The sequence below is a fragment of the Excalfactoria chinensis genome, chromosome 2 (genome assembly GCF_039878825.1).
Source record: "Excalfactoria chinensis isolate bCotChi1 chromosome 2, bCotChi1.hap2, whole genome shotgun sequence".
Taxonomy (NCBI): Eukaryota; Metazoa; Chordata; class Aves; order Galliformes; family Phasianidae; genus Excalfactoria; species Excalfactoria chinensis.
In genome coordinates this window covers 127,792,248-128,080,605 of record NC_092826.1, presented here as the reverse complement: position 1 = coordinate 128,080,605, position 288,358 = coordinate 127,792,248, and the positions used below count along the sequence as shown (strand labels likewise).

Sequence of the window (288,358 nt, the reverse complement as noted above, 5' to 3'; positions counted from 1 at the left end):
TGCAGAGCTCAATCTGCTGTGCCAGCTTCAAAAGAACAGCTGCTGTGAGCGCGTTTCCCAAGGGCTGATTAAACACTGGGAGGAAATTTCCAGAGTGAAAATTTACACTGGGTAGAAGTATCTTTAAAAATAAAACACGGCCTAAGTTGAACGGGATGTTTCTGCACCAGCTGTTTCTGGAAACAGTCGCTCCAGTGCAGAAAATATTTCTTTGTAATATCTTTGGTGCCATTCTGTTGCATGAGAAAAGGAGAGGGATGTTAGGGAGGCAGAAAGTCAAAATGAAGGAGGTGCTTTCACTACCCAATTTCACAGATACACATGAGGGAAATAAGCACCAAACAAATGGGTAATGAGCAAATGAAATGCTCAAAAAACCTTTTCTGTGTTAATAGAAGTAGTGTTATTTCATGCTTGTCATACTGATAAGGAAAGGTGGAGATGGGAAATGTGGAATACAGAAGCCATTCTCCATCCCTCAGGGAAAACAGAGACATCTAGAAGTGGCAATGGGGGTCTGCAAGAGAAGGAAGGGAACTGTCTTGTCCTGGTGAGGGGAGGGATAGGGATGCTGAGCCCTCTGAAGCGCTGGCACAGGGAGCCCAGAGAGGGGGTTGATGCCCCATCCCTGGAGACACCCGAGGTCAGGCTGGACGGGGCTCTGAGCACCTGATCCAGTGTGGGTGCCCCTGTTCATTGCAGGGGGATGGGCCAGATGGCCTTTAAGGATCCCCTCCAACTCAAAGGATTTTATGCCTCTACGATTCTTTCTCCCCTTTGCCCTGGCTGAGACCTGTGGGGGAAATTCCAACCTCGTGTATAAGTTGCATCCTTTCTGTGTTTCCTTCAACACACCCTCGTGTACTTTATCTTACATAGATTTAAACATGTGCACATCTTTTGCATATCAGGAAGGTGAAAGATGGCACAAGCTGAAACAACCAGTAAATCACAGCAATTCACCTTCAAGAAGTAAGCCTGTTCCTGCCCAGTATTTCCCCAAGCAGTGCTGGTAGAGGTGCTCCTTTGCACCTCTCCTCAGCATAACCAGGGCTGATAGCTCTGAAAAGTAATGGAAAAAGACACTTCCCTTAAGAAAAGGATTTTTAACCTTTACTGCAAAATCTTCTCCAGTGCATAAAACCCAGTTTGTTTATGCGGTGAAAATAGGAACTGGAAACAAGCCTCATTTTAACGTTAGTCCCTTTTCTCACAGATCATCAGGGGAGTTTCCCTTCCTATCAGAAGGGCAGCGCTTGTCAGCTCATCAACAGTGCGACTGGAGGAAGGCAGACCTTTCTGCTTACCACTGATTATGAAAAGAGGAAGGAGGCGGGGGAAGAAGAGCAGCAGTTTGTCAGCCTGTGCTTACGGGCAGGCCATGTTCTGTTCTGCAGCTCCCATCTACACTAAGAAGGTGGAAGCACATTAGCAACCGTAGCGACAGGTTTGAGCTGCCTGGAGGCGGCCAGCAGAGCCTTGTCCTCAGGTACACAGAAAGTGGCAGGAATGGAAACGGCTGCGACGTTTGAGGATGAGTGGGTTCCTCCTGGGTCTGTAGGGCTGAGAAGTGGTATGGGGATTTCTGGGCAGCCAGGAGCTCCGTCACACAAGGTGGAAAGCCGTGCTGGGGCCTGCCCAACGCTTCTGAGAACTCACACATCTCACAGGGCAATTACAGTGGTGGAGGAGTTGGTACCGGTGGTAGAAATGACTCCTTTGGGAAAACACTGGGAATTCTCCTGTGTATTTTGGGGGAACAAAAATAGGGCTGCTGTTAGATCCCGAAATATCAAACCCACCCCTTTTGTTTTATGATGAAATGAAAGATCACTCAGAGCCTTTATCTTCAGTGGGAGGGCGCTGGGAGTACGTCTGCCTGCAGCATCCTGGGCGATGAAGTTCATCCACTGCACACTGTGCCCTTTCACAGCCGAGCAAAAAGCTGCGCACTCCATTCTTTGCCCACTTATTTTGAGCGTGAATAAAAAGTAACTTCATTGAAGTCTGTGAATTACACTGATAACAATTACCAGTGTGGGAGGAGAATGGGCTCCCTGGATTCACTCCAGGGTTTCATCACACTGGTTTGCAGTCTGTTTTCTTACTGTGATCCCTTTTTTGTTATTTTGTCAAGTCAGACCGAAAGAGATTAAATCCCAGCTCCAATAATTGCTCAATAGTTTAATGTCTATAAAATATTTATACACTCAGCAGTTTGCTTCTGCATAATAACTTTAAAAGATTGATAATGTTCCATATCTGAGCTTTTTGACAGATGGTGCTAACTTTTACCGTGTGCCTATTTGCTGCCCTAATGCTTTCACTCTCTTTGGATGCATCCAGCCCTGCAAAGCTTGTCACGCTCAGAGGTAGAAAGTGGGATGAAGAAAGTGAGGATGAGGAGAGTGCAGCAGCAGGAAATGCTTCTTGCTGCTGCCATTTCGGTCACCAGTAAGCCAGGATCCCAGGAATGGCCGGACCCGAAGCACTGTGAGCATTGGGTGGGAGGCAACCCACCTGCTGCTGGGGATGGCTGCCAGCTCGGGAAAGCAAGTGTGAGATCTTCCTTTTTCCTGACAAGCCACCTGCCCACAGCTTTACAGCACCCTGGGTCTCCTTTCACGTCCGGGAACAAAACCGCATTACACACGAGTGCAAAACACAGTTGGGAAAACAAGAGAACCCCTATTTAAGGGAAGCGAAACAATGATGGGCTCAGCGAGCTGCTGTGGTCTGCCTGGCAGCATCCAGATCACTTTTCCCTCTCTTCTCTGCGCAGGGATAGAAGTAAGACTGCAGCACTTAAGGCCTTGGCACCGTCATCTCAGTGAGGATTTGGAGGCACTCCAGGAGGCCCAAGGAACCCACACCCTGTGCCAAGAACTTGAGGCTGGGAGTGCATGGAGCTGCTCAGGAGGCTGGATGATTTAAGGTAGATAACAGCCATCTGAAAATGCCTATTGCCTGGCTACCCCTCCAGACTGCAAAAACGTCTGTGGAAGGCTCCAAGGTCCCAGCTGCTGCAGCAATGCAGTTTCTTCCCTTTAGGAGCCTTGTTTTCCCAGAAAACACTTCCATTTTCTGATATCTGCAAAAAGACATAGGAAAAAAAAAAAAGAATAATCAATAAACTCAAAGGAAAATCTGCTGTGCTATTTGACCCCATCAGTTAAGGACTGTGAAGGCTCTTCACTTACATAGTTTATTTTGATAACTTTATTGTATTGGTTGTTTCCCAATGTTCCCAATTTCACGTTGGGATAACGATGAGATTAATACAGGGCAGAATATCTCTGACTCATTTCCAGGGGCAAAGAACATAAAGCTCAGGACTCACACAGTATCATGTCTCATTTGTCACGGTGGCTTCATGGTGATGGGAGGGTTGCTTGGATGAGGTTCGAGACTGATGGAAAATCTTTAACCTCAAACAGCTACTAGAAAAACCACTGTCCTTGAGATGTTGGCCATGCTGCTTACTGTCTTGCTTTGCTTTCTGCACGTTCACTTTGTAGAGCTGTACAGTTATACAATTGTACAGCCGATAGGTAAACAGAGGTTAAACAGATGTTTTGTATGGAAGATTATCGTGATAGAAAGATAATCCATGATAAATGGAAAATGCTCATTGATGCTGAAGGTTTGCATCAAACTCCACAAAGGAGAGACCTTCAGAGAAAGAGAATGAAAGTTAGTTCACCTGTCTGAACAACATCATCTCATACAAAAATATGTAGGAAACTCTTCAGGATTGAAAGAGGCAATATTTTGCATGCAGTACTGGAACTCCAGATGTGAGAGCGTTCTGTCTGCCAAGCATGGCGACTCATAGTATCCACTCTTTCCCCATACTTGTGAGAAAAACAATGCAGGTTTGCATTACTTTCTGCCTTGCTGTAATATCATCAGCTGATGCAGCTGATGAGAAGTTCATGTCTGACGTCTGCCCATTTAAATAAGTTGGTTTTTAATGAAACTCTTAAGAAAACCCATAATGAAGAAGTACGTTGGTGTTAGTATTCCACTGATAAAAAACAGAGAAGCTACAAGGACTGATTAAAACCATCCCATATCCATGCAGTGTTGATGTTTGAAAACAAAAGCAGTAAGGTTACAAAAGCAAAGAAGAGATTTGGACATGGTGGGAGCTACAACATCAAGGAGGTAACATTCACATGCAAGCAGAAGACCCTGATGTTTGGATATGCCTGCTTAGTCCATGGCATTTAGCATTGTCTCTCTTGCCTCCCAGGTAAATCCTGGATTGTCAGTCCCCTGAAAGATTCCACTGGGGGCTTTAACTCTGAGATAAAATGGTCTTCTTCGGATTCAAAGTGTGGTGTTATACAGACAGAGTTATGATGGCTGGCAGCACTAACACTGATACTGTCAGTGCACACAAATCCACGCTACTCTGTGGTAGCAGGAAGAGTTCTGCGCCTCAGCACAAATGGACTTGGGGGTATTTGCTCTCTGGGATGTTATCAGTTACAGTGAGGGAGAGCCCTCTAAAGAGACTGCCACTCTCTTACTACAAGCTCCATATCCATCTTCTCTCAGTGCAGTGCTCGTGGACAGTGCCCAGAAAGTCAGAAGCTCTCCCTGCCAAATATTTCTAGTCCAACATTTTTGCAGTTCTAGATACCTTCTAAACTCCCAGTTATTGCCCTGTAGTTTTCTCTTCCAGCAACACTGCCATGCAGTTCCCTATCAAAAATGGGAAAACACATGATGCTTATAAGCCATGGCTACAAACAGGCCATTTGTAAGTGTAATGTACTATATACATTTATACACATATATAAACTCATATTCTTTCAATAACAACTTCCTTATTAAATTAAAAACTGGAGAATCATATCATACATAAGAGCATCTCCTGCAGATTTTGTGGACAAATAAAAACAGTGTTCAGGATAATAGTAACATGTATTGAAAAAATACCAGCCTTTAGAGGATCACTTCACTAATTTCAGGATTAGCATTTGGACAAGCTGCTGATGTTCAGAAAATCCCTCTTCAGAAAGATGAGACTTTGTGTCGGTGGGGAACGGGCTCCGCTCCTACTAGAGCAAGGCAAACATATGTTCACCCACAGCAGTGACTGAACCCGCTTCAGAGAGGTTTGCTGCAAGGGCTCCCATGACTCTCAGTGGATTGTGCTTTCCAAATCCTACCAAACCCTTCCAACAGCTTTACTTTCAGCAGCAGCTTCTCAAAGGTTTCATAAAATATTTGAAGATAAAGCAGCTATTTTCTGAAGGAGATCTGTAGCAGCATTGCTGGATTCTTTGCTAAAGCAAAGAGTATCATCATCTCTGTATGTAGCCTTCTCAGTCAAGGGAGTGTCACCTGAAACCCAAGGGAAAAATACATGCTGTTTCCCCAAACCTTATTATCTTTGAACACAAACCAGATGCCTATTGGCTGCCTGGAACTGCAGTTAAAAAGCACGCCTCTGCTTTAAACAGTCCTTGAAAGTAAGTTGAGGAGATGGTCTCAGCTCTTGTAAGGGAGACGGAATCCTGGTAAGTGCAAAAGTTTACGGGGCTCAGTGATGTGCTACAGTGCCATGCAAAAGTGAATAAATGAATGCATAAATAAATAAAAACGCGGCTCTAGTTCAGGCAGTACCTTAGAACAAGATGTTTAGAACTAAGGAGGTGATCAAGAATTAGCTCTAGCTTACTCATACATAAGGGAAGCGTGTGAGAAGACAAGGTCCTCAGGAAACTCTGCTGCTGCTGAGGGAGCTACACAGACCAAGGCAATGACAAATAGTAGAGGTACTGCTGCTCTCTAGGGGTTAGAGCCCAACCCAGAGCTTCAGACCAGTAGGCTCTGCTAAGACATAGCCCAGAGGGTGGAGTCTTCTTCTGGGGCTCAGCACCCAGCTGGGCAGAGAATGAGAATCATGTGTCTGTGGTGCCCTCCAAAACACCTTTTTTGCCTGGTGTTACAGCAGTTGGAAGACCCTCCAGGGAGGAAAATGGTTTCTGTTTTTGTCTGAAGAGGTTCTTGCCATTCCCTCCTGGACATCCTCTGCTGCTTACCTAACTTGGGGCAACAAGTTCTGGAGGATATCAGGAAGGTTATGGAGTAGAAGCGGTCTGCAGAGAAGGCACTGAAGGGCACACCTACTTAGTCCAGACCTTATTGGCCAAGCCAATAAGCTGCTGAGGTCTTCAGGTGTGCTACCAACATGATAAGCAAGAAATGAAACGGACAGTTTGCTGCTCTTCACATTTCCCCAGAGCTATGTGGTCAAGTGTATCTTGCCCGAGCAATCAGAAGTAAAGCAGAATAAAAAACACCAAATACTCTGGCAGAATATTCTTCTCTTATTCGTCTTTTTTTATGAGATTTTCTATCAGTTCCATTGGGCAGAACAGCAGGAAAGCGCTGCCAATTATCTGCAGGGCCCTTCCCAGAAGTCAGTCCCACAATTTTGCATCCTTCCACCCTTCAAAGAGTTGCATTCCTGCTAGTGTAGCCTACCTCTAGTTGACTGAGCATCCCAACGTGCTCCGAAATTTTAACTGACATCTCACATGCCCATTAATCTCTGGATAAATCAAATAAATTAATGGTGAAATGAGATCCTGTGCCACAAGTGGATGGGTTTGTAGGGCTTAACTCAGCAAAAATGCTTTGAGATGTCACTCAGTCTGGCATTGCCAGCATAATAGGGGACTTTCTAATAGGATTTTTCTCACTCTTCAGTTCCTTCCAGCACCAGAGTAAGCATTTTATTGGGTTTGCTGACTCACCCCTTTAATTAGGAAAGAGCAATGTTTTCTGTTCTTTGAATAATATGCTTAAATAAAGTGTCACAAGTACTCAAATGTATTAAAATATTTAACAAAATATTCCATAATTTAATGCCATATATATTTCTTGGCAGCAGTGAACTCCAAGAGCCTGAAGCTGTAATTGAACAATAAATTTAAAACATGATTATAAGCCATGTATTATAGATGTGGTGGGGTCTTTACTGAGCTCCTTGCTGGTACCACGTCATCAGGACTCCTGCTGTTCTGAAGAACTCTTTCTGTTCGTTTCCTACAGCAAAGCCCTGGTATTGCAGCAGTAATGCAAAGTCGTTGCTTTGACTTCAGTTTTGAGGTCATGACATGGAAATTGGCTAAAGCTATGATACTCTTCCCTTCAAAGAAAGCTGAAAAATATCCCCTAAATTTATTTTTCTGGCTGCGGAGATGTTGGGGTGGGTTACTCTCTGACTCATTACTAGTGCTTTAATAGTTTTTTCACATGCAGAGCTGGCTTTCTACTTTCTTCACCATAACTTGGTATTGACAGCTCTTACTTTTTAAGTCCTTCAGAGATCCTTATAGAATCAGATTTACTCATTGCAGATGATCTACAAAGATTACTTTAAATGTTATTTAGCAGCTACTCAGCAAGCTAAAAGTTGGCTCCATTTCCTCTACCCCACTGCGTGTGAAGACTCAAATTCTGGCTCTGTGGAGGATCTATAGCCAAGTTAACCCAAACTGCCTCTGTTCAGTTCATGCAAAGTATCTCTAGCTCTGGGAAATGCATTTGTTATTTTGCAAAGACATATGCTTAGATCTGGATTTGACTGCTTACTCTGTGGCAGTGAAGCAGTATGTCAATGGAACAAATTCAGAGTTGGCTTCCACCTGTGTTTTGGCTATTGCTTCTCCTTGAGGCTTTGCTGAGCCTCATGAAGAAAATGCCCTGCAAACTGTCATCTGTGCCCATGCCCATCATGGTGCAAGAAAACTGACCAAATAGGTGCCAACCACATCCATTTTGGAGGAGAAAAATAACTACTGCTATTTTTTACCGAGTGACTTAGGAGAGCTCTGCTCCAAAGCCTGTCCCTTGAGACTGACCATCTGTTGTTGCTGAACCTGCTCCAAACCCCCTGTTCCTGAACAGGACTGTCGAGAAACTTGTGGTAAGGCAGCCCTCATGTCCTGACACCATCAAGGCTCCCGTGGCCCCACCATGCCCGGTGCCCAGTCTCTGTATGTATGTATCAGACTGTCCTGTTTGGGTGGTCAGCAGCTGGTGGCAGGTCCCTGCCAGCACAGGGGTCTCCAGTGGCCGTGCTGGTCCTGTGCTGGCAGCAGTGATCCACAGGAGGTGTTTGTGAAGTGCTGCTATGGGATGCCCATTCACCCTGGAGCAGAGTAGCACACGTTCCCTCTGCTGGCTTTGCCAGGTGGGAAAAAGCACTGGGGTTTATGTTCTGTAATTAAAACATGTTTTGGAGCCTCCTTGCCACTCTTATCAATAACAATTAGATAACACTTGTGTTACGTTGGCATGACTGTGCAAATCCATGTGTTTGAAGCCAGCACTGGGTCTGACTGAAAACTGTGGAATGTGTTCCCAAGTGCATGATCTCATTTTTGGTACTACAGCATTTCACCCCTTTACTCCAGCCTGAAGAGTCATTTATGTCTCTTTGTATCGTACTCTGCTATTCCTCAGTATTCATGATGTGATCCCTAATATTAGGTCACTACCTAATTTATCTGCACAGTTCTAAAGGTTTTGACAAAGCCATTATCAAAATATTAAGACTTTGGAGTCTTGCCTAGTAACGTCCCTCCAGCTACATACTTCTTTCAGGATTACTCATTGCCTCCTTTTCCTTCCACGCTCCTATCTATAAGCCAGCTTTTCACTCACCTTTCACTTTCTCAATTGACCCTATATTTTCCATCTCAAAGAAAGGATTCCTGTATGACCCAGAGCAGTTTAACCTACCGAAGTCCAGAGAGCTTAATTGGAACATTCTCTTTGTTAGGTAGATAACCTGGCAGAAGCTACCTTAAAATCACTCGTGTTGTGTTTTATCACATTTTCCTTTCACATTCATGTATTCAATTATCATTTCCTCCAGAATCAGTCTTAAACCCTGAATACCGCTGAGACACACTAATGAGTCTAGACTAGATCTGAGCACTTTGTTTTCCTTCTGGAACACCCGTCTTGCCATTTTTTTGTGCCAGTATTTTTCAGAACACTGGGGTGAGATCATCCAGTTTCTCTGAATCAAGTGCACCGAACTCCTTGAGTTTTGTTTCCACCATGATTTCCAGCTCTTGTTCCCATAGTCTGTCTTTTCTCTCATGACTGAACTCATCACCCTTGTTGGAAACCAAGGCAAATTCTGGATCCTTACTGCCTCATTTCTAATTTCTCTTTTGTGCTGCTGAAGAACATTTTGCTCTTTTGCTTCAAGTTTTATGAGTTCAATCTCAGGTTGTCTTTGGAAGTACTGAGATTGTCTCTGTTCCTCTCTTTCCATATCAGTCCCCTCTCCCTTCACTATACAGATTTATTTTCAAGGCAATTGCTGCAGGTGCCTACTAAGGAATCAGCCCTTGCTGGGATCCTGCTGCACTCCAGGCACATACGCTCTGTCCCAGCCAGTTCTTTGCTTTGAAATGAAGGCTAGGGCATGAGAGAAAGTGAGCAGTTCTCACCGTAACCCTAAACACTGAAGTACGTCTAACTCATGACCCACTGCATAGTATGGAGACTTCAGTGAGGCAGGAAAGCTGAAGTCTCAATGGTGTGATGTGGTACTGAACTCAGTGAAGCCATGCTGATCCAGATAAGGTGAAGGACTGACCTGAAAGCATTTAAAATATGCAACTAAGTCTCTACCCAGGAATCACACACTCTGTCGTGATTCCTTCCCTTCCCTTCCCTTCCCTTCCCTTCCCTTCCCTTCCCTTCCCTTCCCTTCCCTTCCCTTCCCTTCCCTTCCCTTCCCTTCCCTTCCCTTCCCTTCCCTTCCCTTCCCTTCCCTTCCCTTCCCTTCCCTTCCCTTCCCTTCCTTTCCCTTCCCTGCCCTTCCCTCCTTTGTCTGTCTGCCTTTTTTGCAAATAGACTATTCTACCAAGTCAGTGTTGCCAAAGGAAATAAAAACATAGAGCATGCCATTCTTTGCAAGGGAAATCTTACACTGAGCCATTACATTGCTGTGCACCTTCTGTGGACTTTGGATGTACATTTACCAGTGGGGTAATTCTCAGTTTATTGCCTTGATGGAAAGAGGACTGATTTTGTTGAAGTGTTTGTGCTTTTATTTCAGCAAAAGAAGATGTGTTGTGTCACTGCCATGCTTTGGTCCTGGGGCTGTTTCTGTGACACAATGAAAGGTTTGGGAATTTTTTATCTGAAAAAACAAAACAAAACAAAAAACAAGCAAACAAACAAACAAACAAACAAAAACAAAAAAACCAAACCAAACTCAAAATAAAAATTAATGATTAAATGGAAAAAAGAAAAAACAAAGTGACAAAAAAACCCTCTTTCTTTATGTAAGAGAAAAACAAGACTCCACAAAAGTGTCCTACCTAAAGCAGCAGCAGGAAACTCCAGGACAAGAATGAAAGAAATCCAGTTGCATAAAGCTGTTCTGCTGTTCGTTGGGTTCTTATTTCTTCATCTCACATAGTATCGGTTCCTGTTCAGTAACTGATGTGGACTGAGAGCTGTGATGGTGATGGAGTTCACATTCTCTAAAGTAAAAAACCAAATAAGATTCTTTAGTTATTCTAAGCCACCGGACCAGAACATCACAGTACAGAATATTACATCCTATCACAATTTATCTAGCTTTTAAGCAAATTTATTGTTCTGTTTATAAGAAAAAGCAAGAAAACAAAACAGGTCCTCTGCTTGTCATACTCGATTTTACACTGTATTCCTTAATGCCGAGCGCATCGCTGCGGGTGTCTGTGATTTGCCATCATCCCCGAAGATGTTCTTGAAAATGAGATGTTTCGTCTCAGTGGCCATTCCCTGCTGACATGTTAAAAACAAATGAATGATCAGTTCTGCAGCCCTGCTGTTAGGGTTTAGGAGGAATTTACATAGAATGCTGTGCTGCTCTGGGAATTGTCAACCCTTAATCTTTCAGTAAGCTACAAAACTATTATTAACATATCTCTAGGTAATGTTGTTTAGTGTTAATACTCAATGGAATATACTTTTCATTAAAATATGAAAGCAGTCCACGTATGTTCTACCCTCAGGCGCAATATTAGCTATGCTGTTTCTTGGAATGACTGCACTACAAAAATTAATCTAGTCTTACTTTCAATGACTTTTGTGTCAGTGTATAAACTCGGGATTATTTTCTAGGTGGAAAAATGAATCAAGACGGAGAGAAAAGGCCTGGCAAATGAACCCAAAAAAATGTGTGCTGAAGCCAGAAGTTTCAAAGCAATGAGGTCTTCCCAGTGACGTGCGGTGCAGCCCCTCTGCTTTCTGCAGCACATCTGATCTGATCTAGGTTGCTCTGTAGCACATCCTGTTTGGTGAGTGTTTATCTCGGCCTCGTCACAGGGATGAGCTACAAGAGCATAAATATGAAGGCAGACTTGGTGCTGGGACGTGGCAGGGTGATTCTCTTTGTGAGAGGAGCAAGCACTGTGTTTGGTGAAGAAAGCACATGTGGAGCAGGGCTGGGTCCCTGCGGCTCCCCCTGCCACACCACCCAACAGACGTTTTTGGGGGCCAAGCAGACATCTTTGGGAAATGGAAATCCTTCTTGTGTGAATCCACAAGCAGAAACAATCCACCTCAGGTTAAGAATACAGCATGGAGTTATTGTAGGCTTTCACTTGATCTTTTGGCTGCAAAAGTAACCCTAGAAATGAAAATACAGAGAAAAAAAGTTTGTTTGTTTGTTTGTCTGTTTCAGTCTGTTGGCAACAGGCTGCCTGCAAGGGGTCCAATGAACCTCTTGGGAAGTGAACAGGATTACTTTATTAAGATGTGGGCAAGGAAGGAAGAAATTACTATACAATTTACTTTGACTCTCCAGAAAGAGGAGGATCATGGGAGGAAGGGACGACCAGAAGTGATGGGATATGGCTCAGGATAGCTGCAGCTCCTGTGTCCATGGCTCTGCCCTGAACCAGCAGGGCACTGCAGTCACTGAGTTTCTGGCACTTCGGTGCTGCTGGGCATCTCTTAAGGCAGTGGGGACTCAGACCCCAGCTGGAGCTCAGGACCGTGAAGTGAGTGCCTTGGAACAGCCTGGCTGTGGCAATCCTAGGCTGGATAAAACACTGTGTTGTGTGGAGTACAAGTGAGGGAATGGGGGATTCTTCCATTTCTGCATGGAAGAAAAGTTTAGGAATTTCATCTTTCATGGCGAACCATATTCCAGTCACTGATGGTTCCCCATAGGCGCTAATTTTCATTATGGTCTTTGAGGAGAAGATCGCCATCCTCAATACCTTCCCCAAACAAACCTGAAAGACAAGTTAAATGTTTGACAAAGAAAACACCAGCCTCTCCTTCCTTGTTTTTTCTTCGCTGCTCTGAGTGAACACTTTCAACTCCTCTTTCTAAATCTCACGGCCTACAGCATGCAGTAATAGCTCATTCATTATTCAAGTAACTGCTTCTGTAACTGGGTTAATAACAGTCCTCATATCTAAGTACAGTGCTCTGCTCCATACCGCTCAGGTTCCCACAGAGCTTTTGTTTCCCTCAGTTTGCAGTAATGTTCCCCATAAAGCCATTTACCAAAACAACTGTGCCACAGTAGCTGGTGCATTACGCCCAGTGAATCACTGTAATAAGATTTGTTAAAGCTGTGGCCAACATTTGGAGTGTAATAGACCTCTGTCAATGATCTCCTATCAAAAAAAAACAAAAGAAGCTGCAAGCCCTCATTTCAGTGCAGGTGTCTGTCCCCACAGCAGTCAATTCCAAGAGTCAACCAGGTTGCTGTAATGTCAGAAGGCAGCTTGGGATCAAAAAGCTGGGAGAACTTTGCTTCACAGGAAGCATAAGCCGAGGCACCAGTGGAAGCCCATGTGTAAAATAGGATCTAAGGATAATTATTGAATCCAATACTTTAGTTCGTAGATAATGAGAAAATTATTAGTCATAAAATAAATGAATCTTTATGATTTGATGGAGAAATATAATTGTGGCATATACAGCAGTAAATTACACTCTTCTAAACTAGAATTCTCTGAGTTAAAAAAAAAAAACAACACAGTACATTAAGGCAAGATGATGAATATAATTTATTTAGCGTGTTGAAAAGCTTTCAATAGGGCTTTACCCATGAGACTGTGAAAGAAGTCTGGTAACAAGAAGGTGAGGTAAAGGCTTGTCCTGGATTAACAACTGCTGAGGAGACAAGCTGGCAGGGGGAATAAATGTCTGCAGCCTGAGGTTGAAAAACATTAGGAGCGAAGTGCCCTGAGGATGTCTGTAAGGACTGCTCTGTATCTATCCTTGTGCGGGTGGCTGTGCTTTACATCCACTGCAGCAGTTGCCTTCAGTTACTCTGAGGATCTATTTGCAACAAAGAGGAGGCGAATGCAGAGTTCCAGATAAGGAAAACACATCCGCGTTGGGTTCTTTAGAGATTTTCAGAATTATTTCTTACGTCTCGAGACCGTGATGATCATTTCAGCGAATTTGCTTAAGCACCGCTAAGAATTAGATGAACAATGAAATGTCAGACTGTGTTGCCTATAAAAGCTTGCTCAGAAAAGGAAAAGCTCCAAAGGATTGCTTGAAACACGAGACAACCCGAATACCACCAGTGGTTGTCCTAGCAGGATGGCAGATGAACTTGAAATAAAAGGTAACGTGTTTGGAAGAAATAATTTAAACTACTCTGACACACTGATGGCTTCCGAATTAACTGTAAGCTCTGGGGGAGAGAGCTGAGCATTATTGTGAGCAGCTCAGGGAAGATACTGAGCAGCGGTAGCACAACATGTGCCTGGGACAGTAAAGTGGGGGATGTGTTAATAAGAGGATGGGAATGCAGTGCCCTGGTGCATGGAGGTGACAGCACGTGTAGCCACACGTGCACAGAAGGATGGCTCCTCATCCACTGTGAGTTTGGATACTGCTTGTAAAATGTGAACTCGACAAAAGAACATCTAAATTATTCACCTTTCCCTTAGTGAGCAGGTGGGATGAGGATGATGCAGTTGGTCACTTGCATCCAGGAGCCTGCCACTCCCTCTGGCAGTGCACTGGGAGCTGGGAGCCTGGAAAGACCCGGGTTGGCATGAGGGGTGTCAGAGCACTCAGACTCTTCATTAGCATTGGCCCTGCTTCTCCTTCCCATGATATTTCCAATTGCTTCTGCCAAAGTTTCCCCTCTCTGTCATTTTCCCACCAGGGTCAGTGGCTCTCATGTTTATTAAATACTGTCATATTTTGGTCTGGATTCATAAACCCATGTGGGAAAGTGAAGTGGCGTCAGCCAGGACTCATGAAGGAGCCCTGCGGGGATGGGCTGAGGAACGAAGCTGAGGGAAGTGGTGCCAGTGGGGAATGAGGAGCCCAAAGGCTGCAGAACCACACAGGCTGACATCACAGACAGCCTCTCCTCAGCAAAGCCCTTCTCTGTCTCCAGGTCTGTGGTGCACCAGCATCCCTGACGCATCGTTTTGCAGCTTTTAAGATGAACAGAGGAAGCTCATAACTCTGTGGTTTCGTTGCAGCTTCTCTGGCTTTGACAAAACAAGATAACCTCCACAAAACGCAAACCGATGCACAGTTATCTTTGCAACCAGAAGGGCTAAACTCTTCATTAGCTTTTTAAATGACAGCTTAGGTTCTGGAGAAGGCAGTCAAATCTGCAGGAAGGACCTAATTCCTCCCACATTTTCATGAGAACAGAGGATCAACATCTTTGCAAGTAAGATGCTCCTGTTCCGTCTGTCCCAGAAAACAAGGAAAATGGCATGCTTGCATTTAAAAGGCAACATGCTTAAAGCAGATGAAGAGAATTGTGAATAAGTCGGGTAGAACAAAACCTGCGGCCTTCATTTATGAATGATCCAGTGACTGCAAATGATGAGAGCAGAAATATTTTCCCTTTGAAGCAGCACAGGCCTGGCCCAGGGACTGGATTTAGTCCAAGCCAGGGGTCACAAGCAGCTGAATGCATTTATTAGGAATGTTATCTCTTTAATTGGCTGTGGCCTTTTTCAGTGGTGGTAATTACGCATGAAAATCAAAGTTTTTGTTAAAAGAAGGAAGTAAATTGTTTGTTTTCATACCTGTTGAAAGAAGCTGGAAAATCTGTCAGATTCTCAACAAACAACAACTACAAGAAAAGGAAAGTGGCACAAGTTTGGTTTTTTTTGTTTACCTTTCTGTAAAGGTTATGACATCAGAAGCAGCAGCAATGCTCTTTAGTGGTTTAAGTGATAGGGAACTGCTGGAGACCGCCATGTTAGAGTGACTCATGTACCCACGGGTCATCAACAAGGATGCCTGAGACCCTTGAAATTTGAAACATCTTAACTCATGATGTTGATGAGTCTTTTCCTATAAAGCAAATGAGGACCAAGGGGAAAATGCTGTCTTTCTCCATTAAGTTCCCTAGCAAAAACATAATGAGGAATTGAAATAGAACCCCATTTTAAAGCATAACTTAGAAAAAGCACTGTAATAAAGCTGCATCAATGGGAAATGTCATGCTGGCTTTCATAATGCAAACCATGCACCTGTCCCTATAATGCTATACCCCATCAGAAGATATCATGGAGTCTGATAACGAGCCAACATCACACAGCCACAATGCTGCTGTATGTGCTGCATGAGGTGTCAGCATCCTGCCAGACTTATTCCCTGAATAGGCATGGCTGATGTTTCCAGGAGCTGTAAGACATCTAGGAGACTCGCCAACGGGGAGCAAAACCAATGCTGCCAGTAGCAGGATGGGATAGTGCCAAATTAGTACAGAAGTTCCTGTATGTGCCAAATAGCTTTCTAATTACATTGCGATCAGCAAGACAAAACTGTGTCTCTTTAAAAACATATGTCTGTACTCACAGCGGGTCTTCAGTGCAGAAGGGAAATCTAGAGGCAAAATGGCAAGCAAGGCTTGTTTTCAGACACATCTGGGCTTCCTGGACCCTGGTCCATAGGACTGACCTCCTCCATTCCAGGGAGAGGAAAAGAGAAGAGAAACTGAGATCCAGCCTAGATTAGAAAGTGGTGGGACGAATTCAGGGTATGCACACACATTGAAACATATGCGACACTGGCAAATACCTTCTCCCTTTATATAAAATATTTAGTGCTCTGTTTGGCTGCTTTTAGGTTGAATAGCATCAATAGGACTCTGTTCCACTGGGCCCAGTTTTCTTTTCAGATTGTGTTATTTTCTTCTCGAATGTAGAGTATATTTCTAAGAGTTGTATTACAGTAGCCCAAACTTGAATAAGCTGGTCCAAATTAAAAGGATGCATCTGATCCTCATTAAAGAGAGGATGCAAAAGCTTTTGGAACAGACAGTGGACTCCTAGGAGTATATCGCCGAGGAATTTAAAGAGAATGAAAAGTGAATCATGTCACTGTAGAAGTAATTACTCAAATATGTGGTAAGTAAAATTTCATCTGGATCCTTTGCACTCTCAGGCCTTCCTTGAGCTTCTCTAACTGGTGACGCAGTCATCGTGCAACAGATTGAAGAGAGCAATGTGCACATGGGTTCAACCATCTGCCCCTCATCTAGGCCATTACTCTCGGGGCCATTTGCATTTCATTACCAGCATAAAAAGTTTTAAGAGGAGTCAATGTGAGAATGCTGGATTTGGTGGGTGACTACACTGCTTTCAGCTCAGGGAGATTAAGGCACAGTGAGCTCTGGTGCTGATCCCCATTCCAGAAACAACATTTTGGAGTATCAGCTCCATGGGCCACCACTCCCCGAAGTCCATATGTAATGCCTTGACAACCTGTTTTCTTAGAGATTTGGGGCATTCCAATAGCTTGGGCCATTAATGCAGAAGTCTCCTGGCTTCTGTTGAAGAAAAAAACAATTTACTTTAACAGGAGGTAGCCCCTGATGAGACACATCCAGCTGGCCACAGCGGGGGCCGGCCCTGTCATCTTTACAAGCAGGATACGTTCACATGCCAAAGTCAGCAGAAACAAAATAGATGACACATCCACAGTCTGAAGGTTTGTATTCCCAACAAACCCAAGAAGAAATAAGACAGGATGGGGAGCGAGGTCCAAATCAAGCATTTAGTTCAAACATTTACATGACTGAGATCAAACTCTCGCATTATGGATTAAACCCATAAAATGTGTAGGAAGGCAGAAGGCATTTGTCAGTTTTCTCTTAGATGTGTCTGGGGACATTTTGTGGCATCTGTTGTACAAGCTTGAGTTAGTAAAACCCACACGCAAAGCAGTAGGTTGAGACCAAACTGCTGATGTCTGGAATTTTCACTCGGCTTGACAGGATGCCCTGCCAGATCTCTGACAGTGTCTGTCTGAGGCTCCTTCTCTTTTCATCCCACACACCTTGAGCTGATGGTTCCTTGTACTGCCTCCTCTTGGTACTTAGGGAGCCACGTATTAAGGAGAGCCTTGTTTGGGAGGAGTGGATTCTCTGTTCTTTGACCCTTAGTGATGTTTTCAGCTTGAAGTTGCTTACGTTTTTTTGTTAAAAAACCTGCCATCAGTCATGCACATGAAGTTACCGAAGGGTCACAACTTCCTCTCATGTGCTCATTCAGTTTGGAGTGGTTTTGTTAGGATGGTCTTTCACTGCTGTGATCTGGGGACACCTTTGGTTCACCCTGTGTCTCTGTGCCTACACAGGAGGCAGACCACAGTAGCTCAACAGTTCTTTGCAGAACACATTCCCAGGAGCTGCTGGTGACATGGCTACAGAGCCCCAGGCTGCCTTCAGTGTCTGGAGATCTGGGTGCATTTGACCAGAACTGCAAGCTGGTTCCTCACAGGCAATTTCAGACTTTGTACTGAAGCTTCCTGCAGCTTTGTGGAACAAAGCCATGGCCAGAGCCCCACCCATGTATGACTGGCTTCGAGGCACATCCCAATCCTCCTTGTGCCAGCCCTGCAGGGTGAACCTGCACAGTGCTGGAAGGAGAGCTGCTCTCACTGGTGTATTTCTCTTTTAGCACACAGTCTGGTTTGAGAAGGCACTGGTGTCAGCAGCTGTACATCACTGAGATACAGAAAATGCCAGATCTGGCTTTAAAATGAACCTCAATGCAGACCTGGCAATTCAGCTCTGAATTCAGTGGGGAACAACACAACACTTCTGTACGCTCAGTATAACACTGCAGAAGCCAGGACATCTTAGCCTGGACCTTTTTGGGTGTCTGTCACAACTGAACATTTGCTAGCAGTGGGTTGATATTTTTAGAGCAGTTCTTCATCTTTGGGAAATCTTGTGGGATGCAGAAGTCCATTGGGAAGAAAGTATTATAGTGCTGTTATTGAGGGACAGGAGTAAGGCTGCTTGTGCCACTCATGAAAGTTAGATCTGTGCTGTACGAATAGAGGCAGTTCTCTTACCACATAAACTCACAGAAAGTGAGGGGACAGGAGACTGAGAGGTGCAGAGCTCCAAGAACACAGATTCACTGATTGGAAGTAGAAAGATGTGAGTAAAGGGACCTATTCTATAGGTCCTCAGCAGTTTGAGCTTCTCTTCTTCCATGCTTACCATTTTTATCCTTCACTGTGTATACTCCAAGTATTTGTTAACACCCTTTCCATTGCATTACTTATCAATACAATCTCTTCCCTCAATTGCTCCCAAATATTTCTGTAGTTGCATCCCTCCTTGACCTGACAGAGCTCTGAGACTCCATCCCACAGACAACTTGCCATACAACATGTGGCTGTGCATGTACAAATGTATATACGCAGTACATATGGTGTCCTTCATCAAGCCAGGACTGTATATATTAGAGCTGTTCAGGATCAACTTGTATTTGGGCAACAGATGTTTTCTGCATTTCATCGTTTTCTTCCAGCTTAAAAATAAACACAACCAACAGTAAACTGAGTGGAGAGCGAATTCTCACATGCACATCTCACATCTAACTGCATTTCAAAGGCTTAGAAATACCCTTTGCATGCAGTTTGGTTACTGTTATCTGTTGCCCTCCCCTTCTCCCCCCCAGTCTTCTGGAACTTCTCCTGACCTCACAGCGGAGCAGAGCAGCCAGTCCATGGTTGCCCAGAGCCATGGGTCAGGGCTGAGCTGAGAGCCCCAGCCCAGCAGAGCTGCATGCAGCTGGCTCGGCTGGCTTGGGTCAGGGATGCAGCTTATCTGCTAGTGGAGAAACACCTGTGTATAATGGAAAGTAGCAATGCTACAAAACTCCTACTGACTTCATGAGAGAAACCACTGTACACTTATACTAGGGAAATAAGCCGGGACACCAAATTAATTTCAGCAGTCCTAGCTTCAGGGGTTCTTAAGGCTGTTCTGTGAAGTTTGGGTTTGCATGGATTTGTTCTCTATTAAATGCACAGGGATGGAGCCAAGCTTCTCTCTAACTGCTGAGCTAGGCTTTGTTGCAGGATTTTCGGAGAAACAGACAGAGCCACAGAGTTTTGTCTGACTCCCACCTGGAAGCAGAAATTGGTCCACATCAGCTGAAAAGTTCATGACTGTCAGCTCCAGGCACTCTTGGCATGGGCACCCCGTTGGTGTCCGTCTGACTCCGTGTCACACTGTAGAGGACCCACCCAGCGGTCAGGTCAGCTTTGAGCTTGGCAAAGTTTGTACAATTGTAAATTCAATAGGTTTCTGATTGCTTGTCTTATAGCAGCCTTTTCCCTTCCTACTTTCTCAGCAGCTGTTAGAAAAGTACTGCTGGTCAGATGTTTGTAGCACTGATTATTGAAAATACTAGCTTTAAAAATACCCAGAGCCAGCCCTGCTGCACACATGGAGGTCTGTAACCTTGTGAGAGCTGAGAGACTTTCTTTTCCCTGCAGAAACCCCCACACCCATGTTCTGAGACTTCCTCTCACTATTCCTGTGCCTGTGAGTCACTTCCCAGCCACCTTCTGCCTACACGGGGCCCAGGTGCCGCTGCCTTCGCCGCGATGTTGAATGTGAAACCAAAGGGATTTGCTGAATCAAGACCATATTCAAGCATTTCCTTTTTGTTGACTTTTAAAAAGATTTCCTGTCTCTTCTCTCTTTTCCTCTCCCGCTTTTTGTAATGTTTCATCACATCTATGAATTAGCTTGGTCTGCAGAGTCTATGTTTGTTTTCCATTGACAGCCAGGCCAGAGAAGTGCTCACAAATAGACTATTTTCTCTCTGCAGTGGGGGAGAGGGATGCCAGCTGGGGACTGGGAGGACTGTGGGAATACAGGGAAAGAACTCATTCCATCGGGGCTCTGAAGAAGTTATCATGAGCTGAGGTTTGGAAACATGCTGTTGTGATCCTTAAATGGAGGATCCGAAAGCACTGTGATGTGTAAGTCCGAGCCTGAACGCTTTGGTGCATCAACAATACTTACTTTGGATCAAGAACTCACCTTAAAAGCAGATGTCCCTGTTGTTCCCACTTATGTGCTCTGCTTGAATTGTGGAGCAGATCTGGAAAAGATGAACCCCATGCCTTTCAGACAAAACATGCACTTGAAAACGTGCCCCAGGAGCCCACCGGCTGCACTGCAGCCACAAACAAGCATTTAGTCCATGCCACACTCCAGGTAGCGCATCATTTCCATGGGGCAGCTGCTGAAGGTCCAGAATAGTGAAAACTCAAATCTCCAACGTGAACTACGGAACAACAGCCACTGCTCCACTGTGCACCATACACAGAAAGCCTAATAATGTTTGGGAAGAAGATCATCTCTCCTCTGTAACTATTCAGAAAGTAAATATGAAGTGAGATACCACTCATACGAGAGAGTTGCCAGTATAAGAGCAGAGATGCCTAAAAGATACCACAGTTACTGTATATGAAGATCTTCCAGACATTTTAGAAACCCATTAATTTCATTGCATATATAAAAAAATTTACATTCGATATATATTGATAAGATACACGTAATACATTTCATATCTATATTCATTAAATGGTGTCCCTATATATGTCGTGATTTCTAACACAGTTAATCCATTCTTTACTCTTGCTAATCTCTGTAAGGGAATGCAGAGACGCTTTGATGTGATGTTTTGGCCCCAGTCCTTCCTCTGTATACAGCAAAATTACTGATATATAAGCTGAAAGTAAATAAATCTGAATATCTGAAAGCAAATAAATATATGAAACATAAACTTTGCTGCTCTTGCTGTCACCTGCTCAGCAGGATACAAGGATCATGACAAGCACTTACAGTAGTGAAAGCTTAATTATTGTTTAGTAATTACTGGCTGAAATAAATGTCAAAGGCGTCTGTAGTGAAAAATGACATCATGTATGATATAATTAAATACACAAAACAGTGTTTAAATAGCTGTAAGTGTCTGGCCAGCCAAATCAATCAAATATTCAAAGGCAATATTGACACTTTGCCCTTACATCACAGTGTTGTGAATAAAAGCTTGTCACAGAAACCACGTTAGTCCAAAGCATGAATTTTCTGGTAGGTTGAGGTCTGGTTTGAACTGCTACAATTATTACTTAATTCTATGGTAATACAAGCCAATGAGAACGTTATATTTAACAGTTGGCACATCTGAGGGAAAGTAAAAATGAGTCAGTGTGTAATATCACCTTGTTACACGTGTTCTGATAGAATGCACCTGAAAGCTCCAGTGAGAGCTGAATGTGTAGGGGGAGCACCAGCAGTACGATGGATTCAGTGCTATCAACCACTCATGCTCACTGCAGCACATCTTTAACTGGTCTGACGTTTAGGTGGTGCACTACGGGACATGGTTTAGCAGGGAAACACATTGGTGATGGGTAGGCCTGCGCCGCTCCCACACCGTGCCTTGCATTTTCTCCTCTCTATCCGTTTTTTTTCCTCACTCGCTCACCTGCGGGCTCTGTTCGTATTGTTTTATGGTACTTTAGACAACGGGTTTTAACAGCTAAACATAAAAGCCACTGAGAGCATAAACAGGAAACTTGTGTTTAGGTGGGAGTGCCTAGGAATTTTATACCGCTGACCACAGAGGCCATGGGAGAAAGGAAATAGGAAAAACACTGTAAATACCTGGGTGACTAATGACTTGTGCTGCTCGTCTGGCTCTTCAGCACACTAGAAGTTCAGCGTCTTCCCGGCACAGCCCCGCGCTCCGTCCCGCGCCCCTCCGCCGCCCTCTCCCCGCTCCGTCCCCACAGCCGCCGCGTGAGGCGCCTGGCGGAGCGCAGCCCTCCGCCCCCCGGCCGTGCCCGCACGGAGCGGAGCGGAGCCACGCCGCTAAGCGGATTTGGATGAAAGTAACGCGCGTTCCCTCGTCGTGCCGCGAGGCAGCAGCTGCGGCCCGGGGGCAGCCACAGCCTTTGTCGGCGCTCGGCCGCGGGCTCCTGAGGGACCGCCATTGTTCCGGAGGGGCCTCTGCGGGGCCGCTCCCCGCTCCTTTCATCGCCGGCCGCCGGCTTGCCAGCGGTTTTGTCTTCTGCCGACGGCGACAGATTTCCCGGCCGGCATCTCCCATGTGGCGGCGGAGCGGGCCGGCCAGGCGGGCCATCTGCGCGGGGGGCAGGGCCGACCCGCTCCGGGGCTGCGCCGCCCGGTTGGACCGCGGCTTCGGCCGTTTAGAGAGCTGCGGTCCCGAACCGGCCGCCTCCAGGCAGTGCTGGTGGGCGGCAGGGAAGCGCCGGCGTCGGGATGCGGGGCCTGGTTCAGCCGCTGTGCTGCTCTGAAATGGTGTTACCGAGTAGGGGAGGGACTTCGCTCAGAAAGTTAAGCGCGTCTGTAAGCATCTCCCTGAATCCGGGCCATCCATAATGAACTGCTTAATTACTGCAGGGATAAGATAAGCGAAGTTTGGCGGGGCGCTAGGGAGGAGAGCTTTATTATTGCCAGAAATAATCATTTCTAGGTGTACACACGGAAGTTTAGTTGATATAGACACATATATCACATACAGATAAGGATATAGGGGAACAGATGCAGTCCGTAACTGCTGACAAGTGGCGTTCCTCAGGGATTGGTGCAGGGACTGGCGTTATTCAGCATCTCCGTAGGCAGCGTGGATAGTGGGATCGAGGGCACCCTCAGCAAGTTTGCTGACACCAGGCTGAGTGCTGCAATTGACACTAGAAGGAAGGGATGCCATCCAGAGGGCCAGCCTGAGGATTGCACCCATGCCAACCCATTGGGGCAGAATGGGCAGAGAATGGCTTGAGGGCAGCCCTCAGGAGGAGGATTTGGGGGTGTCGGTTGATGAAAGATTCTACATGAGCTGGTAATGCGCACTTGCAGGCCAGAAGGCCAGCCATATCCTGGGTTTCATCACAAGTATGACCAGCAGGCTGAGGGAGATGATTCTGTCCTTCTACTCTACTCTCATGAGGACCCCACCTGGAGTAATGCATCTAGTTCTGGTACCCCCAACACAAGAAGGACACTGAGCTGTTAGAGTGGGTCCAGAAGAGGTCCACAAAGCTGATAAGAGAGGTGGAGCACCTCCACTAGAGGACAGGCTGAGAGCTCAGGTTCTTCAACCTGGAGAAGAGAATGCTCCAAGGAGATCTGACAGTGGCCTTCCAAAGGGGGCCTACAGGAAAGCTGAGGAGGGACTTTTCATAAGGGTATGTAGTGACAGGATGAGGGGAAATAGCTTTAAACTGGAAGAGGGTAGGCTTAGACTGGATGTTAGGAAGAAATTCTTTACTGTGAGGGTGGTGAGACACTGGAACAGGTTGCTCAGTGAGGTTCTGAATGCCCCTTCCCTGGGAGCATTCAAGGCCAGGCTGGATGGGGCTGTAAGCAACTTGGTCTAAAGGGAGGTGTCCCTGTGTATAGCAGGGGGTTGGAACCAGATGATCTTAAAGGTCCCTTTCAACCCAAACCATTCTATGATTCTATGATACATGGTTACCCTTTCCGTGCAGTTATAAAATATATATATAGGGAAGGTTGCTGAGGGCCCAGAACAACAGGCCAAACACCTACAAGCAGAATTCTTTATCCGTACATACACTGCAGTGACAAAGAATCCTGGGTGCTCTAAAGGAGAAATACAGTACAAAGAATACTGCAACACAAGCCAGCCAGCGCTGTGTTCCCATGCTGACACGAGGGGACCCATTCAGACAAAACACCTTGCTGCTGCCGAAGGCAATAGCTAAACTCTTGTCAGGTAGGTGCAAAACTGCATTACTAAATAACAGCCCCAGAGCAAAAAGTCTCGGAGGCACTTAGTTGTAGTGACATTGCTGTGCTGAAAATTTTCTCCCCTCTGTCTATTATGCAATGCACAGCTGGGTACCTCGCTCTGCTCATGTGCTGTGTGGAGGGAACTGCAGCGCTGCCGTACCAGCAAGGAAAGCCTGGCAGTGACTGCACAGGTCTGCAGGAGAAGTGCTAAGCTAATCTGGGTAGGCAGACAGGCCGCCTTCTACTCAGCTGAGTACCTGCGAGTGGTACCTACCTGTGAATGCCACATCACATGCATGGGCTCTGAAATTATGCCGAGAAGAACCAAGTGGTCTGAGCATTTCACGAGGTTTTACTTCTGAATCCCATCTACTGCCTGCTTCTGAAAAGGGGCTCCAATCCAAGGCTCTGTCTTCTCTGTTAAATACCCGAGCTGCCCAGCTAGAAATTTCAGGGATTCCTTTTGAAACTCTTCCCCTCTGTACAAAGTGATTAAATATTCATGGCAGCAGAGACTAGGAGCAGGCCTTCTGGATGTGCACCCCCACCCCAAGGCACAGATCTCTTTTCACTCCAATCCTCTGAATATTTAATTAGTTTGTACAAAGCAGAGTGGTTTCAGTGGGGAAGTCTGAGAGAGACCCGGCCAGTGAGACCCACTGATTAAGGCACACAGCAGAACGGCCGATCCCAGGCCCTTGCTGCAAAGCAGGCGAGGAAGGATTTAAGCATTCATCACAGCGTGGCTGCTAGCGTGTTAGCTATTCACAGCAGAGGATGTGACACTTCCTTTCTCTTCTCTCCCCCACCCAGCCTTCTATGCCAACCGAGATGTGCTCTAACCACCTTAGAGTCCAGTAGGAAGACAGGATGAGGAATGCTTTGTGTCCTGAAAACTGTACAAAATGAATGGATGAAAATTTGATGAGTAGTTTTTCAGCCATTCAGGCACCTCTCTTAATAATTCAGATGTTTGATTTTCTTCTCCAGTACGCAGTAAGGATTAATGCACTTTTGAGATGGTAGATAAACTTTAGTTTTCAGGAGTGAAAAAACCCTCAGATTTTAAAACAAAAATACCACAGAGGAGTACTAATCTGTGAGATGCTGCTACCCCGATTCCCTTTTCTGCTGACTGTCAGTGTTTGCACTTAAATTTCAGCATATAGGGATCTTCTTCAGCCAACCTCTAATAAACAAAGCGCTCAGTGGAATTGCTGACAGGCTGTGATCAAAGCAACACCCTCAGGTGTTGCTGTGATACACTGCTTGCTTACTGAAACAGAGCAGTTCAAACAGTCTGCTTGTATTTAATTGGGATATGCAGTATTTCCAGCTTATGCAGCTCAGCCCCAAAGAAGGTTTCTGTTAGATCTTCCACTCTGCTATTGTTCCACTATTTGCTCAGAAAAAAAAAAAAAGAAAAAAGAAAAAAGAGAAAAAGAAAAAAAGACTTTTAGGGCACAGAATTCTGGTGTTTTACCTGGAACAAGGATTCTCAGACAATCCAAAACACAGACTTGAGCTGTAAAGGAGGCTGCCCTTTGGGCACTCATCCTCTGTATTCAGGGGTTCATCCTCTCCTCTTCACCAGCGTGGTGTGCCTCTTCTCCAGTGGTGGCTTAACATCTTTTCTTCAGTCATATTACTTGCCTATATAAAAATTGATATAACAGTACAAAGACATTATTGGGAGCACAGCTTTCAGAGCAGGCATTCATCCCTTACTTCTACCTGGAAAAACCACTGTTGGAGCAATGCAACTTTTGTCTCTGGATGGAATACGTTCGGTCTGTGGGGCAGATGAACACATCAGCTTGGTTCCAGGCAGGAGCTGTGAAGGCACAGAGCACTTCATGCCCTCGCTCCATTAAGATGACCAGCATCTTCTCTGCTTGGCTCCAGCAGCCCTGAGAAACCTGCATATGCTCCTGAAAGGTAGGATGTATGGAAATGACAGCTGATCCAATACAAATGACTTTACTGAGCATGCAGAAAGTGTGGTTTTATTTCACAAGTTTCTGACTGGGCCTAAATGAGACGGTCTTCCACAAGGACAGCACAGGCATCTCACAACTGAAGAGATCTTTTTGGCTCCCCTCCTACTTTTTGAGTCACAGCTGCCCAAGCTCAGGAAATCAGACCTTTCTGAAAAGCAGGCTGTTAGCTTTCTTGCTTTTTCTTTTTGTAGTATGAACAAAACAAGACATTTTCTCAATCCCCGTTCTAAGAATCTGATAAGAATTTGGCCTAAGTTGTTCTTTCCCCCCCAAAATCCAGCCCTAGGCATACATCTGGAATATAAAACACCAGCTCTAAAGGTTAAAGTTTGGCAGTGTCTGAAAATGTGCTTTTATAATAGGAAATTTTGGGTAGACTTCATATTATGTGCTATTAGCTCCGCCTATTAAAAATATTTCCTTACATGCAGCAAAGAACTTTGTACAAGCTAGCATTTGCAGATACAGTCATCATTTCCTAGTGTGCAATAGCTCAGTCATTCTGACTTTTCAGAATTACGAAGTGCAACAACACGAGTGGAATCGTCCCTGGATGGTTTTCATTTTTAAGTAAAAGCTCACCTTGAGTTTTTCTTTAGAAGAATGTATCTCTAAATCAAGCAATTTCCATTTAATTACATGGATATTAGTTAAAAACAGCTGATCTGACTTTCTTAATTGTGAAAATTCTCTCCCAGGCTGAACAGTTCTATGCCAAGTTTCAGTGCCGAGCATGTTTTTATGGTCTAGTTATAAACCCTAGAAAAACAAAGTTTATAGGAAATGTTGACACAACCTTAACTAAAGTGGTGCTAGCTGACACCTCTATATTTTCAATTTGGGGATTTCTACTGGGAAAATATAAACGCTAATGCAGCAAGGGAAGCCAACTATAATAAAACCCTCATAGTCTTCCTGTTCACCCCACAAAGACCTACTTCAAAAAGCACCGAATTGGACTGGAGATGAGTTAAGTTAACTGCATTCCTCCAAGGGTACTAAAAATTACCTGCAGGTAGTTCGGCCTAACAGTGATTTGCAAGACTGCAGTTTGGTCAAAGCCACGTGAATATCCATTTAAAAACCCAGAAAAGAAAATGAGAATGTGCATAAGCTTTAAAAAAAAAAAAAAGGGTGCTAGTCCATTTATATCCCCCCTAGCACAACATAAAAAGAGGAAAATAGACTTTATAGATTCTAGTGAAACAAATTTAAGTACACACAGGGGACAAATACGAGGAAGGAAACTGAAAAGCAAAGTTAGCTTTCTTACCTGCATCTTTTAAGTCTGGCTCACCCAAAATGATGAATAAAGGAAGGGCTGTGGCGTCTGCTTACTTTCTTTCTAAAGGTATTTGCCTTCATGGATTCATGAGCCAAGTAAGGTCAGGACAATTTGTCAGGAAAACTGAGATCTGAAAGCCTTAGATAGCTGAACCTGCCTCAGGAACAAAGACCAGCCGTCCTTAGGTGCCTGGACAATGAGCCAGAAGGCACGCTCAACACATTTGCAGACAACATCAAATGGAGATGAGTGCTCCAAAGAGTTGAGGGTAGAGCTACCATTCAGAAGGACCTTGACAAGTCAGAGAAATAGGCTGTAAGGAAACTCACAGTGGCTGCCAAAGGGAAATGCAAGTCTTACAGCTGAGCTGAAATCACCCCATGCATCAAGGCAGTCTGCAGTCAGCTGGTAAGGCCATAGCTGGTCGGGAAAGAATTGGCACTCCTGGTGGCTGTGGGTCACCTCTGCTGCTGCAGGTTTTGATGAGCTCATGGTCACAACTATGTTGAAAAGTAGTGCTCTGAAGCTGAGAATTTGCTCAATCAAGCAGAGTTCCTGTGCTTGTTGTACATGCTGTAATTTCCATGGCAATAAATAGGAGGCATTACTTACAGAATGATTTATGTATATGCAGCCCTGGACAATTCCTCCTTACTCAGTGAGGCCCAGGTGACCCAAAAGGTTGGGCACCCATGCATTACGAAAGGTAAAGTCAGCAGGTTAAAGGAACTGCCCACTTCCCTTCACTTGGCCCTCAGGGCGCTTGTATGAAGTATCCAGTTTAACTTGGTGATACTCTGGTCTGCCGTTCAGATTCCTCCTCCTGAAAAACCAGCTGCTGGTAGAGCTTTCAGAAAGTCCACCCTTCTCTGTTTTTATAGAAAGACAAAAGAAAGGCATGCTGAACCCCAGTATCACTGTAAAGCATTGGCCTGTTTTTTTTATTTAGTTGATATTATGCATAACCTTTACCTCTTCAGAGGCAAACACTGAAAAGCTGCATGCAAAGACAAAATGAATCATCCCAGTAAACAAAAGCAAAACAAATGCAAAACAGATTGACTTCTTACATCTTGCAATGGCCTACCCCTGTCTATCTGTAACCCACTCTATTTTACACAGTTAACAAACTGGAGGGCTTTGATTCACCAAGGCACTTGCTGCTTTTACCATTACTTGTGCGTTAGATCTAATCGTCCATTAAGAAGTTGATTTGGGTTACACCCCAATTATAGTTAGAAATAGCTAACCTTCTGCAGCTCCCAAGAGACCCCTGGCCAAGGTATCTCTATGAGTTTTGGATGACTTTTTTTTTAACCCTGAAAGCGTTTCAGTTTTGCTGGCAGCAGTTTAGATAGTTTCTGCTCTCTGCCTCTTTCTTCTTTTTTGCCCTAAAAGTTTAACGAGATATCAATGGTAACCTTGGCAAAAATGTGCAGCTTACCTAAAGGTTAACGCTAAACTTCTGTAGTACATTATTTTAAGGTTTAAAGGAAAGATAGTAAGTTTCAGTATGTACCTGTCAGTACTAAATGATTGTTCATTTCCTGTGAATTGGGAATAAAGTAATAACATACATCTGGCGAGCTAAGACATGTTGCTTATTTCTTTTTCTTCTCTGAGCCGTATCCTTTACCAGCTGTGAGACATCACCATGTTGAATCTCCAAATACCTTTGAGGAAAATTCAAACAAAGGAACAGAGGGCTGGAAGGGACCCCCTATGTCTCTGAGCCCAGTCCCCCGCTAGCCCCAGGCCACATCACACAATACCTTTCATCAGTTGTTCCCACTACATCTTACAGCTGCTTATGTGCCCTCATACTTGAATTGGAAGTCCAGCCTGGATTGCTCAACTGGCTAGAAAACTCTCTTTCAGTTTCCAGTTAAAATGCATTCATGGGCAGTTCATAACCATTTGTTCTTGCACCAACAGTGTGCTTTATCTTGAAAAGATCTTTTTCTTCCTTGGTGTTTAACCTCATGATGTATTTATAGGGAGCAGTGGCATTCCATGTCAGCTTTTGTTTTGCTGCACTAAAGAAGCCATGCTCTCCTGGCCTCCTTGCGAAGGCAGGATTTCCATTCCCCATCATACAGTGCCTGTTTGCTGCATTTGTTCATCTTTGAACCAGAGGACTATTGCTGGACATGGTGTTTCAGATGAGGTCTCGCCAACTTGTTTTATCAGTTGCTGATTATTTTATCATGCAAGTTATGGCAGAAGATGACATGCTGAAAGGATATACGTCAACAAATCTACTAAGTGCGTTGAGAAAAATCTAGTTATAAACCTCCTTCTGTACTTTAGTGTGAACTTTAGTTCCCCGTTGTCATTGCAAGAAAGTGGAGTTCTGAGGATAAATCCTGAAGCACAACCTAGAGCATAGGAAAGAAAGCTGAGTCTTAAAAACAGCCACAGGCCTGCAGTGACCAGAATGAAGTCCAGGAAAGAGGTGAAGTAGGATTCATAACTGTACTGTGAGGTATGATAAAGAAGCTGATTAGAAATTAACTGTCAAATTCAATTTCTTATATTCTCTAGGTAACAAACATCGCTTGAAGCACAACAATATATATTTACATGAACAAAAATCTCAACCTGTGGTATTTTCATAACATCTTCCATTTAAACCGTAAAAGATGTTCAGTGAAATTTACTTCATGCTATAAATACAGTTTTCTTCCTGCACGTCTCTCAGTCAGAACAATAGAAAAATGTAACCAGAATGATGAAGTGGAGAAAATAAGGTCCTTGGCGTTTTTCTCTGCGTGCACTCAGTCTATTCAGCTCTTCTGTAACTTAATGTAAAAGCTTAAATTTTATGTCCTCACTGTTCATTTCTGAGTATGACTTGAATAAAATCCTGGGAGGAAATAAAACAAAAAGCCAACAAGATCTTATTTAATGAATGCCAGTATATGGTCTTGTGCAGGATAAAATTTAAATGCGCACATTGTTTATTATGGTAGTAAAGTAACAAATCTCTTCAGTCTTTCACAGCAGTCCCAGAAATCATCTCTTTCATGCTTCCTGCCTGCACTGAGCTATACCCCAGCAGAGCCATTTTCCTCAGTATCATACACCACATAAAAATCATTTTGTTTTGTTTTTTGGTGTTTTTTTGTTTTTTGTTTTTTCTGATAGTAATGAATCTCAGAGGCAAATGGCTCTTTTCCATCCCTTCAGTATTACATCCATAAAGGTGTGAGGGCAAACTGAATCATTAAACTGAGGACAACATTCAGAGGAGACACGAATGGGACCTCCCCATTGGATTAAATGTAATGTTCTCGTTGCAGAAGTAGCTAACTTGGATGCAGGCGGGGGGTTGGCTCAGCGCTCTTCTAGTTCTCAGCCCAAAGAACTTGTGGTTTGTGCAGTTTTTCTTTATGTAAGAAGCACGTTCATAGTCTTTGCTCAGATTCATTATGCAAACTTTTAGGACCTTTTCTGCCCTTTGTGGTTTTCTAGACATGAGTGCTGTCTTAATGCATGTATTCCTCTGTGCATTCTGAAGGTATTTTTCCTTAGTGACCTGCCTACTGGACTGGCTAAAGCTCAGATTATGGTGATTTCCAATGGACATTAAGCACATATGGTACTTTTTCAGGCAGGAGTGACCTTTTGAATTCGGAGCTGTAAAGCACAGCTCCTGTGTTTACTCAGTTGAGGGACAAATCATACTCCACAGGTCGCGTACTCTCAGGTTGGTTGTAAACCTTTTCTTTATGTTTACACTACTCTCTGGGACTCAAATTTCTCACTCTCATGTGGTCCCTGCCTGTACGAGGCTGTCTTGACAAATGTGACTGATTCAGTTCTTTTGCTGTCCTCCTGTGCCAGTCACACTTCCAAACTGGTGTGAGCTTCCCTGTAATGACTGATAAGAGAGATAAGTCAGCTGCACTGAAACAAAGTCACCACATGGGATCATATTTTTTGTTCTAATGTCTTCAAATGAGGCTATTTCAGGAATTGAGAGTAATTCTCTTGGAGAAACAAAGTTTATATAGCCAACATAAACAATCCTATGCCTGCTTCATGCCAGGGAAGGAAGAAAGGGATGATATTTCTTTTGCTACCAACATAGGCACTTTTGCTTGAATAGTATTTTTGGCAGATGCTACCATATTTAACTTCCCACAATGGCACTGTTTACTTAAGGCCAATATAAAACATCCCTGGCCCTTCTCTTAGATTTTTCAGTCCCTCGGTGGACTTCCCCATATCCTTTTAAGCACATTTTTTGATGCCTTTGGAATCACTACTTGGTGCCATTAAACGAAATACTTTCAAGCAATAAGAACTCCATCTCAGCAGGGCAAGGAAATGTGCTGTACCAGCTGCACTACTGTTCATATATTTCAGGACCTTCTGTACACCCTGTTCTCACCAGCAGTTCTGAGGAACAAAATAACTGCCAGAGGTTACCTAGCCAAGTACCTTGTCACTGACAGAGCTCAGTTGTGATTACTTAGAGAAGAGAGTAAAGGAAAGGACAGTGGTGCCCTGTCTAATATGTACGGGAACTTCTGGCAATCACTTTGGGCAAAGCCATTCTATTTTGTTTTATCAGACTGACCAATGAGACATTTGCTTCCGGATTTTGCTCACTGCATTCTTTTGCTATAGAAAATGTTATTGCACCTACTAATCTTTCCTAGCTTTGCATTTGATTTTGAAATCAAGTATGAGTAGCTGTAAAAATTAGTTCCAAATTCTTATAGGAAGTATACTAGGCCCTTCCTGATAATGGCTTCCAGTCAGCCAACACAGCCTCTGCTTTCAGCAGAATAGTCATTTTTCACCAATAGTCATGATTTCAGGCTGATGCCTCCTTCTCCATGTGAGCACAATGGCACTGCTTCTGTTTGTGCCTGCTGTCTGTCCATTGCTGGCCTCTGGCTTTGCATATGCTGGAACAGAAATGCACTCCAACCAAAGCCCCTTCCTTACCCTATCTAGCTGCTCTGCAAGTTGCCACTGCTGCTGGTGAGCCATGAAGGGCTGTCCCACTGAGTCACTAAAGTCATAGAGCCCTATAGGTTTGGAGAAGCACAGCTTGGACAGTCAGCACTTGCCCTGCCTTACAGGGACAGCCAAGTAATTCAGTTTTTACCCTTCTTGTTTACTGTGCTAACCTAAATGTGCTGGGAATGGCCTTGTGGTCACCTATCTGCATTATATCTAATGTTTCTCCCACATGTGCTATTTCTGTTGAACAGAATTAATTGCTTGCATGGAGGTAAAGACCAACAGCTCTGACTCTTGACACTCGGGGCTTCTGGTCATGTTTTCCTACTGTTTTTCTCAGGCAAAAATACCACCTATTACGTCAGAACCCTCACCACCATGATGATCATTTTCTGTATTTTCCTGTGAAGTACTGCGGGTAACGAACAGAGCCCAAACAGCCATCTGCAGAAATAGTGTCTCCTGAAGGCAGTGCAAAACGTGCACAAACATGTTCTGTTTTCCCAAGGACACCTGCCAGAATCATGCCGATGCATCAAATGTAGGAAAATATTTGGCACCAGCCACGTCTCCAAAGATTTCTCTTCTTGTAGGTAGTGGAAAATGCTCCTTTCAAAATGTATTTATTCCATTTTTTGGTTCTCTCTATGTAAGCGAACCACTCTGACTTTACCTGCTGTGTCCAATAAGCACAGCCACACTGGAGGGGCTCCTTGGATCCCTTAGAGCTCTTACCCAGTCCCTCCAAGCTCCTGCCTCAAGGTGTGAACTTGTCTTGCTGCTGTGCCACACTCTGTTTGGTCTGTCTTGTGCTTCTGAGAGTCTCCTTTTCCCCAGAGGACATCCTCTGCCTCTTCTTCAGTTTTTTAAGTGCTTGGGCTTTCCAACAAATGCATCTTCTTAATGGCACTGGGATGTTTCAAACCCAGTGATGGGTGTTGTTTTCACTGGTGTACCCACAAATTGTGCTGAGGTGGCAGCAGGATAGAATACCAACAAACAAAGCTTTCGCTTGCTCACACAAGATTAGAGGGACTGAGACACACTGCCCTGCATTCACGGGTACATGTGTGTGCTCTGAGATACAGAACGCGGAGAAGTCACAGTCTGTGAAGATAAAAAAAGTGCATGAGGGGTTTGACTGCAGGAACTGCTAAGCATGAACTAAGGAACATCTGAAGCTTTTTGTGCGCAAAATGCAGAATCAGCTGAAGAACAGGATTTTGTATTAATGAGGGATGTTAACCAGGTATTCACTGGTGAAAGAATGCTGTGGAATGCTGACCGTCCAGTGAGTGCTCGGAATTACTGGTAGTGCCTTTATAGAAGTGGGGAAGGAAGCAGAAAGCAGGCTTTTCAAAGTTGGTGCTAAGCAGTAAAGAATTATGAGAGTGTGAAGGTGAAAGACAGCATGTGTTGGAGTAACCCTGGAGTCAAAGGTATGTGATCTCTGGGAAGGAAATGAAGGAAACGGAATGGTAATGGCCTAGAAGCGTGGAGACTTCAATAAACTCCTGGATTTCTGGTAGCTAAGTGAACATAAGCATTAAAGACAGCTGTAAATGCCTCAAAGAAATATTTCAGTAAGGCAGTGTACATCATTTCATATCACAGGGACTACAGAACATGTAAGAAGAGATCAAACTGAGAAAGCTGTGATCATTTATAATGTAAGCTCAAAGGAAGTAAAATGAAACTGTGTCAGATTACTTGGGACACTGAAGAAAAGTAGCCTGGTCACGCTGGGCCATAATTTATGTTTTATCTTTTCTTACTCTGTTTTTCTGGGATCCACAATAAGATGCAAAGAGTGGGAATGATGAAGCTAGTAAGTTCAACAGCAGTGAGGGTGAATGCAAAGAACATGACAGTTGCTGCTTAAAAATGGACAAGAGCTACAAAGCCAAGAAGGCTTAACTGGATCATTTTGCATCAGTTCTCATTCAAATGATTGCTCTAACCAGCCCTCCAGCACAATTTTTGCTAAGGATTGTGGGATGTGTCTTCAACTTAGAACAGAAAATAGCCTAAGGAAGTTTTGGACAGGTTAGGTGCTTTCAGACCAGTTGTACCTGCTTCATAAACTTCACCTGTTGTTTTAACTGTAACAGGATGGCACAAAACTTGGTTAGAGAACCATATCCAAAAATTTGTCACTTGCTGTCTGTTACAGCATAGGTATATTTTTGGAAGGATTCCACAGGGATCTGTTCTGGCTCACTTTCTGCTTGATCTCTGTACCAAGGACCTGAATATTTAATATTTGAGGATGATGTGCAACTGGGGGAACTACGGATGGGCTGCACAACCAGCTTGCAATTCACATTGTTCTTAAAGGAACGTTTTGAGGAAAGGGTCTGAGAAAAGGCAAAATGAAAAAGAACAGGGATAAGGGCAAAGCACGCTTGGGCAGGTGTGATCGCCTGGGTGCTGTCAGCTCCTCAAAAAGGAGTCTGCAGAGATAGTGGATCACAAGCTGAGTGAGGCTCAATGCTGGCATGCTGTTTCAAAAAGGCAGATTCAACACCGAGCTATGTAAGTAGGAGTATGGCTTAGTATTGGATGGATTTATCTCGCTCTCCTCAGCACTGCTGGGGCATCAGCTGGAGCATCATACCCAGTTTTACCAGTGGCCTTCAGAAAGCACATAGAATAGCTCAGAGCAATCCAGAGGAGGCCTACAGAAATGATTAGTGGTGTGAAGCACAACCTGGAAGGAAAACCTGAGAAAAACGTGCTTGCACAGCCTAAATAAACAACAGAGAGAAGATAGAGTGAAAAGGAACGTGATAACTTCTCAAACATGTGAAAGACCACATTAAATAAATTTAAATATTAGGCAAAACATCCTGCTGGTAAAAATAGAGGCAAGCTAGATTCAGTTGGCAGAAGGTGGGGAAATCACAGTATTTCCATCGCTGGGTGGTGTTAGGAACAGATGAGACAAAAAAAAAAGAACCCACCTGTCAAAATTCACCAATAAATTGTTCTTCCTTTTGGGGGTAGAAAGGTGGGCTCCACAATCTCTTGGTTGTCTTCTCAGCCGCATATTCAGTCGTATGGATCTTACAAATCAGTCACATCCTCCCTTTGGGTGGAACTCATTACTAAGAGGCCCAAAGTGTATCACTTCTTTCTGTTATTTGTGTTAGAATTCATGGTGGTATTTCTCCATTCTCCTTGGAATCCGTGGCTGTTCCATTTGCATTTTATAGTCTTGGATTTTGGATGACAGCATTTTCCACTGATGCTTCACAACAATCTCCTTGGCTGTTAATGCTGCCATTGCCCTTTTTATCCACTTCCCTGACTCTTGCAGACTCTTACACGATGATGTAATCTTTTGGTCTTGCACCTCACTCTGTAGATCAGCATTAATTTCCTTATGTTGTCTGCACAGAACAGAGCTCTATGTACAGTCTTGAGGGGCTCTACTTCTTCATACCAGTCCTAACTATGTACATTCTTTTACACAGTCAAACGCATTCCAGCTGTAGTAAATAAAATTAGAAAGGATCAAGTGGATCACCATTTCTATTCTTATAAGAGAAATGCTATAGTTCCTAGAGGACTGGCTTAAGACTAGATTAATGCTAAGTACATTCAAAATTTTAAGACGACAGGTGCTCGCCCTTTGAAATATAAAGAAGAGAGTGATTAGAAGAATGAAGGGTGGAGGCAGGAGTGCAGGGCCTGAAAGTAAATTCATGCTGCAGTGGTAGATCGTGTTCCCTGTAACATTTTCCCTGGAGTAAATTGCAGGGTAAGAACAAGAATCAGGGGAAACGGTGGCTGAGGCCAGTTCCTTCTGTTTTCCTTAACCCCACTCTTCTTAGCGATTCATTCTTAGAGACTCAGACTTATGCTCAATTTCCCTAGCAGCAGAGTTCATATGTACTTGATTACTTACACAGGAGACAATTTAACCATGAAAACCTTGTATGTGAGGGATTAGCTGAGGGCAAAGTAGGGCTCTTAAACTCTTAATGTAAGTAGAGTCATGACAGCACAGTTTGATTAAATTGAAACATTTAACTTACAAAAGTATGGATTTCATTCTAATAATTTTAAAGGTGTCAAAAAAGAAGGGGTGCTCATTTCACTCTGTGCATGCAGTGTGTATGTGTGTCTCCTGGAGGGAAAAAATGAACAGACCATGCAGGGGAAAAAAAATAAACTATCGTGTTTCCTGTACATCATTCATCTTCTGGTACTTACTTACAATTGTTACGGACACATCTGCATGATTTCTACAAATCCTGTTGCACCTCACAGACAGGAATGAGATTAGTGAACCAGTTTTATTTGAAAGGCAGAAAGCTCTGTTCATCTACCTTGAGATAAAACGCGCTTATAAAAGTGTTACAAGTTCTCTCTTCTATTTTCTGCAGATGTAAAAAAAACCAAAAACTTATAATGTCATGCAAAGGGTTTTTTGAGATCTGCCTGCCATCTTCTTCACACTGGTGCAGTTTCTGACTTCATGCTTAATGTTTATGTTTACCATCAGTCATGCAATTCCAGTTGACATATGATTTGATTTTTCCGCGACATAAACCAATTGTACGTTGGTGTAGTTCCAGTAACAGGGGCTACTCACACCATAACAAGAGCACCGAGACCTTATTTGTTTTCTTTAGGTTCCTTTCCTAAAGTTCTGGAGCCAGATTCTCAGGTGGTTCCATTTTTCTCTGGGGTTTTCAGTCCAGTTCTGTTGATGCTCTGCTGTTGCCAAACTCACCTTTCATCTTTACAAGCCAACTTTTAAATGAGCCGTTCGATATTTCTGTTTTACCGAAACCTTTCCTCCGGGTTGAATGCTTTGAGATCTCTTTCTGTCCTCATGGGTACCCGAGTGATTTGCTAAAATAATTTGTGCAAAATTATGAGCCTGACTCTAAAGATTGATGCCTAAAAATAACCACCTCAAAATCAATAGCCAGATTGAAGAAACCTGGTTTGTACATTTTATGTGCTGTGATAAATGAGTGTTGCGCTGTATTAAGTTTATAGTGAGAGTGACTCAGGTGGATGGCATGAAGTGCTTCATTCACCAGCTACAAATTTGTTCGCTTTTGCCTTGTAGAGAGGGAAAAAGCAAACATGATTTCTGACCAGTGCACAGCAAACAGCCCCACAGGTGTGTGCGGAGATGGATAAAGTGTGTGACTGTCACCATCGTACAATTGCTCACAATTTAAGAGTCAGCCAGCAGCAGAAACAGGAAGAGTGAAGGTCATGGGAGGACAGTGTTCATGGCCAGTGTCAGGTTTCAGAGTGGGGTCCATAGGGGAGAAAATGAAAAACATTTGGATGTAATTAAGGCACTAATCTGGAAAAATGAGGAACAGTTGAAACCTGCAGAGCTGGGACATTGTACAAACTTCTCTCCTTGGTTGCAAAGCAGCCTTGCAGTAGCTTCTGCTACGGAGAATGGGGAAGAAAGGCTGGAAGAAACTATGGTTCCCAGCTCAACCCTAAGGCACTGTCATTTGCGGTGCAGTAGCATCAATAAAGGCAGAGAAAGGAATACAATAGGAAAGAGGTCTGGGAGAAAATGGCACGCATTGCTCAGAGCTTTGCTTCTCTAAGGATAGCACATTCACATCTGAAAATGTGTATTTCTCCTAGAAGTGGCTTTCCAGTTGTCATCTTCAATTTTCTGCTAGAAAGTTCGCCTTGTGCTTATAAAGAGCATGTAAATAGCAGGTAGGATTTGAGTTATATAAAACAACATTGTGGAGAATGTGCACATACATTTGCTGATCTTTATCTGCTGCTTCACTTCACTCCCACCACCAAAGCTAACTAACTAACTAAAGACATAAATAAAAACCAAGGGAGGGTGAGGATAGATGCACAAAACAAGGCAAAGGAAGACAGGATGCTGGAGTCCCCTCTACCTTTTGCAGAGCTTATGTACAGCAAAGCTCCAAGCAGCTATCGGTATGGGTATCCAGCTTAGTTCCAGTGCTCTGTGTTTTGTCACTAGGATGTATAACAACAGAGCTGAAGAATAAAATTAGGGCACTTAGTTACTCTCAGTGGCCTGCCCATGCTTTGGAAAGCACACTAGAAAAGCCATAGTTCTGGGCATCCCAGACAGGCAGACGCTGAAGATGGCCAACTTCAAAGGCTATCTTCAACCACCATGAAATGGCAGAGCTGTACCTCTGAGTAAAGCAGTGCTGCTCGGCATGACAGCGTCATAAATCTTCCTGTTAGAAGCCGCATGCACATGTATGAAATTACTGAACAAACCAGGAGTATAGATAGATGAGGGTCAAAATGGATCTTGCATATCCTGTTATCTACTAAGAAAAAAGAAGTAGGTAATAACTTGATATTATGAAATAAAAAAAATGAAATATAGCTTAATATTTGATAGAAATATGTGCTATTCATGAAGTAGATCTAAATGCTCATGGGTTTCACATGAAAGTCACTTTAAAATTTCATTTTGTGGAAATCCTTTCTAAAAATGGCAGTGGCATGCAGCAAGGACCATGGCTGTTGCTTTGAAGGAGCCTGTGTCTGCGGTGGTATGAAAATAAAATCCCACATCAAACAGTACAGTACGAGTTAGCCCTGACCCACAGACAAGGATATTTATGCAAGGATATGTGTGGTTTTTCTAAGCTATGCCTTGCTGTTTTGTTCTTCTGACTTACAAATACTTTTTCTGATCTTGTTTGCCCCTTGCTGATGATACGTCCATAGCAGAAAAATGCACAGGTGTACCAAGAGCCCCAGACTTGCAGTTTGAGGGATGCTCTCATGGTTCACCAGAAGCTGGTAGGGCTTATTCTAGTGTCGTCTGAACCGGATTTATGCTGATGGAACACCTTTGGGTGAAATCCAGGTCTTTTGGAACTCAGTGGCAGAGCCTGACTCCAAGGACAGCCAAATGAAATCAGCTTAAAGAGAAAGCCTTGGAAGTACCTTTGTTATTTATGCATTTTACTCAAGCCAAGTGATCTAACTGTTGATGAATTCCAGTAACTAAGTCCCAACCGATGCCATTAAAGTAAACTGAGTTAATCTTGTTTAACATACGTGGGACGGAGATCAGAATTTGTCCTAAATAATTTTTCTCATTTCTTTAAGTGGAAAACGTGGAACTAAGGGTCCATTTGCAGCTGGATAAGGATTTAAAGTCAAGAGGAGATGCAGGGAGAAAGGAGGAATGACAGTAATTTCTCTGAAGCGCTCTGCCTGCCTGGGAGCAGCTGCTGCTGCCACTGCTGCCACCAGCCTGCATGATTACAAGGCATCCAGATCTTTCTTTCCAGCAGAAACATTACCTTGCTCACCTAGAATATCACAGCAGGTTGTTAACTCATTTTTGGCTCTTGAATGGACTGGTGACATTTTGGTCCTCATAAGTTGTGAGAGGGCCACGTGGGAACCCCTTATTTTATCCTCTTCTACTGCCTGAGGTTGGCTGAGCCACAGGTGCTGGGCAGCGGCCATCAGTGCTCTGCCACGCATGGGCATGTGCTGCTGCAGAGATGCTGGGAGCTGCTTGGCTCAGTCCTGTCCTGGTAAGCGGTGTGTTTACTTCCATCTAAGTGTCACTGAACACGGACATCTAGAAGGCACTGTCGGAGCAAATGAAGCAGAAAAGGTGCTCCCCAAAATCAGTGGAGACAAATACCTCCCCCCTGTGTTCTGAAGAGAGTCCAGTTCCTCCTGTGTATGCACCTGGATGAGCAGCACCATGCAAAAGAACATCTCAATCTCCCATGGCACCGAGCCCAGAAACTGACCTGCCAGCCTCAGCCTGGTTAACTGCTAGCAGGCAGCGAGGCCTCCTGAAGGGCGAGAGGAAACACTCTGTGGACAAGTCTCACATGGTTGCTCTGAGCTGCATCCCTCTGACCTCTGAGGCAGATTTCTGGAAAACATCCTCTGTCTGACAACCTGCTGTGAACACCAGGCACCTGCGTCCTGCTGCACGCCTGTCCCAGCAGCCAAGAGTCCATGGGCAGGTTTCCGATCATGTGCAGTGATTCCTGAAGACTTTGCCTTTCTGCCCCTTCTTCATCAAACATATTTCCATGTCCTCAAAAGCCCTACGAACCTACACTGCCAAATCCACTTGTCTGCACGCCTGCCACTGCCTGTACACTGATGGACATGATTGTGGCCCCCAACAGCATCCCCTGCACTGCCTGTCAGCAGGTCCACCACGACACTGGCAGAATTGTTAGGTGCCAGAAGAAACATGGGAGTTGCTGGTTTTAAGTCTGGTCTCCGAACGACTGCAGTTTCTGTTTGACATCCTAGGATTAACTGTCAGAAGGAAGCATTACGGAATAGCTTCATAGAATACTGAGGGATTTATTGAAATAGAGCAGTGGAGACCCCACTGTGTGTGAGTGACTTCAGGGAAAAAAGAGGTGGTATAGGTGCACTTCCATTTGATGTGGTGAAATCCTTACACTTTTAATGAATGAATAAAGTAGCCCCATGTAACAACCCCAAACAGGCATTTCCAGGGATTCCCCATCAATGTCCCCCCTGGTGTACCCACTCTGTCCATATTTCCTATCCACTGGCTGTAGAAAGGACTTCTAATTTTGCATACTTTGCTTTCCAGCCTGTTCCAGTTAGGAGCATCCCTACAATAACTTTCTTTCTTTCTCTCTTCTGTGGAGAGGAACTTTTATGTTCCCTTCTCTCATATTCTGGTTTTGTGCTGTGTGTATTCTGGCACCTCAAATTTTACCACTGCAAACTCAGAAGTGATCCCTCTGCACAAAGGAGTTCTACTGCTGAGTGTGTCCAAAAGTGTAACCAATGTGAGACAACCAAACAAACTGGCAGCCCATGTAATGTGGCTGGGGCGACTGCTTTCCATTTCAATCACATTGCTCACCTGAAGTTACTTTCCTAAGCTTCCTTTCCACACTAACCAAAAGGAGGCTTCTATAAAGCTCCCTGTTGAAGTATAGACTGCTAACGCTGAAATACATCAACTTTTAGATCTGCTCAGTACTCCACTGCTGTTCATTTTTCTCACTCCTTATTCTTCTACCAGGAAATTTAGCTATAGTGACAGCTTTTTTATAATAAGTTATGTGCCATTGGGTTTAGACTAACATCTATCTTTAGCCTTACTCTATCTTTAGCCTTACTCCATGAACTGAACTTCTAGCTAGATCGTTTGCACCAAGCAAAAGCCCCGCTCACTCACTTCTCTCCCTCCCCCCAATGAGGTGGGACACAGGGGAAGTTTACAGGTAATGCCTCAGTTCAGAAATGATGCCAGTGGATTATGCCAGCAACTATGATGCATCTCTTGTATAGCATCCAGGGTCTGCTCCACTCCTCTGCTGCAGTTTGTACTGAAGATACCACAAGCTTTCTCAGGGCCAGGCATCTCCTTCCTTCTTTCTTACATCTGCTAAGAAATTCAGTCAGAATATTATATCTCCCCTCATTTGTGTTCTTCTTACCATGCAGATTGTAACTGGTAGGAATTCCCTAGGATATCCTGCATCCTTTTGGTGACACATCCTTTTGCCCTTAACCCAGGAGACAAATTACCACAGTGGTGGTTTCATTTCTTTCCTTTCAGGACACAGATGTCTTGGCACAGGATTCTCACTGAAGAATCCCAGTTTGGAATTGCTGTCTTTTCCTTCCTCTCACTGCTACACTCCTCGTGGTCGAGAGCTGGACAGTCACAGGCCCTACTGGCTTCTTTCCTTAACCTGTCTGCACAAGGAAATGAGACACAACAGCACTTTCATCTGTTATTTTTATTTTTAATTATTTTTTATTTTTATTACGACTGTTTTTCTCTCCTGTCCTCCAGTGCCCTGATAGTAACACAGAAATCCACCAAGAAACATCTGAGAAAGGCAGAACCTCAAAGAAAATCACATTCTAACTATGGTAATTAACAGATAGGGGGAGAAAGAAGAGTTAATATGTAGCCTAATGCCATCATGGAGGATTATTGGACATAAACGACTACACATTTTAGGTGGCAGCAAGCTCAGGCAGGCTGGCCCAGCACCTTACCATCCTAGCCCTGGCACTGGCACTTCTTGCAAAACTGGGAGTGCCAGAACGGTCCTGAGTGTGATGGAGGTGGGAAAGTGCACAGGAAATCAAGGTCTGTGGATTCTGCTCCTGCTGGAAGCTCTTTTCCTGCCTCGTGGTATCCTTATAAGAACACACCAGTGTTGATTTTAAAACTAGAATCATGTCTTGGCAGAACTTGGATACTGGAGATTGCAATCTACTATATGAGTATTAGATTATTTTTACGCATGCCTTCTGAAATGTAGTATTGGGCTAATGAATAAATAAAACGTAAACATTTGCTTAACTAAGTACGGCTCAGTTTTTTTCTTGACAGACCTTACTCAATATAATTTTAATATACCTATATTTATATATGTGATACATATGAAGGATAAAATGATAATAAATGTGTTAACTACGTACAATTTTCAGATAATGAACTAGGAATATTATTAGGCTTCTTCACCATTGATTAAAAACTAAACCAGTTGGTTTCACACGTATGTACGACATTAACCTTGAAAAGGGCTACTATAAAGAATAAAATAAATTTTGAATGCTTTCAAACTACGGATTTTAGGAGGGTTCAGAAGACAGACTTCTGTTTAATTGTATTTCTGGGCTGCTGCCAGGCTGTCACTATTCCCTAGAGCCGAATCTGTGGACATCAGAGCTTCTCCCCTGGAGCTGCATCTATAGACAGTAAAGATTCGGAGTCCTTACATACCTTAAGCCGGGAGAGACAGGGGACTAGCTTCTAATTACAGCTCATACCCATTTAAGGTTATTTAAGCTTAATGCACAAGCCTTGATGTAGATGAAAATCAGCTCCTCAGTCACTTCAAATGAACTCACAGAAAGGGCTACAATTCTGTTTAACTTCCTCTTCTCACCAAAATCTTGGTAAAAAAAAGAGTCTTTTCATAACCACCAAGGCTCTGTGTGTTTTATCTGAAGCCCGCTGCATAAAAAAGGTGATTGATTTTTTCACATTAAGGACAAATTAGCAGGGGGTCTGTGACTCACTAACTGTTAAACACGTCCCTGCCCACAACAGAGAAGCTCACTATTCAAATAAAAACAGGATTTCTGTATTTTAATACTCGCAGGGCTCAATTATTTTGGATTTGTATGAAATTAAAAGCCTGAAATCCTTTCCCCGTGAACCTTCAAGTCAGATTTTTTCCCAAGGCCACGGGTCACTTGGTTGTGTACAGAAGTTTACTCCAAACTTTGCTGGTGATGTCCGACATGACGATGTTTCGTTGCACAATACTTCACAGTGACCAAAGCTGGTTTCCATGTTGGTTTACATTCAGCTGGGAAGTACATCTTCCCCAGGCTTTACTCCATGTTTTTGTTCTCCAGAGATACATTTGATGACGATCTTTGATTTCTTCTCTTTGTAGATGTATCCGTGGAAACAAAAACCAAAACTGCCACGTAGAAGCAATGCAGTGAAAAAATGTATTTCTAACTCTCCTGTGTAGTAAGGTTCACTGAACCAAGGGATGTAGAAATGCAGAACTGCCAGTAATGGTAAAAGACAACAGCAATAAACATAACTACACAAATAAGCAGGTTGCACTAAAACTAATGCCTTGTGTTAATTCTCAGCTATAAAGCACTACTTTTCAATGCAGTCACCACCATTGTTACACATATCCACCAGCAAAGAACAGTACGTGTCATCCTGGTAAATGTCTGCACCAGTGCAGGTGACATATCACTTTACCTGCTGAGCTCTGTGTCTTCAACATCTTCTTTGACGGGGAATTCACCTGTGCCCATGGACCGCAGTTTTGACTCCATCTCAGAACCCAACCAGAAAAGGAGAATAGTTTTCTTACTATGTGGGTTCCATACAGAGAAAGCACTTGAAAGATTTCTTCAAAATGAAAGAAATTACATGTAGGAATACTTCAAGAGGTATTCAGTTTAAGAGGTGTTTTAAATTTCTTGATGTTAAAATGAATTCCTCTCTGCAAGAACCTGCTCCAGCCGCTGCTTCTCTCCCTGAGCTGTGTTCTTCAGCCCAAGCAGTTCATTTTTATGACTTGATGAGGTTTCTCTTCATCATCAATGCGACGGTTTTACGAACTAACACAGAATTCTAAGCAAAAATAATATTTCTCTAACTACAGAACTATCCATTGGCATACTGCATTTGTAGAAAAATATGAAGTTTTACTTATTGGATTGCAATTACAAGGCCATTTTCTACGGGAAAAAAAAGGCCAGAGTTGAGGGGAGCTTTCAGTCTTCCAGTTTTTGTCCCTCTTCTCAGGCTTCATTAACAAGTGGTACAAGAAATGTTTTACAAAATACAGCTTGTCCCCTAGGATGCACAGCAGCAGCTGGGCTGGCTGTCCAGCTTGCACATTTTTCAAGTGTTCTTTTAGCTGCTTTTTAGGAACAACAAGTTTTATAAGCCTTTTGTTAATTGTAATTTGTTCTGCCCTTCTGGAAGCTGTCTTCCAAATGAGCACGAAACATTGCTACTGCTGAATCATTCGTTTCTATCCTTTCCATTTCTCTTGTATCTATTTGCAGTTTCCATTTTTCTCCTCTTTATTCTGCTTGCTAAGGCCTGCTTTCCCCACATATGTATTATTTTTTCTGTCCTACCATTTTTGCTGTTTTTATTTAGTCCATTTACTTATATATGACCCCTAGTTTGCCATTTCCAAGAAGTGCTGCTTTTTCTCATTCCTTCCCATGGCTGTGGTTCCTTGCAGAGTCATTTCATTCTGCGGCTGTAGCAAAAAAACCCAAACCAAACCAAAAAACCAAAAAACCAAAACCAAAACTACAACAGAATCACCCAAAACCTTAAGAAAAAAAAAGTGATGCTGAGAGAAGTGAGTTTACTCCTTCCTGCTTGCAGGTTTTCTCTCAGTCATGCAGGTTTCCTTGGCTTCTCATTAAGAAAGACAAGAAAAGAGACAAGAACGATGTGTTCTTGGCTTGTCACAGTATTTTATTACCTTGCAGGATAAAGATCAACTTGTTGGGAATAAAATGAACACTTCAGAGCAAGCAGCTTGTGGGTTTTTTTTTTTAAACAATTTTTATTTAGCTTCATCGGTCAAACCTTTCACGTTGCTGAAATCTATTGCTGCCTTGGAAAAATCAGTCATTCTGAGCTGGTACAAAACCAGTTCAAAGACAGATTCTTCTTACTTTTCAATTTCTTAGAAGCTCTTGAAAGTGTCACCTCAAAAGAATAATAAGAAGTACTTAAAATATGTACTTACTCTCTACTATGGATATAAATTCTGGCCTTACTCATATTACAGCACAAAAAGTAGCTTGAATGAATATTAGAGGTTGTGAAATCACAGCCTGAGAAGTCAGGAAATGCCAACCAATATTATTTTGACGCTTACGCATTATGATACAGTTTTCAGTTATGTTCTGAACCTGTTTTGAAAGAATAAACAAGCAAGAAAAGGTTCAGTGAGTCAGTAATTGCCAAGTGCTTACTTCTTTTTTATTGCTGGGACTGTGTGCAAGACTGTTATGCTTATTATCCCTAAATTTGACGCTTCCTCCTTCTACCTGCTCCTGCAAGTCCATCTTATGCAGACTAAAGCCCATCCTGTGTGTAATGTCTGGATCTTTGTTCAGTCCCAGTCTCACTGCGCACTCAGTTGTAAGGTTAGATCAGAACGACTAGCTGAAAACCTCCATTCAGCCATCCTGTTGCACTGGGGGTATCTGACCGCTGAAGAGGTGGGATTTGTCAATTTGAGCTAGTAGCCTTAGGCTCCTCTTATAGTCAGAGAGAAACAGAAACTTACAGGGCATCACTGATCCACTTGAGGCTTCAGGAGAGAAACTGCAGCTGAATGTATTGGCCTTTCTAGTTGTGTTGATATATGGCGGAAGTATTACTACGCAAACATACTTCTTGATTTTATTCTGAAAATATACCACAGTCCTAAATATGAGAAAAGAAAGTGAGCTTTTGTACACCTATTTTTAATCCATTTGATTATTCTCAACTGCTAATGCTCTTCTAAATAGTGCAAGTTTATACTGTACATTACTTTCTCATACGATCAGAATTCTTATTTATGTACATATATATTTTTCATTTTATTCTACGTGAGTGTCCACTACCTTTCTTATAATTTGTATAAAGGACTGAGGAAAACATTCTCTACATAATATTTATTCTAAACAATTGCTAGTGTAATCTTTAAAATGGTTATTATCTCTGTCCATTGTAAGGCTGTAAGAAGAGAAAGTAATATTTTCACCAGGTACCACTACTTCAGTTATCTTCTATCACTGATTGTTAGCAAGTCCTTAAGTTCTACTTAATTTCACTGCTAATAGGAAACTTCTACTACTTTGCTTCTAAGAAAAAGTCTATCTCAAAGAACCTCTAAAATGGAATTGAGATCACTGATGCACTTTCCCCTTAGATATTTAAAGAGCATTACCTCAGAATATCATAAACTATGATGTAGAGGGGCTATTCCACACAAAATACCATCTCCAGCAAGAGTTGCAAGGAAGTCTTTTTCCCGGTATTCTGTTTTAAAACTTGACGTTCCAGATTAAACTTTATTACCGCTGCTACAAAGTTTCTATAGCTTATCACAAAGTGTGGTTTTAGGAAAGCTAATATACTCTATTAGAAGGAACTGATCTTTTCTGTGAATAGTGAATAGCCTACAGTGGGAGTTTATATTGTCTGAGTGATATTCTCATCAGTTATCTCCTTTTCTTTCACCAGCCAAAGATAAACCCGCTGTAGTATTTTATGGTGTTTTTAAATGAAAACTAATAGCTGGTAAAGGCACAAACACATTTGCACATCAGAACGAATATTTGGTGTCTCTTCAGATGGCAGGTAAATATATCAACAACCATTCTACGGTAATTATGTCTCATTTGTGGTTCAAAGAGTCAGTGCATATACTGAGTATAGCAACGTTTTTGCTCAAGTAAGTTAGACAGAAATGACATTAAAAGGAATTACAACTATTTAAGACCAATTGGAGGATTCACCTTCAGATTCATTGTATTTTATAGGCTCCGTAATTGCAAACGCTTTGGAGTTAGTAATCACAAAAAGGTGAAGAATAAATTTGTTTAAACTTCAGATCCTGCTGAAATTGCAAATGACTTTGACACGCAGCGTTCTGATGCACAGCAGCAGTTTAGATACATACATTCCAAGCAGAACACCGAACTAAGAAAGTATCCTCTTGGATACGCTCTTGGATCTTCTCCTGCTTTGACCTCTGTTTTTGCAATCTCTAGTGCTGTATCTCCAAGCACATGACAGCAGACAGCAGAATGCCCCTTGCAGCCCACGATGTCTGTTCTACAAACCACGGGCACCAGCAGGGCGGCGCACAGGCAGCCAAACGCAACCCGGCGCCCATCGGCCGCCCGCCGCAGGCCGCAGCCACCCCTCGGCGGCCCCGCTTTCCCGCCAAGCATTACGCGTGCGCCGCGCGGGGCTGCGGCCTCCCTGCGGGCCGTGACGCCACACCGGCTCCGTGACGTGACGCGGCACGCAGAGGGGCGCGCGTGTAAGTTCCCTTCCCCCGCGGCGGTGGGAACCGCGGGACGGGGTGGGTGGGGGCGGGGCCGCTCCCGCTCTCTGTCCCGGCCTCGGGAAGCCGGCGGTTCTTCGGCCGGTTCTTCGGCCGGCTCAGGGCTCGGCAGAAGGAGCCGGGGCGGTCCGGCAGGCGCTGCCCGCGCTTAGGAGGGTTGCGGCGGGGCCGGGCAGCGCTGAGGCGCCGGTGCACGGGCCGGGCCGGGCTGGGAGCTGCGGCGCGGAAGTGCTGCGCGGGGTGAGATCCCGTCAGCACCGTGCCCGGATCCAGGCCTGCGTGTCGTCAGCAAACCTTGCTGCCTCCTCCGGGCGCTGCTGCCATCCCGTAACGCTGCCGGGGTCCGGAAGGAGCCTGGGAGCGCCCGGCCTTGGCACTGTGGAAATAGATGCGATCGGGACGGAGGGCTTCTGCCCGAATGGGGCTGAGGCCTGTCACCTCCACAGCTCCTCGGGGCTGCGTGTTAACGAGGTAATGACCGTATCCCAAGCACTGAGCGATCCTACGTGCCTGGCGTTGGAAGAGCAAAGAAGGAAGTGCGTGAAGGCTTCCTAGAAGTGCTGTGGGAGGGCTGTAATCGTGCCTTCGGTGAGGCAGATGTGAAAGAACGCGTGAGGGCGGCTTGCTGCGCTACAGTCACGTTTGCTGGAAGACTGCCCGGTTCTCAGTGCCTGAGCTGGGATCTGTGGGACTCACCTTACCTTCTATTGGCAGTCAGGAGCCAAGCAAAAAGCAGCAGGCCTTTTCTCACTGTATCTCCTGGGAGCTGCGTTAGGAGCCCGAATCTCAGTCAGCAGTCTCGTAACTGTGCTGCAGTTCACCTGGTTTAGTTTAGAAGTTACAGTCACGGATTTGCTTACACTGATAGATTCGTAACTTGATATGAGCATTGGTATAAGTACTACGTAATAAAATCACAGAGATGGCTAAAGTAGGGTAAATATACAACTCCCCTGGATCAGGGTTAGCAGAGCACAGCTTGGTTTGCCAGTCAGCAGCCAAGGTACTCAGTTGCTTTTCTTTCCCTTTTTTAATCTAATCTCACCATATCTACTTATATTTAGTAGCAGTTCTGGTGAAGTTAATTCTTCTAATTTATTTCTATTTTTTTAGAAGTTATTTTTGTGCACAGCGAAACATACATTTCAGCACAAGGGCGTATCTTGCTCTAATTCAGTTGTTAAAGGAATTGGGCTTTGTCCAAGTTCCATAAAGATCAGAAAGGGAAGAAAGGAAAAACCTTATGACAGTTATGATGCCAGTTTAAAGTATTTTTTGTAGTGATCTGTAATGTGTGTAGTGTTGGTTCAGTGGGAAAAAATTATCCTTGCATAATGATAGCTGGAGGGTCTGAATAAAAGCAACACAAGTCAAAGGTTCTTAGTGTTTGCAGGGGCTGCATGGGTAATAGATTATAAGGTGACCAGAAAATTGTAGCTAGTGTTTATCCAAACACTCATGAAGGAAATATGAGTTTCCTATTTATCTTCTAATCTGTGAGAATATTGGAGCTTGCAATAGTGGTGACAGCATATGGTGAGATTTCTGACATTGCCACATATGACTTTGGGTATGGTTAGCAAATGTGATACGTATATGCTTTTAATGTGCACATACAGTGATTGTGCTGCAAAGACCAACAGGACTTTCTTCGTCAGTGACTTGATGTGGTTTTGAGGAGTTCTGTGTGAAGAGGTAATGCTTCTGGATGTGGCCTAATGGTTTAAGCGTTTGTGAGAAAATGGTGATAGTTTTGTGTACGTGTTTGAACATGGTGAGATAGATATTGTCAGGTCAAAGGAAAATGATCAAATAGTGAAAACAGAACTTGTGAAGGAAACTTGCTGGCAATGTTATTGCAGTTACAGGAACTTAGAGTTTTAAAAGGAAATGGTCACGTCAGGAAGGTGCTTACCTACAGTTATCTTACCAATGTTGATTCAAGCGCTTATTACTGTATCTTGTAACCTAAATTATGGGAAATGTATGATGAGCCTCAGAGGACGTGGTGTTGCGTTTGCCCCTACTGAGAACAAACACATTTTAGGAGCAGTCTTGTTTATTTACTGCTTTCTTAAACGCATACCTTTGTTTCTAATTTAATATGATGTTCTGACCTTTGCAAGATACATTTGGTGACATACTGGGACTTTCTTCTTTAAAACAGGAATGAAGATGAATGAAATACTTTATTGGCCATAGCAGGATCAGGATGTGCAAGGTGGGTACTCTGGAAGAATACAGTAAGTATCCTTGCAGAATACTGAAATGTTTTGCTCAGTATTTAAGTGGAAATCAATGGTGTACTGTGAGGTAGCGTTTTAATTTCACAAGTAGAACCAATTTCCAATGATAGATTTATCTAGCTTACCTCCTTTCGGCTCTGGTGAGCTGCAGTGTGTTTACCTTAGGCTATATGAGTAGATGCAAACAGCCTTAGCTGATGCACCTTAATTTTGTGTTATTTGAAAGGAGGTTCTCGAACGTATCCTTTTCCTGTGGTTTGTATGCTTTTTGGTTTTTGTTTTGTTTTTTAGTAAAACTGGATGAGAAAATACCACAGAGTGTTTGAGAGTCCTGTTTTCTGTGTTCTGCTCAAGTGGGATCAAAGAAGAAAAAGGTTCACTGTGTCTAATCTGCGCCATTTCCTTCTTACGTGTACAGTTTTTGTTTTCACATTTGACTTGATTGGGCTTTTAGAAATCATTTCTCTAATGTCACCAGAGTGTGCTCGTTCTTTTTCATGAAGTGTTTTTGTGGGTCGTTAATCAAAGTTGAATGAAGTGCAAACTTCTGCACACTGTAAATATTAAATTAATACCTATGTATCTTTAATGTCTGCAAACATTTTTGAACATTAAAACTTACTATCATTTCTCATTTCTCTGATTTCTTTTGCTGTCTTGGTGAAAAGGTTCTTTATTCTCCAAATACCATTTTAAGGAATATGTTGTCTCTTGTTTGGTCTGCATTACCACTGATCTTCATGGAAGCACATGATCAACAGGGTAGAATCCGTCTTGCATCTTATTTGGTGTTTGCTCATTTGAATGCATCTTTGACTTATCATAGTACAGTACTTGTAGGTATTGGTTTGTCCTTAATAAGCTGATTAAATGAGTGCGGGAGATGTTCCAAAATCTATTTTAAAGGACTATTTTCCTTGGTAACATGAAGTTAAACATTTTAGGAAATGTTATCACAGTTTGTGGAGCTGGACAGTGAGCTCAGACAGTGTTTGATGCAAGTAGATGCAAGAGATGTGGGGGAAAAAAAAGCACCATGCCTGACAGGTTTACCTGCCAGTATCAATAGACTTGGTTTGGGTTCCTAGGTAGCTTCAGAGTTCATGGAGAGTTTTACCTGTTTGGTTGAATTTGGCAGGTTAGTCAGAGAAACATTGCTATGCTCAGTCTCCCACACCGTCAGACATTATTGATAACTGAAGATCAAAATATCTGTAGGAATTATTTTAAATGCCCTCTTTTATTTTATTTTTTTTTAATATATAAATAAATAAAAGGCAGAAACCAAACAAAGTGAGCTCTGCATTCTCTGGATAATTTTTATTTGAGAACATCCAAACATCTGGAACACGTATTGGTGATGTGAGTAAAGGAATTCAGTTTGTCCCTAGCTTGATTACAGGAGAAAAGGTGGTTGCATCTCACTGATCTGTGTGTCTGTCTCTGCATCAGGTCACAGTGCAGTGGAATCCCCTTTAGGTATTATGGCCTGTTCTCCCAGGAGTGTCCACTTACTGCTTTGAACTTCACATCAGTGGGGACACTGAGAACTTCTAGACAGTAACATTGAGCCCTTGTCAGTTTGAGCCACATCAAGAGAGAAGACCTGCATGGTGACAAGTCCAGGAAGCTACATTTGCTTTTGTTTTCTATCAATCTCAAATACCAACCTAAATGTATGAAAGTATCAAAAGCAGCATTCAGCAGGAAAGGACTACAGCATCAGCTCCTGCTCATTCCCACTGAACTGTGCTTTTCATTCCGTAACTTGTTTTCATCCCATTTAATGGAGGCTGCGGTTTTTACTTTTGGGTATAGTTAGCAACAGACTGATTGAAACTTACTGCATTTAGCTCAAGAACAGCAAAGAACAAATGTCAGGGAGGTGCTGTGACAGCAATAAAAGGGTTCAGAAAGCCTGTGGGAATTTGGGGGGAGGCGACAGGGAAATCTTCCTCCTATTTTTTCCCTGCTAGTATTCATAATATAACATTAGAGTTGGTATTCAGTTCAAAACTTACTGTGCTGCAAGGGATGGTGCGTTGACACGGGCATGCTTTCCCACAGCTCAAATAGTGGAGAGTTTATTTATAAAGCAAAATGTACCTCTGAAATTGTAATTGATACTGTAATTATGGAGAACTTGCCTTAAAGAGAAGGCTTAGTGGCCTGTGGGACATTTTCCTGGCTTTGAACAGTCAAGATTTATACTGCGGCATTTTCTCTGTATGAGTCTTAAACAGGAAATTCCCCCCATCAAGACAGAAAAACTTCAGTAATTAAGAGGTACTGGGATGGGGATAAGCCTAAAATAATGGTCAACTTGAAATGTTATGTATGGTAGGAACATCTAAATGGTAAGCTTGGCTTTACTTCTTGGAGGTCATCCCTTCTTCTAAAGTATTTGTTCAGTAGCCAGCAGTGCTCGGTGCCAGCCTTCCCATAAACCAACGTGTGCCAGATGTGTGTGGGATCCTGGGGAAGGTGGTTGCGTTGGTTTCTCTCTTGCACTTTGGTAATGAGCAGGATGCTTCAAAAGTTGCTGCGTGGCTTTTTTTGTTGTTGTTCTTTTTTCAAAAGACTGGCAATATTTTACTTTGGCCTTGGTAAGGAGGCTGGTTCTGAATGTGCTTTGTGTTAATTTGGTACCTGGTGGAATGAATGCTTGTTTAATCTCAGTTATCTTTATTTCTTTTTTCTCTGCTCATTGTCTGCCTGCGCTTCAAGAGCACCTATTGCCACTGTGCAGTCTAGAGATGATGAGAACACAAATGCGGTCTAATTTGCAGTGATTTTGATCACAGGTTGCTATGTTTGAGAGTTGTGCCAACTCTGTTGACGTGCATGTATAATGATGTACTTAATGCTTAGCGGAGCCTGAGGGATTTGTTCTCCTGTAGTGAAAAAGTGTTATTTGTTTGTACAGTGATCTGGAGAGGAGGATAGCAATAAATCTTCAGGTTTTTCCTGAGATGTTCCTCCTTTATCTTGTGTTTTATAAAACCGTGCTGCCTCCTGCTTTGGGTGGTTGTGGTCTAATGGTGATTGTGGCAGCCCTTATTGTTTTCAGGAGAGATGGGATTTGAAGTAGAGGAATGTATCCCGCTCATTGCACACAATCACAGTATACAGAAAAAGTCTTATTTTTAAAAGCAATTACTATAGCAGAATGAGTTGCCAGAAGCATCGTATCTGTAAGATATGTAGTATACTCGCTCTGTTCTCCTCTGGGCTTATAAGATCATGACTGGAGTATGCTGTTCAGATTTAGGAACGAGTCTTGCCATACTTTCTGCTGATGAGCAGAGTAGATGTGCTGCTGTAAGAAAACAGGGCAGACCAGCTTGATTTTTAGCTGCAGCATTTTGAATGGAAGCTGGGTGCAGTTTTTCTTCTGACTCGTGAAGGTGCTGTGCCAAGACCAGAGCTGCAGTTTGATGTCAGATTCTGCAGAGCAAGTTGCACTAATTCTCTGCCTACAAAGTGTTACATCTCTTGGGTGTCTCCAGAAGTGTGTTGTGGAATTCCCACTGAGTTTAGAGCAATTTGGTCTCTATCCACAGCAGATGACTTGTGTTTTGGAAAACAATTCAGTATTTTTGCACTGCAGATAAATGGACAAGGGAAAACTTAGATATTAAAATCTGAAATACAAAACAACTATATTTTCTTTTGTTTCCAATAAAATGGCAGTAATGAGTTGAAGAAGTAAGTTTGACTTCAGCAATGACTTTTGGCCTTAATTTAGTTCCTTGCTGCTCCATTTGCATGGCCATTATACTGCATTTTCATGTGTTGCTTTTGTATTTTGCTTTTGTATGTTTTATATTCCATAAGCGTTATTTCCTTAGTGGTTCTACTGAATGTGTGACTGCACATAGGTATTGGTCTTGCAGGAGTTCACTCTGCATGCAGAGCCAGTGGTGACAATGGATTATCTTAGAAGTGAAAGCAAGGAAAAGGAAGCAGAATGTAAATCATGTAGACTAGTTGAGAAAAGAAAGACTTGTAATAAGTGAGTCATCATATCCAAGGTGTGATGATGGTGGTAGCGCTGTTCTGATCTGTAACTTCAATGATAACCAAGGAGGCATGGCGCTTAAGTGATTTATTGTGTTTTTTAATCAGAAAAGTACTTTTAAATTCCTTTTTTGGGGAGATCACTTGTACAGCTCCTATGGGCGTACAAACGTTCCCTCTGTACAGGAACTTATTTTTGTATAATGTAATGAGGATACATCCACTGTAGCTTTTAATCAACAAATTCATACAAACACTGATACTTGGTTGCTTTATTGCATCTCTTGTCAGGGTTATTTGCTAATACTTTACAGTATTATCTATCAGTAGATGTAAGGTAGTAGTTTTCTTTAGTGTGAGCTTAAAAAAATAGAATCTCTGGAGGTGGAATTTTTTGTGAGTCTTAGAAAAACACGTCTGTGTGATCGTACTCACTTTCCAGCGTGGCTTGGAGGCTTTGTAACTGGATTGAGCTACTGCCAGACTACTCAGATTCTCTGTGCTTCTCTAGAGAATAAAAACCTTTACAATCAAGTGCATAGAATAGCTTGAAGCCATCCCACTGAGCTATAGGATTTACTTCAGGTTTTGGGAGACTCGTTTTTGATAAGTAGATAACTGAGAGAGTTGGTATTCTTGCTTGGATAATGCGCTGTTTGTTTTGGAAGAAAGTTTTCTATGACTAAATAAGAACAAGATGTGTGACCACCTTCCAGGGAGGAGACTGTTTGGTCAGCATCAAATTAAAAGGAAAAATGTAGAGGAGGCAATTGCCCATTTTTACATCGTGTTTGAAATGTTTTCATTTTTCTTCTGAGCTTTAATTATACGGTATGTGAATGGCAACAAGAAAGGCCAGAGGTTTTCTTCTGTTCTTGGAAGTATAGCTTTATCACATCGTTGGGAATTTATAGCCTAGTAATATGCAGTGATTTTTCCATTCCTGCATTTTACAATTGGTTTTGTGGAGCCTCATAGTTTGGCAGCAGAGTTCATTTTTTCATGATTTTTTTTTTTGGCATGAAAGGGTTACTGTTCACGTTTCCTGTGTAATTCCTTCTGATCTTGCTGGGCTGTAATTACTTTCTTGATGTTAAACATTCCCAGGCTCCTATAACCTTCTAGCCTGCTTGCACTGGCCAAGTTTGTCCCAGGTGATCGTGTGGGCGAACCTCCTGTTTTTAAGGATAAAAATCTCTGCTTCCTGTGTAAGATAGGCCACATAGTCGTTCCTTTGCTGTGCAAACCAGGAGAAATCATTTAAAAAAAATAATAAGGCATCACATCAGCCTCACAGATTTAGCAGCTCAGTTTGTGACAGGCAAAGTGTGTGGGTTTAGAATTTGCTGAATCTTGGTGCAATGATTTCTAGTTCACATTAAAGATTCTTAATTCATTTAGAAAATAGGTTAGGATATAAAAAAGATCTTGACTGTAGCGTCTCACTTCTGACTGTATAACTGCCAAATGGCTTTAAGGTGGTTTAAATGTAGAACTACTTAGTTGAGCTTCCGGGATTTCTTTTTCCTTTTCATTTGAATTCTTTGCTGTAGTTGTTTATCTTGCAAAACAAATGAGGCTGCTCCTTGATTCTCTCCTCAACGTATATTTCAGTTATCTCGTATTTGTTCTAATTTTCAATTTGGTATGTAAGCAGTATGTAAAGTATTATTTTCCTTTTTAATGTAAGTATGTGTGTAGAGCAGAAAAATGTTGGCTTCATTTGTCTGGGAACTGCTGTGTTCTGTTCTGCAAAGGCATTGAATTCCTCTAGGTGCTACATTTAAACTATTCTTCAGCTCTCCTTTGGGGGAACCACCTATAAGGATATCTGTGATATCTGCTTTCTGGGACCTTTATGCCACTTTCTCACAGCATCCAGGAAGATGTGGGGTGGTGATAGTAACAGTGGCTGTCTGAAGTGTGGTGGATGCATACCTGCGTGTCAGCTCAGTGCGGCACAAATTAATAAAGGTAATAAATAGCAACATTTCTTAGCTTCTCATACGCTTGTATTGTATAATTAGAAGTTAGGCCAGGTGGTGTTCCTGTTACCTGTGCTGATTTGCTAATGAAGGATGAGTGTATTTCAATGAAAACATCTTTTTATCAGGAGATGTTGAAGTTGATGGTTTAGCTATAACTGTGATGCAGTAGGTGTTCGGCCCTGTTCTTAACTGCATCCTTTGTCATGTAGTTGGTAACGTGGCTGCCAGGTATGTGTGTATTTGCTGTTGAATTTGGAGGCTCTTACCAACTCAGGTGCACAGGAAACAGAGCCTAAAGTACGAACACACTAGAAAAGGAAATGAAGGTGGGAAGGAAAATCCACAAGAACAAAAAAAAAACTAATCAAGAAACCAAGAAGCACTAAATGAATGTGACTGAACAGACAGGAGCTACTGCTGGTGTCTTGAAATTAAGCAGTTTGTCATTTAGTTAGCATTACCTTTATGAGATTTTCAGGTGCCTGAGGTTTCGTAGGAGCTCCATCTACACATAGGGCTTACCTAATGCATCTGGTTGGTGTTGTATTCTGGGCTTCCTGTGCAACAAGCACAGCCAGGAAGTGCTTTTGGTTAAAGCCCTCTCAAAACAGCTTGCTTTTGACTTTGTATTAGGAAAACACTGATGAACTCAGGGTTAGTTGAAAATATGTGCGACTGTACTGAAGTCTGCTTGTCATCCAGTAGGGCATAAAGATCTTTCTCTTCCTGCCTTCTTCCACTCCCATTTATTTAAATGCAGTGAGAAATTGTATGTTGTACAATAATGAAAGGAATCTGTCTTAAATTTGCTTTATGAAGAGCTTACAATATAACAAACATGACGTTCTACTACAAACTTCACCTTTGTGCTAAAAAATTCCCTCAGTGGGTATGAATTTTGTTCTTTAAAACGTATGTGGCTTTGGAGTCCTACGCAGAGTGTGTCCTGCCTTTTGTGCAGAATACACATTAAAGGACATAAGTTAGTGCTGCTGATCTTGTGCCATCTCGTGTGTGTGTGTGTGTGTGTGTGTGTGTGTGTGTGCTTGTGTTGATCTTGTGGTTTAACTTAAATAAAGCACTTTGACTTAGTTGGCTTTAATGTGCTGGTAGCTAGGTGATGTTTGTAGCTGTGATACAGGGGAGAACTGGGCCTGAGATTAATGTATGCAGTGCGGAGAAAAGGGTGATTGGTTTTAGCAAGCTAACATGAAATTAGGGAATAATCAGAATTAGATGAGTTTCTTAAGCTTTCAGACAGTTTACTCTACTGTACTTTTATATTCAGAATTCTACAAGTTCTCTCCTTGAGGAGACATGTAAATTGCTGTTATGACAAGGTGCATAAATATTCCTAGGATTTGATAGTCATTAATTCATTTAACTTATCTAAGGCACAATTAAGTGGCTCAGTTTGAAGCAAGCTATAAAAAGTAACATGTAAACAAATGTAACACGCATCGGGTGTAGTGGTGTGTGTTTGTATAGAACTGCAGACATTTTGGTTTTAGATGCAGTGGTTCCTCACTTTCCAGGTTCACGAACTGAAGTTCAGTTGTGGAGTGCTGCTCGACTAGATCTTTAAGGGCAGGTTTTTTTATTGTTTATTTGAGTGACTTCATACTTTATCATGTAAACTTCAAGTACAGCTAAATTATTATTAGCATTCTGATAGGGTTATGTTATTTACCACTTGTGCATAAAACAAGTAATAGACTTTTTTTTTTGTTTTCTGGGATTTGCCTTAGTTCAGAAGCAGTTCTGTATCCACCAATGGGAAAATCTCAATGCGTACTGCTTGCAGTGGAATAGAATCAGAACGAAACTGCCTTCCAGAGTCTCTTTTATAGATACTGTTTTTGCTGGGCTACCTACATGAGTTTGACATCATGGACTGCAAATTAGGTTGTGCATTTCAGACTGCATTCTATGCTTCTTCCTTGGTTCACTATATTTACACACATCTGTACATATTTATATGTAAATATATTAACACTAGTGTTCTTAGGTGACTTGACTGTAATCATTGTTCTTAAATATAAGCATGCACAAGGTCTTTTTGCAGAGCTCTGCCATAATGTATTATTTACATACCACGTTTTAATTCCACCTATCTGCTTACTGCATTTGTTCAGTAATGCTTCCTGACACGCTGCAGTTATTTGTGCTATTCTTTATTTTAATGTACACATACTAAAATAATCGCTATATTTTCTCTCAAAACATTCAGGCCTTTTATGTAATACTTATTATAAAATATTGACAATGTAATGTAGGTTGGAACATTGTAAAATTGGGCAGTGGTGGGTATAGTTCATTGTGGTACGTCTTGCCCCGCATCTCTTCGTCGTAGAAAAAAAGAGTCAAGAAAATAAGATAATGAATCAAAGTTTAGAAGAAATAAGTACTCTCCTGTCTGACTGTATTACCTGAAAGAGAAAATATTTGACCTGAAAAGCTTGGAACAAATTTGAGTTTGTCAGAATGTATGCAAGGAAGAAGAACAGACCAGCATGTCAGACTGCAGTTATTGAGACAACAAACTCTACAGTTATACTGTCCAGCTGGAATTTCATGGTTTGAGTGAGATTTTAAGGAGAGGAAAAGCAGCAGAAATAAACAACAACAAAACAACAAAAAACATCCCCACCAGCTGCCATCTTTCATTTAAAAAATAAAATGGGCATGATTTCTGTGTAAACTCTTTAAAATGAGATCATACACTGACAGAACCAACTGTGCTTTAAAGACCTGGCACTGAAAATAGTAATTTTTCAATCAGATGAGAATCTTTCCTGCTGTCATAAGTTGGTTAAGGGACTATTGTCATACTCACAATAGGCACAAAATCCTGTGTGAAGTTTTCTTCTGAGATGGACACAAATACATGTGGGTACTGGTGATATGCTTCCCACTTCTAATATTTAGCAGTTCCAGGGTTTCAAGATTCACAAAATGTGAATTCAGCTTGTATTCTCACAGAGTTTTGCTAAACAGAAAATGTGGAGGCACTGATTGTTTGGAGGCAAAACAAACTTGTCTGCAATTTATTCATATTTGCAATACTGTAATAAACAAGATTCCAGGTAGCTGTTATTTCTGACCGTGTAAAGGAAGCACACAAATAAACTGATAGCTTATTTGCAGCTATTATTGACTAGTGAAGTATTTTCTGTTTCTGGTAGATAAATATAGGAATAAGAATGCCTGGTAGGCTCAGCTAATGCTAAGTGTTACTGCACAGCTGACCACATTTAGATGCTGCTGTCTTAGCTGAAAAAGATAAGTGGTTTAAGCGTAAGGATAGACCTGTAGGTATTTTGTTCTGTGCCAAGGGAGAATGAAGAGTCATAAAATTTTTAACATTTGGGATGAAATAACCACAGAAGTGCTGTCTGTATTTTAAGACTTTCTAATTGTGTGCTTTTAGATGAACAGTTTAGAAAATAAAAATATTTTACAATTTGAAAGGGGTTAGGGAACAGAAATACATGGTATTTTCCTTGTAGACAGACTTCTACTTTTGCCATGTGGTCTGATGCTTTAAGTAGTTTTATGCTTTCTATGTTATCTATCAGAATATATATTCTCTTGATTTGTTACTTACTGGTGGCTTCTTTTAAAAAATCCCGTCTAAAGCTCTGCATTTCAGAAACTTAAAGCTCATTTTTCCATCTGTATAAAATGAATTTGATTTCTGTTCTGTGGATTTCCATCATTTTTACATCCAGCAAATGCTACAGCTACTGAGGTGAACAGTTGTGCAAATACTTACAAATTATATATTTATGAAGCCTGAAATACTGAATAAATGAGCTACCTCTTCATCTGTGGTCAATGGTAATGCGTATTTTTTTTAGATCAATCAAAGGAATGTGGTTTTAGTGGAACTCTTTGTCAGAGCTATTGCACATTTCTTTTTTTAAGTTATTTAAGTCCAGACTTATGGCACGATCACTGACATTTACATGCTATGGATCATGAGGCCTGCGTACAATAAAACATGCAGAAAGTAAACCGGCGTATCCAAAAGTCTTGTAGAAGAAAAGTAGAAAATGTCTTCCATGGTTCAACCATTTACTTTCACAGTTAGTACCATATTAATTTCTTTTTAATATTCTCTTCCCCTTCAAAAAACAAAAAATAATGTATCATAGAATCATATAATGGTGTAGGTTGGAAGGGACCTTTAAAGGCTATTAGTTCTACCCCCCAGCTGTGCACAGAGTTGCCACCCTGTCCAAATCAGGCTGCTTAGGGTCCGTCCAACCTGGCCTTGAACATATCCAGGGATGGGACATCACAACTGTTCTGGGCAACTTATTCTGGTCCCTCACCACTCTGAGTAAAAAATTTCCTTCTGACACCTAATCTAAACCTCCCTTCTCTTAGCTTAAAGCCATTCCCCATTTTTTTGTTGCTAGCAGACCATGTAAAAAGTCAGTCTCCACCTTGTTATAAGCAACTTTTAAGTAATGGAAGGCTGCTGTAAGGTCTCCCTGGAGCCTTCTCCAGGTTGAGCAAGTCCAGCTCCCTATGCCTTTCTTTGCAGGAAAGTGCTCCAGCCCTCTGAGCACCTTAGGCCTCTTCTGGATTCTGCAACTCTGTGTATTAGGACTGGATAAATGAATATTTGATGGAACAAAATAAAGTTGGCACGTAAAAAAAACAAAAACAAATGTTCGGCACAGATTTTAAGTTATTTCACTATCAGTGAAAGGTCAGTGAACTTTGTAGAAAGTGCAATTGGTATGTAAGATTTTCTACTTTGCTGCAAGGGAGACTGTTTGTTTATTCTTTTTTTGCAGAAATAAATTCAGTAATGTTCTTTCCATATTAAAAATCCTTTCTAAATCTTTGAGATACTGTGTATATTGTCCAGACTTGGGTATTTCTGGTACTTACTGCAGGTAAAACAAAGTGATAAATTAAACCAAATCGTAGATTCCTAATGAAAATGGTAGTGGACCCAAGTAATTTGTATTTTAAAACATTTTTAATGAGCATTTACTTCAGAACCTTTATGAAGCTGGAAATGTCACAACAAACCTTCTGCACTTTCCCGTGGTCTTGTATATTAAATGGTCTGTAGCCTACTTGAACAGTTGTGACAGTTCAGAAGACACATGCACCGGGACTGTCCTAGTGTTTTAACTGGCAAAATATAGTGGAAGCTCTTAATAAATTTAATGAAGGGAAGGCCCTGGAAGCATAAGTAGTTCTTAAAGCTCATCCTATTTTGAATAAAGTATAACTAGGGGAGTTCAGCCAACTGCATGTACAGGAGTTGGTGCTGATAAATCAAGTAGCCACCGGTCAATTTCTGAAGCTTCTGAAAGACGTTTTCATATGTTAGAAAAGAAGCTTTGAAGCAATGTGAATGATTAATGTGGAATTTTAACAAATCACAGAATGCTGGAGAGGTTCTCAAAGACTGGAGGGATGGGGAACTAACATGCACAAAATTAAAAAGTGTACCCTGAGCACCTTCAAAGGGCAGATCGTAGTAGGCACTCAGTGGAGATTTAATGAATAATTGTGTAATTAATGTTGATCGAAGTGGGTTAGTCAGCCCCCAGCTTGTGCTGCTTCATGGGATTCTTCACATGAAAGTGCTTGGATTTGTGTTTAACTTCACTGAATTTCACAGATTCATCATAGCCCTTTCTTCCAGCCCGTCTGGGTCCTTCTTTATAGAAGCCGTGCATTAGCCCATATTGATTCAAAAGCTATCATTGATAACTGGTTTCTAGCTGAATTTTATGCAACCCTTTAGCCTGATGGTCCAGCCAGTTTTCCATGCATCTGCTTCCTAATATGTTCCTTTCCATTTTGGCTGAGGGGATACTACGGGGCACCATCTCAAAAGCATTTCTGTAGCCAGGATGAACTGTGCCTTCTGCTCTCACTTAGTTCTTTCTGTGATGGGATGATTTACTCTTGGTCAATCTGTGTTGACTGTTCCCAGCCTCCTCCTTGTCACTCACATGGCTGAAAATGGCTCTGAGGAGGGCTTACTCTGTGAACTTGCTGAGGACCAAGACTGGCCTGCATTGCCTTTCCTAACTCTATTTGTACATCTTACGCAGTGTCTCAAATAATTTAAACTCTACTGAAATTTAGAGGCATTCGATATGACTACTGAAGTTTGGTTTGGCAATAAAATGGGAGTTAGTCCCACTAGCCAAAAATATATTTACTTCTTTCTACTAAGCCAATTGAACTTCAGTTTCTGAATTTCAAGGACTGAAATGGTTTAAGCAGTATGGGTGTCCCATAAATAGTTTTCTGAGAATGGTTGAAAATCTACTGTTTGTCAGACCACAAAAGCTTGGTTGCTTTAAAATCTTGGTCATGCTTAATTGTTTTTTCTCTTGAAGTACTAATTCAGTTTGGTCTTGCTTAGATTGAGATCAAACTAGTAAATTAGGAATACAAATATCCTTAGGAACAGAATGCAGAGCTGGAGGCCCAGGGAGGAAGAAGAATGTTCCCAGGGTTAGCACAGTCTGAGCACCACAGCTGGTTGTTGGACGTTGTCCAGGAATAATTTTGACTTGTTTATTTCACATATTTTTCTCCATGAACATGTTTGGTGGACACTTCATTAAGTACATCTAATAGTCTTTGAAGCTCTGAGTATTTAAGCTTTCCTTTTTGCAAAGAGCTAACAGGGTAGTGGATACAAAAATGGAAAAATAATATTAGCAAGGATTGTCTGCACAATAAAAAGAACACAGTAGAATTGAATGAAGGCAGTGAAGTAGGACAGGTTAGAACTCAATTTATTCTTTACGTGTTTATCTGAATGAAGATTTTCTTTAATAAGGTATGTTTTATTGGTAACATTGTGTAGACATACAATAACTAATCCTACAGAAGACATCATCTAAATAAATCATAGAATTTGGGTATGCGATTTGTCTGCAGATCTTGTCCTGTATACTGTGTGGCAAATGGCTCTCCATTCTGAGCAATAGACACTGTTTTGTATTGCTTCTGGTTGCTAACCAATCAAGCAGTATCTTCAGATGTAGACAAGCCTGTGGAATATTTGTGTCTGTCTAAATTTTATGATTGGCATAAGGAAATGGATTTATGCCAGGTTGATTGAAAGAAAATAATAATACTGTTTCATGATCTGCTTGTTCTTAAAAGAAATAATATCTCAGTCCCTTTGGCCCAGCGGTTGATGTCAGTTGCATCAGACTGCTGGGAGCTCACAACCAGGGAATCAGGGCATTCCAGGCAGGAGAACTCAAAGCAATGTGTCCTTTCCTGAAAGAAGAGATGAATGTGACTGTAAGAGCAAAAAATGTAGACTGAACAGTGGAACCTCTCTGTTAGGACTGAATATAACAGTTTGGGTATGCAGCAGCAGGGGGGGAGTATGCTGCTGCCTCTGCATGTTCTGAGCACACAACTGCGCAATTGCTCCTCTTGGTGCAATCTTCACAAGGGCTCTGTGGCTGAAGTCTGATTATTCAGCTGTGGAAGTTGAATGGAATTTAATTTTGCAATAAAATTTTGAATACATTGGTTGTTTGTTTAGAATTCTTTTTGTCTGAATGAGAAACAAATGATTGCTCCTTAACACGTAAGGTGCGACGCTGGAGTTGGTTGGGAGGGAGCTAAGTTCCTTCTGAGCAGCCTTTGTGATACCGTGTTTTAAATTTGTGAGCAAAACAAAGCTGATAACAGCCAGGCTCTTTCTGTTTGTTTTGTTGTTTTTTTAAATGTGTGGTTTGTTAAGTTCCAAATCTCAGTGTTAAGGAGTTAAGTCCCACTTCCTAGTTTATCATGTTTGCAGAACTTAGGCTATTATTCTCAAGTAAATAGTGTTGTAAACATTCAAGATAATCAAGAAAACACAACTATTATATTTGCAAATGTAGTTTTGAATGTATGCATTCTTGGAGTGAAGTAGTCTTTCAACTCCCAGAAAAAAGGCCCTTAGCAATGAAACTGGGGACAGTCTGGGTTAGCAGTGCTGTAGACATAGTTTGGGGGTACGATCAGTGTAGCGCAAAAGCAGTCAGAGCAGTCCTTAATACAACATATAATCTGGTTTAGTTTTTGCATCAGGAAGGGTGGGCCTTAGAATCTGTTGTGCGTCGATCATAGATATATGTGTGATATAAGTGTGTGATAGAGGTCATTTCTTTTTTGGAATCTTGCACAACTAAACATCTTAAAAGAGATTAGTTGGTAGGCAGTTAGAATTTTAATGTACTGGGAGTATATATAACCTTGGCCTAGCTAGTCTGTTAATTGATCAGCCAGTTCCAAGTTGGCCATCTCACTTTCTCATTTTTGCCATGTACTGGTATGATCCTTTTATTTTTTTCTTTCCAGCTTATGCTTATTTTGTTTAAATCTGCAAATCAGACTCTTTGAAGTTACTTATTAAAAATGTACTGTATTTTCTGTGTGATGGCTACAGCTGCACAAATGTGGATGTTTTTAGTGGGTAGAGATTGTATCTTTCTGTAGTTATCTAGTTGACTTCCTAAGAAATTTCTTAGCAGAAATCTTACAGAAACAACTGTAAATGATGCTCACTTTACATCACGTGGCAAAATTTAGTACTATTCAACTTTGTAGCTGTAAAGGCAAAACCAGTGCTGTTATTTGAGTCAGATTTACAAAGACAATTCTCCTTGCAAGGTTTGGAGTGGTTTTTTGATTGCTGAATTTTTATCAGGTGTTGGTTATCTGTCTTCTAATGTGAGTGCTAATGACATCTCCAGACTTCATTAGAATAAGAAAAAGCCTGTACAAAATCCTTCCTGAATGGTACAAGAGGTTGTGTCTTTTTTTAGTCTCCCCTGAGGGAATCAGTGTCCAAGTAACCTAAAATACTGTAATACAAATAGAAGTAGTGATTAGGGATTGATTGTTTCTCATTTAGTTTTCATGTAATTTCAAGGCCAGCTATGATTCTGTAAGATTTCGGTGCCATATTTCAGGCTTCAGTTGGTGACCTTGTGCAGGTGAATTTGTTATATTCTTGCCTTAATCGTTAAACTTTTAATGGAATTTTATGGCTGAGTTATATGAGATATTCAAATACATTTTGAGTATGTGTAAGTTCTGAAGGATTGAGTATGTCTAAAATATGTTAAGACCTCCATATTAAGGAAACAGAACACTTGATCTCTGGACAGCACTGTAGTCTTGGTTGGTTCTTTTTGTGGTCTAAACTGACAATAAGTTCCTAAAAGTGAATTTTTGACAGAAAAATGTAACTAAACTACCAGTAATAGCTTATTCCTCAGCTTATTCCTCAAGTTGAAGAAGATGGAGAAAAGGAAGTAGTATGCAAGTAATGTTTTCTTCATCTTTCCTTTAGTAATCTTTAATTATTTCTGTTAGTAACTTTGTCAAACATGTAAGCCTCCTTCTGCTCTTTGAAATAACCTGATTATCTTTCATGTAAGAATAAATTGGAAAAAAATAAAGGTATGTGGTACTCTGTTAGAAAGTATCTTTTCTCACTGCCAGTCATGAAGAATTTGACTTCTTGACTGGCTACTGGTATAGCATGAAATGCAAGAATATCTGTACAGCTATTTCTGAAGTGTGGTGAAAGCACTGGAAAAGGAATTGCTGGAAAAATCTGTCATACAAATGCAGACTCAGCGTTACTGTAATTTTCAGATTATCCATTTGTCCAGGTAGTAAACGTAACTTGATTTTTGAAGGGCATTTGTTGATTTGGATGTTTTCAAAACTCATCTGGACAAAGCCTTAAATTCAGGACAGGTTGACCCTGCCTTGAACAGGGAAATTGGGCTGGAAGACCTGCCAGGATCCCTGCAGGCCGTAATGTCTGTGTGCGTACACAATTATGGTTGTTTCTCTAATGTCGAGTAGGATATGCTATAAGTGCAATGCAGCCACTGCCTAGTATGTGTGATATTGTTTATCTGAAAGAGAAGAAGATACAGAGAAATGAATATGTAGTGCAAAACTAAATTCTATGTTCTGTGCTGGTATGGCTGAAACAGTTCTTAATTATGAACACCAATGAAATAAAGTTTCAATTTAATCAGTCATTTCTAACTACGTTGTAGCTGAGAAGCTTAATGATGTACTGCAATTCCACTATGAATGATGCTTCATTTTGCTAACAGAACATTAAGATCTATAGGTTCTGTCTTATGGTCCTGCATTACTAAGAACTGCATCAGAACATATTAGTAACTGTGACCAAAGCAATAAATTAGTGCTTAGTTTGGGGCTAGGATAGCACAGGAGAAAGCAGAACAAGGAGGCATTGTGCAGTTTGAGTTGAGAAATGAATTCCGAAGTACTCATTGCCAAGTAAGAGTACTAGATGTCTCTGCTTCATGATTTTTAAAAATTAGAGGTCTGTGGGGACAGGAAAAGGGAAAGCAGCCATAAACTGGAGCATAGGAAGTTCCTCACAATATGCAGAGGAACTTCTCCACAGTCAGGGTGACAGAGCACTGGAACGGGCTGCTCAGGGGCATTGTGGATTCTCCTTCTATGGAGATATTCAAGACCCGCCTGGATGCCCACCTATGCAGCCTGCTGTAGGGAACCTGGTTTACATGGGGATTGGACTCGAGGATCTCTGGAAGTCCCTTCCAGTGCCTAAATTCTGTGATTCTGTGAACCTGTAGAAATGTGGGAAAAGTATTTTTGGTGTTCTAATTGTCTGCTGATAGTCATAATAACAGGTTTTCTGTTCTTTGCTCTTTTTAGTTTTTGAAATGGTGGTGTTTTTACAAATGACCAATAGATAAATTTACAGTCATGAAAGAAACTGTTCAGTTACAGTTTATTCTGTGCACACACATTTCATAAAATGATGAGTCGACATTTCTCCTTTTTCATTCAGTTAATATTGCTCCCATGCAGACTTTTGAGAAACTTTTACATAGTTCTGTTCAAGACCTTGAGCTTACTCTCTTGGTATTGGTTACAACTGTGAAATATGAGTTTTCTCTGACTTCTTAAGCTGTCTTCACCAGTAGAAAATTTTTGAGATATCCTCGTTTCTGATCATGTATGTGTTGTTTTTATTTGTGCAAATGAAGAAATTGGTTTCAAGAGATGTATCTCCTCAAGAAAAGCAATCACCTTCAGTTGCTTTCTCTTTTAAGCCAAAAGATGCAGTCAGAAGCTGAACTCGTTCTATGTCGTTTCCTAAGTAAGCTTTCATTATCAACACGATATTACTGGAAGTAGCATAGAACCTGTTATGTAGGCACAGTTCCACTCTGACAGATGGGCATAATGTAGCCATGCCAGAGAACCATTACATAGATCACATAGCAGAGTGTGAAGCGAAGAATTTTTGTCCAGGATTGCCACTGAGACATTCAGTGAGCTTGAAGTTCAGGAAATGTACTCTGGCTGGTCCATCTCATAGGATGACCAAACATGTAAAAATAGCCTGGGTTTTTAAGTTCTGATGGGTTTTTACTGGGAGGGAAAAAAAAGAAGAGACCAATTGCAGCGAAGCTTCTGTTTCTTTTTTTGGCTGTCTGCTGAAGTCACCAAATGGTCTCAGCCAAAAGAATTCTGCTGCAGGCACACATTTCTCCCTGATTAATTACCTAGGTATGGAAGCATTAGCAGTATGTAATCTGTCTTGTAAGAAAGCTGTTGTTTTAGTCTATGTATATCTCTTTGGATACATAGTTGTAGGATAAGGAGCTAGTGATGTTGGGTGATATACTGGCGTGAAAATAGCATTAAAATAGAAAAATTTCAGCAATAATAAATAAAGCTTCTGACTGAAGATTTGGATAGTGAAAGCACTGCAGGATTTTGGCAGATAATGTTACTTGAACAAATGCCTTTGTGTGTTGCACTCGTCGGTCTTTATTTATGTCATTGTCATTTCCTCAGGATTTTTGTCATATTGCACAGTTTCAGTGTTCTAATTCTTTGTTTCAAGTCTAATCAGCCTTTAAATACATAGATTTTGCTAACTTTCCTGGAAGCTATTGCTAATCTGTACTTTTTCGGGAGCTTGGTTTCTAAAAAGTTTCAAAATGTTAGGAAATAGTGATGGTGTGGGACACAGTATGAGAAAGAACAGCTGTGAAAAATGAAGTGAATGGAAGGGCTTTTTAAACATTAATTGACATTTCATGGGCTTCTGTTAGGAGGATGTGTTTTCTTAATTGTGCTAAGTACTTCATTTTTTTCTTTTTGGCTAAATATTTTCCATCTGAAATGAAAGTACGTAATACTATTTAACTAATGCTTTATTGAATGCTTTGTTTTAAATTAGAAGTTGTAATTTAGCATAATATGAAACTATAAAATCTGATATAATGCTTTCTTCTAGTACCTGAACTAATATTCACTGCATTAGATGGTATAGTCATCATCAAGAAGCTTTGTTCTTCTAACAAATTTACCAAAAATAGATTCACTTAGGGTCATAGTGGTTTAGTTTAATACCATTAGGATAGTAAGTACTGTAATTACTTTCAGATAGTTCTCCCTTCCCAGAGGATGAGATTTTTAGTTTTGATGCTTGCTTAAAGTATGAGAATAACAGTAAAATTAATGTCATAACCTTTACAGCCTATTTATCATTTTCTGTGTAGTATCCTGAAGGATTTTGTCTAACATCTAAAATAAACATCCTGGTATGGACAAGCATCAAATTAGGTTAATTGAGTTCACCTCATATTCAGAGCCAACTTGTCTGTCAGGACACCAGTTTCCTATAAAGGCCTATGAGTGTCTTTCCATGAAGATTGCTTTTGAATTATAAGTACATGCTCTACTTCCTTTGATTGTTGAAGACAGTTTACCATGTAGCTTTAGCTTTAAGACTTTTTTTTTGTTGTTTTATTTGATTATTATTTTTTTCTGGTATCTATCCTTTCATTCTGTTGTAACATAAAGAGTAGTGTAAACATGATAGAGTTTTTTTGCAGCATTAAGCTGAATTTGACTTTTTAATCCTATCCAACTTCAACTCCACTTGTTTGAAATTTTCTGATCCACTAACAACGAATTTTAAGGGACTACTCTGTTCTCTGGAGTACTGCATTTTGAATGTCTTTTTTAACTGTCCTATCTTAGCATTACAAAATGAACAAAATAGATTTTAAGATTTATAGAAATGTACAAGTTTTGTCATTTGGTTGAATGACGTAAAATTGATTATATTGGTCCATACTCAATGTCATCTTTAGAATCATAGAATCATAGAATCACCAAAGTTGGAAAAGACCCACAGGAGCACCCAGTCCAACCATCCACCTATCACCAGTAGTTCTCACAAAACCATGTCCCTCTGCACAGCGTCCAAACATTCCTTGAACACCTCCAGGGTCAGTGACTCCATCACCTCCCTGGACTGGTGTTTTGTATTTGGAAAGACCTGGTATTGGAAGCGTAGGAGTGCTATGAAGTCCATTAATAATAAGAAAGTCTCCAAGAATGTTTTCCCCTTCAGTAGTCATTAAAAATTAAAACCAATGGGACATCATAATGTGGCCAACATAACATCTGTCCTGGACATAGGAGTGTGAATTATGTACAAACTACAGTTAATAATTTAATTTCTAAGATTGGATCTTTCTGAACCTGATGATGTTTTTAGGAGGAAGTAAACATGATGAGTGTTTCATTTGCGCAAATGAAAAAAAAGAAAGAAATGTGGTGAGGGTTAGTTACAGGTAGACGTGTAGATGTTCTATCCTCGAATTTCAGAACTTTTTGAACAGACAGCAGCATACATGTTAGGACACCCATCAAATGCGAGTAGCTATTGAGTAGCTGTTAGGCATGTTACAGAGTGGCTGAAAAATGTCACGAATTTTCAGTGAGCAAGGGCCATTAATCATTGTGTTTATACAAAAATGCCAGCGGGACCAGTTCCCAGGGCAGCACAAGGCAGTGATCAAAAGGCAGCATTGCTGTTGATGGAAAACGTGGTTATAGTAAACGTGTAAAATCCCTACAGGTGCCTGGAAGTTCCGTGTACCCAGGCTGCAGCCCGACGGCCGGTTCCGTTGCGATGGGCCCCGGGGTGCTTGGGACACGTTACTGGTGTGCGAAGCGGTGCCCCCGGAGCCCGGAGCAGTGTGAGCGCTGCGGGTCGGGCCGGGCCGTTGGTTAAGCACCACGGACAGGGCCCGGGCGGCCGGCGTTGTGCTGCTGCTCGTCTTTTGGAGCTCTGTGTCAGTCAGTGGATGGTGCCTTTCCAAAGGCTCCAAAATGAGTATCGGGAGGATCTGTGTGACTCCTTTCTTTAACGTGCTGGTTGTGTTCAGTCAAATCAAACTTTGATGCGCCCATTCCAAATGCTGGACCATTTCATGGCAAAGGAAATCTAAGTTGATAACAGCATTTTTTTATGTTGTAATTGTGTACTATCTTACATACTTTACTGTTAAATCATTCTGGAAAGAAACAGCTGGTGGCCATGTAGCTACTTTGTGATTTATGTTGAATGATGCATCGAATAGAGTGGTAAGAACTGATGTCAAGCTCAGGAGAGGTGGCTGTGTAATGTTTGCTTCACAAACACATGCTGGTGTTTCTCATTGTAACACCCGTGGAAGATTCTATTTATCAATCAGTTATAGAGGATCCATGCAGTCAGATATTTGAAAGGAAACAGATGTTTAAGCCTACATTGTCTGTGTGTCTTCAGAATACATTGTCCCATTGGAAATCGTGTAATATTTTCTTTCTTTGAGTTTATCAGGTATTTTGAATTACAAGAAACCTAATTTAGTTGTAGACAGAACTGAAATATGAATGCATATAAACGATTCACTGAAACATTTGGTTTAAAACTCAGGTATGGTTTGCATAAAGTACAAGCATGCTAGGATATATAGTGAAATAATTTTGGAAGACTGTTGCCATTTTTGTGTTCTTAATAGATCTAGTCTTTTTCAACAGGTGAAAAATATGTTTACTTTTTCAGGGACCTTTTTAGTTTTGCTTTTAGTGTGGTGTTTTTTGAATGAACCAGAAGGTTAAAATCTGAAAATGTATTGTCATTGTTACTGTGTAATGGTAGTGAGCTGTTTAGTTTTGAGAGTGAAGTGTTGGGAAAAAGAGTTATAATGGGCATGTGAATGCAGTCTCAGTTCATGTATTGACTGAAGTGTGCTTTGAAAATAAAATTGAAGGCTGAATAGATACAGAACCGCTGAATACACTGGTTCTAAGTTTTCTTTTGTTCACTTAGATAAATTAAAAGATTAGTGTGGAAAAGATGGTCATTGTTTGTGACCTCTGTACTTCAGCAAAAGCTGCTAATACCCAGAAATTACTACAATTTGTATAAAGTTTCAGTGTTGACTCTGCAAGGTGAACATATAGCAAAGTAGGGCTTGAAATGACATGTGAAAACATTTGCATTTTACACAATACTAACAGTAACTAAAAATTTGTCAAGGGATCTTCATGGATAAAAGAACAGTCACAGAAAACATGTATGCTGAGTTAACATCATCAAATTACTTTTCAGAGTTATGCAATTGATTCGTGTTTTTCTTCACTGTTTTCTTTCATTACGCTGTGTAAGATTTGCATGTAGTACAACACTGGTATGATGTCAGACATGTCAGTGGATGAGTCAGTGATTAAGTGAACTAAATTATCATTGCAAAGATTGGCCTTTGAGGCCAAGTTCAAAACATCTTTGCTAGGACATATCAGGAGACTTTTGGTTTTGTATTGATACCAGATTGTACACTGTATCTCAGAATCAGAGTTACTGACTTGGTTTGTGAGGACTAAATTGAGTTGTCAGAAAAATTATGATAGCATAAAAAAATAGTTGTTACATTTCTTAAAGTTTTGCTTAGTAGTAAGTTGTTTGCTTCTTTGTACATTGCTTTAAAAATAGTTTTGAGAACTCAGCATGAGCACAAGGTTTTCTTTAATTTGAACATTAAAAAGTATATAGAAAAGCATATTAAATTAAATTTTAAGAAATGAATGTAAAGAAAGATAAGAAACCTCTTTTCAAGTAATTGCTCCCTCTAAATTCAGACTTAAACTAAAAAATATTTCCCTGGGAATATTATTCTGAGTCTGTTCATACAACTATACACTACTAGTAACTTCCTTTAGTTTTTTAAAGAAGGTATCAGAACTACTAAGCATCTGTATTTCTTCTTTCCAGGAACGTTGTCATATCTATTAGTGGGCATAATGCAGAATCCTTTAACTTTTTCTGCAGGTACAGTATAATTTCTATACATTTTTTTCTTTGAGAAAATAGATATTTGTGATTCAAAATGTGGACTAAATAGTATCCTCATTAACAAAAGCTTAAATAGTAGGCATAACTCATGCCCTAATTTTTCATTACTATTTATTTATAATTAATATTTATTATTATTTTTAAATAATAACACCCAGCACATTAAATGACTGTAGAAGCTAAGATTGTTTTCTTTTTAGGACACGGCTAATTAATGCTATTAAAACTTGAACGTTGTTTGAATTAGCTGAGTTAAATATTCAGGGTTTATTACAGTTTTTATCCTTATATATTTGGAATTCATTGTTATGTTTGATTCCTGTGTAACTGGGGCTCTGATCTATGTGCAAGTTACTCTATAAGTCTAATGCAAACAAGAAAATGCTCATTTTCTAAACGCAGATTTATTTTTAGATTTGCCTTTTCTCCAGCCTTTCCATCCTTATTAATATTTCTTATGTTCAACTACGTTTCTGCTGTTTTGTCTCTTCAAAAGTCATCTTTTGATGTAGTTTTTCAGTGGACTGTCTTGAATTTTTGTCTTCATTTTTAGTGAGGATATTTGCACCACAGCTGTATATTCGCAAGTCTCTAAATGTTCACCCATAACTTATTTCCTTTCCTTGTTGTTCTGTGTTGTGATACTCGTATTTAAGTATAATTTTTAACATATGCTATTTTTAGTGGTAGTTCTTAAATGTAAGCGAATGTTTGATGAATATGACATAAAGCCTAATGGACCCTGCTGAATCATTTTATGCTGTCAGTTCATTTTCCATTGTTAGTACTTATGTTAATTAAGAAAAGCATTCTATATTACTTGTCTGGAAGTACTGAGCTTTTGCTGTCATATAAGTTTGTAGTTTACCTGTTCTGCCAAGTCTGTGATAATTTTGAAGAAGCTATTCCAAGAGGACATCGTGTGAATTGGTCTTTGTTGATGTAGTTCTGTCTAATGGAGTGGTTCTTTCAAGGCAGGTAGTACATACCATTGTATAAAGATATCCACCATGCAGTGTGCTCTACATCCATGTACTGGAGAGTGAAATACCTGAAATTCCCGTAATTTAAAGAACGTGAATTAAGGGTATTTGACCATCATGTAGTTGAACTGTTATCTTTAACAAAGTTATTTCTGGGTAACTGAAGGTAGAGTGTAGACTGTGAAGCAATTTGCAAACTCAAAAAAAAAGTTGCTGTTTTTTTTTGTTGTTGTTTTGTTTTGGTTTGTTTTTTTTTTTATAAAGAAAAAGTCCATTGCAGTTTGTATCCCATTACCAACTTTTATGCAGAGTGAATTATAAGGAAAGTGTTCTAACTTTTGGAAATGTTGCTCATGATGGAGCTGAAATCCTGATGCTCTACAAATGTACTGGGCTCAGTATATTTTTGGCGTTCTCTGTTGCTCTTTTTTGTCCTTATACCGTGCGCAACCTTTGATTCTTGAAATGCCCTTTGAAAATATCAAAGTTATTAACAATTTATTATGATTTATGTGCGACTGTAGCATCAGTACATCTCTTACAAATAAAAGGTTTGAAAATGAATGGGATTAGAAGTAGAACATATCCATCAGCAATGCTTGGTATGGTATTTTTGTCAGCCTTTCTGTACTGTCAACAGGCTTGTTATTTTTCAGCTGAGTGTGGAAGTAATGGTTATTGCAGGCTCTTTGAGTGACAGTGTAAACTGCTCACTGCTACCATTTGTCAGGTAGTAGAAGGAGTTCTGTAATTTGAAGCATGATCCTTCTGCACTTATTTTCTTCACATTAAAATATTATATAAGAAAGGTGATTTTTTTACATATACAGTGGTGTGCATTTAAAACAGGTGCATTTCTCTGAGTAATGAGAAATAGTTAACTTCTGAGATTTCATAATTCCAATGAAAATTATTAAATCGTAATAGAAATATTTTATTCTGTCATTCACATCCATGTAAATATTTGCGCTTGAACAAATGCTGTTTGTTTTGTTTTATAGTGCTCTATAATGACACAAAATAACTTTGAACCTTACGGAGTTAAAATCCCCTTGGATGAGTGGCGCTTTCAGATTTATGAAGTGTTTTTGTTAAATGTTTCTAACGCGTAATAACTGTATATTGTACAACTGTTATGTAAAATATTAGACTATCATGCTTTTCTAGGAACTTGTTTAATACTTTCTCGTCTTTTTGAAATATTCATTAGAAAAGTGTGCTCATAGGCTGGTATACTTTTGCTCCTTAGTATGTCTGTTTTAATAAACATCAACATATAACTTTAAAAAAAATAATTGTATAGTTTAATACAATAGTTTAATGCCAGTGTTAGTGTAGTCATTTGGTGCTAGGAGATCTCAGACTTCAATTAACCATGTAAATGTGTTCCGTAGTGTCAGCTCTCACTTTGCTGGAACCCCTGCTGCCTTTATATCATTAACATAAATGCAGGTGCAAATAGCATTTATGCACTTTGATAGAAAGCAGTTGGAGACATTTCACTGTGGGACACGACACTTTCAGATTGTGTACATCTGTTCAAATAATGTATCCGAGCCAGTGACATGAATGCAAGGATAAAAACATCTGCCCCTGAGACCATTTGCCATACGGCAGATGCTTACATCTTTATTTATGCAGATGGTTTGTGTGATGAGCTGAGAAATGATGAAAGCAGGAAAGTTTGACAAAGATTTCAGGGCATTGCTTGGGATGGGAAAATATGTTGGCAACAGAACTTAATTTTCAGATGTCTATAAAAACACTGTTATAGTTACTGATGTTTTTAGTAACGTAGACATATTTGAGATATTAACAACATTTAAAAATTCTCTAAACTGTTTTTTAAATCAATTTTGTGTAAAAATTGTACTGCAGTTAAAGAATATAATAGCTTAATGGGAAGGCTTAACAGGTAATAACTTGTTTAATTGCTTTTAACAGGAAGGCTCAACAGCTTTGCTTCAAGATTTTCATGTTTTCGAGTTAATTCAAAACACTGAGTTGAGTGAAAGGTTTGCACTGAGTATTTTGCAATACTAATGTAACCTTGGGAAGTGCATAAAGACTGTATATTAAGTTTTTGTGTCATAAAAGGTTTTTCAGCAGATGCTATACGTACTGTTACGAGAAAAAATAGGTTTGTAGGCTAGCCTTTCCATATTTTGAAAATTACTGAAAATTACTGTAAATTATTTGGCTCGAGTTGCTTATCTAAGGCAAGTTGGCACTGAATAAATAAAAAGCAAAACAACAAAGGCTTAGACCTCAGTGCTTAGGCCGGAGGAGCCCAACCCTGGCGTGGATGGATGGGGCTTTGTGCTACACCCGACTCCCTCTGCTGGACTTGCATGACCAGGACCTGCATTGTCTACAGGAGCAGTTGCCTCTCAACACAGCGAGCACTCCAGCTAAACATAAATTTAACATTAAATTTAATGGTATTTTTGCACATAGTAAAGGAAGGATGTCATCTCTGGACTACATTCTTTCTAATTGTGTTCCTGTTTTAATTCCATTTCATGTTGGTATTCCCTTACAAACATTGGCTAATACATTATCATTTATCAGCAGCATATTTAATCAATTCCTTTACAGTACATCCAGTGCAGTCTTTTGAAAATCAGTGCTGCCTTAGTTAACACAGTAGCTGCCATGGGCACGTGTAGTAATGTCATAAAGCACTGAAGATAATGGGAATTATGCTTGGGATGGGGGACAGCACTCAGATACTGTAATTTAAATTTTCTGCTACATCCTGCTACCTAAAGGGCCTAGATGTATTCAGGCATAGCAGCAAGTGATAACTTTCTGTTCTGAAAACAAATATTTTAGCCAGGCTCTTATTGTAGATGTTCACTTTCATCTGCTCTATGGGGTCTGTGTTTCCTTTCAGAAATACCCAGTGTATCTGGAATATTGTGCAGATCCCATGATCTTCATTTTTGTTTTAATTCTTACTGGAACTGATTGCAGGTAGCAGCGTTTTGCATGTCTCAGACAAAGCCATGTAATTGTCTGCTGAAGTAAATTTTCTTGTGATAAAAGGAGATGGGGGAGTAGTATTAAAAGCATTCCAGAGCAAAAGCCATAGAGATTCCTCATTCATAGAACCATAGAATGAATCATAGTATCATAGAATGGACTGAGTTGGAAAGGACCGTGATGATATCTAATTTCAACCCCCCTGCCACGGGCAGGGTCACCAGCCACTAGACCAGGCTGTCCAGAGCCGATAATTGGATTAGATCATAATGAAAAGAAATGAACTATTTACAAAATCCATTCAAAAATGCTCTCCAAAAATCCATCTAAGTTAAACAGTGTGTTTTATATTCCAGTCTCTTCTTTGGAGAACTATAAAAGCTATTCATATGAGAAGACTCTGAACAAGTCGGGCTGTGTCTAACCATCTTCTGATCCTTTGCTCATCTTCAGTGAGGGAACACTTTTTGAGTGCAAAAATCACCAGACAGATACTTCTAATGTCTAAAGTGATACAAATTTGCTCTACGGAGAATCTGTAAGACAAAGCAGTGAATTAATCATTTATTTTCTCTTACAGAGGTCTCTGTTCAGATAGAAGTGCTCTGACTAACATAAAATGGGTACCCTATGAAACTATTAACAGTCTGACTTTTTTGGTGCTCTGTTTGCACATCAGCATTTGGGGTGGGAGTGGTGGGGGGAAATGTTTGGGGTGTTATGGTCTTAATTTCCTTACTTTAGTAATTGTAGAAGTTTTCTGTCCCAGAGAGGGATGGAAGAAAACATAAATTCCCAGTGAGATAAAGATTGATTCTTTTCTCAGCTTATTTGAAAGGTGAGTAAGAATCTAGTTGGAAAGTATTTCATGACTTATTCATAAAATAGTTCTACTTGACCTTTTGTGCTGCTCAGTTTCTGAAGAATTCTGCCTTCGTTTTTGTAGCAGACTCTGTCATTATTGTCTCCTGCACTTAAGAAAAAAAGAGTCTATTAATTACCACTTACATTAGGTGTATCAGGATTTTGTCCAGGTTGATGTGATCTTGATTGTGCTATTAAAAAGGATTTTATGCTGACATCAACTTCGCAGTGAATGAATTAGTGCTTAGCCTGTATGTTTTTGACACTTACTTAAAGAAATTTAAACTGGCAGGTTTTCCAGAAAATAAATTTGAAAAATCCACTTGGTCTTTTCTTTTGAAACTGATGTTTGTTGCCACCTCCAAGAGTTCCTACTTCTTATTCACAATGCCATCGAAGGTTTATGAATTTATAACCAGTACTTACATCACCTCCCTTTATCTTTTATGAACAATTAGTTCCTCCAGGTGGTTGCAGCACTGAAGCCTTGCTTTGTAAATCTCTGGGGATGGGATTCTCAGTTGAGTGAAATGACTGGGCAAAAAGAACAAAGATAAAATACTGGAACTGCAGTGCTATCAGAATCATTTCTTTTTTAATCAACTGAGCTGTGTCAGGGCAGCATGGTTTCTAGGAAGTACACGCTTTACTTTTGACATGGTTGATGGTTGAATCTGGTATAGAGATGTATAGAAGCTGGAATGTGCTCTTTTATCATGTATGTGTGTAACAGCATCTCTCAGGCAGAAGTGTTCTGTTCTTAAACAGAGAAGAACTGGTGTTGTCGCATTTGTAAAGATAAAAAGTGGTTTCAGAGGCCAGGCAACCCTTAGATTTAGTTGCATAAACATTATTCCTAAATTCTCTCACTGTGTTAGACAGAAAAATGTGTGTGATTTCTTGAGCTGTGAATAATAATATTAATTATTGTAGATGCTTTATGTGTAGCTCTTCTTGTGACAGATTTTGTTTCTTGATATGAAAACATTTTAGTCTGTTTAAAGCCTGTTATATTAACCTTAATATGAAGTGAGTAGTTGGTAATTCGAAAGATAGTGCCTTCAAAAGAAAAAAAAGAAAAGCTTTTTTAAAGTTCTCAAACACAGCTGTAAGAAGCTAAGAAGAGTCTTTTGGAAACTATTTAAGGAATACAGGAAGTGTCCTGCTGTTCAGTGCATTTCTTGAAATGTGCTTTAATCTTGATCCCATAAAATAGTAAACTTGCAGAGTTTAAAGCAGAGAAGGTCTCTAAATGGTAAAATGCTTTGTGAACAACTGTCAAATTATATTGATGTTAAAATCATTATTAATTAAATATAGCTTTAAAGAGATCAAATTTAAAGAGATAGTAATTTAACAGACTGTTTTGATATTGTTCCTCCAATGGTATTACAGAGTATTTGTGCAAATGTTCTGTGGTTTTCCAATCTTGCAATAGAGTACTTTGTTATAATGTTTGATTTCCCAATTTATTTTAAATTGCACAAAAAGATTCCTATGTAAACGTAATTATCAAGCATTGAAAGGTGAGGATTGCAAGATAGGAGATTATTCTTGTCATTTTTCTGCTTGCCCTCTGTATATCCTAGTTTCTCTTTAATGTTGTGTGAGCCCAGCAATTAAGAGCTAAGGAGAGTGAGCCTGTTTCCTTGTTTCTAATATTGATGTTTGGAACTGAAGCCGTACTTTTGGAAAAGCCCACCTCAGCCTGAAGCACAAGCACGTTCAGTAGAACATACATTGGGAAAAGTTAGGTTCTCAAAGTATCTCTTCAATGTATGCCAAGAGCTTACAACTTTGTCCAAATTGGGGAAGCTTTTCAGGAACACCAAGAAATTCTTGTGTCAAATGTCAAGGTCTTCCTCTACTAATTTACTAGATTTTTATTAAAAAAAGTAAAAAATAAAAATGCACACACCTGGGGATGGCTGACATATCCTGTTCATTTTTTAAAATTATCTGAGGCAAGTAGCTAGCATGGAACGTTCCACTCAAACCATTTATATTTGGCAAAGAGAAATGACTGTACACTGTTTCTTATAGTATGTGGTGTTGGACACTCCTGACGTGTGCACTTTATTACCAACTTCACATCTTACAGGTGTGTAGTAAAACTAGTTTTGAACAGAAAGGGCCAAATTCTGTTTACTAGAATGGCTTCCATTCTGTTAGTTTGTGTAAGATAATAGAAAGTGTAAGTCAGCATAGAACTTGACCTTCTGTATATAAAAACAACTCTGTAAAGTTATGGAAACTTCATTTTTCTGAGCTTTTGGTTTTAGTACCATTGTCTTTCTACCATAATGCTCAAGTTAAAGCTTTACTCCTTTATTGAACTGTTGCCTTGTATTTGGCATATAATATACTGGATTTTAAAACATTTGTGAAGATAGGAAAATGGCAGAGACCAAGAAGCAGTAGCTTTCATAATGCATTAACTGAAAGATAATGTTTTGTGTAATTTTTGGTGCTGGCATCTATTCGTAACTGACTGGGGCACTTTTGCAGGTGGTGTTTTTTTGCATACTAATCCTGCAGAGAAATAAAGTGTTCAACACAGTATGCTGGGTCAGCAAAAACAAGAAACTTGTGCTGGAAAGACAGTATCCACAGGTATTTAGTGTGTATGGAGATTTGGCAAAATTGGTGATATTTCGTGTAGCTTTGACTGAAGTAAGCCTAGTGTTGTGTGTTAGAAAGTTGTTATGCATTTTCGTTCCCAAAGAACTCAATAGTCATTGTCTTGAAGTTTGCAGAGGACTGCAAAATAAATGCACGTTAAAATATCATCCTTTTTTTATCTATATTTTGCCTTTTCTTTCAGAACTGAATGGTCTTTCATCTGTGTTATATTCTGCCATTTGTCCAGTCATACACAAGTTAAGTATATGCCTGCACAAGCAAGGAAGGCTTACAGAGTTATTTAAAAAAGAAAAAAGGCAGTAATACTCAGTGACTTCAGGAATTCTGAGTTTTCTGTTGTTGTTGTTTTAATTTATTTTTTTTAATATTTGAAGCAGATTAGGTGGGAAATATAATTTCTTCTGGTGCTTTCAGTGACACCTGAGTTCACCAGTATTGCATGCTATATATGTATGGCAAGAACAAATAGAAAGACATTTTGTATGTCTGTAGAAGGCAAAAAAGATTGGAATAAACTAAATATGAATGACTTATGAAGGAAAGGGAGCCATGAATGAGTGGCAGCCCAGTGGAAGATATTCCTTCCTCCAGAGGACTCTTTTCAACCTGTCTCTATTCGAAGTTTGATGCATCGTTGATTTTTATGGTGTATCACTGGCCAGTCCTATACAATTTTAAGGTAATTTAGAAGTAGGGAAAGCTTATGACATCCTGCAAGTATCGGAGTGATTTGATACTCACATGTATGAGTGTGGTAACCATTAATCTTTCAGCAGAGACTTTTAAAGCAAATGGATTGAATTGCATTTGACTTAACCTTGTACTTAATTATTTAAAAGTGTCTACCTATCACTCCAACTGCATGCCCATTTGAAAGACTGAATGCACATCGGTTAAAAATGAGCTGCACATCATTCAGATATTGCGGCCAATGTGTTCATTTGTTTCTTTCATTTCTAAGGAAATCGTTTTGGAGAAAGTATAAAAGCTGCTGCCTTGCAATGACAGACCTGTAGACTATGACTTGTAATAGGAATGTGTTCTAAACCAAGGACCATCCTTAAGAATGCCATCACAGGGCCTCTCATAACTGCCAGTTCCCCTTCTCAGATGCCAGACTTCTTTTGCTCAGCTCACAACTGGCTAGTCCTTGCCAAAAAAGTCCTTCGAACAGATAGAGGTACTTTGGAAGATGGAGTGGAACAGAAGTGGAATGACCCTGAAAGATGCATAGTAAGTATCCAGGTAGCCTTCTGAAACAGTGACAACCAGAGTGCATTCAAGTCATTTGACTTCTTCAGTGTCAGGGTGGCAAAGACATGAATAACTGCACCAATGTGTATGTCCAAAGGTCTTTGTTGACACTTGTAGCAAAGTATAAATGAAAAAATTAGTTTTGATCATTGATAATACTTGGATGCTCTAGATGGGCTCAGTAGAACCTCCAGATTGTGGATCAACTGGGTCCTTTTTGCTGATCCAAGACACTAAATTGTCTTCCCATTAGTGTTCCCAATTCACAGTCTTAACTGAGCCTGATAGATCAGCAGAGAGCTACTCTGCATCTAGCCCATCTCTATATTTAGGCACTGGCTAAGCTGCTTAACTGCAGCAGCTGAGTGGAATGAAAAGAAAATACAGAGCTGAGTATCCATTGCATTCCAGAGGCATGGCAATGAATATTTCTGCACTAAAAGGTCTAATGTAAACTTGGCAAAACAAAACAAAAACAACTTGTACTCAAGGCTGCTACCAAACATGGTTTGCCTGGAAAAAGTGTTCATGAGAAAATTACACTAAATGGAAAAGGTACATTTGTATAAAGATCCCTTCTGAAACGGTTGTATCAATACTTCAGCATTAAATTAGCTGGAGAAGAAGAATGTTGATCTAAGTGGGCCTTGTTTCAAACAGCATTTTGTGGTTAACTTTTATGAGAATCTTGGCCTCTTGAATGGTACTTTCTTTGAAATACTGTGAAAATAATGTAGACAGGCCTTCTTTAAGTAAAAATGATTTTACATCTTGAATTGCAATAGGCAAGTCAATGTTTTTTGAGAAGCATGTACTTATTTTTATACCCAGCGTAATGTGTTATTTCTGCAAGCATTTGCTTCTAACTATGAATTAAACACTCTTGATGCTTCAGCTGCCATCTCTGCATCCTTGTAGTGGCATCTGTTTCCCAAGTGCGTGGCATTTTCTTCCATTAGTTGAGAGGAGGTAACCTCCTACCTTGCAGCGTGGTGCAGCGCAGGTAACTGTCCTCTGGAAATCTGATGTTCCTGAAAAGTTTATGCAGATCAGTGAGGGAAATTATGAAAAAAAAAAAAAAAAGAAGAAAGGAGAGACACAAGGCAGACATGAAGAACAAATGGAAACTGCTTCATCTTGCTTACTGTGGCAAGCTGAGTAGCTGCTGGTTTGGAAAGAGTATTTAATATCCGTAAATGGCGGGCATAATCTGGGGAGTAAGATCACATTCCTTCTCCTAAAAGAAAAATACACCTGTTCTATAATCTGATGCATTCAGATTGTGCAGTTTGGCCTGTAACTGGTGTTGAAGTTCAGGGTCTAGTTTGGTTAATATTTATAATACTTCTCAGAAGCTCTTAAAAATATTGCCTTAAAATCAGCAACACGAAGGTACCATGGAGGGCACAAATGAACAAAAATTCTCAGTGCTATTAGCAGTCCAGGAGTTGAAAAGATCGGGATTTATCTATGTATGGTTATTGGAGATGGGCAAAACAGAGGTGCGTAGGGAAAAACAGGGCATGCTTCTAGGTTTTGGAGCAGAAGATGATAATTTTAGAATTTCTGCTTTTTCCATGTTGCACAAACTTCCTAGGCCTGACTTTATTGCTGTGTGTAGGAATCTCGTGGTATTTAAGGTGCAGGATTTGCATGTATGCTGTAGTCCAGTCTGCTCAGAACATCTAGGAGTTGTGAGTATCTCTACAAGCATCAAGCCAAAGAAAGATAATACAGTTGGTGCCCAGTAGATTCACTGAATTGGTGAGGTGGATGTACAAAGAGATGTATGATAGACTTGGATTTTGATGCTTTAGATGGCAATAAAGGATCAAAGGACTATGTTCTGTATAGTTGCTCTATAAACATGCTGTAGGTCGAAGGCTTTGAGGAAGCATCAGCCCTACTGTGTATGATCTGTACGGTTTCTGTGTGATTGAGCACTGAATCTAGTGTGTCCTGAAGGCAGTGGATTTATTGCACATGTGCCTACCATGTGTGTGCACGTGCATCTGTCCAGGAGTCTGGGTCATGAAATGCGATAGCTCTGTAACTTCCAGTGCATGTTGCAAAGTGTGTAAAGTCTGGAAAGAACATCCAGTATTAAAATAAACTCGCTGGAGTTTCCAGTGTTGGTAGTCACTCACAGTTACCTCTTTAAGTCTGTAACAGTCTGTAACAATGTGTAAACACATTCATAATACAAGGTCTAAAAAGGAATAGATACTCCTCTGCGGAATTACCTCATTGCCACTGCAATATTTTAGTGTTCCACCATTTATTTTTGTATATTTTATTTGTATGTTATTCTTTTAAATTTATTCTTTCTTATGTCCATTGTTGCCTTTTCAAAATAGTTTTTATGTTACCTTATGATTGAATTTCCAGTGATTGAGATTGCTGGGTTATTGTTTCCTTTCTTGTTTGACAAAACCTGTTCCAGTTTCTGTGAACTAGAAGCATCATTAATTGAATTTACTTGAGAGTGGGTAATGAGGTTGTTATATGAAATGGTAGCAGTGCAATTTAGCTTTATATCAACCCTTTTTTTATGGAGCATGTGAAAGATCAATATATATATATCTGCAGCTGAATGTGGCTTATATTTTATACATTGTATGTTTTTCTTTTTTTATTTTTTTATTTTCATTTTCCTTAATTATCCTTCTTTTCTCCCTTAAAAACATTTATGACATTTACCGACACAAGTAGAAACAGCAAAGAACTGGAGTATAACATAGGCAAATTGCATATTTAAGAAAATAATTGAATAACTTACTTCAGCAATACAGTTGATGACACTTCAACAATACAGTGGATGAACAATGTGTGTGATTGGGTTTTTAGCAGTGGTTCTTCTTAAGTCCTCTTTGATTTCTTATTTTTTTTTACACGTTTGCATGTTTTTATTGCAGTTGGTTTTTTGACAGCTTCATTAGGTAAGCTTTAGCCTGTATCCAGTAAAACCCACAAAATCCAAATGCTACGAGAATTTTGAAAGATAGCATGGTATCAAATAAAAAGGTATAATCAATCATGTGCTCGGTAAGCTTCTACACTGTGAAAAGTTTAAGTACAATCCATGTCCTGTCAGTTCTTCCAAATGAATACTGAGACCACACTAGTGCAGCTTTTCCAGATCAGAAGAGGCTTATGCACATACATGTCCTGAAGTGTCATGTTGCTTATAATCTCTAATGAAACATTATGAAATGACCTTTTTCTTGTTTTTTTTTTTTGTTTTTGTTTTTGTTTTGTAAATGTATATGTGCATTGTTTCAGAGGGTATTTTTGTTTTGTCTGAGACTTTTGCAGTTCTAAACTACACTTAGTGCTCATTTAAATAACTAATATTTTTAATAAGATTGCGTGTAATAGTATCCTTTGCAAGCAGTTTTATTTCTGCTACAGTAATTTTTAAAAAAGAAATGCTTTTTTTTTTTTTTTTTTACTACTGTCTGTGTTATTCTATTATTACAGATAAACACAAATCTCCTACGGACGTAATACAAAGTTTTCAGAAGAAAAGTCAGTTTAGAACCATTGCTCCAAAAATGGTGCCAAAAGTTTTAACATCTGGAATGGTTTCTTGTCTTCAGTCATCTTTGCCTGAACAACATACACCGATTTCAGCAGCTGGTTCTAAACCACTGGTGGTACCAGCTCAAAACTATGCTGTCATGCAGGTAGCTGGTCATGAGGGCACGTTTTCTCTTTTGGCCTTGCCATACGTCACCCCTGCTGTGATACAGCCAAGCCAGCAAACAAACATGACCCATTCTGAAAACCTGAAGTTGCCTATCCCTCGGTACCAATCTGTAAGAAACAAATTGCTTTGTGACAATAAAACAAGCCAAGCCTCTGTTTTGAATACACAGAACAAGGTACCTACCAAAGGACAGATCTCATTGCAGACTTCCCCCATGACTGCCTTAGCTGAAGACTGTCCAAAAACTCATTCTAGCTCGGACTCATCTGAGCCAGTGACACTAACAGACCATAATTCACCTGAAATGATGGTTGCTACATTACAAAGTAAAAACACTTGTGTGGAATCTGGATCTCCTTCAGTGAACAAAACAAAAACTGCTATCAGTAATGTTTCTGGGCCATCTAAAGTTAAAGAGACTTCAAGCAAGCCAGAAAATTCAAGTAATCCTGTGAAATTTAGCCTGGACTCTGTGAAGACAGCATCTGCAACTGCAGAAGAGTCATTCATTATGTCAGAGAATCTAAAGGAAAAACCCACAAATTCTGCAAATTCTGTTTCCGTCCTGTCACCAGCAGTTTTTGGTAGTGCAGTACAGATGACTCCACCAGCACCAACAGGAAAACTTCCTATTTTGCCTTACTCAAGAATGAAAAATTCAGTATTTTGTAAATCCCAAAGTACTAATGCAAAGGATATATCTGATATTTCACTAAGACCTGAACGTGAAAAGATGCCAGCTTTGGCGAAAGCCTTTCATGCTCCTGCTAAAGCATCTGATAAACTATTAGCTGTATCTTTGACTCAAGCGCCCAAACAGACCATTCGGGAAAAAACCTTCTCTCCATCCAGTAAAGTGGATGTTGACAGCCTTAAAAAGTTGAATGGTACGCCCTCTAAAAGGAGAGGCAGAGTCCAAGATGATTTATTGGCTTTTCAGGCCAAGCGAAAGAAATGCATCGTTAATAAATTTCGAGAAGTAAGAGAGAGGGTGAAAGCTGATCTTCAGCCACCTGAAGACAAAAAAACAGAGGCAGTAAAAAAATACCGTAATATTAGACCCAAACCAGTGATGGTTGGACAGGCAATTGCACCACTGACTTCTACAGTGCTGGTAGAGGCAAAGTCTCCTGACCATTTAGACAAAGGTGATTTTTTAAACAGTTCACATGCCAGTAAATATTCAAGTTACAACCATAATGAGACCACATCAGCTACATCAGTTGATTCAGGTAAAAATGCATACTCAGCTGTACCCAAGCCATGGCACAGATGCCACGTATGTAACCATAACTTCCAGTTCAAACACCATCTTCAGGACCATATGAATGCACACACAAACAAACGGCCCTACACTTGTCGAATCTGCCGGAAGGCCTACATTCATTCTGGAAGCCTGAGCACGCATATGAAACTTCATCACAACGAAGGCAAACCCAAGAAGTTTGTGTGTTGTGAATTCTGTGCTAAGATTTTTGGCCATGCAAAAGTATACTTTGGTCACCTAAGGGAAGTGCACAGGGTTGTTATTAGCACAGAGCCCTCGGGTAGTGAGCAACAGATGCAAGACGCTTTGAGGAACAGGGACACGAATATAAAAGAGGCAGAAGAAGCAACGGAAAGGTGAGTGTTTTCAGTGCTTAAATGCTAAGGAAAATGGAATTTCATATTATCCATGGAAATTCACAAACATCACCATTATGAAAATTGTTGATTTTTCTTGGCGTATATTTTCTCTGAGGTAAGACTGGTAATGATTTAAATATCTTTTTCTGTGGTATCAATGCATTAAGTTACCTCGTATGTTTTAGTTGATTTTTGGAATATAAATTATTACTGACACTGAAACGTCCAAAGTAATTTCGCATGTACTCTAGGAATACCCTACTGCCAGTGGAGCAATTTTGTTCAGTTGAGAGCATCTGACTAACATTTTTTCTTAATCTTTTGAATCTCTGTATCTTATCCACTTTGTATTTTTTCCCAGAAAATAAGTGAACCAACTTCGGTATTAGCTTGTAGTGTGAGCTAGTCTGTCTTGTGTGCTGATTACCTCTGCTTTTGGTTTTCCAAGTGAGAAAAGTTAGTATGTACCATGTTAAGATGGATAGAACATTATTTTATTTCTACTTTATGAGTTTGAGGAGAATTTTCTCAGCACATTAAAATGGTTAGCGTTCTTGTTAACTTCACTGTGCATTTACTTTTAAGTGTGCTTTATTAAGCCCAGCGCTTTAACCTGATGCCTCAGCACTGCAGTGTCTGTGTATTGCTTTGTGTGGTTCCACTTCCTGGGGTATCACTTGGAGAATTTTTAAGGTTCTGAGACTTAAGAAGTACCAGTGCTTTTTGGTCGGCCATTAGTAGTCGTCATACAATACATCATTTAGTAAATCCGTTTTGTTAAGTAATCTGTCAAAAATGTATTGATAAATGCATATTAATATAACGACAATGTGGTCCTTTTCCTAGACATTGCAAGAAGGATTCTGTTGAGTTTCTTTTGATCCATTTAACTTCAGCCAGTGGCATGTTAACTCATACATATATCTGTTCTAAATTAGTGGAAGGCACTGTCCAGTTGTAAATTACCTTTTTAAACTATTTTAATGCTCTTACAAACTTTTAGAAAAAGAGTAAGATTTGAAGTTCCACTGCTTCCAGCTCGGAGTGCGAGGTGGGACTTGTAGTCTTGGCTTCACATCAGTCAGGTGCAAACACGACAGTTTCTGTTAGTAGTCAGCTTCTGGAAATGCTCATTTACACTTTTCTAGCATGGAGCTAGAACGGTTTGAATGGACATCATCAAATCAAGAACTTTAAAAAACGTTATTCACCTTTTATTAAAAGGTTAGTGGCATTAGAAGATTATTTTTACTTTGCTATTATGTGGCAATCAGCCTTATTGCTACTTTATTGGGTTCTTTAGCTACTCCCAATAAGCTGGATATTGTATTAACAGTGTGTGTTCTTAATTAAAAGAGTTTCATAGATGTCATCTTGGAACTTGCATGGACAGAAACTATCATCTCTTTAGTGCATGGCTGGTTCTGAAATAGTTTCTATTCCTTTTTTTTTTTTTTTTAACAGGGGAAATAGATGCGATTTTGAAGACCTATTCCATAATACAGGAGAAGTTAAATTACAGATCAGATGTGGTCAGTGTCAATTCATTGCACAGTCTTTTGGTGAAATGAAGTTTCACTTGTTATGCTCTCATGGAGAAGAGATCCAGGGAAGAGTAAAGGAAGGATCTCTGCAAGGAAATAGAGGAGCTAGGGGAGAACTGATCAAACATGCGGCTCACTTCTGGAAACAGCACAATGAAAGAAGACATTTGGCAAAATGCAGTGACAATGAGGAGGAGTTTTGTACTTATCCAAAATTGAAAAGACAAATATACATTCACCATCAAAGTAATGCTGATGCGTTAACTAAAAGTGAAATGACTCATTCAGGAAGCAGTGAAGCAGCCAAGGGGATGCAAAATGCAGGTTGTGGTACACCAAGCAAAAAGATTGAATTTTGGTCTAACGCTGGATATAACTGCATTTTATGCAAGCAGGTATTTGGAAGAAAAGAGGATCTTTGTAATCATTGGCAAAGTCATCATAACTGTGAAGACTCTTCTATTTTATGGACAATTTTTAGTTTCTTCTCAAAACACGGAGTTTTTGAACTTTCTAGTGTTAGTGAATATTGAGGTTCAGTTCTACAGTTGCTGTGTTGAGATGCATTGCTTCAGAGGTTTGCTTAGTGTGGTGACTTTTTAGTTATCAGTTACAATCTTTGCTCACCTTTGTTTTGCTAAATAGAACTTGTATTAATCCATTATCTTTCCAGATGGGTAAATGCAGGCTGGTTATGAAATACTGTACTTAGTATTCATGTGTGAGGAATTTGCGGCAGCAAAAACTCAATGCTAATGGTTAAAATGAAGAAGATGCTCAAGTTCCATTACACCCTACACACAGAAATAAGTCAGTTTATATGAAGTAACCCCAGTCTTGAATGAAATGGCAAACCAGACTGAAAGTGTGATTTCAGTCCCGACTGTGCTTCTGCATTTTATGCTAAAACTGTTTCTGTACAGCTCAGTAGGTCATTCTGAAGGTACACACACAACCTGCACTCTAGAGCATAGTTATCTTTAAAAGCCTTTTACATCTTGTTTTCTGAATTTCAGTCTTTTTGGACACCGAGTTTCATAGGTGTTATGTACAGTCCTTGTAATAGCAGGGATCTTTGGACTTTAAAATGAAAAATCTACAGCTCTCCTTTTTTTTTTTTCCTCCTGTAGCCCTTTGGATTGAAAACAGGAGTTACTACCTGTGGAGATGGAACCCTCAAAGCTTGACTGCTGTATGAAAAGGGGGGAAAAAAAGAGAAAAAGGTTGTTTTAAAAATAGTAATTTGAGTTTGTTACTGCAGGGAAATATGACATTCTGCAGTAGGTCACTTGCATCACTGTGAACTTCAAGCACTTTCCATGTTCCTCCAGTACTGCTGTGAACACCTTTAGCACTCTGCCCTTGACACTCTCGGTGTCTCTCTTTTATTCCTGTGTAGTTGGCCCAGACATAGCTGCAAAGGAAAATTGTTCCTTTGTTTCTGAGTCTATGATGCAAGTAATGAGGGCTTTTTCACTTGTATTTCCACATCTACAGTACGGATGGATCCAGAGGCCCTTTCCAGCCGTTCTGCATGGTGCTGTGAAGTCACTATATCACTTCAACAGAAATGGATGCATCAGAAGGCAAACTGAAAAGTACACCAATACTGTTTCTAAACTGCTACTCCATTCATTTCTTCTTGTGGTCAAACTGTAATTGAGGGACTGCAGTGATGAAAGAATCATTCCTAAAATGCCTTGCATGGCCTCTCACTGTTTTGCAAAAAAACTGTAGTGAAGAGATCTAAAAAATGTTGGGGATTTCAAGGGGAATTCCGGAAGCTGTTGGAATATTTTGTGTATGTGTTTTGTTTTTAAACAGTAAAGGCAGCTTTACGAGCCAGTGGTTTTGAATGTTGTTTCATGTATGGTGTTTTGCCTGGTGTTGGACTGCAAGATTGAAGCTGAGGAAAAAAAAGGCCTCATAGAAGTGCAGGGTTGCTTGGTGAGGTGGAAGAGTCCCCGTGGATTTTTACAACTTCTTTCTCACTGTCTGTTCCTCTGAATACACAGCTGGTTTGTTCATTGCTTTAGGATAATACTTTGTATGCTGAACTACTATAAGAACGCAGTTCTTATGCTTGTGCGAAAAACATGTTTTAATGTATGCGATGTCCTGACTATAGCTGATAGTGCACTGAAACAAGAGCAGCGCTGACACTGAGTTCTCCCTGAGCAGGAACAGCACAAATGATGGCTAGGTAGTCCTTCCAAAATACTTCCCAAAAGTACATTTTAAAATGATGCATTGGAGGCTGTGATGTAGATGAGGGGTTTGGTGCTATTTTTTTTTTAACCAAGAAGAGTCAACCTCTCATTTCCTTCAAGCAGGGACTCGCTGTACTGCTGAGGGAGGTTTGGGACACAGGAGCCGGTTGGTTATTTTTTTATTTAACTGGGAATTCTCAAGTACAGTCCTTCACTTTCATTATGTTCTTGAACTTCTTTTCCTTTCTGTAGTCCAGGCCAAATGGGTAAACAGGACTCAGCTTTCAGCAATTTAAAGCCTGAAAACATGTTTTAAAGCACAGTTCTAAGCTGCTTCTCGGTGTTCTCATAAATGTTTAAAATTAGAAGCCTTTTTTCCTGAGCCTGAAAGCATTCTTACATTTCAGGCTATTAGGATTATGGTAGATCATGAAAGGTTGGGATTTTTGAAAATACATCTGTATTTAATGCAAAGCTATTCTTTGTTTTAGAAACGCGTTTGTTTTGAATTTGTGCTCAGTTTGATAGCATTTGGAAGTACGAAATGAGCCATACTTACAGTACCATTAGGTAGTGTGTGTTTGCTGTTCAACAGAATGGTTGTCACGAGTGCAGTCTGTTGTTTACCTTCAAGTCGGACAAGTTAACATCTGGTTTTGCACATAAATTATAGTTTTAAATTGTTAAAACGAATGGTATTGCTTTTGTCGCTGTAGATTTTTTTCCCCTCTGATTTTTCATTAAATCTCTGTTTCAGCTTCACTCTTAAACTTGAAAGCGGTTCCTCATATGGAAAATTGTTCCTTCATCATCACACCATAAATAATCAAAGCTGGATGGGTTCCTCTGCTTCTCTGGCTTGCTGAGTATTGCCCTTCTCCAGCTGCAGAGCTACAGTTTCCTATGGCTAACTTGACATAGTTGCTGGCAGTAAATTTTTACTTCATCTATTTATTAGAATTCAGATGTCTGCTGCTTTGCTCCATCAGAGTTTCTGTCATACCTCGTTAGATACTTATTTTATCTTCTGTTCACTGAGCTCCTTAGAGTCAGTGTCGTAAGAAGGATGAACAGGTATTTAGGAGAGCAGATTTCAACCCTAACTTTGTGCAGCTGATGCTGACGTTTGAGAATCGCCAGCTTATCTAGGCTCAGCCATGTAGTATATTATATTTCTACAACGCACCCACCTACATACACATCTATTTTTGAAAGAAATGTATACTTCAAATTCAGCTCATGTCAGTTATTATTATCAAACCTGTTCAATGTAGGTTTGCCATTATTATGCGTAAAGATTAACACACTATTAACTACGGTAGGTTGACTTGTCAAGTTCCTTATGGCTCTAAAAACGAAAATCTCTTCATGCTGAGTCTGACACAGAAAAAAAATCTAGTCTCATGGAGAAAATTCTGATATCTTAGAAAGAACAGCAGAGTTTGTCCTCATTTCAGTGTGTGCTTTTATGGCTGATCTGTCACTGGTTACAATTTCTTCCATTTTTTCTTAAAGTGTCCTAATTTTTCTTTGCTATTTAGACTGAGGACGACCCAAGCAGGAAAGTGAGTTTCATGAAGACGTGTTGATTTCCTCTCTCGTTGCAGGCAGACACATCTGTGGATTGAACTGTCCGGGTGACCTTGCTGTGCAGGCCCGGTGCAGGGCATCATGAAGATCTGGCTTCAGCGCGTGACTTTGTGGCTGACCTTTCTATGGTTCCAAAGTAAAAATTGTGACTTTTGGTGGAAAAAACAGCACGGCTTTCAGACAGGAGTGAATTTCTCCTTCTTCACTGGCAAACCTTTAAGAAATTCTAAAAATGGCAGTAATGTACCTCTACATTTGTGCTTGGTTTGACACTTTTATTTATGCAGCAGTACCAGCAGCATTCCAAAACTTGATAGGTCTGGGGCTGTCAAGAACAAAGGAAGCTTTCCCTGCTTCTTTTTTTCACATTTTATTGACTTTTCCATGTAAGCATTAGGAATGATGAGATGAATTATGATTTCTGCTGCCGACAAATGCATACATGTTATTCTTCAGTTATTGTGCAGAAATTTACAGTTAATCTAGGATAACAGATTAAGTCAGTAAAAAGGACATTGTTTCAGAAAGGGATGTGTAAGCAAACTGTCCACGTGTGGGTTTCCCTGCACGCTGTTGTGGGTGAAATCTGTGGATGACAGACCTGGTGGATGCCAACAGTTTCCTTTTATCCAGAGTTATTAGGAGTAGCCAAGGGAAGTCAGAATTAAAAAAAGATCCTTGCTGTCTCTGACTTGAATTTGGTTCAGTATTCCTGCTGTGCTGGGACATAATGTAGCCCAAGGCATGATATTCAGGCATTTCCTAAGGCACTACAGCATGTAGGGTAGTTCAGAACAAGTAAGGAGAAGCAATGTGCAGAGCAGAGAGTGAAAATGGAGAGTAATGCAACCCATTGAATGCAGGATGTGTGACTGGCCCTTGGTGGCCTGTGCGCATGGAAGTTTCTGCCGTCTTACAGCAGACCGTAGCTGTAAGAAACGGAAGCAGTTAAATATCATTTGAGGGTTTTAAGTGCCATTGGAAGAAGACAGAATGTCCCATCGCTAACACAGAAGTGCCTCATACAGGTGTGATAGCATAAAGTAGCAATGCTGAGACACTGACTGATCTTTTTGCCCCCTTTTCCTTTCCTCTCTCCCTTTCCCTTTCTCCTCTTTCTTTTCTCCATGAGATATTCTGGCCGAACACGGTTTTGAAATGACTCAACGAAGTCAAATGGTGCCATATATGATGTCTGTGCTGTGGCTGCAGCAGCTGCGCATGGCTTGGCAGGCTGGGGATGTGTGGGGCTGAGGCAAGGCCCAGCAGCCCCATTGCAGCAGCCCTGGCCTGCTTGGCGTCTTGGCAGAGTTCTGTCAGCGGCACCGCTGGCCCATCCCCAGCGGTAGGGCTGCCAGCGTTAATGAGGTGTCAGTGTGGGAGCTGGTATTCTAAGCACCGCTACAAGCAATTTTGTGACATTTGTAAAGAAAGAACCGAACTCGGGATAAAAAATCCCCCCAAGACCAAATAAAGTGATGGTTTCAGCTGGTGATGCTTCAGTAGTGAGAACATGTTCTGGCACGAAATCGCATCCTTTCTGTTGTTGTAGAGCCTGGCCAAGGCCTTTGTATACCTGCACAAAGGGCTGCTACTCAGAGTGCTCCACGCTTTCTGGGTCTTTGGGCTCTTTGCCTTCCATTCACAGTGAATATACTGCTTTTTTCTACAGTTGATTTAGGATGAAAATAAAGCATTTTATTTCCTGTATGCTAAGTAATTTTGTGCAGCTCTGGGTTTAATCTGACTTCTGAACATATACCCGATCAAGGAGATCAATATACCTTCCTACAGCTAGAAGCAATAAATGACACGGCGAGGGAGGAAAGCAGTAAATATCCCTTTGACCATACCTTTGAAGGAAAGGAATCGCTTTTCAGTGGAAGTTTAATTTCTTCATGTTTTTAGTTAAAAGCTTTTATTAATTTTAACTGAAGTAAATATGTTACGCCTTGCTTTTCAGATCAATCCTTTTACAGCTCGGAGTCCTTGGAGCTTGAATCCTCTCCAGCCGTATTCTGCTATCTGCCAATTCCTTGCTAAGTGCAAACCTGACACAGCTGCCAATAAATCCACCTTCATGCCATTTAAAGTCATCTGCCGTATTTCTGTGGAGCTAATCAAAGTCTATGAGAAGACATTTTTTGAAGGGGATGGAATTCTGGTCATTTCAATTAAGTAAGTTAATTAAAGTTAATAGCGGGGAACTATGAAAGAGAGGAGTGGTGCAGTTTGCGTTATTTGTATTCCCCATTGCTGGAGGAGTTTCCCGGGGCAGAACAGATTTTTGTTCTGCTGTTTGTGGTGCTCTCCCCACCCAACTGCAGGGAGCCCCGGCTCTGAGCTGACTGCATCCCTAAGAACGCAGAGCACTGCTTTATTTTTACCTGGCGAGACAGCTGGCCTGATAAATGGATGGGATGCCAGCACTGCAGGAGACAGCGATGATGTCTGCACAGGTTCATAGTCTGCAGTTTTCCAGGAGCAGAATTTCCAATCCTTTACACAACGCATGAGACACCAAACACAGACTTACAAAGAATTAGGTCTGTGGAACAATGTTTTGGACTTTGTAGAGCCCTGCTGTACACTACGTGCTCCAGTTATTTCTCCTTTATTAAGAGCACTGGCACTATGATTATTATACTACCAATACTTTATGGCTGATCTGATGCCTGAAATATGCCGTGGCCATCTGGGTTCTTCCAGGAAATTGGATTAATTACTGAATTGTTTGAATTTCATATAAAAAAACGTGCTGCTCTTGCTGGTTAGCAGTCCACGTAGAGTTTAAACAATATTTCTGAGAGTGATTTATTGGTAGAGCGGAAAAGCCTGGTGCTGAATCCATCCACCGGGATTTGCTTACATTAGGAAGCAGTGCAGGTGGCAGTCTGTTTCAGCACCGAATGGATTTTCCCCTTTTCTGTCTGATAAATGAAGTGCTTATATAAGGTGAAGGATTGGAAAAGCAAGTGATGCAGAGCCCCTGGGAAGCCATGAGGGCATGAGGCTGGGGTTGCTGGCCTTGTTGGGGACTGTGGGCCTGCCTGGGGCCTGCTGGGGCTGTCAGGGGCCGCTCAGCCATCAGCACAGGGATATGGCTTGAGGAGAGCTGCTGATAGCATCACAGAATCATAGAACGGTTTGTGTTGGAAGGGACCTTTAAGGTCATCACGTTCCAGCCCCCACTGAAGTGCTCACCTGGAGCTCCCAGTATAACATGCAGCACAGGAGGATGCTTTGACACCGAACTCTTTTTGTCTGTCACTTGATAACAAATGGTTCCCATAGCTTTATCGTTGTCAACTGCCTGTAAGCTCTGAGCTTCAGTCTCGTGTTTTCATTGTGAGCATAGTGGGTAGGATCTGGTTTTGCATTAGTTCTCAACAAATTGTTCTGAACCCTTATTGTACATGAGACCACTCCTTTTCATTACTGCTAATATACACAATATTTCTCCCAAATATTTAATTTGGTGTCATTTAACGACCAACATTTGATGGCTCTTACTGTCAAATACTGTACTTAAATTCCTCGTGGCACCACATTTATAAATTGTTTTAAAGCCTGATTATATCAGCCCCTTTAAAAAGGATCCAGGCTCACTAGCAGTGTTTCCTGCAAAGCACATCTCTAGAGAAAACTGAGATTGGACTTTTACAGCCAGGAGCAATTAGGCTCAGCCCTTCCATCCTCTCCGCAGCATTTAGATGAATCCCATTTTTCAGGCACAGCTCAAGCAGCCTGTCAGGTGTCTGGGCTGTCTGCCCCCAGGCACCACGCTCCCACTGTCAGCCATGAGAAACAGTGCCCCTCATGCAGCCGTGCCCAAGGAAAGCACGGTGATGAATCCGCAAGTTGGAGCTAAGGGGAGAAAGTGCAGTAGTGTTTACTCAGCACTGAGTAAGGTTTTGTTCTAGTAGATACATCTGCTGTAATATGGGGAGCTGTCCTGATGTTCATGGCTTCCTTCCATGAGGATTCATCCTTACTTAAAAGAAAAATTAGGTTCTGTCCTTAGTCCATCTTCTGGGTGTGCCTACAGCAAGGCAGAGGTTTAGTGAGCTGCAAGTACAGCATAGGAAAAAGGATCTCAAAAAAATGTGCAGGGAATCTCTGACAAATGCAGGCAGTTTGATGTGAACATTTCCAGGTAAAGTTCCTGATAGATCAGACTTCCTGCTCAGCAGCTCTGATGACAGCATTTGTTTTCAGTGTTCCTCTCTGACATCATATGAGAGTGGTGCTTTCACATGGAGCAAAGATGCTGCAACTTCCATCACCTTTAAGCCTATGAAGCAAGTGAGGTTTCAGTTTACAGCGTCAGAAGCCTTAAAAAACCAAGCCATTATAACAAAGCCTCTTGCCATTCACCTTTTCACCTTTCAAGTTTCCTGCCCCTCATTATATTGGCGTTAGATGTAATTCACATCAGTATCAGTTCAGCCCAGCCATCCTGCAGTCTCACTGTCTGCAGGCGAACCGTGTCGGTGTCCTAATAAACCTCTAAATGCATCCAAATCCTTCTAAAGGCTTTCAGACAACACAGCAAATAGTGCTTAGCTCGCTGTCAAATTGAAGTGATTACTTTATTTCTAAGTGCCGGGCTTCTGAGAACTAAAGCAGTGTGGTAAATGCAGCCACCTTCCTTTTTCTCTGGTGAGAAGCGAGAGTTTGTTTGAATTGCAGAGCAAGTGCGTCTCATCTCATTAACTACGAGAAAACTGCATGTGTAACAGGAAAAGTCCCATTCCTTGTGCAGATTGCAGTGATCCCAACAACGGGTCAAGGAATCCCACAGCCACCTTTGGAGCTCAGTCAGTGAATGCTCTTCCTGGTGGGTTACCCTGCAGCCACAGGTGGAAGAGTGAAGTTCCGTCAGGAAGCCTAAGCTGAGATAAGGGAATCAAGGAGTAGATTGATTCACTGAGAAGGAAGGCAGCTGCTGTGTACAATAACAATTCAAACTGGAATAAATTGGTCTGGACTCACCGAACAAATTGCAGCTTGCAGAAAGCACCAAATTAGGGCAATAAATGCTGGAGAGGAGTTGAAAAAGTTCAGAAGTGTCTTTAGGGCTGGTTATTTTGGAAGGATGAAGACACATAAAGATAACCAAAAAGGGATGTAAATGTGTTTATATCCAGCAAAGTCACTGCAGGGGATTAAATGTAAAGACCATTCGGTTCCTTGCTCTGTGTTAAATCCCCTGGGCAGCTTTCCTTGCCCTCCTTTTCGCTCTCTCACACATGGGAGCATCCCATGTGAGCAGCAGCACTGCACAGGCACGAAGCGCAGCGCCCCGAGCCCGGTGTCTGCCTGGGTGGGCAGAAAGCAAAACGTTCCTGTAGTGTAATATTCTTTATTGTAGCCTTTACAACATCAGATCTCAGCTAGGCTTTGCCAAGGGCAGCAGTGTATCAATCCAAGTAGAATTCAGGAAGGTCTGGCCATGGGTGCCCAAAGCAGCTTCTTCCTCACAAACTGCAAAGGCACTTTGTTTGCTGTAGATTTTTCTCCCTCGTCCTCAGTCTCCTCCTGTAGCGTTGGTGGTTGGTTGATGTTTTATAGATGGTCTGGGAAAAGTAATTAAGCAGGTCTGGAAGTGTTTTCAGGGATTTCAAAGAGAAAGACTGAAATACTCTTGGAAAAAATGGCCTTGAAAACTTTAATAGCAGCTTGATTTTCTTATGTGCCATGGCAAATAGCGTTCTTTGTTGCCTTCCCACCCACATCCCCCTCCTGTCTGGGTGCAACAATCCTTTCCAGCAATTAAAACAAATCAGAAGTGAAAAATGACAAACCAGGTGCAGCTGAGCGACTGACATGGGCCATTTCCCCATTTCCCATCCCTGCTGTGTTCATGGGCACGATGTTCGAACAGGGCAGCTGTTTATAATCCCCAGCAGCGTCGCAGCAAGAAAGAAGTGACTTGTCATTGGGAACACAGTACTTTTTATCCCGCATAAAATGCTTTGCTGGAGAAATCTGATACAACTTTTATGTTAAAATAATCAATGTACTTTTTGGTTTGCTGCACTTTGATACCTGAATCTTGAGAGGCTTTGCTTCAGTTGCCGGGAATGTGGGGAGCCAACAGCCCTTGGGCCCCTGCAGAGCAAAAGGGAGGAGCTCCAGAGCTGAAGGCAGAATGGGAGGAGCAGCTCACGGCTTTCTCAGCTTGGCCGGGGCTGCAGGCATCGGTGGCAAACCCTTCCAGTATTCCCCTCAGGCTTACGATACCTGCTAACTCTTCACAGATTTCATTAGGATTCTCCTAATGTTTTAACCAGTTGTTATTAAAAACATTCACTGAAGTCTCTTGAAATACCAGGCCCTCTACAAGCCTGTTGCCCGTGTCTCCCTGGTGCCTCCCAACCATGCACCGCTGTTCTCTCAACCAGCGTCTGCCCACTGTGAACGCACTTCATTCAATCACCATTTCTGGATAGCATCTCTTAACTGAGGCACGGGTTGCTCATACTTAGTGCACTGTGCAAAAAGTCCTTTATCCTGTAGAATGGTGATAGTAACTTAACTTGAGTGTAGGTAACTCCTGGGAGTGTGTGCAGGATGTCATGTCTTTAATTCTCTTTTGACTTCAGAAACGTTTCCAAGTCTTAGCTCAATACTGAGGATGCTATAAAATGCTACAAGTGCTGAGGCTGCTTTTCCCCTCTTATGTTTTCTGGCTCATGTGTGGATGCTCCTCATTTGATAGATGCTTACAGTGGAGATGTGCCAGTCATTCCCAGTTTCTGTGCAACAAAATCCTGTCTGTGGGACGTGGGCACTCTCATTTTTACACCTGCATTCCTGTTTAATTTCCTTGGAAAGATTTTACCACGTTTCTCATTTGGCAGCATTCACGCCCTTGTACCTTCTTACCTGTAACAGTTCATTTTGCTTTGGTGGTTCTGTTTCCAATAAGTCATTTGGGATTTCTTCCCTCCATCGTTTCTGCGATGGCAGGACTGGATATTTTCCTTAGAAGCTTTTTGGATGCTGACATTTGAATAGCATTTTTGTTTCCTGACAGAAGCGTCGTGCCTGCCCTGCGCTGAGTTCCTCAGTCCATTTGATTTCATTAACCTCTTTCACTTCTTCCTTGAAGACTGCCATTAGAAACTGAAATCCTGGCTTGAATACTCACTTTCGTGATCACTTCTTTCAGTCTAAAATCAAATCTTAAGGAGGCGGCATCAGTGTTACCCGTTACAGATGTCAGCCAAGACAGTGCAGCTGAATCCCCTGGTGTTTCTGCACGCAGCCAGCCCAGCACCAGGTGGGTGCAGAGATCCCACGGCAGTCAGGGAAACCGCACTGCAGAAGGAAAACATTAAGCATTGTGAAACAGTCATGAGAGCCCCTGCAGAATTTATGGCCTCTTGGGGGCCCATGAGAGGTTTACGAGGCCGGAAGGTTTCTGGGGAACACTTTTGTGTGGGATTTTGCAGGTGGCTCCCTGAGATCACACATCTCCTCGCACTGTAACTTCTGGAGCTGGTGCCAAAAAGGAGCAGGAGCTGCAGCCATCCCACCAGGCTGTGTGTGCTCCTCCTCGGCTGTGCCTTGACTTTCTGAACTGGTCTCATCTTCTGGGGAAACGTGCAGGATTTTGCACAGCCATGCTCATGTTTGCATCGCTGAGAGGAATGGCAGGATGCATTTCTTCTCCTCCTGGCATCAGAAACAATAACCGGTCAAGTTCAACACTTGAATGCGCTCATGCTCATCAACCACAAAGTCTTCATTTGCACACCCAGCCTGACAATCTGCCTGGGATGGGTTTTCCTCTCAGAAAATGACACAGGGTGTCTATGTGCCCACCTCCCGACCAGCACGGCCTCACAGGACATGCCTGCCTCCTGCCCATCTGCACCACTCCGGGCATGGGGGCCTTTTCCTACAGCTTTGGCCAGAAAGGGAAAACAATGGAGAGGCAGAAACACCAAATTCCCCATTGGGGACTTGAGTCGTGAGTGACGATGGTGTCTCACCCAAGCCTTTCCTTATACAAGTGGTGCAAATATCATGGGGAGATTACTGCAAAGGGGCGGGTGGGGGTCGTACAAAGTGGATTTCAGACAGAACACAATGGCTGATAATTCAGTTCTATGAGCTGCAAAACTGAGCAATTGAAACTCAAAGAGCTGTGTGGTAACTGCAAGCATAACCTGCTCACCAGATAAACGTGTTATCCTCTCACAGAGAGCTTGCTCTGGCTGCGTTTTAAGGGACATACCTGAATGCAGTTATTCCTCCTGGGCCGTTCTCTCCTGTAGGGCTGGCAGCTGGAGAGCATGCTTTCTGATCATATTTTGCCCTTATTTTTAATTCATTTTCCCTGCCTTAAAGTATCCATCAGCCACTGCAGCCCGTTGTTTCAGACAGCTGCTAGGGCCCGGCTGATGGAGTTCATTGATTTCTGACCCTGATCTTGCAAGCCTTATTTCAGATGTGCTGCCTGCTGGCTGCATGGAGGCACACTGCGAATAGGGGATGGCAGCCCCATGCCCGCTGCCCCAGCATCCCCATGCTTCTTGCACATGAATTGAGTCCTCACTGAGAAGCCTGGAAACCTGATCCAGATGCCCACATCTGGTTTCACCTGTGTTTACAGACGGCCTGGAAGCAATAACTCCGGGAGGTATAAACGCTGCCTTTCATCGTAATCAGATGTTAACGGGGGAAAAGCCCCGTTGCTCTCGGCGGTCCCTATTAACGCCATGGCAGCAGCTGGGGGGCTGCTGGCTGGGTGTCAGCAATGCTCACCGCACACGCAGCCCCGTGCCCAGCTCCAGCCTGGGGGCTGCTGCAAAGCAAACATCTGTGTGCCGTTGCTTCGGATTGTTTATAACGCTTTGGTGCTCCATTTTATTTTTAAGAGTCTGGTGATCTTCCCAAGCAAAGCATTTTGGAAATGTAGCTCGCTCCTGGTTTATGTATTTCAGTGAAGCTGTGAGGGTCACAGAGCAGGCTGCTCACTGATGCAAAACCAACCTGGCCCTTCTTTGATGCAAAATGAAAATCACATCTTTGCTTTTGAATGCGGGCTGCAATTTCTGGTTATGCAGCATGGGATTAGAGGAGCAAAGCCAGCCGGTGCCCTCCTCTGTACGGCTCCCTGGCTGTTTGCTTTTATGTAGCGGAAAGCCCATGCAGAAGTACAGGCACCATGAAGATAACAGGGAATAGAGAGGCAACGTGCTTTCTGCTGGGCACCCTTATCTGCACCGATGGTGCTGGATTTTCAGCTAAGAGCGACTGTGAAGGATAATTACCATCATGTGTTACCTGAGATTACAGGGTTGCTTTCCAGCTAATGACACCAGGAGAACCAAGCAGTTGTTAATATTTAATCAGACTCTTGGCTTAACAATTGGATAAATGAGGTGTGTAATTACACAATTATAGAAGACATTTCAGATAGGAACTGTGCTGTTATTAATAGTGAAGGTGAAAGCTGGTGTACATACACTGTTCAGACCCATCGAGCGTGTCATTAAAAGCCATCTTCAGCAGGAGAGTCTGACAGTATGTCCTATGAGATGGTAAACAAAGGTTTCAGCTGCTTTTGAGATAAAAATTCCTGCTCGACCAGGAGCTTTCCTTGTCAGAAGAATACCCGGGCAGATGTGAAGTTGATGTGTCAAGCTGTTAGCAGGGACAGCTGGGGAACGTATAGATATGTACACAGAGCGTACCTCCCATTTGTCCCTGTGCATCATTTCTCAGCAGTCAGGGGATCATTTTCCCGAGCTTATTCATTTTATGTTATCTCAGAAACAGGGAGGTACTTTGTAAATCAGTGCAGTACTTACCTGCCTGGGTGGGACTTCTCTTTGAAATAAATGTTTGTCACATAGGGCACGCAAGGTTTGTGTGCTTGATCACAAAATATTGGGCAGAATTAACCATTTGGAGGTGCTATCAGAAATAATAATAGCAATAATCTGGTCTTTTAATCCTGTACTTTGTCTCTGCACCTTAAAAAAATATTTCTTTCCAGGTGATTTTGATGTGCAGAGATTGCAGCAGTGGCAGTTTGTGCTCTGCCACAGTGAGCTGCAGTTCTTGCAAGAGTCGCTTTGTGGGATACTGCAGAGTTAGCATCAAGCCAGAGAACGAGTTGACCAGCATGACTGCAGCTTGATGAAATGATTCTGAATAATGCGACAAATTGGACCTCAGAAGAGCTTTGCACAGTGCCATGAGGCGGCATTCAGGTGTTAGTGTGGTGTTTACACAAGTGGCTGTAAAGCCAAGCAGAGGTCGTTAGCAGATGCTGAGCGCAGCAGTGTTTCGGTCCCTTCCCCACTTAGCACTGCTGGGAGTCTGAAGGGACCGAAATCTGGGCTCACGGATGTCGAGTTTCTTGGGGCCTGTTTCTAAGTGTGATTTCGTACCACCACTTTTAGAGTGTGCTTCAAGGGGAAGAGGCGTCCTGTCCAAGTGACATTAGCATGTTTCTCCTGGAGATATCTCTATTAAGGAATGGTGTGATCAGCAGAGTGGCTCGCATTGCCCAGCCGCGTTGGTTCTGTGCCAGCAGAGCTGTCAGGTCCTCCCGGTATGTGCTGAACATGGGCTCATCTTGAACAGTTCGTACGTGGTGTCGAGTTCACGCTGTGAAAAGAGTAGAACCTTTTAATTACAGTGATGCTGAGCCAACAGAGATAATTAGGAAAAACAAGCTCTCAGCCCCAGTGAGCTTAAGATTTACCTATGTGACACAGTGGCTTGGGTATAATGAAGTAAGCAGCATGCCAGGCTTTCTGATTGCGCCCCACACACCTGTGTCAGCCATTCCTCCAAGGGCTGGGTGCCCAAGGAATGAAGTGTCTTCTGGCAGCACTTAAGCAGGCAGCAGAGCAGCTGCTGGTGGGTGTGCAGTGGGGTCAGAAGAGAGTGGCTCCTGGGTCCTGCCTGCAGGGAGTAGAGGCACGGCGACCTGCCCTGTCCTGCCACAGATTGCAGCCTACTCCGATGCACTACTTTAAAAGATGGTTTCATTACCTCTAAAGCTTTTTATTGCATCACATCCCGTTAGTCCAGATAAAATCTGTGCCCAGTGCAACTCCAGCAGTTCCGATAAAAGTCTTTTCTGTTGGCATCAGGGGAACAACCATGACTGCCAGAACTTTCCTAGCTACAGCAAGATCTATCTGCTAATTAATGTGTGCGTGACACTTCAAAAAGGGAAAATGCTGTGTGTGCATGGCCTTTCCTCATGCCAAAATGGCTGGCGTTTAAACTTTTTGAAGCCCTCATACTTGGCCTGTGAGTTCCTGACCTGCTTTATCTATAACATTGAAAATAAAGCAGGAGGATATTGAGTCCTGGTGTCTGAAGAACTCTTCCTTCACATGTTCCCTATCACAGCGGTTCGGAAAACTGCACAGTCAGTGACCATACAGCCTTTATGGGATGAACGCATAAAACATGGATTTAATTAAAATGCTGAAATACGTAGGATGCTTCAGAGATGCTGCTCTGTAGATCTCTGCAGATAGGGCACGTCAGTGCCTTGTTTCACACATTGCATCAGTCTGTTTCTGCCCATCTCCATGTGCCACGGAGGCCCTTTGGCTCCGTGCACACCCTGGTGAGGCTGACCTTTTCCTGGGGGCCAAATGGTGACAAATACAACGTCACAGACGTTTGAAGTGGTGCACACACAGAGACAAGCACAGAAGCAGTTCCTGAAGGAAAACAAAGCACTGTTCTCTTGGAGCTCAGGACTGACTCCGGCTTTCTGCTCAGCTGACACCTCTGTTTTCTCTAGCTGTTATTTCCAGTGGCAGCTCTTGTGGGTTTCATAAAACCCGTTTGTTTTTCTGTCTTTCTCTTTGAAGGAAGTCGATGTCACCCAGACCTCGCACAGCTCTCAGCTGGATGCACGTGTTGGCTGCCCCATTTGGTTCCCATTGAGCTCAGTGTGTTTGTTTGTATTTCACATCCTTTGATAGAAGCAAGAGACCAACAGCTCATCCTCTCCCTGTTCATCCCAGATGTGCTCTCCCAGGACTGTCCTTCCATTAGTTTATTCCCCTGGGGTACAGACCCCAGGTATAGAGGGGATGGGTGTTTCCAGGCTCCTGGGCAGCTCCATGGAGCTGTTTGCCGTTACTTTGCATGGGGATCTCTGTTCTGAAGTGCTTTCTGTAGGGAATGTTCCTCTGTGTGCCTTCCCAGGAGATCATCACAGAGGGTGGCCCTCAGGTCAGGCATTTGTGGTGGCAGTTTGCATCATCACGGTGCTGCTGCTATGGGCACTCCGGGGCATGGGTGGGATGGAACAAAGCTGGCTGCACCCCATATGGCAGCTTTCATCGAGAGGCTTATTCAACTTTCTTTGGTGGGAACATGTTGCTGTGGTGTTTCATATTCTGGTCAGTAGGTGTGTTAAGTCAAATGCAGGCAGTTATGTGCAGAGAACATGCATGGCTGCGAGTGCCCAGGGATGGTGAAGATGAGCAGAGAGATCACGTTTTGGCAGGAAGGTGACAACAAGGCTGAACCCACTTCGGCATGGAGAGAGAAGTGAAATGAGGCAGCACGGGGCTTTGTGGGCAACTCAGAGACCCGCTTATCTGCCTGTGGAATATGATTTCTGTTTGTAGAAGAATGGATGGATGTTACACAATGTTTACCTAATACTCCAGCTGTGGAAAACAAAACACATCTGGCACATAAAATAGCAATGAAATTATCTGAAAGCTGTGCTGCTCTTAAAAGCAGCTACAAGTACATGTCCAAATAACTTACTGGAAGAGAATATATCCAATTTGTCAGATGTTAATGTATAAGCATAGAAGAAGGAAAAAAAGAAATAAGCCAAAAGAAATATTGCACATCAGGGAGTTGAAATAAAGAAGAAGTTCACTTCCACCATACTTCCGTGGTCTCACAAGGCATAAATTACACAAACAGCACTTAAAAACAGGAATGTGAGACTCAAAGAGCAGAATTAAAGGCTCTGTTCGTGTTTCAGCCATGCAGCAAGTGTGTGGCAGATGTTGGAGGCCAGCAGAGGAAAAATGCTGCAGCCTGGGTGCACCCCAACAGCGTGTCCCATTGGGTGGGACTTCACAAACACCTGCAGCTACGTACAGCTCAGGTCAGGACGGGGTAATGCTGCACTATAGCAATGCTCCTGCCACCTGGGAGGACACATGTTGGGAGGACACATGTTGGGAGGACACATCCCATGCCTGCTGCACCCTATTTGTGCGAGAACACCTCATGCTGGGCATTGCTGGCCCTCAGCAAGACAATGTCGAGGGGGAGCAATGAACATAGACACAGCATGATGGAAGTGCTCCCAGCGCAGCGCCACGACTGCACAAAGCCATTCCTCCAGTGGGATGGTGCTTCATTTAAGTGTTTGTATCCACCAAACAACAATCGTGCATCAGCCTGTACCACACTCAGTTCCCAGCTGAACGCAAGGCCAAATGCAAATTAAAGGCCTCGCTGACTGTCACAGTGAGGGGGTATTTCAGGTGGGTCTGGGGGCTTAAAATTAAGAACTAAATTAATTAATTAAACAAATTCCTGTGATATCAGGCCTGTTTCAATGGTTTTTGCTGTGGGAGCAAAGGGCACAGAGCCTGAGCCAGGAGGGCTGGGGTGGGCAAGGCTCATCCCTGGGGTGCCAGCAACAGGCCTTGTGGTAGCAGGGCTTGGCCCACCCTGTAACAAGACGTGCTGCCACATCCCACAGGTGCTGACAGGGCTTTAAAAGGGTTCCTTCGCATACACGCTTCCAATGACGTGTTTATTAATAGAAAAGCTATAAAGATCTGGGAGCTCCAACGCCGCAAAGTGAGGGAAGGTGGTTACAAAACACCCTGCTTCACGCCAGTGGCAGCTGCAGGTTCATTTCTGTGGCTGGGTGACAGATGAGAGGAATTCACACTTCTCACCCCCCTGGAAGATGTATCCTATAGAATGAGAACAGACGTGCTGAATTATTGAGAACCATCCTCTCTGCATATGAAAATGGTATGGTGTCATGTTAAATACACTGTATTAAGAGGTCAATTAGAGACCTATTTTGAGTTAATGGACTTAGTTCTTTTTTATTTTACATTTTAAATGCTATATTTCAAGTTGTAGTAGAGAAGAAAAGAACAGAAAATAGAGGAGATCAGCAAAGGGCAATTAATTACAGCCTACAGAATGCCTGAGAGCTCTGTGGGCGCCGGGCAGGCATGATGGGGCCAGGGATCAGCTGACAGCAGCCTGCAATTCCTATCTGCTCTCCTCCCCTGTGTGTGAGTGGGAAATGCTGGGTTCATAGTTCAGCCTCTATGTCTGAAAAGACCTTAAACCAAGGAGCAATACTTCTGGGGGCTGGCTCCCAGCCATAGCCTTAATTTCACCAAGTCTTACAGCACTTTCTTTAAATCCCATGTAGTTCAGTGGACACCCCAGGACACTATTGCAGGCATCACACTGACCTCAGTGAAACCCTGTTATGGTTCAGCCCCCAGCAGGCAGCCAACCTCCTCTGAGTTCACCCTGCCTGCTCACCTTCCAGGTTTCCAAACTGCTCCAGACCAAGGATTTCTCTTATTCTGGTGGTTTGCTCTCTGCAGGGCCCGTTATCAACACCTAACAAAGAAAAACAGTGAAATTCAAGCAACTGCAACACTCATACAATGGCAATTTGGAAAGTACTTTGGGCATAAGATGAATCATCGTGCAATTCCAGCTGGATGTGCTGTGTAACTGGGTTCTGTCTACAGCTGCTGGGGCGGGAGGTGGATGTCAGATCTAGCATCTGGGGCTCTGAATCTCTGCACCCATGAATCCCATGGGCACTCTCCTGTACCAGAACGACGCCGGGAGCAAACCACCCCTCCCAATGGGAGATGCAGGCCGCTCGTTTTCCTGTAACCCAGGCCACAGCACCACTCATTTCCTGGCACGTTCTGTCTCTTGATTGTATTCCACTGATTTTCCTTTACAAACAACACGAGAAAAGCTGGGGAAGCTGTAGAAAACAGAAATGAGAAATAGGTCATGCTAGAAATTCTGAAACCTCAGCAAAGCTCTTGTTTAAAGTGATTAATTCAGTGACCTCTGACCACAAGGCAGACCTTCAATTTGCCAGCAGAGGATAAAGGAGTCAAGATGTGAACGAGTAAAGCGGGGATGAAGGGTGAGTTAATCCAGTAACTGTGAAAGAACGCTGGAAATAAAAATACTGAACAATATATCCTCCTTCTCTTTAGCCCTATTGAATGCGGTTTATTTCTGGATATGCCGGAATATCAGGAACATTTATATTCCTTTTGATCCACACAGTTTGATCCGGGTCCTTCCAGAAGAGCAGGCTGATACTTAATGCTATTAAGTAGCACAGCCTGCTTTTATTTACTTTTTAAAAAGGAAATAAAATAAAATATTTGCAAAATATTACAGAGTTAATAGGAAACGAGGCATTCTAGCAGCTTGTAACATTGCTATACCTATTTGCTGAGGATTCTCATCCTGAAATACACGTTTCTATGATGCACGGAGTCAAACCTGTGAGTGACATTACGCTCTTTTTCCTGAGTTCTCTGCAAAACTTGCATGCAAAATATAATCTCTCATCTATAGTTATAAGCCTTTAAGCTGCTTACACTCTTTTTACTCTAAATTCACCTTCCATCTAGTTAGTCTCCAACAAGTCAAACCAAATTTGCACTTCGGAGTTCCCTAGTAATTTCCAGTTCACACCATTAAAAAAGGAGCACTGAAAGCAACACTGAAATTAATCATCACAGTAAAGTACAGATTTTTAGTGCTGGACAATGAAGCCGATCCTAATCCGTAGTATCCTTAGTACCACGGGTTTGATGATGCCATTTTCTCCCAAGTTGAAATGAAGACATGAGGTAAATCAATTTTTAAAATGCCTCCATCCATCATGACTAATAGCAGGGAAACTCCTCCATACACTGAATACCTGTTTATGTGGGCAGCACTTCAAAATGAGAGAAAGAGAACCTTGGAGTAATGTAAAACATCAGATCGGTCCATTATTTAGCCAAGGTTCAAGCACTAAAGGTTCACCAGAGCAATTTTCCACTTTCTTGTGTGTTTCAGGTTCCATTATAGAGCAAAATATCAGGCTCTTGATGATTATTTGATTTTACTGCAAGGAATAAAGGAAGAAGTGAAGATAAAATGTATAATAAACGTATCTTCACAACATCATAAGTGTTTTATGATTCAACAAATAACATCGGGCCAATCCTTTCCTCAAAGAGAAGAATATTCATTTAAAGTGTGTGTTCACTCCTGTTTATGAAGTGCAGCATTTTCTGTATCGCTATCAAAAAGGAGTCTAGAGAAAACCAATAATTCTGCTGAGCTCTGCTCTGCAAAGCGACCATTTGAGTTGCCTTTGATTAAATCATTATCTTCTTTCTGCTACTTTATTCCCCCTGGAGACGCAAGAAGTCATTAGTAGCAGAGATCAAGTTGTTGAGAGTTCAAGAAACAAAAAAGGGAGATTATATATGTTCAGCAGCCTGCTAAAAGATTGGAAACCTGAGTAATTTTTTAGATAGAAATCATTACCAAGATGAGCGATGCTATTCTTACCGCTACCCTGCCTTCTTATTCTTGACTTCTTAATTTCTCACTGAGAGGTTAAAAATCAGCTGAAGAACTGGAAGGAAGGTAATTAATATTATAGTAAAGGATGAGGTAAACTATTGGCTTTTGACTGGTATGGTGTGATAAAACCGTAACTGCCTATAATGAATATTTACTGTTGTTATTTACTGTGTGTGCTGAAGTGTGTACTGATCTACAGGGAAATATGAAGATAAAACCTCCTATACAGGAACAATAATGTAACAAAATAAATTGTAACCAAACTGATGACAGTGAGGAGGGTCAGTGTGCCTTCTCAAGGAAGAACCCTACAGCTTTTTGGAGAGCAGAAGTTTCTTGTCTTGCGCTATTTAAGCTCACACTTTAGTACTACTGTACTGTAATTGCAAGGAGTGGCCAGCAGGGACAGAGAGGTGATTGTCCCCCTCTACTCAGCTCTTGTGAGGCCCATCTGGAGTATTGTGTCCAGGCTTGGGGCACCCAGCAAAGGAAGGCCATGGAGCTCTTGGAGCGGGTCCAGAGCAGAATGGCCACTAAGATGATCAGAGGGCTGGAGCACCTCTCCTGTGAAGAATGGTTGAGGGAACTGGGATTGTTTAGCTTGGAGAAGAGAAGGTGCTGAGGAAACCTCATTGTGGCCTTCCAGTACTTGAAGGGAGCTTATAAACAGGAGGGAGAACGGCTGCTTACATGGGTTGCTAGTGATAGGACAAGGGGGAATGGTTTTAAACTGAGACAAGAAAGATTTAGTTTGGATATAAGGAGGAAGTTTTTCACACAGAGGGTGGTGACGCACTGGAACAGGTTGCCCAAGGAGGCTGTGAATGCCCCATTGCTGGAGGCATTCAAGGACAGGCTGGATGTGGCTCTGGGCAGCCTGGTCTGGTAGTTGGCAACACAGGAGGGGTGTTGAAACTCGATGATCATTGTGGTCCTTTTCAACCCAGGCCATTCTATGAATCTATGATTCTATGGTCCTCCAAAGGTGGTAGCACTGATTACATCAAGCATGCCAGCAATGCAAGTAGCAGCAAAACACTGAGACTATCAATCATGACAGAACCTCAGCAGCGGGTAATATTTATGATGTCAAGCCTATAATATAAAGCTGTTAATGAAAACAGAAGATTGAAAGAATACTGATTTATTAGGCCAGAAACATGAAGATTTTAATGAGAGCATCTTCCCATTGAATGGCTTCTGGGAGATGCTCCGGTAACACAGGGCTCTCAGCAGCTCTTGTTCTCTCACATGTTGACCCCTTTACAATTCTAAATTGAATTTTGAACAGTTTAGGTTTTGGGGTAAAAAACTTAAACGCTGTGGTTATGAGGCTGCTGATCTTCAAGTATTTGCTTTATCTGATTAAATTTAATAGTAAAAACCACATATAAAAGGTAAAAGTTGCCCACAGAGTGCCTAAAATGTGTGGTGTTCAGGACAAGCAGTCATGTCCCTGCCTTAAAATCTCTTCCCTTCTTCCCTCAGCCCTGAGCAAAAGCCAAGCAGCTGGAAGGTGACTGGGCTTTCCCAAGCAGAAGGTTGACCCCGTGCCTTCCTAGCACTAGAGAGTCTCACTTCATTTTGCTCCTCACACAGCCCTGCTGCTCCCCAGCTTGTTGGGGCTGAGGCTGATGTTGCAGCCCAGGCACAGAGGTTTGCTGCCCCAGGGAGCCGTGGTGCCTGCAGAAAGGTCTTGGTACTAAGAAGCAATGATTTTAAAAGATAAAATATATAGTCCATGCCAACACCATTACACTGATTTAAAATGAGAGGAGTTGTGCTTGGCCTCTCCTGCACATTAGTGGGATGAGGAATTGTCTGAAGCCATGGGCCCTGAATCCAGAGACAAGGAGGAAAGCAGGCCCTCTGCAGCAGCAGGCTTCTTCCCCTCTGTTTTGCTCTATCAGTGCTGCATCTTTCAGCCTGTGATAGTGTCATGTCTGCCATTGCATGGGTTCCCTGTCCCTTTCCTTAGCCTTGTAGAAGTAACAGAAGTCACTGGAGGCCACAATACCTGCATGTTCATCTTCTTAGAAACCTGTCTATTTGCTTGTGCCTGCAGAAAGATAACAGGTGTGAAGATCAAGGCCTGTCACACCTGTCACTTTTCCCTGACAGGCCTTCTTATTGGCTTTTCAAATCCCCATGTACCTCCTGGTGCAACCAGCACATGAGCCACACCTCATATGCCCACCTTGGTGTTCCTCCTCTCCTAAGGTAGGTGTTCCTTGTGCCTCCAACCCCCAGTCCCCAGCTCACACCCGACATATTTCTTTGTGACTGCTTTCCTACCTGGAGAAGTGCGGTGGTTAACCCACGGCATCTTTTGGGTGTTGGCTGTAACTGTACTGGAAATGTGATGGTAACCTTTTAAACAGATGCAACACCATTAATAAATGCTCACAGCACTGCATGACTTACAGGAGTCAGTACTATTGCCCACGTTTTACAGCTACAAAGGTCAAAGAAGGGGAAGCTGCAAAGATTTGTGCCAAGCACACAGAGAAACACGTAGCTGGGATTAGACTGTAGGAATTCCTTTTTTACTAGCATTATTATTAACTGTTGGACCAAGCCCTGCTCTCCAACGTGCCTTTTACGTGCTCTATAAACACACGAATTTTCCAGCTGATCATCCAATAATTTGTCCTCCAACATTTGCACGGGGCACAAGTCAGGCTGGTGTGACTTGGTGACTGAGGTGGCCTGAATCCTCTTTGTCAGCGGTATTTACAAAACTCACTTCAGTTTCGAGGCACACACCTAGCAACAGCAAAGTCGGAGTGTGGTCATGGCAAGAAAGAAGTGTTTGACCTTTCACCATCATGACTTCTTCTATTTTAGTTATATTATTGCTCAGTTTGTTTTTTCGAACTCTCTTTATGCTAATATGAAATGGAATTCAAGCTGAAATAGTTACCATCTGCCTGAAAGAGGACAGGAAAACGTGGTTATAAAAGAATGTCTAAAGTGCGGAGCAAAATACGGCCCTGCTAATGGTAACGTTTCTGTCATTAGCATTAAAGATTAAAGGCTGTAATGTACAGGAAAATATACAGCATGGCTTATCACATTTTTAATAAAGGGTTCAGTGTTATAGCAGACAAGTGCTGAGAAGAAAAATGGGCCTCTTGGATTTTATTTGCTCCCTTGGGAAACTCCCCTATCATGACTGTAGCCTGTAGGATCAGCCAAATGAACACCAGGCAATAAGTCAGCAGTCCCCAAAAGGTTAACAGAGCTTCTTCCTAATGTTACAGCAATGATTAAAAAAATTAGCTCGCATTAACCTTTCCCCTTTCAGTGGATGGTTCAAATCTAGTGTGGGTTGGTAGTGACTGAAAGCGGTTACTAAACTTAATGTTTTTTGGTGGCTTACACAGTGCGAGTGGGGGGTCTCATGCTGCCTCCCAGGAGATGTGTATCTGCCCCATTAAAACCCCAAACTGGTGCTAATTGGAAACTTTGCTGGCAGTTCCAGTGCAGAGCCCTGTGTGGGCACAAGCACCAAACCAGCTGCTGAGGACACAGTCACAAGGCAGGCTGCCCTTAGACGTGGCTTGTGGCTTCCCCACAAGCTTTTCAATTGTTAAGGAACATGGATTTGCCCAGCCTTGTTCCCGAGCCTTCCCAGGATCCCTATCCCGCTGCTGGCACCTTTTCCTTCTTCTCCTCCTGCCCCTCAGGGGTGCCCCCAGCTCTTTGGTACTAGAAAAAGATCTGAGGCTGTGCGTGGCTTTTGCTTCTGGGGAGAGAGAGCAAGCGAGCAGCACTCAGGGCTGTTTCCCTCTTGGGTAAATAGTTCTTGTGGAACCAACCTAAGTACGGTGATTTGCGGTATGGATTTTTCCCATCTACGTTATTAGAATAAATTCAGTCAGCACATACAATCCCAGTCTCTGGTGGTACATAAATTTAACGCAACACTCAACTCCCCTTCAGTATTTTTGGTGGCTACTCGAGTTTTTCTTGGCACAGAGAGAAGTGGCAGGTGGAATGATCAGAGACTTTTTTCCATCAAAGTGAGATTAGGGTTTTTTGGGTTCCTTTGTTCTGTAAAAGCCTCGGTGTAATTCTCTTACAGGCTATCGAGAGCTGAGAATGCCATTTCTTTACTAATTTATATGTTTGGTTTAAAGCCGTGCACTGATCTCAGCAGAGCTTCTCTATTTTTAGCGTCCTGCTAAAAATTTTTAACCAAAGGGCTTTTTGCAGAACAGGGGCAGGCTTGGCTGGGATTTCTTTATTTCTGTGTTACACTATCGGAGGCGATCCTCTCTCTTCCCTCTGATAACTTCTCAGCAAGAGAAAGAGGGACACCCAGGCTGGCTGGAGGTGACAGATCCCACCAGCAGCTGCTCAGGACAGCGCTGGCTGCCTGCAGCCCGGCGGTGTTACAGTTAAAGCCCCTCAGTGCGTGTGAGGAAGTCTGCTTGGGAAGGAGAAATAGAAGGAGAAATGGGATCTGCAACGAGCTGTCTTCTCCAGGAACACGCTAAATGGAATTCACCTGGCAAAGACAATCGCAGCACGCATGCAGCTTTCTTGGCAGGTGCAGAGAAGGCCTTTGACATGATTTAATGGTATTTTAAAAGGCAAGCACTCGAAACAAATGGGAGTGTGCTGGGATGAATTAGATGGATTAAGATTCAATGCGATAACCCAACCACCTCAGGAATAACTAATGACCTACACTAACAGAAATGTCTGCTGGGTAGGGAACGGGCAAAGCGGCTCACTTTAATGATTCTGCTGGCACCGAAGCCTCTCATTTGGGATGTTCAGCAAGAACATCTTATAAAAAGTATTGGCTGAAACCTTTGATTTGTGCAAATTGGGTTCCTTTGGCATCAACGTGTAGCCCTCTGCCCCATCGGAAATCTGCCAGTTCTGGTATCAAGGCCAAAATCAATGCCAGCCCACACGCACATGGCTGAAATACGTTTGTCTGTATCATCTTACCAAGAGTAGGCTTGCCTAGAACTTAGCATCCACAACATTAGGGATTGCCCCAAATGTTGTACGTGTGAAGAAGTGACGGCAATGCTTAAAGCATCCAAAGGGGCACTGAGGTGCTCAGGTGTCAGCTGGACACACAGCGAGAGCCATGTGCACAGGGTGGGTGTTGTCTTCGCTCCTCGGATGTTTGGAATGAGAAAGGAATGACAGTGTACCCGAGAACTGTCCTTAATGTGAGTGATTCACTGCAACCTCTTTTCAGTCTGATCATTATTCACTGCATTGGTTCAGGGGAAAATTTATAGTTATTTTGGCTGAACAAACTGAAAAAAAATATTCCTAGCATATAAATTAGCAAATTGTCTAAGGGCATTGCAATTACTTTGTTGAACTGAAGTCTGTATTTCTTAGCAGTGCTGGGCTGATTTAGTGTCCTGGGGTACAGAGAAATGAGCACAATGTGCCAGTCACCGGAATGAAAGTCCCCTTTCTAAAGCCACTTATGGGAGAAGGACACTGGGAGAAGCATCTATAAATCTGAGCCTGGCCACTGGCTGATGATCATCATGACCATCAGGAAGATGGTCAGAGCCACAGAGAGCCAGGCCGAAAGGAGGGTGTGCCTGGTGGTAGGATCACCACAGCTGTGGGGCTGCAGGGGCTCTTCATCAAGAAACCTACTGAAAAACTGGAGACAGACTGGATTGTTAGAAATAAAGTCGCAAATGACAGTAGCATGCAGCATGGCTGCTATAAGACTGAATATGTAAGACTCGATATATAAGGTTAGATCTATAAGGAACAAATTTTTCTATAATAAGGGTAGTGAGGCACTGGCACAGGGTGTCCAGAGGTGGTGGTTGTCCCGTGCCTGGAGACATTCAAGGTCAGGCTGGATGGGGCTGTGAGCACCTGATCCAGTGTAGGTGTCCCTGTTCATTGCAGGGGGGTTGGACCTGATGGCCTTCAAAGATCTCTTCCAACTCAAATGGTTCCGTGATTCTTTGAAATCTGTCCCACAGCCTCCACCGATAGCAGTGGGCAGCAGCACTTGCAAAGAAGCAAGAATACATTCAAAACTCAGGTGGGATGGGGTGAGCTCAGTTGCTCTCCTTTCCTACATTTTTACTATGTTCTCTACCAGCAATACATACAGCTGGTACGATGCTGGCTTCTTATTGCAGACATAGATACTGAGCAGTGCAGAGCTGCAGAGCCACCAAGGCTTTGGTGGTGGGAAAGCACATGTGTGTGCAGCTGTGGGTGTGTGTGGGCAGCTAATTGCAAGCTGTGACGATATAGGGCACATGCAGTTCAACACAGCTGAAGGCTCAGAGCCTGACCTTCACAAAGCCACATACAAACATTTCCCTGTACCAACCTCAGCCCCAGTTCCAGCTGCTCACCCCAGCAGCACTGATCTGGGTGGGGGAGATGCCCATGTGCTGTGTGGGGCTGGGTGACAGCGCACACCATCAGCCATCAGCCCCCTTAATGTCTCCCAGGTACGTCAGAGAGCAGCAACCTGTCATCAGGCTGGAGTGCAGTTGTAGCGATATCTGAGCTGGGAATTTCTTCCAAAGCTTTCCTTTTCCATGATGGTTTTCATTTCCTGTAATTTAGAGCTGGAAGCCTTTATGGAATATCACATGGTTTTAGTTTACACAGGAAATCAGCTGCAGTTGTGGGAAGATACTGACTTTAGGTTTTTAGGTTTTGTTGGGATTTGTTGTTGTTGTTTTAAGAAAGGAAGATTGCTTCACAGGAAAACATGGCAGAGTTTCACCTCTGTTGTTTGAAGCCTGCGCTCTGCAAAGTGATCTATGATTATATAGGAACAAGCAGTTTATTTCTGTTACCCAGTAATCGCTTAACATGAATACAGCAATAAATGCCTGTTTTTTACAGTGAGGAGATAAACCACGAGCAGGACAAGCTGTGAGGAGACAAGGGGAGGAGATGCCGGGCAGCTGCAGACAATCTCACAGAGCAGGAAGTATCAAGTCGTGTGCGTGAGGAGCCGAGACGACCAAATCAGATTAAAGTGGGAAAAGGTGGTTACCCCTTTTGACTCACAGTCTGCCCTTTTAATCTCTCTGTGCGACTGCTGGGGATGGGCCGTGGCAGGAATAAAGCCCAGCAATGTGTGTGCCTTGAAAGCCTTATTCCCCTGGTGGGGTGAGGGCTGCTTCTCTTAACAGTACCAGCTCCTTTCTACTTTGGGTTGGGACGCAAGGCCTTTGGGGGGACAAAGCTGTAGAACTGTGCTCCCACTGCTTGTCCACAAATTGCTCACCCGAGTTGGCTGCACGCTGACAGGCTGTGTGGGGTGGCAGCTGAAAAGCAGTAATGAAAGCTCGTCCCTTCCCAAAGGCTCCCTGCCTGCCTGGGGGTCTCTCTGGTACCAGAGGAGGGGGAGATGGCAGGCTGCGAGGAGAGATGGAGCAAATAGTGTCTAATGAACCGTGCTGGAAACGCTGTCAAAAGCAAAGAGCTGGGTCTGCAGGGCTGCAGAGCAGGGGAGTGCTGGCTGCTCGCTTTCTGCACACAGAGGTACATTATGATTTTAAATGAATCCAGAGCAGCTGAGGCATTTTTGGACTAAACGCCAACATAACCATGACCATCTTAATCATCCCCTTGTAAAATGAGCAGCCATAAGCGTGAAATCAGCCCATACGTTTTATGGAATATCTGTTGTAGGCTGGACAAGTACTTGGACTGAGGTTTATTTTCTCAGGACTTCAACTCCTGAAATATAAACCTTGTGACCTTTCTCTTAGTAAAACCAGAACATAGAGAGAGGAGGGGGCACTCCCCAAGCGTGCACCCCGGTGTGCGGCCTCACGCGGCGCCGTGCTTCGCAAGGGCCAGTGCTGTAATGGATGCTATAAACACTGATTGCTTTACAGTTCTGTGTATCGGTCCCGGACTTGTTGGGGACGGAGGTTTAAACAAAGGTGTGATGGCTTATAATATTTGTTAGTGAGATATCAAAATATTTATGCACTGGGTATTCCTTCATTGTGCTATTCAAAACCCTGAGGTTAATCAAAGGGAGCCTGTTCCTCATCTTACGGTTCTGTCCCAAGATGCCTGCTTCCTGATCCCAGAAAGCAGGGTCACATTTCTGGTCGTTTCTCAGCTAATTGATTCAATATTAGTGGCAGCGCTGGGCTATTTTAGGATTTCTCAGGGCTGGAGAGTCCCCTCTCTGGCCATACCTCTGCATGGCTTTTAACCATCTGTGCCACAGCCGTACAAGGGGCTCTCAGCGCTACTCGTGTGCATTGTTACGCAAACCCACGAGCCTTTGCAGGGGCGCAGCCTGGTTGTGTTTTATGTTGTACCATATCCTGTAATATATCACCTTGTCACTGGCTTATATGTCACAACTGCCTCCAGCTACCTGAACAGACTGCTAGAGGCACGGGAGTTTGTAACGGCCATGGAGCACTCCTTGCCCTCATGGTCTCGCCTTGGCCTTTCCCACTTGCTACTCTTAATCGTGTTCCAGTCCAATCCTTGAGGAGTTTCTGAAGATGTATCCGAAGACATTCCTCTGCAGGAGGAATATTTGGGTGGGACAGTGTCTCCTTCCTGGTTTTGGCTCACGAACCAGAGGACTCCCTGCTTCTCCCACTTCCCTATCCAGCTTCTGGAGAACGTGAAACTCTGCTTCCAGCCGTGTGAGGCCACAGCCAGTAGAGGAACTGAACTGGGCTGGGGTTTTCCAGCCACCTCCTTGATCTGGTTGCTGGGAGGAGCGGGGTCTTTCCGCCGTGTGAGGGACTGCAGATGTGGCCACCAGAAGCAGACTGTGCCACCACAGGAAGATACCGTGCAGCACAGTGAGAAGATGCTGCGTCCCTAAAGCAGCCCTCAGTATCCCTCGCTGCTGGGGACTCCCACCCCCATGCAGGGTGTGCTGGAGAACAGGACGTGGTCCTGGAATGAAGACCACTTCCCCCATGCTTGGTCCCAGTTGTTTTGTCTTGTTTTGTCAGAGGGATCATTCCAGGATGCTGCAAACTAAGGCAGCCAAGCAAGAAGCTTCTCACAGCTCTTCAGTGTGGCACAGCAGGAACTTAGCAGCCCCCCCTTTTCCTCACCCCTAGGCATCCAGGCAGGACCCCTGCACCTCACATTCTTCTCCAAGCCTCGGCAAAGCGCCCTGTCTTTAAGGAGTCTTTGTGCAGACAGTGTATGTTGGAACACGCTGGCTTTGTGCAGATGTATTTACCAGCCTGAACTAGGTTTTAAACAAATTGACATTTTAATATGCATTTATTCCTGTCACATTAAAAAAAACCTGCTGGTATTATGCCAGAATGTGATATATAATGATGTTGTTTAGCGGCAACTCTGTCATTTGGTGTTGTTGACAGTAAAATAAATTAACATAATAAACATAATTTGTTCAAAAACAGCTAAGTAAAAACAGATGGTTACAATATTTTGGCAGGACCCGTTAGCCCAGGTTTACATGTGTGTTTAGACATTAGTTCTGTTTGCAACATATGCTACATATTTTCTCCATCCATTTAATATGCAAATACACACCCTCTTGTACTGCTGTATAAATGGGTCCTCCAAGGAGCAGGTGACAGGGTGGGTGGAAGCAGCAGGGGTGTTTCTCATTCTTCTGAGTCGGGATCAGTTCTCAGCTGCATAAATGGGAGAGGAAAGTAGCCATAGTACCGCCAGAAACAAACAGGGTAGAAGGTGGAACATAGCAACATAGCTGTGCACTGACACAAGGGCTGTCACTGGCTGCTCACACCTCCCTGTAATGCACTAATCTGCTGTTTGCCCCACTGAATGTCCTGTCCCATCCATCAGCAACTCCCTGAGCCCCAGCAGGAGGAGCCCAGGCCCAGCCACTCACCTCTCTTCTCCTCTCTGGGGGCTGATGTGAAAAGAGAGGGAACTTCACTTGAGAAGGAAGCACGGTGGGTCTAAGTCCTTCCTTTTAACCATGTCTGCGCAGTGATTGGACTGATACAGGCATGGGAATGTCTGGGGATTCTTGCTGGTGCCTTAAGGTTGAATGTCAGACACTTACAAGGTACAGCAGCTCAAAGTAGGCTTTGTACTGCGAGAGAAACCAAGGGCATCATAACTGGCCATATATTTTATGTGAAACGTATACATGTCTGGCATATACATTGCTGGCTCTTAGCACAGCACAGCTTCTGCAGGGGTTTGAGCCAGAAGGCAAAGGGGTCTGCAGTGCCCTTCCAGGAGAACCTAGGACATGGCCATTCCACACTGTGCCATCAGCATGAGCCGAGGTTTGATCAGACGTGGGCTAGAGAAGCTCAGTAACAGCTGCAAGGGCAGCAGAGGGGGTGGCACAGTGGTGTGAGCTCATTGCTCTGAGTCAACAGTGAGTAGCACATGCTTCAGGGCATAGTGCATGTGCACCATGGTGGCCTCATGCTGCCCCTCTGCCCAGCTTGAGAAGCTGCAGGTTCCCCATCCCTGGAGGTTCTCAGGGCTGGTTGGATGGGGCCCTGGGCAGCCTGAGCTGCTGGGGGGCAGCCCTGCCTGCAGCAGGAGGTTGGAACTGGCTGATCTTTGACGTTCCTTCCAGCCCAAGCCATTTTATGATGCCTGTATGAATCTTTCTCAGCTGCCTTCTACCCGCAGCCCTGCTTGTCCTGCAGGAAGGGCTCTGGAAGGGAGCTGCTCTGCAGGGAAGCATGCACTGCATTGCTACTGATGTGTGTGAAACGAGGGAGTACTTTAAAGGTTCCTCAAAATGTCATTGTCCCTTCCTCGTGTGCCTCTGTGACATACCAAGTGTAAAATGTTATTTGTGAAACTTCCTTTTAATTGCTGTTTAATGGCTCCTAATATATTTCAAATAGGCATCTGCAAGTTCGTTTTGACATTTATTAGAAGCCATTAGGTACCAATCTAACGGCGATTTTATGACAAATGTCTGACATCATTAAAAATGTGATGGTTGATAAATTATAATGTGATGTGCTTTTGAGTGTCGGGAAATTAGGCTGTTTCCAAATGTGACTGTTTTGGATGTTGCAAATTAACTTTTATTTCAACTGATTTATGTCTGCAGGCTCTCAAAGCGAAGAGTGTCAGTGGCTGAGGAGTCAATGAAGAAGCAGGTGGTGATGAAAGTAAAATCAGTCAGACCAACCAGCACTGGTCCTGATAGCCTGGTCTGAGTGAAGGAAGACAAGTGGAATAACTTACTTTTTAGAGAAATTTCTTATTTCTTCTGTCAGTGCTCCAATAAGTGCCTTCCCCGGCACTGCTTTTAGCACTTGCTCACTACTTTAATTGCAGTCTTGTGCAGTATGACTCATACTGGGCCATCCCCTCCAGTGCAGTGCAGAGGACAGACATGACACACTGGTCCTGCACAGGCAGTGTACAGTACAGGTCCAGGACCGAGGGGCTGCGGGGACAATCAGCCTCATGAATACCAAACATTGGTCTTTAGAAAGCTTTTCATAGCCGTCACAGTAGAACAGACTTTTAGAGAAACTGGCTAATGTTTACAGGAAGTTCCTATCAATCACGAGAGGAGAGAGCTGTGCAAACTATGAGTGGGGGCTGGAGGCTGCCAAAGGACCCTCAGTGACAGGGTTCAAGCAGGTCACAAATGTGGTCACCAAAGCAACACCGTCTCAAGTTGCTTGGAAATCCCACAGTCACTAACGTTAACATGTGCAGAAAGCAACGGAGCCAACCATAAGTGTATCTCAGATTTCAAAGTGACTGCAAGACCTGCAGATGTGGGAAAAGATGCTTTCTCACAGAGGGACCCCAGCTTTAAGGACAATAAACTGCTCAATCCATTGTGGATGCCTGGAGGGAAAACAGGACTTTGTGGAGACAACGGTACAAGCCAAAGGACAGCAGGGTCGCCTCAGCCTCCAGAGGTGGTAAAGGAGATGTAGCTGAGGAGAGGATGCCTTTGGGATAGGTGGTGTGTGGGATGAAAGGGCCGAACCATCCCTGGGCTTTGATGCTGTGGGCTCTGCTGGTTTCCCCCATCTCCAAACATGGAAGCAGATGCTCACAGCCCTGAGCTGCTGCTTACCACAGGAACACCGAAGGGCTCTCTAGAAAAAAGCCTGGAAATCAGGCAATTGCACTCCCCTACCTGCGTTAGGGAGGAACACCCAAATGAGCTGCTCCTTTGAGGATGGACTTTGTGGAGAACTTTCTGTCTCTGCCACAGTACAGCAACCCGGCAGGCTGGCAGGACAGGCACAGGCCTAAGTGGGTGACAATGCTGGAAGCACAGCAGCACCTGGTTGGGCAGAAGGGTCTGCAGCCCATTGGGGTTGGATATATGGATCTGAGGAGCTCGGCCTCATTAACATCCACAGTGCATCTCCACTGAGGCCTGTATCTCTGACAGTGAGCCACGTGGATTTTTATAAACCAAGATTTTTCCTCAAATAAGTTGCTGTTTTATGTTAGTTGCAAGTGTAGACTGGAAGAGACCCATAGTGTAATTACATAGTGTCCAAAACCCTGATAAAGACTTTCTTTAATAACGCATCTGGGAAGTGTTTTGCTTGGAAACTAAAAAGGCTGTTTAGGTCCCATTAATCCATTTTCTTGTCTATTTTTCAATACTTTCCTTTGCGTAAATGTTGTTGTACGATTGCACAGTGAAGTGCATGGATTACTTGAGACATGCTGGAGCAATAAAGGCTTGAAAAAAGAACGCACTGCATTTCTATCACCACCATGTATCAGGACCTTCAGAGTTCATGAAGCTGGGCTTTGGTTTTCTTGACTAAGGGCTTGTATCTGCCAGGATGGCTGTACACAGTGCTGGGAAGGGGGGGGTGCAAGTGGCACGTCTGTCACATCACATCCTTTATGCCACATCCACTGTGCCATGTTCATCATGCCATGCCTGTCATGCCACATCCAGTGTGCCACATCCCTTGTGCCACATCTGCCCTCGTGTACACTTCTCTCCCGTGGCAGAGGCAGCAATCTCAGTCCCTCCCCAGGGCACACGTGTAGGACACACACCTCTGGCACAGTTTCTCCTTGCACCCTGCAACACTTTCACTTGGCAGAGAAGCCCAGCAATATTAAGGTGTCGTTGCAGGGCAGCAGAGCAGAGCATGAGCCGATCCCAAGCCCTGAGCCCAGCCCCTTCAGGCACCTTGCAGCCTCACAACTGCCCCTTGCCTTGTATAGTGATACCCAACAAGGTTTGTTTGGACTGAGCTTCTCTGGCCTTTTTTCCTTCTTATTCTCTCCGCCTGACTTTCCAGAGAGGGAGATGTGCTGGCCAGAGCCAAACACACCATTCCAGGAGAGGAAATGCCATTATACTGGCATCATGAGTGGGAAGGATCCTAGTGTTGTATTTAAAGCACGAGCCCGTGGTACATCTGGGCTCTGTTCTCAGCCATTATACAAGTTTCTCTCGCTTGCCCTGTTTACTCAGTCTCCATGCTGCATTCCCTCTCCCTGTCACACCACAGCTGTAGTATTTTTTCTTCACCTTAGAAATGCTGGGGTTGTGAGAGACTTGGATACTTGAATGGAGATGTAATTAAAAGTGTAAAATAGGGTGGATTAATTATATCCCAGGTAACAGCAGCCAAATTCCCCATTCTGCCAGCTTACAAGGAAGAAATGCATGTTTGGGGTATGCTGTGCCATCAGTTCCTGCCGCCTGAGGCTACATTTGGGCTGAAGGTAGAGCTGGGGGCTCAGACAGCCCTGGTCTGTACAAGGCTACGGACAGCCACGGTGCTGCCTCCCTCCTCTCCTGGTGTAGATAGGTATGTGTATGACTACAACATACGTGCCAGAGGGGGATGCCTCTCTGTACACATTATGGTGTTAGCTGGGAAAGAAGCAGTCAGGTATCTTTAGCCCCCTAACAACCACACACCTCCTAGGCTGCTTCCTGCATTTCTGCGTTCTGAGAAGGAAAAGACACCACTACAAACACCAGCTCTGCCCTCCTGTCCTCACCTGAGTGTTTGACTCTTATCTGCAAAGCCTCTTGTTCCTCCTTCCCCATGCAGGATGCAGTTTGTAGCTGCTGGGCTCACACAACGCAGGGAATCTCAACCTGGTGTCCCAGCTGTGAGCAGAGCCATGTGTGTGCTTTCCCTCGCAGGCTTCCCTTTCCCAAGCTAAGTGCCTCTGCTGCCAGCACCAGGCTACTCTGAGCCTTCATTCCAATCCTCTGCACGCCCTTTTGCATACCAGTTAGCATACAGCAGGACCCCAACCTACCAGTACTGCCACCAGCAGCAATACTGGCACTGATAACCAGCCACAGGAGATTGCACCTTCATGCTGATGTGTATTAATCTGGATTTGATTTTATCCAAGCCTGTATGTGATGATGTGGCCCAACCCCACCGTAGGTACACAAATCTATTAATAAAAAAAAAAAAAAAAAAGGAAAAGAAAAATGAAGATGAGATACTTGAAAGGAGAGCTGGGCTTTTAAAAGGCCTGCTAAGCATGTGAGAAGTATGGACTGTCTGCTGGGGATTTTCATATTCAGGTGAAAATTGAAATCCTCTTACAGGAGCTGCTACATTACAGAGAAATTAGAAGCATCCACAGTTCAATAATGAAAAAAAAAACAGCTTTGCTGGTCCTCAGCTAGCGAGCTGTCAAGAAAAAAGCCCACAGACTGTGCCAGGTTATGAGCACTGAATCAGAACTCCTGCGGGAGCGAGCAGCCGAGGAGTCCCTCCTGCAGGAACCCACGGCTCACAGAATGGAGACAAGAGCAGGACTTGCTCGCAGGCTGCGTAGGAGCTGGCTGGGCAGCACAACCCTTATTTTCTCTGGATAATTTTTTCCTAAGTGAGCAAATGCCTGCTATAGAAATGTCAAACATTTTCCAAGCAAGATTCCAGGTAGAGAGCGTTGCTTTGCGTATCTGAGAAATCACTTAAGCTGCAAACCTCACGAGCACACGTGGGTGTTTGGGGTGCATGTGGCATTACTGAAGGTGCAGGTGGCACGGTGGCACACTGGGACCACTGAGTCAGCGCTCGGCTGAAAGGAATGATCTGGTGTGTAGGGTGAGAAGGCCTGAGAAGGTAGAATTTCTTTCCCTGGCTGGAAGCAGTGCTGCCAGAGACAGAGACAGCTTCATGAGTGTAATTTACTTAGTTCTTATTCAATAAGAAATGCTGTAGCACTGTCTTGCAGCTGGCATGAAAAGGAGACTCAGACTACCTCTGGGCATCACTGTTGGCACTGGTTTGTGAACCAAATGTCAAGCTGACGTCTTGGCAATATAGTGATTCAGCATGGAAGACCGTAACAAATAGTGGGTGGGGTAAAAGAGGAACCTTGTAGAATGTGCCAAACCTGCTCAGCACTGGGGCTGCTCCTATTCAACATCTTTATCAGTTATCTTGACAAGGGGATTGAATGCACCCTCAGTAAGTGTGCAGACAACACCACGTTGGGAGAGAGTGTTGATCTGCCACAGGGCAGAAAGGCACTACAGAGGGACCTGAGTAGACTGGATCGATGGGCCAAAGTAAACTGTATGAGTTTCAGTAGGGCCAAGTGTTGGATCCTACATTTGGTCACAACAACCCCAGGCAACCCTACAAGCTTGGGGAGGAGTGGCTGGAAAGCTGCCTGATGCAAAGGGACCTTGGTGTGCTGATGGACAATCAGCTGAACAAGGGGAAATGGCCTCAAGTTGCACCAGGGTAAGTTTAAGTTGGATATCAGGAAAAACTTCTTTACAGAAAGGGTTGTTAAGCACTGGAATAGGCTTCCCAGGGAGGTGGTTGAGTCACCATCCCTGGATGTGTTTAAAAACCATTTGGATGTGGTGCTCACAAACATGATTTAGTGGTGGGTTGTTAGAGCTAGGTAATATGGTTATGTTGCAGTTGGACTTGATGATATTTAGGGTCTTTTCTAACCTGAGCGATTCTATGATTCTATTCAAGGTGATAATTAAATGGTGTGTACCACAGTGCTGGCCCCCTGAGTACTCAGCAGCGCCTGTTGGCTGCGTGGGGCAGTGCTGCTCATCTCCTCTCCTGGGGGCTGTCCCCAGGGCAGTGTGTCCCAGCCTGGATGGCAGTCACTGCTACTCCCTTCACTTCTGGAAATGTCCCAGCAGAAAATGAAGACTGAAGCAGGAGCATTAACTCCTTGCTTTCCTTGGGGAAAAAAAACAATTCCTTGGTCATATTGTGGCAAGCTGGTTCACATGTGAGATGTTTAACAATACTCAGAACCATTTGCACTTTCATGCAAAATAAATCAATGACTTATTACCTGAGGAACCTTTTGATTATACCTAATGAGCTTCCACTGTATCAGTTTAATAGAAGTGAGACATCATTCCTTAAAGAGATTTCCAGAGTTAAAGATATATCTGGGGACAGAAGAGTATGGGAAAGTGTGCCTTCATCCGAATGTGAGAGCTTGGGCATCCTCATCAACGTGAGTAAGGTGACAGCAATCAGTCAGCTTTCCAAACTGAAATGTCAGTGCTTATTTTCAGGTACAGCACTGTTTCTGCACACAGAAACTTGTTATACACGCTAAGAAATAGGTTAGCTAAGGTTTGGAAGTACAAGGAGCCCAGCTGCAAGTGGAAAAGCAAAGTCTGTAGTAGATGCTGACTCCATTCTGTAGGCCAAATACAAATGAGGGAAGGGTTTTTGTCCCTGGGGAGGGACTTTTTATAAGGGCTTGTGGTGACAGGACAAGGGGTTTTAAACTGGAAGAGGGTGGATTTAGACTAAATATCAGAAAGAAATTCTTCACTGGAACAAGTTGCTCAGTGAGGTTGTGAATGTTACCTCCTTGGAAGCATTCAAGGCCAGGCTGGATGGGGCTGTGAGCAACCTGGTCTAGAGGAGGTGTCCCCACCTATAGCAGGGGTTTGGAACCAGGGGATTTTAAGGGTCTCTTTCAACCCAAACCATCCTACCATTCTCTGAGAAGCAGTGTGACAACTTTGTGCTCAGCTCTCAGATCACCTCCAGCTTCCCCCAGAATGGTTTATTTCTCACTTTACTCTGTATTTATTAAGTGGTTTGCGTGGTGCTGCGCTACAGAAGCTGGAGGCACAGCAGAAAAATCCATTTTCCCCATGCACTGCAGATCAGCAGCGACACAAACACTTTGAAACCCAGCATCACCATGTGGGGCTGTGTCAGACACACGTCTATTTCCTGAGTTACACAAGAAGAGAAAACTTACTGAAATGTTTGCATGTGTATGTTGGGCAGGACAGCCTGAAAGCTCTGCTTAATGACATGAGAGGATTTTAATGTGATTTAAAGCTACTCTGATCTCTAATCGCACCATAAGGAATGTTGAGGGATTTCTTCTCCTTGCCCAGCTCCCACTGAACATTGATGTCAGTAGGAGCGAGCGCACGGAGTCTGCAGAGGTGAGTCTGACATTTTAATGAGCCCAAGTGCAGGATATGCAGCACTGAATATCCCAGCCTCTGTAGATCACAGATTTCAGGGAATGAGAGAGGAAAAGAGAGAGGGAGGAAATAACACCTTTTTTTTTTTTTTGCCTCTTTTATACCAACTGGAGTTGAGACATCAGCAGGTGATAGGATTGGATCCAAGTCTAGAATCTTTCCCTTGAAATGCCTTTAAAAGCCACAACTTGCAAAGGGACTGAATAAAACATGAGCTGAAACACTGTGCCTTGCTCACTTGTGCCGTGAGGAAAAGCAAGTTGTGGAACAGGGGTGAGCCCTTCTCTGGTGGCTGTGGGAGCTGCAGTCCCAGGAATTACAGCTTGGCCACGCCACAACAGACTGACAGATACTTTCTATGCATTGGAAAACTATTTTCTGGCTTTGTTTAACAGTCTCACCACCTTTTTTCCTAACAAAAACATTTGCAGCACTTAAATCACACAGTGCCTGGGCACAGGCTTCTTTTGGAAAATAAATGAAGACTGCAGGGAATGTTTGCACTACATGTGTTAGATGGTCACACTGCAGTACAACTCAGAGCACCTGAAGCTGACTACCTGAGTTGTCTGTATGCTCACGGAACCACAGGTGCCACCCAAAGGGCGACCCAGAGCATCCAAGATAGGTGTTGGAATGCAGAAGATGGGGCTTCACCTTGCCTGCACCAATTCAAGTGGTAGGTGAAGGGCTCTACATCCTCTCATGAGCCACCTTGTAATCAGTATGGTGAAGCAAATCTTCCCTCCCCTCCTATTTCCTTCCCCACCTTGCTGGCCATAGCTCATCTGCCACTGCAGTGTGAGGGTATCTTATACTGACAATACAGCTCTGTAGGATCTTCCTCTCAACAGAGCAGCATATGTGCATCCCACCTCTGCTCCCCTTCATCTCCTCATTTCCCAGAGGGCGATCAACTGCTGTGGGACAGGAGAAATATTTTGCTGTGATCACCCAGATTTGAGTTTCATTTCCAGGAGGAATGCAGTAGGATGAAACCACCTTGCCACTGCTGAGACACTGCCAGTAGTGCAGGTGATAGCAGATTGTAGCCAGCTGCCCCTTGCCATGTCCTCCTGGCTGTACCCAGCAAAGCCCTCCTTCACAGTACAAGCCAACTGCAGGGAGAGTTCCAGGTAATGACAAACTTTCTTTTTACACCTGGAACAGTTCTGTGTATGCCAAGGGGATTTCCACACTACTTTGGGAAACTCTACTATCTCCTTATACCATTCAGAACACTGCGTCCTGAAAACAAAATACATTTTTCCTGCCCATAAATTCACTCCATTAGACCCAATCTTATCCTAAGTGAGCCACCCTTGGTGTTCAGAGCTTCCAAATACTTGTGGAGGTCTATCACATCCTCTTCCCTTACTCATCATTTGGACACGCTGTTTGTGCAGAACTGCCTTCTCTCACAGAGCCGTTCCCTCCCACCCCCGGTTTGTGGTGGTGTTCTCTGAACAATCCCCACTCCACTGCATCACCCTGGGCCAGAGGTGCACAGAAATGCTCCCATCAGCACAGGTGCAGCTCTAACACAGCTCTATGCACATCCCCACCTGCAATGTGACACCTCTGCACGCAGCCCCAGATCACAGCGCCTTGCCTTCTGCACTGCAGCAGGGATGCTAACCAATGTGCCTGCAGCTGGCCGTCTGCTTTCCAGGTTTCCCTGTCCTATAGACTAGCAGCAGTTTGGATTATTTCCCCCCAGATGTGTGAACTTCAATTTCCCCAGGTGCAGTCTTATTTTGTTATTTCCTGCTTCTATTCCCAACCTCTCCAGTTTCCCCCTGTATGGCTGCATCACCCTTCCTTCGCTTTAGCCCATTTGGGCCAAACTAGAGAGAACTTTGAGAGGAGCCAGGATGCACACCCAGGAACTCTGACAGCCACTTCACAAAGAGGTCACCCAGTTCACGATACCCCACCTCTCCAGGCACACTGACACACTGTGTGGTAACAAACACCCCTTCCCCTTGCAGCCCTCCATTACCCGGGCAGAGCTGTCACCCACTGACCCACGTGCTGTTCAGGAAGAAGGTTCCAGGCTCCTCACAAGGTGCACTGATCCTCAGGGGAGATGATCAGGCATTATTCCCAGGTCAGACGCACAAATGAATGTGCTCTGACTTTCAGATGCTGAGTACTTGGTAGTTTCCACCAGCGGTGCTGGCTATCCCACTACCTAAAGGATTGGGCGCCATTTAACTGAGAGCAGCAACGTCCACCGCCTTTGTCATTACTTTTGTGAAGGTGACCAAATTTCAACAGTTTTGGAACTGCCTGCATGCACCCACCATCACACACTGCTTGTGCAGGGGTGTGTGCTCTGATCTGGGGGGCACAGGGCAGGCAGAGGGACAGTGGTACTGCCAGAGAGCACCGTGACTGAAGGGAGATGAAAGTCGGCCCTGGGAGCCTGCGGCCTGCCTTGGGAGAGGGAGCACAGTGCTTTGGCCAGCAAGCTGTTGCACATTTTCCCTCTTCAGAAACAGCCCGGATCGTCTCACACCTCCTGCTCTCCAGGAGGTGACTGGCCTTCCCGAATCCATTTAATCAAACCGGGCTTTAATTTTTAGTTCTTTATGTAGAGTTACTCCTGCTTCATGAGCATTTTCAGCAGCTGCTCACGGCCTTTCATCATTGCAGCTCTCACTTCCCCGGGGCTTTTTCCCACTCAACAACTGAGGCATCGTGTCTGCCGACACGCAGTGCACGTTCTTAATTTCCCCGCCTTGAGCCTTTAGACGACTGTCTCTTTAGCAGGAAATGGCTTACATTTCACTAGACTGCAAATGATGTTGGAAACTAAGTCTGACCTAATCTGGGGAAGGTTCCCAGCACCCAGCTGTCTGACAGGCAGGGCCAGCTCCACGGAGTGTGGTGTGAGCCCAGCCCTGGGGCCTGGACAACGCACAGAGGAGTCACACACTTGAGCCCCCCCGCTCTCCCCTTCCTGCTCCCCCAGCATGTGGGGTACAGTGGACATCAGATGGCCATCATCAGATGGTCAGGAAGATAACCTGGAAAGCAAAGGCTCTGCACCAGACACTAAAGTGTTACTGGATGAAGGCACATTAGTGCTGTCTCCACCAGCTCTGCTTCATCATGAGAGGAGTTGGGGCGGGTGTGCTCTGTGCAGAACACATTAGTGGAGTATCCTGAGTCCTTCTGGGAGAGAAGGAGAATGCTGAGCTCCTGTACAGCTTTAGATAGAGGTGAGGAGCCCTGATGCAATGGCAGGGGTTTGTGGCAGACTTCGCCCTGAGAAAACTTGGGTACCTGCAGACTTCAGCAGTGGGATTGCTCTCTCTTCACTCAGACCTCCATATAGGTGTCATATACGCTGAACTTCTTTACAGTCAGTGGTGAGAGGGAAAAGTCATTTGGGTACAATTCACCTGACTGTCCTGCTTCCTTCTGGAGCATTCAAAATCCTAGAGTCAAGCAGTGGCAGAGAATGGAGCTCTGCTACAGGCTACCTGCTGGCTACAGGTCCAATTCAATACCCCTTCCCAGCCTCAATACGGAGTCATGAGGTGAACTCACATGAAAAGCATCTCTGCCAATCTGAAGGCTGAAAACAGACAAAAGTAAGAGTGGGTAGGCAGTGAAAAGCTGCTTAGAGCTGGTCCCATGCTCTCCCTTAGCTTACCCCTTTCTGGTCAACTCCTCCTCTGTAGGCAAGAGCAAAAGCTGAGGAACTATTTCACCTTTCTGAAGTGCTACAGAAAGCGAGGAAGGCAGACTGAATGAAGCAGTTACCCTGGCCTGAGTCTGTGCTTACCTAGCACCAGGATCAGGGGAAACAGCCCAGGGGCATCCACGCTGGTGGGCTGGGAGCCAGCACAAGCCCCTGATGTCAGTGCAGCACACTGCCCAAGCTAACACAACCTGGGGCATATTAGCTCAGGTGGCAGCAACTGCATCAGTCTTGCCATCATGGCCATGCTGCCACGTCTATGCAGCACCGGGCCACAACTCGCACTGTAACCAGCCCTCTGTGCAGGGGCAGCTCTGGGCTGCTGGTGTTAACAGCATGTAGCTTATAGCCATGAATGGCTTCAGGTTAAATATGCAAGGCCCACCTCTCTCCCACATCTATTTACACAGTAGTAAATCCTATAAGTCATAGTAAGTGAGAGACAAGAAAGTCCAAGCCCGGTTTTGGTCACCCACTTGGATCTAAGTTTCAGGAACAAGCAAACAGCCAATAATCACCCATTCCCAGTGCTCCCACCTCAGACACACACACCCCATCCCCTTTGTCCATTCCCACTGCCACTGATACTCCACATCTCTGCCCTGCCTTACCTCTGCCCTGCCTTATATGAACCCGCTTTCAGCTTTCAGGTTTCTGGGGGCTCCTGTGCTGTGCCTCACTGCCTCCACAGGAGCAGCTGTGGGGCTGATGCTCTGACAGAAGGGGCTGGGCATGGCGGGCTGGGCATCGACTGCACTGCTTGAACTGGGGGCTCTCATTCTGCCTGCATTCTCCTAGTTCTCACATCCTAGACATGTCATAGAATCATTAAGGTTGGAAAAGACCTTAAACTGAGCAATCCCAGCTCCCTCAGCCGCTCTCCTCAGCCTTGTGCTCCAGAGCGCTCACCGTTTTGTCGCCCTTCTCTGGGCACACTCCAGGGCCTCCATGTCTTTCTGGTGGTGAGGGGCCCCAGACCGAACACCCCCCCGCTCCGGCTGCTCAGGGCCGCCCTCCCCGCGTGGCTCCGGACCCCACAGCCGGGGTGGGCGGGGCGGAGGTGCCACCTGCCGGCGGCGAGGCTCCACGGCAGCGGCCCGCGGGTTCCCTGCCGGCTCGCCGTGCCTCGGGCTCGGGGTCCCGGGCCTTTAACGGCTGCTTGCCGTGTGCGTTACGCGCTGCCCGGGGCTGGCAGTTGTGTACACAAGCGGCTTCTGGATAAGGTCAAAGCCTGAGGCTGTTCCTGTTAGTTTTCCTTTGGTGAGTGTGCTGAATGGCCCGGGTTTTGTTCCCGTGCTGTAGCACAGCTTTGCTCCCACAGCATCACGGTCTTTTCTGATCTGGAGAACTTGGGCTGTGGAAACAAGCACTGCGGTGCTGTGTGCTGAGCTACCAGCATGCAGGTTCTGGAATGGAAAAGAACCACCAAAACTGTGCATCAAAATGATCAGGCTTCCATGAAACGGAGGCACAGATCGGAGTTAGAAACAGCATTAGAACTCGTGTAGGCTTTGCTTGGAGAACTCATGTAGGCTTTGCTTCTATAACACCACAGAGTTATAGAATGAAATATTGCCTCCCCCTGTAGGTAAACAGAGCCAGGTCAATGACTTTGCTTTCAGTAAGTCAGAAGCGATTCACGAAGTGCAGGAAGAAGAGTGCAGTCCATGAGGACGGGGCACTTGGAATGCCGTGTTACCATGTACAGGGCAGCGTTAGGTGCAGCGCACAGAGCGGGAGCCGTCCTTCACAGCACTGCCATCCCTGCAAGGCCTCTGTGTGCTCACTGCCTGCATAAAGGCAATTAATAACGACATGAGTAAACAGCCACCAGTTTGCAGAGTAAATATCCAAATTAAAGGGATTAGGTATGAGTGCTGCTATCGCAGCACAAGTGGCTCAGTGATTGCCACTGGAAAGTAACGTGCTCATTAGCACAGCCTGGGAGCGGGGGCTGCAGGGCTGAGTGAACACAACCACTAAGTGAGTGTGAAACAGAGCTGAACAGCTTCGGCTCCAAGTGAATCCACTGGGTATCAGTGAGTTCGGTGGGCAGCGGGGATGTCACAGGCTGCTTCCTTCTCTCTCCCCTTGCTCTCCCAGCAATGCATTTGTCTAGGACTCATCCTTGGCTCATGGACCCAGTGGTTGGTCCCAAGGACAGGTCCTGGAAGAGGAGAGAACAGAAGCGTGGGGTTGTTCAGGTGATGTTTGCGGTCCTGGCGTGGGCAGCCAGGCTGGGTAGCCCTCAGGTCCCCTTCCTTGCTAACTGTGAGAAAAGAAAGTGGATCTGTTCTTGCTACATAAATATTGTGTTTTTTAGCAATGGGAGTTAAGAAATTCATCCTCAGCCTGGTCCTTGCTGTGGAAATAGGTTCCTACTGCAGACTAACAGGTGGCACAGAGCAGGAAAGAGTTACAAAGCTTTACATCAGCTGAAGTCCAGGGTCCTGCTGAGAGCAACTGGCCTCAGGCAGGGCTGCATGTGAACCTCCAGTTGTAGGGCTGTGCTCCATGAGAACTGTGGCTTTAGAAGCAGGACAGGCCATCATCTTCACCCCTTGGCTGCACAAGATCTGGGGGGGAGGAGTGTGAAGATGTAGATACAGAATGGTTTGGCTTCAAGGGATGTTAAAACCCATCCAGCTCTACCCTTGCTGTTAGCAGGGCTGCTGCCCAGCAGATCAGGCTGCCCAGAGCCCTTCCAACCTGTCTTTGAGCACCTCCAGGGATGGAGCATCCACAGCTTCTCTAGGCAGCCTGTTGTATGTCTGCATGGCTGCACTGATGGCCCAAGGCAAAGCCACCCAGCGGCAGGAAGGATGATGATACACACAGTGCGTGGGGCTCTCCCTTTTGCAGAGGGGCATGAAGGAGGGCTGTCCTCACACAGGCAGGGCTGCCAGCTCCAGGCTGAGGGAATGCTGCCACTTGGCTGCACGCTCCCACAGGTTCCACACAAACAAACTGCACAGAATGAACGGCATGGAGCTGATTGAGGGAAGGGTCAGGTAGGAGGTAGGGAGAAGTTCTTCAGCAGAGGGTGGTGGGCACGACCCCGAGTGCCAGAGGTCAAGAAATGAGTGGACAGTGCTCTCAGACAACTGGATTGGATTTTGGGTGGAGCTGTTTATAGCCAGGAGCTGGACTCAGTGATCCTCATGAGTCACTTCCAACTTGGGATATTCTATGATTCTGTGGAGCAAAACCAGCATCAACCTCACAGGGCATGTAAATATGGGAACAGAGGAGGGAAAAACAGCCTGTCATTGAAGCACTGTACTCCAAGCTCCTTTATCTTCATATTTTATCTCAAAGGGAAGGTTAAAAATGGTCATGTACCCATGGCAGCATCTTGGACTCATAGGATCAACCACACAGCTCTCGAATGGTAAAGATCAGTAGTTCTTTTGCCCCTCCTCTTCTGGCTGAGTACTATGGGCTACAGTTTTTTCCATTTTATTAGCTGCTTTTTGATACTAATAAGTCAAATGTCCATCCCATTTCACTGCTAACAAACCCGTACACGTGCAGGAATGTTTGTGTAATCAAAGAAAATATTGTTAAGTGTCAGGACTGAGGAGTTTTAAACCATAGGAGATAAGACTGAATCCTGGCTCGAGGCCTGGAAGCTGTGAGCCAGACAGATGGAAAATGCAGAAGGTCGTGTTCAAGGTACTGTTCTTTTCCAAGCACAGAGTGCCAGGTGCTTGGCCTTTCAACTCACCCTAGACATTGTGCTTTTGGGAGCTTATCTGAAGCAAGCAAATAGCATTAAGCAAATAAGCAAACAAACAGACTCCCTTCCTCCCCCCACACTCAGACTAGCCCTATTTCAGCTCTATTTCCTATGCAGGGCTGTAAAAACAATTGAAGATGTTAATGGCCCTTTCCAATTTCTAGCCATAAATAGCATCCCTGCAGTGGAGAGGAATGCTAGCAAAAAGTTAAAGAGTAACTCCACCGTCCTGTCCGAGGCCTCATACTGACTTACTTTCCATTGTCAGCTTTGCATTTCAGGAAGGCAATGTTGATAAATAACAGGAATATTAAGGACAATACAAACGTTTTCATTCTTTCCACACCTTCGAGTTGCTTTTGAAGCTTTACTATATGAAGTCAGGAACAAAGCATTTCAGGAAGCTGGTTCTGTCCCTGTTCCAGAAGGTGTGCTGTAAGATACCCATAGTGTAAGCACTGTGGGAACTCCAAAAGCTGACACCACTGCATGACATTTCTCTGCCTGCAGGTCTCTGTTCCTGCTTGCCTCCTCTTTTAGCTGAGCTTCTAAAGGCTTCAGAGGTGGATGTTGCCCTTCAGCGGCACTTGGAGGGCTGGTAGTGTTTTCAAAAACCAAAAGCAAACGATGCTGCCCTGACAGAGGGAAGAACAAGGTCAATCATGCTATGCAAATCAGCTATTAGAGAAAATCAAAACAGAGGAACCTGCCAGCCCCACAGCATAGGCAGAACATGAATAAACAAAACTTGATTCCTGCTAGATTTTATCACTGGGGAAGGTGAGAGGAAAATACATAAGTGCAAAAATACTTAGATAATGCCATGAATGCAGCAGTGACTTTGGAAACAAAGCAGCTTGAACAATAATCTTGTTGCTATAAAGTCCTGACTGTTCAAGCTAAGCGTGCATCCCCTCCAGAAGACAAGACATAGCTGAGGATGTCTGAGGATCTGACAGACATTTAAATGCTATGTGGGAAGGACCCTGGCTCTGAATATCATTGCTCTCCTATTATTAGGTTTGTGGTTTTTAGTTCTTGACAGAAGCCATCATAAAAAAGTCCAACCAGTTCTGAAAATTCACCTGTAATTTCTCACAGCAGCTGAACACAACTCGTGTATCTCAAGACTTTTGTCACAGAAATGCCAGGTGCTTGTAAAACGTCTCAAACTGTAACCATTTCCCCCCAGTTACTCTATTCAGTATCCTAAGTAGCCGAATAAGTGATTTTGACCCCAGAGCTTATGGAAAGAATGGACACAATGCCACACTCTTTTTCAGTTCAAGTTTTACTCCCAATTGCACAAAGATTGAAAAGGTTTTCAGAGGTCGAAAGTCAGTATAATAATTTTGGTTTCATGTAAAAAACCGCAACCAGAAGGATACAGGAATGGTGTGATGGTTCCAACATGCAGCATGGAAGTGTCATACAACCTAATTTTATCTTATACAATGTTTTATTTGTCTACATTCTCTGCTTCTCCGATGGTAACTGTACAACACCTGCAGATCCGTAAGGTTAAAATATTTTGGTAAGATACCACATTATGGAAGAGTCCAATGAATCTGTACAGTTTACAGTACAAAACAGTGACAAGTCAGAGCATTGCTAAGAGTTTATTCGGAAGCTTTTACTTTCAGTTCTTATATCACAAAAGACATGTTTAATGTTTACAGCAAGTATTAGAAACTGAGATGTTTTAATTTCTACTATTATAAAAGTAACAGAGGAGACCATTCTAAGCCATCTTCAAAATGCAGACCAATCGTTTGGTTTTATTTTGTATATAAACTGTACACAAAAAACAAGGCACTATACATTTTTGGATATTAAAGTATAAAGGTTGATTCGCATAGTTTCTCAAGAAATCCATGCTATAAATACAAACGCTTTGTTCAGTTTAGCACCTGAAGCAGCACTGAGAACAATTCATTGCCTATTGCAAAGAGAAACTTTTCAGAATGCGCAGGAGATACATACTGGTGGTATAGCTAATTCAGTACAAGCAACTGCCATCCAGCTACTGTTCTGTAGTTCTGACGTTAAAAGTCTTGAAAGTGAATATATATTGCATTGTTAAATACATACTTGTTCTATGTGTTTATATAAATATAAATTCTTTGTAATCCACAAACTAACAAAATAACACTTTACAAAGAGAACTTCTTCAAAAACAAAAATGGCAAGTATTGGAGATAGCCAAAGGACAGCTACAGCAGTAGCTCAAGAAACTACTGTTTAAGTGCATAGGAGAGCTGAGCTTAAACGTTACCTTCAAAGTCAGAACTGAATCCCATTTCCAAAGAGTTCTCTTGGCCTTTTATAATATTACACACCTCCAGATAGGTAGTCACTAATAACTTCAGATTATTTCTATTTGTTTTGTAAATGTGGAGCACGGTTTTGCTAAAGGGTATAGAAAGTGAAAACGGACATCCCTTTGGTGCTCAGTCCAATAGATGCAGCTTAAAAAAGTCCTTTTGCCTTCTTCAGATTAACCTGCTTCCAAGATGGCAGTGCGTTGTACTCTTCTCTTGTCATCTCTAATGCAACCTGCGTTGAAAACAAGAAGATACACCACCAGTAAGGCATGTAGCAAAACTGTCAAATGACTTAAGAGCAAGGTTGGACAGATACGCACAGAGTACCAGTGTACCCATTCTCTCCTTACCTCAAAGTCCTCATCTGAAAGATAAATTTCGAGCTTCAGAGGATCAACTCCCTCAGGCAAAGGCCTGGCTAAGAGATCAGCTAGGGGATACACAGTTTTACACAGCTTGGCCAGCACATCTTCTACAAGGATTATCTGATTAGAAACGTCAGCATCCTGTGGGGTGAGAAGGAAAACACTTTAAGTTCAGGATCGCAGTGCTGAAACCATCATCTGCTTGTGTTGTTCTGAGGACAGCATGGGATCAACCTGTGTTGCCTGGCCCTCAAAGCACAGAGCGGTACCTGTAGGTCCACACACTGCCTACCAGCCTTTGCCTACAACTATTTCACAGCCACATGAATGTCTGCACTTTGCAGAAGGGATTCCTGTACTTGAAGAATTTCAACATAAGGTCAACTTCTGTGCTTAGTCATGAATCCAGCAGTTTCCTCTATGGATCACTGCAGAAGACTTACAAAGAAGCAAATGTGATTTGCCTTGAGATCGCCCTTCACTGAAGGCTTTCAAAACAGTTGTATAATTCAGCCATGACATTGCTTCCCAGGTGGGGAAGTTCATGCTGGAGCTCTCTGTGGGGTATGTTGCTCCCCACCTCCTTCTGCTTGGAGGACTGACCAGAGCTGAAGGTTGCTGCCTGTTTCCCAAAGTTGAAACAGTTCTGCTAAATGCTAGCAACCGTCTCTATGAGATGATTCAGACAGCACTTCACTCCAGCCCTGTTTTTAACAAAAAACACTATGAGAAGTTACATAAAAAACAACTGGGAATGCCTCAGATAGCCACACTCCCAGTCAAAATCTGGCTATACTGTTTTTTGTTTCCTGTGCAGACTCTTAAACCACACTTTAATAGGCTCACTCTCGGAGTTTTGGGGCTTGACATCACAAAACAGCAACATTACTGGCAACACGAGACAATTACTAGCAATAGGTAACAGCGCGCACTGTGAAAGTATTTACCATCTCTGTGATCTCTGCAATGTCTTCCCTGTGTTCCCAACTTGGGAACATATTAGTGAAGGTCAGAGGCTCCAGGCCGGCATGAATGAGATAGGACTTTGGGGGCTTCTTGACATTTTTTCCTAAAAACAGTCAAAACACAAAAAAGGGAAATTAAAAGCGGGACCACACTTTCTGCTATCATCTGTTTAAAAGAACTACCCTGTAGGTAGGTTTTAAGTAATTTCAGGCATTAGGAATACATTTCTTTTAAACATGGTTGTGGCATCTTCTAACGTGGGGTTGCTGAGGGCTTTTTTGTTTGGAGTTTTGACATGTGCTTTTTATTGTACCTGACCACAAAGATTAAAGTGTGTACACTGACAAAACTTTACAGTTACTTCCTAAGTCGGTGTACATCTTATCTTACAAAACAAAAGAAGTGAGAATAGCGTAACCAGAATGCGATCATCTGAAATCAGCCAAATTCAGGTCAATAAAACCTCCTCATATGCCCAGTAAAAGTGTCCTTCCAGCAGCAGGTAGCACTGAAGCTTGAAGGGCTATAAGAGAATGTGTAAACTGTCCTTAACTTGAGATCCTGACGTTTGACACACTCATTTTGTCACAACAAATTCAAAAGAACAGGATCTGGAAGTTAAAAGAAGCACTGCAATAGCTAGGTGACAAATTCTGCTGATGTTTAAACTTCTATAAAACACATGGGTGAACACGGTAATATATATATGGCAGTAAGCCCTGTCTAGGAGTGATGCCATGTAAGAGAAAGGGTTGAACAGCTGAGTAAAGGCCCCATTGCTGGAATGAATTTATAACACAAAGATTCTAAAAGAACCAATAAACAAAAGATGCCCTTGGAAAGAGGCAGGCAGGCAGTCGGGGCTGGGAGGAGCTATCATTCTGAAAAATATTGCATCTTCACTTTAGTTGGATTAAAACAAATCACTCTAATCAGATTGTTCTTCCAGACAGGAGATGGAAAAGGTGAACATGTTGCCAAGTCCAGAATCAGGAGAAACGAACAGAGCAGGATCAAACCACCTCGCTTCTGAAAGCTGTACCTTCTTGCAAAATTTTATATGTAACTCCAGAGCTTCTTTAACAAATTAGGATTTACTCAAGAAAATATAAATCTGCTACAGACGACTTTGCTTAGTCTCCACCATATGGTCTTCATTTGTGTGGGAAGATCTAGAAGAACGTGGCTACCTACCCGCTGCTAGGGAGCACCCCACAGCACTGATGCAACACCTATGTTGAATGCAAATGGAGAGCATGGCTGGACATCGTTGTTCCAGGAAGCTTGCAAAATGTCAACATTACAGGTCTGGCTTAACATCAGGAATTGGGAGCAAGCCGATAGAGAGAGCATGTTGGCATGAAGTTGAACAGTAGAGTTAAAAGCTCTATGGAGCACTCAAACAAACGTATTAGAATGCAAATGCTTTAACTACACAATTTAGACGGGAGGCTTATTATCTGAATACTTGATGTTAAGTCCTCTCTTCCACATGTTTGCACTGTGGTTTATTTGTTCACTCTACCATGAATGATTCAACAAGTACTTACAAATTCAACAGGTACTTTAAAACACTGTGTTCAAAAAAATATGCCAATTTGCTGTGGTTGTATTGATCCAGCCTCAGTAATTCAGTTAGGAGACAAAATGAGAGCAGCATTTGATGATGGGCCAGTGTAGGAATAACCATCTGGTAAGAATGGTTAAGAATTCCTGTAAGCAGATAAACGATTTCACTGCATGAACTGCTCTGGTCACAAGCTCAGTCAGTCACTGATGGTCAGACCGGTTTTTCTTCTCTCTCCCGGCTGTCTGCAGTTCAGTACTCCAGACTACTGACTTCATGGATGAAACCACTGAAAATATTTTCATGACGTTCTGACGAATTAAATCAAAGTTTATGCACAAGGAGAACTGACAGGTACATTCAAGGGATATTCAGAAGAGGTAATCAATCTTTTTCATACCATCGTGTGGTTAAACATCGCGAGCCAGGAAAGAGGGGAGCAAGAGGGAAATAGAAGATGAAAGAAATGGAAAAAGAAAAACAGAAGAGTCTGTTCATGCTTCTGATCACTGAATCTATATAATGATCAGAATATTTCCTATGTTTTATGTCTTGGTTTTTAATCTCACCCCCTTGATAAGTAATGACACACAAGACCTAGTCAGCCCTGGTAAATTTTGAACTGGTTGACAGAACAGCCCAATGCCAGATCATGGAAGTGATGGGCCAGCCAAGAAGGTCCCATTCTACAATTCCAGGATCTCAACTTCAGCACGGAAATAGTACAAGCAGTATTGATCGTTAAGGGTAGTAAAGGTGCACTGTACCCATCCAACCAAAGGGGAAAAAGCTCTTATTGCTGCAAAGCTATAGTCAGGGGCTAAAAGGCTAGCAGCCAGCAAAACACCTATGATATGTATGCTATTCTTCAGACCCACGAGGAGTCACTGAAGAGCTTTTACCTGTGCAAACTGAGAAGCAGCAAACTTTACCCCCTTTTCCCATCATCTAACTCAGTGACGTTCAAGAAATCTAGAAAAGTATCCAAACCTCAACATATGTATCAGGTTCCATTTTTCGCTGGGGCCAGAAAACATGATTTTTATTACCACAAGATTACAGCACTGCATAAGGAACACAGCCTGGGGGGATCTTATTTCCATCCCTCTCACTGCCCACTGAGCAACTCTGGGCAATTCACTGTATGGGCTCTGTTCCTCTATGCTGACGTTCACTTCTGCTGGGAAGCACACTGTATGAAATGGTCTCAGAGGTGCATGCAATTATTCATTCTGACTGGCAAAAAAACCCCAACAACCTGGGGGTATGTAGTGGGAGAAGGAAGTGGCCGGCCTCTTTAGGAATTCAGCAGTCCCTACTAAAGACTTTTCCATCTACTGCCTTGACTGTAGCACCCTGTTCCTAAACATATGCTGTTGTTTGGCAGGGCAGTGACAGGGACACCAGGATATAAACTACACAGAGCAGTCAGAACAGTAACACAGTCTCAGAAAGGTCACATTTCAGTGTCTCTAACACTGGTTTTCAGCTGTGTCCTACCAGGTGTTACCAGCTCCCCTCAGGGACACCAGGCAACTGAATAGAAACATAGCAATTGCTTCTGTTCCTATTGTGCCTGCAGATTGGGAAGGAGACTGGTTTTATCCTTATAAGGATGGAATTCAACATAGATGTTGCTCTTCAAACATACAAATGCCCATGGGAGAATATAACAGTTGTCACCAGTTCCATCACAAGTTGTAAAGATTATTTGCTACAGACAAAAATAAATAAATCAGTGTCAGTATGAGATTGACCTTTCCTTGCATGAGGATGTAGTCTGCACCAGTTAGTAACCTGGCTAACTGGTTTCAGTGGGAATTGCTCTGAGCTGAACAAACATGGCTGTTACCATGTCTTCTTCTCCCTCCACCTTTCTTTATTCATCTTCTGTTGGAAGATGCAAGGTCTGTTTCCAGTCTCACATAACCTTAGATGAAAAGAGATGAAAGCACTACAATGTTTCAAAGAAACTCTACTAGTGCAGAAATGAATCTGGCCAGATGACTCTACATGACCGTCAATTACAGCTTGAATCACTGCATGCTGAGCAGCAGTAACTTTGCCTTGTAGAAACGAGTCTAGGAAACTACCAAGCAAAAGCCGCAGCTTTGTGTTCCAGCTTTTTCAATAGCCATCTGTTTCCATGTGAGACTTGTTCTTGATCTTCACTCTTTCCATCTCCCCCAATAAATCAAAACCCGGTTATATCAGCAAAAAGTACTTTCATTCAGTCTTTTGACACACATAAGCTTATGAAATCTGAGAGGAACTAGAGAGAAAGCAAGTTTAAGAGGATCTGTTCTCAGAATTCCCTCTTAGAAACTTGATTTCTGAAATATGTTCCCACAGTGAGAACACAGGGGGGAAAAAGCCCTTTTCTCTGAGAAATGGGTCACCAGAGAAATGTGGCAACTTGGGAATAAAGGTATTACTGGGTAAATTATTTCCTAATAAAAGGTGGAGAATGTATCTTCAAATATATTAATGTTTAGCAGGGGAGCACCTGACTGAGCAGCCCCCTAGCCTGGGACAGCAAAGCATGACACATGCAGAACAGCCCGGCACAGCCATCTGTTACCTTTGCAGTACTGGAGCACTGTCTCCATGGCGCATTTCCTGTCTGTAGCCCACCTGATTCGAGCTGATCCAGCAATTTTGTTTTCCACAGGCCACCAGCCTTGCCACAGGTACACTTCATGGTGATTGTCAACAAGGAACAGAGCTATGCAGACAAAAACAAAGCAAACCCACCATTACCACTCATTAGTTCTTGGTATTCCCTGAACAACATCAGCTTTACATGCTTGTCAGCATCAGAACAGGATCATTTCGAAGCTTACCAATCCCTTTCATTATTCATCCAGCTGAACCTCAGCTGAACTCTGATTTTCTGATATAAACAAGGTATTTTTATAGCAAGCTTCTGGGATACAAATATATTTAACCGATTCTCAACATATTCATCATAGAGAAATTACTCTTATTGTTTAATGCTGTATAAACATCACATACACACATTTTTCTGCTATAAATCAAGTTAGAAGTGATTAGGGTAACTGAATTGCTGCCCAAGGCATGATACAGTTATCTATTTTCCAGTTGCAGAAGTATATTAAAGCAGATACCTGGCTGTGGGGCAGTGTAAAGATCCTCTTGCAAGAAGGGCATAGAATTGATGACAGCAGGGTCTCTTGAAGGGTAAACGAACTCAGTGGCTGAGAATTCTCCTGAAGAACTACTGAGGCTGAACAGGCGGGGGGTAAAATTAAACTTTCCCGGATCTTGAAAGAATAAAAACAACAACAAAAGATTTTCAGTAGGAAATGATGGAGACAAATGTATTATATAAATGAATAAAATCAATATTTAGAGTGGCTGTAAATGCTCTGTTTTTGCAAAAATCAAGAAAGACAAGCCAGATGTCTTGGGGGACTGGCAGCAGCTGTGAGGAACTTGAGCTAAAAGGCTGGCTGCCATCAGTTTGAATGTGACCCTGGCTAGTTACTGTCTGTCGTTTCATAACTGGCTGCTTCACAGCTTAAGTGAAGCAAGCCCTTCTCAAAGCCTACTCTGTAAATCAATTCCCCTGCTACCTTTGCTGGCAGTTTGAAACCAAAGACTGGACAAGAATGTGTGCAGAACAGCTCCCTAATCCCTTCAGAACAGGAGTAAAACGTATTGGTAACACCATTAGCTGTTGCTCCATGTTGCATAAGCACAGAGGTGCTGCAGAAGGGGGAAAGAAGAAAATGAAACACTTGTTTTCCAGCACTTTCCTTCTAGAAAAGTAATGCTTATCTTGGTAGAGGCTGGGATTTTTTTTCTTAGCAACTCATTGAAGAGAAGAATTTCTTCAAAACCTGTACGATAAATCTGACAATACTATAGTAAACTGGAAGTGCAAAACTCAGGAATGCAGGTCTACCTTGCAACATGCAATCATAGGCCTTTCGATCTCGTCTTCCTAATGCATCCCAGAATCCCAAAGGCTCTGACCCTTCATCACATTCATGTATTGTCACCTTGCTGCTGCTGTGCAGCCCTGCTTCCAGCGGACATCTGCAAAATACAAACGGAGTGAATCCAACTTTTCCCTGCCCCAATTACCACCACACAAACTTGCTCACTCAGGTTTTACTAGAACCCCAAACTGCCTTATAGACTTGTTGCATATTGTGTCATCATGATCTTCTGGAAAATGATGACAAAAGTTATTGGTCAACAACACACAGAATTTCAGCAGTCATTCTCATAGCATCACATACCCAAGGAGGAGGAGAAGATGCTCACGGGAACTCACTGTTCGAGTTTGTAAATACTGCTGTCCCCTCCTTGAATGCTTTCTTAAATTCACTTCCAATCAGTTACTCACAAGGCACACCTTCCCCTCGGTTCTAATCCTATCAACTGGGATTTAGTTTGCTACTCAAATATGGAGATTCTCCCTCCACACAGAAAGAGTTTTTTTGCAACTATAATTAGTACAATAAGATGAATAAGTGCATTTGACCTGAAGTGATCACAGAACACGTTTTCCCCACTCCAGTGAATCAGTTACCTGCCATTCCTCCTCCTCATCAAGCATGCACACACCGCAATTGTACTCAGGACAGCTTTATTTATTTCAATGGTTATACGAGGCAGACTATTTTAAGTAAATCGGTACTCTGTATAAACATCTCCAAAAGGTAGGTCAGACACTCACTGTTCTTTTATTTTATTGGCTGCTGTTCTTCCTACGTCCTTGGTGTGAGATTGTGCTTTGCATCCATGCCAAAGGTAGATAAGAGCTTTATTTATATTGAGGACAATCATGGATGTCCGGGAACGCAGGCTGCTGCAGTGACATGCTACTTCAAGTAAGTTTCCTTCGTTGGGAACTTCTCCACGCACGCAATATAGTCTCCAGTCACCTGGAGCAGTCAAGAACAGCGCAGCAGTATTAGACAGTCACACAGAATTGAAAATTCAAGACCTCTGCTCTGGAACAGCTGTTTTCATACTAGATGAATGTCACATATTGTGCTCCTCTATTGTTACGGAATTAAATAAGCATCAGGTTTGGCTAACGTTACTTGAGAAACTGCTGCAGAAAAAAGTGCCTTATGAAACCTTGCTATGAGAGAGACTTCAAGAGTCACATCTGCTCTGTTAAGAGAAGAAGAGCCAAGCTTCTGTTCCTCTTTTCCTCACAGGAACAAAAAGGGAAACAAACTGAATAGTCTTTCTATTCAGTGTCTCTTTTTCTGTGCACCTTAGGCACAGCAGGTTGCCTTCAGAAGTGAACTGGAACAATTCCAAGTTACATCAAGGAATATGTTGTAAAGTGCAATGAATGGGTAACAAAAGCTTAATTTTGTATTAGTCACAGGAGATCTGCTCATAAAAATGCTCTTTTTCCTAGACTATGTAGAAAAGAATATTTTAATGCAAAGAGGCACTTTGCTTAATTAAAAACCAACTAGAACAATTTATGCGTGCATCAATACAATGAAGTAGGCTTGCTCTTGGCTGAGAAAATTCACTCTAAGCTCAGGGAAGATATAAAGTACATTGACAGCAAAGCAGTCTCATGGTTAATATTGCTTCCATAGCTCTTTTCTACAGAGCATGGTAGTTGAGACTGAACTCAAAGTCCTTCACAGTAGGTTAAGAAAAGACTGTGGGGCAGAAACTCGCAACGAACAGTAATTTACTTTGTGCATTTTCTTCTTCCTCTTCCCTTCTTCCAGCATGCACAATCATCCCTCCTTGGAAGCACTGCAGGAAGCATGGCGGCTCTTTCCCTTGAAGCACTTGTACCTGGAAATTGGAAAGCATCACTATCCATTAAAAAAAAGAAAAGAAGCAACTATATAGACTGGGGAGAACTATTGCCTGTGGTTTATTAATAATTATATAGTTACGGCCACCCACAAAGGTGGCTTTCCTTGCACTTTGCTGACTACCACTGAAATTACCATATGCATCAACATGCAATGATTTAATATGTAGGTCACGTATGAAAAAGAAACCTCTATCTAAAATCCAACAATCAAGAGTTCCAGAGGATAAAAAAAACACAAAACAAATAAACTTTAATTTATATTAGCTTAATTTAATTATTAGTTTAATTTTAATTGTTTACAAGACTGGGCCATCTTGCCCGATATTCTTTGAAACTGTTTGAGAAATACAGTAGAACTCAGGTAGGCTTAAAATTTGCTGTAAAACTGGCTTGTGTGACAACATGCACATTCTTTGTTAAGTTCTGATTATGAAACTGAGATAGCAGACTGTTAAATCAGCTAGGTTGTACAGCATCCCACATGCTGGGTCAAGTGGTGTTTGCAAATCTTGTCTGTGAACTCATGGCTTAATAGTCATGTTTACACTGCTGCTCAAGATTTAATTACAGCTTTATCAAGGCACGGAGATTAACTTCAAATCTCCAAATTTTGTGTGCTCTTACCAGCAATGCTGAACTCAGCCTAACAACAAAATCTATACTCTTTTAAATTAGCTGGATGTAGAGTTGCTAGAATTTTTGCAAAATAAGGCAATCTCTTCCATAATGACAGAGTAAACAAACTGAAAATTTAATTTCAGATGTATTTTCATGTTTTAGCCTTGCAGAAAATGCTTCAGGCAGAGTTCAACAAGACAGCGCTTCTCCTGCTCCCAGTGCTGAGAATACACTCTGTTATCTAGATACATGGAAAGGGAAGGCATGAATTTCTTTTGCTGTGCTTCACTTATCTCTAGGAGGGAGGAGAAAAGACGTCTTTCCTCAGCCATTCTCAGAAATACAGTCTTTGTAAGTGAGAGTGGGAAATAAAAATCCATAAAGAAAGCTGATGCGTCTCTAGAAGCTGGACTAAAGTCAAAAGTAATTTTGAAGGCTAGCTAATTTCGCCTGCAAGGTTATCATTACAGAAAGAGAGGAGGCAAAAAAGATCATCCATGCTTTCTGCCAGTGACTTTGTGGGCTGGTAGCTCTTGCCAGGACTCCTACCTAGATCTGTAGGAAGCTCACCTGTGCTCCTCTCTCCTCATCAAGTTCCACTGTCATCAGTGCCGATGTCCCTTTCTCACTCACTGTGGAGTGCCTTCCTTGCCAAAAGAAATACACGCATTTCTCTTTTCCAACAGCTCTTACTTGTTGCTCTCCTTTTTGTCTGCTTCCAACTGCAAAACAGAAAGCACATGCTGAAGAAAGTACACTGGCTACAGGTTTAAGCAGCACGTGGTTTAATCTCATCTGCCAGCTCAGCACTATCCTGGCCAGAACAGGAAAGATGAAACAACCAATTGGAGGAACATCAGGCCACCAAGACAGCATGCTCTTATGCAAAGCTAGTATTGCCTCATTGGGTGGATGTGAGCCTAAATGCAGAGATACTTATGTAAGCCAAAAAGAGAGAGCATATAGAAAGAAGTAGTAGTATCTGGAGCAAAATCACTAACAATCACTTGAGCAAATTAGCATGTGAAATGGTACGTCCCATCAAGTTACCAGAAGAGTGTTTTATGGCTCATATTCCACATTACACACTGTTCTTTGGCAGCAAAAGAGCTGGCTGCTGAGCAATACTGGAAATAGCAACAGTTGAGAAAGCTACAGGCATAAAAGAAAAATCTTCCCTGGTAAAGGAAAACTACAGAACAAAAGAAACTAAAGAAATATCTTGTAGTCATAAAAGAGACTATTTGGTAAGCTTTGAAAAATGATGTTTAGAGTCAGTGAAGTGAACAATAAAACCAGTTATGGAATATTTTACTCTTACTGGTGAATACTGGATAACAGATAAAATTAACTGAGGATTTTCAAAACCAAGAGCTTTCAACCAGATTCCTAAAAATGTGCTGACCAGAATCCAAGTGAAATAGTTCAGACAGAGTGTCCTGCTTTTATTTTTTTAAATAGAGAATATTCAAGCTACTAGTCATTTCTAAAATGTATGGTTTCACTCTTAACTGTGCATTCGATCCATAAAAGTACTGTCTTCTACAGAAAAATGTATTCTTGTTTGGAGTGATGGAATATATTTTCAGCACTATGGATTAAGAGACTGTTTACAGTTCAGTATTAGTGTTATCCACTTCCCCCACAGCTTACAAACTTTTGTATTTTTCTTGGATTCACCAGTATCAGAACTCTATCATCCTGAAAAAGACCTTCCTACATTTTTTGGCTAAAAGCCTGAGGCTGTACAGCTGTTTTACTGCTTTCAACTAGCTTTGATACTTTTCTTCTCAGAGCAACCATTTTTTAGATTATTTCTATTTTACTGATCACAGACGCCACTTCTTATTTTAGTGCCAGAAGGGAGAGTTCCAATGAGCACACTGAGCAGATTCTCAGCATTTACCTGCTGCTGTCAGGCACCTTGTCAGAGCACAGTCAAAACTGTTTGAGACTGAAAACCACAGCAAAAAGGACAGTAAGGGCCCTGAATTGGCAAGGACTTTTCCTGTCATTGTTACTGTTCTCCATTACCCAACAAAGGCTTTCCTGGTTGCTAAGCCTATCTCTCTTGTATCCAGATGCCTAGTTACTTTGGTGTTAAGCTGTGGGCACAATTCATAGAATCATAGAATCACAAGGTTGGAAAGGACCTACAAGATCATCTAGTCCAACATTCCTCCCTTTACCATACCAACAGAAAACCACTAAACCATATCTCCTAGCTCCCTGAATTAATGAGCTGTCTTGTGAATGTGTACAACACCACTGTTGGGTAAAAGCAGAGAGGGACAGTATCACATTTGAGGTATGAAAAGTAAATATTGTTTTTGTGTTGTTTTTTCTTACTACTTCAAGGCCTAGGAAGACTAAATTAGCATTTCTAACCTTTACACATACATCCATTCTATGTCTGGATCTCAGCACTAACAGGAACTGTTTTATCTGCACTTATCCACATTTCAGCAGGATGAAATGGAGTTGTTCACTAACCTGTAGTGCTCACCATGTACTTCCACTTCACCACGTATGTGTCTCCCTCATGGAACTGTCCTATGCTTTGTTTAGGCAGTCTGCTATAATCAAACTCCAGGATGTGCCAGACATCCACAGATGCAGTGATAATTTCAAACTGCCTCCCATCTTCTCCTTCTACAAGTCCATAGCCCCGGCCAATATTCATTCCATCCAGAACTGTGCCTACAGCAGTTTGGGGCACAGGTACCATTAGCATGACATCATATGGTTTAGTATCAGATTTGGATTCTTCCTGTGAGAAAACACAAAACACATTTCTTTGAGCACAGCCTTTCCCCCCTTCCCATACCACACAGCTCCACTTGAATATTTTGACTCCTGCATATTTCATTACTTTCTGTCTTGTCATCACCTGATGCCTTGTCAAAGCCACCTTGTCAGTCTTCACTGACTTGCTTAGCACAAATAAAAAACACTTCTGTGGCTTCACAGTACAGGTGGTGATGTTCTGACCCTCAGGTCAAAGCCCGCAAGATAAAGAAAGTGCTTTGCATCCTTAAGAACAAGTTGCCCTGACTTCCATCCCAGCTAGGTCATCTAGTTTGAAATACCTAGCATGCTTATTAAATGCACCTTCTGGTGAAGGGATTCACTAGAATTCTTCTCATTGAGTTTCTTCAGCTCTGTCCAATCAAGGAATTTTTCTTTGAACAGTATGGTCTCATTATGTTCTGTGAGCCTGCCAAACACAGCCCAATCTGGACGTCCTTGTCCCTTTCTGTACAAGGCAATATAAGAAAAAGAATCAAATTTAACACTGAAAGATGGGAAAGAAACCAATGTTTCTGAAGTAAGACTAAACTTGAATTCTGGTACCTGGGTATGAGGGGATTGCATTCTCCTGGGTCCAGGGGATTTATGTCACAATTTGAGTAGTCGAAGGTGCCATTCCACAAGTGTTTTGCCAGCTGGAATGCCACTTTTCTTTGTGCTAAAGTAACTTCCTTTCCATGCCACACATACACTTCACTGCCAAAATCAAATACGAGCACCTGAAAAACAAATAAAAAAAAACAAACCCAAAAAATCATTTCAGTAACACGCCATCAGGTGAGGTAATGCCCTGATCCTCCAGTTTCCTGGTGCCACAAGCAGACGGTGTGTTTAACTCAAGCTCCTCCAAATTTCAGAGTAGCTACAGTAATAGATATAGCTGGTACTACAATGAAAGTAAGGCCAGGGTGGTGGTATGCACCACAGCAGTTAGAAACTGAGAATGACTGCAAGTATTGGGGATGCTATGAGGTGCATCTTTAGGTGGTAGCTAAGTTGCTAGCACACCAGAGAGTTGTGGCTATGCAAGAACTGACTGTATTCTATGACCAAATGTCATCTGACTACAGCAACTTCTCCTGAGGTTTACACCTCTACTTTTCCTGCAACAGGGGAATGCTGACAGAACACACAGCCTGGGTAACTGGCTCAGAAAATAGGCAGCAACGTCATCACATTCAATAAAATGCATCTTGTCTTTATTTTTGGACATCCGCTCTAATTTGTACTTAGATGAATGCTACCTAAGTGCTACTTGTTTTGTACTTTATGACTCCAGAGTGAAAGGAGCTACTGTTGACAAAAAGATTAACATTTCCTAGAACAGTATTTCACTTTAAAGATATGATCAAATTTTTGAAGACCTGAAGCACGCTCTAGATAACAATATATTCAGAAGCTCTTCCCAAACACAGAGGAGCCCATTTCCAGCACACATCTCCATGAGCATTTGCAGTCATATCAGCTGTCTGTTCCTGCACTTACCACAGGAGCAGTAAGTGGCACAATACCTCTTTTGGTTGTAACAGGGTACATTTTGGCATCTTTCCCCAGTAGTCATCTTCAGGAATGAGTTTATCCTCTACAAGACGGTAAATGCAATTAGTTTCTATTATGGCAGCTTCATACATTTCATCCTCTTCAGGTCTTCCAGCAGCTTAAGGAAAGGATTGTCCAAAATAATAATTATTTTTTTTTTGTAGAGAGAACCAGCTACCAATTATTTTACTGTGACAAAACATGAGATAATGTAAATGTGAGAATGCTTACACTGGTAATTTCCTTGGCCACCAAGGAGTTTCCAGAAGTCTTTGGCTGCATGGGTATGGGTGTTTATTCCTTCTTCTATAGTCTGTATATAAGAAGCTCTACAGCCAAGTTCCCTCTTTGTCTGAATCAAGGTTGCAAGTTCTGAAGCCTAAGAGATTAACAATTATCTGGACAGGGTTGCATGAGTCTTAGGCATACTTATGCATGTGGCATTAAGAGAGAAGGCAGAACTAGATATTTGGTTGCACCAAATAAGAGATACACCAAATAAACAGATACTAGAGAAAAAGTTACAGAAATACATTCATTCCTTCATTCACCTTAAAACGAGGCTTGATCTTAACAAGGATAGGAACAAAAAGGACATCCTGCAATTCAGACTATTTTTTGTTTGCGTGCAAATCCATTTCCTGAGGACATCCTCTTTTCTCTCACAGCTTTGCAACCTACACATGTCTATGTCAGCTTTCATTCAGTACACAGTGCTAAAACATATTTACAGGAAACTTGCATATCTACCTGTTGCTGACTCTCAGCTGCATACAACTTTACAAGACAAGTGGCACCAAGGCTCAGTTACATCAAAGGTTTATGCTGTGACAGTTCTAAAAATAAACAATAAAAAAATGAACTAGTACTAACCTTTGCTTTCTCTATGACATTTGCAAACTCTCCTACCCACAAGAAACAGAGATGTGGAGTTAACAATAGGAAACAGTCTCCACTGTTCAGTGATGAGGCCCTTGGTTCAACTAATCTTGTTTGAACATGTCTTCTTCCTAAAGATAAACCAAAGCTAATTATATACCCATGAATACCACCATCAAATGCCAAGATCTAATCATTTTGAATGAAAGATAAACAATCACAGCACAGCTAGGAAAATACGTGGAAAAAGTCTGCTAAATAAGAATGAAAGAATATAATGGTGAAAGTAGAATTTACCCTCGGAAGCAAAACTTGTTGTCTCCTATCAACTGATATTTCTATTATTTCCCATTCTTGCTTTAACAACTTTATGTCCTTCTGGAAAGAAATCAATTAAGTAAATGGCAGAGAAACAGCCAAATTCTAGGATCACTTATATGCACTCAAGATGGCGTTGCACAGCCTGTAGTCAGTAAAACGTTTTAAGAGATTTTGCTGAAGTAGCTATTATTTTGAAGAATCAGATACATTACTGTGCACAGAATCATAGAATGGACTGGGTTGAAAAGGACCACAATGATCATGGAGTTTCAGCCCCCTGTTGTGAGGCTGCCCAGAACCACATCCAGCAAAGGGGCATCCACAGCCTCCTTGGGCAACCTGTTCCAGTGCATCACCACCCTCTGTATGAAAAACTTCCTCCTAATATCTAACCTAAACCTGTCTTAGCTTAAAACCACTCCTCCTTGTTCTGTCACTAGCAAACCATGAAAAGTCATTCCAGGAAAAACAGTCCATCCTTCAAATCCATTGCTCTGCAATGTAGAGATAAGGATGCGGTGAGGGACCATGTCAAAGGCTTTGCAGAAGTCCAGGTAGATGACATCCATCGCCCTTCCTGTGTCCCCCGATGCTTTCACTCCATCATAGAAAACCACCAGACTGGTTAGGCAAGATCTGTTTTTGGTGAAGCCATGCTGGCCATCTCGGATCACCTTTTCATCTTCTGTGTTCTTTAACATGGTAACTATGAGGATCCATGATCTTCCAGGCACAGAAGTGAGGCTCACTGGCCTGTAGTTTCCCGGCTCTTCCTTACTTCCACTTTTAAGAAACAGAGAAGTGTTTCTCTTTTTCCAGTCACCGAGGATTTCATCCAATGGCCCTGATTTTTCAAATATGTTGGAGAATGGCCCAGCAACCACATCAGCCATCTCTCTCAAAACCCTGGGATGCATATCATCTGGCCCCATGGCCTTACATACATTCACAGGATCACAGAATCACAGGGGTTGGAAGGGACCTACAGAGATCATCGAGTCCAACCCCCCTGCAAAGCAGGCTCCCTACACCAGGTCGCACAGGTAGGCATCCAGGCGGGTCTTGAATATCTCCAGAGAAGGAGACTCCACAACCCCCCTGGTTGTGTTCCAGCGCTCTGTCACCCTCACTGTAAAGTTCTTGCACACATTCGTTCTTCGGAACTTCCTATGCTCCAGTTTCTGTCCGTTTCTCCTTGTCCTGTCTCCACACACTGCTGAAAAGTGTCTGGCCTCACCACTCTGTCCCCCACACCTCAGATATTTATAGACCTGGATCAGGTCCCCTCTCAGTCTTCTTTTCTCAAGGCTAAACAGATCCAGTTCACTCAGCCTTTCTTCATAGGGGAGATGCTCCAGGCCCTTCACCATCTTTGTGGCCCTCTGCTGGACTCTTTCCAAGAGATCTCTGTCTTTTTTGTACTGGGGAGCCCAGAACTGGACACAGTATTCCAGAATGAGACCTTACCAGGGCAGAGTAGAAGGGGAGGATCCCCTCCCTCGACCTGCTGGCCATGCTCTTTTTAATGCACCCCAGAATGCCATTGGCCTTTTTGGCTACAAGGGCACACTGCTGGCTCATGGCCAACCTGTTGTCCACCAGGACGCCCAGGTCCCTCTCAGCAGAGCTCCTCTCTAGCAGGTCATCCCCCAGCCTGTACTGGTGTATGCGATTATTTCTCCCCAGGTGCAAGACTCTACACTTGCTTTTGTTAACCTCATACAGTTTTTTACTGCCCAGCTCTCCAGCCTGTCCAGGTCTCTCTGAATGGCAGCACAGCCTTCAGGTGTGTCAGCCAATCCTCCCAACTTCATTTTCATGAAGAGGTCTTAGACTTGTTCCACTGTTACAGTGGGATGGAATCTGCTCCTCTCACCCATGCCTAGATCTTCAGGGTCCTGGCAGACATGGGGAGCCTGATCACTAGTGAAGACAGGGAAAGCACTTATTGAGCACCTCAGTTTTCTCCACAGCTGAGGAAGCCAGTTCTCCATGCTCATTTATCAGAGGGGAAACACTCTCCTTGGTCTGTCTCCTCCTGTTTATGTACAACCCCCTCATGTTATTTCTCACATACTTTGCTTTGTAGTTCAGCTCCATATGTGCCTTGGCTTTCCTGATCTTATCTCTATACATGCAGACAGCATCCCTATATTCCTCCCAGGCTGCACAGCCTTGCTTCTGCTTGCACTACATTCCTTTCTTTTCCCTCAGTTTAAGCTGCAGGCCCTTGCTCACTCATGCCAGCTGCCTGCCTCCTCTGCTCAACTTCTGCATATGGAAGAAGTGGAAGGACGTTGGGCAAGAACACCATCAAAGCATTTCCAGGATATACTAAATGCTAAAAGAACTAGAAGAGAGTTCAAAAATTTCCATAGAAGGCTACAATTCCTGAAACATTCTGTTTTCTCCTTAGAAAACACACATCAGTGATGAAAATGCAAACCTATCCAAAAGTGTTTTCATTTGTTGCACGGTTCTCACTATCCTTAGCTTTTAGGCATAACATCTTGAACTGTGCACGTCCTAGAAACTAAGCATTCAGCCATAGTAGCAACCCCCTCCTACTGCAATCAGCTTAATATATACAGACAATGAATACAGTTCTAGCATACCTTTAATTTGCAGCAGCATTAACTTCTTGTATGGCACAGCACTGTTGTTAGAATTTTGCTCTGTTAGGTTAACACTCCGCAGACTAACGTTGCTGAAGTTCTCCTTGCTTGCCAAACCAGCAAGTGCTACTTCTGAGAAATTTGAGTTTGCAGACACTTGTATGTTAAAAAACAAACAAAACAAAACAAACTTGAATAAAAACACACACAAATAATGATAAGTTATATTCAAATAGCTTCAGCTGTTGCATTAAAAAAAATGTTTTCCCAAATATTTGCAATTTTCCCCTTCTCACTTGTAACAGCAAAAACAGGCTGAACTTAGATTAACTGCTATCCTAAAAGCTTCATGGGTTTACTAGTGCCTAAGTTTTGAGATATCATCACAGACTAAATTGTTTGCATTGGAATTACAAACTTTGGTGGAAATACCAGCGTTAGTATTATCTGGTGTTTTATGAAGTACTGTGTACATCTTCAGTGCCATGTACATGATTAATTATGAAAGAGACCCAAGAAGTCAATGCTAATGAACTGAAATTCACTTCAGATTTGTCTCAGCCAGTGTGATACAAACAGCAATCTGCATTTCAAAGTACTATTCATTTTTTACTGTAATCTTCAAGCCTTAAACGCTTGGCTGCTTTAGCTTATTTCTCTACTAAAGACAAAGCAGTTTATGAATTTGTAATTCATGGAAATGCTTCTCACCAAATGCAATAAAATATTAGTCATACAATTAGTCTTTCATCAGCACAGGCAGTACTTAAGAGATAACCTCCTTTTATTCAAACATAATAAAGAAAACTTGTATGTTGAATGTTAGAAGTGGCTTGACTAATCTTTGAGCAAATTTTACAATTTGTCTTGCTGTCAAATCTGGTTATCAGCAGTAAGTAATATCATAAGCAAAACACAAAGGCCTGCTACAGAGCACAGATCCTTTATACATACTAACCCAGCTAGTTCCAGGTTGAGAAAAACCAAAGACCCAAACCTAAGGCTCGTATTCCTGAACATTTATCTATTCTTCCCAGCTCCTTCCAGCCCCTCTAGCATATTGCTAGATTTGCTTTGCTTGATCTCCTGTCTTCATCTGCAAGTACAACTGCTTTACCTCTGCACTAGATGAGTGCTAACAGTAAATACATACAGGAAGAGGCTACAGGTAGCTTTCTCTGAGGAAGTCAAGTGAGCCCTTTTTTCCAGGCCTCCTCGGTCAATCTACATTCAGTCTTATACCTTAAACAATCTGTGGCCTCTTGGAGAATATATACTATTCCTTCAGTTGTGGTTTTTGCTTTTTGATTAATTTTGGTTTAAATTAAATTAGCAAGACAGCGGCTTCCACAAACCACCTTGTTAGCTTACTTTTTTCTACTTTCATTCTCTTTGACTCCATGAACGCAACATTCAGTCTCTGTTCAGTGTACTCATGAAGAATATCTTCTCTTGCTGCTAGCATTTTCAGGGGGTTTCTGGAGGACTGAACCCTGCGCATAGGCCTCACTGCACGTTTGTGCTCTGCTACAGAGGATGTTAACCTGAAAAAACAAGCAGTGTTTAAAATTATCAGTTGATTATTGATAAATCAGAAGAGTTTAATGACAAGAGATTTGCTTGATTTGGGGTGACATTTGTGAGGAAACCAGAATTAGTTCACTGATCCAGGCAGAAGGCTGGATTTAGAAAAATGTAGTAGAAACAGACAGGCCAAGTAGAACAATATCTACAAGATAACTTAAAGCCGAGCTTTTTGACCACCTTTCCTATTTCTGCATTCAAAGCAGTGAAAAGAATAATTCTTACTTTGGTGCATAAGGATCGAAGATGGCATCAAAGTCCTCACTGAGGTCCAAAGGCACAGAGGAGGAAGGGAATTCCACATGGCGATAAAATTTAGAAAATGTCTCATCATCATCCAGCTTCATCACCTCTTTCACAGACTTTCCTGTAACTGTCAGCACTGTCTCTTGCATTCCAGCAACTGTAGGAAAAAAAAAAAAAAAAAGAAAAGAAAAAAAAACAGCCCACCCAATAAATAATCACATTAGATTCTAACTTGATAAGAGGTAAATATGGCTTGCTGTGGTTTTGGCTTGATTCTCATTAACTGGTGGAATTTGAAGGAAACACAGTAGAAGTGTCTCTTGGAAAATAAGTGATAAAAAAGGAGTGTAGCTACTGCTCATATACAGTAATCTCTGTTAAAAAAAAAAAAAATGGTTGGGAAATATGGCCAAATACAAAATTAGGCACTATTAAAAATGAGTTATTTTGGATGATATATGCGTTTATGGTCTTCTACATCCTGACTTGCCTCCAACCAAATAACTCCTTCCCTTCCAAAGATCTACTGGAGCCACAAGTACAAAATCACCCCTTGAGATTACTGAGTATGAAGCAATCATTACACTGTGCTACTGCCTCTGCTGTTGAAATGTGAATACATTTATTTTTTGTATTTGCAACTCTACCATTCACAAAAGAATTTCTGTCTTTACAACACTGAAGACTAATATATGAAACGGAAACAGTCAGAGAACTCTAGCCAGCTTCCTGAATGGCCAACAACCTGCACAAGAAAGCTGTATGGGCTGCTGCGGAAAGCTTGAAAGAAAGAAAGAAAGAAATGAATTTTTTGATAAGTTCAAAAGAGGAATAACACATGAAGCATGAAGTCTTGCACAAGGTAAGGACCTAAGACGAAACACAGTGTTTTGGAAAAGAAGAACTGATGATATGTTAATTAGTCTCGAGAATGGATAACGTAAGTGATGTAATGTTTTTCTGATCATATAAATATAGGAACTTTGTAAAGCTTGGATGTCATTCACTGGGAGTGACCCAAGCTCTGTACGTCTGTTGCACTGAGCTTGTTAATAAAATCAACACTAGAGTACCCATGAGTTCGAGTCTCACCTGGTTCCCTTCTGCAACAGTAACACAACAGCATAAGGACTAGAAGTACTTTAAGTGATTCAGTGAAGTTAGAATGAACACACTGCCTTCTTTGGTATCTACTGACCTTTGTTATTCAGCCTTCCCAAGAAGGACTCCAGCCTATCGAGCTTCATATCTGATTCTAATTGCATATCAGGTCTAGCTTCAATTTCTAAGCAAAACAGAAAGCAAAACTTGTTTAGTGACAAGAAGTTAAAGAAAACAATCCTAAACTTATTTCAGCCATGTTTATTTCTTACCTTCCAAGGGCTTTGTAACCGGAGTGGTAGACTTTTGCCTGTTACCGTAAGGGGATGCTACTGGTGTTAGTGCACTTGGAGAAGCTAGGCCTGCACAAGAACAGAGAACGTCAAAAACACCATCCCATGCCAGCCCACATCGCTTAAAGCAGAGGTGGAAATGGAAATTCTCAGCACGTAAAGCAAACTACTCACTGAATTTGTACTGTCCTCCCTCCTCTTCAGAAATTATCATGAAACAATTTAGTTCAAACTCGGTACATAAAAATGAGATGAATTTTTTGTTCTTTTGATATGAATCCACTGACCCAGTAAAAGAAATGGCACACTATTGATCTAGTGTTTTTGATTAGCTGGAAAAGCACACTGTATCAGATAATTCCGCTTGTTAACCATTGCTGCCTAGATTTTCAGCAATGGGGGGAAATGATACTTTAAGCCTTCCTCTAACATCTGTTCTTTACCTAGCAGTAGCCTACTAATTACAGAGCCACATAAATTTAAGTTCTTAGTTGTTTTGATCAGATAAACTAGTGCTGTGCTGAGACAATACACACTATGTTTCCACTGCCTTCAATTCAAATCCTAGCAAGTCTTAACAGCTAAACACCAAGACAGATTTATTATATAATCCAGTAGCTTCTCCACAAACACTTTTCTCCCCTTCTACCTAAGAGATTCAGTTTTTCAGCAAGTCAGTTTGTAATGCCTTCAGCAAGACATATTTGAGAGGACACAGTTTTTAAGCAGTTCTCCCAGGACTTAATCCACAAGACCACAAGATCTACTTCATGTGCTAGTCAAGAATCACCTTCCAATTAAGGAATTACAAATTTCGAGCTGTAAGAATCAATTAAAATACAGCATCTGTGCACATGTACATAGCAAGGATCTAATTTTGCAGCGCTTTCTCATCATCCCTTAAATTAAAAACCCATCATGATAATTTCTTCTTCTAGGCAACAAAAATAGCACACATCTGCATGAAATCTCATTTGGGCTACTTTTATTGATGTCACTATTGCAAGAATGCCTTTCTTCTCCACAAGACAGATCACAGCACCTAAAGAGATCCTTTCTGGGTATTTTTCACTTCCCATTAAGGGTGAATGTTATCGCCTTCTCTTCCTTTCCAAAGATCTTTATTATTATTATTATTATTATTATTATTATTATTATATTATTATTATTATTATTATTATTTTGAAGTAAAATACATTTTCAGCCAGCAGTTTGTGTGCAATTGAACACATTTTCTTGGTGACCCTCCAAAATAGGTTAGTCTTGAAACACAGACAGTTGGCAATTGTCAAAGTGAAACAATGTAAGCAGCAGCTAAAATGCTCTGCTAATAAATGCAATCCCTAATACAATATTTGTTTGCCAACAGAATATGGTCTGGATAGCAAATAGAGTTGTTCCCTTTTGCAGTACTGCATGCACCATGAATTTTGCCATCTTCTTGTCACAGAACAGATTTTAGGGTTCTCTGACTACATGAGATCACTTTAGGCACCTTCTAAAACTATCACCTTCCCAGGTCCACTGCATGAACAACTGTATTTCTACCAGAGATAACCCTCACATATTTCTTTCCACTTCTGGAGAATGACTGCATCTGGAAACAGCATCTGGCTGAATTCGAGAGATCCCAAAAATGTCAGCATTGCTCCCATGTCATTTCTACTCCCAGATTCTATGCAAAAATATGTTCACCGGTTTCTTCAGCCAAACACAACACTTAAGTTGTTGTCGACAACAGCAACCATAAAAATAACACGTGTTCCCTACGAATTCCCAGTGACCCTTGGAGTGGGGAAAGTGCCAGCAGCACCAAGATTTCACAACTTTTCTACAGAAACGGCACCTGGTTTTTTAAACAAGAAGTAAATGAGAAAGGATAATCCGAGTGTGTCCTTTGGATTGCATCAGACAGAAAGACAAAGCACATAAATGTTGAAGTGACTGATGATCAACGGTCTGACAGATCCTCTTTTTAACTGGATGGAAGTGAGACACTGCAGAACAAAATGGATCAATATCGAGAGCTACAAGAAGCTCAAGAGAATGGCCTTATGACAGGATGCTCAGTTGAATACAAACAGTCCTCCTCTTGCTAAACATGGATACCGTTTCCGCTTAGTTTTAGCCTAACTTTATTTTGACTATACAGATAAGCAGTGGCTTGTTTATCACTGACCTTTTTTTACCATTCGACCAGCTACGGTGAACTGTGTGGAGTCATTTGCTGCGCCTTTACCCCTGGACTTCCAGGCTTCTTCTCGAGCTGTGATGAGGTGTTTTCTTTCTTCTATAGTCATTTGACTCTCCTGATTATCTGCTATCCTCTGTTTTTTCAGGGGGTAGAGAGAAAAAAGATGTTTAAAAATAAATAAACTGATCAGGCTATAGCGAAGAACTGGGTTTTAATTTCCCCTGCCCTCTGTACAGGCAGGAGGATTAACAAGCTACTGAAGGAAAAGTCACAGATTCAGCTTAGTGACCCTGGCCCTGACAAGCCTCACTGTTTTGCTGCTTCGTTACACTGAGAAGATAAGGTTTCAGCCTATGCATTTTGACCTTTTATTGAAACTACCAGCCAAGGCAAAGGCTTCCTCCTAAGCAAACCAAACCATTTACTCTGGATATAATTTTCTAGATCTTGTTCTCTTCAAATGTTACTTGCTACACTGCTGAGATCACAAAATGAACTTTCAACAGAAGTTTTCAAGTGTAAATTTGCAGGTGGCACTGGGAATAACAATTAAGAAATGTAACATCAGTTTGTCATTTCTGAATCATTCTCTTAAAAGTAACTCAATTTTCCAGGCAGGATTAGCACTTATCACTCCAGAGGCTTCTCATTGTAGGCCCAATGTCAGCTTGCTCCTCAAAGTATTTTTCCAATGACTGTGATTGTTCCTCCCTCTGCCATCCCCCAAACTTATTTTGTAGAGGTCACCTTTAGCTTTCCTTGCCTTCTTTAGAGAGCAGCACCCAACAGCTTGAGTGACTGAAAGCAACCAGGAGCACTAAGCATCTCCTAATACAAAGGACTGATGAAGTCACATTGAATTAGAAGGAATTTACATAATCAGCTATAACCAGGTTGGACTAAAGAAATATTACTTCAATGCAATAATCTTAAAAAGGTAGCAACATTTTGGGATTATTCTGCATGAAAATCAAGTATGAAAGTATTTTTAGTGCATTTTTAGCCTGTCAGTACAAGAATTACTTCCAAGCTGTGTGCTGTTTGACATTTTTCTTCACAAGTTAACTGAAGAACTGAAAACGACATGAAAATTAAAAGCTACTGCTTTAGCACAGCACAATTCTAACAACATGGAAGTTTAAATTAATAAGAATCCAAAAACTTGTGAATATGAAGTAAACTCTCTTCTTGTGGTCCAGATGCAAGGAAGGGATAAAAACCCAGATTATCTTATTTATTTTCTTTAAATCAACAACACTGAAGAAATTAGTACAGGGTTACTACTCAGTATAGAACTATATAAGAACTATGCTGACTACAGGAGATGCAGTGAAATAAGATTTTCTTACACCTTTCTACATGTACTATAAACAACATCTATCAGTCAGAGGAGTAAAGACAAATGCAATGGCTGTACAACACTCTCCAATCCTTCATCTAGACCCAGGTAAATTTGCAGCATTCTGCAGTAATGCTTGCTCCTAATTTATCAAGGAAACACAGTCAGCCTATGACTGCAGGTTATAACCAGATAAACCAGATAACCAGAGTAAAACATACTGAACCTCCAAAACATTCCACAGAAATAACAAAATGGAAGTCTACTCAAGTATTTCCTCCTCTTCTGTAAAAACCTCTAAATACTTTCAGTAGAAGCAGTGAAAGCAATCTCTATTTGTTTTCCTGAATTTCTTCCCATTCCAATGCTGGAAGCACAGCCACCTTTGGGATGAGCAGCTAGTAGAAGAAAATGACAGCAACACACTACCAGAGATCCAGGCAGGAAATTAATATATACTGAATGAAACCACAAGTGAAATTTCATACGCAAAACAAGTACTTTTAACTTAGTGCATATGGATAAATCTTTGATTACAACACGAGGGGAAGCGAGTGAGAGGCAAGAAGATGCAATCACACTGATTCTTTTATATGCTGGGTTTTTTTCCCAACCTCTGAGAATAGGAGGCTTAATTTTACATTTCATCTCCAGAGAATACTTAAGTTTCAAAGTGTGCAGAGCCAATGGACATTCAGAAGGCACAAACCCAGAATGCGTCTGCATTAATCACTACACATACAAATTGTAAGGAAGATCATGACCAACTCCAGAGCAGTGTCAAAAAACAAAAGAGTATGTAGCTCCAACAACATAAACAAACTTTCTTACAATAGATTTCAGGTTATTCCTTTGGGCAAAACACCCTTGGATTTCCTAGAAACTGGACAGGTTGTGCATTATACAGAATTCAGAGTAATTTCATGTCAGGTCTCTCCCTAATGCAAAAAGACCCCCATCTTCCTTTATTAATGAATTGAAAACAAATGGTAAGCTGGATAGACAGTCAGCAATCCCTAAGCCACATGCCATAACAATCCTGGTGAAAAACAAAAGCATACGCGGTGCTTAAAAGGATGAACAATTTTCCTAGCTGGAGAACTCGTATGAGTCAACAGAATTGGCCATAGAAATTTCATAACACACACACATGGTAATTAGTAGTAGTTTAAACAGCTTTCACAGTTGCCAAAGGGCAGCATTCCTGGAGAAGTGAGTTGGCTAAACCACATCCTGCCTGGGGAAAAACATTGTGAGAAATATGAAACTTGTCAGTCTTTCAAGTGCAAGTTTTATTTCCAAGCAGGGAAATAAATAATTAAATGTAGATATAAAATAAAGATCTCAAATGCGTAATTGTGACCTTTTGGTAAAGAGCCCATTCTAATTTGTACTGAAATTTGCACATCTCTGTTTTCACTGATGTCTTTTCTTTCACACAAATGACAGAATCATAAAATCAAGTGAAAATACAAAAAGGTCAGAAGAACTGGAATCCAAAACCAAGAAATAACTGGGACAGGAGATGCTCCAAGAATAAGCACTGATATTTCTAATTTAAAAAAACAAAATCCAAACAACCTGAAAAAAAACTAAAATCCAACCAGCTCTGAAAATGAACAATTGCACAGGACTGATAAAACCTTAGATGGGGACAACATTTAGAAGAAGCAAAACTGAAGCACATAAGCACAGGTCACATAAGCTGTGTTTTGTTCCAGACAATCATTGCAAGACTGCTGTAAGACAATCAATAAAGAATCAAAACACAGCCGCATAATTAATGCCATTCCACATGGCATTATGGAAAACAGGTTTAATCAAAATGGTAAGTTTGATGAGATCAAGTATGATTAAATATGTTAACAGTTACTTCTGATTTCTTTAACATATTTGACTTAATCACAGATGACATTCTGGGCTTACATTTCGGGAGCTATAAAAATGCAGCTCACTATTTAACTGACCAAAAAATATTTCGAAACAGTGAACAGCCACGCAGTGATCTGACCCACCCAACCCTGACTGAGATTATTTCATGCAGGTGGAAAAAAAACACAGCTCTGCTGAGAACCACCTCAGGATAAAAAGAAGGGAAGGGTGGGAAATCATGAAAAGAATTAATCACGTACATTTTTAAAAAGGCTAAAAGCTGGTATAATCTGTCATTACTTGTATAAACAAGAAGCTGAAGAGAGGAGGAAGATGATGATATTGGAATCTTTATAGAAATAGCTCATCCATTTCTAGCATCTACACGTCCACCTGGGACGCTGATAGTCTTGGAAGCTTTTCTTGTCCACTGCTTGCCTAGGCTGGCTGATGATATTGGTCTCTTCTTGCAAGGCAACACATTTCTTGAGAGCATGCACTGGCACTCCACTGCACTTGCAACATCAATTTGGGCTAAGGAAGGGATCACATCCAGGCAATGTTCTAATTTGTATCCTGTAGGAATCTAATACCAAGAATGGATGCTAAAAATGTATTTTTCAAAGTGAGAATCCACTTAAAACCAGTGTCGTGAGCTATTTAAAGAGCTGTTCCAAAAAGTATTTGCCTTGTAATACAAATAATTTCTCTAGTTTGGGGGCAACTGTTCCTCTTTTAGGGCAGCTGGGATGAACAGACATTGAAAGACCTCCTCTCTCCCCTGATGACTGCAGGGATATCAGGGTTATTAAGTTAGAAGATAAATTTACCTTCTCAATATATAGAGTGAGTGAACTCTCACAACAGAATGAATAGGTATCTTCAGTCAAACAGTAATAAAACTGTACTAAACCCAGAACTTACAGAAAGGAGCCAACCCCAGTGAGTTTCAGTTGATAACCCCAAACCTACTTTTTAATAAAAAAGTTCAGAGTCCGAGTTTCTCAGAAAGTGGCCTGAAAGTGAACATGGGAATAGTACATGTTGGTAGTCAAAATATTTTTACATAGTTACAGTAATCTCTACCATAATCATAATCCTCTGCAGTAGCAGTGAACCATCATCCCATGCATTGACTACTATTACTCATTCTAGTCAGAGTGTTCCTGACACATCCCATGTGCTGTATCAAGACTTTCCACTCAGTTCTCCTTGTTTTCTTGTGTTCAGCTTGCTTCTTTGCCCACTCCTGTCTTTATTGTTTTCACCTCTAATTGCATGAAACAAGTCCTGTTTGCTCAAATAGAGATCTGGTATTCTACTTCTGCTCCAAGATAACTTCATTATGTAGTTCTAACTGAATAACGCAAGCTGTTTCACATTTCTTGTTATCTATTAATTCTTCCTAAGTAAATTCTTCCAATCATTTCTGATGAGTTTGCAAAAGTGTATGCATGATTTGAGGAAGACTTCACAGGAAGTTTTACTGTTTACTGTTGCAGTAGCAGATGTCTATTCCCAAGCAAACACAGTTAACTCTGTTACCACAAGTTGCTCTGGGAATGTGCATCTTAGATCTGAATGTAATTTTCTGTCTTACTTCTCACTTCGTTAATTAATTAGGAAGTTTGTACAGCATTTCACCTTCAATCTCCAAGGATGCCGTTCACCAGAGAGCTTGATTCTTTCAAGCTAGTACTACAGACCTTAAGAAAGAGAGAAAAGCAAGGAGATGGGACAGTCAGAGAATAGAGGCAGTAGTGCCAAGGTAAAAATCCTTCAGACATGGAATAGGAGAAAAAAAGCATTAGAAGAAGTCACCTCTAAACAGAAGCAGCTTGCTCTGCACAGTTAATGAATTAGACTATTTTAGCCTTTTACAGTTGTATATGCACATTTCTCACAGAGAAGACAGGGCACATGGCATTTTATTCTGCAATAAATGCTGTACAGATGCATGCTGTTCATTTTGTATGTTTTGTGTTTTTGTTTGTTTGTTTTTTTTTTAAACAAGTGGCAAGTTTTCTGTACTGTAATTAATGCAATAGCACCTCCTTCATTTCATTTCTTATTCACGTAGTCTACCAGATAATGAATTTTTAGAAAACTAGTCGTAAGAGAAACAACAGCAGAATGTGTCAGTAGCAGAAATACTGAAGAAGGGTATGCAGCACAGTGGTACAATGCTGTTTCTTTAAAGCAGCCTTTGTTAGGTTGGCTAACCAACTAAGAGGACTGCTAATTCCCTATAGTTAAAAAAAATGTCAGAACGAGTCTAATGGACATTGCTGAGCATTTGAACTGTGCAGACTTTTGCTCACCTGATTAATAGGTAGAAAAGGATGAAATTTATGGACAGCAGGTATAACAGGAGAGTAAGTAGAAGCATATACAGGTTCCTATGACAAGGACAGAAGCAAAGTGAAGGAATTAGAAAAGAACCGAAGTACCAGAGATGGAAAGGGGGGAAAGTGCTCCTTTTCCCCCAAGTTCCTGACATAAATTAAATCTCAAACTTTTAATTTTCTAGAAGCATCCTCCCTACTGGAAAGCCAGAGATCAAAAAACATTTCCATAATACAACAGCACGTTTACCAGAGCCAGTCCATGCAAGAATTAAACAAGTTAGTAACAACATCACTACAACTCAACACAAAACTAAACAACAGAGCCAGGGAAAAAAAATGACCTAGTATGAAAAGCGTATATCTCTGTTTCATGAACCATTAAAATGATAAACCACGTCAACCATGATGGGAATCATTCTACTGCAAGTTTAATCATACCCCGCTAAATAACAAACTGCTTACTTTGAGGACAGAGGAAGGAATACTTAGTGAAACTAAGATACTCAAAAAACCATCTGGAGGGAACTGCTAAGCTTGTGGCACTTAGCAAAGGTGGGTTCACCATTCCAAGCAAAGCCTACAGAGCTGGTCTTAATCAAAGCTGATTAGGTACGGCTTTACCATCAATGATTATTCTTTCTTTCAGTAGGTTAAAGCAAATACAGAACAGCGCACAGAATGCAGGCAGTCGTAGCTCATTAGAGTGGCCTGAAATGAAGCCTAACCACAAGAGCCTCAGCTTTGATTAGCACTGGGCGCAAGTACTTGGATTCCACATTTGATAAAGAGAGAAATCTCTTACCACAGTAGAAGACTTTGTCTAAAGGTCACTTTTTAGCTACCTTCCCCTGTAAGATTTTTATACTTCTTCTCTGTTCGGTCTGAGCCTTTAACACCAGTACCAAGATGCAATATGATGCAAGATGCCATAAGAATTAAGTGCATTTGAAATATCATTCACTTCTTTAACGTTACTGCAATACAGCTGGTAATCACATTAATCAGGATCTCCGTTAAGACCAGCTGACAACAGAACAGGAATTTTCATTCCAGTAAATCTCACTGTTTTGATACTAAGGAAAGATCGTAAAGTGAGTTAATTTTTTCTATACAGATAAAAAAACAAATAAGTCTTCCATCCAACCTAAGAAGATGAATACAAACATAGAATCCAAAGTTTTTTTCCAAATAAAATGCATTTCTTTCCTCACATTATGAGGCTCCACAGCCTACAGTTGTTCCTCTGATGTTAGAGCTATTCCTCAAATTCTCCAAGCATGTTGTATTGTACATGTAAGTCAGTTAGGACACCTCACAGCTTCCAACAAGTTTTCCTCAAATATGCAGCAATCATCAAACAAGACACCAGATCTCCATGTGAATCTCAACTGCTTTTTCTTAAATCTGTCTCTCTGAGTTAATTACTTCTATTTCCCACTTTATGCTGCTGTCAGTTTTTCCATTAAATTTACAGCTTTTCTAAGTTCAGTCCATGTATAAATGACTGTAACACCTTCAGAGAAATATCTCAACATGTAGATCACTGTGCAGAAGCCATCTGACCAACACTATTTAGTGTAACTACTTTATTAAAATGAATCCTTCAACTTTTGTTGATTAGAAGTAATCTAAAAGTACTCTAACGCTTCTGGTTTAAATAGCTGTGCTTCTGTAATCAAACCTCTGGAACAAGTTCAACCACTTTTCTAAGGACAAAAGAAACCTAAAAAGGTGCACTTTGCTATGTTAACATGAGTAACTTAACACAGTAAGAAAAACTGCAGGCATTACTGTGAACCAGCAAGGTGTGACAGAAGTATACACACCCCTGTGGCAAATGCATGGCTGTGATGTGTGAAAGGTATACTTGAACTAGCTCAAAACACGGTCAATTCAATATCTGCACCTTTATCATAAATTCACCAACAGAAAGCAGTAAGATTCTTAAGTACACTGCAGTCTCAAAGCTCTTCTACAGTAGAGACTTCAGTGTCATTTTACTTCATGGTCCTCACAGAGCAATAGCACCACACTGAAGAATTACAATATTTCCAGATTTAAGGGCATCTGACAGTGATGTGTTGTAACCAGTGCGGTTGGCTTGGACAAAGCTTTACATTATTTGTCATGTATAGAATAAAACAGCATCACAGATATCAGTATTGCTGTGTGTCTGATCAGGCACACAAAAATTACATACTCAAGATTACACTGACATTTTGGCAGAACTGCAAATGTTTGGCTTTAGTCTCTACGTAGCCAAGAGCTAACATGAACCAACACAGTGGGTGACCTTATGTCACAGAAACTTGCACTGCTAGCACTACCACATCAAAGCTCACAGCCTTCCAGCACTTCATGCTGTCTTATTTGCTTCAAAAGCCTAACTTGTGCTATGCTGAGTGAAGCCACTAATGCAGCTGGGAGGATATGGGTGCTGGAGAGCAAAAAACAAAAAGAAGAAAGAACAAAGGTTTTGTCTCTGCCTAAATCTTGGCAGCTGCTTAAAGCTTTTTCCCTTCCCCATTGTCTTTAGCTGGAGTACATCTGTAATCTGATCTCAACAGTTGTCATTTTGTTGTCTAGGCTGTTAAAAATGTGATCACAGTTTTGCTTTTCTCAGTCAAACTATTAGTGCTTTAGGACTTCTTCTATCTAGCAATTAGTAACTTGTTTTTTCAGCTAGATCAGCTTTCTTGCCTTTCTGTACAGTTAACACACAACCACTGAAGAGCTCAGCAGTTATCTGAGGCAGAGTTATCTTTAGTAATGACAGACTGTAACAACTGCTTGTCACATGCTGATGGAACAATGAGACATTTTGTTGTTGTTTGCTTACCTATACTACTTAATCAAAACGGTATGTCACAACTAAATAATAAGAACTAAGGAGTGCTGTTCCCTGTGGTAAAACTGCTATTACAAATCTTATCTGTGGAAATATTCCTTCAAAAATTTGAGGCTTTTGGAACAGCTATTTTATCTTAATGACAGTGTCATTTTCATATATATTAAATGCAGTACAGAAGCAAATCTGTAGTAGTTTGAATCAGGATTCCATTCCTGAAGTAAATCTCTCAGTAATCCTCTTTTTCTTTTTTTTTTTTTCCTCCCTGTGCTTTGGATCATGTTGCAGAATGCACAGACACTGGGATGAAACTAAGCCCCGAAGCATACTGCTGGGCTCCCATTTAACACCGCAGCTGCTAACAGGCAGTCAGGCCATAGGAACAGACTAAATCTAAAACCCGTCAAGTAAGTATGGCGTAGATATCTGTCCTCATCAGTAATTTTTATGCTTTACAGATCCACTCCTGATGGCCAACACAACCAAAAAGACATTGCTACAGTGCGCTAATGATGTGAACTTACCTTTCCCCCACACCTTTCTACCACCTCCTATTCTATTCACTGACAAGACAAAGTACTTGTCCAAGAGGTTCTGGCTATCTTCAAACAAAAAGATCACTCAAGACAACCAAAGGCTGACTGAATGACACAGGAACGCTCTGGTATCAGCTCTTCCTTGTTGTTTCTATCATTGAACATATTTGCTCAATTAAAAAAAGAAGGAAAAAAAAGTGTATGTATAGAGACAACAAAACCTTAGCATATTTTGGTGCATGTGGCAGAGAATTTGTAAATATTGCAGAAGCCTTTGAGGCCTGCTTACTTATTGCTAGCATGACAGTGAAAACATACTTGTTTAAAAAGCTCCCACATTGAGAGAACTGCCTTTTAAACAAGCCTGACAATGAGAGGAATAGCAGAAGCTAGTAGCTGCTATTAGGCATGCCTGTCTCATGGGATGCATCTTCAAAGCTGAAGCATTTCAAGCAAGATGTTTTTTCCAAACAAGGTTTTCCAAACAAGGTTTTCCAAACAGGGATAGAGTTACCTTCTTCAACAGCTGCTCAACTTCTTGCATCTGTGCGCTACGATCAGTGGCAGACAATTTTGCATACTCCTGCTTTTTACTTAGCCTGCTCTTCCAGTCTTCTTCACCACTCTTCTTCAGCAAGGCCAACCTAGGAGAAAAATCATGTCAAAAGATCAGCTTTAAATACTATACCTCCCATCATCCTTATGAGCTACCTCTATTGCCTCAGTAATGACACGTTCAAGAAAATCTGAAATTAAGTTTTCTAACTGAATTTATTTACATTTCATACACGTGTACAAAGCTCACAAATAAACAACAGGCCTTTACTGAACAGATCAAACAAAAAATATCTGACAAAACACAGACATCTAGATCTGAGAAAGGCACTCCAGTTAATTTGTATAGTCAGTGGAAACTGCCAATACAATCCAGAGAGGGCAGGGTACAGTGCAGACCATCGTGAAGTAGACATACAAACAGGTCAGATGAATCACTGCTGTTTTTCCTCTTCTTGTCGATAATATACAGAGATTGACTAACTCAGCTACGTATGCTTATGCTATAGATGATCAGAGTTAATGAGACGAATCCTATCACTGGTATTTATTGTATTCATTAAAAAGAGATTTAAAAATTTATTTTCTTTAAAGCCCAAGAAGGGAGAGGTGTATTCAGCAGGCAGCCATCAATAAAGTCTCATCAGGCATGTCAACTGATAACTTTGCAATTAGTGGCTGGACTACAGTTCCGATGACTGAAGTTACAGTCAGACTGCTAGAGAATATTTAGCATCTCCTTGCTCATCTAAGGTATTGCTGCCATAAATCAGTAATTACAACGCACAAATAATTTGGTGCTATTGTGCTACAGCTGTGAACGCTATCTGCAAGATTCAAGTGGTTTAAAGAATGCCTTAAGCTTAATGTGTAGATTACCGCTAATCTCAGGTAAGCAGGATCTTGAAGAAATGCTATTTTCTAGTCCTAATCTTAATCAATATTCTGAATGTAGCACAGAGGGATAATGATCATCCCAGTGGGCAAGCTTATATGTTTGTTTTGCTAGATTAGAAGCTGTTTGTCCATACAAACCTTAGAGTGACTAGCTTTGGGCACAGGACAAGTCAGTTCAGAATAGAAGGTCCACATGATACATACATGATCTTCAGCTTATTTCCCTCAGAATTTAAAAACCTGTATGAATTTTCTAGCTTTCAGAAGTCATTCTTAGTATTCCATAAAATGTATGTTGGTAATATCAGTTTCAAACAAATGCAACTGTTCCACTAAGTCATTTTATTTCAGTTGAATAGTTGGATTATGCTACATACCTTTTTAAAATCTAAAGCATTTCAGCAAGAATTACACCAAGATCCTTAACCCTATCTGCATTTGCACAGATTCCGTAGGTTGGCAACCTATTTCAATCACAGGAGATGTATTTTCAGAGATGTGAATACTATAACTGCCAGAGTAAGCATGTGAGGGCTGTCCTGAACCTACAAGGAGGAGGAAGGGGTAGGACTGAATAAGTCCAGGCAGAAGCCAAGTTTCAGGCAGTTGCTTCCTGCAGAAGTCCAGGGAGTGTACCCACACTACTGACCTCTTCAAGGACACCCAATTGGTCCTAAGGCAGTCAGCTGAGGAAAACTGAGGATTCAGAAGACAGTAAATCTACAGCATACAATGGCAGTAACAATGTTAGTATTCAATAAAGCAGTTATTTCCTCTGTTCCTGCCCAGGCAGGCAGTACTGGCAGGCCTCACTGCCTGGCTGCTTCATACCTCACTGCACGGCATGAATAGGGGTGAAGAAGACTCACAATAAGGAGCTGAGACCATGGTCATTGCTTCCAGAATGCATACAAGACTTCACTGTCCAGAACTAATCTTCTAGAGTGCATCCACGCATGCGTGAAACTGCACAGGAGACCAAGATCAGACGGAACTGCCAACACACTGTTGATTCAATAGTTATGTTCTCTCAGGTCAGCTTTGCTTAGAAATTATCTTCAGCTTAGGCCTAAGATCAGTTTGTTTCTGAAAATATCTATTAGCTGCACAGCACAGAAGGAAAGATCTCTCTTCCTGTTTTGTTTTTTGTTTTTTTTTTTTAAACCAACCTCACTGCAATGTTTTTGCCCAAGACTTTTGCTCCAAACAGCTTTGCTGATCAGGAAGAGAAAATTTCTGATTCGAAGACTGTTTCTGTGTCTCCAGGGACTCTTCTTTACTCTGTTGAACGGATTAGTCACTCTCATCTTCCACTTGTACACATAATAAAACAACGCACTCCTAGAGTAAGGCTACATCTGTCTGCCCCAAATGATGAAATCACCCCTTAAAAGAAATTGGTATGCTCATCATGCCACTGAAAACTTCACTGCTGTGCAAAACCTAAAGCCATGCATATGTTTTGAACAATTAAAAGAGCAATAAATTCAGACCACTTTGACTAAGCAGCCATTGGAGGGCATTTTTTTCTTGAAATAAAGATGCAAAAACTGCTGAATTGAATCACATAAGCAAGCCCAACAGATCAAGAGTATAACTCAGAAGACAGATAGCAGTTGATTCTTTGGAAAGTCTGCAGTGAAAAAAGCAGTTTTGGGGTCTATCTATCGGATCTGTTTAAGGTCTTCTGCTCACGAGGTTCATTACATTACATCTAGTTTTCCACCTTTAATAAACAATGAACACATTATTCACTTTTACAGGTCTTTACATACTTCCTCCTTTCCATCCAGAAGTTCCTTTTCCAATCTGAAAATGTTTTACTCTATTCTTGGGAAGGAAAGCTTTATTATATGCCTGCCCATCTTTGCAGCTTGCTCTGTGTCTCTACTTTTTGTTACTGAAATAGAATGATGCAGAGGTACCAGGACAGAATCAAAGCAAAAGATTTCAGATTTGATGGGAAAATGTTGGATTAGTACTGAAGGGAAATATGAGCAAGATTTGAACAATAATTTTGCATAAACGAGGAACATTATATGAAAGGCCTTGGCAAAAGCCCACACAAAAATGACATAAACAAAACAGAGGTGTATCTTTCTTCTGTGGCAGTATTTCAGCATCTCTGGCTGAACTGGACACAGGTTTGCCTTTCACATAGACTCCGCTGGTTGCACTTGACCAGTTCTTTCCAGTGGTCATTTATAATCTGGAGACCAATTTGAGTGAAGTAACTACAAAACAGAAGCTGATGGTCAAAAAGCTCACAAATTTACTGTATATGTGGACTAGCCTATATAAGCCTATATAGCCTATATAAGAATCTAGCTGTGGTATCCAATCATCAATGAAGGCTGAAAATAAAGCCAAGTCTTGGCTTGCCTTAGCAAAGACTGAATGAAAGTTGGACATCCACCAGCTACTTATCTGTGGTTTGTGAAAATGGTGATCGTGGCATATAGCAGACTTCTACAGAAGAACAGACCAGGTGGCCTTCTAGCAACTTCAATCTCTGTAAATGTACAGACATAGGCTACATGCAACCGACACCATGTTCAAAGTCCTCCAAGGCATTCCCACCCCTGAAGGCCTCTCACAGGCTCTTCGTTTGTCTGGCTGAAAACAAGGAGATTATAACAAGGTTTCCAGTCTGACACAAAACACAGCCAGAACAACTGTAAGAGAGGAGCCTCTGCTCCCTCACACTTCCAAGTGGCATGTTGGCAGAACAGGTATATTTTCTGTCTTGAAAAATCATAATTTTCAGTCTTCAACATAATATTGGTAATTTTAAAGATGCCAGGTATGCACGCACCCCACAGGGGTAATACTACTTCAGTGAAATAAATCTTAGTGGAAAATCACTTTCATCCAGATCAACAAACATGCATCCTGCCCAAATATCATTGCATCTGTAGAAAAGCTGTTCTTCCATAAGGTGAAGGAATGTCTGACACAGCCAGAAAAAACCCACTGGATAGGAAGATGAACTTCATGAATGTAAAAAGAAAAAACAAACCAATCCCAAACCCCAGCAAATTAAAAAACAACACCTAAAAGACAATGTGTAAAAGGCAATTTTTTAGCAGAAATGCTCTTTGAGGTTCATAGTTGGCACCAGCTACGGACAAGCAAAAGATACAACCAGTCATTAATATTGTTTTATTTATTTTTAATTCTGGATCAAGAGAAAAACTACTGCACTACTTTGGAAGGCTAAAATATTTTGATACCAGTTCTGTCATTTACAGACATTTGCAGAGTCGGAATAAAAAAATTCCTGACAAGAAAACAGGTATTTTATGGTGTCAGTTCTGGGGTTGAGTAGACAGCCACAGAGGCTTAACAAAAGCAATTTCAGATTGTGAGTGTGACTGACAGTCTGACAGCAACATCAGTTCCTCATGAGACCAACTCAACTGAAGCATTAAATTTAGGACCAAAACAGCTGCTAACACTTGGATCTTCCCCCTCCTTCCAGTCTCTGTTTCCCTGTCACACTCAGGGAAGGCAGATGATTTACTACCCCAAAATCAAAAGTTACTGGACTTAAATCTTATCTGAACAGACAGATTACATATTTACCAAAGGACTGGGGGGGTGGGGACGAGGGGAAAGACTGCATTAAAATGAACAAAGAAAAACCCAGTAAACTGAAGTTGGTAAATACGTAATTCAGAAGGGGATCCAAGACTGTACAATGGTTCTAGTTGCTCTGCTCTCCACTTTATGTTAAAGGGATAAAAGGGAGCAAGGATGCTAAAAACGAGCATGACACACACACCTATAAATACATGAAGCAAACTTTGGAAACCTTCCTAATATCGCACTTGCCTCACAAAGTGACGGAATACTTTGACAAAGTGAAAGTTAAAAAGGTACTCTGATGTACTGGTTCTGCTTTCACTGCACAAAAGCTGAATGATAAGGTCATTTCTTAACTTGATGCAAACCACCATAACTTTATTCACTGGACTGCTACTGGAATCCTTTCACAGAATCTCCAAGGTTGGAAAAGAACGACAAGATCATGCAGTCCAACCATCCACCCATCACCAACAGTTCTCACTAGACCATGTCCCTCAACACAACATCCAAGCATTCCTTGAACACCTCCAGGGTCAGTAACTCCACCAACTCCCTGGGCAGCCCATTCCAACTGCCTAGCTACTCAGAGAAGTAGTATTTCCTAATGCCCAGACTGAACCTCCCCTGGCACAGCTTGAAGCTATTCCCTCTAGTTCTATCACCAGTTACACAAGAGAAGAGGCCGACCCCCAGCTCACTACAACCTCCCTTCAGGTAGTTATAGAGAGCAATGAGGTTTACCCTGAGTCTCCTCCAGACTGAACAATCCCAGCTCCTTCAGCAGCTCCTCATAAGGCCTGTGCTCCAGACCCCTCACCAGCTTTGTTGCCTTTCTTTGAACACACTCCAGGGCCTTGATGTCTTTCTTGCAGTGAGGAGCCCAAAACTGCACACAGTACTCAAGGTGCGGCCTCACCAGAGCTGAGTACAGGGGGACAATCGCTGCCCTGTTCCTGCTGGCAACACTGTTTCTGATGCAAGCCAGGATGCCATTGGCCTTCTTGGCCACCTGGGCACACTGCTGGCACACATTTAGCCGAGCATCAATCAATACCCCCAGGTCCATTTCCTCTACACAGTCCTCCAGCCACTCCGCCCCAAGCCTGTAGCGCTGCCTGGGGCTGTTGTGGCCAAAGTGCAGGACCCAGCATTTGGTCTTGCTGAACCTCATCCCATGGGCTTCAGCCAAGCTATCCAGCTGGTCCAGATCCCTCTGTAGGGCCATTCTGCCTCCAGGCAGATCCACACATCAAGCCAACTTGGTGTCATCTGCATCTGCATCTTTCATACCCTGTGGTTGTGTTCATACTCTCAACATTTTAACTAAATTAGAATGGGTTCTGTAAGTGCTACAAAACAGCTACTGTAGCTCTAGCTAGAACTAGAAGCACACAGTAATTATTGTTGAATTTCAGATTATAATGGTCTTAGGTTGGAAAAAATCTTTCTAACGCTCCCACAAACCTGTGAAGTCCATTATTCTTAAAAATCTCTGAGCAAATCTCAGAAGTCAAAATGGCAACCATGTATTTCTGAAGCGGGAGAAGTCACAAGGTTATCTCCGATATCAGCATAAACGTAACTGGAATATCTATTTTTACTGCTTTCATTTTCTGACTGTATTGATCATTCACGCAGCTTTCAAAATCAGATTATCATGATCTCTCAAACAGTAATTCTCATTCATCATCTGCCTTACAGGTGTGTCAAGCAGATTAGCTGCATATTTCTACTGTTAGCGTTTGACATCTAATAAAGCCCTATAATCACTGCTTAGCTTTCTGAGAAACAGGTTTAAAGCTTCTCTCTTATATCACTCTAATAACTTTATTTGTGGAGGCCATTAAAAAAAAATAAAAGTGAAATTCAAATACCTCTCTTTAATGGACATCGTTTTGCTGGAACTATCGAGGCCATCCTCAGCTGTCTGCATTTTGTTCTCTCCAGCAGAAAACGTCTCGCAGGAATTCTTGTAGAATTTTCCCTCCAATTGCTCAGACAGCTCCTGTAGCCTACAGGATGCCGCAGTCTGTGAAAGCGTCCTCGTTGCTGGCGTGCTGGTGAGTTCAGAAGTAAGCTCAACATGGTCTGCCCAGTCAAAAGGAAAAGTGCTCTGTTACACTTAGCACTATTCTCAAACCTTTCTTTTACATTACTGACACTAAAGCAGCAGATCTGCTTTTTGATATTCAAATCACATGCTGTCCTAACAGAGAAAAAAATTCTGTCTGAGCTAGCATAGAAAGATTAATTGCTCGGTAATATCTGTTGCATAGACTGGTCCCTTCTGACTGACGTTCACATGAAGCTGCAGAGTATCACATTCAGTACTCAACTCTGAACTTCATACGGCTGAGGCACAAACTACTGCTCCTGTCATCACACCAACAGGAGAACATAACCAGATAGATGAAAGAGAGGGGAACAAAGAGCATGGCAAAGAAAGGAAACATTAATGCAGTTAATACAGAGGTAAAGCGTTTTAACGTGTAGGTAGCCTACTAGGAGAATATTTAATAATTTAATGAAGATCTTGTTTTTGAGGTAGATCTTAGGGATGTAATTTTCCTGAGCTGCAACTAAACCACGGGAAAAACTGCCCTGAAAAAAATGAATAAATGTGTGTTATCTTCATTTTTGTTTTTGAAGTTCTGCCAGCACAACAGTCCCTGTTGCAGGTCTGCTCCTGTTCTATCCATTCCGTCTCCCCTGGAGTCAGAGAAATTTAATTAGGATGGACACTGATTTGAGGAATACAAGCAGAACCGTATCTTCCTCCCTACATCTGTTTGGAAACCCTTTACATTTAAAATAAATTAACTTCACAGGTCAATGATAAAGCTGTTTCTAGCACCACAGAGCACTTTTGACCTGTACCCCAACTTAGTAAAAAAAGAAAATTCCTGAGAATTACTTGATTTACATTATGTCACAACACTGATAGGAAAATAATACCACTGTTTCAAAAGCCATCCACAACTAGCTATGTATGTACATAGGCAGTTGCTTCAAAGACAGTGGCTCAGAGCAGACTGAACAGTTTGCAGCAGACACTTGACCCAGAGCAGCTAGTTCAGTGCGTTCAGGTTTTCAGAGGATGGGGCAAGTGAAATGGAGGAAAGAATACACCTTAACTTCAGTATGTACTACCACTTCTTTCAAGGTAAGAAACATCAATAAAAATGAGCCATCTTTAAGGCCTGAAAAGTTATAAGAATAACTAAGAAAACTGCACTTCCAGAACTTAAAGGCTGAGAAATACATGTGACCTGTTAACTACTGCTTTCACTGGTTTAAATAGCATTAAAAAATAAAAACGAAACGGTCTCAGTAATACTTGAAAAGAAGTTGTGAAAACAGAAACACTGCTGTTTGCTGAACCAAACTACACCACCACCAAGTATATATACTGCACCTCTGTGCAAAGTCTTGCTTTTCATACCACCTTCCAAAACTATTTTTTCTTCAAAGGAGTGGCTTTCTGTGACTTCCCATTTACCTTGCATGATGGTATCAATTTCCTTCCTTTCAGGAGGCTGAAAAAGTGGTTGTGAACTAAACAGTTCCATGCTGCCCTTCCTCAGGAAGCTGTAGGCTGCCTCTTTATGGTAGTCTCCTGCTTTTTCAGGAACAGGATGTATGGTTTCATCCTCAAAGGAGCTGTACTTTCTAATTTCATTAGTTTCATGTGCTAGAAACCTCTTTCCTTCTTCCTCATGCTTCTTTGATGCTCTTTTGCTTTCTAGCACTTCCATTGAGGGCTGCCACTGTTCTGACTTCTGTGTGCGCTTCCCTGATGAATCTGAGCTTTCTGCTGAAGCATGGAATCTCAAATCATCTTTTGTGGCAGCACTCACACTTCCATCACTACGTGGCTTTGCACGCATGTCTCCAGCAAACAGTGCAGAAAGGGCAGAAGCCATTGCTGAAACTGATGTTGAAACTGAACTTGACAGGGGAGTAAGTTTTCCACTTTCATTTTGCACCTATGAACAAAAAAAATAACAGAAATAAATTAGGACCAGAGAGCTTCAAAACCATCCATTCCCAAAAGAACCTGTATCACATTAAGTTCCTCAGAGCAGAAGGTGTGCTTCCAGATGAATATACTGCTCTACAAAAAGACAGGATGAGCAATAATGCCCCCATAATTTGGCTGCAAACGGGTGATTCCACCCATGGTAAAAATGACTGCACACGAACAGCAGCATCGTTAGCAGTAAAGGGTATATGCATAGCATGCAATATGACATGTCAGAGCTCCATGACTGATCTGTGCTGACCTGGTGCTGCACAGCACTGGGAAAATAAATTAGTTCAGGTTCCAGATGCCGGATGACATGCCATGTGCCCAGGCTAATCAACTCTGTGTCTCAGCAGGGCTAATTAGCTTTGGCACAGCTCTGCTCTGATACGGTCATGCAGCTTCCAGCTCTGGAGCCAGCACAGCACCAGAGAGAGCATTCTGTGCTGACAGCGGGCGCAAATTCCTGACACCTCTCCTACATAAATCACCTTCACAGAGGACTGTTAGTATGAGGCCTTTCGGATACCAAACATTTGCTGTCCCATACATCTCTGAGAAAAATATTTTTAAAACCCCGAATTTGCTTTGGTGGCCTCTGCAATAAAACAATGCAATTTTCTACACAAACACAATACTTTCTCTGAAGTTTTCCTAGACAACGGAGATGAAAAATTTCCCTGAAATGCAGAGCTTGGCATTTTCTTCTCCAAAGAGGACAAAGACAGTGAGAGTATTTGTATGCCTTCAAACAAATCAGGAGATGGCTTCTGTTTGACTTATTTGCTGTTTTCTTAAACTTCAGAGCTTGTGGACAGCATGCAAAAGGAGTCGAGAAAAATCACACCATCAGGAGGCAAACAACTGAAAACTTAAAACGCACATGCAAATTCCACACAAAGTGTGGACAACACACTCGTAAACACATCAGAAAGCAGAGCAAAGACTACTACGCTAGATCAAAGATTCCAAAAAAAAACATTAAAAAAATAGTTACCGGTTTACTCTTTTTCCACTGCATCTATCAGAATCAGAAATTTAGAGGAGATCAGCAAAGAGATTTCAGCTTTAATTACAAGATATTTACATTTGCAGTTATGTGTTTTGAGAATGAAACCTCCAGTTGCCTATTCTGTCACTGTATTTACATTTCTTCCTACAAAAGCCACAACTGTCTCTTCAAACTCCAAATGCACAGCATGCTACATGAAGTCTTTTTGTCAACACATTCCCATTGCACTCTGGTTCAGAGGCCAGCCTGGTTTCTTTTACTAGGTTCAGAAAGAGATGACAAAACATGCTTCCTCTGCATTTCCTTGCCTGAAATCTAAGTTCATCTGTAAAAGCCTGACAAACTGAAGTGACTGTCACTGGCTTCTTTCTTGTCTGCTTCAGCGCAGTTCTGCTGATCACATTCCTGGCCCCCAAACACGTTAGTGACACAACTGTTAAGGAGTCCAGGCTGTGACAGGAGTTAGCATTAGAAAATGAATGCAAACAGTACTCTGTAATGACTGGAAATATTTATGCCAAATACTTACTACTGCCTCAAGCCTAAGAAAATTAAGTGTAACGTACAGTTACATACTCATACAGCTTTGCACCAATACGGTTAAAGAATCCTACCTTCTCATAATTCTATTATTATATGGAAAAATGCATAAACATGAATGAGGATATGGAAAGAGAAGTATAGGAACTTTCTCACACTCAGATTGATCCAAATCTGTAGAAGCACAACATGCAGAACTGTTGTCCCTAAGGAATGGATGTTTCTGTTGTGAACATCAGCTCTGAAATACTGGCCACTCTGCTCTCAAACTTCACTAAAAATACATTCATTTCCAGTTTCAACTACACAAAGAATTCTGTAAGGGAAAGCCCAATCCCACCCCACAAATTAAATCACTTCATTTTGACTACAAATTCTAAATTTCAGAAATCTTCTGCTTTGGAGGGAAAAAAAAACAAAAATCAGAATCAGTGCCCCCTCCCATAGGAAAACAACAGAGCAGAGCCCTAATCATGGAAATAAATAACGCCTTCAGGAAGAGGATTGGAAAGATGCACATCACAGACTTCAATAATGAGATGCGTCAGAGCTTTCAGCCCTTTTGTCAGGAATTTACTTTCAGAAGACATACAGTATTGCACTGGAAAAGACAGATGCTATGCAAGGTACAGCGTGCACTCATCAGGAAGATGACATACTCTTAAATTACTAAAAAAAGAAAAGCATATCAATGAACTCAAACATCTGGGAGGAGGCTGTTCCTCAATGTCTGATTTTTGACAAGCTTTTTCCTGTGAATATGTCATGACCCCTGAGCGTAGCTGTGAGCAAAGAAAAGGCCAGCTGTCACAGCACCTCATGTGATAAAAACACAAACAAAAAACAGCTAAGATTGCACTTACCTGCTCAACTTCTCCAAGAGTGACTGGCTGGGTCTGGTAACGAGCATTCATCCTCCTGTGCCTAATATCTCCTCGACTCCTTGTGGATATAGCCCTGGATACTGGCTGAGCCAGTTTGTTAAACAAAGCCATCTTTTCTGCCAGGCTTAATGTGGAAGAATCTGGTTCGTCGGATTGATCCTGCCCCATTGCCTCTTTGGCTGCTCTTATCTCCTCTTTAGCTAATATTTTTTGGTGTGCTGATGCCTGCAAGCTGAAGAAACAGAACTGGAAATGAGTTTTAAAGATGCTGTTGCAAAGTTTTAAAATCTTAACCTGAGAGAAGCAGAAGAACTTGCATATGAAGCATAATAGCCAATGTAATGTAGCAGCCTAAGTGATTATGCAGTGGTTCAACATTGGCATGAAGGGTTCCAATTAATCAGCTGAAGATTTAAAGAAGTGTTAATTTTTCAATCACAAATTCATTTGATTATTTTACCACAATTTCTGGGAAGGGAAACGCAAGGCTGAAGACAGGCTTTTGGGATCTATCAATTTATATAGAATACAGATCTATGGAGAGACATTTAAGATGCTGCTGTAGAACAAACACTTGTCCTACATTGCAATTTATGTGAAATTCAGCTTCATTAGAAATAATTTGTGGAGCGCATTTGATAAAACACGTAAAAGATGGATTTAAATTCCAAGTTAGTGCGGCTTTTAGGTTAGCATAAATCATAACGTCTCTTTCAATTTGAAGGAGAATAGAATTTGTGTTTGTTTTTTGTTTGAGTTATATGGGGTGACTCAGTAATAAAGAACAGTTTTGCAATTTACTCCATTAATTTTTAAGATGGTATGACCAATGCTGAAGTCAGACACACTCATTCATAAAAGCTGTAACTGCATTTGTCTCTACAATAACGCTTTCTTCACCTCTAGATAAATTCAGCCACATTTATGGAATTAGCGTATATACTTTCTGTGGTGCTCTTTGCTGAAATGCCCTTGTTCAGAACAGGCAAACAGTATTCTGCAACGTTACCTATAGGTGGTGCAATTTCTTATCTTTCCTTAAATTTCGCAAGCTAAAAAATATATGTAGAGACAGACAAAGAGGATAAGTCCTGCTTGTGAAGTCAAGCACCCAGCTTCAGTTTTTCATGTCAGGATGACATTATTGTATAAAAACATAACAGAGTGAAGAGGCTTCTTGCCAGGTCTGCTCACATGCAATTTCATGTCTTTCACATATAAGAACAGTTGAGTGTGGTTAGAAAGGTCCTAAAAACAGATGCTTGACAAAAATAGCTGCAATGTCTCATCATGCAAACATAAATGAATTTGACAAGTGTTTTAGATATACTTGAAACGAGTATTCACTTGACACATTGAAAAAAGCATTCAAGATTTTAAAGATGCATCTGCTATTGAGGAATCTTGTGCTCCACGTAACATGCATGTTTATCCCCCCCAGTACCTGGTAGGTTGTACAGTGCTCTTAACTACAGTGGGACTAGGTACTCTTGTCACTACTGTGTGGGAATTCACAGAACGTGAAGCATGGGTAGTTTCACTTTAAAGAATTGCCAAGGAAGGAAAATTCACAAGGAGAGAGAAGAAAAAAGCATTAAGAAAAGCAATACATTAAGTGTTAACTACAGAAAAGACCAAAAACAAAACAAAACAGAAAAAAACAAACAGCAATGATTTTTAATTAATAGAGTTACCTGCTATAAACTTTGCAAAACAACATTAAATACTTTGGAAGAACTAAAAGCTTAGAGGAGAAAACAGGTTGTCTCTTGAAGTTGCTGTTACCCATAATGTTATCTTTTAGCAGATTGTTAGATGGATGTCAGTTGCCTATTTCTTTTTTTTTTCTCCTATTCCCCCCCCCCCCCCCCCCAGACATCTTTTCCTTCTTTTAGGAAAGCTTCATGATGTATGAGCAGAGCGCAAAAATGTTTTCAAGACTCAAGACATACACTTGAAATTCCAAACTCTAAAAGGTTTACCCCAGTACAAATACATTACGTGAGAAATTGTGCAGACTTCCCTCAGTGCAAAATATCCTTTTCATTTGAGTTACAAACCAGTGCTATGATTAATCCCTTTTTCCTAATCCACAGCTTCATAAACCTGCTAAATTACAGTTCATGCAGTTCATACTTTACTATTCCCTTTATTTCAAAAAGGGAATTTCAATATAGCTTCCCCGGTGGTTCTCAAGGAAGTTGGCCCTTCAGAAAAAACATTCTTTGTGCTACAAAGTTGTAAACACCACATATATGGAACTTGTTCCCAAAAGCAGGAACCGAGGTTAGAGCCAATGCATGCACAAGACTTACGTGGCTGCAATGACCACTTCCTCACTGGTAATTGGCTGCGTGTGTGATCTGTCCTGCAAACGCCGCATTCTTCTCTCCACTGCTGAACTTCTCGTAGGTGGTTTAGGAATATTCTTCATTTCAAAAGATTTTTCCATTTCCTAAGAGGACAGAATTCAAAACTGTGGAAGAAAAGTTCTAAACACTTCTTTCTTTTCAGCCTTCTTGGATGCAAAGTAAATTGAACTGAATTAGAAGCACAGTAGGCATCACATGGTTAAAATTAACCGCACATCCCTTTAAATAACATTCTCAAATAAGGCTTTAAAGCAACAGGTCTGCCACATAAGTAGATGGGACAAAGTAAAAAAAAATAAAATTAAAAAGTATGTACTTGGACTTGGTTAACTGCATTACACTTTATTAACTTAGCAAACATCAGCATCTTGAATATGAAATGTTTAGCTATGAACTCAGCAACCTTCTGCACCTTGAACATGAAATGTTTACCTCTATTTTCTATTAAAAAGGTTTAATACTTACTCTAAAAAGCAGTCTCTTTGCAGCTACACTCAGTTTGGCTCGGTCATCTAATTTTTCCTCATCTACAGAAAGTAGAAAACAACAAGCTCACATTAAGCGAAAGCTTTTCTAAGTGATTTCTGAACTCACTGTAAATAGTGTTTAACTAATGAAAAAATATCTGTAGTCAAGAGTTGGCTGTACCCCATTTCAGTTGAAGATATATCATGAAGCAAATTGTATAAACTTTTACTTGTATTGACAGGGACAGCAGCAGAGAAAAATTCTGAACAGGATTTCTCAAGCAAAATAATTTTCTGCAGGACAGCTCATGTCCTTTCAGGTTAACTTGAGAAACTCTTATGAATGATCATGTATGTTATGGTAGTCTCTGATAACACACAGACCAAGAAAACACTTAGACTCAGACCATTCTCTTAAGGCTCATTATTCATCCTGCTGCACAGAGCATCTATTTTCTCTCAGTCAGCCAGACATGCTGGTCTTTCTGATTACCACCTTGTTTCCCCATTTTTCAAAGGTTCAGATTGTATCCTGAGGAGCTGAAATCAGCATCCTCCAGATCCAACAGACAGCATCTCAAAGCTGCAGAGTATCAGCTTTCAAATAGCACAAGGCATTACATCTAAATTTAGCTACTCATGAGATTAGCTTCTTCATTTGCACCAGACTTGCAGAGAGCGACAACAGGAAAAGAGAGGCAAGATGGCAGACAATTATATAATTTAATAACCAGCATCTTCCAACATCCTTAGCTAGAAAATACCAATAACATTTTCCCATTATAATAAAGGCTTTTAGTTATGAGATCTTGAAGGCTGCTCAAAACCTCAAAACAAGTTTGTTTCTTTTTTTTTTGTTTGTTTTCCAGACAGATAAATGTAATCATGTTGAAAAAATCAAGTCACTCCATCCTTTACCCCCATATACACTTAGATATCTACAGACTTTCAAGTTTAAATGAATTTAAAATCAAGTCTGCAGCAGTCATGGCCCAAGGAAAAGTGGTCCTTCAAATATAACATAGATATCAATGCTTATTTTCAGATGGATTTGTTTTTTGCATCATCAAATACCACTTTAGTAAAGAAAGCACATTCATTCCCATTTCTTCCTTTGAAAACAGCATAGTGACGTACCGTCAGCAGTTGGTATTTCTGCACACATAATGGACCTGGTGAAAAACAATTGAACAGAAATAAGTTATCTTGACAGAAGGCATCAAAGATTAGATTCAAACTCCATCCAAAGCAGCAAGACCTCAAAAGTCTTAAGAATAGAGGAACCATGCCTATCTTTCAAGTGTCAACAACTTTCAACAAATTCCACTCATAACACCCTTTAATAAAGCAGAAAGGCAAGCAATCATTTTCAAACTTTAGTAAAGGAAAATTATTTCCTGTTTATCTCGCAGAATATAAAGGTCTAAGATTTGCTGCCAGGTCTATTAACATCAGATATGTAGATTGGATTGTTTGGAATCAACGAAACAGAGTAAGATGGACTCCCTAGTCAATATAAAAGCCTTCAATAGTAACAAGCAAAATCACTGATCATCAGACAGAAACAGACAGCTGCAATAGTTCATGACTGACCACCACTTCACATACGGAGATTTGCAGCAAATTGCTTTCTGTTGGTTTTTATTTTGTAAGAAACTTCACACCCAAGTCAATCGGAACTTCTTCTATAACAAATGCTTGACTTTGTACAAATGTTTTAAGGAAAACGATAACCTTTTAAAATATTGATGTTAACAAATGAACAAATTTTCTTGACCATCTCGTTCACATCTACCTGCACCAGAACACTACACAGAGCTACATACATGCCTACCTATCCGTCTCCTTTCGTTCTGCTGACGTTATAGGTTGGGTTTTAAATCGCTCAGAAGTCTTTCTATTTTCACCAGGAGTGAAATAGCGCCTCGGCCTTCGCGGCCCTCTTTCACGGTCACCACTGGCAGACAAAGCGCTGCCTGACGTTGACATCTCAAACCGAGATTCACTTTTAAATCACACGATAGAAAGTGCATAGAAAAGAAAATAGAAGAGAGAAGTAAAGCATAGATGTAAGCATCTCAACAGTTCACCAGACATCACTCTGCATGCTCCTCCGGTAACATGCATGGACGGACACATTCCAGCTCCCCACACCACAACTCGCACTAGCAAGCAGAAGCACGGAAGCAGGATTCAAACCATCTCAGCCTCCAGTACACACTGGTGAGAGCTAAGCCGTGTGCTGTAAGTGCCGAACACAACTGATGTTGAGTGTGTGTCATTTTGTCAAAGACGTGCAACTTTCACACGAAAACATGTCTGAAATGTCACCTACAGGTCCGCTTTCTTGTTGGCATGAGCAGTTTCCAGAAAGACATTACGGAGCTGGGCAACAGAGACCTTTGTGTCAACCATGCCGATCTCACCATTTGCTCCGTTTGCTTCCATGCTCTTACTATGAAAAGCTTCTAGCTTAGGAGGCACAGTATAGTCAGACATTGAACGAGTCAGGACTTTATGCTTTGACACCTTCCAAACAGGGCCTTTTGCCTGCGCTGGCTGCGATACAGACCCGCTCTGTATGTACATGACGGCTTCGCTCCTCTCCACGTTCTCAGGTGTCTTCAGCTGCTGCTCAGGCGCCTGCTTCTTTTTGCACTCCTGCTCCCGCTGAACATCTGAGCTGACCTTTGGCTTGCTTTCAGGTGAGGAGCTCCCTGCACCGGCATCCGGTTCTTCTCCTCCAAAGAGGCCTTCGTGGCTCTTCCCTTGCTTACGAATCTCAGATGGCAAAATTGGTCTTCTGCCTTTGGAAGCCTGCTCACCTTCTGGGGATTCTTCTTCACCAGGCTTTGCTCCATATGCCAGCACCTCTTTCTTCTCACTCTCTGGTGCAGTGGCTGCTGCTGATTTCGTTAAGGGGCTGACACTGTCTGAAAGGAGGCGGCTGCCAACGAAGATGTTTTCTGGTTCTTCTGTTGCCATCAGCTGAGCTGTGTGCGCAACGCCAGCAGGCTGAATATAGCCATGTATTGGTTGGCGGACCGCGCTGACGGGCTGATTGAGAACCCTGTCAAAGGCAGACGTTTCTGTCTGAAGAGGCATGTAGTGGGATGGCACTGGCTGGGATTTTCTCTGAGATACACTGTCTGTGACAGGTTCAGGGCTTCCACGTGCACTTTCCTCTTTCACCAGTTTCTCTCTAACTTTTACTCTTGAAGAAAGAAAAAGGATTAAAGCCGTGAACAGCAATACCCAACAAGGGAAGGAACACAGACACCTACTGCGGGTACAGACTGCAGAATCATATTAAAATAAAAAAACAAATGGTGTTTATAAGGCAACCCCTTCCTACCCCCCAAGTATTAGAAGTGATATTGCTTAAGAACATTCAGGAGATTCACGGGTTCTTAAACATGCACGGCTCCTGAGAAGGTAACTGAGCAAGCCCTGAAAATGGCCGTCACAGTCCTATTAGGCCACCACTGTGGCCAAGAGACATACGCAGCCTCAGACACACAAAAAAAGGGTGATGAAAGCTCATCATGTTATCAAAGTGCCTTCAGCCTGAAATTGCAGATTCCATTGGCAGTGCTGTATTCAGAGTTTAGAAGGTCTCCAAACACTGGGCAGCTTACTTCATATCAAGAGGCTGTTGTACAGTGCTAGAGGGGATGGAAACACATGCTGGTAATTCCACCTACACCTTTCAGTGTTGTTAGGCATTCATTTACTTCTCTGCACCATTTAAGACATTTAAAATGTTACAGGTAGCATCACTTCCTATAGTGAACAAGAAAAATGTTATAAGTGCGAGCCTCAACGCCCTAGGAGAAACTATGAGATGGCTGCCACTGTTTGGAAGGCTTGTGGGGGATGAAAAGAAAAAAGAGACAAATCTTGGTTTGAAAGCAAGCAATCCAGCTCTAATTATGTGCAATTCCAGGCTTGCCACCATCAGACTTTGGAATGTTTCTGTTGCTAAAAAAAAAAAAAAAAATAGGTACTGCTTAGAAGAAGGGAAAAAAATTGAGAGAATAATTCAGGATATCCAAAGTTATCCAAAGCATTCACCTTTCTTGTGGTTATTTTTTTTTTCTCTTCAAGAAACTGGTGCACTTGTTAGTGAAACTTCCAAGTTTACTCAAACACAAAGTTTATTCAGTCTGATAAAGTGATTCTTTAAGCTATAATGCACATATCAAGCATTCTCCAGAACATCCACAATGATGTTAGTACTGGGTTATAAGAATTATTCTAACTAGAAATGAGGAAAAAGAGTCTCCCTGCAGTGCTTTGCACAGGGGGTGGGGGGCAAAAGTTACGTGTTACTGAATGAGAGGAAGCAGCTGCTTGCAGCTCTGATCAAGAGCTTGATATATTTTTCTGTATTAAATTTTTTACTTTTCTTGCACCATCACCTTTGGAATTCAAGGAATTAATTGTAAGGAAGTCTAACATAGATTGGATTGAGGTGGGAAAATCTGTTGGAATGTGGAGTGTAAAATGAGATAAAATAAGTAGTTATAAAAAATAGCAGAAGCTGGTATGATAACAGCTGTGGAAGAAGTGAGGGGCATTTGTATTTCTTCAACAATATATCGGTTGGTTGCAAGTCACAATAAAAGCAGATGCTTCAGAAAAGTTTCAGCAGCTCTTCATCTGCAAGGAACAATACCTGCTAACTCACTGCTGTTAAGGGAAAATAAAGGGTAGATGTTAAATCATGACAGGGTAAAGGGGAAGAGGGGGAGTTTCACAGTCCACTTGTTAGCCACACAGCTCTGTGATACCTGGAGGGCCAGCTGATAAGAGATGGTGTGTCCCCTTCTGAATCTTTCTGAAGGAACCATTCAGGTTTTGCTTTCCCTGCACTACTACAGAAAACAGAACTTCAGGTAGTTTTGGAGAAGGTCACAGTGCACGCTCACCCTCAGCTCCCACTTTTCCCTCCCCCTTCTTCATCTCAAAACCTTTTCTTTTTTAAAAAAGATGTGATTACTTTGTTCCTGAAAATGGTCAAGGAAAAGGAAAGTACAGCACGTTAATAAAAATACAAGGAGACAATCCTTGAAGCAGACTATCGCATTTCCACAAATGACTACATTGCCTTCTGAGTGTTGGTTTTTTCGCAGAGGTAAGTTTGCCAAGTGTTCAGAATTTGAGAAGTGAAAGCCACTGCACAGCTCTATTTCTGCCACTGCAGGTTTGAAGGGAATATGCAAGGACACATCTACAGCTTGCTGAAATTATTCCTTTAGTGTTAAAAACCTGTCACAGCCTGCACGTTCCCAAGGAAAGTAATATGAGTTTAATGAAGTTAGAAACTCAAGCTGCATATTGTACTTCCTAAGAAACTCTCTGGAGCAGCAGGAATCCACCTCCCTTCCAGTGCTCCAATACGGCACCTTCAGCAGTGCAAACCCTGCGAGCCCTCAGAGCCACCAGGTGAGGGTGTGCTCTGTCACTGCGTGACTAGAAACAGAAAGCTCAAGGAGCAGTAAAAGCAACCCGACTTCCTTCTGCTTCTGTGTTGGAGTTAAAGGCATATAAAGACAAAAAACTCACCTCACACTACAGTCATTTGGGATTAGAAATCCCACTAAGCTCCAGGTCTTCTGCTTCAATTTTTCTTAACTAGACATTTAATAAGAACGGTTGGAAAAGGACAAAGCAAAGAATGTTCTTAAGATAAATTTACTTGCAGTAAATACACTGGCAAACATGAGAACTCACCGACAGCTGTCACCTCATCCAAATCTAGCTTAGAACAAAGCCAAACACCAACTGCTGAAATAAATTTTGCATTCTTTTTCCAAATGCTTCTGAATTCCTTGAGGAAATTACCAAAGAGGAGGCATTCATGGGAGCTTTAACAGGAGCTGACCCAGTAGCTGAAATGGCTCTGAAGAAAGTAAACTTCCCTCTTGTCTCCTGATATGTACTTTGGCTCATTTTATAGTGGGCAGGGCACAAGCAACATTTATTTGTACTTGATCATTCATCCTTTGAAGAGGGCTGTCAGCAGAATACAGGTCATATTTTGAATGTGGAGTTAATCAGCAACTTCAGCAGCAGAACACATACAATGTCAAACAATACCCTCTCAGCACTTTGTTGTCTTCTCAATGATGGATTATAGGATTGATCATTAATTCACTTAAGACTAAAGGCACAGAGCTTCCACACTTAGTCCAAACTAAGCTGAATTTATTTTCCAGTTTGAACTCAGCAAACTAAAATTTAACAAAACAGTTTAATAACATATATGATGGGAAGCTGCTTTCAGACTGGTAGTGACCTGCAAATTGGGATTTAGACATTATTTTATTTGAGCAAACCTCTGGAGCTATTCCTACATCAGATTCCACATGAAAACGGATTTTGGTACTTTATTATCTGGTAACAGATAACAACCAACTCTCAAAAAACAAGAGGATCTTTGAGTTGGACCCTGCCTCCAGTTACTGCCAAACACAACCGATTCCATATTGGCATTGGATCTCAGAGAGACATACAACTTCTAACAAATGAAGAAGTACGTCTCCTTTAAAGACTGTTTCCTCAGCTATTTCTCTTCAGCCCAACTTCTGCACAACCTTTTATCACAGAAATAGGTGGCAGATTTAAAGTGAAGCAGCTGGAATGTATGGACTTGATATGCCTTCATCCCACTCAGCCTGAGCACGCGGCTGTTTCGTATACACACACTTGTTAGTTCTGACTTCTTTAAGACAGATTTTGGTAAACTATTTTTATGAGAACCAATCCTTGATCTTGAAAAAGCCAAATTTAAAATGAAAAGAGATTTATAAGAAGGCTGGACTTGTCCACATCAAAAGCTCATCTTTGAACCAGCCCACAAGGAGGTCTCTTCAACAAGAGCTGCTTTGCCAGAACAACTGGGAGGGCTGCATGTAGCCTGCCTAATCTGGAGCTGAAAGAGAAAATTTTCTAGAAAGCATTTCACTGTCTCATAGGTTTTCCATTACAGAAAAACAGATTGTGGTTGCTTTAAGAGAATAAAGTTCCTTTTTCACCGCAGCTGACATATTCTTGGCTATGACATGCTATTCTCTTTACTTTTCCAAGGTTGAAAACTTGATCCCTTCCTTCACCTTATAAAGCAAAGAAAATAACTTAGAAAATAAAGGATGAACCTGCCAAATTACTTCCTTCCAATTGCTCAGTATCCCTTCCTATCAGTAATTGGATTAGCCAAGAGATTTATCTCAAATTGACCATCTGCAGCAAAGGGATAATATTTTGTAGCATTTGAGTTGAGATTGCTTCTGAGATTTGTGGAGTTTGGAGTAACGCAGTCAGCTCAAAGCTCCAATACAATTCTCCTCTCGATTCTATGGGTGACCTTACGATGATTGCTTTCCTTGCTCCAGTTGCAGAACTGTAAGATTACAACAAACCACAGTAACTTCCCTAGCATGCTGACTACCTTCTGATGGCTTCTTATTTTCTTTTTTTAAAATGACATTATTCCTTAAAAGTCCAATGTGAATCGGAAGAGTCCAGTGATAGTGCATGTACCCACCTATCCCTACAGAAGAAGTTGAGCAGCATTAGAAGTCAAGTGAATAATGAAAGGAGATTAAAAAAAAAAAAATACCAAAGATCACCACCTATTCAAGAAATCAATAAATAGAACTGAAAAAAAAAGTAAGTAAAACTGCCTTCCAGCAGTTTTCAGGCAGTGTACACAGGTGACACAATCAACCCAACAGGCTGTTAACTTTTGACACTGAAAACTGACTCATCATTCAAACTTCAAGGTACAGTTATGCAAATTAGTAAGAAAGGCTGTAACCATTTAACCACTTCTATGTAAGAATCCAGTTCTGTGATTTTGATGGAAAGAATAAAGAAGTCCAATCAAGGTACCTTGTTTCTGAATTCATTGCTTCCATGGCCACAATGGCCAAATTTTTCAGCATGAGCAATTCACCAACAGTCCGCAAGGCTCTATGTATTTAGAGTGCAGATCTCACTCTAGTTTCTAACACTTTCAACTGCAGCACTCTAACATAACTTCTGCGTAAAGTTATTATTTTTCATACATGCACCTATCTAGAAATTAAGAAAATAATACCATTTAAAAATACTTATTCACTTGCTTTCAGTTACCATGATACCTCAATAGTCTGTTTTTATTTTACATTGTGAAACTATGATGTGGAATTTGTGAAAAATACTTTTTATTCCTGTTGGAAAAATCTGGTAATCCTTCTTATACATTACATTTGTCAAATCTGAAGTAATTCAGAACATCAAGTGGGAGGTTGTATTCTCCCAATTCATTGTGGAGTGTATATATACATAAAGGGTATGTATATAACATACCCTTTTACTATTTAAGCTATAAGCTATCACAGTTCAAAAGGGGTTTTATACTTTCACAGCAGGAATACAAATCAACTATCCTTTCAGCTAGCCCAAGACACTTTGCATTCTTTCACTCTGAGGCCTATTTTATCTTGGCAGAAGCTGTCAAGAAGCTATTCAAATCTTCACTGATAAACCATTCATATTTGCTTGGAAACTGCATCCAAACAATTACAGGATATAGAGGGAAAAAGTTAAAGGCTTACTTTAAAAGGTAATAATAAAAAGGCAGATTTAAAATCATATTTACTTCTGTTTCTAGTTTGCATAAATAAAGATATTTAAGAAAACATCAATTATTCCACTCCCCCAGGAGGAGCATAAATTCTGTAAGCATAAAGGTAAACCAAGCACATACCTAATCTCAGAAACACAGATATCCACATTGTTAAATCACAAACACATCACAACTCAAGAAACCCAACCAATTCAGACTCCAAGTGGATTGGTAGGGGGGCTGAAGGATACAGCGTATCTCCCAAGACAAACTGGGAGAGCTGAGAGTTGTTCAGCCAAGATAAAATCAGGTTTTGACAAGACTTTGTAGCTGCCTTCCAGTAACTAAAGGAGGCCTACAGGAAAGCTATAAAAGGGAGGGGATTTGGATTAGACATTAGGAAGAAATTCTTTACACAGATAAGCACTTCACCCAGAAAAAGCTGTGAATACCCCATCCCTGGAGGTGTTCGAGGCCACTCTGAATGGGGCTGCGGGCAAACTGATCTGGTGGGCGAATAAGTTAAACAAACTGTACGAACAAGCAAAAAATCTCTGTTACCTTTGTCTGATGTTACTGTGCAAGGGCTGATCATTCTGCAAATGGGTTGGTGAGGCTGCCCGCTTTGGTGAAGAAAGAGAATCTCGGGGGGTCTGCTTTGGTGATATTGGCACTTCATTACAGGAGGAAGACTCTCGTCCAGAAAATGTAAGTGAGACAGAACTATCCAATGTTGCTGAAGGGTCAGAAGCCTGTCTAATGGCACTGTCATCACCTGCTCTTTTATCATGCTTTTCATTTGAAAACTCTTCTTTAGCTGGAATACCATCTTTTTCACGGCTAGAGTACTCCCTGGATTCAGAAATCACACTCTTTGACTCCTTCACCTCAGTCCGGGACAAATACAAGGAGCCAGAGTCCTTGTTTTCATCATCATGCCTTTCACTTCTCAATCCCTTTCTTTCCACACTGTCAGGATCTTTCCTTGCCCGGGAATATCTGGATGAGTAGTCAGAATCCAAATCAGAATCAAGAGTTAATCCATACTTTTCTGCCAGCTGGCGCCGTCTCTCTGCCTTGTACCTAGCTATTCTTTCTGCTTTAGACTCTAGTTCATGGGTATCCATGTTTCCTGTAGTGTACAACGACTCTGTATTTCCTCCTGTGGTTTCTGCACGGTATCTGGATGATCTGGGTTGTTTCTCTACAGAAGAATCTGAAGTTTCCTCCTCTTCATTTGATCTTCCTGTCAAAAGTACAACACATATGGACAAATCCACCCAAAACTCCACCAAGTACTCTGGCCAAATTACTCTGAATGGTGGGTAAATGCTTTCCATTTTCTTACAAATCAAAATGTACTAATGACTGCATAGACATACCACAATTTTGCACTACAGACTTCAAAGGCACATAAAAATGATTAATAAGTAATTGTAACCCTCTAAGAGTTTCATAACTAATTATTATATCAAATTATTATTATATCGGCAGGTTAAAAGAAAATCCTGATCACAGCTGTTCTACAAAACTCTTCTGTTACTGAGCATGCGATGGGGTAGAAAACATGAAGTAATTCAGCAAAGGAATATACTACTCACCTAAGTGATGACTGTATGGATCAGTTGCACGCATATATCTTGGTGTATCTTCTTCTAGTAAACGGTGTGTGACTGACCCCGGGCAGTTCTGTAGAAGCATAGGTTGTGTATCATTTTCAATTCCCTCTAAGCGTCTAGCTATTCTCTCCTTTCTGAAAAAGATGCAGAGCACCTGAAGTCAAACATCCTCGAGGATTTGAAGGGAGAGTTTCTAAGAGGAGGTAACAAAACAAGCTGTATGTTTTGTTTTACAGGCCAAAGACTTTTTCTTTTTTTACCTTTTCATTTCCAAATAATCTTGGTTGTTTGGTTCAAACAGTTTTCTTAATTCTGAAACTGAGACAACAAAAGATTATACAGTTTATAAGCTACTAAGTTTCAGAAACTCAAAGAAACTTTCTAAAATGCTTCAGAATAAGAAGGAACAGTCAAAACGTTAAGAGATTTCGCATAGTTTTTGTCTGGATACAAGCATTACCTTTTGTTTTCCTAGTTTACTCTGTCAAAAGTGCATTCGGCCAACAGATGCAAACACCAAGGAGTTCTCCAAGTGCTTCCAGGCTATGTTAGTTTTTAAGATCCAGTGTAAACTGGGCAAGTTATATTTTCATTAGCTTACATGCTGTATTAACTACTTCAAAACCAGGCTGTACAGAGTTACTGTTTACACTGTCTACACCACGGTTGGTAACCATGCTTAAAGAGAAAAAGTGCCTTTTATTCCTTAGTTCCCACTGCTGCAAGTGGCTCAAGTTTGGAGATAATCTGTACAAAACACCACATATTCTCACAGTATTCCTCTGTGGTTAACCACTTCACTTGTAGTTCTAACTGGACACATTCTCCTTCTCTTGCCCTAAACTGTTTGGTGGTGTTATGTGCTAGCAGACAGCTGTCACATCACAAAACAGTAGAGAACCAACAAGAGGCATGACAGATGAAGTAATGCCTATATATACATGTATGTGCACTGTTATCAGCGGTGTTTGCAAACCACACTGGAGCAGTGAGTGCTACACAATCAAGTGTGGTGTCATTTCTTACCACCAAGAAGAGAAGCCATTTGGGCTGTCAATGGACAGAGTGGATTGGAGAGACTGTGGATGTCATAAGTCCCCAAACTGCCATTGCCTTGGCTAAGACATGGTGCTAAAAGCTTTGTGTATCTATTCTGATGTAATGTGTCTCTACTCTTCTGATCCTGTTCACTGGAATCAAAAGCTCAAGCAAACTAAAATACACAGCTTATTAAATCACTCTGAGATTGCCATCAGAAACACCTGATGACTCAGTAGAATCTAGAAGACACTGTTCCACACCACTGCAGAAGTGACTTCACCAGCTTCGCTCCTTATTGGACTTCACAGATCTAGATATTTCTAAGTTAAATATTGTTGAAACACCGCCTTTTTAAAGGTCAGGTGCACATTCTCTCCCTTTCCTTCTTAACTGTTAGAATTGATGAGCAAATCTAAGTCAACGTTTCAGCTGACGCATACCCCAGATGTTTTCTGTAGTCACTATCTGTGCTTGCACATCACATCACAGCTAGGAAAAGATAGATTGGCTCTCATATCACATTTACATGATGAAAAGCCACCAGGTCTCCAGGTAAAAGGCCTTTGACCAGTAAGACTGAATACAATGTTATTCTACTACTCAGAAAGGCAAATGACTGAGGTATTGAAATAGTGTCTGAGGCTGAAGATGGATGCCTACAAGAATATAATACATAGTGCAAAAAAAAAAAAAAAAAAAAAAAAAAATCATCTGGTACACTCTGAAAAAGCCCTACTCTACATTATTACAGAATGCAGACTCAAACTATCAACTTCAGTTTTTTAAAGCAGGTTACGTCAAACTGCTTGCTGTCATACCATAAAAATCTAAGGTGTTCCACCCTACCTAACAGGGCTAACCCCCTCCCACACCTTGCTTAAGCATCTGCAGCAAAACAGGGAGAAGCCTTCATTGTTGACCAAACATGGAGAAAGTCTCTGAAAGCCAGCAAGCTCCAGGCAGAGATCTCTACAAACAGGTAAGAACTGGATGTGGCCAATGGAAAATCTGCATCCCAAACCAAGATTAAAGGAAGATGAGTTCTTACACTGTGTTTTCATAAGTTTGTTTTTTTTTCCTCTCAGTTCATGAGCAATTCCCACACTGCTCTACCCACTCAGTATCATTCAGTGAACTATGTTAAAGATCATATCCACGTGAAACAAGCTGTTCCACATTGACACCAAAGGAAATGATTTCTCAAATACTTTGCTTTCCAACTCTACCAAATCTATTTCTATTTAATTTTCTTCCCCTGGGTATTAAGGTTTTTCTCTTGCACCTGTTGACTATACATACAAGAAATGGTCAAAACAAAAGCCATAATTGTTCTGCTACTTCAGACAAGTAGAAGGCCTCCATCACTCACAGTTAATAAGACCACTTTCCAGTCAAACCCTGATTGTTTTCCTTCCCCAGCCACCAATTTATTCAGCCCTTTAAAACATCAGAAAACAGGTCTTTTAGAGCATTTTAGTCAGGCTCTGAAGCACAGCTTCATATATTAATGTATACAATAAATTTGGAACATCCAAAGAACTCCCAGCAGCATTAGCTCAGCTCCCTATATGTGTTAGCTGAAGTTCCAGAGATTCTACTACCACTCTGCAGTCCTAAAAAGAGCACTGGACTCACAAAGCATCGCTCCAACACCTTCCCAAACAACATGGGACAAAAATAGCATGAGGCTGCTCTACACTGCCTTATACTTTTTCCACACTTGAGATTCCAGACATCTACTCAGGGATATGATTTAGCAGAGGTTTGTTGTTGTGGTATTGTTTTGTGGTTGTTTTTTAAGAGATAGGCTACTGGTTAGGCTGCGGTTGGACTTGATGATCTTCAAGGTCTTTTCCAACCTGAGTAATTCTATGATTCTATGATTCTATGATTCTATTTCAGCTAGGTTGACCAATACCTGCAGAGTTCTTTTAGGAAAATAGTTTCAGTCATACTTTTCTTCAGCAATAGTCTATAAGATGAAAAATATAAAAACAACACAAATTCCACAATGAAATAAAAACAGAAAAGAAAAACAGAAAAGAGAAAAGAAAAGAAAAGAAAAGAAAAGAAAAGAAAAGAAAAGAAAAGAAAAGAAAAGAAAAGAAAAGAAAAGAAAAGAAAAGAAAAGAAAAGAAAAGAAAAGAAAAGAAAAGAAAAGAAAAGAAAAGAAAAGAAAAGAAAAGAAAAGAAAAGAAAAGAAAAGAAAAGAAAAGAAAAGAAAAGAAAAGAAAAGAAAAGAAAAAGAAAACGCAGGGAGTCTTCTATTACCATAATGCTTTTTTTGCTAACTAAAATACAGAACTTAAAATTATGAAAATTAGTAGGAAAAATTTCTGTCCCAAGGACCTTGGCTGGCTTTTGCATGCTTAGGTGATCACGTTTCTCTTTTTTGGTTTGCAGTCTGGATACGCTGGTGCCAGTTTCCCATCTGTTCACAAATGTTTTTCCACATAACCAACAGAAACAACATCATCTCAAAGGTATCCATGACAAAGTTAAAGAATAATAACACCTCTTCCTAAAAGGTAGCACAAAGATCTGATTCAGCAAACAAGACTCTGATTGAGCACATGAGAAAAGACTAAAATTCATTTCACAGTAAAAGCTCCTTATCTAAGTTAATTCATGTTAACAGTTCACAAGCACTGTTAGTAAATGTAATTAAGAAAAAGGAGAAACAGCAACAGTTCAGGAACTGTCCTGTGCTTCGGGATGCTGAGCATATGCTCAGAATGCCTCATTTCAGGACGCTGAGCAAGATGCTGTGGTAAGATATTCTCTAAGGCAGACTGTTGAGGAGGCATCTTAATTTCGGGGACTAGACCTTCTGAGCAGAATTTACCCTCTAAGACCAGGTTTCTAGCAAAAGCGGTACTGTTCCATGTCTCATCCCAGGGTAGTTTTTAAAAGCATATTTGGATTTCACATTACAAGAATTTTAAAAAGCAAGCACTTCAAATTTGAGTGAGATTCCTTAGAGGATTCAGAAATATTTCAGAAAAGTCACTTACAAAATACAAACGTTTTTGCTGGAAGACCTCTTTAATAATAGCACAGCAGAAACATGCTGGTAAAGTTAAAGGCACATGATAATATTATTCTTAAAATACAGAACTTGTAAAAATTAAATCTAGTCTTTGGAAAATCTCCCAAAGAAGGTAGAGATGTACATTTAAAAAGCTTGCACAGAGGTGCAGGTTTATAAAGCCTGTGTAGAGATGGGTTAAAATTTACCTGCCGTGGACATGATTTCTTAGAAACTGTAAATATTCACTGCAACACAATTTTTCCTCAAAATGCTTAACACAGTAGAGTAGCCAAACTACCTTCTATTCATGCTAGCAGGGGCGCACTAATATACTTAATGCTTAATCATAAGCAACAGTATGTGAGACTTCAGCTAGACTCTGATCATTAATTCTGTCCCTGTCTGTTGAAAATTAAGTATGTTCCTACCCATTTTCCAATACATGAAAATGTGGATCAAAGACAACCCTTAGATGGGGAAAATAGTCTCAAGTAACGCAGCCTCAGAATGTAAGAATCAGCTCCAGTACACACCAAATGTGGTGTTTTTGTTGCAAAAATCAATTCTTCAGACAAAAAGAGACATCTTGGAACAGAAACTAGCTCACTGAGAAGTAACTTGCAGAGAAGGTTTCCCAAGTGAAGGCTCTCACAGTTAACTTACTGCCCATTTCGGCCAGCGTGCCTGCAAAGCTAAGTATCTGGAGTAATAAGGGACTGTTTATTCACAGTAGTTTGCACTGTATAAGTGCATGTTTTTTTATTCTATCAATGTGCCAATGAAATCTGTTTCTAAACATTTGCACAAGAGCAAGCACATCACTTAAACATTATGTTGGAAGAAGAAAGCTGCAGTAAATTATATTAGAGATAAAGCCAGTTAGTTCCATTTTCCTGGAATTAGTGCATCTAGCCTTGTAGACTTTTGTCTGAAAAGGGTAAAATACCACTAGTTTTAAGAGAATACAAACAACATTTTAATCAAAGCTCTGAGCTCTACAACATGCCTGAAACAAAGGAAACATCTTTATGCTAATTACGTAGAGCTCTTCATTCAAATGTAATCTTTCAACCTAGTTCCAAAAAGACTGCGACTTCCTCTAACAAACACAGGTAAATTTCAGTCCTCTATTTCAACTGTGTTGAAATATAAAGATAGCACTGAAGTCTTCTTACGTTGTTCAAGGTAAGATGACAAACTTAAAACCAAACAAAAAGTATCCCCCAATGCACAAAAAACAGCTGCTAGGTTTCTCTGAATACCTCACTCCTTAAAATACTATGGACAGACAGGATATTAGAGTCGTTTTTCTTACTTGAAAAAGACATTAAGCCAGAGCCTCTGGTTCTTGAATAATTTGGCTACAGTGAGATTTACTATCTACTGTAAACAAAATTTCTTATATGAGTCAAGTCATAGAACTAGCCACAGCCCACCTGCTGAATTGCTTAACAGTGATAGAGCCAAGAGCATTGGGAATACTGCTGTTCTGCTCTGCTACAAAATGGTATCATCCACTATAAATTATACCTTATGTAGTACACGTCCTTTAGCGTGCAAGATCAAAGTTCTGTGTGTAGTCAGTCATTCACATGAACATGGTAATTCTACAGAGAGTGACTGGAAAGAGCTATAACTACAAGCCAAGTTAATACCTTTCAATTCAGTACTCATCTACTTGTACAAAGAAATGTTTCAGAAGTATTAAATTTCAGCTACTTTTTAAACTACTCAAAACGAGGTACACAAAACAGCTTTATGAAACAGGGACATAATGTCCTGTAAAAGAGCATTGTGATTCATCCCATTTCAGCCCATTTTCATACTTCATGGGGAAAAGAAAACTCGTTTACAAAACAGCTGTGCCTAAGTGAATATAACTGTGCTGTGCACTTGCGTAGACAAAATTTCATACTCTATTACCATTTGTGTTCATAATATATCTCCCTTACCTACCTTTTGGAAGTACTGCTAAGAGGTTAGCATCAATATCCTTTGTGCTGTTCGCAAGTTCTTCTTTATCTTCAAAGGAGAACTCCTTCTGAAAACTAAAAGCAACATCTGGCTTACAGAACTGTGACTGTTTTTGCTACAAATCAAATACAGTCAAGATGTAACCCATTTCTGCAAGATAGTCCAACAGAGATACCAAAGAAAATACTTTCCATAAGAATGAAATTAAGAAATAACCCCAATAAACTCCTGAAGCCAAACCTAACATCATTTGAAACTTATTTGGAACTGACTATGACACATTTTTGCATTAAACTGCTTACCAGAGACTGCCTTCAAAACTAGTAATTGCATTTGAAATCTATATAGAATGACTTGCCACAAATACTAAAACATACTTCATCAAAAGCAGTACTGACTGTACTCTCCACCCAGAAGCCTTCTGCACGACCACCTAGTTGCTGTTCCTGCTCTGATCTCTGGATAACACACAGTTCATAATACATTTAATAGTAACAGGTCATTCAGTCACTTCATAACAGCAAAATGCCCAATTACATGAGAAAGAATCTCTTATGTTCATTAAACATACAAATTTTCACTCTGAAATGGAAGTATCATAATTGACTATAGTGACGTTTTCAGAAAAGAAGTGTTCATCCCTGTGGGATCTACTCTATTAAATATGGACGGAAACCTGTTGCATTAGAATCATAGAATCATAGAATTGCTCAGGTTGGAAAAGACCCTAAATATCATCAAGTCCAACCACGATCCAACCATACTACCCTAACTGACAACCCTCTGCTAAATCATGTCCTTGAGCACCACATCCAAATAGTTTTTAAACACATCCAGGGATGGTGACTCAACCACCTCCCTGGGGAGGCTATTCCAGTGCTTAAAAGCCCTTTCTGTAAAGAAATTTCTCCTGATATCCAACCCTGCTGCAACTTGAGGCCACTTCCCCTCGTCTTGTCACCAGTGAGACCAACCCTGCTCTCACTGCAATGACCTTTCAGGTATCCGTAGAGAGCAATAAGGTCTCTCCTCAGCGTTCTCTTCCCCAGTCTAAACAGCCCCAATTCCTTCAGTCACTCCTTTTAGGGCATATTCTACTAGGCCTTCACAAGCCTTGTTGCTAATCTATTCCAAACAAGCATAAGTACTAGTCTTAAGATCTTTAGTAAATTATGTAGGCAGGTGTAACAGATGCAAATCCCCACAGTGATCCTGGGATTGTCATTTTGCCATAGAACTGATGTGCTGTACAAATTGCTGACATTCTGATAAAACAAATTGCACGGCCTTACCATTGGAAAATCTTTTCTTTGGACAGTTTTTAGATGGCTTTTTGAAGAGCTAAATATCCTTCCATCAAGGGTATTTGGCAAGGAAGAAAAAAGAAACTGTCCTTTATTGTACTAATTAATCCAAATGAACATTTCTCACTGAAAACACTGAAATACAATGACTAAATAATATCTTACATGAACTGAAAGAAATATTTGCTTCTTAATCATTTACAAATAATTTAGCTTTGTATGAAGACAGTGTAGGGAAAACTGAACTCTTGAAATGACTATCAAGAACTGGTTGTGTCATATCCAGGCACCATGCCACCTGCTGCAAAATGTCTTCACAACTGCACTTAAAGTAATTGTTCAAGGTGCTGCCAAGAGCAGGAATGCTAGCCACCACAGAAAAGCAATAGCAAATAGAAGATTAAGAGCAGCAGCAAGCTGCCTGTTACAGAAAATCATGCATCCTTACAGGGTAAAAACACTTAGAACTGAAAAAAAAAGTAATTCCATAGTGGCCACAAGCAAATGGGTGCGTATGACATCTGAGATCTGAGACTGGGCAGGGACTCAGCCAATTAATAGCACACTTCCAATTGCTTAACCCCATACTCAAGCACTCATGGGTTTGATTAGCTTCACAATATGCTATTTTCTTACAGACAGCTTCCGCAGAAACCCCAAGGTTTCAAGGACTCAGTTTCAATTTGAAAGCAGTTTCTACTCCTTTTGGCTGAGGTTGGAAACTTCAACTAAATCAAAACCAAAATCAATTTTGCCAAAGCATTTTGATTACAGAAGATTTGTCTCAAAGTGCTGAGGGACCCAGTTTATGACTTTTGAATATCTGGGGTTTGTTTGATAGCATCTCCAATAGCTTCTGTAATGCTGGTATCAGTGCAGTACCCTATGCTTCCATTAATCTAGGGCTCTCAATGTTCATTTATGCAGCAAAATCCTTGTTTAAATTAACTGCACGCTAACATCCACCACTGTCCCTGACTGACATCAATTTCCAAGGGAAAATCCATATAGAATCATGACCAGTACTAGCACATTGGTTGCAAAAAGAATGGCATTACTGGATGGCGTGTAGATTTTCAACAAACTTTCAAGTATTGTAAACTAGTTCAGTTGACCTCTGCCCCTTCATCCAAACTGTTTCAAAGACTCTAAAGCTAGAGATCCTTTAATTGTAGCCTAAGCATCGCTAGCTGGGTTTATATGAATTTGTTCTCTCACCAGCACAGTTACATTACTCCTTAACAGAGTTTCCATTTTTACTCAGTTTTTTCAGTACAGCCTTTTCTAATTTCACTGACCATCATTAAAAAAATATTCTCTACCTGTTTCAGTTTTAAGTCACCTTTTTTGTATGGTGACCAGAACTGGAACATTTTGACTCTAGGCCCAGCTCTGCTAATGTCCTGTAAAAACGGGACTTCTAATGGAGAAAGCATGATTATGTGACCAGCTGGATGAATGAAGCGCCCTACAATGTTTGTCTTTTCAGAACTACACTACGTTATTTGCTCAATCCCACAAGAGAAACTAATATGCCAAGGCTTTGATTTCATCAGTTGCAAGTGACAGAAAAATTTATTAGCCCCCGGTGTACAACCATGCACTTAGTGTTATTACATTACGTCCCTTTTTTCATTCCTTTTCAAGGTCACCCAGTTCCTCCTGCACATGAACTCCTTTCTCCTTTGTACTGAGGGTGGTTTCCAGCCTCTGATCACTGGTAGATTTCATTACAATTCTTGTAATAATTGCAAACTTCTTAAGCTTAACCTTGATGGGCTACATGACATCATAGGCTACCTGTGTCTCTTCACAGTTTCACCCATGCCCTCATTTACACTTTCCCTGGAGACAGATGGTCAACATCTATTTATTTATTTTAACCATTAGCTGTTTTTTTCTAGTGACTACTATCCACAGAGGAGAATTTTTGCTTCTCCTCTTTGCAGGCAGTTTTGTGACATGCTCTCTCACACTGCTACAGGTAGAATTGCTTGTTTTAAATATTTACACATTAGAAACAAAATGTTTTCAACCAATTAAATTGCTTTTACTAGATCAGAGAATTCAGAGACAGACTACTGTTCTGAAGATGACGGCCTGTCCAAATAACTGGCTATTTATAGGTACATATATAAAAATCGTTCTAAAAATGAATGTAGACATATTTAGGCCATGTCACAGTATTCACTGAGAACATTCATTAGGAACCTAAATTGAGTCAGAATGATGTTAAAGCAATTCTAAGTAGTTTTAAAAGTAACAATTTTTGGAAATCATTCATAAGGGTTTAAAAAATATACTCATAAGCAATTCCACATCAAGACTTCTCTTTTTCCCTCAAGGGAATCTATCTAGATGTTGCCCTGTTTTATTAGTTTATCCACTAAAGGAGCAGGTGATCATCAATTTAGTTGCTTACATAGGGTCAGACAGCCCAATTTAGATTGCCAGGTATACTGTGCTTTCAGACTCATCCACTGCCCTTTTTCCTATCTGTTAAATTTGTTATCACAGAATCAGTTGTAGGGATTGGAGGGAACCTCTAGAAATCATCAAGTCCAGCCCCCTTCAAAGCACACTCCCTATAGCAGGCTGCACAGGTAAGTGTCTAGGCAGGTCTTGAATATCTCCTGAGAAGGAGACTCCACAACCTCCCTGGACAGCCTGTTCCAGTGCTACATCACCCTTACTGTGGAGAAGTTCCTTTACATATTGGTGCAGAACCTCCTATACTCCAGTTTATGGCCATTTCCCCTTGTCTTGTCCCTGCAGACCACTGAAAAGTGGTTGGCCATAAAAGGTTGTACCAAAAAAGGAACTCCTCCTCGTTTGCTTGCCTGGAATATAGTCTGTGTTTACAGTTCATGAAATAGAATCAACATCATGAGGTCCCACAAGTTCACTTCATGGAGCATTTATATGTAGTTTGGCCCCAGGTTGCCAAGGAACTCATGCTATACAATTTCCAGGAGTTCATACAATACCTATTAAAACACAGACAGTGTTTCACAACCTCAGTAGCTTTTCTTTAAAAATGATGTAGAATTGGCATTAATAAAGCATCTGACAACCTCAGTAGGTACACTGCTCTTGTAGGTTCCAAAGTACAGGCTCCTCCTACACATCAGGGATTCCAATTTGAAAACTTCATCTGCTGCAGTAGCAGCATATGGTTTCTAAATAGCTGTCCCACTAACCTAGTTACATGCCCAGAAGCAAGCAGAAGTTTGATCCAAATGCCACTGGTAACACTGCTCTGGCATCTGGATAAAAACTGCAGGACATAATGAGATCTTCTGATTGAAAGACATACATGAAAATTCGCTTGTATACCTGCCAGAGATGGGCTTGGCATTCATTATTCTTCTCTTTCTTTACTTCCACAATTTCTCTGGATTCCTATATAAAAGATCTGTCCCATGGTTGCATCTTTCTCCAGTAGTCTTATCCCAGATTTCCCCTACCTGCACTCCTTAAGACCATGCATCTCATATACCTGCTCCCTGTTTCTCTACAATACAGCAGGCAACCAGAAAAGCTCAAGAAGTATGTACTGATGGGAGGGGGTCCCACAGATGAAGTGGGGAAGGGAACAGAGAGGGAATTGGACCTGCCACATTGCTTACCTAAGCACTACAACACCTTACCTAGACCAGACCTTAAGGCTGCAAGCATGAGGAAGCAGCGCCCTGCAAGGAATCAACCACCTCACCACTCTGTTTGCTTGCAAGATTCCCTTTTATATGTTGACAATGCTGTCTGCATAACTGTACCAGTAATTCCCTCACCTTGACCACCTCACTTTTCAGACAGATCAGTTTTGCGCGCTGGCCCACTAGATGTCTGCGCTGTGTCCGTGCCTTTCAGGAAAGTCAGACTTTGAGCAACCTGGTCTAAAGGGAGGTAGCCCTGCCTATAGAAGGAGGGTTGGAACCCTCAACCAACTCAAACCATTCTATGATTCTATGATTCATTGCAGCAGTACAAGATGTTGCACAGAGTGGGCCTCTTTCCTTAGCAGTACCAGTTGTAAATCTACACGATTATTTAGCAGGTAGTTCTCAATAACTGTTCAGACCGAAGCTTGGTCCTGTGAGAGGCCCAAGAATCATTTTTTCCCAGCAAAAGAACAAATGGAGATTCATGCCATGATTGAAGAAACAATCATGGAATGAATCAACTTCACCAGGCAAGAAGACAGACTTGGCCTTACCTTAACGCTCTTTTCCTGTGGAGCAATCGTGAAGGTTTAAATCGAACAGAGTTTCCTTTGTCAAAATCTGTGAAATTAAAAATAATAATTATTATAATAATGAAAAAAGGAAAAAAGAAAAAACCCAACATTAAAAAGACATGCTCTAATAAATAGGGAGCTTATATGAAACCGCTTTGTAACTTCCAGCCACACTCCTTTTCCACTAGAAAAAAAAATTGTACAAAGGTGTTTCTTCTAGTGAGAGGAGCACAGGCTGCCATGCCCAACGTGGTGATAAACCAAAGCTTCATAAAAGTAAGTACAGACAGTAAAACATATGGCAGTTTCATAAAGTATCAAAGCTTTTGATATTCTAATCCCAGTATTCAGAGTAGCACTGGAGCCTGGGGATGTCATTTAAATTGCTTGCCTTGGTTTCCCTGCTTACAAAATGGACACGCAGTAGATACAATTATAAAGCACTTTGATAATGAAAAATGCAGCAACAGCCTTTACGGTTGCAGCCAGGCAATACTCTAAAAACTGCATAATCACTGCAGAAATCACAGATACCCAGCTGAGGGTTTGCTGTAGCAACATTATTACACCATCCATGACAAAAGAATTTCTGAAGGTTGACCACTGTTTGGAAACTCCTGGTTTTTTCTGAGTAACCTTAGGACTTGCTCTGCATTCTACTCTGATAATAAATATGTCTACATGAGAGCAAAATCACACGAGATGCAGCCTTAAATTCAAGAAGTACATATTACAAAGCCACTGTTTTCCAGACCTGTCTCTGAACCACAGCAAGCAACAGGCAATCTCCCCTCTCTCCCCACAGATGTAACTTCCTCATTTCTGCACTAAAGAACATCACTATAGGTCTATAAATGATGACTGGCAAGGGGGAGGGGGGAGGGGAGAGGGGCGGGGTGGCAGTGCACCAATATCAGCTGCCTCCATTCAGCAGTGAAGATGCTGAGGATGCTATTAGGAGACCTTACAGAACAGAGAGCCAGGAAGCAGGGCAGCCTGGTCTGTTACTGCTGCTGAAGAAAACATGAAGCTACTAAAAGTGTATTCCCAATGAGAAAATGGCTTTAAATCTCCATTTGCATTGTCAGCTACCCCAAGGCTCAAAATCAGTACATCATTTTTCACTTTATTCTTCAGACAAAAACCTTAAAACAATTCAAAAGCAGCAACAACCCTTTATATTCCAATGCAGAACTCAGATTTAACTACTTCAAGGAAGAGCTAACCAGCCAGTATATTGTATGTTGTTGTATTAGTTAAAAAAACAAAAACAAAACCAAGTTGTTTTGCAAGCAAAGATACTCCTTGTATTTTAAAATCTAGGTGTGATGATTATTAGTTTTGCAGAAAGGCTTTTTAAAAGAGCTTATTATAGCTGACAACATCAGTCTGAACTTAGAAAATGCAAGTTTTCTCAATGGCTTTCAAAAGTTTTTCTCCTTCCATTGCTCTTCCATGTCCTTCCTTCAGTCACCCTTCCAGATCCACTGGTTTAAAAAATAATAATAATAAAACGTTTAACACTTGATATATAAAGAGGCTTAAAATGTGCAAAAGGGCATTTTTTGGCATTTGCTGCAAGTGACTGTAAATTTCAAGCAACTGTGCTACCAGCATTCCTCACTGTCAATAAGCAACTTTTTCCTGTTTTTCTTAGCGTTTGCTTTTTCTCCCCAAGTAAATGGAGAATAAAGCACAGAGATTACACAGAATCAGCTTGCCAGACCAAACAGAGTATTTTTGGGAACAATAGTATTAATGGTATATAAATCACTGCATTTTACACACAACATTAGAAAATAATCCTGCATACTTTAAGTATCTCTAAAATGGCCAGATTTACATCACTGTGAGAACAGTATGCCACAGCTTAACAAGCCCAGCTCAGCGTCAGTTCAGTTAATCAGAACCAGGCGTATCTTAAACACACAGCCATTCCAACAGGATAACCACCCATCCTATAGTTTCTGGCACTAAACAGCTGTCCGCCACAGAGCCCTCAAGCAGACCACAGAGAAATGCTCCCTTATCCTGGCCAAAAATAAAGAGGGGACGTGAGAGGGGAAGAAGGCAGCTTTCCTTGCTGCAGCAGGAGAGGAGCTGCTCAGATGGACACGCGAGCTTTTCTGACTCTTGCTCCCTATTAAACACACACAGTAATATTCATACATACCATATTTATAGTGCCTCAAAAACCTACTGAAATTGCTGCCATTTGTAGGGCAAGCTCCTCTCTTCCCCCACACAAATGAACAGAGAACTACGTGCTGTTACACAGTTCTGATATTTGATGAATTGCCCCCTGCTCAAATTAAACCCCCTGTGGGAGGATTAAAGTCCAGCCGAACTTACTGACTGTAATATGGAAGCTTTACGATTAGATACAAGCACAGACAAAAATGTAAAAATACTTGTGCTTCAAAAGGAAATAAAGACGCCCACAAAAGGAACATCAGTCTTATTTTAATGGTTAATTTAAAGAAACCCTCGTAATACCTGCTACACAGAATGAAAATCATTGCAACATCATTTTGTCCCCTCTTTCACTGAAGAGTAAACATCCACATAACCCTATTAACACAATTTTAAATATTTGTATTCAAAATTGAGGGTATATTTACTGAAGTGTAAATTGAACTTACAAGTTTAACCATTTGCTCAGTCTTCCCACCCCTTCCCTCTCCCCCCCCCCGGGTACAAACTACCCGATAAAACCACTACCCCCAGTTTAATACATAGGAAATTGAAAATGCTGAATTAAAAACAAAATCCAGATGCAAGCTTGCACTGCTATTTGCTATATTTAAAGGCCCTAAGTCGGTGGCAAGCTAAGCTAATTAGAAGATCCATCTAATCGGATCTTTCAAAAGTGTCCTTTAGGAAATAATGAAACAGCCGAAGTGACTAACTGCATACTGATCACTAAAGTAGCTAATGTAGCTGAAGGAGATCCAGTCAAACAATATTTACACATACGACCGTACAAGAGATATAAAGCACACAAACTGCATTTTCCTCTATCTACTTGGAACTCTTACCTTGCTCCTCAGAGTGTTTAACATTTCCCAAATAGCTGGAGATCCAAGGATTTCGGAACATGGTTGTACAAACAAAGGATTCAGCAAAAAGAAACTACAACAGCAGCTAATTCCCAACCAGCCACAGCCTTAGGCCTGTCTGAGCAATATCATGTAGAGATTTTTTCATAGCACAGGACTGGAGCTGTCAGGCTACTGCGTCCCGGGGAGTACAGTAAATGCATAGCAATAGGCTGCAAGCTGGAGCAGCTCAAGCCAGTAATCAGATTACAAACAGAAATTAGGCACATGAATGCTAAAACAGATTGGGCAACGGTGATTGGAAGATTTATAATATCACCATTTCAAAGATGCAGCCAAATCACACGTTATATTCCTGCAAAATGAATGCAGACCGTCTAAATCCTCATATAAAAAAGAAAGAATTCTGCAAGAAGAGGAATAAAGCCTCTCCATCTCTGATCAGGATAAACTGCAATGCTTGCTGAAGAAAAACTGCATCCAGGCTGCCAAAAAAATGGACTCTGTTAATCATATCATTATGCTAAACGTTTTGCCCAACTATTAGTTGGAACGTTTAAAACAGACAAGATTTATGGATAACATGTGAGCAAAACTACTGGTGGGGGTGGGGATTTAAGAACAGACACTGCAGCTCAGAATATTTTAATTTGAGACAGAAGGTGTAAAATTGCACATGTACTGTCTGTCCAGCTACCATTTTTTTATTAAACAGATTTGATGGTTTTTCAATCCAAGAGGGGAGTCAGAATCCTTTACAGTTCTTAGTGGAAGTCTGGAGATGTTTGTTCAAAATGGGGCAAGAGCTCTGGCTCAGCCTTCCACAGCTCTACCTGATCATTCCAGCCAACCACCCAGCACATAAATACCTGACCGAGACAGACCCACACACTGAACCCCATCCAACTGGAGGCAGAAGCTGCCTGCTGGCTTCCCTGTCCCAAACACATTTGTTATCTTCAAAAAGATTTCAGCCAGCAGCAGCAAACTCAGTGCAAGGATGAGGTTGTGAGGACACTGAAAAACTCACAGAAACAAGTTCTTAACTTTGCTTACCCTTTTTTATGATATCTGTTATATCAGAACTCTTATCCATGCTTGAAATCTCCACATACCAGCAAAAATATAAGCACCAATGCTGTGAAAGTGACTCCAGAACTACAAGTGAAAAATATAATCTATGAAAAAACTAACAGTATTAATTGGCTCACTGTGAAGCTGTTGTTAACCTCTCTAGGTCATCAAAACTACAGCTTTTCATGTTAACAGCTTCTGGTAATGTATATAAGAATATGCACTCCATATTGTCTAATGTTGAGTGGCTTCAACAGAAGCATGATTATTGGTTGATCTTTCAACTGTATAGAGTTCTCTTGAGCAAGAGTAGTCCAACACTTAGGACTTATCAGTGAAGCCCTCCAGTCTCCCAGGTAGAATCATAGAATCACAAGGTTGGAAAGGACCTACAAGATCATCTATTCCAACCATCCTCCTATCACCGTTAGTACCTGCTAAGCACTAAACCACATCTCGTAGCACCTCATACAGTAATATATGTAACATACTCTGATCAAAATTATCTGATGGTACACACCCTGATTTTTTCTTTGCTTGTAAACTCACTAGCTCTTGCATTTAATTCTAACCATCACAGCACTAGCATACAGAACAGGGACCCAAACACTGCTGTGCTCTGTGGATCTGCCGTACTAGGCCTAGAAAATATAACAGCAGTGACAAAAAACACAATCAGTCAACACTTGTTGAAAACTTGCCATTAACCTGAAAATCTACTTTCTGGTCCAGACATATGTGCTGCTATGCTTAAAACACAAATGGGACAGTAAGTACAGAGGTAACACAAACTGCTAGTAGTGCCTACTAGGGACATTACAGACTGAACGCTGCTTCCATGAATACTACTCGTATGAATACTTCTTGTTTGACTTCATGAAATGAATGTATCACTTATTACCTGTAGCATTTTTAAGCACCTGTAATTCATTTGGTACACAATAAGGGATTTTCTTTTCCATAAAACACAAATAGGTAATTGTAATTTAATAAATCTCATGGCCATGCTCTTTAGAAGGACTGGAGAAGAAGTTAGACTTGACAGCTCAGCCTTAGGGATCCACTGGTGTAACTACAATGATAGTAAACATTTCCTTCTAATTTTTGTGTATGCTTTTCTGAAGGTACCAGAGCAGTCTGTAGCTACTGAAGGAGACCAGCTCAATTCAACCATCACCCCCATGCAGATGCTGCCCCATAAGGCAGAAGAGATGGGTGCATGGTTGCATTTGCAGCGGGAAGGGCAGGCTTCCACACCTCTCTGCTGTATGACATCTCCAGCATTTTGTCCCCAGCACCCTTCTGGTGAACGAGGCACAGGAGGTAAAGCATACAGAAGCACAGAAAGATGGGACATCTCCTGACACAATCTGCAACTACAGGGTCACATCAGCTTCCCTTCAAGACAAAGGCTGTGTGCCAATGCTGCTACTAATGTTAAGGTCTTAAAGTCACAAGGACCTGGAGCCCTAAGATAGTTTACCGAGGCTATGCACTTCACACAGATCAGCGGAAACATACAACTGTTTGCTTACTCCTGCCTTTCCATTAACAAGGGGTGTCTCCAAGGGTCTCTTGTTGGAAGAGAGATCTCTGCGCTGACCCTGAATCAGCTTTAGGAGTGGAGAAGACACCTTGGTAAAAACAGCAATTCAGCAGGGTCAGACAGTTGTATGAAGGAAGACTTGGATTTAGGTTTTTGCTGCCTGTCTGGAAACAGTAGGTTTGAGAAGACACCTTCCCCAGAAGAAAAGAAATCCATCTGGAGGTACTTGAGGAAGGAAAGACAAAGAGTCTTTTCTCCTTTAACGCAGTTCACTCTCCAAGACTTAGAAGTACGGTAATCCAAACTACCTTATCAAGGCTGTTGCATATCAGTAGTAATGTTCTTGTCCTCCCCTGCCATCATTAATTCCTGAGCTTTTGTAGCTTCCAACATAAGCAAACAGAAAGAGAACAACAGTTCAGCTGTTGGGAAGGGGGGCAAACCCAGCTGGAAGAAAAGTTTGCAGTCATCTGGGCAAAGAAATGGAGGTTAAGCACACATACATTTCCAGTCTGAGACCACTCATGAAAGACCAGCTGGCAGTTAAATGCTGTTCTGAAGCTTCCCACAGGAGGAGAAGGAAAATATCTTCCTTTTGTCTGGCAAAACTAATCACTGTAATCAAAGTTGGAGTTTAAATGGCTTGCAAAGCTGTTCCCAACTTACAGGGCTGCCAGCCCCAAAGCACTGGAGAGTTATGAATCAGGTCCCAGTAAGAACAAGCCTTTTTATTTCTACATTTTGATCACGTAGGAATTTATATTTAGATGTGTTTCTCTGCAATAAGGAGAACCAGATACTTTGTTGTGACTTGCAGTTATGATAAAAACAAAAATCAAAGAAGCCCATGTCAGCTGTCTGAAGGAGGTCTAAAAATAAAACTCAAAAATCCAGAATGCTGAGGGGAAAAAACCCAAAAAGAAACCACCGCAGTGACTGCAAGGAAACTTTCAGCAAATACGTTGGTTAGGTAAACATGAGAACGAGCAGCATGGAAAACTGAGCTGACCTGTATAAACAAGATGATGAAATAATACTTGCATCTACACTTCATGGGATGAGGTCTAAAGGAGTTCATGAATTTTATTCCACTGTTCTGCTCCTGGATAGGGGGAGAGTGCACTTGGAATAACAAGTCCAAGCAAGCAGGGCTGAGATCTGAGAGGTGGTAGATGATCTCAGGAACGAAAGTTAGAACAGAGGGCTAAATCAGACCACTTTTTTTCCATCCGACCCTTCCCAGCCTCCAGGCCACGCACGCACCCAAGCACACCACGTGGTTTTCAGCCTGCAGGTATGTTTTTCTAAAGGTAAGCGCCAGCACACAAAGAAAAACATCCCTTTTCTTACCCTTCCTTCCTTTCTGCTACTCTGCAGCAAGTTCTGCCAAGGTTTTCAAGAAATAATTTAACCTAAAGCTCAAAACACATCAGAAATCTAACAGAAGATGACCTACATGGTATAATCACTTAACAACAAGTTATGGTCTTGAGTCATGTTCAAGCATCCTTACTTGCAAATAAAGTGTATTCGCGATTGGCAGTGCCAGTGGGTTTTGTCATCTCCACCCAAAGCCCCTGTACACAGACAAGAGAAATTCTTATTTCCTAAATGAAGTCATTTATAAAGAACTTAAGCCAGGATAAAGTTTCCTCACGTGGTGCCATCCCTCCAGCAGAAATCAAGTTTAATCCTCTTCACTTTTCTTTTTTCACTTCCACAGTGCAATAGTTTTCCAACAATGATTCTCTCAAGATGTCCGCTGTTTGGCTACTGACTGCTGCATTTTGGACAAGTCTTCAAATAAATGTCAGCATCACATTCAACTGTGTGACAATTTAAAGCAGGTACCACAGCAAGATCAGAAAAGCTGATTAGTAAGGACCATAAAGAGAACTAAGCTTTTTTAGCTAAGGCAACAGATGTATTAAAAAATGTGGATCATCTTTCAGTACTGAATACTTACTAATGTTCTGGAAAATTCTATTTTCTATGTGTACTCTAAGAAAACCTTTCAGAATGATTCCTGTTTCAGATTTAACAAAATCTCAGTTGAGCCATTAATTTTAGCAGTTAATTACTCCTGTAAGGAGATTCTGGTACCTTTCAATCTGCAACACTTATCCTGAAATGCAAAGGTGATTCCCACTGACATTCCCACAGCTTGGATCACTGTTCATTAAACGCTATGTCGAGACCACAGCATATATAAACACCTTCAAGGTTTTCCTCTTCAGCAATAGGCTCAGCCTAGACTGGCTCCTGGGAGGATGCTGAAAGACCACACACTCTTCTCACTTGTGGTAATCAGACACACATAGGCATATCCAAATTGAATCCAACCTGGTATCTGTGAGCCCAAAGCTCTAAGAGAGCACATCAAGTGCACACTATTAGGGATGGACTGAGCAAACTGCTGGAAACAAGGGATAAAAGAGGAGCTCCTGTCCCAGCAGGATGTGCAATTTGTATGACCAAGCCACCCAAGGACTTTGAGGAAGAAGAGTTTTTGCCTAGCAAAATAACGGCTAAGCATTTTGCACTGGAGCCTGATGTAAAGCAGCTGCAGTTCAGATTGTAGAGGCGTGGGGTCAGCCTCTGCAAACACCCTACATCAACATCATGCCATAGGCAGCAGCCTCTTGTTTACTAGCATGGTGGATGACAGCTTTGCTGTTGCAATGACCAAAGGTACAAAAGGTGGACTGTTTGCAGGTCTTCTTTCTCCTAACAAGTTGTTTAGGACAGGTTTCTCTTTCCTGTGCCACCTCCGGTCACTCCCATTTCCCAAAAGCTTCACCAGATTGCAAAACAACCAGCATAGGGCTGTCTCCTTGCCTGCAGCAACAAGTGATCCTGGGCAGAAAAGTGACATTAAAAGCACAGCCATGCTACCCAGATTCCTCCTGGCTGCTCCATCCGCTCGCATTTAAAGCCCAAAAAGGGAGCAGAGAGCCGTGCATACCACAAGAAAGAATTTATAACAAAGTTCTTTGGCTCTTCTCGATAGTCATCTAAGGAAGGCATTGATTTTGTTTACCACAGTGATATGACATTTCACAGGCCACTTCATAGTCCTGCATACTTACCTTGAAATATAACTCACTTTTAAGCCTCAGGCAGAAAGCAATCTTGCAGACAAGGAAACTAGATTCAGTTCCCATCCTGTTTATAGCATGTTGCAATGCTTCCCCCAGAAAATTAAATATTCAATAAAACAAACAGAAAATCCCCACATGCTCTATTCTACTGCAGATGGTCAAGGTGACACAGCTCAAGTACAAACTCTGCCACTGAAAATAATGTCAACTCTGCATCGGCACACACATGAGGTTTAATTTGCATCCAGCACTGCTAAGCACAAATTCATGAAGGAAGGAAAGCTGTTTAGCACAGTGATGCTGCAGTTCTGGAGCAACTTCTCTGGAGAGCAGCTTTAAATTCACAGCAGCCAAGACCTTTTCTCTCTATTGCCCTCACATGTTCCCAAGCTCCTACAAAGACCCCAGGTGTGCACAGTGCTCAGCGGGGTGCTGATCACTAATAGCAGGCAATCAGCGTACAACCCAAAGAGCTTTAGTAGAGCCACACTGCACCTGGCTGTACTGAATTTGTCTTGGACTAGGGGGATTTCACTGAAGAAATAACACAGAGTGTTGTGGGCATTTTTAAGCCTTCATCCACAATAAAAGTCAGCTTGTATGGGGGGAATATGTTGAAACCTAGTCAAACCCCGGTCTGTACATGCGCAAAAGGTGCCAGCACTCCCACCCTCTTGGGAACAGGACCATTGGTTTAGGCAATAAAACACAGCCCTCCAATAAAGGGTAGAAACTGCACAAGAAGAGAGCAGAAACAGTTCTGAAGTCACAAAAACAAAACAAAACACCCCCCTTAGTTCAGGTGTGTGCCTAAAATCACACAGCATGACAAAGAATGAGCACAGACTTTAAAAGGCATTCAATATGTGGGACAGCAACATGAATCTTAGGGTATAACCAAGCCTGTGAGAAATACTTCAGGAAAGAGAGCTGATACTGCACACTTTTATACAGGAGGCTTTTCTGAGCCATCTCTAGCATGATGCAGCTCCTCCAGGCACAGCACATGGCAGTACTGGGCCATGTCTCCCAGGGCCTGCACTGGATCTGTTCCGGGCTGCATGTTCCTTACCGCCCTGCAGCACATCCTGTCCCCAGACACCATCGCTGCAGCCTAATAAGGCCAGGCTGAGCTCCCTGCTCCCTTGTGGCCGCCCAGTGCTTACCTTGTAGCTGTCCACCCACCCCATGCCTCCACAGCACAGAGTGGGAGAGGCAGCAACCACAGCTTGGAGTGAGACATGGGCAGCACAAGCCCATGGCTGGCTGTGGGGTGGCTTTCTGCACAGCACCATTTACGATCAGTAGCTGCAGAAATAATGGGGTTTCTCACTACACGCATTGCTCAAAAGTAGGCCAGCAGCACGAGTGCAGCCAGCCACCAAGCAGGTACTTGTCAAGCACAAAAACCAAATGAAGAAGATAAAAGCAAAGCACAGACACTCATCTGAACGCTACTATTGAATTATTTAATGCTGTTGATCAGTTGTGGTGAGATTCAAACAGATGGCTTCAAAAGTAATGATCTGCTCTCCCCAAAATAACTACCTAGCAAAAAATCTGCTTCTGCTGCTTGGTACCTCACTTGCAATGCTGGCTAGCTCCTCCCTCACACCTCTCCCAAGGTAATTTCAAGAGTCTAAATCTGGATATCTCTCCTCTTCCACAGAGCAGAGGCTGTGCAGGAAGTACAGAGCCTGACCGAGGCATGGCCAGGCCACGAGCACAGGTCACCTCCACCCACTGCTGCCAGCCTCCACTGTCAGCAGGCAGCACTTCAGTGCAGACACAGCTCCACGCCCTGTCTGGCACCGATCAGTAAAACACAGAGGCAGTTCAAATGCTGTTTGTACCCTGATATTTCTAAAATTGGCATCCAATCTTCTAAGTGCTCTGCTGCCTTGAATGAAGCATCACTGGTCAGCATGCCGCCGAGGCCACAGTCTGGCCATCCCATCAGTACACATCTGCAGGGCACGTAGGAGGCAGTGCAGGGGATGCTGCAGGGAACAGAGGATGTTGCCTGCTGCCCTCCCAGGGAAGTGCAGGCCTTGAAATCTGGAACTCAGTCCCACAGCTCTGACGGCCTGAAGAAACACTGCCCTGTAAGGGCTCAGTGCCTACCAAACACTGCATGTATGTAAGAATGCATTTAAGGACCACACTTCTCACATCTAGAAAGACCTCCAACACAGTGATTAAAACTGAGCCACGATTATCACCCTGGTGAAAGAAATCAAACTGTGACAGGTATGCCCAGTTCCCACAACAACCACCGGGTTCATACTGTTAGATCGAAAGTGAGAGCATATTTGGCAACCTGCACTTTCAATAGTGTGCATTAAGCAGTACAGCTGTGAATCATGCTGGCAGTATGTAAGCTCAGCCATTATCATCTCAGGTTGAAGCTGTGCCCAGATGCACTCACAGACCCTGGCTCAGAACTGCTGATTTTCTGTTAAAATATGCCTCAGTAATCCAAAGAAATGGGGCACATTCAAAAAAGGGTCAGAAATGATTACATGCCAGTAGTCCTAAAAATAAGCTAACTCACTTTGTGTCCAATTTGCTTAGATCAGCAGCACAGTATGTTCTCATTACTATTTAATATTAATAACAAAAGCCGTACAAAAGTAAATAACTCACAGGGAATGAGATGGATTGGTGTGTGTGTGCATTCGACAGATCTATCAACAGTCTTACAAAGCACAGCACTGCCCTATGGAAGTCAGTCACAGTTAACACAAAACCTACCTGGCTTGCTCCACTTTCTGACAGAAATGGGTTTCAAGACTTGAAGATTTTTCTAGTCTCTCAGAATACACAGTAACAAACCCCAAGTACCAGGGGGGACCCCGTTTTGATTAAAAAGGAGGATCTCCATCAATTCAGACATATCCAGAAAGCCACTGTGGCACTCTCAGAGGTGATTATTTGGCAGCTGTTAATTTAGGGCCATTTGTACAACCGCACACTAGAAAATGCTTTCAAAAGGCTTTTATGTTTTTGCAGTTTTAATTTCAAACCGAGGTAAAGTAGTAGCTGTTCTTCCCTTCTAACACTCCCTCTGTCCATCTTCGCTTACAGGCATTAAGAATTTCAAAAGTTACACTTCAGATAGAAATCTGGGGGACAGGTTTGGAAAAGGGGGTATCTCCTTCATTGTAAGACAGAAAAAAGGGGGAAAAAAAAAAAAAAAGAAAAAGGTAAAAAGCACAATGAGTGTTTTTTGTGTCTGTATGCTGATTATCTTAAATGCAAAAGGACACCTGCTGGGCACAGAAGTCACCCCCGCTAGGAAGCATGGCTTTTTCATTGCTCAGGACAAAGCAGAGCTTTTTGACTAGCTGCCTAACTGGTGTAGAGCTGGGAGTGAGAACTCTGTCCTCTTCAGGAACGAAGTTGGAAGGCAATTTAAGCAAAATCTATGCATCTCAAAGGATACACTTAAAGAACAGAGTAACGAATGACTCATTCAAGTCTGCTGCTTTAAATCAAGGCTTAATAGGTGTAGTGTTGTTGTCCCCCCCCCCCCCCCCAGTCCCCCACGAAGCCAGGCCACTTCCTTCAGTGATCTTACAAGAGTAAACTCCCACCCCAGTCCAAATGAGAGGAAATACATCTGCCATGTAATGAACAGCTATGTGTTGCAGGTACATCTTTGGACTGAAGTCAAACGGGAGCTCAGTGTGATAATGGGGAGGTTCTTCCCTTGATTTAAAGATGCTCCAAGATTAAATGCAGAATATCATTGCTCTGTTCAAATGAAACATAGTGAACAGAGAAAACAGAGATCCTACAAATGAAGGAATGAGGACAGATATATGGGAAGTTGAGAGGTTCATTGTGCTTTCCCCAAAAGACTCCCCAGGGCACCTAGAGAACACAAAGTGGACTTCTGTAAGACTGCTCTGCTGCTGCACTGCTCGTCCCACACAGAGAAGCTCAGCTGCCCCAGATTGCAAAAGTCTTCCTGGGATTAAAAACTGCCATTCCCAGACACATTCCCCTTTCACTCCTCTAGTTCTCACCCTTGCCAGTCCCTCTCTTCTGACTTTTATTCTTGCTGCTTTCTTTATAGTTCCACCTTCCTCCTGCACCCCCATCCTATTGGTAATCCCACCACATCTGTTTTCATCAGCACCTTCCAATTTATTTCCACTTCTCCCCCATCTCTTCTCCAGCTCCTACTGCAGAGTCTCCCATCACACCCAGTCCCACCTTCACGGCTCTCTTCACCTCTGCTTCAAAACAGGCTACAATCTCAAGCAGGGTTTTGCTGTCCTTCTCTAGGTCCAGACCAGTATGCTCAGTTCTTACCCTCCCCTTCAGAAGGTGAGATTTGCATGAGGGAAACTGAAGGTATGTTGAGCTACAGCGTTTGAGAGAGCCAAACCAACTTGGAGCATACAGCTTCAGCAGCAAGCTGCAGAGCATGCCAACAACTGCAGGTCATGGTGTGAGAATGCAGATAATCTTAGACACTTGTTTTTTGCAGGTAAATTCCCTTCATCAGTCAACTTGTTTGTCCCATGAGTAGCTCCAAAGGAATGCTGTGCTGATGGAAGAGAGGCACTGAGCATGTGTAATGGAAAAAGAGACATCCCTTAGAGGGGAGAGAAGAGCCAGCTTGAATAAATTAGAGCTGGAAAGAATGAAGGACTCTCTGGACATCTTGATGGCCACCAGTTATTACAATAATACAGTAACAACCAGTTATAGAAAGAATTCTGTACTGATGAGTCTAGACTAAGTCCTTGTGAAGGCAGACCTTATAGCCACAGTTTAAAAAATATACTTACAGCATTACTTGTCCCCAAGAGAGGAAAAACACTCTGAAGAAGCAGAACATTATCGGGTAAATCACAAACACACTCAGCACAGTGCTGCTTTGCCCACAGGGTACAGCGGGACACAGCCCTGGGCCAGGTGATGCTGCAAACCCACACTCATCGGGGCACATCACGTGTGGCTTCAGTCTGCTGCTGAGCAAAGTGTTTCAGCAGCTCAGGCAAGGCAGCAGCAAGGTACAGCTACCATAGGCCAGAGCTCAGCATGGGCTGTAAAACCCAGCAGGGAAACAGCACGTTTGCTGCAGCAAGACTTCCCACCCACAATATCTGCCCCAAATCAGAGTCCTGGCAGTCTTGGGGAACAGTCATAGAATTGTAAAATCACTAAGGTTGGAAAAGACCTCTAAGATCATCCAGTTCAATTATCCACCTATCAGCAATATTTGCCACTAAACCATGTCCCTCAGTACAACACCTAAATGTTTCTTGAACACCTCCAGGGCTGATGTCTCCACCACCTCCCTGGGCAGCCCGTTCCAGCACCTGACCACTCTCTCAGAGAAGTATTTCCTGACATCTGACACGAATCTCCCGTGGCTCAACTTGAGGCCATTGCCTCTAGTCCCATTGCTGGTTACACAGTAGAAGAGGCCGACCCCCATCTCACCACAGCCGCCCTCCAAGCAGTTGTAGAGAGCAATGAGGTCTCCCCTGAGCCTCCTCTTCTCCAGACTGAACAATCCCAGCTCCCTCAGCTGCTCCCCATAAGCCTTGTGCTCCAGACCCCTCAGAGCTTCGTTGCCCTTCTCTGGACACACTCCAGAGCCTCAGTGTCCTTGCAGGGAGGGGCCCAAAACTGAACACAATACTTGACGTGCAGCCTCAGCAGTGCTGAGTACAGAGGGATGATTATTTCCATGCTCGTGCTGGCAATGCTATTTCTGATACAGTGAGAAGTAGTGACCTGTGGGGAATATTAGGGTACACTAGGCCGGAGAAATTCTGTTGTTAAAATGCCCATCATCCATCAAACCATCACAGCCACTGCTAACTGTATCCTGTATTTCCAGTTCAAGCACTGCAGCATAGCCTTATACCAGTTTCAACACTTTTACCAGAACACATATGGGGCAGCCACACAAGAAACGCACAGAAACCCACCTTTATTGGTGGTGCCCTGCTGCACAAGGTTGTCTTACTGCATGAGAACAGCCCTCCTTCCCACAGGATGGAGCTGCCAGGAGCCATTTGGAAACTATTTCAGCACCAGCAGTATTGGCACGTTTTCTACTGAACTGATATATCAGCACTTCACACAAAGGATCTGGAGGCTCAAGCAAGATATTTGTTTTCTTCACTGTCTTTCTATGCCTGGCCTGATTCTTATATGTGCTAATGGAAAAAGTGAGTAAGAGAAAGCAGCAGAAAAGCTAGAGAACCCAACAGTTTCTCCAAATAATTAATTTAAGAATCTGTAACATCCTTCACTTCAGCATCCACATCTTGCTTGGACTTCAAGTTCTCAAATAGTCAAGCAGACAGAAGAAAAGCTCAGTCAAGGCTACAATTCAAGACACTGACGCTATCTTTTAAATCTATTGCTTGCCAATGGCTTCAAGTCAAACTACAGTAGTACTTTAAACTCCTATGGAAACTATGTCTGCATTAAAACTTAGTGCAAGAAATTTAAACATCCTGACAGCATGTGGCCATGCATGAGATCACTGTGAAAAGCTGCAGCATTTTCTTCGGCTCTTTATATTTTCGTTTCCTGGGAAGTCTGAAACCATAATCAGCAGCTTATACCCCAAGTCTATATTTCAGACAGCACAGACTGGAGAAAGTCCAGGAGTTGCATTAGCTCACAATATGCAGTGAAGTAACACAACCCTATCCAAAAAGATCCAGAGAACTTGAACGCTATTTGATGTAGGCTGAACAAAACTAGACGACTGCTCTTAGAGGGGACACTATTTAGGGATTTCACTAGGAAAGCATAATTTCATTTTCATAGTCAAATTCACACTTCTATCCCTTGAGAAAGGAAAAAAACATCATATTAAAGACTTTGGCATATGTAAGTTCTCAAGTTCTCAGCTAGTCCCATTTTTTAGAACTTCTTTGATTGTCAAGAATTATCTTTATTTCTTGCAAGTCATCATGAGCAATAGTATGAGAGCATTCACAGTTTCTGATATTTCAAGGTGGCACTTCATTTCAGCTACAGACAGCAGGAAAATATTCTGTTAGAACAAACACATAACTTGTGATGGGAAATGTCCTATTAACCCATTCTGTCTTCTCATCCTGTAATTGGGAAGCAAAGAGAAACAGAAGGCAGACAGCTTGGTAAGTAAAACTGAAAAATGACTTCCAAACATAGAAAGGCAGGGAAGAGAAAAGAGGAGACTGAAGGATGCCAAGGTGAATCAGCAGCAGGAATGCCAGAAATCTCCATTGGTGTACACCACTGCCTGTTTGATGTAAAAAGTCGAGCAGCTGTTTCTTTGTGTTAGTGATACACTGGCAGTTGCTGTACTTTTTGTTCCAAAGGGTGAAAGTATGTCACTGAGGGCATTCCAGGTTCACTACTTTGTGGCAAGTACCTGAAAAGGAACACCCAGTAACTTGCATTGTTAAATGATGTAACAAAATTTAACCTCTCCTCCCCAAAATAAAACATTTTGTTTCTCTTTCCATACCTGAACTACTCCTGTATAACAACGAATTATTATTACTATTATTATTATTTGCCTTAATATCTTATACAGTGAAGAAAATAAACTAGTTTAGACTCCACGCAGGATACTAATATTTTCAAGTTCAAAGCCTGCAGCAGGACTTTGGCTGTGTTTCAGTTATCCTTACTAAGAGGTAGGGTTTGGAAAATACGATAGTGAGAAAGAGAGCTCAGAACCCCTTTTGAGTCCCGTTATGTAAGAACAATAGATAGATATATCCATCACCATCTACTGGTGCTACAAATATAGAATATCCCGAGTTGGAAGGGACCCATAAAGATCATCGAGTCCAACTCATGGCTGGATTTGATATCTAAACCGCTCCTATTTTTATTCCTCTTATTCTGACTTAACAGAGCATGCTGGTTACCTCTGTCATAAATAAAAGCCACTTATATGATGCACAGCCAACTTACAAACAAAGCTCTTATCTTTCTTAGAACTGAGCCATTGCACTCCGTTAAGCTCCAATTAGATTATAGTTTTTCCTGTGTCTTCTTCCACATCAAAAGCTTTCTGAATGTGTACTGCTGCTACTATGTTTTGGTCAAATATTAAAATGATATATTATTTGAAACTTTTAATATTAACTTCCTTGTGAACTTGTGGCACAGGGGCCATGCTCAGTCTGTCTCTATCCAATGCCTCAAGACCAGCTGTGGGGTGACTTTGTGTCCACCTTAGGTTTTCAGAACTTTGCTCAGTAAGACAGGTTAGAAAAGCAGGCAGCAGCAGTGGTGGACCCGTCCCCAGCTTGGAGGCTGCTGGCTTGTAACACATAAAGACAAATGCTAGCACAACAACACCCCCTTTCCTAGCATGCAGTTGATCCAAATTAGCTTTTCTGACCTCCTCCACCTAGACAGAGCTCGAGTTGAGGGCTGTGGTTGGCTCTGCAACCCCGTCAGCACTGGCAGACTGCAGACACAGCCCAGCCTTCCTGGCACACAGCCCCGGCTGCAGGAAGGGGAGCAGGCTGCTTCCAGACCCCTCGCCACACCAGTGGCCTCCGCCATTTTGAATACTGTAACTGATATGCAAAGTCAGTTTTCATGAGAAGGCTGGCTGTCTTAACTTTAAAATCGACAGTTATAATGAGTTAATTTGTACAGACAGCCCAATAAAAGGAATCGAAAAGTCAGACAAGCAAGTCAGAAGGTACTGACCTCTCCTGTAACATCTTTAATCTGACATTGCTTTAACTATACATTAATCACTTCCAAGTACAGCACCTAAGAAAAAAAACAGTGAAAAGCTTCAAAAAGAGCACTGAGAGCTTTGCTCTGCTCTCCTCTGCAGTGTGCAGCCCAATACACACTGACAGTGCATCATCAGATGTGTGCTGAAACCACCACCTTGATAAAACAGCCTAATTCAAAGCCCAAAAAAGCCTATTTCCAACTCTGCTAGCAGCTCAGGTAAAGCATAATTCACTCTGCAAAGCCTTGAAATTGTTTCTTCACTCTGAATTTTGTTCCTGCTAAGGAAAAGAAAAAGAAAAAAAAAAAAAAAAAAGGAAAAAACTAAAAAGAATCCACTCCCAGTTTTTGTTAGAGTAGATTTTATCTGATTTCAGAAGTAACTAATAAGGGCTTTTTTAAATAAAGAGAAACAGCGGGTTTTTTCTTTTTACTATTTCACTTTCACTTGCCACTGACTGCAGGTAGCTTTGTAAGCTAACACCACAGGCTCAGGATGGAAGCCAGCTGACAAAGAATGCCTGAAGCTGCATTTGCCCGATTAAGTTCCTTTAAATAAAGCTGATTCTATTTGTGTGCAAACGAATCTGATCTTGAAATCTCGGTGCTCAAAGAAAAACTATAAAAATAAAACCTTTCAAAGAGAAGTCAGAGAACTACTTGACACCTAGAACAGCCAGGGGCTCACTGGGTAACAGGTTGATAACCTTCCCAGCCTGTGAACTCCTTATTACTTTCCCTGTTTAATCGATTACTTTCTCCTCCTCCCCCTCTGCTGCAGGAACACCATACCAGCAAGCTCCTCTCCAACACTTCAACACATATCTGATTGAACTGAATAGTTTTTCATAACTTCTGTTTAACCTTGAAATCTGCTGCTTCTATTTCAGACTGATGAAGTGCTGGTGTGCCTGAAAGCTTGTCTCATTTTCCTCCCCCCCCTGTACCAGCTGGTCTAATAAATTACCTATTCCTGTGTGAGCTATGTCCTTAGATCATACAGCAAAAACACTATCTTGCCACTGCAAACTTACATTAAACCCTAATTCTAAACCTTCCGACTTAGTTAAAAACAAGTCACTCAAACCACTGCCTCGCATTACAAAGGTACTTGTTCATATTCTCCACTCATCACACAGATGAGGGTATATACACAAGCAAAGGCTCACTTAATAAATAACTTTCAAAATATTCCTTTCAACAGAAATATTTCCTGTCCAAATTGCTGTAAATATTTAAAACAAACATACTGATTGCAGACTGCAGTCAGTCTGGGGTGATTCCAGGGCTGATGGTGAGGCTCTTCAACTCTTTGCCACAGAACACCAGCATATAACCAGTTTGCATGATTTTAATTTAAAAGCAACTTTCTTGTTTCGTTTGAGAAAGGGAAGGGGGCTGGGGAAGGAACGTTTTGCTGCAGATAAATCATCTCTTTTCAGTCCGTGGGGAAAGGCTCTTTTTTTCCCCCAAGGTCCGGCAGCTGGAGGCTCAGCTCCCACTCAGACATGCCTTTATTTGGAAACAATGCCGGAGCTCGCAGGGCCGGGCTTCTTCAGACACGGTGCCCGGAGAGCTCACAACAACTGGGCAAACTGAGTGGCAGCTCTGCTCAGTCAATGCAGCCACAAGCTGCTCTAAACATCCCTGCACACAAACAATGCAGAGTTTATAGTCTGAAAAAACAATCAAACAGAAACCCCTTGTAATTGCTTATTAATCATTAAGGAAAGAGAAGAATTGCAGTCTCTGCTTGTCGGCAGAGGCCAGTACTCCTTAAAAATCCTACAAGCTTTAAGCTCACACAGCTATACTCTTCAAGATGCTTGTTTCCTGTATCACAGTGCTACCTTCAGTAATGCAACAATATTTGCTCCTGAGAGCAAATAAGAGACACTTAGTCCAGTAAATGTGCAGCATAAGCAGCACTGATTGTAAATGAGAGTTGGGCAGCTAACTGAAATGCTGCCAAATGACTGAGAATCGAATCATTAAGTTTGGAAAAGACCACTAAGATCATCTGATCAGAACCCACCACCATGCCCACTAACTATGTCCCTTGGTGCCACATCTCCACGGTACCCAAACACCTCCCCAGACAGTGACTCCATCTCCTCCCAGCTCAGCCTGTGCCAATGCATCACCACTTTCTGAGATGTTTTTGCTAACACCTGACATGAGCCTCTCCTACTGCTACTTAAGTCCATTACCTCTCATCCCAGCTTCAAAGTGGGTACCATCAATGTACCAAAATGTAGGAATCAGCTCACATGTTGGCATTGCACTCACTGTAACTCCTGCAAGACGATTCCCTGGGATCACATCCCCCTTTCTTTCCCACAGATGGAGAAGAGAAACCATTTTTACACACCTGCTGTTTATTTTCATCAAAGTGGGCCAGCCAGAACTAGAACTCAAGGCCAGCCATCTTCCTTACACCACTGTCTGCCATGAGTCACAGGGACATGGGCAGCAAAGGAGCCCAAGTGACAACTGGAGACCCTGAGAATTCATAGCTGTTCACCTTTGATGCTCACCTGACATCTGGATCCATCTGAATGTCCTTTCTTCACCCTACTTTCTCTCATACCAAGGATTGCTCTCAGCTAGGAGGCTTATCATCTCTTCAACAATTTTTATTTTTTGGAAAGAAACACAATCATGTTTCATTCAGGTTCCCCTCAGCCTCCATCTCCTCCCTCTCAGATGCTGCCAAGGTCATACACAGGAATCTTTTAAAAATAGATAAATAAAAGTGTTAAAAAGGCACTGAAGAAAAAGAGAGCTAGGAGATATATCTATTTAAATGCACTTTCAACTTTCACAGAAAATGAACTTTTTTCCTGAAGTCAAAGCTCTCGTTCTGTTGTCTTCAGCTTGGATTATCCCCCCATGCTGCTCCTGGAGCACTGGCTCAGCATTATTGAGCTGATGACAGATTATCCCCTCTGACATTGCTATCTACTTGTGCTGGGTGGGTCACCACCACCAAGCCAGTCTCCTGCTTCCCACATTTCTAGACCACTGTGTCCACAGAAACACCTGCTTGCCATGACAGGCACAACATCCCAAGAAACCACTTGCATGCATCCCTTGGCAGACATTGGACCTGATGTCCCTGTGCCTGTGGGTACTGTTCACCTCAGGAGGGCAGCCAAAGAATCTCTTCAGCTAGACATGGTTCACATCTTCCTAAAAATGCCAGATCCCCATCTGAAAAGCCCAAACATTTCAGCTAAGAAAACCAAGTACAACAGCAACACAACAATGAGCCTGTGGTAGAACGAAGAGGAAATACCTACTTAAAAACTTAATTTGCTAAGGAAAAGCCTGGACTTAAAACAAACAGCTTTTCTTCCCAGGGGACAGCCTTGTGCTGATGGTTTGGCACCTGTTCAGTTCCTCCTCCCAACTGCACAGACGCAATCAGCAGTGTTTTGCCTGCCTGCAAGTTACATTTTTCAAGGCTCACCCAGAAGAGCCTTGAAGTTTGTTTCCCATCATGAAATGCATCTTGCAAACGTGTACTTTTATTTTTCCTGATTTCACAAAGGGAGGCCATGAAGTGTCTTGCAAAGTAAAGCAGGAGGAGGTGGACAGGAAGAAAGACCATCTCTGTTACTCACTTTTCAGCATGGGACCAGAGCTGAAGAAGAAGCATGGAAGGATTCATGCTGATTTAGTCATGCAAACTGCAAAATTACATATGTGGTAAATAATTTCTCCTTGCAGAAGATTCTGAAGACTGTTGTAACAAAAAGGCAGACATTGCCTCTGTAGTCATCCCACAGCGAGGGCTGTAGAAGGCAGAGGTAAAAAGTGATGTTCCTTCTCTCAAAACTGAAGCAAGTCTCAGTAGGCACAGTGATTTCCTTTTGCACTCCCCCAGTTTGCAAGCACTCTCATGAGCATTATTTCTCATACAGGATATTTCAAAATTTGAGGCTTCTTGCAACTTTATGGCTACAATGGCATCTCTCTTAGACTTGCTCACTGCTGGAGGGTTTCCTCTTAAGTAAGATTTCAGCTTCAAAACAAGTCAGAACGATTTCCTAAGTCCTCCCAAACATTCCACATCCTATTTAGCATGTTTTTAGATGTGCATTTGTTCTCAGACTTTTTGCTGGCATTTACAAAGTGCTTCATCTATGTTTACAGTGTTTGCAGTTCCTTGCTCTGGCAGAAGGCAGGGAATGGTCAGCTGTTCCAATGCTTTGACCCAAACAAATTACTAGTTAAGTTCGGTTTAGATTGTAGCTTTACAACATATAAAAAAATAAAATAAAATAAAATTTAAGTATTATTTCTGCTCCTCTTCCTCCTACCAGCTGTGCTGATAAAAGGTTCTCATGTCACAGATCTTGATTCAAGAAGCACAACAGCATGTTCTTTCATAGCATTCCCTCTATTTATGAAAGGAAAATTGTATTTTACTTTAGGCAGAACAGTGGCATTAATTTCAGGAAGATCCTGAAATTCAAGATCTGACTACCCTGATTCCAAGTAGTTCGACACTTTTGCCCATCACACCACTGTAGGATCAAATAGGATTTACTTCAGCATTTCTAAAGTTTCAACCAATATGATGGGGAAATGCAATAGGAGTAGTAAGAGCACACAGACCATCAACAATAGCAAGAGATCTTTCACATTGTTTCAGCCAAGCGAGACTAGAACTATGATCTCTGTAGGTCTCTCCATCCCCCAGCAATTCTGAAAGCAAAATAAACTACTGATAACATACAAAACAGAAACAAGGTATTTTTCACAGCCCTTTCAGGGAGGCATAGAATCTCTTAAAGCAACAATCCTTGTAAGTGAGTTACTGCAGGATTAGTATCCCCTGTAATAAGTCCAGTGCATGCTCCAGATAAAACACTGCATCTAACAAAAAATGGCCATTTTTGAGAGAGCCACTCCATGCTTCCCTGCCCAGCAGGGTACTTCATAGCAAGCAAGCCAGAAATCAAGACCAACTCAGCAACAAAAGACACAATCAGCTGCTGAACTACTTGAAGATGATTTATTTACACAGTAGCTAGATGTAAATACTTCTTCTCTAAAGCAGTAGACCTTTAGCTCAGGGAATACATTAAGAGATTTGGAACCTACATCCAAGGCTGTGGCTCCCTCTGATTGCCATACGGTGTAAAAACTGCCGTGTTCAGCCTACTTAGCCAAGAATTTTACCATCTCTATAATTAACTCTGGAGTCTGACATCATCACCCCCTCAAGGTTCTCTTAAAACTTTAATAACCTGGTTTATGAATATTCATTTGCCAGCATTACACTTCCAGGGATTTATGAAAACCCAATGGCATGTCAGTTCCCAAATAGATTCCATTATTCCTGCTGCTTCCTTTGTGTATTTATTACAAACCAATTTCATGCTGTCAGAAAGTGCATCAAGCCTGCAGTTGGTCCAACCATCAAGGTCATTTCATAGAGATTAACAGGCAAAGCAAACGTCGGAGTGCTCCTGCTAAGGATGACTTTTAATCCCCCACCGGACATGATGCTTCTTCACAGGCCTCATCGGTTCTAGCCTTTAAACCGTGCTCCTCCTTTATCTCCTCCTGTTCCTCTCCTCCCACATTCCACTGGAATGAGAAGCCAGGCACGCAGCAGCCAGTCTTTCAAAGTCTGCTGCTGTGTAAGAGCAGCCATGGACTCCCAAAGTCCAACAAGGGCTTTATGAGTTTGGGAGAGACAACTGTTTTATGCAGTCAGCTTGCTTCAGCAAATGCTTAAAGTCAGATGAAACTGGCATACTGCAAACAGCTAAATAAAGTTTGTGACACATCGTTCCATTACCGAGAGACATAAACACTTCTTATGTTCTGAAATACATCATTTGCTTGATAATTGCTCTTCTTTTTGTTTCCCTCCCTCAGAACTGTGGCAGTGCTGCAGTGTAAAACCACTGACTTGGATATTATTGCATTTCACAGATGTGTGACTCAGCCATCCCCAGATGCAAAGCAGCTCCTTGTCCTGAGAGATCAGTGGAAGCTCACAGAGCAGGTTTATCAAAAGCTCTTCTGGATTTGAATCATACAACAAATGTTTAGAGCATCATTTAAAAAGGAATGTGGAATTTAAGGCTATGTTAAATATATTTAAGTCAGGTGTATTTTCACTCAATTATTTAGAAGCTTTCTGATAATACTCATGCAAACTGGTAAGCAAAACCAGACAGCCAAGTGGTATTCGTCATTTCTCTCATCTATTCCTCAGTTGCACTTCTCCTTTGTCAGCAAAGGAGCAGCTTGAGAGTCTCAGAACTACTTTTGCCTTTCCCTAGCAAAATGAATTTAAAGAGATCTTTCTGAAGGCACTGCAAACCTTACCTTAGAACAATTTATGCAATTATGTGGTTTTCCCCTCACTGTCACCACTGCAGAACAAGTTCATGAAAGGTTTTGATTTGTCATAAGCAAGCATTCAAAGTTTCTGCTTTGTTTGTGTTTCTGCTCCAAATATTTAAAAAGCAATGGAAAGATCTCTGTTTCAAAGAGTCCCTTCCATTAGTACCATACAGCAAATGCAGTATGTAAAAGTGGCTCCAAATGAAACCTGCAGGCCATTGAAGGCTAGCAAGGGAAAAGAGGGTCAGAAACACAGATAAAAAATAACTTAAGTAATAAAAGGGTACAGTCCTTGGAGGGGAAGGAAGGGGAAATCAGAGACCAGCTACTCAAAGACAGTCGAGAAGAAAGGTCAGAAAGTCTTGAGGGATGTAATCATGATCTGGTTTTAAAAAGGGAAAGGCTAAAATTGCAACTGATACAATGGCCTATTGGCCAGTCCAGAAACTTAGAAGTAGCATGAATAATATGATTTACAGAGCATCACTTGAGATTTTTCACTTGATGCTTCCTAGCTCCTAGGCCATAGCTTTGGGAGTAGGAACAGAGCTGTAAATTCTTCCCAAAACCTGGTGAAAAGCTCCAAGACTACAGGCAGTCCCTGCACTGGCCAGAGTACAGCAGGCACAGCACCACTGTGATTCAGCTACACTATTTCTGGTTGCTTCTGCAGAGAAACTGGGCTATCTGGCCAAATTTTTGTTTTTATTCTGAGAGCTCTTTGGGGAGGGAATAATTTAAGCCATGTCTGCAGAACACAAAGCCCTGTTGTCAGTCACCAGCAGCTTGTTTGTCCCAACAGGGAACACCGATAGATCCTTTGTGGTGGAGGGGGAAGGGGAAGCTTTTGCTTCTAAGAGATCTCCTTGAGAAGCAAAATGTTGTTATCACTGTTTTTAAACAACAACAACCAGTTACAATAAAACATTTCAAGAATCCTTGAGTTAGATTTTTGCTTTTTTAAGAAATCTAGAAGGAAGAAAAAAAAACCCAACAATAAAAAAACAAGATTGCTCTGCTCTTCCCTTGTTTATTTTTATGGACTTGCAAGCTAAATCCTTAGCCCACAACAAAACCTCATTTGGGTTGCTGTCAGCCCTTAAAGCTGAAAAGCTACACCACTTGGCAGCTGGTTGTAGGAAGGAACTTAAGCTACATGGAAAAAAAAGATAGGCAGGGCAAAGCTGGATGCCCAGGGTTTTTTTGGCAACCAATTCTCTTATACGACATAGAACTACATTGGCCAGGGTTAGGGTCCTGCGTTATGTAAATACTTCCTAGTGCTTACAGCTTGTCTGCCTTACTGGACCACCCAGGCAGTACAGCCTGGTGGCCATAGGAACAATACAGCCAACTGCATTGTGCCTTACTGTATTGTACTTATAACCCCAGGGAACTTACAGAAGACTCCTCTGTGTCAGAAGAGCCACGTGCCTGCACAGCATGGTGCAGCAGAGCATCACTGTGCAGGCAGAAGCACTGCCTGTCATGTCCAAACTTCAGCCTACCAGTCTCATAATGCGCAAGGGCCATTCAAAAGTTTTGCTCCTCTGCCAATAGCAATCTTTTGTTCAGAAAAAAATAAATAAAAAAAATAAAATAAATAAAAATTAAAATTAAAATGAAAAATGAAAAAGGAAAAAGAAATCTATGTTTGCAGAAGCAACACAAACACCAGAAAACTACTTTGTAATTGAACCAATCGTTGCATGCTGCAAGAGAGAAGCAATTCAGGAGTGTTAATCAACCTGGAGCCAATTAAACTTGAGCTACCTGTTGCTTTCTTCAGGTTGCACTTCAATAGCCACTGAATAAAGTAAAGCATCCCAAGATGCTGAACACTGTCAGGTACATGACACATGAGTGAAGTCATGTCAAGCAACAGCCACTTACACCTCCTAGGGTGTAATCTCATGGTACAATACTCAGATTAAATCTTAGACTATTATCCCAGCATATCAACCCTGTCTGCTTCCAGCAGAGAGGCAACCCAAAGATCCTGTTTAAACCAGCCCATTTATCCAATCAAGACAGTAAAAACAAAAGCATGTGAGAGCTTCTCTTTAAGTAGTTCTCTTGGTTCTCCTTGGAATCATCCCTAGGTTTCAGCCTCAAAGCCTGGTCCACTATTCTCAGTCACACTCAAACTCTGTTCTCACTGCTCTCTCTCCATCTCCCTTAAGTTTTGAACAGTGACCAGGTGGCCCACTGTGACAGGCTGCTTGCTGAGCTTGGAAGACAAGCCAGAGAAACCAAGCCTAGCAGTGCTTGCTCTATCCCTAGTATCTGCTTAGAGGAATGTGCACAGAATCACTTTCTTTCCTGGCATTTACTTTCACAGATCCATGCTGTCATGACGTACCATTGTCTGCATACAGTCACAAATCACAGACAATTGCAAGTCAGTCATAGAAGTCTATGCAACTACTGGCCCCATGTTTAACTCAGGAATACACATCCATTTAGCGCTTCAGTGCAAACTAGCAACTTCTGTGCTGGCTTCAATGAAGTTGTGAAGCTCCCAAGATATCAAATCCATTTCTCACTGCTGCTTCAAAATTACGCCCTCGCTTTACTAACACTTCATTTAATTAAGTCTAAAGAAATGAGCATAGGTAGCATGTAAGCCTCTGCAATTCAGACAAAAATGTGTTTAAACCTCACACGAAAGGCACAGAGGTGGCTAACATTAAGCGGAAGACTGTTCAGACCTTACTCCCCATGATGCTTTTTCAGAGCGGCAAGGCAGAAGCAAGGAGACAGCAGGGTAACATGAACACGGAGCTAGAAGGAACAGCAACAGGCTTAAATGAGACTTAAAATGAGAGAGAAGCTCTTTTTGGCATAAGAATATTAAGGATATAGAGTAAGACTAAGAGTATTAGAACAACAACACAACACTCACACAGCACTGTGCAGCCAGATGGTGAACAGCGGCAGATGGAGAGAACAGATCAGGAGCAATATGGGGAGTGGCAACAACCTGGGTGGATTCCTAAAACAGTATTTTAAAGCAAGGCTGCCATTTCCACCATTCTCATTTGCAAATCCAAACCAAAAGCTGCCTAAAGCAGTCAGAAAAAAAACAACCACCTTTTATGCCTAGCCTTAAACATTGGCAGGGACATGACCCCGTAGGTGTGCTTGAATATACCTAACATACGTGGGCAGCAACCATGGTTGCTTTTATTAACTCAGCTGACAGTAGGAAAGAATGTTGCTGGCTTCACCAAATGGTGTTCAAACCGTCCAGGAATCTCCACAGTAAATAGGGAGACCTGAATTTGAAACTTATGAGCCAGAAATCTGAACCTCCACTGCAAGAGATAGCCCTAAGCATGAGTCTACAAGAACATGAACTGCAAGGCAACTCTTGAGCTCCTTTGCTTCAAGCAGGGCAGCTGAGATGAGCACAGAAAGCCTTATTGACTATTTTATGTTTTTCCACAATTAGCAATCACTATCAGCTCTCCTAGTTAACATTTGACACATGACTTGCTCAGAGAACAGAATGTTGGACTGAAGGGTGCTGGGCAACCTGATGCTCTGTTTTCACCTTTGACTCAACCATTATGCATCATTATATTCAGCATATATACATAATCCTAATATCCCAGAACATGATTAACACTGGAAAAACTAAGCCTTCATGACTCTGAGTGCCAGGATGGATCCTTTTTCCTTTGCCCACCTAAACGGGACCTTTACACATAAAGCACTGTGACTTTGTCTAATGACCGATGAGAACAGAAATTCCAACCACTTACATACATGTGAGCTTTCTAAACTTCACAACTATTAAGTTATCGGAATTCTTAGTTGAATGCTTCTCTCTCTTTATCTGGCACCCAGAATGCTACGCATGAGTTTATGGTCAAAGCTCTTCTGTTGACCTCTGAGATACTTCAAAACAACTAATTCTATGCTGCTGCTTCAAAGAACCTAACTAACCACGCTCTCCACAACACCAATATCCTGTTTGTCCTAATATTGCTGTGAGATCTCTGGCTGGATGCCTCACTTGAAATGCAGAGGACAGCAAGAAGCTCAATGAAGACTCGGCTCCTCCTCTACTTTAGCAGGCACCAGCATCACTGGTCTGCCTGGCTCTTCATTCCATTACTTGCATCTGCAGATGTAGCCTGAACTGTTTTTGTGGCAAGTGACATCATAAGCATTTTTTACCATCAGTTACCCAACATTTTCTTATCTGCTTAAGGCAGATTCCAACTAGGACATACTTTGCTCTTTAAAAACCAGATACCTTCCAGTGTGTCAATTAACTCTAAATCAGCTAGCAGGGAAAGTAGTAAAAACAGTAAATTCATAAGGGGAGAAAGTTTTGCCTTCTGTTTCCCTTGACAGAATAGCGCTTCCCTCCACAGTGTCAAATGGAGGTTTCTGTGTGGAGAAACAGAAGCCTACGTCTTCTGGAAGAAACAGCAGAGCCTTTGACAAGTGAACAATCTCAGGCCACCCTGATCCTGCAAACTGTTTCACAGCTTTGGCTTTTTGGAAGTTGTAATGAAACTGCTACGTACAAGAACCAACAAACTGGTTCTAGCAATGGCAATTTAAACTAAATGAGCTCGTGCAGTTTTCACTTATGCCCATGATACGAAAGGCTCCACACATAACAGCATGTCTTGTCAATCCATTGTAAGCAAGGAAAATGACAACGTTGCACACGTTTTGTACAAACATACCAAATTCTACACACTATAGAGTGGTTTGCTTAAACATATGTACTAAGACTATAAAAAACTCTCAAACCACTTCATCAGCGTAACTCCAAAAAAAGACAAAAACCTCACTTCAGAGAGTGTTATGATGTATGCATGGTAGCACACATGGCCACACAGGGAACCAGCAGTAGGCTCCTCCAGCCTCTGGAAATGTCTTTGTCACCAATGGCTCAGCTCCACCACCCCCAATTCTGCTTGGACTCATTGTGAAGAAGAAATGCGTAAACCACAGTTTCACTTTTCCTCCCCCACTCTGGGCTCTACATACAGATTATGTTTATACTGTAATCTCTCTTCTGTGTACAAAAGGCAAGATGGAACTACTGGATTAGAGCTCCTTGCCTGCCCCCCACTACCTCCATCCCACTGACACTATCAAGTACAAGGAATTTGGCAAAGAAATGTCAAATACAAAGCTGTAGTCCTTCAGAATGAGCCCTTAGAGATCTGAAAATCTCTTTCACATTGACAACTTCTGCCAGGAATGTCATTTAGTAATACAACCAAGATAAAACAGCATTGGAAGAGGTAGAATTAATGTTTAAATTGACTAACTAATCTCCTCTGAGATAGACACCAAGGAAGAAATGTTTACCTGTTCCAGCAGTTTAAACATCTGCTGCACAAAGAGAAGCTGATATTATTACTTCTCATCAGTTCCTGAACTACACCCTTGGTGCTCTTCAGGCTGAAACCCAAGTTAGAGACTTGTGCTCTTGTGCAGACCAAGGGGTAGCCAACTTTCATGTCTGCTGTCTTTGCAGCCTGTTTAAGGCTTATAAGGCACCGACACTTTCTAGCACACTTAGAGCAGCACAACTTTGGCATGCTAAAATGATGAAGTTACGCTAACTTGCTTTTTAAAATGCAAGCAGCAAAATGAAGTCATCTCTACAAAAGGGTACTTACTAAAAATACTAATTTAACTGGAAGCAATGTAAAAGGTAAATTATATATTTGTTAATCCCGGAGAAAAATTAACAGATAATCAGAATATTCTTTTTTTTCCCCATTGCCTGCAATCTATAAAACCTACAAATAGAGGTGAGTATTTAAATGGGTATCTGCCAAGGCTCATGTAAGAAAAGTTAAAAATATGCATCTATTTTTTCTAAATAAATAATCCTTGCACTAAACTGCTAAAAGTACTTCTCAAACATTTCAACACATTTTGTCTTCTGGTATTCTCTGGGCTAAAACATTTTCATACAGTTCAGAACAAAAATTTTAAAGCCATCTGACAGACAAATGCAGATTCACAATCCAAAGAAAATGGAAGATGGCCCTGAATTGCTAGCTCCTGAAAGGGAAACGGGCAGTGAGTAGAGCTATGTTTAAAACTTATTTCCATGGTAAAGAGAAACTTGTTACATTTATGGAGACCAAAATACAACACCTGGAACACCCTCAAAGTGAGGAACCTCCTCTTCCCCCCAGCCCTCACTGTGCTCCCCGTTAGCAGCTGATCTGCAGCACGAGTGGATAGAAAGGCAGTGCCAGTAACTTTCACCTGTTGTGTCCTAGTAACGTTTAAAAATAAGGGAATGGAAAGTTGGAGGAAGCTTTCTTCAGAATACTCCAGGTGTCAACACACAACAGTTACCTAACGCAACAGGATCCACTGTGTTTACAGAATCCCTCGGACAGGACAAGATAGCTACTGAAAAATGTTGTTTTTATGAGAGTTCTTAGAGCTGCTTGTAGCTGTGCCTAAGGTTAATGCATTAAAACTAAAAAAGATTCACCTCACACACGAACCAACCAGCAATGGGACCTTCCATTCATAGCAGAATGAACTCATCCTCCAAACAAAACCACAAGAATAAAAACACAAAATGCCTTAAGGAGGGCTGAATGAGTGGCATGCACAGGCTGGAATAAACCCACTTGCATTTCAACCTGATGAAGCCTCAGACAACTGGCCCACGCGGCCACACGCACGCTCTGCGAAGGACATACGACTTACTTCAGAATCCTGCAAAAACCCACTTGCCTGCCCTTTTGCAAAGGAGGAAAGAAAGAAGGTACAGACGCAGCAGAAGGGGTCAGCCTTCCCAAAATACTTACTGATAACTCCTGCAGCGCTCGTGAGCCAAGAATTTCATGATTCTTGTTTTAGAGAAGTTTCTCCCTTCAGCTAAGGTTCCTTTCCAAAGGACTAATGCTCACCGCTAAGAAAACGGAAAAGTGACTTCACAAAGTTACCAGATATCAACATGCAAGGCTGGCGAGTACATGTGCAGTCAAGATGATTCAGATAAGTCAGATAAATTTAGAACAACGCTTTCCTAAAAGCATGCGTTCACCAAATGCAGGGCACACGCAGGAGCTATATTCCAAGCGCCGATTCCAAACATCAGAACAAAAAATTTATTAGTGAAAATCTCCTTTTAAGAGTTCGCTGCCATCTGAAGTCCTCGACAATGTTACTCCTCGATCTGCCTTTAGTACTTCCATCCATCACTGGATTTATCCACATAAAAAGCTATAGGCTCTCCAACCTCGGAGGACTAAGCCAAATGCAGTGTGGCAACTTCGCATAGGACCGGCCTTTTATGGTTGGAACAGTAGAGCTTTGATACAGCTAATCTACCATAAATAGCTCTTGAAACTCAGAAGGATCAAATCAGCTGTTGCAACAGTCCCAGCCTGTAGCTGCTTCAAATCCAATTATACTGTCAGCTCTGTCCTGCAGCTTTCCTTTTTATTCCCCCCATCCACAACTTTTAAAGTCCCGCTCCTACAAGAAATTAAATGCTGCAGGGACAAATGCGACAGAATAAAACGAGTTTCATAAAAACAGAAACAAACAAGCACTGATTTTCACAGTTCTCTTAAGGAGAAAAGGTTTTGCTGTGTTAAAAACATCTTGAGCATTTACTGCCAGTACTTTTTTTTAAATCAGCCCCAACTCGTAATGCAAACATACAGTCTGACATAAGCAAACGGTTGCAAGAACAGTCGGCTCAGCTTAAAAGTTGGGTAAAAATAAGCAGATAAAACTTCATGGCGTGCTATCCATGGTCCAGATTAAGGTACTGAATTGCTTGCATATTTTTATCGTAACTTAAACACAACTGCAAAGCACTACAAGTCACTGCTAAACCCTTATATTACAGTGTTTCCTTTCTAGCATTTTGAAGCATTTTCCCACCAAGAAGCTCAGGACTATAATTTCAGAACTCTTCAATACGTGGGAGCTTCCAAAATGAGTTCTTGCTAACAATGTAAATCAAGAGAACCATGAAAAGCACCCCAAGGGCTGCCAGAATCCTGCGACCCCGAGCACTCGGTGCAGTGGCACTGAGCTGAAAGGAGACACCCTTTGGATCTGGGGGAGGGCAGATGAGCAGCATTATCTTTATGGTTCACTTCACGGTGCAAAGCAGCAGCACACAAGTACGTAAGGATACATAAACAACAGATGTATTTTTAACTGTGTATTATTAACATCTCCCCAGTCTTTCCAAAACAAAGAGTTAAATTACTCCAGTACAGTGCAGGAACTCCAGGATTCCGAAGGAGATGATGTGCCCTGTGCACGAAGTCTGAATCTGTTATCTGCTGGGAGCTCTTTCAGCCTGCACATTGCCTCCTGTAATAGCGGGAGCAACATCTAGCACAGACATTGGTTCTTCTTGCTCAAGGCAGAGAGAAGAGCATTACTAACTCCCAGCGCTCAAACTGCTTTAGGAAGAGCCAGAAATTTGGATCCTCTAGAAGCTAATCAAAGTGACAAAATAAAACATAAAAAATAAGCCCATCGTGGAAAATTCTGTACCCCTTTGTCAGCTATATGCTACCTCACTCCTCACCGAGTTTCTGTTTATCGTATTATCTCAATAAAGGGCCTGGGCTTTGCAGAGTATGCAACATACATCGAAGACAGGAGTCACTGCCTTCAATCCTGTCTGCACTGACAGTGGATGACAAAGTAGCTTCAAAGTGTGAGTGGGTTAAATGAAGAGGTTTGTTATTTCCTTCAAACAGTGCATGGAGAGCCCAGCTGTGTCACTTTAAGCAAGTCTCAGAAAAGTCAGAGTTGGAAGTGGGCACAGTTTCCCTTTAGGCCCTAGCAAGTGCCCAAACAAATTAATTCAGACGTACAGGGGACAGAGAGCTTTTCATTAGCATGGACTAAACTGAGCATGTGACAAGTAGATTGAACAGACCTGCAAGATGTGCCTGAATAAGTTCATCACTTTGAATGCTGCCTGTAGGACATGTCACATTGTGCTGCTTCTGCACACTGCTGGAAAAGTAGCTGAACCAATTGCTGACAAAAGTTCAACAGAGCTCTTAGAATGCAGCAAGCATGCTTGCAACTGGTAAGAGAAAGAGCAGTCGTCAGCACACTGCCAGAACACAAGTGCTGGCACTTTATGCCCTACCCATAACCATTTAACATCTTAGAACTTTTTTTGCTAAGGAATTTGAAGGATGCGAGCTATGATATGGAAACACAGCCCCCTCCTCAAGGAGCACAACTGGGATTCCTTGTTTCTTTTAGACATACCACCCTACATCTTACTGCTGGCATTCATCCTCCCTATCACACAGGGTATTATGTTAAAGATTTCACTTCCATGATAAATTAAAAAATAAAAATAAAAGTCCTGCACGTGCTCTTTTCACACATACTTCCTGAGCTATAAACACACAAAACAGAACTGATTGTCATGGGAATGCAGCACTTTCTTCCCCTTCCTCCCCAGCACAAGATTTCTGTAAGCACAAAGTAGAGCAAGCTACAGCCAACACATTAGTTTGTCTCTAGCTCTTTACAGAAAGTGTAAAATCTGACTTGCATCATACAAAAATGACACTACTCCTCAGCCACAGGCTTTGTCTCAATGAAGACAGATGAAGAAATGAATAAACACAACTTTGGTACTATGGTCTTGCACTGCAAGAGGGGTTATGTGCTTCTGTGACTAACAGTCAAGACAAACCACACAGTAGAGTGCACAAAGCTAAAAGTAGGCACATCTTTATTTAACATTCAGCTTCCTAATATACAGCTATCTTTTTTGCAGCTGGAGACAGGAGGGAAAGGCAAGATTTCCCAGAAAAATCAAAGACAAATTTAATAACAAGTGACTTACCAGCATCCATTGTTAGAATCATGACCCCACTTCTGCGTCCCAGGAAGCAGGAAGCCTTACCCATCCAGTGCATGCGAATGACTCAGAAGGACTGCATGGCTTTGTTTCAGCTTATATCTTCCAGCTCATTCACCCCTCCTCCCCCGTGTGGGATAAAAGTGATGCCTGTGCCTGACCACCCCCATTGGCTCAGTTCAGAAGCCACTCATTCAGCACATTCAAATTGCCGTGAGAGCCTAAAATGACCCACTGAGAAATTCTTATTTATCTTTTTTCAACCCAACCCACTTTTTGTTCCTCTGAGAGAACAAGCCATTCATTGTTTCACTATCAGACACATGCCGCAGTTGGCGTGATTGTCACGGGGCCAAACAAGTGCCTGTGCTCTGAACTGGGAGAGGTGGGCAGCAGGGAGGCGTCCCCCAGCCCCAGTTCTGTGGCTCTGGCTGGCTGTGAAAATAAGGACATATGTTTTATGCCACAGCCTATGCCCTCCAGCCAGTTTCTCTTCTATGCAAACTACATACACCCGCAGACTGAGGATCTCTGGTTTGCCAGGGAGGATTTACTCATCCATTTTATTTTTAAATAGGAGGATAGCTGTCTTACTGAAGGTGCACACCCAAACTCTATAAGTTAAACTCTGCAGTATGGAAAGGAATTTTAAGGTTTGTTTTTTGTTGTTTTTGTTTGTTTGTTTTTTAATCTGTAGGGCTTCTTAAATATAATAGCTGGTATGAGCTTGGCTCTGCCCAAAGAATTTGGAAAGCTGTTACAATCTATGTTAACCACCACCCCAGTTAGATAATATAGTCTTAAAAAAACAAACAAACCATAACACAACATAAATGCAATTCAATCTGAATAAGAGACATCTCCGTCCTTTGTTAACTTTGATTGTACAATAAGAGAGACTAAAAAACACACACATGGAAAGAGAGAAATTGGAGGACATTTGTCTCTGTGCCACACAATCCTCAAGAACTTACTGTGCAGCTGTGAAAGGCAAGTTCCTGCATCTCACAGTATGAGGTGTTGACAGATACGGTATCTGTACTTAGAGATTCAACAAACACAGTGAATGAAACACTGGTGTTCTTCATCTTTTGATAAGAACTACCTTTTCCAAATAAAGCATGGACATATTAGGCTGCCATTTCAACACGCTACTCACCACTAGATAACCTAAGATTCATAACTATGATACAACCACAAGTGTATTTTGGAAGTGTTGCTTGTGCTTGTTGAAATAAACACAGCTCCCTCTCCTCCCCTCCTGTTTTTAGAAAAGGTATCAGTTGCAAGTCTCACACACTAATGTTTGCAAGGCAGTAGTGAATTTAGAATCCACAGTTCAAAGGAATTAGCAAAAGCACGATAATTGAGTCATCACTTCCCAGATTTCTTGACCTTCCCTTGCTCTGCACAGCTCCACACCAACAGCCTGGGGGAAACAAAATATTCCTAAACACGAAGATTTCTGATGTTTTCAGTGGGACACTGCAAGAAAAGTTTTGGAAAGAGGCATGGGTAATGCAGGTCATAGAAAACAAAGCCCAAAACTCTGCCTCTTGATCTCTATTCACTGAATTTCTCAGGTAGACAGATTGCTCCTCAAAAACATTATACAGGTTCCTGTTTTCAGAAGAAATGTTTGAGTAGCAAACCAGTGGTTCCATCCAAAGTTTACAGCTCTTGAATTGTTCTTTTATTGACCATAATCAATAACCAAGGACATATGGCAACAATCCATGCCACGTGCAGAGACACATACTGAACTTCTGGGAATGGCATAAGGCATAGCTTCCTTTCTTACATATAATGATTGATTTGAAGAGGGGTGCAGCAGTGTGGAAGACACTTTTGCACTTTCCACCTACTCCATCATTTTCACTTTGCAAAATTCCTGTAAAAACATCACAATGATCTGGACATACCACCACCAGCAGCAACAAAAATCAAAAGTTTTGAGTCTTGCACTTCAAACACTGCAATCCCAAAGCCAGAGAGAAACTCTATGGAGGAAATAACCAGTGACCAGTTCATACCTAAAAAGTGCAAAGCAAACAGTGAGAGCCCCCACCTCCTAACACCTAAACAGCACCTAAACAGGCTAACCCCATGCTGACACAGCCATCTTCAGGCAAAGCAAACATGAAAATCCTCTAGTCACAACAGGTACCACACCAATGCACACATTTCAACAAACCACTCTCAAGAGGATTAGATTTTCTGTATGGACAGTTTTTGCAAGAAGCCTGGTATGACTGTTCTACAGCAGTAAAACACAAAAATTCAGACAAAATATTCTTAAAAAAAGTTTCCCATCAGAAAGAAATTGTGAAATACTGCCTGGTATTATTGCTTAAACAGCCTACTTCTGCTTACTTTCAGAAAGCACACAGTTAAGAAATGTGAAGTAAATTTGCTTGCACCAAATATTTTTCCGAGGAAGTTTTACACAATTCAGAATTGTCAAGATTCAATTCAGTTTTCATGACCACGCATATCTAATCTTTTGGGAGTCATGGTCAAGTTTTCCTTTTTTACTGCAAGCCTTTCAAACTGAGCATACACACTGTCCTCAGACCTTTATTCCAGCCCCTACTCAAACTTCCACTCTTTACAGCATGTTCTCACTGCCTTCAGAAGCTATGGCAAGTTGCAAGGAAAGAGTTCTCACATAATTTTGGAGTAAAATCTAAAACAGCACCCAAAGTACTTCTGAGAAAAAACAGAGACTACCTGTTGTGAGGGAAATAGTGGGACCACAGCTCTTACTGGCCATTATAGTCAGAATTATACCTCAGTTGTGTTTTAGAAAGCTTAAGCAATCATGAAAGGATTTTCTACCCATTATTTTGCTGATATGAAATAGTGAGATCCTTCTGATCATCTCCAAGAAACTGTGTCTCTCTACTCACAGTAACTATATAATTCTCAAAGAGCAAGTCTAATCCCATGTTGTACACACACAAACACACACAAAAAGTCCCTTTTGTTCTTCATTTGTATGAGGAAATGCTTTCCAGTTTTCTATGGGAAATACAACCACAGCACATATGAAAGATCTGGCTGGATTAAACACCACTTCAAGCTTTCAAATAACAGAGAGTTGAAGTGTTTTTAAAATGATACATATCAATAGCTTTATACTTCCAGAGTGCTTTGCAAACAAAAGCCATTTTCTTTGTTGGTTTTTATCTGAGTTTCAAGAACATCTGTCCTCTATGACAGATAGATTAGGCGCTACAAGTGAAGAGCTCATTTCTCTTTAGTAAAGGGGAAATGACAGATGAAGGTGAAGGAGAAATACTCTCTCACCCCACAGTTTGTTTTCAAACAGTGACAGCACAGGGCAAACCATGGGCCTATTTATAATTTTAGCTTTCAATAAAGAATCATTTGCTCAGTATTGCAAAGCATGGATGACTCTGAAGCATAGTGCTGAGTACAACTAAAGGAGGCTGGCAACAAAGTACCTTGTTAGACACTTTCATAGAGCAGATCTTTAATGGCTTAACACCATATATCGAAATCACACAGCTGCAGCCTGCTCTGTGATGGCTGGAGAACTTGCACCACACCTTACTCATTACAGAATAATCTAGTAAATTATTTAGATTCAAGAAGACAACATAAAGCCATAAAACTCCACATGGCAGGACCAGACTCAAGCATCTTAGTAGCCAAGAACCAAAATAACTGAATTAATTTGTAAACATATCACAAAACTGTAGGGGTTGGACAGGACCTCCAGAGATCATGTCCAAACCCCCTGCTAAAGCAGATTCCCTACAATATACAACATAAAGGGCAGGCTACAGATCTGCAACTAAAATGTTGGATTTGATATAAATGCCATTAAAATGGTTGAAACCATTTTAACACACAATTGGGAGAGGGAACGACAGGAGAGCTGGAAGAAGGGATCCATCTCAGCTGCCTGCTGCCTATTCATTGAGGTGAAGTTTTGGGAACACCTACTGTCACATTCACACTGAATTACATTTCACCTTAAAGTAGCAGCAGGACTTACTAGGTATTTAGATACCATTTGTTTTTCCTGAAAGTCATAAAGGCTACTCAGGGATCTGAACTGCTAAACCAATATGATTTATTTATGCTATACCTTACACATGTATTAGGAGGCATATCTGGATGCTTCTTTAAGTGTTTGCTATGAACTCTATGAAAAAATTAAAAATTATAAAACCAATCACCACTACCACCAACAAAAAAGCCACAGTTTATGGCTTAGATCAGCACACTTTCTTCAGCACAGACTTACCTTAAATCCCAGTCATCCAGGCCTTACTGTCCAGGTAGATCTGTATCACCATGACCAAAGCAGTCCTCCTCCTACAAGAAATAAACACAAAGAAGTGTGAATAAGAACCCCAAATGAACATCCTAGGGTGTGAAAACAACTCTAGAACTCATAGGCAGTTGCACAAAAGGCTAAATATAGGAGTGAGAGCAGTTTACATTGTTCGTATGGAAAGGGAGGTTTTGCGTGCCTACCAGGAACCCCAAGGAACCTGACCCCTCAGTTCAAGTCTGAGCCTTTAACACAAGACACATTCTTGAACCACCAATTTCTCCAGAAACTGAGCTTTTACTTCACCACCTCACAGAAAGCAGCCTGTGTTACATCTTTCAGTAAGGTCAAGCAGCACTGAAAACAACACAAACATCGCATCATCTACCACAAGACTGTTATCCTCACCATCTTCAATTTTAACATCAACAGATACAACTAGAACAGCCAGTTCTCCTCCCAGAGCCATGGTGACTGGGATACAGACCTGAAGCTTCTGTCAGAGGAAAACACAGGCCCAGCCAATAGGCCTGGCCTGCCCACAGTGCTCACCACAGGGCTTGCCTCCTGGTGCCCACATCTTCAACCACAGCTGCTTGTGTTTGCTTTGATAAATATAAACCATCTCCAGCTCTGCATGTAATGCAAACTGCTGTCCTGCCCGGTGACTTTGCTCATGTGGAGATTTGCATTGACGCAGCATCTGAGTTAGGTTGTTTCGAGCTAGTTGAATTATCCCAGCACTAAACTGTTCTCAAGGATGCCAGCCCTTGAACTCATTTAAAAACCCACAACAATCAACTGCTCCACACTTGCTACTCTATTTTCCACAACAAAAGTGGTAGTTTCTTCCCAAAGAGAAAAGCCCTCTAATACAAACACCTGACCTCCGTCAGGCAGAACCTGCTGTTGAACAGACTGTTGTCTCCCTTCTTGTAGCAATGGATTGAAAAACCATATTTTTACTCCTGTGGGGTGAGGCTCAGCTCATCCACATGTTGTTCTTAGCTGGCAAATACACTGCTCAAGTCTTTCACTTTCACAGTCACTTCATTACACTTTCTGTTTTAATCAAATAAAAGGCACAAAATTGAAGCCATGATACTCTGAGCAACCAGAGGAGCAACTGCTCAGAGCAGTCAGATCACTGTTCTGCGTCCACTGCAGCTGCTGAGCACGTCAGACACTAATAACAGCATCTAGAGAAGAGGTCAAAGCAAAAATAATTCACTGAAAAGGCAGAAAGACAGACAAGACAGGAATTTTGCTTGAGTTCAGAAAAATTCTCATTTTCAAAAGCAAACAAAAGCCCCAATACAGGCTATTTCAGAGTCCATAGGAATAGGAAAGGGAGCAATTCAACTTGCTCCAAACGTTATGCAGCTGTTAACATATTTTAATTAACCCCCCTTTCACCATCAACTCACATTTACATTCTTATTTTGGAATAAACTACTCCAAAATTCCTTGAATATGGCAAACCACATGCTATTCCCACTTCCAACTTTCCAAGGAACACTCATCTGAAGTGAATGAATTATAGATGCTTTCCGTCCTTAAACAGAAAAGCCAAGGATGAAGTGCAGCCATAAGTTTGGCCATCTACTTCATGGGTTTCTTGGAAGTCACTGTGAGGTGGGAAGAGACAGCATCCATAGTGCGCTGAACCTAGCGTGTGCTGCCACTGTTCCCATGGCACATTTTCTTCTTTCTTCTGATTTGGAAAATGCTACATTTGTGTACTGAAATGAAACAGAGAAAATGGCAGCATTGCAGCTTTGAAGGCTTGTAACTTCGAAACCTGTCAAAGTCAGTCCTTGCAAAGGGGCCCTGAGTATCTGTTGTGTGGGGATCTTGACAAATTTGTTTGTTGGTCACTTTTTTGGTTGGTTGTTTGATGGATATTTGCCTATGTCACTATATTCTATTTATTCTTCTTAGTGACAGAAGTCTTACAAGAAGTTTTGGCACAAATGTATGATGAGACAAACACCAGGCCCAAGAAATAATGAGCACCTATCAGTGAACATTTGCAATTGCAATTAACGTGTGAGAGCTAGCAATTCAATTTCAACCTTTTAAAGGCTAACCTTGGCTGCAGTTTTTTTGTGCTCTCTTCAGTTTGTCTGAGAAGTGTCTGGCAGGTCATTTGAATCATTTATCTGACAACTCACACATTGTGAGAGCTTAGAACAAAAGCAGGAAAAGGCACTTCAGCTACTAATTTTGCCTTTTTGATGGATTCCGCTTTGTTACATAACAGATGGCTCCTGGGATCACATAGTATGTTACAAAAAGGAAGACAAACACCACCATACTATTTGGCTGCTCGATATTATGATTCAGTAAGAGTGGCTACAGTGTAACTGTTTCCACTCAGCCACAAAGATGCATCATTTTTGACTGAAAAAAGAGTCAAACTTCCAATTTTTCTAGACAAAGATTGTCCTGGATGTGGAACATCAGTGCATCACTATCTGCAATGATTTATCACTTGAAAGTCAAACCAGGTAAGACTGTCACTCAGTGTGCAGCAGACAGAGCTATAGCTGCTTTGTGAGAGCCTGCACCAACTTGGGGTTGTATGCAGAGAGACTACACAACAGATTAGCTACTTCAAAGAGTCCCGTAGTTCTGCAGTTCTTAGTCTTGAAAGTGTTCGACTTAAATTAAGGAAAGAAATATCAGCCAACTATCTGAAGCAGAAGTCAGGAAGCCTATCAGTAAGCTGGGATCGCCCTACAAATGTAGCACCCAAATCTCTGACATTCACTGTAAAATGTATGTTTCATGTGTTAAAGTTACATCTTTTTCTTTCTCAGCAGGTTCTGTATGTTTTTTATAAGAAAGAAATGATTCTAGCAAGTTGAAGGAAGGTGACTTGAATCACTACCTGTTTTATGAGCCAAACTCCAGTATTAAGTTTTCTATAATAAAAACATGACTGAAATGTTATGTCTAGGAAGGAATCGCATACCTGGCATTGGGAAGTAGGCTTTGCTGGCCGATTTAGTTTGCTTCAGTCATCTCTTTCTATTGGGTATGATTTCTTTGTGCATTCATTCCTCTGTATATTTACAGGTATTTAGTGGTGTTTTGTATTTTGCTTTGGTATGCTGGTTAAAAAATCAAGCATTTTTTAAGTAAACATTCAGTTTGCTCCTATCTTCATAAAAATTTAGAAGCTCTCCAGGGTATGTAGTATGAAAGTGACCTTGAGGGATGATTGTGCAGCCTATCCACAACAACTGTATTTCTGTCATTCTTGCATTGCATTCCAATCAACAAGACTACAAGGGAGAGCTGTGCCTCAAAATTACTTCATGTGTCCTTTCCAAATAGGAAAGGGAGCCAAGCGGTAAGTAAAGTCATACTGAACAGAGTGAGTACAGCTTTCAAACATTTAGCGCAGCAAGTCAAAAGAGTTTTGGTTACTACACTGAAAATTTCTTCTCATTTCAAGATGAAGAATGAACTGGTATCTGCATAAAGCCTCTGTAATAGCAAGAACGATGCTGTAATTCACTGCAGCACAAGTTAATGTTTTACATACACAAATCATCTCCAGTCAGCAGAATACTCCTTCAGCTAATTTCTCTTCCATTTGACCTAAGATAGCACTGCTGCAGTTTGTCCATCTGTTTCAGTCCCCCTGCCCCATGACATTTTCAGAAACAATCTGCTTTTGCCCATTCTAGATGTCAGAAGGGATCACTTTTCTTCAGTACTGAAAACGACCTGCTAAGGAGCCAACCTCTGCAAGTCTCAGGGTAGAATCATGCATGACTCTGCTTCCCTCAACACCCTGAAGTGAAACCATCCACCTGAAAAGTATCATGTGGCACCCTAGAGAGCTACACAAAGCATAATAGGTGCAGACACAATTCTCTCACCGCATCAGTAATAAGTTTATACAGAGCCTGAGATAAAGATGACTTCTAAAGCAAGCGCTGCATATAGAAATACGTCTGAAACAAAACTCCTGTTATTGCAACACAGTGTGAATGTTTGACATGCATGCTGGAACAATCGACTGCGCACATTCATCCTTACCACATTAAAGCACTATTATCGATATGTGCCAAATACTCAAGCAAGGAAAATTAAAAGCAGGAAGCTCAAAAAAGCCCTTTTGCCAAGAAAGTCATAAGACATGTTAGCATGAAGTTTGTTGGTTTTTTTTTCCAAAGTAGCAGGCTACAGTTTCTCTTAGAATCTGGTTTCAAATTTGATGAAATAGGATTCTGCAAGAAACTCTACACCACCTCACAAGCTCCCGTCGTACACTGACCTCTAGTGTAACAAAGACTCAAGACATCGGGAGTCTTTGCAAAGCCTTAGAAAATATTTTCACGTTATTTTCCCAGTACTCTAAAAGGCATTTCCATGCAATAGAGCATACTTTAGTCAAATGGTCCTGCAAAATCACTCTCAATAGGCAAATAAAGGTAAAAATAGTTACAAAACTTAAGTTCTTCTATGGATACAAAACTACTGCCACGTTTACATAATGTACTTTACACCAAAGCCACATATAGGTACTCTGAATTCCAGCTTAATTTAACTTCTAAATACTCTGGATGTGTAGAATGGTTTTGTAAATAGAGTTCTATAAAGCTTAGTTATAAAGGCATCCAAAATAGAAACAACTGGCTTGGGAAAACTGTACCCGACACAGATCAGCCCAGGTTCAGCCCCAGACCATCAGAGGGCCTGCAGAAAGGGGCCTGACTGCAGCCAGCACTCAGAACAAGCAGTCTGCTGGAAGCAGAGGGAATTCCCTCAAACAAGATGCACAAACCCCCAGAACCCCTCGCACCCCAGGTAGCAGGCCAGGCAGATGGGATGTGGAGAGCATCTGCCTGGTTTTGACCACTAGCCTTTGAAAAAGATGTTAAGCTGGTATCTAAATTGCCAACTCAAAACCCAAACATCCACTGTTTCCACCCAGCTTTAATGATTAAAAGTTTCGATTGTTATGAGCTGACTATAGTTTTATTATAAAGTCTACCTAGAAGATGTGGAGCAAATTCTAAGACAGTGTTGCTGAACACAATTAAAATGGAAGCTCAAATTATTTAGGGCTTTCATATCATTACCTAAGCACCAGTCCAGACTACACTCAGTTTGTCTCAAGGTCCCATAAGAGGAGGGAGTCATTCAGAAACAATTTCTGAGTGAAGTGACGTTCCCAAAGTGACCAAGTTATGTGTTTAAACTTAAACATGTAATCCTAAGGGCCACTTCTGAAATGCATGCAAGTCGTGATGAAGACAACTGTTGGCATCTACCACATTTGTGTTCCGCACAACACAAAGCTTCTTGCTGCCCCAGCAATGAATTCCATGTTAACAAATTTGCCAACTACATCCCAAAGCATCCCAAATTCTGCTTTTTGGACTCACTGTATCCTGTAGTCTAAATTCTGCAGACCTAAGACATAACACCAAATATACAAATCATAATGAACCATGGCAGCCTTCATGCAATTCACTAAACATTCTAGAAGAAATGGGATTCCTGCCTACTGGACCGGAACTACAGAAAACAAATCTCACCTAAAAGAATTGTTTTTCTTTTCTATGCCATAGCCCCTCTATAGCCAAAACTCACACCCTATCTGTATGTAGCATTGAGTCAAAATAGCAGCAATCAGGACTTCCAAAGGTAGTGGACACTAAGTAAGGTTATTTTATGCTGAATTTTCTATAAGATGATGTTTTAATATGAAAGATACTAGTCTAAGCAACTCAGACACATTTCACATCTAATTCAAGTGTGCCAACTTGGCCAACTACTTCCTTCACACCCATCACTCAGAGAAGGAACAACATCAAGAAATCCCTTATGCTAAGCTACCACTCCTGATCACCAAATACTTCACCATGACCAGGAAAGCACAGTGCTGCTCCTCCCTGTCCAAAGGGGGCACAGCTAATACACTGAGTGCATCCAATAGATCTCTGAGCAAAAAGGGCATGGAAAAGTGCAGAGTGAATTCTGATGGCTTGGACAACAAACCCCTGCTATTGTCTTTGACAGAATGTATTCTTCCAACTATTTTTGTCCCAAATTCTTGTATTTAATTCAATACATGTGGTAGTGGGATTGACTTTTAGAACAGTGGTGTGCATCAGTACACAGATGTTCCACATTTGTCATGTCACACGAATCTTGTGGCTAACACCCAACCATTACAGGCTAAAAAACCTCCTACGTAAAAATCCTCACATGATGCATTTGTTCCTAGATGAACGATATATTAGATTGCTGAAGACAGGCTTCTCCATTACTTTTTTTCTTTTTCTTTTTTCTTTTTAAGCTGGAACAAGATTTCTTTGGCTTCCATAACTAACATTAAAATACGTACAGAGACCTTAAGTCAAATGGTACCTTGACAAAATTTGACAGAGCTAGAGAAAGTCCTTCAAACTGAACTGACTGCAGTGTTAAGAAGCACATGCATTTACTACATATGTTCATGTCCAGAACTGTTATTTGGCCAGCCATTTTCTAAGGGAAACATAAAAACACAAGAGAGTAGCAGACAACTTCATAGCCAGCACGGAGTTCTAAACTCTCCCCTCAAGTTTCCTATATTCTTCCTTCCTAAACAAAACCATTTCCAAACTACATTACCTAATTTCTGCCCTCAGACACTTATGTTTAGCACTGTGATCATCATAAGGAACAGAGCTTGTGGGTGGTATCTGTTAAGATACTTTTGTCTTCAGGTTTAATGAATAAATGTTAAAATGTTTAAAGCCTTTGACACTGTCCCCCACAACATCCTTGTGGAAAAGCTGGTTGCCCATTGTTTGGATGCTCCGCTGGGTGAAACACAGGCTAGATGGCTGGGCCCAAAGAGTTGTGGTCAATGGAGTTAAATGCAGTTGGTGGCCAGTCATGAGAGCTGTCCCTTCAGGCTCAGTACTGGGGCAGCTTCTATTTAACATCTTTATTAATGATCTTGATGAGGAGATTGAATGCACCCTCAGTAAGTTTGCAGACAACACCAAGCTGGGAGGGAGTGTTGGTCTGCCTGAGGGGAGAAAAGCACTACAGAGGGACCTGGGTAGACTGGATTGATGGGCCAAGGTAAATTGTATGAGTTTTTATAGGGCCAACTGTCGGGCCCTGCATTTTGGTCACAACAACCCCAAGCAACCCTACAGGCCTGGGGAGGAGTAGCTGGAAAGCTGCCTGATGGAAAGGGACCTTGGTGTACTGATGGACAGTTAGCTGAATATGAGCCAGCAGTGTGCCCGGGTGGCCAAGAGGACCAATGGCATCCTGGCTTGTATCAGGAATAGTGTTGTAAGCAGGACTAAGGAAGTCATCCTGCCCTTGTACTCAGCATTGTTGAGGCCTCACCTCGAGTACTGTGTTCAGTTTTGGGTATTTCAGTACAGAAAGGACACTGAGGTGATGGAACAGGTCCAAAGAAGGGCAACAAGGCTTGTGAAGGGCTTGGAGAATGTGCCCTATGAGGAGGGACTGAAGGAACTGGGGTTGTTTAGTCAGGAGAAAAGGAGGCTGAGGGGAGACCTTATTGCTCTCTTCAAATATCTGAAAGGTGCTTACAGCGAAAGCAGAGTTGGTCTCTTTTCACTGGTGACAGGACAAGGGGAAATGGCCTCAAGTTGCGCCAGGGCAAGTTTAGATTGGATATCAGGAAAAACTTCTTTACAGAAGGGGTTGTTAAGCACTGGAATAGACTCCCAAGAGAGTTAGTTGAGTCACCATCCCTGGATGTGTTTAAAAACCATTTGGATGTGGTGCTCAGGGACATGACTTAGTGGTGGGTTGTTAGTTAGGGTAGTATGATTAGGTTGTGGTTGGACTCAATGATGTTTTGGGTCTTTTCCAACCTGAGCAATTCTATGATACTATGTTTTATTAGGCAACTGATGAAGTGCATGCTGCATGAGTTACAAGCAATTGTGTGTGGACCCAATTTTTACCACTCCAACAAACAAAACAATATCTGTGCTATCTTTGGGTAGTAGCCTTTAAACACAAGTAGGCTGTGTTTGACAGATGGCTGTCCCTCCAACAACCACATTTCCAAGCAAAAGTTACCTGTAATTGACCACGCACTCTTCATCAAACACATACAGCTTACAGAAACCTACATGACCCTCTCCTACATTTGGATTTTGGCATACACAAGACAACATCTATTAATTCAAACATTGGTACCTGCAATAAATTCAAGTGGAAATAAAGTATCTTAAGTCATTTTCTACCAGTTATTGCAAGTGACCACACAACAGTCCATTATGTCATGGTTTCAGTTTCTTACTGGCAGAAGCCTGTGTGACCTTTCAGGAGTCTGTAGGACTGATCAGTGGCTCTGCAGAAACCTCAACTGCTGCCAGCTGCCTGATTCCCACTCCCCTTCCTGGCTGCACGAGCATCCTGTCCCTGCCCCACAACTTGTTTGGCCCCGCAATGACTCATTTCAGACCAGTGACCACAAAAATAATTCCACAGCATCCTTGCATGTTAAACACATGGATGACTCAGCTCGGGGTCAGAAATGCAAAACCAATGCCCAGAAAAAATCTGGGACATGGGAGTTTGCCCCTGTATACCAGCTCCCACTCCATCACCTGAAAGGAGTGCTGGTGAAGATGAATAATATAGCTTAAAAGACACTGAGATTCACATTAACTCTGGAATAAAATTTTAGAGGATATCTCTAAGGAAGGGAATTTTTTAGCAGAATGCCCATCTCAGAGAAACCCATGGTCAGTGTCATCCAGAGTCAAAGCAAAGACTTCCTGAAATGAAATAAAGTTTTCATAGGAATCCTTGTTGAGGCAGGAGACTCCAGACCAAGCCTGAAGGACAAGAGAGTTGGAGGGGAACAGGCATAGGATTGACATTCTCTTCAAGTCTGTATACTCAACAAGACCATCATTTCCTGTTGTTTCTTTTTGTATTTGGCTAGGGGACATCACGCAGCACATCTATCCAAACAAGTGCACACTTCAGCTTTATCTTCATTGGGTAAGATTTGACCATAAAAAGGGAAAAGGCAAGACAAGCTCATCAGGAAATTCTCTATATAAGATATCCTCCAAAGGCAGAATGTCATTTCTCCTCCCTCAACAAAAGGAAGAGATCCAATCCATTCATAAAGCATCACAAAGGAAAGCTATAGTTTCCTATGATCTCCAATGTGATGGCTGTTCCTCTGCCAGCCGAATAAATAGTGAAAATCCAACTCAATATTTAAAGGTTATGGTAGACAGAAGCTGAGAAATGTGACCTTTAGGCTATACCAATATATATATTATATATATATATAACAGCTATACCAATAAAGAAATTCAGCACATATATAATGATGAGTTTCTCAGACATTATTTCTATGGCTGCAACATATCTCCTTACATACACTTAAAACAATTAAGCAGTAGCCATTAACCCATCTGCAGAGCCTTAAGTAGCCTCCAGAGCTTTTAGTTTCCTTGTTTATTTTATGAAATCACAAAACAAACAAACTATTCTTATTCACGAGCTAAGCTTTGGAAATTTTACTCACTTAGCTGACTGCATTATTATAGTAGAGACTGCCCAGTCCCACGGGATTTGCTCAGTTCCTTGCTAGCTGCCTCCGGTATTGAAAAGTTCATGGTGCTCACAGTTTATTTATGGACTTTGCTTCTTACATTTTGAACTTTGAGACAAATACCTTAATCTGAGATCAGAGCACTGTATACTCCACTGTAGCCAAAGCAGCCTTGTTAGCTGTAGTCACAAGTACATAGAAGACAACATCCTGAATTTCATGGAAGCAATGTTATTGCCATTCTGTTTGCCCTTTGCATGTATCTGTTCAGAACATATCTTCATTGTATGGCAAACTATTCAACGAACTAAAGAAAACAAAAACAAAACGTGTGCAGTTCTTGTTATAAAGAAAAGTTATGTGAGTCCTGTGTGTTTATCACAACACAACAAGCACTTGTGTTAAGATTTTCACATTTTCAGAATGAAGTAGTCTGTCTGTGCTGACAAATTCTGTTTGGAAAACAGAAGCAAATGCCATAAGCGAGAACACCAGTAACGCTGAAAGAGCCACAGTCTGATTAGTTGCATGTTATGTAGCTGCTGGAGGCAAGAAGCTCCCAGCTGTACTGACAACAGAAGCACCTCCTTGCTCACTCAGCTCCTGGGAAAGTGGGGCTGTGATTCTCAGAACACGATTTCCGTGCTCAGCACCTGGAGCCCTTATCATTCCTGGCAAGCAGTTAGCTCTGCTCTCCTCCCACCGCAGTCTGGGGAAGGCATCTATCTGAACCAGAGCAAACCTCCCTGTTGCAGCTCTTGAGAAACTGCAGCTCAGTCCTGCCCTGCACAGGAGTGTGCTCTTTTGTTTTTCCCCAACCTCATGCAAATTCTTGATGTACATTCTTAGGGCAGACCATCAGTTTTCTAGTTAGCCAGGAGTGAATAAATGAATTTTCTGAAACATATACAGGAGTATGACATAAAAATAGAAGTTCAGTTTACACTTTAATTGAATTTTATACATGGTCTTGCTTCACTTGAAATGCGTGAGAGCTAGGTTATTTTTAGGCTGGAATCAAGCTTTTAAAAACCTGGCCGTATTGCAGAAAAGCCATTCCCTTCCAGCTAGGTCACCCTCTAGGCTAGATGAAGGGCAAGAACCTCAATGAAAACAAAAATTAACTATTTGCATTATCTTTGAATTTCATCTAAGTTCAAGGGAGTTTCCCTACCTCAAGGCTAAACACAACAGTGCAATACAAACAGAAGTACTAAAATAAAGTTTACAGCAAGCCTGGGAATCAACCACTGCTTTCACCCTAAACTATAAGCAAGAATTTATATGCTATACAGCACTCACTATGTGCATTAGCCAGCCAGCAGACCTGGGACCTGACATACTTTATGCAGATTGATCTCCCCCAGGCACATCTACTCCTTAACCTTCAAGTTGAATTCCTTCCTTGTCCTTTCCGTATCAAGTAAATAGACCAAAACAAAAACCAAATGGCAGCTGCATGAACTTTCTCATCCCTAAAGTCCAGTTTCAAAGAAGTGAAGCACACCAACTGCCACATGTTCAGGACAGCACAAGTGTGGGTATCTTGGTGACAAAGAAGTCTGAAGCCTTTACACAGTGCAAGGGTACAGGTTTCACTGATGTGTCCAATGCCTCCAACAGCTTTGTCCAAAAAACACCTGGCAATCAGACGTTTCCTTTTATGTTTGTAGAATAACAGCCAGCGATTCAAGTTGCACAGCGGTCCATCTCGACCTCAGCGCCTAACAAAGGCAAACACTGATGGCTATTGACACTTGTGGTAAATTGCAATGCTCGGCAGTGTGTTTGTTCAAGAACACTTTCAACTTTCACAGATTTCTCACAGAAACCCTGGGACTAGAGCAAGCCTGCAATGAAATAAATGCCACTCTTAGCCAAAAATAAGCAAGCTTAGATTTAAAGGAGGCTTCATGACTTAAAAAGCTCCTCCACAATTGAAATGGGACATCCAAAGTGGTTCCATTGCACTCCCTTTTAGCTCCTTAGGCAGCAACATCAATTATTTAGGACACCTTCTGAAAGGGTTGCAAAACTGAATTATTATGCTCTTAGACTTGTTGAGTTGCAGCACTTATGAAAAAGATATTTTATCAGCATATAAACCGATGATTTCTGCCAACCTAATTAGTACTATGGAACAGACTGCCACATAAGCTTATCAGACTGTTTTCCGAGTCTTCCAAATGAATTTTCGGAAGCATTTGTTCAGGCTCAGAGATATCTGCATGTTCTGATTTCATAAGAGCAGCAGTTTTTTCCTTCAGAAGACAAATCTGGTTATGTTGCAGGTTACAGCACTCAAAGAAACCCCACAACTGCAAAACAAACAATATGTAAATAAATAAATTCACATTCAAAACTTTGTTACCACAGGGAAACTTTAGTCTGATTTACCTTATTTCTCTTACTTGTAATCATTTTGCAGCTGTGTTATCTCCCACACTCTGTGGCACTCAAACTACCCTGAAGTTTCAATGTTAATACCCAGCACTGAGTATTGTCATTCCTCTCTCTCTAATGCAGTAATTGCCCAATTTGGGGCAATCAATCAATTATTTTTTTCCAAGTAGTCTGGCAGAGCCTTTTTAGTTTGTCTTGGTTTTGGTCCTCTTTGGTTCTTATCTATGGAAAAGAAACCTGGGAAACTTCTGCCCCTTCTGGACTCTGAAATGTTGAGGCTGATGGTTTCAAATGCATGTCGGGGAGCAAAGGCTTTTAAGCGATTATACTCCTCACTCCATACAAAACAAACAAACAAGAACACCAAACAACCACCAGGAACTGGAGAGTACAGGTGATCCCAAAGAGTACTGCACAAATTAACCTCAGACCCCCACCTCCCAGAAAAGGGGAAATTCATGCTTCAGTTACCACAGCCCATCCCAAAAGTCATTCTTTGTTGGATAATACAGGCAGGCAGCTGCAGAGCAGGGCAGGAGATCAGGCAGTGTCGGTTCCAGCCCTCTCAGCACTCCCATTTAGCTGGCAGCAGGAAGGGAGATGCTATTCCCCAGAACACAGCATTTCGACACACACTGCTGCCCCAGCCTGGCACAAGAGAGTTGACTGGAGCATAAATCAAACCAAAGAGATGTGCTTCTTTTGGCCAGAAGAGAAAATCTTGCAGACACAGATAAAGGAGAGGCTGAGAGGCGCTGGTGGAAGGCAGGCAGAAGTAGAGGTGCTAGGATGGTTGGCAACTCCAAGTGCTCAGTCAGCCAGCGTGGAAGTGGGAAGTCCAGGAATGTTATTGGAATAAAAAGTGGGAAAGGGAAGGAAATACAAACCATGTTCCGAGTCTCTGCTATAGAGACTTCTTCCTTGAATTGGGCAGTTGGTGTCGATTTCAGGCAGAGAGTAGTAGATTCTCAGCAGTAAGATAGACCAAGTTTCCATTAAACTGGTCTGCATGTGATCTATCACATATCACCCACGATAAAACCAAGAAGGTAGCTCTGATCTTCAGTTACAGTCAGCTATTTTGCAAGACCTGCTCATACAGAAGCCGCAGCACATGCTCCTTTTACATCTCTACAAAGCAGGAATCAAATTTGGGTTTGGCAGAGACAGATCAGCATTTCCTGCCCCAGCTAGACTAGCAATTACTACGGTTCTGCACCAAAGCAGCACCATTCACAGGGTAAGTACAGAAACAGCAGAACTGCCCTGTGTATCTGGATAAAAACAGGAACAGATGAGTAATCAAAAAAGAGAGAATTAAAGCTGTGCTGACCCATAAAACAAAAGCAGCTCCTTAAGAGCACCTGCTTTCCAGGAACTCTTCTAAAGCTACCAAGAAAACACCTAATTCAGAAAGCTTCTCTTCAACAGATGACCATTCCTGGACAGGCTGTTGTGCATCATCCTAAAATGCACAAGCACACCATCCAAACTCAACAGAACACAAGGCTCCTTCAGTGCTGAGACACTGTGTAACAGGACATTGCCTAAGCAGCTTGCAACAACATCTTCGGAGCTTCAGCCTCAGTAATGAAACATCATTAGTTATAAATTCAACAAATGTAGTGATCCTTTCAGTTTAAAAACAATGTATTTTCTCAAACAATATTCTGTTTTATAACCTGAAATGACAGCACTCAGTGCAGAATCTATTAGCAGGATTCAAAGGAACAAAACACGATACCGGGGTTTCCATGAATGACCAAGTAATGTTAGGTCTTGTGATAGAAGATCAAAACAAGTTTGCTTTCTTCTCCCTCCATTAATTAGAACACACCAAACAGAATGAATCAAGTAGACGCTGTAATTAAATCTGAAGAAAATACCAAGTCATATTTGTGAGCAAACACTCCTCACTAAGTTCTAGCAGCAGATCTGAGGATAAGGGTTTTTCATGTAATAGTTATTAAATCAAACATGTCAGTGCTGTGGGACATGAGGAACAGCACCTGAACACCTGACGTGCTCCAGGCAGTGCCCAGTTACCAAATCTTACAGCTCCAGGCAGGAGAACCCTGTTAACAATTAACTGGAACACGGACTTTGCCATGGAGGTATAACCTTCGAGTCTAAATCTCAGATTCCACCTAAAATACTTCAATTTATTCTATAGAGAGCAGAAGTTTTGTTCATATGTGAAAGAAGATGGAGTTTGTGGCCACATAAGTGCTGATGGCATGACGAGGCAGTGCCAGAAAGGGGGTGGAATCAGACTTGCTGGGAACTTGTCCAGCCAGGCACTTGTGCTAGGCAGCGCCAGCAAGACCCTCATCTCCCTCTGTGCCAAAGCAAACCCGGAGTTGCAAAGCTAGTAAAAAAGCAGCTATTTGCTCATGATCACAAGCCAAAGCCATCAGGTTTACAGCACATATTACTCCCTAGTACATTTATTTAAGTACTCAGTCTGAGTTTCAGAAAGCTTCCCAAACCCTCTAACCTGTAGGTACTGGCCTGAGCATAGCTCTCCTGCATCTCCTTCCTCCCAAGTACTTCTTCCCCATTCTTAATTTACTCCAAGCATAGAAGAGACACACTGTCACCATGAATACTGTAACTCCAAAGCACAACATCTCCTGCTCTCTTTAAGATGATCACATTGCATCTTTACAGTCTGATGCACAAGCAAAGGATATGCAGCTTTGGGAGAAGACAAGTTCTGCTTGCCATACACAGTCCAGCAGAGCCCAACCACACTGCAATAGCTTTCGGTCTTTCCCAGTTAAAGGCATAATGCTTTCTTTAAACAAACAACTTTTTAAAATAGCTTGGGGAAGGAGCCACAAGCACAAAGAAAAAGAACATCCATCTAGCAATTTAACAAATAAATACTGCTCAGAGTTCTGTTTGAAAGCTTTTAAGGTGCAAAGGGAAAAAAGCATGTTTGTGCTGTGGTTAGATCAAACACAGCTAACAGGGCAGTTCAAAGAGCGGACAGAGCCACCCCACAATAATCAGCGCAGGCACACGGCTGGGAGCAGGAAGGAAGAGGGGTGGGAAGAACAGGGAGCCACTAGGCTCATGAAACTTCATCCCCAGAACTGTTATTGCAAAGCCACACACACATATTCCGGTCTCAGAACTGTACTGCGGGTTTCAACGCTCGTTAAAATGCCTCCAAAACAATGTTTTCAGAGTAGGGTTTCAATGAGAGAGGGGAAATCATTTCTTTGGATTGCTCTGTAAAGTCTGCCCCTTCCAGAAATGAATGCTGAGGCTCCCTCACTCTCCTGCTATGTTCCATAATACCAGAATTCAGCAGCCAATGCCAAGCCTGGGAGGAGCCCAGAGCAGCCCCTGTGCAAGGCATGGGAGCAGAAACTCGGGGTGTAGATTGTGCACAACCTCCCAGCACAGAAAGTTAAGCCTGACCAGAAAGGAAAGGAAATTCAGTCTAGTTTTGCACATTTTTAATACTAAAAGCTCTGCCGAAGTATTGCCCAGACAGCACCAGGTACAGCTACTGGTGGGTTCCTGCTCTCAGAAATCACAGCTTTTCCAAGAGTTGTATAACCTCACTGCAGCTACATAGGTATAGTATAACAGCAAGAATTGTTCTGGCTTGGGGAAATCAGACTTTAGACACACCATGACAGATGTCCTGCCTCAAATAGCAGCAATAATATTCCTGTACTTGAGAGCCCAGATAACATAAAAATAGTAGAAAGCATAAAATAAATAGAATCATAGAATAGTTTGGGTTGGAAGGGATCTTTAAGATCATCTGGTTCCAGCCCCCTACTATAGGCAGGGATACCTCCACACAGACCAGGTTGCTCACAGCCCCATCCAGCCAGGCCTTGAATGCTTCCAAGGAGGGGGCATTAATGAACATTAATGAAGATGATGTGATAAATCACTACTTATCACCACAGGCTTAGTCAATCTGCTACATCCCTACCCATTAAAAGAAAGAAAATAAAGGGATGCATAATTTGAGTTATACCCTTGACAGTGCACGTGAAAGAAACAAAGTAAGGGTCCAGCTCTCAGATAACAGGAAGCTTTACATTAGATCAAGTCTGAAAAACTGATCCTTGGAAATCCAGAAGAAGGATTAAAACAAACAGCAAATAGAAGATGAGGAAATTGAGATCAGGCTATACTTCAAAATGAAAGAAGGAATGCTGAGAACCCAGAAGTGACCCATGGAAAGCATAAATAGGGAAGCTTGGTATAGCCCCAGGGAATTGATAAAGCCAGTAATTTTTCAGGTGACCAGAACTCAAAGCTCCCAGTGTGCAGCACACACATTGCTCACCGATGGGTTGCACACCACACTGACACTGCACACATGCATTGGCCAAGTGCAGCCAAAGAGCGGGTACATGCACACAAGTGTGTGAGCCCACCTGTATGCCCACATGCACACACTGAGTGCCCTGACTCAGGAGTTTCCAAGTGCACCAGTTTCAGAAGCCCTAACAAAGCAGCTCATCAGACACCAGGCTGTATTTAAGACTGAGATCATGTTCTTTTGCCACAGCTGGCATCTCTAGAGACTTGAGGGGGTACAAATAACTGAAGAACACAGACTGTCTCAGGCTTGCAGATATCTGACAAGCATCCAAGCCCTTGTCACTCACACAAATGGACACAAGACTACAAACATTTGAGCAAGCAACCTTCTGCTTATCAAAACAGCAGAGTTTCTCACAGCAGCTCTACAGCCCACATCAAAAACACCAGAACATTCTGAACAACCTTAAAACACAAATCTAGTGACTGTTTTACAGGAGTTAGAAGTTTTCCACAATAAGAATTTGTGGTTTCCTGTGCAGGAACGGATGCCAATTCATACCAACATGTTCGTGGAAAAAGTTTTTTTGGAGCTTCCTTGAAAAACTGAGTTCTGTAACATCGCATTCTGTAACATTGTCTCAGCAGACTGGCACAATGGTAAGTTCTCATGCCGGTCTTTGCATAAGAACCATTTCCTGAAGTAGTACTTGCTTCATTGGAAGGATGTTGTCTAATATTACATCACGAATGTACACATGTATGTTGCTCTAGGAATTTCACAAGTAATCATAATTCCTGAAGGCGGCAGTTAAAGTGTTGCCTCTCCAGATTGAACTTGAAGAGATCTTTAGGCCAGGCTGAAGTTCAACACAAACCATGCAGACCCAGGGCTTACTTCATACACACATCCCTGCCATTTGGCGTCAGCAGTTTGCTGCCAACAAGCACCACCTGGCAGCCCACAGAGAGCATGTCCAACCCAACGCTGCTCTAAGGATCTCTTTCAAAAGGCTCCTAGGTCAAAATTTCAACAGTGGGTCAGATGAAATAAATGGCAGCTCCCCATGGGAAGTCAGATTAGGTTTCCAAAATAAGAAAGGGAAATTCTCACTTGGAATCTGCCATCTCATGTCCACACAGACCCCTTCAAGTTGTCTGTGGCTGTGCTGCTCCAGCAGGGTACAATGCACTGCGCATTTCAGACATCATATTTAATACAGAAGTGATAGCCAGGCATTTCCTTTTTAAACCACAAGTTTTAAGAACCTGAAATGCATGCCCAGCAGCCGTTACTTATGCTACAGTTAGCTTTTATTAGCCTAAGGCCTAGGAAGTTGTTTATCTGGGTTCACTGCCACTTTAAGTTAATTTTATTCAAAGCAACTTTATTTCAAGCTGGAAGAATTAAACTTGCATTCCATACCAAGAATCCATAAAAACAACTTTCCATTCTCCAGGCTTTTGCTTGGAGTAGGAAGCCACAAGAGCTTTGTTGCCAACCCACAAAAACAATACAAAATTGGTATTTGCATGCAAGTTGTAAAGTCAGGCATGCACCAAATATTACAGAGACAAGATAAACAAGTGTATTTAAAATAACCAAGTCTTTTATCTGCAAGCTCCTGGCCTGTGCAATATGACAGGAAGGAAGAGGGCAGGCACAGCACACTCTGTGCTCCGGCCTGCATTGAGGTTCCCCAGTATGGAACGTTGAGGAGAGATTTCACCCAAAGCCTCGGTCAGAACGTTTCTGGAGCTCTGGGGAATCTTTACTTTGTGCCTTGCAAGGATCAGGTTTGGCACAAACTCCTTTGAAGTAGCATTTGTCACGGTATACACTTGAAACCACAAATGACACAATATCCTAACATAATTTAAGCCTAAAGCCAACAGCATAATGCAACCAGGAACACACAGATTGAGTATTCTTCTGGAGTATGGTGGGAGAGGCAGCTACATTTTAGCATGTAACACCTCAGTGTCTACTACAAAAGAGAACGCAGCCTCACAGCTGCTCATAAACAAGGCGCAGCATCCAGAACTCAAATAACTACAACAGGAAACCCTCAAAAAAGGAACACGTTAAAGCCAGATCTGTACTGATAGACATTACCTCAGCAAATACACTTTGTTTTTATACATATTTCTGTTCACTACTGCAACTTTTGCTGAAGTCAGTTTTCAAACTCTTGAATCTTTCCATAACCATATTAAACAGCTCAGTGGTGCCATGTGTGTGGCCGATCCGTGGTTACAGTGCAGGCTCAGGAACCACACAGCCCATCAGATAACACACACCTGAGCACACCAGCGTGCTGGACAGCCCACAGCAAGAGCTGCAGTGACCAACCTGGAGAGAAACCAAGCACAGCAGCTGTAAATAGCTCTCAGCAAACATCAGTCTGTGGCTTGGGAAAGCAGCTCTGCTGCTCTTTTTAAATTAATCCATTCTATAGTTTTGTTTTTAGTTCCAGAGAGCAATGGAAGAAGCAGGGCAGCGAGGCAGGCAGAGCAGCACTTACCACTAACTGTGCAAAGGAAATCATTAACAACAGCAAAAGGAAGCAAAGGTTGAAGGGATGAATTCAAGTTACAGTTCAGGACAGGAATTTCCCTGCTGCTGGAAATGCTGCTCTCCTGTGCAGCCCAAGGTCTCTTCCTCTGCTGAGCCACAGAGCTGCCAGCTTTCCTGGAGCTGGAAGGCTTGACATGGACAGACATGTCTTTAAATTGGCAGGGAAGCCAATTTAAATTTAGAGGAAACTTTAAAATAAATATTTTCCCCTTTAGGGGATGGAGCAAATTAAAGCCAAGTGCACAACACTGGCAGAACCTTTTGTTTAAAAGAAACAACAAGAAGCTTTCTCTGATGCTCTTTTGTTATGCATCTCCAGAACTTCCACCAGTTTCAATTAGGAACAGTTTTGGAGGCAAGTGAGAAGGGCACCTCCTTCTTTATACTCCATTCCTTTGAACACGTGTAACGATTTAAAGCCATTTAAAGCCACATCACTCAGCTTCCCATCGCCTTTCAATGAAAATAAGTATTTGTTTTTCTTAAAGCCTTTAATAGGAGCTGTTAACATTATTCATCAGGTATTGTCTACTTTCACTGCTCAGCTGAGGACAGATACCCCCTTATTTTTATGCTTCTCAAATTCCACTCCTCCACGTCCATTCCCTCGACTCACTCCAAAGAGGGGGTGGGGAGGTGTAATAAATTAAACAACAGGACTTTAACAGCAAAAAAGTAAGATGCTCCCTAACCTTCTCTGTGACATACATTTCTCCTCCAGTCCTCACTCACTCCTACATGCCCTCACTGCTCTCCATTTTTGAGACAAGGCCTCTCTAACTCCAGAACATGCATTTTTACTTTTTTTTTTCCCCTGTACTAACTACATATTTAAAGCTAATAACCATGACTCTGCCCAGCTCTGTACTTAATAAGATCATTCTAAACTAATGGCCTGTACGACTGCTCTGATTTCAGAGATACTCTGTTCTAATTGTCCAACACAGAGTATGAAAGAGTAATTTTCCAAAGGATGAGAGCAAATATCCAGCCAAAGACAGTGTTTTAATATCTCCTAAGACACTCACTAGCGCTGGGACAGAAAGGTTCAAAATCTCAGCCATTTGGAAATAAGAACAGATCCCGAAATATACTACCTTAAATCAAGGCATTTCTTTTTGTGTTTCTGCTTTGTTCTTTATCGGGCAATGCTTTACTACCAAGCCAAAGTCATCATCCTATTAAGCACAAATAGTATGGAAATCATTTTAAGGCAAGCAGGGCAGCTGTGATAGGGTAGGGCCAGTGAAAGAAAAACAGGCCAGGGGAAAAACAATATATACTACATATATATATATATATATATACATATATATATATCTACAGTCACCTGAAAATTTCCTGTCTGAGTAAGAGGGGTTTCAGATCAATTAAAATGGGTGACTAAGAGCCCGGTGCAGAGGGATTGTTCTGTTCTCTGCAGCAAGAACACACATGTTCCCTTCCAGTCTGCTTCACCATGCAGTGATTCTCACACAGCCAGGAAAATGCAAGTTTTTATCCTTAAACTACAAATCGCATTAAATGTTTTCAAGAAAATGTCTGACCCATCCCCTGGTGGAGTAGTTCGGAACACCAGCTAATGAAATCACCCCAGGCTTCTGAAAAGTTACCTTTATCCCATCCTCAGTGATGCCTTGCAGCAAACAAGGACGCATTCTTTCTTATGCAAAGATTGAAGCTAACACCGCAGCACAGGTTAAGTGCTTTGAACAGTAACTTCGGCCACTGAAAGATTTCTCCTCATCAAAGCTGCCAAAGTCACCCTGTTCAAAACCCCACTTGAAGTTCACCCTCAACCTTTCTACGAGGGCTGTCTGCCTTTTGACTTCTCCACCTGCAGAGTCATAGTCGTGTATTCAAGAGTTCACTTTCCATGCCCTATTCCTCCCACGGTGGGGCAGAACGCTCCAGCAGGCAGGAGCAGCTGAGGACCTTCACCTGGGCTGAGCACACACTGCAGAAACAGGCATTACGGCCCCGGCCCTCCTCGACTGCTTGCGAAACACAACTCAGAGCTGGGAAATGAGAGCTTTGGCTGACAACCATCAGAAGGTGCCTTGTTCGGCTGGAGGCAGGTCAGAGAAGTGGGGGAACAAAAGAGCTGTTGACAAAGTTGTAAGGGGAGCTTCTCTTACACAAGTTACTACCACAGGGCTGTGGATTTACAGCAATGGGTAAATAATATCGCATTTCATTCTTGTGCCAAATCTATAGGAAAATAAGGGGTTTTTTTATGCAATTGATGCAACAAGTGACCAAAAAAAAAAAAAAAAAAAAAAAAAAAAAGCATTTCCTGGCAACCCTGGTGCTATAAGAACAGTCTGAACAGTCTGCTTCTGGCTTAAGTCCATTAGAAGCAGCACAGGGGCTCCCAGCATTTAGCAAGAAGTCAATTTTATCTCCGTTAATACTTAACACCACAGAAGCAAATGTAGCTACAGTTGCCTGTATTAAGCAGCTGGCAAGCCCGGAGATGGAAAAGTTGCAGAACAGCTGGGGAATGCAAGACCCTTTTGAACAGGCTGCTATGTGATCCAAAATAATGGCGGGCGTTTACACACAACACAATGGCAGCAACAGCCAAATGCAGGCCTGGCGGACGCACCACAGCTGCTCCTGCCTTCTGACCAGGCACAGCCAGCAGATACAAAAGAGTTCAGATTAGCAAAAATATGGCTTTCATCTTAAAAAGCAGCAGCTTGGTTTCCAAAATAAGCAGCTGGCTTTCCAACTGGGCTAAACACGATGATATTCTGCACTGGAAGTTACCCTGTAGAACAGCTCTGGATTAGGGTCAGACTGCTGCTACTCTACCACCGGAAACTACCAAAAAATGCAGTCTTCAGACCAACAGGCTGCCATGCAACAAGGGCTCTCATTACAGGGCTTTCCAGATAGCACCAGGAAGATAGCAACATAGAAACAATACCGACACTAAGTACACAGATCTTAGCCATCCAGTGCACTAGAAAACAGCATTTAACTGATCATGGGCCATTTTGCTGCTTTTTTACACCAGTTTTGCACATTAGTATAAAGGTAAGTTGGTATCTGAAGACAAGACATCTCACTGCTTGCACCTAGAGAGATAGCCTTTGTTGTCTGCTGGTTTTGCAATGACTGATTGCAGCTGCAAGGAGCACTGGCTTGTTTTGCAACTGTCATCTAAGTACCACACAGCTTTGAAGGTGGCTGTGCACAAAAATTGCATCACATCTTCCCAAGTTTTCACATCTCAGAAGCACAGTATCACCAGTCCCATCTTTCTTGCTCAAGACGAGCCATGATTAAACAGTGCTAACAACCTGGTTACTGCTTTGTATCATAACTGTACCACTTCCGATCACGCTGGGTACCAAAACACAGTAATGGAATGTTTCAACCATCAACATCTTGATTAAAACCAGTACAACGTAAAAGAAACTGGTTTTGAGTGAGAGAAAGAGACAGAAAAGAGGAATCTTTCAATGCTACTTCCTCTATACATAACTATTAATGTTAAAATCCAAGTTAAGAGCTACTCAGAGTACAGTGGGTAAACTGGACAAAGACAGCTGTCATAGCAACTGAAACAAATGCAAACACAATATTTAAACTCCTTCATTTTTTTAAGTGCTACTAATAGTGAACACAGAAAGGATTTAGAAACAGGGGTCGTAAGACTGTCACTGGTTAACAGGAGGTGTATGACTTTGCACACCTACCCAACTAAGTGTTACATCCACACACTTCAGTCTCAGATTTCTTATACAGGCTTTCTAGCAAAATTCCTCCATTAAAGAAGCCATATTTCTAAGACTTTCCCCATAGAATGTGTATGCAATAAAGAAAGAAATAAGTAGAGCCTGGAATCACAAGCCCAGAGAACTTACTTCTTGTACCAAAATACGACTGCACTGTAGCATGGTGCCCTTCCTAGAGGTAAAGCACTGACAGGCATGCTACCTTGCAATCCTAATATTTGTAAAGATAAGAACACAGATTTGCTCTTCAAGCTGTACTGGCACTAGGAACAGTAGCTGGCATGCCATGTTGGGAGTGATGCCTTATATCCTCAAGGGACCAACATGTTTGTTGGCGACACAGACAGTAGGACTGAGAACACCCTCAGCAAGTTTACTGACTTGACCAAGTGGAGCGGTGTGGTTGATTTGCTGTAGGAAAGGGCTGCCATTCTGCCCTGGACAGGCACAAGAAAACCTCAGGAAGTTCAACAGGGCCAAGTGCGAAGCCCCACAGCCAGCTCAGGGTAATTCCAAGCACAAACATAAGCTGGATGGAAAGCAGGTTGGGAGCAGCCCTGAGGAGAAAGACTTGGGGGTTCTGGTGGATGAAATGCTGGTCACGAGCCAGCAGTGTGTGACTGCAGCCCAGATGGCCAACTGTATGCAGGGCTGCATCAAAAGCAGCATGACCAGCAGGCAGAGAGAGGTGACTGTTCCTCTGCTCTGCCCTCACGAGGCCCCATCTGAAGTACTGCACCAAGGGTCTCCAACACAGGAAAGATATGGAGCTGTAGGAGCAGGTTTAGGTCATGAGGATGCTCAGAGGGCTGCAGCACTTCCCCTACAAGAAAGACTGGAGGAAAAAAGGCTCTGGGGAAACCTCACTGTGGCCTTCCAGTATGCATATGGGCACTACAGTAAAGCTGGAGGACTATTTATCAGGGCGTATAGTGATAGAGCAAGGGGTAAAGATTTTAAACTGGAAAAAAGGAAGATTTAGGCTAGGTGTTGGGAGGAAATTCTTCACTCAGAGAGCAGTGAGACCTTGGCACTGCTGCCCAGAGAAGCTGTAGATGCCCCATCCCTGGAGGTGTTGAATTCAGGGTTGGATGGGGCCCTGGGCAGCCTGTGCTGGTAGGTGGCAGCCCTGCCCACGGTAGCAGCTTGGATTGAGATGGTCTTTAAGGTCCACTTCAACCCAAACCATTCTGTAACTCCTCAGAGTAAACAACCTCAGTAGGAACCCTTCAGCCCAATCTATACCAGGAGGTTTTTTCCCCAGTTTTGACCCAGGCTTGCTACTCAGATCTATCCACTTCTGAAAATGAAAAAGGATTAATGGAAGGAAGAGCAGGATACTGGAATGAGCTAAGACATCCGTGAAGCTTAGCACAGTTCAGCAAACAGCTGATTGTTAACAGGTACACGTCATGTACTGACAGTCAATATGAGCAAATGTGATGTAAGTGATCTGCACTAGGATGCACTTGTAGCTGGATATCACTCTTTTAACCACCACCCCACTTCTTTGTAGTCAAGTTATACATTAAAGACCTTCTGGGCTCTTTGTGTGCACACGTGCATCAGTAGCAGGACAAGTTTCTCAGTTCTCTTTAACATCTTACACATAGATGTAAACTGAACTCTTTCACGAGGCAATTACAGTTGTTATTTACTAAGGAGGAACTAAGAAAACAAGTCTGTTGATAGCTTATTCTGAGTTTTATTATAATTACACAGATTTTACTTAATAAAAATTATTAGGAGGTACAACTACACCAAAGTTTACTTTCAGTAACAGAGATTTCCCTACCATGTAGATCTCTCGACAGCCATGTCCCAACAGGCTCTAAATCGTTTATACACATACCGAGTACTGTTCAAAGCAGACTTGCTTTCAGCAAGATTAAATACCTGTTCAGTTTGAACTGTCCCGGTGCCAGGACAAACTACAACTCAACCAGTTCAGACAGCCATCCCACCGGGCACCAATGGCCTCTGCAACTCCCAGCACCCCAAATCTGCTGCTTCTGGGAATCCTGCCAGGAGCCATGGGATAGCTCTCCGCTGAGGACATTGCAAATTGAATATCTTAGAAGTGTGCTTGTGTTTACGCGGAGCAAGGCTGCCACGGTTCAGAATATGAGTCAGCACGGCTTACATCTACAGAACTGAGCGGCGCAGTTAGAAACAGTGCACTTTTGAAGAAGCAGGGGGTGTGAAACGATTCCCCCAGGGGAACAGTCAGGCTGCACCTGGCAGGAGCCAGCACTCACCTAGAGAAAGGAATTTGCTCCAGTACCTCACTGCTCCAGAGCCCATGCTTTTCCTGCAGTAATGTCAGAAGTTTCTGTACAGGACAGGCACTTTGCTTCTGCCTGTATCAGGGAGAGTAACCACAGTACAGCCAGACGGCTGACTGATGCAGCTCCAAGCCTTATTTTCTTTTGCCTTACTTAAAGTGGAAGCTGAAATACAGTTCTGATCAGAACAGCCAAGAAAAAACAAAACCTAAAAGCATCTCGATTAGTTAACACTACAGCATCCAGTAAAGTCCTTGGACAGAAAAGCAGAGCAGAACTGAAGAAAAGCAGTCTGCCCCCATACATCTCACCATGCTGGTACCTGTGGCCAGGTGTGTTTTAAGGCCAGCACACCTTCATGGAGACACAGAACAGAGCATGCCCTCCCAGGAGCCCTTCTGGCAGCTGTTGGAGTACACAGCCTGCAAGCACACCAGAGGAGCACCTCTGTCACTCAGGGATCCAGTGCAGGATGGTTCCTCTGCAAACACAGCTGGAACCCCTGGCTGCACCGTGCAGCTGTGGGACAGCACATCTCAGCTCCAGCCACGCTTCAGCTCCCAGAGCACAGCACCCCACACAAAAGCTACGTACAGCTCAGCTATCACAGACCTTAGCCATGCAAATCTGTTGAGACGTTCCCATTCGGAAGTGGCTTATGTTTTCATCTTGAACAGAAAAGATAACCGCAAGCTGAGAACACTTCTCAGTATGATACAGTTTGCTTGGCTTCTCAGGAAGCACGCGATCCAAGCAGGGCAGCTCACACGCTCAGAGCGCACACCAGTGCGGGACGCTGAGTGCGGACGGGGCTTCGAGAGCGCTGACAGCTCTCGAACACCCACAAAAGCATCGCAACGCTTCCCATTTGCTCCCCCAGCTCCGTGCTGCTGCCCCCTGCCAAGCAATAAACCAGAGTATAGCCGATCTGCGCGAGACCGCTTAAATCTCTCTTAAGAGAGCCATAATCCACCATCACGTGCAGCATTAAGGAGCATTACGAGTAAAACAGATCCCGAGGTGTCAGTAAGCAGCCGGCTGCCGCGCCGGGCACCGCGCTCGCCGCTACCAGCACGCCCTGCCCAGCGAACACGAACCTCTGCACCGCGATAAAGGCTCTTTCTTCGGGCCACACGTGCGAGCCGCTGCCGCCTTTCTCCAGCTGAAAGCGAGGACAGAACTCCGGGCCGGCCCAACCCCGCCGCACGGCGAGGGGCGAACGGCGCTGAGCTCGAGCCGGGCGCCGTCGGGGCGCTCCAAGCGCGGGCGGCAGGTGCGGGGCGGGAGGGCGGCAGCGCGCCGCGGGAGCGGGCTGACAGCGGGCTGACAGCGGGTGACTGACAGCGGGGCTGCGGGCTTCGCCCGGCGGAGGAGAAGGAAACGGGCAAGTTTTCCGCAGGAGCCCAGCGGCGCGCCCCCGGCCCCGGCCGCCCCGCACCGCCCGCGCCTCACCCGCCGCCGCTCACCTCGCAGCCCGCGGCTCGGGGCAGCAGCAGCCTCGGGCATCCGCGCCTCCGGCCGGAGCGGGGCGGGACGGGGCGGAGCGGGGGAAGCGGGGCGGCCGTGCGGACCCCGCGGCAGGGGCCGCCGCCTCCTCCTTCCCCTCCTCCTCGGCGGGGCGGGGCGGGGAAGCGCCCTCCGCCTCAGCGCCCAGCGGGGAGTGCGGAGACTCGAGCGCGGCGGGGCGCGTGAGGAGCAACCGCCGGCAGCGGCCCCACGCGGGACGGGACGGCAGCGGGCGGGATGCGGGATGCGGCTCCACTTGGCCCTGCCCCGCCCCGCGCCCCTCTAACCGCCCGGCCCCGCTTCCGCGCGCCTCCTGCGGGCGCCGCTCCGCTCCTTAAAGGGGCCGCGCCCGGCCCGGCATAGGGCGCGGTGTGAGGGGCCCCTGACCGTGCCGCCCGTCACGAGGGACCGCCCTCCCCGTCACACCGAGACCCTCGTTGGTCCCTTCCAAAGAAGCCACGCGTCGTTCTTTGGGCCACCAGGAAAGAGGCCAGGTCCCCACCTCAGCGTGCTGGTGACCTTCCCTGTCACAGCCCCCAGCAGCACTGAGGTGAGGGGACATGGGAATACGTTCACGTTCTCTGATATTAAACGGCCCAGAAGGTAGAATCGCCTTTTTAAAAACCTTTTCTCTAAGTGTTCTACATGGAGGGTTTGAGTCCCATCCCTCTGGATCGGGTCTCAGAAAGCAATTTGAAATGTGAGCGTGGGAGGAATTACCAAAGAGAGAATCATTCCGGGGTGTTGAACCTGAGAGCTTCAGCAGGCAGGCTGTGGAACCCAACTGAACGGCTGGTTCCCTTCTGCTCCGCACACAGAAGGAGAAGGGAATCTCGAAGTGCAGAAACATGCTCAGATGAGGCAAACAGTGAAACCTTCAAGTCAGTGCCCAAAGTGCACTCTGCAGAGCGTGCTACAAAATGCCTCCCTGCAGCACCGCGGCGGGTAGGGTGCCCTCGCTGTGCCCTAGGTGAGCTCTAACTGAACGCTGGGGGCTTGAGGCACTGCTGGGCTTTATAGCTCTGTGCAGGCAGATGTTTCTTAATTGCCAGCTAATGATGTGGTGTGGGCACTGCCTTTTGCCCAGTGGTTATGAATTACTTTGTGCAGATACACAAACCCCACATCAAACAGAAAGCACAGGCAGGTCATTCCAGTCAGACCGAGGGAGGGAAGGAGCGAGGCTGGCACAGAAAGGAGGACAGAAATAAACCCTAGCAAGGTTAAAAATCCTGGAGTGGACAATGATCTTCAAAGTGTGCTTCCTCCTGCTGCCTTTCAGCGCAGCTCCTGTCATCCTGATGGGAACTATCAAAGTGTTCCCTCTCCCTACAGATAAAAAAGGCAGCAGCTTCTCACTGGAACCATCAAGGAATTTTGATCCTGTAAGAAATGCCCTATTAAACAGGCCTGAGAGAGCTTGTCTGAGTGGGGGAAGGCACAATTGTATGTTACATCTGCTTTTGTTGTGATTGACGTGACACTGTCCTGATTTGCTTTCAAATATCAGACTGGGTTCTGGATGGAACTCTTACAACCCAAATCCGCAATCCGCTTGCCAAGGACTGCTTCTACTCCAGCTGAGAACCGATTCATCTGGATTTTGCCTTAGGCACAGTCCTTGCCATCTTCTGCCAGAGATTTTTTTTCCCCCTGCAGACTTAATCCAGGATCCAGATACACGATTGTTTAGAATTTACATTTAAAAAGGAGTAAAAGATTGATTGGAATTCCAGGGGAGGAGAGGGAGGCATGATGATATATTGGAAACTTTTGTTCCCAGAAGAACCAGGAAAGAATTAAGATTATTAAAGAAACATAATTTGGGTCAGACCAAGCATCTTAATCCACATCAGTCAAAAAGACGATTTTCCCTACTTTTTTAATGTGTTTGACAGAAGCGTGTTTGATTTACGATGGGAGTCAAAACCATCTGTATTTGGGGAACAAGCACATGCTTATTTAAACAATGGGGCTGCCTGGGGGGAGACGTAGGAAAGAAATGACATTCTTTTGCAAAGAATTCAGTGTTTTTCACTCCACGAAGTGACTGGCACTGTTTTGAAAAGTGCTCTGCAGAAGACACAGTAGCTCAGGCTATTTTAAAGGAGCATGACAGTTTACATGTATGCAATTGGTGTGACAGTGAACAAGGCTATCACTGATAAAGCTCTGCTAATCTCCACTTTCCTTTGAGAGATCTGTGAAGAGAATTACTCTCATTGGCAGCATGTAAGTATTTGCATCTTAAAGACATTTGAAGCCCATTTGTAGTCTGAGGTCCAGACTGCACTCGGGATTAGTCCTGATTTCAGCAAGTTTTGTAGCTCCTGGTCCAAACACATCATAGATACCACAAGTTATGATCTGCTCCATTCAGTACCTGAGCACAGAACCACAGAATTATAGGGCTGGAAAGGAGCTCGGGCCCCTGATACAGAAGGTTCCCTACAGTAGGTTTCACAGGTGGGTTTTGAACACCTCTGAGAAGGTTCCACAACCTCTCTGGGCAGCCTGTTCCAGTTCTCTGTCACCCTCACAGTAAACACTGTCCTTGTGTTCAGACAGAACCTCTCATGTTCCAGTCTGTGCTCATTGTCCATTGTCCTGTTGCTGGGCACTGCTGAAAAGAGCCTGACCCCATCCATTTGACTCCCTCCCTTCAGATATGAGGGACTTGTTCTAGCTGAAGATGAGGCTGAAGCAAAGGAACCGTTTTCTGAACATGTCCTCAGCTCTCATCTTGTGCTGAAATAGTTTATTTGAAGTTTTTCAGGGGAAAAGTGCTATCAGGAGGGCTATCAGGATGTCATCTGCAGCGTTAAGTTCTAGCCTGTGCTGGGTGGAGATTCCATTCTGTAACCAGATGCTGCACTCCATATGGTCTGATATGATTAGAAACAGGCTTGGAAATAACATTTAATTTTACCAGTCAGCTTCCCAGAGTTCTGTAAGCCATGTGAGTGGATGTTGTGCCCGCTGCTTCCTTTAAATCCATAACCTTGAATCCCTGCTCTTAGGGGACCTTCTTGGCAAGCTGTGGAACTGATCTCCAAAGCTCAACACAGTCGATATCCCATGACAAAGATGTGCATCACTGTAAAGCCCAGCGTAAACTATGAACATCAACAAAAGGTCCAGAAGGGAGAGAGAAATATGTCTGTCCCTGCAAGGTTTCCACATACACAGAAAGCAGAAAGGAACAATCTGCATTTCAGCTGCTTTTCTAAATGAATGCATTCAACAATGTGGCAGGCCGGTAGCTCTCTCTTCCTGTGTAAGGCTACGCCAAACTCGAGCGAGGAAGCCTGGGGTCTTTTAAAAGTAGGTGAGAAAAACTTGAGGGCAAGTGTAGAATTTTAGGAAAGAGCCAAAGCCTCTGTCCACCCTCAGAAGAGCAGAACGACTGAGCTCTGGCAGCCATTGCAGCCACCACCGATTTATTTACGAGTTCCTGGAGTCAATCCAGTGTAATTATGGGCCTGAACTCCAGATCAGATTCACTTGACATTTGAGAAAGTCTGTGGAAAAACAGTAATAATAAACTGATAATAACCATCCGTCTCTTAAGCAATGAGAAATAAAGGGAAGAGAAAGGGCAGGTGGGGAGAGGGGAAGGCGGCATAATCCCACAAAGATCTCCTGTTTGTCAGGAGATACTCTCGGTGTACAACCCTGTGTATTTTCTAGAAGGAGCTGCAGAGAATGTTGGAGTAAGTCCTGAATCATGTCAGTGCTTTTGCTATTACTGCACTGGAAAAAGTGAAAACGGTGGGTGCAGAGGAAGCTGGGATAAGTTGGGACGGCAGTTTCTCTTGGTGGAGCAGATAGTTTGTGGCCTACACGGTATTTTTCCAAGTGTGCTCATCACCTAAATTACGTTACTATGAAACCACTGGCTTTGGAAAAAGATGTTTGAAGAAACTATGCTTCAGCATGTGATTTATTTTCAAATTCATGTACCGAGTAGAAACAGGCTTATTGTACTTTATTGCAAGTCCCTCATTCTGCCAGTTCATATCATTGGTATAACATGGATGAGCATTAGGGTTAAAAATATTTGCATTTAAGACATCTGCAGTCTTATATCAGGATTTATATCCCATTGTTTGATCCTTCCCATCGGAATCAGCCCATATTGTTTTCTATTGAATTGCTGGGAGATGGCTTCACAAAGCTAACTCTCTGGGAGGTTTCCAGAAGAAAATATTTTTCAAGTAAGATAAGTTGATTGATTCTGCTGAATGGAAAAGTCTTCTCTGACAAGAAAGAGTCCTGACATTTAGTTTACAGTTGTCTCAAGTATTTTATTTCAGGTGATGGAATTGAATTGCAAGTTATGAGTGAATGTTTAATGAAGCAAGAAGAGTTACATTTGTGCTACGCCCAAAAAACATTTGGTGAGTTTTCCTTACGTAGGGTTTCAGGGCATATTAACAACGTATGCAAAGACACAACAGAGACCATATATGTCAACAGGTTTTATCAGAGGGTGCATTCCAGTTAGTTGCCCTCATCAGAAAACAACCAAATGTTGAGCGCCCTGGCAATCAACACCAAGCGCGGTAACACTAGACGGTGTCTGAAGGAAAAAGAATCCTGGGTGGATGAATGGGGTTAGTGGCTCAGAACATGTCATCTTCAAGTGACCTGCTTTGCCATACGCACGTAACTCCTCAGGAACGCCTCTGTCACAACACAGGAGGTGTGGCTTCAATTCTGAAGGAGAAAGAATATTGAAAAGGCAACAGCCACAGCTGTATGCAGAGCAATGAATACACACGTCTTTGAGCTCAGTCTCTGTGAACTGCACACATGGGTTATTCAGCCCATTCTTCCTGATCTGACAATGGTATCCATTTTTTTTTCTGCTTAGGAACAATTTGTAAAATTGTAGTTCTATGTTATTTAAAGCTTTTGTTCTGTTTTGTTTTGTTTTAATTTTACATTGACTTTTTCTTTAACTTCAGTCAACATTTACTCAACACTTCAGGTTACTGTGTTATTTCTGTATGCACTGATATTCTATAAATCTCACAGGTCTTGAGGAGGAGACTTAGCAGTCTGGAGCTCTGGTGTGAGGTTAGTAACAAAATGTAATATACAGGAATGCAGTTTTTTTCCTTCTTCTTACCTACTATGCATCTGGTTTTCACCAGACAGGCCCTTTTCTTCATCCTGGCATTTCATAGCAGCAGAATGCTGACAGTTGTCTGGGACAGCCTGACCAGAATAGCAGCTCAGCCTGAGCTGCTGGATACCTAGAGATCCCAGACACATTCACCACACGCAGCAGATCAGCCCCACAAAATGTGCAGTACTTCCACAGAATAAGGCCTTTGGAGCATGTGTTGCCCAGATGAACTGCACAACGCATAGTAAACCCACTTACTGTGTGAAGTCAGACTAACCATATAATTTATGCACTGTACATGTGATACATTGACATGCTGGGCTCACAGTTATCTTCTACTCTGCATATGCATATGACTTCCACTGGGTATTTCCTGGGCATGAATTGACTGTCCTTTTATTTCCTTGCTTGTCTGTATTCCATTAGGAAACTCTGCTACTTGGAAATAACTAATTTTGGGGGGGGATCAGCTCATGAAATTCTGCAAGGCTTTGTTGTAGATGGTCAGTTGTGTTTGCATCCAAACCACTGAACTCAGTGGAATGTTGGAGCACAGCTGTATTGGAGGCATGCTGAATAAAGCTTTCAGCTACTGACAGCATCTGAAGAACATCAGGAAAATGTTGAAAGCCTAGGTAAATATCCATCAGAAACCAGCTGGCATGGCTGTACGGGTTGCAGCACAGGGCCTGTCTGCCACAGAATTTTCTTCGTGTTATTTGGTGTAACAGTCCTCACATGGTGCTCATAGTTATTAAAATAAACAGTGCTTTTAGAATAGCATGCAGGATTTTGAGCACCATTCCTCCGTTGGCTTCCAGTGCCATGTAACAGTCTCATGGCGGGAGTAATCAAAATAATTCCATGACAAGAAAAATCACCTAATTTTAACAATCCCAGTTTGCTGTTCATAACTATTGCATGACTTGTTGGCACAAATATGGGCAGTAGACAGTGTCTAAAAGGAGCTCAATGTAGGTCTTCCAGAGGTACTGCCTTCCCTGGACAATATCAGACTGCACCCATGTGCACCATAGAGACCTCAGGAAGAACAGATTATCCTTGCACATTGATACCATCATTTACTCATTCTGTGATTGAGGCACAATGAAGGCTATCATCTGTGATGTTAATGGCTTTAATATGCAGGCTTATGCAAGGCACATAAATTCCTCAGGCTTCTCCACCTCATCTGCCTATGGAGCCCTGGCATGAGTTTGTAGTCTGGTTCTGCCTTCTAGAATGGCACATGAAAAGAGAGGCTCTTGGAAAGCCGTAGAGGTTCCAGCTCCTTGCATTTGTGTAATTGGGCTTACCCAGTTGTCTGTGCTTCCAGATTCTGTTCCACAGAAGTATTGTTCTGTGTGGCGGTGTTTGTGTTTGTGACACTGTGAAGGAGCACCCAAATTTTAAACAGCAACATGAATAAAAATAAAACATGAAAGCCGGGTGTTTACCTGAAAACTCCTACAATTAGAACTGCTAATGTTTCAATATGTGCAACATGCGATTGCTTATGTGGGACAGCATGAGAGTGGACTGCCCACTGGGAGCCCTTTTGGCTCTCAGTTTTGCAGAATGTCTTGGCTGCAGAGGAAGGATTGTTTTGCACTGCTTCGAAGGAACACGATTTTTATTCTAAATAGTAAATTCTCTGAACAAGTCAGGGGAGCAAGAGTGCATGGGAACCTCAAATGAATTTCCTTAACTGTTTCATCTGGAAAAGCTAAGAGGGAAGGAATCAAAGATTAAAAGCTTAATCTTGATATTTTCATGATAAATGCATTGATTCTGGATTTGGCAGTGGCACGTCAGTTTTACATTTATCTTCATTTTGAAGAGTTGCGAGATAGGTAAATAAATCTACGAAACAGAACACCTTGAAAATTCACAACTGTGAAGGTTTTCACATTTCAGAGATCTGTGACCTATGTGGCTCTGTGGGCAGCTCTGGCCACTACTCAGAGATCCAGTAATATTCAAAGATTCCAGTGATATTCCAGCATGAAGCCATGTCCAGCCTGGGGCTGCAACTGGTGAGTAATAAAGCCTGACAATGGAAGTGGATGGTCCTGAATGATCTGTTAGCAGTAATGATTTACCAGTACAACTCTCGTGCAACTTAAATACGGGCTTCCCCTGAGACCCACGATGACAAATATTTAAAGATATGCGAGAACAACAAACTGTTACAAGAATCCCTCCTAAGTCTTATAGCTGCCAATATTATGCAAGCGTATGGTATGAATCATGTCAGTCCTCCCTGGAAAAGCCTGAGTTTCTTGCAGTCTTTCACTAGGATCCTGCAGTGTAATGCTTCACTCACTATTTATATTCTTTTTTTTCACTAATGTGTTAGCAACAGGTATGAGAGGAGTTAGGAAAAAAAAAGAAAACAGAAACCGGTCAAGTGGAGATATTTCTTAATATCAGCCCATATCAAAGGACACTTAGAAGGCAAAACTGGAGCCCTGAGTCTGTAGTAGGAGTGAAATACTTGCAGTCTCATCACGTTCGTAACCAGAAAAGCTATATGGAATCTGCTCTCCAAGCCAGCATGTTCACATCTCATCTGTGCAAAATGAAGATCCCATTTCTGATTTACTTAAAGCAACTTTTCAGAGAAATAGTGTAAGGCTATTTGAATAGGGAAGCTGTACTTCAAACTAGCATCACTCTGTACATCTCAGAGCTTTTTCCGCCAATTTTTAGGGCTACATAAAACTATCACGGCAGGAATTTAGTAGGAAGATGCATTTTATGAAGCAGGCATTTGTTTACTACCAAGTGATGCAGTGAGTCATTTGGCAACCCAGTGGTTTCCTTATTGTATGACTGTACCGTGAAATTCCACATGAAGAATATGAACAGTCTCAGTGTGTTTCATTATGGAAGTGCTGTCTTTAGTATAAAATGATTTTGCTGTTGCTCTTAGTTGTTCACTGTTTGTCTGCAGTGTTACTTAGTGAGATGAAATAGCAGACATAGCATACGGTATCACCTATGTCTCAGGATACAAAAATGGTGGTTGCAGTGGTGCTGAGATGGAAACTTGGCCTCAGGATACACAGTTTGCGTACAAACCACTACACGTATTTCTGAAGTGATCCAGAATATTGCCACTATACTGTGGGCAGCAAAGCACAAAGTAGAAAGAAGATTTTAAAGGACAAGCTTGCAAATCCATTTGCAATGTCAATACAATTTCAGACACATTTTCCCCAGCCTCAAAGATATTGTTGCTGAAGATTTGCTACAGATTAAAAGCATTGGGAAAACATAAACATCTCAGCTCTGACACTGTGTCAACAAGCAATTTCCATAGTGTTTTGCAAAGATGAGAAATTATTCAGTGATAAAATACATTATCCTAGACAACAGTGAAAACACTCCAATCAAGGACACATTCCTTTCTGCCTTATATCTTATTTACTCGTTTCTTTGGGCACCAGTTAAATGTATCAGTGAAGCACTTCAGAATACTTCCTAGCATACAATAGTAACACTTGAAGGTTTTAAGCTAAACTTACTGCTAACCGATTTGCCCCAGCTAGGCTTTTCAGATCTGAGAGATGAGCTCAAAGTCCAGGACATGCTGCTGTTGATACAGGTTTGTGGCAAAGGATGCTGGTACATGGAGCTGTATTTTTGCATCTTCTTTTCAACAGCCTAGAAAGTAATAGAAAAGCTGGAGGGAAAGGAAAAGAAAAGGTGTAATACAGCATGGCAACAAATCTCTCTTTGCTAATATGTTTCGAAGAATGGCTGCTGAAGCTGGAGATGACCAAGGGAGAACGGGGCGCCTCGGAGAATCTCTGCAGAGTAGTTGCATTGTTGTGAACTCCATCATGCTGCTGGAATAGAAAGGAAGAGCCAGATCAGAAGCAGTCACATGGGAGAAGGTTTCTAAAAGCCCAGTGGGCTTTATGGCATGGGAAGGCCATGAGCAATGAGCTGCCAAACTGCGCATTGAGGCCTTACTTCTTACTGTAAAGTTATGGCTATGTTACTGTACCAGGTAGTGGAAAATCAGGCTCAACAGTTTTTCTTCATTAAATGTAAAATGTTTGCATTTTAGCCAATTAAAATATCTCAGTGTGTTCAAATAATCTGTAAATCCATGATTCTGGAACCTCCCAGAACCAATTTAAAAACTCAGTACCTGTAGCAGAGGCGTCACAAGTCAAAGAAAATTAAAAGCTCATGACTATTCTATAAAATGAACACAGTTGGGTGAGATTGTTTTTAGGTCAGCAGGGTTGGCCTTGCTCGAGCAGGCTTAGCTCGCTTTAACTGCACCGTCTTACCTTAGGGTTACATCTTCTACCTTTTCTTCTCTGGTTTTCCAATGTATCCCTAGTGCTGGGCTGACACTTTGTAAATAAATGCTTTCCATTTTGAACGTGCCAGTTTCACAGTGGGAACTGATATCGGTTTGGGTGTTTCAAACTGGAAGCATTCATTCTTAGTAAAAGAGCATCTGTTTAAAGATCATTGCAAAGATTTTGGAATTTAATGCTTTCTATTTATGATGCCTCTTCCAGAAAAGCTCTTTTAAAAAATAAAAACACTTTAATAAAATGGTGTATTTCTATTGACGAGGCTTTAGGGGAATGTTCCATTATATGGGAATTTACAGATTCTCTGATCTTTTTTCCCCTCCAAACATGGACATATTTCAGAATGTCAGAACTTCCTGTGAAATGGAATGTTCAGTTCTCCCATAGCCCTGTCTGCTGAGCCTTTAGAATGAAGAACAGCCATTAATGTTGGTAACCAGCCAACAAACCCAAACTTGCAGGAGAGACAAAAAAGGTTAAGAGAGAGAGAGAGGAAGAGAGGGAGAGAGAGAAAGTAGAAATACTGTATGAAGATTTTTGTACTCAGAATGTCCTCAGTAACTCAAGCATACATGAAATTGTCTCTCTAACAAAACTTAGATATGGGAGCTTTCTAGCCCTGAACCTCTGATACTGTTGTGCAAAGGAGGCATCAGTGGTATGGTGTAACCCATTCTTCAAGTCATTTTTTTCAGCAAGCTGGAAAAAGATGATAGCCTTTGTTTAAATCTATAGCAAAAACAATCACTCATAAAATCATGGAATGTGGATGCAAGCATTTGGGGCCTTTTAAAGCTGCCTCGCTTTGCTCAGCTGTACTACTTCAACTGCTCATTGTTGGCGTACTTGAATCTCCATCTACAAACTTGGAAATCTCAATTCTCCATCTGAGTTAAAAGACTATAAATTGTGTACACAAAGCCTTCTATTTTTCAAGAAAATTTGTCAAGTGGTTTTTCTGTTTTAGATCTCCTTTCTGAAGATTAGAAGAGGGAATATCTAAAGAGGGTATAATATCCTGCGGCATTCAGCTACTCAGTGAGATTGATTCTACCTAAGAAGACTATGGATAATTCACACTATTGGACCAATTTGCTTTTAATTCCTAAAAATGTTTCCATCAGATCCTGTACACCAATGTAGACAAAGAGAGAGATATGTGGAGAGATAAGCAGGCATCAGTAAATACAGCCGGTTAACTTTTGATAAACCGAGGATCAGAGAAAGAACAGCTAATGATTTGGAAGGAGGTTCTGTGCTACCATTGCTTTTAAAAGAAATAATTTTAAAAAGGAACAAACAAACAAACAAACAAACAAACAAAAAAAGTTCAGGACTTTGTTTATTACAAGAATGTATAAATTTGGATGCAGAAAGACTGAGTACACTGTCTACATAAAACACTTCAGTTTGCTGGCTCCTCCTACTCGGATTTACTGGATTATAGCCAAAGAGTTGCAACTGCCAGATTTTTCTCTAACAGAAAACCCATCTGAGCGGAATTTAGTATTGGCAGATGATGTTTGGAGACATGTGTGAAAAATTACGAACCCTTTAAGGGAAGAAGTCACCCAATTAAAAACGTGCAGAAAATAATCCATCATATGTTCCCATCAAATCCCTTTTGCTTTCAAGTACCAAAATAATTACTGGACGAGACCCCAGTTGAGTCTAGAGCTGGCTTAACTGTCTATTGTGGATTTAACATTATTTCTGAAAAGAGAAAATTCTGCAATGAGCTCTTTAATGCTATTAGTCTTGTTTTTTAAGTCCTCTCTTTGTGAAATATCTTTGCATTTATAATATTCAGTCCTTCAGCTGTTTGAATGAACTTTCTTTGAGCACTTCAATGTATCTGCACATGTGATGTGCTTGTACTTTCAAGTAGTGCTTTCCCCGTCTGGATGACTTATATATTTTAAATAGGATCACAAATCAATGAATTAAAACATCAAACTGTCGCATACTGAGTTTTGAGAGGATAATCACTTTCTTAAAATGTGTGAAATATTTGTAATCACAGGCATTTGGATAAGATGCTCAGTGGCAACATAATAATAATACTAATTAACAGATCTCGTTCTGCAGCCTATGAGCAACCACATTTGCTATTTAAGAGGCTTTTTGTTTTGCTTTGTAAATACTGACTCAACCCCTACCACAATGCATGTGGTACAGGACCTATAGAATGTAAAACATCAAGTTAGTTTTTTCTGTAGTGTTGAGAAAACCAAAGAACTGCAAAGGAAAGAAAGATCCGTGTTGGTTTTTCTTCTATATATTCTTCTTCAAAGTAATAGCACCACTTCTTTAGAAAAAGTCATAATAATTTCCTTATTTCCGCAGCTGAATATTTACTTTTCAACATTATGAAACCTTTGAGTGGCATTCATTTCATCAGCTATAAGAATCACAGTTTCAAATGCATACTCTTGAACCAAATAAATTGACCTTCAGACATGCCTGTTTCTCTACGTTGACCATAACTCCGGGGTTAGACAAAATGCTTAACTTACTCTTGGCTACAGATAAGTATTTTCCCAAAAGAAAATCTCCCCAGGCCTGTCTTTTTTGGAATAGGTTGGAAATTGCTTCACATATTGAACTCCTAAATATGTGATTACTTGTCAGTTCAAACTTGAGTTACTCCACATATTTGGTTCGGCTTCACTTCTGAAGAATGCCCCAGAGAGAGAAATGATCATATAGCCTTTACTTCTCTACAGAGTTTAAGTTCCTCTATTTTTTCTCATTTTATCTCTTTTATCATAGCTGCGGGGTATGTTACAGAGTTATCCTGTGCTCTGCTATTCAAGAAGAATGTGTCTATTATTCTCTACATTTATTTCATAGAAGAGATCTCTGTTCCAGGGCATATGCAGGCAAACTGTTCACATCACCAGACATCACTGGAAGTCTGAACAGCACACTGGATTTCCAGCCTTGTGGCTTCTATGATTGATTAAACAGACACTCACAACCTGTGAAGATAAAATACCCTTATAAAAACTATGAAATACATTTTGTATTCTTATATTGATGAAACTACTTTTGGAAATAAAGGGATTCAATTTAGTACTTCTGTTTCTTGTGCAAGTTGTGGTATACCTATCACCATATGTCTTACTGGACACCTAGTTACAACATTTTTTTCATAGAATCAATGCAAAATTCAAGGAAAATCATAAGAAAGGGAAGTCTAGACTTCTGCTCAAAACAGTACTAACTTCAATAATAGGTCAGGTTGCTCTGGGTTTTGTCCAGTTGAGCTATGCGTACTTGCCAGAATGGTCTCCACAAGTTCTTTGGACGACTTGTTTTGGTGTTTGGCCACCTTCACTGTGAGGATTTTTTTCCTAATCAGAATTTCCTTCTTGTGATTCATCTCTCTTGCCTCTTTTGCTGTTGACTTCCCAGAAAGTGTCTCCATTTTCCCAGTAACTACCCAGCAGGTAGTCATGACAGCAGTTAGATGCCCCTTTTAGCCTTCTCTTCTGCAGGTCAAGTTCTCTGTAAGTCATGCACTCCAGGCCCCCATCAATTTAGTGACCCTCTGCTAATGTATAATTTTCCCATTTTCTGCATTTTCTTAGAATTTCTACCTTAAAAAATCCCAAGCCCTTGAAGTTAAAGTAAATCTTTATTTGTATAATTGCTGATAAATTTGCTGTAACTTGATCATCCCAAAAGAGAACTGCTTGAAAAATATAACCAGCCTTTTTAGTCATCTGGACTGTAGAAGGGTGGATTACTCTGTCAAGGCAGCCAAATTTAAGAGGGAGAAGAACCAGATTTAGCAACCATATCAAAAGCAGACACTGTCTCGAGAGACATAAGACTCATACTCCATCTAGATATAAGCCAAGGCGAGTAGCAAAAACAAGTTTCTAACCCCCTATTTAAAGGTGGATGGAAAGTGTATTTCTTATCTAAAATTGTTTGAACTCCAAAATTAGTGATGATTATGCATACAGGGTTAAAAATTACACACACATTTATGGAGCTGTGCTGTAGCAGAGCAATGTCAGCGTCATCAAAACTAATGCACTGAGCCCCTTCTCAGCATAAAATATTGAGTTAACATAAAGTACAGAAACACAGAATCACAGGATAGCTTGTTTTGGAAGGGACATTACAGGTCATTTGGTTCTGTCTCCTGCCACAGTTAGGGCTGCCATCCACCAGATCAGGCTGTACTGTGCCCCGTCCAGCTTGACCTTGAACGTCTCCAGGGATGGAGCATGACAAAGGGGCATGAAAACTATCATATATATTGGTAAAGGGCCTCTAAAGATATCAAGGCCTCTAAAGATATCAAGAAGCTGGACAGCATGACTGGAATTGAGATGGCAGTTCTTCCTTGACTTCACTAACACCACTGTAGACTGGCAAATTACTTCTCCATTAACTTCACCTTCATAGAACATCCTCTAAGCCTAGCCCTACTTTGATGTTCATGGGATCTGTTTTAAATACCATGGGAGAAACTGGATCTGTTCTCCTGGCCCCTGCATGTGGAAGCCGCAGAGTTAGCATCACATTCAGAACGAAACCAGTTAGGAACTGAAGTGAGGAGTCAGCTGGGAAGGGACACGTGTGCCATCCTGAGTGCGAGCTGAGAGCCTGCTGCTGCTGCTGGCCCCTCTGCAAGTAGGTCAGCGGCCTATTTGTGGTGTCCGTGCGGCTGCGGGCTGCCAGCAGGGAGTGAGTCAGCTGGGCTGCAGGAACCCAGCACAAGGCCGCTGCCGTGGGGAGCCTCTGCTGTTTTCCTTCCCAAAGCACTTCGCCCCCTCCCTGCAGTGTGGAGAAATTTAATCCCACTTTCAGGAGAGACAAACGATAAGTGCTCGTTTTTGCTGGACAGCTGGGGGCTGGCGGTCTCGGCTGCCTGATGGCTGCTGTTTTGCTTCTGGGATAGTGAGCTGAACGACTTCCCCTGACCCCAAAAACTCAAGTCACAGTCTGAGGCTGAGACAGAGCCAATGCCCTTCCCGTAGCAAGGCTGATATATTTTTATCTCATCTTTGTAAGCAACACCACCAACAGCAACACCAGGTGCAGGGGAGAAGTGAACCTCTGCCAGGTATGGAGTTGTTTTTATAGGTAGCAGGTTTTGACCTGATTGTTGAAGGAACTTGGGACCATTTGTTGTGTCATGGTGTTGTGGTTTAACCAGACACATGGCCCTCCTGTCCATTGGGTGACCACTGAGAAAGAATCCCTTCATTCCTTTCAGACCAAACACAACTACTGGGGTGATGGACACAAGGAGAGAATCAACAGCCTTTTAACCAACCTGGCTTCTGAATTGCTAATTCTGTCTGTTATGCCTCAGCTGTGTAACTCTCTCCTCCATTTCAAAGCAGAATTTGTGATCTTTACACATTTTTCCACTATTTCTGGACCTATGCCTAGAAGACAAAGCCAGCATATAATATAAATGATCAAGATAGATAGTATTATAAATTAATGTATTATAGCAATTAAAATAATATTTATTACTGTATATTAGAAAATAATGTAGAGGCAAATGTATGTAGCTAACTAGACTGCTGGTGTCCAGAAATTCCTCCCATGTGTACTGTGCAAAGGCAGACCTTTTCTCTTGCTTTGGTGCATGTTCAGTGAGCTTAGTTATGGTATCTACCCTGCAAGGTATGTATCGTGCTATTAAAGTGCACATGTGCAAAATGTCCACTATATCCCAAATATTTCAGATTTACGTGACCCACAAAGGCAAACAGCTTTGTCTCCAGAGACGAGCTTATTTGGAAAAGAGCTTCAGAATTTTTCCCACTTGATTCTGTTCTTTGCTTGCTGCTGAGCTTGTAACATTTCCCTCCATAGTCCTGACACTTTGCCTGTTTTGTTTTAAAAAGGCGTTACTGTAGAAGTTTCCAAAGGATAATTATCTGGGGAAATACTTGCATTCTCTGGAAGTCAGCATCATGAAATACCTGCGGATTTACTTCAAAGAGGAGGAAAGTTTAAATACAGAAACACTGGCACTTTAGCTCATTTCTATTTTTTATCTGCCTATTTTAGATTTGTAGCTACAGGCAAACCTTAATGTAGGGTAAACTTTGGCTTAAGGAGGCACCATTGTTTGCCATGAGATGAGGGTCAGAAGCAAGGTCTGGAAACCATTTGTCAAAAAAAAAACCCTTATAAAACTAGGAAGCTATTCATGTGGTTTGTGTTCACACCAAGCCTTGGAAAGCACCATTTATCATGGTGGCAGCCACCAAATAAATCTCATAAAGGGACACTGCTAAACAGTTTCAAAACGAAAATTCTGAGTTGAAGCATCAGACGCTCAGCTGAGCCATGTGCTGGGAAGAAGCTGGAATTGTCTCATGGGCACTGAACAAAGGTGACTGTAGCTAGGAAACCATATGGACTCACATAAATGAACTTCACTGTGTAAAAGTGATGTGCAGAGAAAAATACCACATGATGCTTGCCACCTGTTCGGGATGAAAGGATACCTTGAAATCCTAGTAGAGAGAGAAAGGGAATCAGATGCAAAGAATACTTCACTGAAGATGGCTTGCAGTGGATTGTTGTCCCTGGAGAAAGATTGATATGTCTTACTCTACCCCAAACAGTTGGAATATATGCCTTCCCTGGTACTTTAAAAACATCAGGCAGTGCAGCAGTTAGTTGGTCATGGAAGAAAAATGCCAGCAGCACTTGTGGCTTTGGGACAACAGAAGCTTTGGGGCCTGGAAAGCAAACAACAAATCATGAGATGGGAAGTTAATGGACTGGGTAGAAAGAAGACTTCAGCTCTCTGGGTCTCCCTCCCTCTCTATCTCTCTTTTTTTTCTTTTTCTTTTTTTCCTTCTCTTTTTCTTTTTTCCCCCAGTAGACAATTTTACTGAGGCTAACTTGGCTTCTGGGTTCAGAAAATCTTGGCTGCTCTGCCCGTAAGTAATGAGATTCCTTAATTTTCTGCAAAGGTTTTCACCAAAAGATTCAGCTACAATAGTGTTTTCAAGACCAGCCTGGCTCAGGGCTCTGTGATGGCTGCTCAGAGGAGGCAAGCTGTGCAATTCCCCGGCTGTCCCTTTTCCCAGGCCAGTAAAAGAGCCAACACCGGTTCCTTCTAGCAATTAAGCAAAAAAGAAACTTGAAAAGCTGGTGCTTTGTATTAAGTAAAGAGTTCTTAGCAGAAGAAGTCTTCATTTTCCTGCTCTGTACGTGTAGCATGAATTAGCTCAGCTTTTCCTCTTTCTTATCTTTTGCTCCTTTGCTTTTCATCAGTCCACATCTAAGCTAGGATTCTGAGTGCACCATCATGCCCTAATTGCCCCCACTTTCACTCATATTCCAGGAGTCCTTCCTGTCTCCTATTTCAATACTATTTTCCTCCAATGTCTCAAATCCAGGTTCATGTAATATAAGTAAAGCAAATGAGTTAGAAAGAAATTGAGCTAACAAGCCATACATCTCTCATCACTCCTTCTTTTGATTTGTCTCTGCTATTATACCCCACAAATGTGACCACTGTTTGTCCTTTAACTTGCATGTAATTAAGGCCAGAAACTGCATCTTGGTATGCATTTGGGCAGCACACCATTCAGTGGGGACCTAATTTCTGCTTGGACCATTATCATAATATTAATTACGATAGTTGAGAGTCTCAGGTGTGCTTTGACTGCAATTGAACCAGAACAAAAAGCAAGCCTGCAGACTACAAGCAAAACAGATGCTTACTCAGTCCTGATAATGGAGTTTCTCCCTTTCACCAAACATGGAGTAATAGTCCATATTTTTTCTTTCTTAGAACAACAAAGGAGATGTCCTGTAGGAAAACATGGGTGTTCTAGCCCACTCTAGGCCTGGGCGAAGGGCTCAGTAGTGCCCTAGGGACATCCGTATGACCCTTCTGCTACAGCTCAATGAGGGCCATCCTCCAAGAACACCCTAAGATGACCTCCCGCTTGATCCAGCCCTACTCAAAGTATTTTTAGGTTTTCTGTGGTGTGCAAGAGGCATCATGGGCTTCACTCTCCTGCTCTTCTGTACGTACATGCACAGTCCAGGCAGATTCTTTGAAGAGCTTGTAACCCCAACAGGGGTCTTGTGATTCCTTCATATTTGTACTATTAATCTAGGTATGGTTGGAATTCCTGCTGATTTTAAGAGCCTTACCTCCAAGGCAATTAGGCAGTCTGGCATTAGCTTTTAGACAAATACATTCTTTCCTCAGAACATGTGCATATATTTTGTCAGGAGGTGCCCCTATTGCTCTGCTAGACAGCTATCTCAGGTCTGCACCTTGCTGGCTGAAATGAGTTATGTGATATTTACACTTGGTCATTTGTATCCATGTATATGGCAGAACTGCCCAAGCAGCAAGTGGCAGCTCCCTTTTTGTGCAATGACAGGGAAACATTTTAAGATTTGTCTAACGCTAACATCCACAGGCTTCATTTGGCTTCCAGCTTCAAGACTGAGTCTGTCAAGCTGTCAAGCTGTTTTAACACAGCTGAAAGTATCAAGATAGAGAGCTGGGATGACAGGAATGCACAAACAGCTATCTGGTTCATTAACTTGCAGACACTTTCTGGAAACCTGGAAATAGGGCTGAGGACTAACCTTGAGTTCAGAAGACCTGGCTTGTTCCCATCTCTCTGCCGCAGCCACAGTACATCAACCTAGGCAAGAGGTTTCCACTCTTTGCTTTACATCCTACCTGTGTTTTTTCTGTAAATAACCAGGCCTCATTATTCAATCCCCATAAAATTCCTGTAGGGTTAACATATTTTTCATGGGGAGTCTGTGAAGAGAAGAGGCTAAATGGAAATACCAGCTTCACTCTTAACAGCCTGATGCAGATGAGTACATCTCCCTAAAGAATGTTACAAGACCACATGACTAACTGAGTCCGAGTCAAGAACGGAAAGACTTCAGTTTGTAGACTGTTTACAGAAGATCAGCTCCATGTTCTTATTCGTCCATCGCAGCTGAAATTTCTATGCCTGAAAAACATGGTGGACAGAGACCCAGAGATGGCAGAAAAAGAGATGAACTTCTTAGCATGGCACTCAGCTCTGGCACAAGTTTTGGCCTTGTCTGCATTCCTTTTGGAAAAGGGAGGGAGCTTTGAACAGCCTGAGAGAGTATTTCAATATGAAACACGCTGTCACTGAACTGAGCTAGCAGGAGAAACATTTTTACCTTAATCACATTGTATTCTCCACATTTGATGAATGACCCATCATATTTAGTTTCTGCTCAGGCAGTGGTAAATACCAGATGCTTCAGAAAAATGTGTAAGCAATCTGGTAAGTTTAAGGTTTAGCCTGCCCAAGGCACGTTCCCTCCAAAGCCAGGTAGCTGGCTTATGGCCTGGGCCTTGGAGGCTCATTTCTCCACAGTCGTGGTTCAGAGATACAATGGCACATTGGTTCCATAGGTTACCTAATCACCACACAGAACTATTTGTTATTCCAAAGTACAATTTATTAGAAACAGAACTGGAAGGAATGTTTTGAACTATCTTGGCTTCTAACCTACCCAGATGAACCAGAGCTCTTGAGAGTTATTCTAAATGTTCTTCAAATAGGATGGTAAAATAATTTGAGGCTTGAGAGGAGTGTCAGTTACATGCATTCTAGGGGGCACGCGTCTTTTTTCTACCTGCCAAAAGAAAAGGAATAGTTTGAAGAAAATTTGACCGATCTTCACAATTTTCAGAGTCAGGGTTTGGTCAAGTACCTGAAGGCTAATGTTTACCTGGCATTTAGATATATCTCCAAATTCAGCAGACCAGGGACCGCTGAAATTCTCTCACATTAAAATTTTCAGCTCTCCGACTTCAGACACTGGCCAAAACCCAGCAAGGCCAGCTTTTCATGTGAAATTCTGGCATAACTGGTCCTGCTCAAGAGAGGAAACATGAAGTGTAAGAACAGATATCTAAAAAATTTATGTATTTCAGGTAGAGTCACTCTCTGAAATAGCATCTTGTTCTAGAAAAATTCCATCTGATGATTGTTGCCAAATCCTAGGAATTTCTCCTGGATGGGGTGGAATTGAGTTGCTCCTGAAGCTTTTCTGTGTCTTTGATAAGAGAGAAACACCCAGGTTAAATTTGGTTTTAGATATTTTCACTATAGCTGTTACAGATTGTTTGTTCCTTCACAGTTTGTATCTGCTTTTGAACAGACTTCAGCTACACTTGGGTGCTTTTCCTACTTACTTCTTTCATCTGAGATATTCCCAAAGACAGAAGAAGGAACAAAATAGGCCCTTCTGGTGTTCCCAGTCCTCCTCACAAATTTCACAGCAGCACCCAATCTCTTGATGCTGCAATAGCCATTAGAGGATCATGTGTGAGGACACCATGAAGCCAGAAATACCTGCTGCTCAGTAGTGTAGCTGGGGCACCCTTTATCATGTGTTTGCTCTTGAAGTACAACCATATCACTTCTTGGTTCTTTGAGACATTTGCTATACCTCACCACTGTGGCAAGCTCCCCTTTGTGCTCTATGTGTTCACTGTACGTTATTTCATGGACTACACCTACTCACAGTCAGTATGCTATTTTGCTCTCACAAGATAGTGCAAAGTCAGACTTAGTCAAGCTGGGCAGAGAACTGATCTAGGAGATGAACAGAGATACTCCTGTCTCTTATGCACAGTGCCTTCATAAAAAGGTTAATAACTTCACAGAGGACACCAGAATATTTAGAATGGTCAGATCAGAAACTAGTTTCAAAAGTGCACTTAAATCCA

The 288,358-nt window shown here is 42.1% G+C and overlaps 2 protein-coding genes across 16 annotated transcripts; one reads left to right on the top strand and one right to left on the bottom strand.

Moving 5' to 3' along the window:
- The first annotated feature begins 47,820 nt into the window (after positions 1–47,820).
- Positions 47,821–90,953, top strand: ZNF438 (zinc finger protein 438). Of its 5 annotated transcripts, none has more exons than XM_072330266.1 (5): positions 47,821–47,934; positions 50,126–50,179; positions 72,357–72,413; positions 84,647–86,498; positions 87,966–90,953. In XM_072330266.1, exons 3-5 carry the CDS (start codon positions 72,386–72,388, stop codon positions 88,576–88,578), a joined length of 2,493 nt encoding a protein of 830 aa, XP_072186367.1. In that variant the 5' UTR covers positions 47,821–47,934; positions 50,126–50,179; positions 72,357–72,385; the 3' UTR covers positions 88,579–90,953. The 5 variants fall into 5 exon arrangements, with proteins under 5 accessions (XP_072186367.1, XP_072186371.1, XP_072186368.1 ...); XM_072330267.1 differs by lacking the exon at positions 47,821–47,934 and adding an exon at positions 48,299–48,429; XM_072330270.1 differs by lacking the exon at positions 72,357–72,413.
- A 43,662-nt stretch (positions 90,954–134,615) lies between these two features.
- SVIL (supervillin) lies at positions 134,616–268,339 on the bottom strand. 11 transcript variants are annotated; one of them, XM_072328781.1, is made up of 38 exons: positions 268,098–268,339; positions 241,714–241,784; positions 203,670–203,736; positions 198,132–198,223; positions 192,364–192,421; positions 192,086–192,237; positions 191,046–191,730; positions 184,206–185,084; positions 183,705–183,875; positions 183,008–183,042; positions 181,869–181,930; positions 181,347–181,486; positions 180,476–180,571; positions 179,011–179,263; positions 176,071–176,557; positions 174,446–174,659; positions 168,046–168,175; positions 158,574–158,721; positions 156,374–156,463; positions 156,199–156,285; positions 154,980–155,157; positions 154,542–154,714; positions 153,171–153,326; positions 150,229–150,365; positions 149,587–149,734; positions 149,328–149,473; positions 148,360–148,535; positions 148,117–148,261; positions 147,499–147,775; positions 145,576–145,727; positions 144,257–144,362; positions 143,266–143,473; positions 142,486–142,619; positions 141,686–141,841; positions 141,139–141,282; positions 136,972–137,093; positions 136,010–136,165; positions 134,616–135,891 (listed from the first exon to the last, which is right to left on the bottom strand). In XM_072328781.1, the coding sequence occupies exons 5-38, from the start codon at positions 192,369–192,371 to the stop codon at positions 135,805–135,807; spliced, it is 6,438 nt and encodes a 2,145-aa protein (XP_072184882.1). In that variant the 5' UTR covers positions 192,372–192,421; positions 198,132–198,223; positions 203,670–203,736; positions 241,714–241,784; positions 268,098–268,339; the 3' UTR covers positions 134,616–135,804. The 11 variants fall into 11 exon arrangements, with proteins under 11 accessions (XP_072184882.1, XP_072184881.1, XP_072184884.1 ...); XM_072328780.1 differs by lacking the exon at positions 268,098–268,339 and adding an exon at positions 267,729–268,068; XM_072328783.1 differs by lacking the exons at positions 192,364–192,421; positions 268,098–268,339 and adding an exon at positions 267,729–268,068.
- Between the last annotated feature and the right edge of the window lie 20,019 nt (positions 268,340–288,358).

What these genes read in the sequence shown, in the direction of transcription:
- SVIL (XM_072328775.1), bottom strand. Translation starts at nt 237,495, where the DNA reads ATGCACTGGATGGGTAAGGCTTCCTGCTTCCTGGGACGCAGAAGTGGG. An exon ending in TCCATACAGTCATCACTTAG is followed by an intron (nt 191,731 to 192,085) that starts GTGAGTAGTATA and finishes TACTTTTGACAG; the next exon opens with GAAGATCAAATGAAGAGGAG. An exon ending in GGGAAGGCTGAATAACAAAG is followed by an intron (nt 155,158 to 156,198) that starts GTCAGTAGATAC and finishes TTTTTCCTACAG; the next exon opens with TTGCTGGAATGCAAGAGACA.
- ZNF438 (XM_072330266.1), top strand. Translation starts at nt 72,386, where the DNA reads ATGCAGAATCCTTTAACTTTTTCTGCAG. An exon ending in TCCTTTAACTTTTTCTGCAG is followed by an intron (nt 72,414 to 84,646) that starts GTACAGTATAAT and finishes CTATTATTACAG; the next exon opens with ATAAACACAAATCTCCTACG. An exon ending in GCAGAAGAAGCAACGGAAAG is followed by an intron (nt 86,499 to 87,965) that starts GTGAGTGTTTTC and finishes TTTTTTTAACAG; the next exon opens with GGGAAATAGATGCGATTTTG.